At 44.8% G+C, this 288,358-nt stretch overlaps 5 protein-coding genes across 6 annotated transcripts; 2 read left to right on the plus strand and 3 right to left on the minus strand.

Moving 5' to 3' along the window:
* Positions 1-8,461: 8,461 nt before the first annotated feature.
* Positions 8,462-11,306, minus strand: C10H15orf61 (chromosome 10 C15orf61 homolog). The gene is made up of 2 exons (XM_026121661.2): positions 10,876-11,306; positions 8,462-9,171 (listed from the first exon to the last, which is right to left on the minus strand). The coding sequence occupies exons 1-2, from the start codon at positions 11,207-11,209 to the stop codon at positions 9,044-9,046; spliced, it is 462 nt and encodes a 153-aa protein (XP_025977446.2). The 5' UTR covers positions 11,210-11,306; the 3' UTR covers positions 8,462-9,043.
* Positions 11,307-15,645: 4,339 nt separating this feature from the next.
* On the minus strand, positions 15,646-100,167 carry IQCH (IQ motif containing H). Its single transcript, XM_064517850.1, has 21 exons — positions 100,022-100,167; positions 97,406-97,528; positions 96,960-97,054; positions 96,516-96,630; positions 91,414-91,533; positions 81,637-81,748; positions 72,785-72,913; positions 71,626-71,837; positions 69,786-70,337; positions 69,089-69,155; positions 63,845-63,928; positions 61,327-61,502; positions 56,784-57,056; positions 54,607-54,798; positions 43,138-43,258; positions 41,101-41,387; positions 27,392-27,559; positions 23,636-23,761; positions 22,069-22,130; positions 18,725-18,833; positions 15,646-17,338 (listed from the first exon to the last, which is right to left on the minus strand). Exons 1-21 carry the CDS (start codon positions 100,088-100,090, stop codon positions 17,237-17,239), a joined length of 3,294 nt encoding a protein of 1,097 aa, XP_064373920.1. The 5' UTR covers positions 100,091-100,167; the 3' UTR covers positions 15,646-17,236.
* On the plus strand, positions 73,471-81,345 carry LOC135329415 (endogenous retrovirus group 3 member 1 Env polyprotein-like). The gene is made up of 2 exons (XM_064517851.1): positions 73,471-74,349; positions 78,426-81,345. The coding sequence occupies exon 2, from the start codon at positions 78,444-78,446 to the stop codon at positions 80,034-80,036; it is 1,593 nt and encodes a 530-aa protein (XP_064373921.1). The 5' UTR covers positions 73,471-74,349; positions 78,426-78,443; the 3' UTR covers positions 80,037-81,345.
* A 65-nt stretch (positions 100,168-100,232) lies between the features above and the next one.
* AAGAB (alpha and gamma adaptin binding protein) lies at positions 100,233-122,615 on the plus strand. Its single transcript, XM_064517852.1, has 10 exons — positions 100,233-100,458; positions 108,001-108,191; positions 109,189-109,285; positions 110,034-110,123; positions 112,484-112,567; positions 117,315-117,397; positions 118,123-118,216; positions 119,543-119,647; positions 120,152-120,201; positions 120,753-122,615. The coding sequence occupies exons 1-10, from the start codon at positions 100,248-100,250 to the stop codon at positions 120,828-120,830; spliced, it is 1,083 nt and encodes a 360-aa protein (XP_064373922.1). The 5' UTR covers positions 100,233-100,247; the 3' UTR covers positions 120,831-122,615.
* A 5,097-nt stretch (positions 122,616-127,712) lies between these two features.
* On the minus strand, positions 127,713-205,418 carry SMAD3 (SMAD family member 3). Of its 2 annotated transcripts, XR_010390909.1 has the most exons (10): positions 204,818-205,418; positions 150,524-150,717; positions 149,517-149,651; positions 148,739-148,813; positions 146,871-146,921; positions 139,808-140,020; positions 138,302-138,439; positions 135,736-135,880; positions 130,958-132,698; positions 127,713-130,925 (listed from the first exon to the last, which is right to left on the minus strand). XR_010390909.1 is itself a non-coding variant. In XM_064517853.1 (9 exons), exons 1-9 carry the CDS (start codon positions 205,021-205,023, stop codon positions 132,575-132,577), a joined length of 1,281 nt encoding a protein of 426 aa, XP_064373923.1. In that variant the 5' UTR covers positions 205,024-205,418; the 3' UTR covers positions 127,713-132,574. The 2 variants fall into 2 exon arrangements, 1 of the variants encoding a protein (XP_064373923.1); XM_064517853.1 differs by having other exon boundaries at positions 127,713-132,698.
* Positions 205,419-288,358: the final 82,940 nt, after the last annotated feature.

Genomic DNA, 288,358 nt, shown 5'->3' on the forward strand with positions numbered 1-288,358 from the left:
TATTGTGCAGCTTTTCCAGGGCTAATAATAACCTTAATCCCCCATTCTGATTTGTGCTGATGCAGCTGTAATCAAACTTCAGGGTTTTTTATATCTTACGAAGTAAAGCATGTCAAGCGTATCTTTCTTGATACAGGTTTGTTTTTGCCACATATTTCATTAAAACCCACTTTTCATGAGAAATTTTCATTCTAACTACACCAACATTTGCCCCAAATAATTAAAATTTATCAACTCAGCAGAATTCCTGCTATGAGAATGGAACTTTATACTGAAATCTAAACTTATATGTTTCCCCAACTGTGGGGGGAAATTTTTTAGCAAGAATACAGATATTTGTTAATATGTATTATAAAACATTCCTGAAGTTCAGTATTTTACTGCCACAAGAATGTCCTCTTAAAAAGTTTCTAACGCAGAGGGTTAGAGAATTCAGAAAGTCACAGGAAAAATAATTAAGCAGTCAGATTTTCTTCACTAAATCTAGATGACATGTTGTCAACAAGAAATATGCATGATTTCCAATTTATAATTACATATCTAAAGTCTATCCACAATGAAATAACACTTCAAAATTTGCAAAGGAACAATATATTAGTTCTTTAATTACAGAAGAATCCTGAAGCCCATGACTTCTGTAAATGTAAAAATGTTTTTATTTGTGTGGGGGAAACATCCTCCAACAGTGCCATAGACTTCCAGGCTGGTTTTACGCTGTAAGTGTAAGAACAGTTGTCTCAGTGCAGTCTGCTGCTGCTCTCTGCTGCTTTCCATTGCTGTTAGAAAGGACAGAGTAGATCTTGAGATGGCCACATAAAGAAAATAAATGTTTGTTTTCAAGCAAAAGCAAAATGCTGACACAGCTGAATACTAAAATTATTAGATTTGCCATGCTGTGGAATCTCACAGGAATATCAGTGAGTGGTATGGAAAACCAGTGTACCCCACTGGTTCCCTGGAATATGGTTATCATGATAATTTGCAAGGTCCTCAAAAAGTAAGGAAGTAAGTTATTACTTGTTTCCCTCTCTAACTCCCACTGCAAAGGAAGGTGTCTAACAGTCATTTCCCATCTCCTCACTACTATAGCTATAGTATCACAAAGTTCCAAGTCCTGCTACCGAATCTCCATAAAAAGAAGAGGGAGGAAAGAAAGAGCTGACTCTCCTGGCCCTATCCTTGATTCTTCCCACTTCAGAACCTGTATCTAGCAGGTTTCCTCACCTGGTTTCCATGCCAGTGGCGGAGGGATGTGTGAGGTGAATCTCAGGAGTGAATCAGGCCAGTGCAAATGAAAAATGCAGTGCTTAGGACTTGCACAGTCCTCTTTAAAAAGCATTTCTTCACATACATGCCATATGCTTTTTTTTTTTTTTTAAACTAACCCTTACAATACTCCCATTGTAAGTATTCAGTGGAAATGAAAGCAGGTAAATTGTGCCAATTGTACTGGGCCATATAAGGAGTTGAAGTGCACTAGAACCAGAACTAGGACCCAAAACTAATTTCGTCTAGTCTTATGCTCAGACCATTGGGTAGAAGGAAATGAGGCATAGGAAGGAAACTAAGGATAAAGCAGACTCAGAAAGTCCTACATTTTTCATTATAGCTCCTACTGAGCCTCTCTGGGTAATCTACCTCACTACTACTCTAATTTCTCCACCTATGACATAGAATGCTTTTACTAGTTAACAGACTAAATAGTTAACAATTGTGAACTACATATGCTAAAAGGTATTTAACACTTCTAAAATCTACTAAACTGCTAAAAATATTTTCAAACACTGTATTACATATTCTGTACTATATAATATGTAATTTTTATATACTATATAAAAAAGACTCAGAGGAAGCAAAATCTAGATGCCAGTCCTTGGTTCACTAAATTCAATTTATCATCTCTGCTTCCTCCCAGAACCAGCTTCTGGATAGATATTATTACATATGAGAAAGAATAAACTCATCATTTCTTAGAAAAAAATGGCACCCAATTCATTGATTTAGTAGCAGATATTTTCATGTCTTTTTCTTTTTGTTAAGAGAGATTAATACATAAATTTCTATGTGAATAAAATAACATATTATGATGAAATTCACCTTTGTTCCCTTCCCACATCTTCAGATTACCATCGAGTGTAGCAATCTGAATTCCCTCAGGCTTATGATAAAAAGTAGGTCAACAGTGCCTGGTCTTTCTAAACATATTCTTTTCCAAAAATGCATCTCCCAGGAGAGAATCACCCAAATGTACTAGGTTGGTCAATACAAGCGTAGAACAAGATTCCTTAAAGACTGCATTTAAAACTTGCATAAAAACAGTCACTTTCCTTCCATGCCTTCCCACTACCTCTTGACCTGAATCAGTGCAACTAAGAGGCAATGGGCTGTTCATCAAGTAAAAATCAGGAAATAAATTGGTATTATTTTCTCTTCAAAGGGAGCAGAATATGGCCACATAGATCTTTTAAAACTTTCCTTCTCATAGTACCATTTATCTTGAACTGAAAAAACCCAACAAGCTTGATCTAGGCTGAATTGTAAGATGTTTATCTCTTGCTTTAACTTATGAATATACTTTAAAATAAAGAAAAATACAAGCATGTTTTATGCTTAACATAATGAATATCATTTAAAGGCTAGATACGATACACAATTACTGAAAAATTACAATGCAAAGTATAGCAGTTGGATTGAGCAAAAATGGCTGTGTATCGTTCATGATCTTGCTGTGCCCCACCAGATCAGCTTCAGGGGCTGCATAATTGTTTCTGCCAACCTATACATTCTTGAGTAACAACAAAATTATTGTGATTTTTCTTACTAAATAATTCATACATCACAAAGCATGTACATAACCAGGCCCATGAATCACTAAGCATGTAGCAATCATATCTAAGGGCATTTCTTCTTTTGAGAACTCAAATAGATACTGACTTTATAATATTTAGAATTTTGTCCAAAAATTTCAAGTGTCCTTTAGAAGTGTTGTATTTTGAAATGTACATTTTAAAATTGAAAGTTTCCGTGATCAGACTTTTTTGTCTGAAGGACTGCTTTGACTCATGTTTTACAGTTTCATTCTATTAGGATTATTAATATCACTGAAAGTAATAAATTGGTTTTATAATGAACTAGTACAGGGCTCATAAACTGTGCTTAAAGTGATGCAATTGCTATTAAGATCACTCTAAGCCATACGTATTCTACTCTACCAAGCAAATAGCAACTATTAATGCAGCCAAACTGACTGAAGTATTTATAATGCAAAAGTATTCCATCATTTCAAATCTTTGAATAGATACATAATTGGTTTTTTTTGCAAGATAACCTCCTCATTGAAAATATTAATACTTGGGATAGTTTATAACTTCAACTCACACAAAATCATGATCTCTTATAGCCTGCCACAGAAAGGTCTCATATTACGAAGATTTCCTTACTTTCTAAAAACATGTAACAGGGTATTTACTAGGACATTATTAGCATAAATAATTAAGGTTAAACTACACTTGTCTTTGAGTAATATATATTTTGTGATACATTAGCCTTTATTTCAGCTGCATTTATTCACTTACTAATCCACAAAGGTCAATAATATGCATTGACTGTCTTAATGAAAATTTTGATGTTCTACTGCACACATGCTTTATTTGAAGGACTTCTTAATCGCCAACATAGTAATAACATCTTACTCTTTTCTAGAAATGAAAAAATCTTTTAAATAAACTTGGAATATACGAGTATCTTGCAAAAATTCCCTTCCTGTAACTGCAAAGCTGTCACTCTTTCTTGGCACATTTAAACTGAATAACACAGCCCAGGAACACACAACTTGACGTACACTTCCATACATGTGTATATTTTGGGGATAAAAATCAAGGCATTTCACAGAACTATTACTTAATTTTCTGTAGTGAATATGGAGGAAGATTAAGGAAGGTTACAGCAATAGCCAATTTAATTTAAATGGCCAAAGTAAATAATATATGAAGGCAGGTCTCCTTTGTTTCAGACAAAGTTGGTCCTAATCAGAGGCCTAAGGGCATTCAACTATTATGAAATACCTAAATTTCCTTCAATAAAACATGCATCAGGGAAATCTACCGTTAGGATTCATAAGGAGATTTAGACATTGAGGATTTTTTTTTTTTTTTACCACAGTTAGGTTCTCAGAGGTAACTATTCAGTCAGTCCATGTGTTTTCTAGCTTGTTCTGCTTGCCTACAGAATGACTCCAGCCAATTCTGTTTCATCAAAAAATTTAAATCATATTAATTGTCCATGACAAGGTGCAGTAACACTTACTTTTTCTGAATGCAGGAAGAATGAACTCTAGATTCCTGTTCTCCTTTTCCAGACTATGTTAGCAATGGAAGGAGTATCGATAGGTTTGAGAACACTTCTAACTTGAAGAGTACCAAGCTCAGGCAAGCCACCTCCTCCTCTTGTTCATTTTTGGTAGCCATCATCCCTACCAAATCCATCCTTTCTCATCCCTTCCCCTTTTATTCCCCTGAAACTGTTCTTGCTAAAGTCTCTCATTTGCTCAGTGCATCCTTCAGAGAACGAACATTTCCTGTAGGAGTTTCACATCTTCAGTTCCCTTCCCTTCTCCACCTTCTTTAATCTCAGCAGTGAAAAAATTAGGGGAAAAAAAAAAAAAGAGTAGCCTCTCTCTCTGTTGATGGCTAATTAATCTGCTTTCCTACTCCACAGCTGCAGAGTTGGAACGGCTTTAAATAAGTAAATTAGCTGATTACAGTGTACTTCCCTAGAAGTGCTCAGGACTGACAGTTTCTCTCAAATGATAGTTACTCAAAACTATAGTTATAGTTTTATGGATTTTTAGTATTCACGCTGTTCATTGTGCACAAGTGAGCCCAGCAAGGCTACACAAGCATGCCTGAGAGCTCAGACTCAGATACAAACTCAGGTACACTACTCTGCCAGACAGTTCTCTGCTGTTAAAAAGGGGATACTGCTGCTTTACTTTGCAGGAGTATTGAGAAACTAAGATCCATTAGTGACTGGCAACATCTGCATGGGGAATAAAGACAAAATAAATACAAAGAGCAAAGAAAAAAACCAAAGATTTTACCTAATGCTGCTACATACTCACAGTTATAATAACAACACAAAGTAAGTTAAAGGCAGATCTAACTTATGCTGAAGTCAATGAAAGGTCATTTGGCTCCAGGTTCTTCTGGAGACTGGAGAGAAGCATTGTATATGGCTCCAGGGAAAGAAAGGGGATTAAGACGAAGGGGACACAGCAACATTTTTGTGAGGAAATGTGAGCGTATTAGTCATAAACAACTGAGAATTTTAATCCTTACTTCACTGCAGAGGTAGTATCTCAATCTAGTATTAACTTACCTTGAAAAGAAAAGTTAGGTACTTTGACCTGCAATTGTGTCTACCTGAAGGTCAGCAAGCAGTACTGTTCTATCCTAGTCATTAGGAGTGCTATCATACATAAAAACTGATCTTTATGTAAAATAAGTTGCCTAGATCTGATGTTTACATTGATAGTCACAAAACTTCATTAAAACAAGCACAAAAACATCCATGTCTTATCATAATTTGGATAACTATACAGTAACAGAAAATGGTAGTTCTTGGGGCAATATCATTAGTTCTACGAAGTCTCTAGTGAAAAATTTGTCAAACACACAAAAAGGTATAAAAGTGAAATATAGTAATTAAGACCTGGGCTTTATCGATTGTGTGGCTTAAGTAATTTTTCACTACAAACATAAGATTTAATAAGTATAAGTAGTTAAAGATCCTGACTTGGCTGTAGTCATTAGCATGTAATTGAACTGTTAAAAAAGATCAGTTAAACCTATGTTGATTACCACCTTATCTTTGAAAGGCAATTAAGGACCTCAATCATTGCAACAAGATTTGATTGTGCAGCCTTTATTGGACATTGATCTTTCAGCAAAGCGCAGTTACATTTTCCATTAATTTACAGTAACACAGTTTAACTCAGATACCTGAGACCATTGACCTAGGTAAGATGTAATGCTAAGCACTCGTTTAGGTTAAGATGCCCCCAGTAGTCATTACTGTTTAAAAAGGGACTGCTACAAGAAGTAGCTATCTGATCCTCTGGGTTTAGAGTAAGGTTTCATTTATCTGAAGTAGTTGTTAAGTGAGGTGAAACAAAGCTCTTTGCCTTTTTATGTCATCTCTCACTCATTTAAACATCATCCTTGAGTACAGTAGAGAGATAATTAAGGCAAGAGTTACAAGAGAAACTACATCTTGTTTCAAATGAAAATGGAGCAAATCAAATCAGCAAAAAGTTAGAAAGGTCATTCCATCATCTATAACAAAATATCAACATAATTGTGTACGTATGTATAGCATAATACGTACAAAAAGGAACTTGCTAATTAAAACAATTACAAATAAATTATTGTGGAATAAAGCCTCATTCCCTACAAGTTTGCCTCTTGAAGCAGCAGGGTTACAAGACAACCCCAAAAGATCCTTACAGGCAAGACACGATAGTTTGGTGCTATGTATGCAAATACATAAATGTATTCTTGAACAATAAAAAAGTTAGAAATTCTTATTAAAAGTCATCTTTTATCCTCCTTGGTTCAAACACTTGGATTTCTCTAACAGAAGACCCTGTTCTCCTCATATTGGATTGCCTGTTTAGGATCTGACAGCTACAAGGCGAGAGAGTTTATGGTGATGGGGAATAGAAAGCTAACACAGCAAAGTTTCCACCGAGTGCTGAGGTATCACAGAACTGCATATTGCATGCTCATCCTTGCTTGCCATTCCCTCGTCCCCCAGAGCCTTACAAAGATTTTTCTTTAGGCAAGATGGGATGAATCTTTCTGGCCCTTTTTGTCCCTCAATATTTGCATCTTGCATCCAGGCTGAAACTCGAGAAGAAGTGATTAAAAAAAAAGGATACTAAGAAGTAACCCTTTATAGCAAAGAGAAAATGAAAGCCAGATGAAATATTTCACCTTTGGCTGAAGACAACCAAGTAGGTTTATATTCATACTTGAAAGTGATTTTGTAAGGATTTATTAACTCAAGCATCAGCCCTTATAAATAGCTTATTTTCCTTTTAAGTACTCTAACAGGCTTTTTACAAGTGTTAATGAAACCAGTGAATGATACTATATTTGCACTCTGCCCTCAGACATCTTCTAGTTCATCCTTTAGCGTGATCAACTTCATAAGAGCAAGAGGTCTATTGATTTTCATGTAATACAAGAAAATATTACATTTGCTTAATTGTTACACAGTGAGATCATTGAACAAGAAATCAAGTCTCTATTTAATGCTGCAAGCAGCACAAAATTGCAGTAATCAATAGGGTAGTTTGTCAAAGATGTTCTCTAAGGAGACTTGCCCATCACTGTATGGACAAGGAGTCATGCTGCCTGCATTTATTGAAAAACAGGTAAGCAAAGTCAGCAGTACACATTATCAGAAATCAAACAAGCTGCAGTGAGTGGAGGTGCAACTCCAATGAAGAGCTGTATTTATAGTCTGGTAATTAAAAACCATTTTATCAACCTTGCGTTGAGACTAAACCTTTACAGAAAGATATTGACAAGATCCGTGGCAATGAATGAGCAGTATTTGACTTTAAACTTATGAGCTGCAGTTATTTAACTTTACCCAATACAGTGAAAATCAGTTCTAGAAAAATGCCAAGTCAGTTTTATTATTAATGATGCTTCTTGTAATACTGTCTCTTCATATCTGAGACCCGTTTAACTTGTGTCAAGAATATTATCCAAAATTAAATACAGTAGTGTAAGTGCTTCTTTGATTAAAGTGTAATTTAGTGCTGCTTTTAGAAAAATCACATGTATTGCTTCATTAAGTGGGAAACAGTTCCATTATCTGGAATTAAGTAAAAAGTATTTAAATTACATTATACTATAGTCATGGCTTGAGAGTCATTTATTTGGGAACAGTGATTTTTTCCCTCCCCTCCAAAAATAATCCCTTCTCATTTAAAATTTATATTCCAGCTTTTGGAAATTGAAATAAATAACTTATGTCACCAGACTTGGAACTCAGAATGGACAGGATTATCTGCTGGCATTAAACTCAGCACCAATAATATATCCTGCACAGGTGTTTCTGTTGTTTGAACTAATTATCTTGCTACTTTTCACTATCCAAATAATTCCCTAAAAGCTTTTTCTTCGCCTAGGTTTCTGGCTGAATTTAAGTCTTTTCTCCATCATGTTTGCTTGTTCTCAGTTACAACTGGAGAAATGAGCTGTTTTGTATCACAAACTGAGGATAGTATTCTTCTCATTCTCCTGCATTATTTAAAAATAACAACTTGTAAATTCATGCATGAAACTCAATCTTCTAGATTAGTTGGGTTTTGTTACTTACCTATAAATCAGCAAAACAAAAAAAAAATTACCAGGTACCTGGAGTTCAAGAATTGCAAAAAACACAAGTGTAAAACATATTTTAGATATTTTATTTAAATATCATTTGAAGACATGCAATACATACACAATCTTCTGGGGTGGTATTTTTCCAAAAGTGTTTTCCAGACAGTTGTGAAGAGTCAGTGTCATGGACTCATTCAAACAAGCTAGCAACTATGACAATTAATATATTATCAAACATCTAGTCACAGTCTATATCTAAGCAGCTTATAATTACATCCCATGTTTTGAGAAAGTTTCCTTACCTACATGCTACAGTTCAGTTCTGTAAGTTGGTAGATATATCTTTTTAAATATTCAAAAGTTTGTTCAACAGTTCTCATCACTGACTTTAGCAAATTCTAACACCCTTAGAAATATTAATTCTTCTCCCAAGGCTTCTACCTTTTCAACTCTACTAACCTCTGCAAAAATAAATTTCTTATCAAAAAAAAAAAACCCACAATGAAGCCTCCTGAAGACAACATATTAAGTAAAAATAGACAAAAAATGGAGAATTGCCTTCAGTGTTTCATATTCTGAGGCCGTAGATATTTGTAGTAGCTGTAACATGGAAACCCACCAAATGACAGGTACTTGAGGGCATGATTTCAGTACATTGCGCCTTCATCTTCTTTATTTAGGAAATAAATAGTAACTGGGCCATGACTCGTATGAACAGTCTCTGTGACACTGACAAAGAACCAGGAGCCAATTCCATATAGTAAAGTTGGGATGCCTAAGAAAAAATAAAAACATGTTACATACAAAGATAGCAAGCCAGGAAAATTAAGCCTGTGTATTAATGGTAAAGAATAATAGCTTTGAAATGAAAGGAAAAGCATTCCTGTAAAAGCGGCCTCATTAACATATTGCCTGTGCTGAAACGCTTACAAGCAGAGCTGTCAGTACATACTACCTTTCTTGTACATCAAAAGCATAAGAATCAGGAGATAGTTTAAGAAAAGCAGTAGTAGAGTGGAATTAACAGAAAAAGAAAATGGGAGGATAACAGCATGGAAGAAGTAAAACATGGTCATGTATACGGCCTAATTTTTACTGATAAAAAAAAAAAGTCCACATACTAAACCATGAACTCTCTAGACATCCACTTAGTTATCTGTTCACAGTTTCGCTATATATCAGAGTAGAAATAGGATGGAAAACAGGTAGCGACTTCATAAATCACCATGAAGTTGCTTGTGGGAAAATTAGATCAGTAGTCAAGACTATCAACTCCAACAAAACTAAAATGGGTGTAAAGGTATGTGTACAAAGTGCTAACGTTTTTAGTACTGCTGAGTTATCCATCTATCACAAACAACATGAATATTCTACTTAACATGGGGGCAAAAGCCAAGATGGATTTAGGCCCTGAATTCAGTGAGGTACTGAAACACTGAATTTAATGTGCTTAAAGTTACTTAAGTGCTTAAGCCAAATGTCAAAAGAGGGAGATGAGTTGACATTTCAGTCGTGCTTGCAGATCATTTAAATCTAAAACATGCAGGGTGGCTGCAGGAGAGGTGGGTTAGGTCTGACTGTGTGGAGTGAAAAATAACATCAGATTTAAAATTACTACACAGAAATCAATCTTGGTGATTATATTTTCTCACTATGTCAGTCCGGAGAGATCACAAAACGAGGAATGGCAGGCACATTACGGAAAAAAAAAATCATGAAAGCCTTGCAAGCGAACAACTTTGAGAAAAAGCATTTTTTTTAAATGACATATGAAAACAAACCGATAAAATTGGAAAACCTACTATAACTGCCAGTACTTAAATATAAAATCCTTTATCTGTAAACTGAAAATGAGTTTTGATTAATGTATTTCAAAATATAATCATTTTAAAATCTGTAAAGTACTGCATTTTTAACTATTTATATTGCAGTAATACTTTAAGATCAAAACAGGTCTGAGTCCTCCACTACCTTAGCCACTGCCTGCATGTAAGATGCAAAAATTAACCCAGACACTAAGAAGCAAACTACTTTTTTATTATTATTATTTCTCCTAGCGCCCGTGTATTTACTTAGAGCACAGAATTTTACCTACGGTAACAGAACATGGACTTTCACATGGCCAAACGATGCACACCAGTCGACGACATCCATTTAAATAACAAGCATCCACCTAATTTTTCCTCCTCACAACTGCGCAGAGAAACAAGAATCCAGCGAGCTCCCGAACACCCCCCTTTTACAGCTCTGCGTTTTTAAAGCATCCGAGAGCACAGACGTGGGGTTTTTTTGTTTTATTTGGTTTGGGATGTGCGTTTTCTGGCGCGGCCTGACCCTGCCCGGTGGGGAAGGAGGAGAAGCCGCCCAGGAGCCCCGCCGCTGCGCTCGCCTCACGCCCCTGGCGCCCCCCCGTTCCGCCACCTCCCGTCCTTGGAGGCACCGCGACGGCCGGGCCCCCCACTCCGCTGGCGCCACTCACCGGCGTTGAGGACCTTGAGGGCGGTGAAGGCGGCGTTCTGGAGCGCCAGGTCGCGCGGGGCGGCGCGGGAGCAGTGGTACTTGACGAAGGGGAAGCAGCCGGTGCGCAGGACGTGGTAGTTGGCGCCGTCCACCCGCCAGTTGAAGTGGGACAGCCCGAACTGGTCGTTGCGCACGGCGCTGTACTTGACGCAGTACGAGGTCCAGTGGGGCAGGCCGCGCTGGCGCAGGTGCTGGCTCAGCACCTCGGAGGCGGCCGGCCGCGCCCCCGCCGCCCCCCGCCGCCCCAGCAGCAGGCCCACGGCCGCCTCGTGCAGCCGCCGCAGCGCCCGCATCCCCCGGGGCGGGGGGGGCACCCGGCCCCGCCGCCGTCACGCGCCCGGCCCGCGCGTGCGCGCGCCAGCTCTGTTCCCCCCCACCCCCGGCCGTTCAACGCGCGTGCGCGCGCCGCAACGGTCAGCCGAAGGGCGGGAAAGGGCGGGCGCGTGAGGGGGCAGCGCTGCCCGAGGGCCGTTAACGGGAGGCCGGAGGCGGCCTCGGCTGCGGAACCGCGGGCTGGCCCTAGGCTCCGACTAGGCGGGAGCGGGCTCTGGAGGCGGCGGGTCCCCGGGCAACGGGCGCCGTGGGGGTGCCGGCAGCGCGTGAGTGACAGCGTGGGAAGTGGCGCAGCAGCCCTGCGAAGCGAGGGGGAAGCAGACATAAGTCATTCTGTCTCGCACAAAATGATAAACCAGTAATCCATACAGAGGAACACATGTTAATGCTCATTATCGCGAGTAAGAATATCACAAGGAATGAGGCAATTACATTTTTAAAAATTGTTTTGTTTACAGCGCTCATGCTGAAGGGACCACCCTGTGTTTTGCTGGCACATCTCACAGCTACAGCATGAATCAGATTAACACGAGTGAGAGAAAAATTGTATTTAGGCCACATTATAGATACACAACATCGATTTCACTTAGTGAAATTTGACAGTGATGTTAGAGGTTAAAATAGTTCTTTGAATGTGTTAGACTGCTTTGAGGAGAAATATTTTAAAATCACAACTAAGGTACTATGATTTATCTAAATAAAAACTAAGGTTTTCAACCATTATTCTATTTGAGGGAAAAAACACTACAGAAGAGTAAACTGAGAAATGGGAACTGATTTTTTTCTTTTAATAATTACAAGCAATATCTCAAACTCAGCAATCTTAAACCATTGAGCTGTGTAGTATGAATGTGCTAATTAATCAATTACTACCCAATAAGGTACCCTGTTTACTTACTGTAATGTCCTACCTGTGTGTAGAACCAGTAATTATTAATCATTGCCAGTAACAAATTTGACTCAAGTTCACCTTCCTATAATTAATAGAGCATATAGTTAGCTTTAATATCTTTCTTTATTAGTGGCAACAATGACTGAGGATAAGAGAGAAAGTGGAATCTGGTACTGTGGTTTGCTGAGGTGAAAGGGCTGACCTGCTGTGTTATGCTCTAAGGGTGATACTCTGCTATTATGTTTCATGATCAAGATTACTTCCAATAAATATATGTTGCCTAAAAAGTTATGGAACATATGTAATTGCAATTACTGTGGTTTTAAAAAGTATTAATTTCAAGATATTTACAGTTAAATTTATGTTGCTGTTACTATTTAAAGTGCACAAAAAAGGAAAAATAATTCCACAGCCTCTGGCAGCATAACCTCTCACTAGCTAAGAGCATGTAGATGCATGTCTACTTGCACAACACAGACTGCAAATGTGGTAGCATCTGTATTTACAAATGAGTAGCAAAACGTTGCATACTTCAAGAGTATGCAAGAGTCATGATCAAACATCCTATTTTTTAATGATGGGGCTGAAAGCATTTTGGAGGATCATTCCACATGTATTCTGTTTAATAATATTTGGCTGCACAGTTAAGGTCTCTGTGTTTGTTGCATTCTGGTATAGTCTTATATTGTTTTTTATATCAAAACAGTCTCCTGAAATGCATATCTTTGTGATAAAGCTGAAAAATAGTCTAACCATTCTTTAGTCAAGATGATACATTAAATTAAATTCATGAAGATCGTTAACCATTGTAGTATGTAATCTTTAGTGCCTGATTGCTGTAACAAAATCTGTGGTGAAAAAAGAAATACAGAGCATCCCTATACCATATAAGGAGTACCTCAGATCTATAATATGTAATCTGTTTAATGGGAAGCCATATTAGGCAATGAGTGTGAAATGCTGAGGATCACAATAGCCTTATATTTCCAGGGCTTTGTTACCTTAACCTACATTCAAGGTAGTGAATTCCCCTGAGCTTTCCCTTTGAATGAGGTATCAAAGATCTTTCAAGAAATGGATGGGGTCAATATTTCAAAAGACAGCCAGAAGAGCTTGTGCTGATGGTCTACTTTCTGGCTTTGTGTTCAGAGTTCTCACTTTCAATGTGGAAACTTGGGCTGAATACCCTCCCTCTCCCCCACCCAGGGCTTTAAGCACAGATCTCTGAACAGGGAGACTCAGGTTCCAGTATCTAGTCCAGGTAATGTTTAATGCAAAATACTTCAAAGATATCTGACCAGGACATAGGAGGTGAGGAAAGGTCTCCCATCCAGTGTATCCCTACGTTGTGGAGGTGCTCACTCTAGCTCCCAGCACATTTGCATGGTCAGCACAAAGAGGAAGAGCTCTTACAAGACAGAGCAAGAGTACTCCCAAGCACACTGCAAAACACCCTAGAGTTAATGGTTAGAGCATTCCCAAATGAGCAGTGGGTTTCCATTCTTTCAGGAAAAAAGAGGAAATTCAATGTAGATCACCTGCTTGTAAAAAAAAGCTGTACTTTGTGAGAGGCTGTTCTATTCTTTGGTTTTGAAGCAGGCCTCCAAATTTATGGATCTTGATAGAACAAAGCTGTGAGACAGCAACTGAGCTATCAGTATTGTTAAGACCAACAGCAGAAGCCACAAAAATACATGGCTGCCATGACATGCACTGCTACAACAGCCAAGTGACAGTCTATGGGACAGGAACCACAATACTCTAAACAGCTCCTTTACACTTGCATGGAGAAGTAATTTGGTTATGTAAGGCATCTTTTAAGATGACTTAGGATGTCTAAGGGTGCTGAAAAAGCTACGCTGGCCTTTGCTGCATTTTGCCTGGAGTTTTTTCTAGGCATACCTTGAACAAGCTTAGGTGCCTGGGAAAATGTATTGGTAAACATCTAAGGCACCTACAGATGTTTGAGCACTTCCAGTATTAGCTGGCAACAGAGTGGGGGAAATAACCTGAAATAGGTAGCATGTACGCTACAAATACTAAGTAAATTCTTGCAAAAACATGTTTTACACAGTTGTATTTTGAAATAACCTTTCATGATCTTTGAAGTGTTAGCAGCTGAATGCACATCTTCATTTGCAGCCCTGGCCCATCAAAAGCATGAAACCTTTATTTTAATTGCCTTCTGCAATCACTGCCAAACCCCATTTCCCTTCATCTCATTCCACAAACATTCCTCCACACCTTGCAGCTGTGGAACCAGCCTGGGTATTTGCTTTGTCATTAGCTGCAGAATTTCTTTGGCAATTTCTGATGAGCAACCATGCCTGAGCCACCTTTTATCTTCCGATTCCTACATTTCCAGCTTGCTCCATTTTCTTTACAGCCTAGATCATGTTCTGAATAGTGCTAAAATTCAAGCTACAATTCAAGAACTCCATTATTCCTTTAGTGAGTAGGAATAAATAATCTACTAGTCTGAGTGCAAGAACCATGACTGTTTCTGACATATATCTTTTTCTTGGTAGATTAAAATTTCAGTTTATAGCTGCTGTATTGCTGAAAAAAATACATTTTTGGCACCAGCAGCATGGGAGTTGGATGTGAGAGACTGTAAAGCATTTTCAATCCTTACATCAGCTGAAGGCTCAGAAGTGTTAATAGTAATTAAAAACTTTTTTCCTCGAAATACGTTTCACACTTTGCACACACTGAGAAGTCTCTCTCACCATGGGAACTTTCAGATCCACTTGTTCTATGCAAAAACAGGTACAGTTTTCTTTTGTCAGAACAGAACAAAGACATAAGGAAGTGCAGGTTTCATTTACTCCTAGGACACTGCAGTCTATTAAGTGCCAGTGAACTAATGAGCCTCTCAGACCTTATGTTGTTCTGGCTTGGATCGAGGCTTAATTTTTCTTAACCCTTAAGAAACTAGCTAACTCCTAGATTGCTATTGCCATGCTCTCCCATGCCTACTCCCCCCCAGGATATTGTTTTTATTGACTAAATTGGGGCGTTACATAGTTTGGATATGAAGCTGGTGAGAAATCTAGAAAGAGTTTCTTGGCAGTAAAATATGAGAGTATATTACAAATGTGTTGAGGAAAAAGAAAGACATCCTGGTCTGCAGGCCCTCAAAGTAGAATAGAGAAAAAATCTCTTGTCCTGTCTGAACAGAACTGTGTCTGAAGAACTAATAAGCAATTATACTATGCTTTTTGGCATATTTTTTCTTGGCAAGTGAGATCCATGTGGTACCTACCACAGCCAAAAAAGAAACAAAACAAAACAAAAAAACTTTGTTACTTTCATTTCTAATCATAGAGGAAAAAGATTTCTAGGAAGCAAGTTCTTTGGCTAAATCTCACGTTAGAAAAATCTACATGTGCTCCAGTATATACAAAACCAAGACAACACTGAGATTACATGACAGAAAGGAACAAAAATTGTAAACATATATCCAGAAAGGAACAAAAATTGTAAACAAATATATCCTTTTAAATTTTTATTTGAAGAATAGATTGGCATTTATGTAAACATTCTCATCTGTAATGAATTACCTCTGCAACCAAAGTAGAAAAAAAAGGCTAACACAAAAGATTACTTACGAAGCTAATAGATCAAAGACACAGGCATCAGAAAAGCAGGGCACAGATCTGCTGTAACTGCTTGGTCACGTTCATTACTTGTCTTAAAACTGATTTTGCTTGAGCTTTTTGGGAAGTAAGCTTTAAGATACTTACCATACTCTGGACAATTATATACAGCCAATGGAGAAAGGTAAGCTCTTCTACAGTACAATTTAGAATGTGTTATATTTTTGGATGAGATGACAGATTTGATGGATAAAGATAATTGTACAAATATAACAGACGTAAGACTCTACTGTAACAGCACACAGCAATTCCTGTAAAAGAAAGTCAGCTATACCTGAGATACAGAATATATTTGATGGAAATATATATCCCCCAAAATCATGGTATACTGGAACACAACATACCAGTATGATTCTAATGCTCTTCTCAGAATCTATTGTTGAAGCAATCCTATTCATGTTATTTTCATTAATTTGGAAGTGAACATAAAATAACTGTCTGTAGATAACGAGAAATAGCAGAATGATAACAAAAAGGACGATCTGTTCTAAAGAGGAGTCTGGATTGCTGGGCTCACTGATACAATCACGTGTAAGTGTGTTATTTATAGAAACAAGAATACTGGACATACTCCTAGGTTGGAAAGAAGAGGATAGGCTTGAAAGGGAGTTTGGGATCACAGGATCCTTTTCAATTGAGTATGATCTGCTAGTATGATTTAGTGACAAGACAGCGTGATCCCTCTACGTATATGCAAGGCCATAAAAAACAGATGAAAGTGGCATTTTCATTGTCTAGTACATCAGTGAGAAAATCATTGGAATACTTTATCAAGTTTGGAAGCAACACTTCTAGAGGGACGTTAACAAACCAAAACTGACTCAGGAGTTTTGCCTCGAGGAACAGAAAGATTTATCCCACAGAGAGGGGTTATTTTGTAGTAACCAATTCTTCAGTTTCTCAGACAAAAGCATAACAAGATCCAATTGCTGGAAGTTGAAGGTAAACAAATGCAGACTATGTTTAAGGCACTGCTTTAACAGTAAAGATAATTAACCAATGGGAGAATTAACTAGGAATGTAGTGGCTTGTTTGTCACCTATCTTTATGTAAATATGACAAGCTCAGTTTTATGTTACAGGCTTGATGGAGGAATCACGTGGTAAAATCATAAGGTCTATGCTTTGCAGGTCAGAGTAGATTGTCTCCTCTGTCTTAGAGGCTATGATTCTATTAATTAGACTTTTAAAACAGATATTGTACTTCAGGTTTCACAATATGAATATCAGGGACATTTACTGTGATCCTCTGCTTTTCACCAGTTTCTTTTTGTGAAATAAGGGATATTCTATTAAACATTAAACGCAAATATCATTGAAATATACTGTCTCAGTTAATATTAATTCACAGTACAAAGGAAAACCAAACCTGTTTTTACAGATGAGAGTTCGTTTCCAGAAGCATAAAGAATATGGCACTTAAACGTTTTCTGTTAACTATTCTTTCAGAGCATCTGCTTCAGAAGGTTGCTCTTCTTCCGATTTCAGTTTGTTTTCTGCTGTAATTCCTAGAATTGCTTCAATATCTTGAATTGCCATCTGTAACAGATTCAAGGAATACAAGTTATTTAATGGGCATTATAATGAAATTGAGCAGCCAAAATGCACAGCTGGTAGTTCTTTTCTTCTAAAGGTAAACCAGTGATATACCCGCCAGGATGCACCAGTTATATCTACTGTTACTGTGGGACAGTCAGGGGGCATTATTAAGTATGTATGAATCTCAGGTACATAAAAAAATATAGCCTGATGCAATTTGTATTTATAATTAACTAGCAGGTGTTTTATTTCGCATATGTAAATAATTGTTAACTCACTATGAACAAGATTTCCCTTACAGAGTTTTCTTCAGTGGTTGCTCTTCATGCCCTCAGATCAAAAAAGAGGGGTTTTTTTGTTTGCTTATTTATCCTGCAACATTTTGAAATTTAGTTGTAGCTTTTCTAAAACTGTCATTTCACACTCTGCTTATTAGAGGAAAATATAGTCATAGCTAACACTGAAAAGAACCAGATTTAAATTATGTTATGTCACTTAAGATACAAATCTGTAACACAGTGTTTCCCTTCACTTTCAACAAAATGCTTATGGGTCAAGATATTAAGAGACTTTTTATAAAGTTAAAGGGCATACAGTTTAGCAAAAGAACTCCCTCTGGAAAGTTAGGCTATTCTCTGGAATCAAAAAGCAGCATTGTAATACGTGCTTGTTTCAGGGCACAGGGTTGGATTCATTATTGCTTTACTGTCTCGTTTTTGCCAGCAAGATTGTCACAAAAGAGCTAGAGTAAACCTATGCGTTCCTGGGGGAACATTCCCACTCCAGCAAGCCCCAGTGCTTTGTCTGCCTCCACAGGCACCATCCGTGAGCGTCCCGTGGCACTCAGGGATGGGGGAGAGTGGGCTGATTCGAAGAGCAGAGCAAATAGGAACAAAATTGACTTGTGAAATTGATGGTGAGTTGCAAGAGGTGAAACCAATGCATTAAGTACTCAGGGGCTGCCCGTTTAAAAGAAATCAGTGTTACTAATCTAAGGAGCTATTATAAAATGAGACGTTTGTTTCTAATTTAATATTTCTATCTTGATGATGTCCCTTTAAAAATAAAACAGACAATTATGACAGAATTTTCTAAGGCAGCACCAATAGCTCCTTTGCTGCTTACAAGGGAAAATCAGAAGCTTTGGAGACTTAGTTTGCAAATAATTTCAAGCTGAAGTATGTCTATTTTCAAAGAAAAAGTTTCAAACTATTAAATTTAACTAACAGGTTCATTGGGAGACTTACTATATTGACCTAGACACTGTAAAATACATACTGCTAACAATAAAAAGGGATGGTTTAGCACTTGTTTATGATACAGCATGAGGTATTTTCAGCCCTCGTACAGAAATTAACCAGGATCGTTAGTTAATTAACACCTCACCTTAAAATTGGTCTCGCCTTGCATATTAGGTGCTGATATTTCTTGATGGATGATGAAGAGATTGCGAGCAAAGGTCATGAGGACCCCCTGGAGATCCTCTCCGATTGTTCTGTTAATGATATCCAAACAAATGAGTTTACCAATGATTCCCTTCACATGCTTAAAAACAATCGCCCTCTCATTTGTGCCTGTCTGGTGATGGAATTTAATGAGTATTTTCAATCTCACAAGGTGGCAATCTTCAGGGAGATATGAAAGATGAGGCTCCATTTTAAGTTGTCAACAGAAAGGATTTGTGTAATAAATAATTTTTATTAATCAACTTCGCAGAAGTAAGCAGTAGGTTTCAGCTATTCCAAGTAGAAGGCTACCACTGAATTAGGACAGAGACATTAGAGCACTTTCTACATCTAAATTAGTTTAAAAGAACTGTTGCTTCTGCCTGCATACTCTGAAAAACACATCTGATACAGAAAAATTTCAGCAGCATCAGCATTTCTTAGATTGTTGTAGCTTATTAGAAGTATAAACTATCTTTCGAGGCTTTAGATTCTCAGTGGTACATATAGACTCTGAATACATATTATCTTATGGAATAGAATATTGTACTGAGGAAGAATGTACCTCATTTACTGACTAGCACTGACAACGAATAGATCTACAATGTAGTAAAATGCATGATAATCCATATAGATGTTTTAGCTATTTCAGTGATTTTATAACCTCAATCAAATTGTTATATCCTTGAAAATGTTTTCAAATTAAAATAATGAAATTGCGTAGGATGTGATGGAAGACAAATCTGTGATCAGAATATGTGAATGACAGCTATCACTTCTTTCTGGCAAACATATTTGACAGTATTGTAGTAGTATATTATTATGTAATCACCTACTCAACAACCAAAGTTCGCAAGACCAGTCTCAGCTGGCGATCCAAGAGGTGTTGTTATGTTACATACTAGGGAGCAACTACTCATGTATTATTCTAAAGGAGTCAGAAAAAAATTTAAGTAGGATGGAATATGTCTAACTTCAAGATTCCATTTTCCAAGATACTTGGCTAACAGTTAAAGTGAAATCACATAAGCAGAGATAAGCCAATCCAACAGTTCACTGGCTCTGAGGACAGGTCCCTTCCCTCTCCAGAGTCTCCCCATCTGTCCAAACATTTATGTTGTACAATTCTCATGCTCACTATATACCCCTCTATGAACTGATTCTATTTTAACCTCACAGAAAATTAACCTAATAAAAGAGAAAGTTTTCTGATGAGTTATTGAGGTCAATGGAGGGTGTAAATGTACCAGAAAGTATGCAAAAGGAGGGGCAGGAACGAGGAGGACTTCATAGCTGAGGTTGGGGAGGGAAGGAGCTCAACTTTCAGCATCAGTGAGCTGTTAGGAGAGTTCAGCTGCTTATGGAACACTTTCAGACGCCTAAATCACTTTTTAAATGGCTACCCTAGATATTTCCAAATTCTTGTTTAATGATTTTATTTCAAATTTATCTTCCAGCTCTGTCATGTAAGCTGCCTACACACTGTGACTGCAGGTGAGCATAGTATAGTATAGGAATAGCTGAGCTTTAAACAAACTTGGCTCACTCAGATACTGCCAACAGCTCCACAAGAAGCTCAGTGCAGGCTGATAGAACCAAAGAGCTAGAAACAATCTTTAGGGTTCATTTAGTTCATTCCCTGCGCTAGGGCAGGATCAATGATACTTATATCAATCTTGACAGATGTTTGTCTAATCTGTTACTAAAGACCGTCAATGACAACCTCGCCAAACAATCTATTTAACACTTCACTTTCCTTACTGTCAGAAAATTTTCCTATGATAAGCCTGAATTTTTCTTGCTGCAAGTGAAGTCCATTTCTTCTCCTACCACCAAAGCCATGGAGAACAGATTTTTCCTTTCGTTCCTGCAGAAGCTTTTTATGTGTTTAAAGACTGTTAGCAGATCTCACCTCTGTCTCCTCTTTTTTCCCATTCAGTCCTTCCTTGTAAGTCATGTTTTCTAGACCTCTCAACATTTTTATTTCCTCCCTTTGAACTCTCCAATTGATTCGCAGCTTTTCTGTGCCCAAAATAGAGCACAGTACTTCAACTAAGGCCTTAGTAACACTGAGTAGAACTTAAGGGTTACTTCCAATGTCTTGCAGGCTGTATGTTTTTACCTATGAAGATAGAGCTTACTTTTTCCATAAGATCATGACATTGTTGACTTGTGGTCAGTTTGTGAGCCACTATAACTCACAGATCCTTTTCTGCAAGACTGACTGGTTGTTTTTCATCTTCATTACTACTATCCAAGTGTAATTGCTTGCACCTTGTTCCAGTTGAGCATAATTCTATTTTTCAGATCATTTCTCCAATTTGTCAAGATAATTTTCAATTCTATTTCTGTCCTCCAAAATAGCTGCAGTCACATCCAGCAAACCAGACGCTGTTTCCTTATCCAGGTCATTAATGAAATAGCAGCAGCACGAAAGGAATAGCTCCAGACTGCGAGCAGACAGTTTCAAGACCCTCACTCAGTACACCCTATTTTGACAGCAAACTATGTAATTTTTCTCTGAGGAGATGTTTTCAATCAGTGTATAGTAGGTTTATGCAGATTATGCTTTCTTAGTCTTCTTAGGGGAGATTCGTGTGTCTAAACTACTACTAACATATCAAATCTGCTGCTGCTTCTCTCTGCCTGCCATTGGTCACTTTGTGAAGAACAGTATAAAAAGGCATTAAACACTGCTCTTTTTAGCATCATCTATGGTTATGACTTTCATACTGTAGAGTAGCAAGCAAACAGTTTCCTTTCCTTAGTTTTCCTCTTACTAGCAGGACAGTTGGAAATATTTGCAGCTCTTACTGTGTATTGATCATTTTCTGTCTTGGCTTTTCTGATTTTGTGCTATACTTATCCCTTAATTTATACCACCAAGAAGCAGGGAAAAGCAGCCTGTGCTAATCTTTTTGCTCTCACAGCTAGATTGCTATTGACACTGAATGTAGCTCTTGTAAAGCTAATTGCAGTATGTCTTTAGCCTGCAGTGCAGTTAGGCTTTAATCTAAGTAGAAAAAAAAATGTACAGGAATCTACTGAAGTGCTTAAAGCCTCCCTAAAATTTTTCAAAAGACCAATCTTACGAGAGGTCATTATAGTCTTTTGAACAGTGGGTGACTGTAACTAAACTTCTTTGTTCAGTACTTGGTGTTCGTTTCCTGCAAGACTTTTATTAGAACCCAAGAGAGCAAACTCTGCCTTGTCATTCTTTTCGGGTCAAGTACAAGTGTGTTCCCAGCTGCTTATCTAGCCATGTACCTGGCAGTGTGTACTTACAACATTCCCAATCTGTATCGCTTCTGATCTTCATACAGTATAAAAACTGTTCCCTGTTTTTCCTGTTAAATTGAAAAACAAAAGTTACTTTAATTATTCCCAAAACTGATAATTGTAATAATGGATACTAAATATATTGTACAGGGACAGTAAGTACATAATCACATCTAAGAAAGGCTACTTTTGAATTGTATGTAATGGATTATTGCTCATTGTAAGTAGATTATTGCTCTAATTAATTTGTTGTAGAGAATACAATACGTTAACTTTATGTAAATACAATACACATATCAGAGTCTATTCAGTATCAAATACTGTTTCTAGCACAGTAAGAGATGGTCATAAATATCTTAAAAGTTATCCCCTTACTCAGTTATTTTATCAAGAGACAGGTTAACCCATAAAAGTCTTATGCTCTCTTAAATTGAAAGACAGTGAAAATATGTTTAGATTTTCATGTTCTTAAACTTTGTATTTTACCTTAGCTATTCACTGGACATGAACTTCTATTAACCCTCTGTTCTGATTCATCACAGGCCAGATACTGGCGACAGTTTGGTCAGCAGCAGAACTCACAGTTTCATTTTTAGATGTGCTGAGCAACAATTATCATGAGGAACTGAAAGAGGTCTGACGAACTGCGGCTATCAGGCCACAAGGAGGTTTTGCACTGGGACAACATGTAAAGCTCTGCATTTCCCAGTGGAACTCTGCACCCCAGGATCTGCAGGCTCTTTCTATCTGCTGTTACATCTTGCAAAATACCATCTATACTTTTTTTATATTTCTTTCTTCTTTTTTTGTAATTCTGTTTTAAGCCTCAAACACTCTCTTTCCCAGCAAAAAATGCTTTTTAATTTCTTCATCCCTCTTTCTGTTCCCTATTATCACCTAGCTTACTGATCTCTAAAGGTATACCTATATGATGCATACAGAGATGTGTCACATGGCCATATTATGGTCATGAAAACTCTGCTGTCATGGTCCTGAACTCAAGCACAGCTCCTGGCTGACAGCCATAATCCCTTTTACCTGCAGAGCCACGCGAATGAACCAGCCCAGGGTAGCATTCTCTCAGTGACCCCTGAGAGAGATGCTCTCACACACTCTACTGTGCAACATAAACATGTTGTAATACTTTTCATCCTCCACAGCTTCCAGTCTTAAGCCAAATCAGACAGATCTCTCACTACTACAGTTCTTCAAGAGTTAGCAAAATATACCCCAGCTAAAGTAAACTGACAGATAGCTGTTACAGTATTAGAATAATCTTTATGGGAACTACTGAAGACCTCTATGCAATTTAGAGTTTGCTAATTAGCAAAATAAAACAAAACTAATTCTGATTTATAGTACTTATTTTACTTCCAAGTCCTCTTCAAAAAAAACTCTAGCGCAAACACCTTGCAGTGTTCTTAGGCTAATATAACAGAACACTTAAACATCATATTATGCTAAACAGAACACTTAAACTTTACATTGTGCTAAATATTTTCACCACATTAGAATTTACATACAAAAATTATGCAGAGTGAATATCACATTTTCTAAGCTTTCCTTTTTATACCTGGAGGTCATATCCAACACCATGAGCTTTACACATCTGGAGGAGAACACTGTAGTAGATTACTGAGAGGTTGGAGTGCCTCAGCTGACTGCTTGCTACTGCACAGCGGTTGCTTACTGGAGAAAGCTAGAGAAAACAACACAGGATTCTTCATTTTCATGCCATTTTATATCAGACACTGATAATTTGCTATTTAAACAAACAGCTTTTTTGCTCAGTTGTATTCATGTAAATTTGGAGTAAGCACATTGACTCATTTAGATGAACTCCCATTCATAACAATGTTGCTTGAACATAGACATTTCTATGCAGCAGGATTCCATTCTCATCTTATACTGTACATAAAACCTTAGATTATAGGTAAGTACTACTGAATCAGTCTTTATGAACAACATTTTGATATTTTCATAACTTCATTGGTAACCGAGTCCTGTGTGACCATTCTAAATGGCTGTCGTCCAGATACTCTAAATCCATCCCGCTATGTAGAAACACATGTTGTTCTAGGGTCAAAGCTTAGCTCTTCTTGACAGCAGAAATTCCAAGGTGGATAACTAATAGTTTTTGCTCTAGGAATAAAAGGTTTTAAACAGATTTTCTAAAGCCAAATTTTAAGCTGGTTTCTCCAAGACTGAGGATGCAACCCCTGCATTAGTGTGCATAATTTTTCCAGCAAGATTGTAAGGAGACTAGGCCCAGTGATTCCAAGAAGTTTATAAACCCCAACGCTTGTAGTTTTGCTCTGCCTAAAGGCTTGATACTGGACTGAGTACACCAATGATCCCATGCTGCTCACCCTGGAAGAGGAGAGCACCAAGAGTTCAACCGTTCCAAGATCAGTCCTACGTGACAATCATTGCTGAATTAATGCCAAGGAAATATTAATTCTAACTCGTTCTTTATTAAAATGTCAGAATCGTCACAAAGTAATTAACACTAACTGTAGAAAATCTTAAATATTGTTTTTTAATTAACTTAGAGTTTAAAGTGACTAAGGGTTATATTTATAGCAAAGCATGCAGCTGAGATTGAGTGGGAGTCTACGCAGCAATGACATTTGACACGGGACCATACATATCACATTTAGCAGTGCTCTTGAGGCTACATTCCCCTTAGTTCCCTGATAAATCTGTATTTGACTTAGGAGAAGGGCCTAGTAATACATCTGATGTTAGCTATACAACTGATATCAGTGGAGTTCACACTGGATAAAAGTCAGTACAACATTTGAGTTTCAACTCTATCAGTGCTTAGAACAAGAAAATAAAGATGTTGAGTTCAGCAGAATTGAAAAGAGATGTTCTCCTAAACTGAGGCTTTCCTGGGATATTCTGTGTACTACTGGGCTGTTTGTTTAAGAATGGGGATACTGCACATTGAAGCATGTAATTTACAGTATTTTTTCTAAAATGATATTTGTTTTGACGTTGACTCATTTAAGTTGACATAGCTGAAATCCTTATATAATACATCTCTGCCTGAAAATTAATCATGTTTATAATATTCTGAGAATTAATAACACCCATTGCTCAAGTCATTAACTTAAAAAAGGAGCTTCCAAAATCTGTTCTCTGCAGTAGGGGACCACAAATAAATGAATGCTTGATAAAATAATCCAAGTAGCAGTTTAACAAGCGTAAACTTGAATGTGGCTGCAATAACACAGAACTATTGTTTAAGGGTTGGCATCAGGTTGATGAGGTGCTTATTTCAGCTACAAAGCATGCATACACATGCATAATGAACTGCAGTATGAATTATTAATGTGTTGCTTATTTAGCCTCATCTGTCTAGAAGATAATGTATCCTAACTATAATGAGTGATTGGTTTTGTACATAATTACAGTAGCAGCAGTATCTAGGAAATTTGTTCTTTCAAAGAAGGATTTCTAAAAATAAAATCATCATACAAACTCAGTTGCTGCTCCATTTTATCAAAATCAAACCTACTAGGACTGAGAATATATAATAAATTAAAAGGGACAGAATCATTATTAACATCATAATTTTACACAAAGTGTTTTACTTAATCATTCATTACAGATCATGTGCTGTAAAAGCATTTGTCTCTCATTTTTTGTTTGTTTTTTTTCTAGAGATTTTCAGAGAGCACTTTTTTGTAGTTAACTCTTAAGGAGATAAGAACCTCAGAAATACAGAAAGAAGAAAAATAGAATGACGATTTATGTTAATTCTGACAGAATTTTAATTAAAAAAAAGTTGCTACTTGATTACTTTTCATTTCTAAAACTTGTACTACTGGGACTAATCATATCTAATTTACTTCTCTCCAACCAAAAGTGGTTGCTTGACAAGAACAATAGATCCAGAGCTCATTAACCTCTAAATTATAGCTCTATGACATTTTTGGAATGGTGCAACATTCCTCCTCTACGTATGAAAAAAGGGGGTTGTGAATCCTCTGTCAAAATGTGCAAAATAGCATCTGTGTTTTTTATATATATTTTTAATATTCTCTGACTTTTTTAGAGGACTGCAGATTTTCCTTTCTTCCTTTTTTAGAAGGACCATCTCAAGGTTGATAGGCCATATTAAGTCATGCATTGATCTAATATAACAAATCAGCATAATAAGCAATAATCACTATATGTTAACCATGCTTCTTTGATAGTGTTTTTGTAGAGATTTCAAAGCAGTATACAAATATCGTCTTATTTAAAATCCCAGCATCCTTGTGAGGCACTATTATGAACACTGTCTTAGAGTTTTCAGATTAAGGATGAGACCCAGAAGAAGAAATAGGTGTCACAGTACTCAGCATTTCAGTACCTAACTTTGAACTGCCTGGCCACCACAACAAAACCCACAATCTTGAGCACCTTGGCTTGGTATAAAACACCCACAGAGAGCTGAGCGCTCTTGAATTCACAACATGTGACACACTAGTGCAGAAGAATCTAAACTGGCAATAGAAAACAGTGAGATTGAGAAGGGGGCATGGATTGCTTAAGCTCTTCTCTTCTCCAGGGCTTAGTTATCTTGCCCTGCGTTGCAGACGGGTGCCTTCTTCCAGCTGAGATTCATAACTCTGGACCAAAGACAGCAAGCAAAAGGGAGCCTAACCGTATGCTCCTGATTAGGGAACTCGTGTTGGCTAAGGTGCCATGAGTTCTCCCTGTTCAAATGCCTGTATCCATAATTAATCATGAAGAATTAGATGTCTCTGGTGCTACACAGAACTGAATGAATGTTCTGAGGATGAAGATCTGGGTTTAACTCAGTGAGACCTGTTAGAGACATGACTGTCCAGGTCCTTTTGTGGACATATCCCTGATTGTCTCCCCCTCGGTTTTGCGCATGAAATTATAAAACTGGAGTAGAACTTCAGTGTCCTAACTTCTAATCCCAAATCAGAGCTCATGAGCTAGAGGCTCAGATTTTTGCTTGACTGCTTTTAAGGTACTTCTGCTGTCAGGGGAGTGCTTTGACCTCCTGCCTTGTTCTTGCAATGTATAAATTACCACATTTCTTACAACATGAAAACTACACAGAATGCTTATAAGTTAGTTGCTGCCATAAATCAATATTATTGAATACAAAGGCTAAATAATCAGGTACCCGCAAACACCCAGAACATTTGATTTAATTTCTAATGTGAGGGTGTCTCATTTAGTTTAATAACCTCCTAAAATCTAATAGTAGCAGTTCAGTTATTCAGATCAAGACCAGTGATCAGATTTTAACTTCTGGGTAATCTGCACTAATAATTTTATTTGTACACAAATCATTGCTTACAGTTTGTGCCTCTTCATGCTGAATATGTTGGCTTTTCATTTTCTTTGAACCAAGTGATACTTCAAAGAGGCTAGAGCCACAATCCAGATTTCCATCTGTCACATACAACATGAGCTGAGTCAAGGCCAGCTGGTCACTATAGCAAAGGTCAAGGTCTGTTGCCCACACCTAATCAAAACACAAACAGGCACATTAAAAAAAGAGAAGGGTGAAATGAAAAGAACATTAAAGGAACATCTATGCCTTTATTTTCATACATGCTGGTATGCATGATTATGATTTTCTTGTGCTGGAACACCACTGGCAGGGATAAATTATTGGAACAATCAAAACTTATGTAACTTTCCAAGATAATTTACCAAAGAAAACTGAAAGGCTCAGAAAAAAAACAGCTACGTGTACTATCAAGATTTTAGTAAGAATTCAAGAAAGTAGACAGATGAACTCAAAAAGCGTAAAGCCTGTATCACACTATCTATCTAAATACTAAATATCACACCTGGATTTCTCAGCTGAAGAATAAAGATAAATAAAGTCAACTTTGAGTTACAAATACGTGAGTGCTCCTCATGTGGCGTTTGTAGGAGACAGTATGCATGGGGAAGCATCCTCTGACATAGGGGAATATCGTTATTTTACAGCTGGGAAACTCAGGCATGGGTGGTAGGTGTACTTCAATGTGCAAGAGCAGTCTGGAGGCTGGACTTTCAGCTTAAAAATCATTGCCAATCTTTCCTCTGGGAGCATCCTGCAGGCCAGTAAGGGGTGACACCGCAAATACTGGCTGGGGAAAAAGCTTGTGTATATGCTAAGCCTTACAGCGCGGTCCCAGCACTCTGTGCCTGGGCTGTTCACTTCCACTACCCCTTCTGCCCTTGTGAGGCCAGCGTCAGGTGGAGGAGACGGACCAGGATAATTCCTAGAAGGAGACCAATTTCCCCAAGACTGAATTTGCAGGTGAACTGAACCTAAGCTGTATTCAGACTGCCAGCATGGGAAACATGAACATGAGGAACTACATACTTCATCATGTCTTGGGCTTCTGGGCACACTCAGCATTTGCCAGCACAGATAAATATATGCAGGCTGTCGGTGCCCAGATTCCCAGATGTTTGAGCACGCAGCCCCACTTCAATCAGGGAGAGAGAAATCACTTCTGGGGTTCTGATCCAGAGATACCAAACTGCCAAAGCAGGAACTTCAACACAGGACTCCCGCTACTACAGCTACTGCCCTAAACCCTGGCACATCCATCCTGCCTGCAGACCTTAACCACATCATTGCAATGAGCCTGTGAAGTCCTGCAAGTCCAATATTAACAAGAGCAATAGATTATCATTCAAGAACCTGCAGGGTAACTGCCACTTCATGGGTTTGACTGTCACCAGGCCCACCCGTTGCAGCAGTTCCTAGAAGCACAGTGCCGGGGTCAATGCAAAGCCTCCTGCGGCTTTGCTGAGCATGGAGCGAGGCAGCAAAGGAGCCACTTGCAGGAGGCTTGCATCTGCTGCCTTTGGGCTTAGCCAGAGTTCGTGGGAGGAGAGGCAGAAGGGAAGTTCTCCCCATCCATGTGCAGGACATCATAAAAGCCTCACATAAACCTCCAGAGGGTTTCAAAACATTAAAGCCCATAAGAGTCGTGCAAGACTTAGGGGGCCCACGTCCAGCGTGCAGCAGAAGGAGGTTCCATGGACTGCATCTCTGAGGCTCCTCTGCCCCCAATAGCCTGAGCGTGCTTTTCCCCACGAGTTTTCCCAATTTAAAAAATGCCCGTGCCTACTACACCAATGAGAAATGTTAACACACACAAATATCTGCCCTACAGTGGACCCTTTTAAAACAAATCTAGCAGTGAATGACTTGAATAAGCTTTTGAATAGTAAATGGCGTCATTATAAGGATATTAAGAGGTCAGGCAGTCAAGGCCTCTTGGTAAACTGGAGTTAATTTCTGAATCATATTCACATAGTAATGCCCTTTTTATAATGGTGAATAAATCACATCAGTAACAGTTGTTAATAACTAACTGCCAAGTATCTGTTGCTGTATTAAATATCCTATTTGTCAACTTAAATATTTCCTGCTGCATGGTATAAAATGCAAATCTGATGCTAATGGCTGGCTTTACTTAGTAATAGGGGAACTTTCTCCAATTACAATGCTTAATTTTCTTCAATAATTTATTCTTTATCATCACTTCTGCAAGACAGGAGGAACTTCCATATGCACTTGTACTTTTTCAGTATGCACTATACTTTTCAATGAGCTAAATAATAATTATAAACAATATATGCTGTAAAAGTGTTACATTCATTTCCATAAATATTACCAAATCAATAACACTCATTGTGCCTTGAATCTTGTTTGAACTGGATTTTAGAATCTCAGTTAAAGCTTTGGCCCCCACCCATCCCCAAGAAGAGAAGGCCAGGTACGTGACTACCAAAAATCTGAAGTTCATTTGTTCAGATGTGACTCAATGGATATCCAGGGACCGTTCATTAACTCAGACAAAATGAACTAGTAGCTTTTAATCCAGACCCTGGTACTACATCTGCATTGCACTAAACAAAGTCTGTATGGGTGCTTTCTGGAGGTTTTGCTGATGGGTAAACGGAGGGGTAGGAGGCAAGTTAGGGTGGAGGTGGACCATAAAATGGCTGAGTGGAAAAAGGCAGAGAAGCTCAGCAAAGATATCACTGTGACCCCAGAGCATCTAAGCTATGGATAAGTACAAGGCTTGTATTTGGGCAATGCATAAAGAACAAGCTGGACATTTAACAGCAAAGCATGAAAAATGCAGCCTGGCAAACATAAAGAGTCATTAGTACAAGCCAAATTTACTACACCGTGGTGGAGACTCAGATAAGCCATGCAGAACGTGGGACAGCGCGTGCGTTTTGCAGTACGCTATGCAACAAATCCCACTTCGTCAGTAACTAAAATTAAGGTACATGCAAGTGACACTTTTAATTTCAGATCCAGAGAAGAGCCCCATTAATTACTTGTGTGATGAGTCTCACATAACCTGAACAAAACCCAGCACGCTAACCTGGCTCTAGCAGCCCCCTGGCACCTTCCCAGCCCCTGCTCTGCGAGACAGCGAGCAGTGCTGCAGGATGCCCTGGCCCCAGAGGCAGCTCCGGCCACCTCCTCTTCTCAAGGGATGGGGAGACACCAGGAAGGGAAAAAAAAAGCTTCTAGCAGGGCAAGTTTCATGCTGGAAACCATAAAAATGGCCAAATACTAGTTTGAAGAGTTGCCGTTTACTTTCAGGGTGCACCAACTAGTCGGATTGGTCGGGGCTCCATCATCTCCGACCGACTTTACCCTCACGCTGTTACCTACAAAATTAATGGCTTGGGTCAACAGGGTGGGCTCAGCCTTGCTGTGTAATAAGGGAAGGTGCCTGTCACCTCCCCTGCCTGCTCCTCTCTTTAACCATCGTACAAAAGACAGCTCTAAATACCTACACAAGCTTCTGGCACTCCCTTCTCCCACTCTGTATAGGTAAAGTCATCATATTTTTAGCTTTTTTAAATATAGGGTGTAGCTCCCAGCAGCGCTGAGCACAAGGGGAGGAGGGCGAACATGGCTGCAAGCCACCTGTCCACCTCCTTTAATTCGAGGCCTGAGCCTGAGGCTGAACCACCCTGATTGCAAGTTAAAGCAGCCAAATGGTCATTAATGTATGCCAGCTGGGATCACCCCTAAGGATTGTTTTGCTGGCTCAGGATTGTCAGAGAACACTATATTGTAGCCATGTCCCTTTCTGCCCTGGTTATGTCCCAGAACATCCCTAACAGGGGGAGAAAGGAAGAAGGATCAGATGGCATAAGAGTCCAGCTTTACCCTAGCAGGGGATTCCCTTTTGCCATGGAAATCCAGCAGTGCCCTTTAATTCCCCTTTGTACTGCTATAGAAACAGGAGAGAGACAAGGCATGGGCCATGGGTCTAACTTTATTTTCATGGGATTCATAACAGTATTTTTTTCCTCCCTATTTTATTAGTTCACATCCAGGCCAGATCATTAGTAACTAGCAGCCTGGATTCTTCAATGGATTTGCAAGTGCCCTACCAGTTCCTAAAGGCTGTAAGCACACTTTGAAAAACTACAGCAATTAAGAGGCAATGTTTTTGGTAGTCTCAAAAGCAAGGATGAAGGTTCAGCATGCCTGAGTCTCCCTGGTGGAGCAGTGCGAAGACGACGGCCATGCAGCTGCTTCTACGGTCCTTGTTCTGGAACTAGGCAGTGGACATCTGTTTGCTAGCTCTATCAGTCTGGCACCTTTCACCAATAATATATCAATATATATTCCCAAACGGAAAGGGGTAGCTCATTAAATTATACTAAGCACATGTTGACCATATTGAAGTTAGCAGGTGTCCCTTGAGTGTAATGACCTAAAATTAATTGTAATAAACAATGAAAAAGCACCAGAATCCTTCGTATCTGTGTCTAAAGAATTCTAATGAGGTGAACTCCATAGTTGATGACTTCTCATTTTCTGTGAAGAAGTTATCAGGCTCATGCCAAGAACACATATTTCCACTGCTTTGAAAGTCCTTTTGCATGCAGATCACTGAGTTAAATAAGTATGGCTAGGGCTGCCGTCAGCAGTTGGTATGGAGAAGAACAGGAACTAAGAAAAATTAACATTAGAGCAAGAGCATGGAACAGAGGGCATCTGCACCGTTTTTCAAGGTAGATCCACACATCTCATGTCTATAACCGATTTTGGGAATATTATTTAGATATACCTACTGCTCTCTCTTCCACTCTCTGCCATATGTGAAGTGTGCACAAAATGCACATTGTGCAAAAATGCACTAAGAACGTACAAAAATGCTGGGATCTGACTGAAGGCTTCACCCACATGTTCATTGGTTCCCTCCACATTTTGTAGCACTAGATTGAACACGGCAAACAAAAGGGCCCTCATCATCATCATTCTTGCCATCATCTCATGTAACTAGGAGAAAGAGGCAGGGCAGGCTCCCTCTATTAAGGCCTTTGAAAACAGTGAAATGTAGAAATCATTGAAACAGATGCAAAAAAGTCAGGGAGCAGGAAGTAGGACTGAAACTGCATGAGCTCTAAAGAAAAAATACACAGCATCAGATAAAAGAAGTGAAGAACAGATCTTGAGACAGTTTTCAGCAACGCCTGGCGTTACAGCTGAGCAAGGAAAGCCCCTTCCCAGCATGGCTTCACTTTCTGAGGCAGGGGATCTCCCCAGCTCGGCACTGACAGAACTGTAAAACAAGCAGCAAGTGACATTTCTATCTGCGGCAGACTTCAACTTAGCAATAAAAAAGTGGATGGATCCTCAGTGACAAACGCACATTGGTCACCTGCTTTTACAAGGCATACTCGTGGTGCAGAACAGGCATAATCTGTGGCACACTGCTCTACGTGTTACACTGCTGCATACATTTGCTATTGCAAGTTAAAAAGGGGATTATTTAAAAGCTACAGATCTAAAGAGAGTCAGTATCCTACTAGTTTGGTTACTGCACTAGTTTTAAAGTTATAAAAACACTAATACTAAAAACAGGTGATAGGCTGTTGTTCTCAGCAGCCTGGAAAGTTCAGCTGTCTAATACCATCTATTGGATTGCAACACGTTTTCCTTTAAAGTAATAGCAAATGAGTGTCAAAGCTTCTAAATGCCTTGAAAACCTAAGCAGAGGGGGGCCTTTGTTTATTATATGAATATATTTCCATAGTTTATAAAGCAGTGTCTGTGGAGGTCAGGCAGTTAATAACCAGCTGAGGTATTGTCTCCTCCAGTAAACCAGGAGCTGATAGAAGAAGGCCTCTGCAAAGGTCACGTTTAAATAAAGATAAAAGACTGATACAATCATACAAATTAACAAACATCTAATGCTTGAGTCCATCTTCATTTTCTTAGGATATACAATGAGGGCATCTATGCATTTAATGTCACATCCTGATTGGATTGCATGGCAAATTAACATAACACAAGCACATTTAACTTGGGATTTCAGGACTTTCTCAGGACTCTCACAATCTAAACATTGCTGGAAATATTCTCCCCCATAAATGTAATTTCTGCAGATAGCCGTGGAGCATTTGTGTCCAGAAATTAAACTGGAGCAGAGCTCATCATGAAGTCTAGAACCAACACTAGATTTTCAGACAAATGAAAGTTCAAAGATAATCAGATCTGGATTTTTATACTGACTTATGGTTAAAAACAAAGAGGCAGTTTTCAGTGTTGGGCTGTAGTTAAGACTTTAGACATTCACAACGCTGGTTTTAGATTAAACTAAGAAAAGCGCAGATTTGGATTTTCAGAATCCCACCACTGGAAAACAGGAGTCAGAAATACATCCCCCAAGACTTATCGGCTGTTTGTCCAAGGAAACACAATGAAGTCTGGAATTACTCGCTTTTTATACAGACTGCCAAAAGCTGCCAGGAGAGGCTTTCCTTGGGCATGCACAGCTTCAGAGCCTGCACTTCGTGATAAAGACATCTCGAGTGAATAAAGTCACAATTATAGTGTAATTCTTTACAGCTACCATAAAAATGCTTCAGCTTTAAAACATAAACTTGAGAAGGGAAGGAAACATAAATTCTTAAACAGTTACTAAATTATAGCTTTTCTTTCTCCCGTTTAATTGTTTTATCTGCATCTAGTATTGATGTCTACATTATTGTAAAGAGCACACCTGCTATTTTTAAAGAAGTAGTTGGATGGCACTGTAAAAACGTCAATTAGTAAAATATTAATGCAACTTGGGTTTTGAGAAGGGAGCTTCTTTTATTACTTTTAAAATCCACAGCGGAATGGATTATTTCGGCGGCGGTTGCACGCAGGCTCTTATCTGGCTGCCATCTAGCGACGCTTGGCGAGAAAGCCGAGCGCTGGCCTTGCCTCTGCCCTGCTCTATGTGAGACTGCAGCAGGGCTAAAGGAAAAGCTGAGGCTCCTCTTTGGAAATAACACCCAGAAAACGCTACGTTCTGCTAGAAAACGGCTGGAGGAAATTTAGACTGCACATGCGAGTGCAGAAGAACGCGTCCCACCAAAGGCATCCTCAAAACGGCACGACCCCGGTGCTGCCCGAGGGGTTTCGGCAGTGCCCACGGCCTCCCCGCAACGCCCTTCCCCAGCACCCTTCCACGCCAGGACTAACTGGGCAGGAACGGGAGCCAGACACCTGCCTAAACCCTCCCACCTCTCTAATTCTCCTTTCCGTGTGTTTCACCTCATCTTTTCCTCTCCATCCAGGCTGAACAGTTTGGACCGGTTGCACACACGCATGCAAGCAGGTACACACAATTTAGAGCCTAATGCAGGCGCATTACAACGAGGCTCAAAGACTATGGTACAATTTAGAAACAAGCTAAGCCAAAGCCAGGCCATTCCTTTGAAAGGGAACGCTCTTCCAGCAGCGCTCCAGTGCGGCAAGAGGGAAGAGGTGCTACTCGAGCAGCCGCCTTGCCCCGAGTACCACACTGCTACTCGGGGCACTTTCATCTGCAAGAGAATCCCATGAATTTTTTTCACACAATTTTGTTGGGTTCAGTCCCACTTCGTAACGCCCTCTCTGTAATTCTCTTTTATGGTCAGTCAGTAAGGTATTATTCCCTTCTTCCCTGATAAACGACTTAATCCGGTCTCACTATTGCTCTGAAAGGTGCGGGCACGTGTAATCTATCAGACCAATGAAAAAGGTGACTTATGGCCCTGCTTCTCCAAATTATCTGTCCACAAATCTATGGATGTAAATAAGGTTATACATTCAAACAGTCCTACTCAATTAAATGGCCTTATTTAGGTGCAACTACTTGACAAGTTGGGGTCTGAGAAGCATCCAGTCAATACGGTGTAGGACTCTAGTTAGAAGGGTCAAGGCCTTGCTCTTAAAGATCAGGCTTGGAAAATAGAGTGGAAATCAGGAGTGATCCAGTCTAAGTTGTGCACTTAATTTTTTTACTCCATTTTTTTCCCCAAAATATTGAAAATGGCAGAGGTCCACCATCTCCCTTTCCCTAGGGAGGAAATCGCAGATACTTGTAACCAGGATGGAAGCAGATTTCTGAGGCAAACGGAGAACAGTGTCCAGCTCCGCCTGGCTGCCTTCCTCCACAATCCAAGGCTGTGAGTCCCCCTCGCACTTAATCATACAAAAACGTGAACAAGAAAATGCAAGATCAAGCACAAAAAGTACAACGTGCAGCTGGCCACTACACTGCAGGACTCAGGAAGGCAAGCAAAGACAAGCAGATTCCCTGGCAAGAGCTAGGTCCTCCTACGGACCTACCCTCAATGCTGTTTGGTCAGCAAGCTGCAACCTCCTCCAGTTATATCACAATTTAAGGAAGAGCTATAGTTAAATGAAGAATGATAGAGACTGTAGATATCTCTATATGTTGCAGATCACATCACCAGTGCTGAAGAACAGCATTTCAGAGCAATGTCTAAGACAGGGTGGGATCCCTGAAAGCAGGGGAGAGGTGGCTTCACATAGGTCCTGGAGATCTCTCTGCTGGGGCTGAGGAGAGGAGAAGCACAACCAGCTGATGGCAGTGAGCAAGTGAACTGCTTGCTGAAGTGAGAAGCAATAGCAAACAGGCCAGGCAGAGCCTGCACACACGCAACAGACCAAAACGCTCACCTGTAAGGATAAGCGAAAGGGAGCCGGAAAAGACTTGGGTACCAATTTGAAGCAAGTATTTCTATGAGACATGAAACCGCCCGGTGGCAACAGCAGCCAGCGTACCCCTTATCTGAAAGGTTACAGCACCATCCACCTCCTTAGTGCCCAAGGACAACATCCTTTTCTTGTTCTGTATTGGTCAGCGTAGAGCCCAAGGACTGCAAGAGAGCAAAGATGCTGCTGTGCCCGTGATGGCACTTCCAGCGCGAGCTGGGGAGGAGTGGGGAAACGCTCCCACCTCCCTTCGTTCACCACTCGCCACTGGTGCTGCAGGCTCCTGTGCTCTCATGAAGGACCTCAGGAAAGCTCTGCAGCGACCCAGAGCTTACTTCTCATTTCTACATTCGTTCTGACTTTCCCACTGAATCCTCTGTTTGACAGATATGCCCTGTTATTTATCCATCCCGCAGTTTCTTTGCTATCACGCTCCAGAGGAACACAACAATGCAACAGACCACGAGCTGTTGAAGGAAAATACTTGCTAACAGTAACAATCTTAAATATATAAGCAATACATCATTGTTAATATCAAATTTAATTTGATGTTTACGAACATGATGTAGATTTTTAAAGGCTTTCTGGGTAAAATGCCACATGCATATCTGTCCTCTGCCCCTCTTTGAATGAGTACGCAGGATGAGTACATGTGAAGACACATATTGCAGCATAAAACTGTTCAGTCTGTAAAGGCAGATATATGTTTTCACTTATTTGGCCCCTCACATTTTTTAAAGGGTTGTATTTATGTAGCATGTAACTTTATGAAGGTTTCAGTTTTTTTTTTTTTTTTTTTTAAGTATTTAAATACTCTTAGACTGCACTGATAACAGATGTTCAATGATATATTTAATTTTTAACTTTACTGAAAATATATTTTCAGTTGATATTTTCTGTAAAATATAGCTTTGAAAGGATGCCTAAGTATACTGTACTTCCAGGAAATGTATCTGAGCCTTTCAGCTACTGCATTAAAATGGGCACTTCTGAAATTAGTGAGCGAATGTTCGGAGAGTCTAATAGGATTTCTCGTTTGCCAAAAACCAGGCTTTCAGAAGCACAATCTTTTGTATAATCTCTCTCACAAGACAGATGGCATCATTAATTGGCTCTATATCTAGTTAAACTTAAAAAACAGTGTTTAAATACTGTTAAAGTTGTGGTACATGCTGACAAATGTAGGAAATATTAAGGTAGAATCAACTGGAAACAAGAGAAGAAAACCAAGAGAGAAGACAGGAGCAGTAAGAGACCACGTGAAACACTGATTGATTTAATACGGCCTTGTTCATGCCAAGAAATGTCACAACCTTAATAACCTAGGAAGCGTTTCTGTGTTTGGGTGAACTCCTGGCTCCACTGAAGCGACTGGCAAAACTCCCGCTGACTTGAGTGGGTGAGAATGTCATCCCTTAATCTTTTTAAAGCAACTTTACATGGAAGTTATCCAATATGGCTTATCCGCAGTTCTAATTACAACTCCTGTGTAAATACATTTGGGGAGTCAAATGTAACTGTGACCCACATTTCAATGTTAACAAATTCTGATTCTCTGGTTCACCACGGTCACCCTACAGTGGTATCAGCTACCAAAAGCTTGGTTTTAAGCCTTCTCTGTGCTTAAAATGGAATATAATTATCATAGCACTGCCAAAGGGCCTGCCTTTGCCAATAGATACCATATGCTAACTCTTGGGTTTTAAATACAAGCCCTGTATTTAAAGCCTTTTCTCACACCATACAAGCTGTGATTTTCAAAGATGCCTATGAGAAGCAGCCCCACAAATGGATTTGCGTGCATACAGCCATACCATCTTGGAAAACTCCAGCCATACTGCATAGCTTATCTGAGTAAACGGGGATGTACTCCCATTTACAGCTGCACTTTTTAAACCCTGAGGGTCCTAGCTGAAAACAGTAGAAGACAACAGACTTGCTCAGATAACTAGGCGATTGCATGATCCGTGTCCAGAGAGGTAAAAGACAAAAAGGCACATTGGAAAGTCAAGAAATAATTGAAACTTGATGCTGAGATTTTGAATTAGCATCTGCATGTAAATGCTAAATCTGAGTATGCGTGATTGTACTCAATAAGCTCAAAAACATTATCCATCACTAACAATAAGGATTTTACTTTCTTCGAAAATTATTTAATTTCCTTTAGTCTTCAAACACAAGGCGACTGCCAGAACACTGAAAGCTCAATGTCTTTTCATCCAGTTGACATTTTTTTCCTCTCTCTCCAATCTGGCATTACGCTTCAGGTTTGTATAACTGTCATAATATTCAACCCTATTGGCCAATATCAACAAAATTTGGCAAGAAGGTAAAAATGTCAAATATATTAAACTCGCACAAGATTCCTAAAATAGACAGTTGGATAGAGGAAAGGGATTCACCAGTGACGCTACCACAGGACAGGCTGCAGGGTGAGTTCAGCTGGAGAATACGTGCAGGAACTTAACTTCAAGACAAATCTATAGGAAATGTGGCTTAACTGATTTTACAGATCATGAAAATGTTTTTAAACAGAATACAGTATTCAATGATACTCTGTATTTGCTTTCCACAGTGTCTGACTGGTGGAAGAATTTAGCAAATCACATTGTGACAAAGATATCTGTTGTTATGAATAAAATGCTAGATTACTCAAGAATAGAAAAATGTAAGATTAATATTTTGTTGTAATCTGTGATCAAGACCAATCATCAACATTTATGCCAGGAAGCAAAGGACAAAAACATGGAGTAAGATTTAGCTGGAAAGCATGTTGCGGATTGCTAGTGGAATGAGATGCAGCTATCGTGAATGCTACGAGAGGTACTAATGAATGGAATTAAATGGAGGCTAAAATTTACTTTCGGCACTCACGCAGCAACTTTCCTTTACTGCCTGTTAATACAACTTCACCTCAAAAGTAGACTAATGAGGGAATGAGGGTAACTCACCTGCAACTACAGCTCTGATTACATTACTTCTTTCGATCCATTCTCTCACCTATTTGTTCCTTGGCACTGAAAGAAGTGCGCATTGCAAGAGCTGAAAATTCAGCTGTGCATTATAAGGGGCAGTGGCCACAGCTCCTCCGCTTCCCTGCCGTCTCTCATAGGCAGCGGCAGCAGGTTCTGGAGTTGATACCCTCCTGCTGTCTTGATTTATCACATCACTTTTTACATTGTCAAAAGTCCTGATACAGCTGACTATGAGGTTTTGCTGATAGACTTGTAAACTCTGGCAGGGAAGACCAGGGTCACCTGAGTGGTTCTGATTTTACCTTTTAAGAAGTCCCCATTACTCATCTACACAAAAGCCTCTCCTGGGCAGGATCCCTGGGACGTGTTTATTTAGTTCCTTCTGTTCTGCTTAGTTATGCCTGTTGGAGGTCACACGGTGCTCCAGCACCCCAAAAACTACCCGGGCTTCCTAGTGGCATGTGCCCTTCTAGGTAATTCAAGGTGTTAACCTTGAAGTATCATAAATTAAAATGCTGCATCATTCAGTTTAGACGCCCCAAAAGGCCACACATCTCTCTTCCCACATTTGTGCAACATGTGCATGCAGTTAGCATGCCCCCAGGATAAAGATTTCAAGGCTGGAGAAAGTATGATAATCTGCAAAAAAATGAATTTCATAATAGGTCACACAGTATCTGAATCTGCTGATCTTCTGCTAAAAGCAAACAAGCTATTAATTGTATACACATTTACACTGCAGCAGAAAGCGGTGTGTGGCCTGGGGCTGTAGGAGGGGAGCTGGAACGGAAGCGGCAGCAGACTCATGCTGCTCTGCAGTAACGTTCTGCTCCTGAGACTGTGCGTGCAGAAAGCTGCAGAGCTTTAATAGATCAAATGGGTGCTGCTATAGACACCCGGGAGCCTGCGCAACCCAGGTGGAAGACTCATTAGAACAGGGATCTACAGACGGAATCCCACAGGAACATTTATATAAGAGATAGTTTAAGCTATTGCATAAGCACATTTTAAGAAGTTACTGCCCCTCAGCTGAGTGGTGTAAATGCACTGCATTCATTGCTTCCAGTCCACCACCTCCGGGAAGCAAAGCAAGCTTGTCTCCACCACTGTGATGATACCTTCAGTCATATGCACTGTCACGCGACAGACACTGACCTTGGCTTGTGTCTTGCTGATGTGGGATAATTCTGTATCTGGTTTAAGATCACATCTATCACTCTTACTGTACAGCCTTCTCTCAGCCATTCTAAAACCCAAATGGAGAACAAAAGTGGGCTGAATGAACATAGTTTCCTTCCCATTTACAGCAAGCTGGTATCCCACACAGTCTGCTACTCTGTCAGCTGAGATGCAATACCTCGTGTCTCAGGGACTGTAACTTTCTGAGATATAACAACAGATTGCTTCAATTACCCATCCATACCTAAATTAGCCACTGTGACGTAAACTGAATTGTCCAGCACTACCTTCTCACTTACTGTAAAAAACTATCAATATTCGGTCTTCCTTGGATTTGTCCTCAGACTATACCTGCAGTCTTAGTGAGAAGCTGGTTTACTAAAAAGAGTACAATAATCCATACAATTATTTCTTGCAGAGCAAAATACAAGAGATTCAAAACTGTCAACATTTTGAAACTAAAATCCTCTGTGGGCTCTTAGCCATGAGACTATCCTCTGTAATTACCACTTGATTGCAGAATGCACTTATTTTAGGCAAAAAAAAAGTCATTTAAAAAAATTAAAATATTGTTTTCTTACCACTCAGCTTTGAAAGAAACCCTGCAGGCATTGCTGAGTTGTTACTCTTCAGGCCAGTGAAAAAGATTCCTCAGGTCTAACTGGCTAGATGAGGTCTAGGTTTTATGATGTTGTTAAAATCATCATATGCATACTGTATGCATATCTCCACATGCTTCACTGCTTAGAAATAAAGTGTGTTCAGAAGGGCAAAGTTTTTTCCCATTATCTGTTGGTGTCAAAGAGGAACGTAGACAGTTCTTGATCTTAAGGGGACAATATGAAGTAACATATCTGCCCCACTCACCTGCTGCTCCATTGATCGTGGATGGATGAAAGTCACAAAGTCAACTGAAAAGTAACCAAGCACTCCTTTAGATTTACAGGTCTCTCCAATTTTTAAGCACAGTGAATTGAGAACTGCTGGATCAACAGAACATTGTGGAATGGTAGTGCCAGATGATCGCAAAGGACCGTCAGCATGGAGCTGGTCTCCAGATGACACTATTTTTATCTTTCCTGTTGGCTCTATCAGCATATCCACTGTAAGGTTTGTGACATTTTCGGAGAGTGGGAAGGCTTCTATCACACCACCTAGTAAGAAATGAATTAGCTGTTAAGCTAGCAATAAAATTCACACACCAAGCTCTGAGTGCACAGAATGAACCCCCCCAGATCTTATTGTGCTCAGACATTGCAGGAGGACTGCTACGGAGATGCAGCAAGTACATAAATGTAATGTGAGCAGCAGAGCTAGAACCCATGAATCTCTTAGAAGAGAAAGATGATATCTCCACTATTGTAGCGCTAGACAGTTCAACCTGTGGCTTTTGAGCTGCAGGTGCCTTGAAAGCAGTTCCAAACTGGAGATATATCACATATGTGACAGAATGAATATGCTCTTAAGTGATATGAATGAATCCTGGGCTGTCCTACAGCCCAGCTAATTGCCAGGCCCAGAATGGTATTGCAGTGGCAATGTGGGGACCTCTGGGGGGTATCGTCTCCAGCTGTGAACTGCTCTTGGAGGCTGCCATCTGTACAGTGGTCTGAGATAAGCAGGTCTGTCTGGTGGTATTCATCCACATGAGGAATTTGGTATGTAGATGGGAAGGTCGGAAAATCCGACAACTCTTAGCATAGTTGTCTGTAGGAAATCACAAAAAAAGACTATTTGGCATTCTGGGATTGCCTTTTCACTGCATATTATGTCATAATGCATATGAAAACTGGTACCATGTATGTTAACCGGCATTATTTTTCCAAAAATACTTTCAATTTTTTGAATTGCTGTCATCAGTTTGACAGACAGATAGCTATGAAATGCATATATCTATTTTACATAATATGAAAGAATATAACCACAGGGCAGATTACCACAGAAATTTACTACCCAAGCATAAATACTGCATCTTTTCAGCCTAAAATTTGGCATCCGAATATAGGATTTTAACCTATCTATGCAAAGCCCACTCACAGATATACTGATACATAGCAATTAGACAACACTTATCTGCACTGCTTTTTATGGCCAAACATGGACTCACATCTGAGTTGTAGCCAGTTGGATATGGGCCAGCTCCGATCCAAAGGTGCCCTGACTGAGTTAACGCCAGAAGCCCTGCTGAGGACTCAGCACCATGCTAGCAAAACAACCAAACTTGCAGATTGCAACTTGCTCATATTCCTTTAGCTTGGAGGGCAAGAAATGGCCCAGCAATGGTCTAACTGCAAGTCTGTGCCCATATTCTGAACAGTGCAATAAGGCACGGCATTACCGATCCATGCTGGCTGCACCACCTACTTGGAAGGCAAAAATCTGTGGAGGAAGCTCAGCTTTAACCTAAGCTAGTTTGCTTAAAGGTTACGAGCATAGCTGACTTTATATAATGCATGAATATAGCATGTGGAGCGTACACATCGCTCACTTCTATGGGAGGCAAAACCAGGTCTCGCAGACGTTTCCTCACCAATACCTAACAAAGATCGAAACTTCTTACACTGAAATATGTGCAAGCTCATATGCTAACCTTCCCTAACGAAGGCCTTCCTCAAATGTGACAATCTCCAGCATAGTAACCCAGCACTAAGGAGTTAATGCTTATTGATTCAGGATCATGTGGGAAAGGTAATCCAGGATTAATATGGGTTAAATGCTTGGGTAGGACATATGAATGATAGAATAGTTGCCTATAATTCATTCTTAAATGAACATTTGAAGCATAAGGGGAGAAATAAAAGGAGATAAATATTTAAATGGGCACAAGATTAACAAGAATATGGTATACAATATGGTATAATTACTCCTTTTAACACTTAACAGCGACTTTGCAGTCTTATTTACCTTGACTAAGAAATGTTTGGAGGAATTTTTCCCATGTAGGGAATCGTTTCTCATTGACTGGCTGTACGTGCTGTGCTAAAAGGCCCGGCAGCTCCTGGGAGATCTTCACCAAAGCTGGCTCCTGCAGAAACAAATTAAATAGAACCACAAGCAATTTTACTACAGAAATGAAAACTGCTTGTGGGGTGATTAAAAACCAGGCCTCCAACAGGCAAAAAAAAAAGAGAAAGAAAAAAAAAAAAGAATGTGGTTACTGTTTACCCACAGTCAGGAAGCCTTTTTTTTAATTTTTCTACTTACTACTTTCTTTCTTTCTGTTGAAAACCATCCTTCTCTGAAAGATGATTTCCCACCTTTCAGTATAGCATCTATTTTATCATAATTTATGCAAATGCTAAGCACTTGGTAACTGCTTAGTGATCAATATCAGCAATCAATAACTTGTTTTTATTTTGAAACTGAGCTTATTGAAGTAGGCATATATGCCAGAAATAGTTTTACTGACTCTCTTTATGTATAAGCTGTTACATAAACGCAATCAAAATTCACCCTGTAGTTATAACAAATTTCAGGGCAGAATCTACCCAAAGGGGTTTATAAAGCAGAGGATATCCTTATTACACTCTCCTGTCTTTAAAATAAATTCCTAAGTGAACTTCTCTGTCTAATCTTTGGTAGAATTTGTTCTGTTGTATTATAGCATATTAACTAGCTTGTGCCCAGTTTTAAATTCTTTACTATATTATCACACACACAAAACCACCCCATTAAATACAGAAGCTAACTGCATTGCTTTTACTGTTCAAAACAGTCCCAGAAGTACACGAGCATATAAAGTGCAAGGACCCTGACTCTATTGCTTCAGGCTCCTTTTCTTGCTGCTTCATAAGCATTCCCTTGCTTCCCCTGGGTCTCTTTGCTTCTGGTTTACATCCTCTCTCTCCAGCATCCTGCGCTTCAGAAGATGACCGGCCGTCCTGTGATCTTGGCAATGTCCTAAGCCACAATCACATTATCTTGAGCTCTGGAGAAACATGATAAAACCTTATGGCTAACATCTATGAATAGGAAGAAAAAAAAATCTATTTTTTCCAGACCAGTGAATTTGAAGAAAGAGGTTTTGTCATGAAGCCCATGATGTGACATACCCAAAAATATGAATTCAAAAATCAACTTACTGTGATTTATCTACCAAAATGAGGAAAGGGGGTTGACCAATGATTAGGGCATCAACTTGGCATATAGTTGTATCTTATTCCTGGATGCTGTCTTCCTGTGAGATTTTGGGAAGGATGACTTGGTTCATGCCTCAAGTCATTTAGCCATGAAAGGGGGACAACTGCAGTGCGCTACCTCACGTGGAATTGTGACAAAAAGGCATTAAAAATGTCGCAGTGTTTAGCGGTGATGGTGATCCAGGTCATGTGGGCCCCTAACGTACATTAAGAAGCACGTGTTATTGACTTTAAACATTCATTAAAAAAAATTAAAAAATATTTGTAGTCAGTATATCAATATACTAAGCAGCACAACCTTATCCTTTCAGCAAAAAGAAAGGACCACGTAAAAAGTGAGATGCAAGTTCAGAATTTATCCAGATTCAAGTCTTATAGTGCTAGTCTCCTTTTCAAAAGACTGTAGCAAGAAATTGGGGTAGCTCAGCTGACTAAAACAACAGAACAGTGAACACGTATCAGTTGGCATTGTCTGGGTTTATATTTGCTTTGAAATATTGCTAAGCCAAGAAGCCACAAGACAAGGTAGTTAGCTGTACAATGAAAATAAATGCAGCTTTGGAGAGAGGATCCGAGCCTGACGCATGGCATGGAGATGCTGACCTACAAAATCAGTTTGCACCTCTCTGCATTCAGCAGTACCTCTGTCACATGGAGCCTCATTCCAGAGATCTAAGGACTTTGGGTATTGTGCAATTTAAACAGAAAAACAGACAAAAAGCTGAGGTGTGCAATGGTTGCCTGAAAGCTTTTGATAAATTACTGGGGGAAAAAACCAATAATCCCAGCTGGATGTGCACAGGCATTTGAGAGTGCTGTGACCAAGCTTGTATAATTAAAAATTAAGTTACAGGCATATGACCTGGGCCACTATTTTCCATTGCAATAATTCTGAGGGACATGAGGGCAGCCAGGACAATTCCATAATTTTTTTTCCCTTTGGAATAAATGTTATTTCCCTGCAAATAAACAAGGTGATTGGACCCTATTCTCCATGAGGGTCTGGTCAGACACAGAGTGCCTGGGCCTGTTCAGCTCCTCAGCACTCGCAGTGCCATCATATGCCACTGCTGTCTGCCCCGATGATGGACGTGAGACAGGCAAGACTGGTGTGGTAGTTCCTCAATGGCCCAGGGTTGCTTCCCCAAATAAGGTCAAATAGCAGCTGAAGGATCTTGAATTCAGGACAAACTCAGGACACCTCTCTAAAGGCAAGGCGGATGCACAGTGCCCAGGCGCAGGAGTATCTTGCACTTTAAAGCATCTTCAGTGCTAGCTGGCTATGAAGGATGCATGCACAAAAACTATTGCCTTGCAGAAAGATGACAGTGGCTTTAAAAAAAAAAAAGTTCAAGAAAATTGGGAAAATTTCCTTGTGAGATCAAGCATGCTTTTAACAGGTAACACTTAGATAATCAAGGTGTTCATAGAAGGGAGTCAGGCAGCCACTTTTTGAGGATCAGCACCTGGAATTCCAGTTGAAGTTTTTTTTGGAACTGTAAACTCTAAATAGGCAATAATCCTGATTATAGGGAGTTTTAGTAGGTAAATTCAAGCCCAGATCCAACATTCACTCATGAAATCAAACCTTTTTAAAAGGATGAGTGCTCTGTAGGCTAATTTCATTTAAATTGGACGGTATCTCCAGCAGAGCTTACCCATGTTTTATCTCTTGATGTGGCCCAAAACAATTCAGAATCATAGGCTCAACATGAACAGGACTTTCTGCTGATCTTTCTTAGCACCAATGAAAAGGGAGCAGGCCAAATATTATTGTTTCCATGATGCAGAAATCTGTAAATCCTTCCCAAATTTGTTTTCCACTTTTTTATAACAATGATGAACAAACATGAAGAATATATGCCTTTCCCTGCTTCAATATAAAACAATTTCTCACCCTGCTGCAAGCTGAATTTCCAAAGGCTGTCTTACAATGGCAGTTGCAACAGAAAAAAAAAGGACTGACTGTGGAGTATGTTGAAGGAACTGGGAGATGCACTTGAGAAGGATCAGTGCACAGAAAAGCCTGTTGAGAAGACAGGTATATAAACAGAAAGAAGAAATAGACTTAGAAATCCAAAGACAGACCCGGGGACAGAAACAGGCTGCAGAGCTGAACGCATGAGAAAGACCTGGGGCTTTTTAGCTAAAAAATCAGATTGAAAGGAAATTATTCAGACCTTGCAAGCAAATAGAGTGAAGAAAGTAACTCCAAATAAGTAAAACTGACTGGGCCAGAGAACAACAAAATCAGCAGATGGATCCTCAGCAATACAAACTGCCGTATCGCTGCTGCAGTCAATGAAGCTATGGCAATTTATACCAGTTATGCAGTATATCCGTTACACTGTGACTAGTGGAGCTATGATAACTTATTCCGGCTGCCTGGATGTGAATTGGTCCAGCCCCCCCTGCTCTTCTGTCCTAGCAGCACTAGCTAACACGGATGGCACTGCTGGGAAAGCCCAATAACAGCATAATTTTCCTTATCTTCTACTTTGCAAATTAAACTGTTGACATTTTTTCTAAGGCAGACAGATACGTGCTAGCCAGAACCACAATCCATCCCTGAATAAAACATCTGAAACGTTTAAAAAAACGGAAATGTTTTTGAAAGTGATACACCAACTGACCTACCTACTTAAAGTTCGAAAACTGATTTAAAGACCAAGCGCTTAATTATTAACTGCAAATTTTAAAATTAAAAAGCACCAATTTTGCCTTCCACGAGCTGGAAAAGCACATCCTGATAGAAGGCAGCATCATGTAAAACAGCCATCATTACCAAGTAACACAAATGTTTTTTGTATGTAAAATTGCTTTGTAAAATATTTGCTCCATCTGCTGAAAGTAGCAAAGACAATTTTCCCTGGTAGCTAATGGCCCATTTCGGCTGTACGGCAAGCGATTCACTGTGGCTGCGACTTGCACGAAGCAGAGCGGCGAAGACAGTGCACAGAATTCGCCACTTATGTCGTATTATCCGCTCGCCGCTTCCCGCGAGCCCGGCCCTCGCTCGGGATCAGCAGGCAGGACGAGGCTCGCTCCGGCTCGAGAGGCTTTTTGTCAGGCTGAGGCACATATGCTATGCTTCAGCACAGCAGCACAAAACAGCCACTTTCCGTGACTACGAGAACAAGGAGGTTAGTTCTCTTTCAACTTTCCAGCACTTAAACTGCTGTTCCTTTTTTCACACCACATGGGGCCACGGCTTTCTCTTCTGGCTCACGCTGTCACCGCGCACGCTGAGGATTTCAATATATAAAGATCAAGCACTCCTCCTAATTCTAAATTCAACTACATGCACACACACAAAAAAGCAGAAAGCGCTGGCCGCCTCCAAAACCCCTCCCAATTGCTTCAGTTTCATTGTATGCTTTGCCGCTTACCATAGCTCCATTGAAAAGCACATGTTTACATTGTGCCCTGAACTACTTCAACATCTGCTAACAGACCAATAAAAAATAAATAAACCAGGATTGTTTAGAAAGAGAGATCCTTTCCATTTCCTCTGAGCGCTCCTAAACAGGCAGCGGCAATATGGTGCTGAGATCCTTCTCCGTAGTTTTCATTTCGGAAAACAACGTATGCAGGGAAATCGAATATAAAATCGCTATACCCTGTGCTACCGAAAATCAGACGAAATAAGATCTTAAAAGCTGTATGAGCTTGTCAAATATTTCCGCATATTTACACACAGCGTGTTAATTTGAGAACTTGACGATTTTATTCAATAGTTTGCTTTCCTGCTCCCAAAATACTCCATGTGGATTGCTATTTTGTGTATAAAAGCACATATTTGTGAGATAGCGCCCTTCATTTTTCAGGGTTCCTCTTGGCTACCCTCAGAGTGAGGAAAACGTTACACAATTGTCACATTCTTCTAAAAGCTCTTTTGAAAAAATTCATGCACTTGTTTCAATGCAATATTTGCAAGATGAGGACTTTGGGATGACAATACTCATCCGATAGAAAATGCAATAACTAATATTTGAGTGCATCTTTTATATGTTTTAATTAGATCTCTGCAAATGCACAATCAATTCAGATGCCCTCAGATTAGTAAGATTTTCCTAATTAATTTATTTTTCTATATTTCAGACTCTATAAATTTTGTTCACTTTCTTTTGCCCTGCTTTCTGGCTCATTTCCCTAGGGAAAGGATTTTAATGAATTCCAAAAGTATGATTTAAAATAGAAAAAAGACACCGTAGCAGTGATCCGCAGTCCCTTCCCAGGAATTCTATGCGAATTGCAGGGCTGCAGCACCAGGGAATAGTCAGACAAAACCCACAGTGCGTTTAACAAACACACAGTTAAACTTCTTTTATTCTTCGACTTGCCTATGTGATACTTTTTGGATTTTAGCAAAATAAACATTTTTAAAATAATCCAAGCAGGCATTTTATTGCATGCGATAACATTAACGGATTTCAGATTTCTTTAGTGCTCTTGCTTTATCCTCTCCTTCCACGCTGTTATTGCTAAAAACTGGCAGTTAAATTCAATTGATTCAAAATATTCTGGATCCATATGGCCTAAAACCCTGGAGCTGAAGTTCTGATATTGCCTCACTGCTGTTTTCTAGCATTTGCCTCTACTCCAGTCCCCAGATGGTGGAAGTAACATTTAAACCTCCTTTCCTCTGCCTTGTACAATAGACCTTGGCACCATTTCAACTGTTTACTCCGGTAATTAACAGCACTGATACCACAACAATTACAACTCCTACAATCTTAACACAATAATGCTATGAATTAGTGAGAGCTAATGGCTGGAAGGTATAGTGGTTCCAGACTGCGAGATCTGTGCATTTTTAGAATAAAATAAAAGGTACAAACAGCACGCTTGCGGTAGACAATGATTACCTAGTAATTAGTTTACACAAAGCTTCCTATTTAATGGCAAAACGCTGTAATTAACGCGTGACAGAAAATCAAAGGGTACTTTGTAAGCATATGAAAAATTAACACTGCAGGCCTATAGTTTTATGTACTGATTAGAAGCATATTAAATCAATAGGACACATAAACCAACAGCTTGCATATCTGATTATTGCAAGTCTTAGGAATGGATATCATGGTTTTAATTTAACCGAGGGATACAATTATCATGCTTTATTTTACTTCGGATTTGGAAATTACCTGAAACATCGCTGTGGCAGCTACATAAATGTAATAATAGACTGAATGAGAGCACCACAGACTGTTCACAGATACAGTGAATATGTGAACTATTTAGGGCATTTTATTGACAGAGCACTGCCCATTCTTGGAAATTACCTTCAGCTTTTTTTTGTTTTGTGGGCAATCAGGTTCTTCCTTATGCCTTTGGGTTCCTTCTCTTTTCCTATTAAACACCACATCAAATTAGAGGAAATTTTAAAAGCCTGTCAGAACGCTGTAAATGGATCTTTTGTAGATCTGTCAGAGTTTCTGGCCCTCTTCAGGCGGAAAAAATTATCACACCTGCAATTGCATGTGCACAACAGCAGCAGCAAAGGCCACTTGCTTAAGGACCCTCTCGTAGACGCTTCGGTGTTACACCACGACCAGCTCAATTGCCTGCGCTGTATTCTGCAGTTTCAGCAGTATTTGTAGCATTGCTTTAGAGCAAAGTTGATGATGTTACAGAAGGTGATCAACAAAGGGGTGAAAATGGGTATTGGAAAGAAAGAAAAAAAACTGTTAAGAGTCTATATTGTGTTCAAAGACAGCCTGAAATGGTAGTGTTCTGGCAATGCCATGTTTCTAAGATTGGGTCTTTGACAGTACAATGACTGGCTTTTATTTTGACTTGTTTATAAACCTACGCTCTTTTCTCTGAATTCCTTACTTCAGCAAAGAAACAAGATGTGCTACGTAAGCTTCAGGCTTCTTATAGGGAATGAAACTCATTCAACTAGTTAAAAATCTCCTCACCACTATTCCTGATTTTCAGATAATCACTAAGTTTATCTAATTACTTATTACAGGACTTCTGAAAGTTTACCAATAACATTTCAATTTTAAGATACAGTCAGCATTTTATCTTGGCCTTTCAAATGGTATTTTTCCAATAGTAATCAATTGAAAATCCCGCAGAGTTTGAATATTGCTTTGTTCAATGCTGACTGAAATTTGGGGTTTCTGTTTGTTACTACCTTTTGAAAAGATTTTGAGCTCCTGTTCCTCACTTTAATGAGCTAACCAGGAGATGGTCTATATGACAGAAAACTGACACAATATCGTGACACAACTGGAGACGGCAAGATTCAAACACTAACATTTAAAACAGGAGGTTACCCAAACACATTTAACAGCTTTTCTTCTACAACAGATATCTAATGCAGAAGGGGTTTTTTTTAACAGCTGTGTCGCTATGGCCAATTGTAATGGCTTAATCAAAAGAACACTTTTGCTTGTTTTTCCATGTCTTGTTCCATTCTAGTTTTTTCAAGTCTGTTCTTCTTTATCCCCATACCTATCCCTCTGTCTCCTGTCTGAGCTTCTTTACCTTTAGGATTGCTGCTATGTAAACTTGCATCATATTGGTGGTCCCTGTGGTTAATGAACAGTTGCAGTGTAATAAAAGGTAATCTGTAAATTAACCTGACCTGATATCTAAACAGTATCTGATTTAGGTAGTATTTAGATATGTATAGTAATACAAGATGGTGGGATGTCTATGTGCTCCTGTATTATTTTATGTAAAAGGGGACTGTTAAAAGAACAAAAAAGGCAACACTGACAGGATGGTGACATTATCCTTCTGCTGAGAGGGAAGAGCACTCTGGGCACTGAATACAAGTGGAGCCTGCTGAAGGATCCTACCAGACTTCACCTACGGGTCCTGGCTGAGTCAGAGACCAGGGGCGCCACAGACTTTGACAGCCTGGTGTCTATTCCAAAATAAATAAAACAGATCAAATAATATACTTTGTAGACTACTCCACCACTCTTCAGCTTGAATTCTGAGCAGGCATCTGAGCATCTTTCTTCTTGCTTAACATAAGTACAACTGCAGTAGGTCTGATTAGTCCAGTGTCCCATCTCTGATGGTGGCCACAAGCAGATGCCCAGGAAAGGGTATGAAGACAGAGCAAGTATATCCATTCCCCAAATACTCTCCCAACCACCAACAGTTTGCAGCTCAAACTCCCTAAGCTGGAGACAGTGTCTGTGAATTTAATAACCACGGATGGTTTTCTCTTTCCTGAATTCATCCAGTCTCACAGCTTAGATCCATATAAATGTAGGTGAGATTTTTCAAAACTTGAAAAAACAAAGTGCTGACTTTCAACAAGAGTGAGATGCCCAGCTTCTTAGCGAATTTTGGAATGCCACATATTAATAAGTATTATCTTTCTCTAGATATTCTAAACAGACCTTCATGCAATTGTCCTAAATACATTCTGTATTGTTCATTCACTTACTCTAGTAAGCAGAATCATTTTTTCTGCTATGCATGGACTAACTGAAGCTTGAATAGATACAGTAAATAGACTGGCAAATCATGATAGAACAGTGTAAGAGCATTTCACACAGCACACATGCTTTACATGTGTATGTTGAACGGGTAAAATCTTTGAAGTAACATGCTTCTTCCAACAGTCAATCGCATTGCAAAGTACAATTAAACTGCTAAGGTGTTTCAGGACTTACTGATCTTTTCTGCATATAACAGCAGCCAGATTCTTATATATTTTCCCACTGGAGAATGGTGCTCTCCACAAATAGCCTCACTATAACATTAACACTTGTGGAGAACGTGGTTCTCCTTGATATCGAGTACAACTAGAATCGGGCCTCAGGATGAAGCTTTTTGTATGCTGGCAGACCTAGCAGTGCGCAGTCGGGTGAAGGCCTTGCAGAGCCATTCTGCATAGTTTGCAAATTCGGCCCTTTATGCAGTTGCAAGATAATTGTTCGGACACTTCAGATGCTACATTAAGTTAACAAGGCAAAATACATTGATAATCTTGTCCTGCAATTTTGTTTGCCCAATATTATGTTTGAAATGAGGAATCTAAAATCTCATTTTTAGATAGAATAGATTCTTACACAATTCAAACTCACAAACTACATTATTTTTAATCTGTTTCTCACTACATACCAACAAGAAAGATCTGGATATCGTGTCTTAAACTGCTATGCAAATGATGCTATTTGTAAGTATTAACATAATTTAGTGCTTACAGTCATATTCTCATTTCTAATAATTCTACCAGAATGGAGAGTCTTTTCACTGTACTCTTAGCCTGCAGGATAGTCTTTCATCAAGAAGCTGAATTTTTTAATAACCTGCCAGCATATGTTTTGTATGTGGCAGCCTATGCCAATGACACAATGTCTTCATTATCGAAAGAAACAGGTCTACATACTGTAATAGGACATTAAAGCATGCCTGTGCTCATAAACTAATGCTTTGATGTTTAAATGTGTATCATTACAATGGTATTCTGTAACAAAGGATGATTTTAATCCTCTGCTCTCAATGGTAATACTCAGTGGAGACTGCAATTCATTATATATAAAAAAGGTCTCCCGCTCTACAAAAGAGGGCTCAACTCAGAAGGCAGAAAAATGTGAACACTCATATTCAAACAAGATGCTCCAAATGGCAGCAAGTTTTGCTCTTCTGGCTAAGCTACTGGAATACTGGTCTGGATTTATGGAAGCTTTCCTGCTGACTATAAGTAATTAGATCAAATATATCATTCCATATATATATTTTCCAACATCCAACAGATGTTTATGTTTAAGGGCTTCTAAAGGGTTAATTCCTGGCTGCATCAAAGCTCCACTTAAATGCAGTATAAAACCAAAACACAGAAAGCCAGTTAACACTATACCCTGTATTCAAAGCCACTTAGCCATGGGAGAATTAAAAAAGCAGAGAAATAGGAACACTAAAACTAGCACAAGGTAATACCACTTATATAGGGAGTTTATACCAGCAAAGACCTGGACTTGGTGGAAACTGTTTTATGTCTTCCACTCCCACTCCATGCCTTCTCCCGTCGTGGGAGAAGGATCTGGGTATATCCTGCTAGCTTTATATGTACCGAGACCACTCAGCAGCCAGGCAATGCTCTCCAATGCTCTACTTTATATTGCTCAGACTTGCACAGAGTGAAGGATCCTTAGTAGGTGGGAGAAGTTGTATGTTAAGTTCTGTGTTATAATGTGGCGTTATTTTGTAGCTGCCAAAAGCAATATAATCAGCACAATTTGAAATTTTAATATATAATTCAATCAAACAAAAACTTTTAAAAATTTTTGATTGAATTAAAAAAAATCAAAAGTGCTATAATGACTTGTTTATGTAAATTTAACAATTCTTTCCGGATACATTCCTTCTGGCTTTAAAACAGTTACCCTACGAATGAATTTGACACAATATACAGAAATATCAAATGCTTATTGAAATTAACATATTTAAATACCAATGAATATTTGAACTACAAATAGTTCGCTCAATACCAGAACTGATGAAGTTAGCTGGATGTGTGATCTGCTTGTTCAAAGCTCCAGGTCAAGCTTTTTCTGTAGTTGAGAGGTACCATGTTACAGTCTTTTCCTGTCCTGTGGATTCTTAGGAATATCCTAGTGCATGAGTTTATACTTTCCCCCCTCAGTTAGGTATTTATAGGATCTCTCTCTTTACCTAAACATCCACTGTAATGAAACTTACAGGACTCTAATGATCTCTGAGACCTCAAGTGTTCTGTCACAGCTGAAAATAGCCAACAGGTTTAAAAATTATTAGTAAGGACAAGCGTGCTGAAACAATAATCCTTAGGAATCCAGATTAAAAAGAGATCAGTTTGTATTTGGCCTCAAACCAGCCAGTTTTGTTCAGCTACATTAGTCCAACATTTATTCCAATAATGCCAAGTTCCTGTAAGGCTCTGACACTTATATACTTCTATTTATACATATCCTCACTTTGGATAAAAACACTAAGAAAGATTTTTGTGTTACTGCATATGAATTAAATGGTATGACATCCAACTTATTCCATAACTGGATGTCAGACATTTGCTTATATTTTGGAATATTTAACTGCCCTTTTTTATTTGAATTACTGTAACTTACTACTTTGTACAAGCCAGCCTGGATTCTGCAATATCAACTCTTACCAACATCTTAAAAAGAGAGCTCAGAGAAAAGATTTACGGTGAGGAACCACTCCAGGACAGTATTAAGGAGCTGTGACAACAGACAAGACACACTGCTCCTTAGTTACTTACATGGGCCCACTTACTACTCCATATCTCCGGGCTGTATCTCTGCCGCTCCTTCTTAAGCCAGGGGTAGCATTTCAAATGCAAGATAATGTCACAGTAGGCAGTGCCGTTTCCTCCAGATTCATCGTTCACTTTGAACAACCAGCGCCGCACTTCCATGTTGTCGATGATCAGCTGACTGAGAATATTAATCATCTGTGGACCAAGCAATGACACAAAGACACTTTGCACTATGAAAATATTAAACTGTTCCTACAGTTAGACTTACAGTTCTCTAATAGTTGGACTTAAAATTTATTTTATAACTATAGTTTCTGTTTCTTAGAGATGCTTGCATTGTTACTGTTATCTTGGATCCTGAACGAAAACAATCCTGAACATTTTTGGTTGAAAAACCTATTGCCTACCTCCTGCGCTTGAATCCACCTGGGCAGAGTACCAGACAGCAACAGAGAGCCTTAAATGGGCAATGAAGCTGCACTCTGCAAAGAGGAACTTGCCTCTTCAGGCTTCTTTGCTAGATCAGGATCTTAGGTTTTGGATAATCAGTACAGCTCAATAAACGGTTTTGACAGGGAATAACATGGGATGGACTAGACTATTTGCAAAATCTGAGAAACAGTTGTGCCAGATTCTAGCATCCGCAAAACATCTGTGAAATTCTCCTACTGGAGAGTACACTATATGGTTATAAATATATGAAAGAGTTACAAGGCAGGCTTTATAAAAATTCTGCTAATTATTTATATGTACATGTACACAGATTTACATGACTTTAAACTGCCTTTTGCCCAGCTGGTGTAGTATGCAATTAGCCTCTCAGAAACCGTGAATGCCCATTGAACCCGGTGAAAGTATCATCAGATCTTGTTGCATTGCATGTATTTTGAAATAGTAGTCTTTGGGACTCCTTGTTTATTTTGTGGACTTTGACCTCAAATAGAATTTGTGTGCATTCCTGATGCTATTATTTGTGGCTTTCAAGAAGTCCCTAAATGTTTTTGTCTTGATGACTCCCCTACAGTAATGAAAAGGATCAATAGTATTGTAAGGACTGTACCAATCAGAAGAGTTATGTGCTATCTTTAAGTGAAAATTGAATTGTGCTTTAATATAGCATCACATTTCTTTGATTATTTAACCAACAAAGTCAATATTTCATACGAGCAAACAACAGAAGTAGAACTTTCGTAACACTGTAGTATCAATCAAAAATATTAGATTCATACAAATTATTTAACAACAAATCAAACAGTTGTTTTTCAGATCATCGATCGTGTATTTGTTTATTCCTACTATGGAAGTTGCAATACATTTGTGTATCTGAGATTATTTTCAGTGCTAAAGGTGATTAATAAAAAGCAAAGCAATATGGAAAAAGCTCTAAGCAGTAGGAATGCTTACAAATAATTGCCCTGATTATTCTCCTGTATTAGCTGTAGCACTGCTATAAAAAATACTTTAAAAAAATCCACCCAACAGACCATACTTTGACATATCATTGCAAATTGCAGAATTAGCTTATAGAATGAAACACTGAGCTCCTGAATGCAAAATAAATATATATGTGAAATGAACACAGTATAGAAAACTCCTGTGCCTTATTATTGCTTTTAAAATTTTGAGTTTAGTAATATTTTGTTCTTTTCCTACTGGTCACGCTAACAATATAGGTGAATTTAGCAATGAAAAACCAAATACAAGATAAAATTTCAGTTGCAGATATGCTCAGTGAATCTGAATTTGAACAAGTTGACTTCCTAAACATGTGAAATTTTCCTTTCAAACACTGTTTCCCAGAAATCCCTGTTGTATTTTCAGTCACTGGTGAAACTCCTATTAATTTCATTGAGGCCACGACTTTATCCATGGCTCAGCAACCCAAGCTGTTTGAAGTAACTAGACCAAAAGAGGCCCTATGTATCCTCAAGAAAGAATCTGAGGAACATCAGAACAATTGGATTACTTCTTGATTGGGAGATGGATTGCTTTTAATTGGTGAGATACAACAGAAGAAAAAAAAAGAGAAAAGAAGAGAAACCTCATACATGACTTAAACTGAGCTAGAGTCTAATCAATGCAGTTATTACGATTATACAGGTGACAGAGCAAAGTCTGCATCCTACCTGGTGAAAACAAACCTCTGCTTGTTGCCGCATCGCAGACCACCTCCTGCTTACCTGTTCATTGCTGTAGATGTCGGACTCTCCAGGAGGGGTCGGCACACAAGCGCTGGCAAAGATGCGTTTACTTCCAGACTTGGTACTGTAGAGATGAGCCACTTCTGGCACTGAGCCTAATATAGGCACGTTTAACATGTCAGCCACTGCTAAGTCATCTTTGTGGGGTACCCCTCCGATAATGTAGGCATCTCGGCTCTGGATAAGAATTTTTATTTTTCTGATCGTCTTGGGACTGTACTTCAGCTGCGTGGCTAGGCACATGTGATGGCTCTGTATAAAGACAACATTATTCTTGTTAAAAGGTGTTCTTTTCTATTCCATAAACCTAATTTATAATGTTGCACACAATAAATACATTATTAATAGCAGGCTGGGTTATGACCTATCCTGTAGCTTAGCAGTTTAAATTGATAAAAGCTGTTGGGGTGAGGCTCCATAATCGTGCACATCTTTAGTGTGTTGGAAATGGGCTCACTGGGAATAGAACTAATTACTACACATCTGTATTTATTTGATCCATGCGGAATTATCCTTCTGTCAGTCGGCAAAGAAGCTGGTGGCCTTTGGATAATAGTGATTCATCTCAGCAACACTTCTGGCATGGTTTAACTCTAAAGCGCCTAAAAATCAATACAAAAAATGAAGAAAAACCCCTATAGCAGAGAATGTATTTCACCATACAGTTCAGCAGTATTTTAAGTGATTCCCTGAGAATAAAACACTTTGATTTACAAAACCTTTCACTGATCACATTAAATTACTGGGGATATACATTTCCATTATACAGTAGTTCTGACTGCTACTGTAAACTCAACTGCAGAATACTCAAGGAGGGGATAGGAGCTTTTTGTTGTTTAAAGTACAAGTGTTTCAACTTTTTGGAAATAATTTTTCATTTCTTCTAAAAAAGAAAATATCTATTGCTGGACAAGCTGCTCAGAGATGCCATAACCTGTAAATTTAAACTAACAACATCAGTCATGGTAGGTCAAATCTCAGAAATATTTGCTACAACACATCCTATGCATCATTTGCAGATAACCCAGTTATCTTTTTGTGAAGGTACACAGGTGCACTGGGACAGATAGGGATGGATATTATGGATGAATATTACAACAGACATGCATTGCAAAAGATTGCCATAAACAAATGAAAAGGAAGTCTTCTTTACATTGAAATTTCATCTAATTTAGACCCAGTTCAGGAAAGCATTACTTTTCGGGGTAGCTTAAACACTGAATTTGTTAGGCATTTCCAGGATTGGGGAACCCAGAATATTTTCCTTCAAAGTCCTGAGTGCTCCTCCCCAGAGACTGAAGCACAAATCCTGATTCCACTTCACAGATGGGGATGATTGTAAAATGGAGATGGAGGAGCCCCTAGAAGTGGGCAAAAGAAATCTCTTTTGTCCCCTCCTCAGTGACTTCTCATGCCAAACAAATAGCTCCCAGAAGTGCCCAAGTCTCTCCGTGAAGGGGTCAGACATACTGCAGGGAGATCTGAGCTACATGTCAGAGAAATGAGATACTCTTCAAACTTGTAGCAGGAAAAGGGAGTCACAGAAGCTACAGGAGAAAAGAGAACAAAAGCACCCTGGAGTCTTTTTTCTTTAGTCAGTTTTAAAACAGACACTCTTAATGTTCTGATTTGGTTATTTCTTTTCTCTCAAGCACTGGTCTAAAAGCAGGGAGACGGGCCGCGCTGCCGGTCTCGTGGCAGAGTTCGGCCACATAGAGAACAGGATCAATTCCCAGCCCCGGTCACTTGCTCCCTGGGGCCACGAGCGGTGATGTAGGGAAGAGATTTGCTTTGTGTCTCTCAATAATGGATTTTACAGTTAATTAAGGAGTGCAGGAAACAGGCTGTAAAATCTAGTTCATTCCTGCTTCAAGAGTGGTATGGCTGCCATGATATACGGTAGTGCGAGTGAAAGAAGGTAAAAGCAGAAGAACCAAGGAATCCTCAGAATTCCAGCATGAGGCTGAAGAGAATAATGATCAGTAGTCAAAAGGCTAGTTCTTGATTCTCAAGCCTGTTGATTTTTCAAAAAAAATCCTGAGATCAGAAAAGCTGAACCTGGCATCAGTTTCACCATGATGGGCAAAGCTACCGCTACAGTTTGACTTGCTGCTGGCTGCAGATCAGCACAGCTTTACCCTGTCTCAGCCCTGTTTCACCTTGCACCCGGCTGCATGGGGTCGCAAGAGATCACTGTAAGAGCTAGCGACCACTGAAGGACAAACATATAGGGACACCCCCTTTCTCCCAGTCCCTCTCTGCCTCCCCTCTGCAGACACAAGGACTGGCACAGTGCTGCCTATGTCTGCGTTCCTTTTCCACCAATTTTGCCCCATCCAATTCTGCCAAAACAGCTAGAAAATTGATTAAGGCTGATTGGTACCTCCAGAATTGCTCACAGGAGATTTCTAGAGATGGCCTTCAAGCCACGCTTTCATACTTTAGGAATAACTTTAAATACATCTAGGTAGAATGGAAAGGTTTTATGAAATAACCCAGATGAGAGATACTTAAAAAGAACCTAGAAAGCTCTAATCATTACACAGACGAAATGACAGCTAAATTCATGGTTGCTGAAGCCAGTGGGTGACTTGCATCAGTTAGGAGTACAGATTCTTCCTCACACAAAAGATATATCCTATATATAGGACACATTAGCTACTGTATGGTAAAGGACATATGCCTGGTGAAAACAAGGCAGTTTGAGGATTTCATATATTAACAGGGGTACCACACTGAACAGCCAAGGTTATACCTCAACCTGGTATCATGTAAAACCTATGACTGCCCATTCTTATCAATGGCACTTGGCAGTAAAACACCTCTCAGCATGCTCCAACTGGGTGAGAAGCATAACCATATCCATGAAAGCACCATGTAGCCCTTGCAAATAGGTGAGCCCCCTACACCTGAGCAGGCATAGCTTTCCCAGTAAATCACAGCTGCATAACTGTCACAACTAGGCTTCACAGAGTTGCTTCCTCTTCACCTGTAAAACAAGCTTTGCCTGAAATGTTTCAACAGAAATTGGAATATCTGAAAATGGTCTGCTTTCACATTAAAGCTGTTTCAGCCAAACCACTGTGACCAAAAATCAGTCGGTAAATGCATCTTCTATTCCTGGTCAGCATGTCTGTGTTGATCAGCACATCTTTCAGTCCATAAAATGAAGATTTTCAGGTGATATTTTTGGTGTATTTTACTTAGAAGGCTCCTTAAAGCTTTTGACATGTGGTAGTTAGTACTGGAGAAACGAGCTAGTATCCAGAGGAAAAAAGCTACAACTGTCAAAGTTCAACTGAAAAAGAATAAAACGTATCCCTGGTGTTTAGCAAGGATTTATCATCCAAGTAATTTACTTTACAAGATGAAGGGCCAAATTATGGCTCAGCACAGGCATATGCAATGTCAGTACGTTTCCAGTGTTCAGACAAAAGGCTTAAACTAAAGAAAAGCCAGCTCTTAAAAACACACACAGTATCATTTTGATGATTTTCTCTAACTTCAGAGAAAAACACATTCATATGTACAGAACAGTCTTAACTACGGCAAACCTAGCAGACAGCTCTGACTCAGTAGTCCCTTCCTATACAGTATGATAGCTAAGCACTTTTTCACACACGTGTTTTCAAGGACAGAAATGAATTCTTATGTATACTTAAGTGCTTTGCTGAACAGCATGCTACTACAGAGCTACCTTTAAAAAGCAACATATTTACTAAATATAAAAAACTTCTTTTTTTACCTTCTGAAGCCATTAATTTCAATCAAAATATGGTACAAATTATGATACAGATGCCTATCAAAATACTTAGGAGAGGGATCTTAATATATTTTGAAAACAGGAGTAAGGCTTTGAGTTTAGACACTAGAGAGATAAAATGCATCACAAAATTTCATAAAAGTCAAATCTCAGCTGAGATACTGTGGACTTAATATTTACAATATATAATTCTTCACTGCATAGTAGCTTCACTGCATTGCAGTATTTTCAGAAACACTGTACATAGTATAGAGTAGTTTAGGTCTTTTTTCAGACTATGTTCCAGCATATGGATTTAAAAATGGCTTGACAGGTTGAGAACTAATATTTCTGTATTACCTAACCTAAGTAGTTTCAACTTCTGTTCTTTAAGAAGCTCTAAATTGGATTTCATTGCAACAAATACTACAAACACATGAATGATTGGATGCTGGGCTACCCAGAGATAAAGTTTGAGTAATAAGAATGGTTTATTGCTACGATTTGCTTAGAGATATAAATCTATCAAGTTCACAGTCCCAAACATATACTACGAATGGACAGTGGTCTATAGGTAGCCAATATAGGACTATCTCAACTAAGTCTATAAAGCTAAACTGGGATATTTATTTCCAATGCTCTAACTAGTAGTCTAATCAGTAAAGCTCTTAAACTTGCAATAATATTTCACTGATGTGTACCAGAGCGTTACAAGTTATAAAATTTCCAATTTAATTTTACTGCATCCCTCAAGCTGTAGTAATTAGAAGACAAACTCACAGGGAAGCTGTTTATAGCTTCAGGGGTGAGAATTTTGAACCTGTCCTGCAGGTCACCCATGTCCTCAGGGTTCCCAGATCTAACAGCTGCCTGCAGACCCAGGAGTTTATTGTAATACTGCAGTAACTCCTCACTCAGATGAAGGGGGCAGATGTAGATGACGTCCACGTTGGCATCTAAAACAAAGGGGCACAATGTTCATTACTGGGAGAAAGGTAGGCTCCGTTCAGAGCAGCTATCTGATCATCCCTCATCGTTTGCTAACAAACAGCTTCCCCAGAAGAACACGGAAAATAAAAACGGGATCTGTAATTCCCAAATCTTCATAGTTTAACTGCTTTTTCTATGCCTCAGCATTTCTCTGAAGACAGGTCAGCAACCCAAAGAAATAGCTAGTTTTCAGAATTCAATCTGCAGAACGTACTGGGGGCAGAATTTTGAAAGTGTTGCAGGGGGATTTATCTGCGCGACTCACATTAACATCAATGGGAATTGTGCACTGCTTTAAAAATATATCCCATTAACTTCAGTAAATTATAAAACCGAGCTATTAAGTTTAGAAAGCTGATGAAATTGCAATTTCATACTCTGCCTTGATTTTGCATGGCCTGTTCCTATTCTTGTCCTGTCCACATAAAAGCTCACGGTAGGATACCATTAATAACTATTGCTGAGCATGTGAGTGTGCAGATTAGCTAGTTAAATACCACAGTGTGAAAATCTGGGTTTTTTGCATGTGAAACAACTTGGGCTGAAAGACAGTGTATATACAAACACTTAGAGGTGAGAAAGTGAAAGGCATTAATATATGTCATTTTGGAAAACTTAAACCACCATGTTCTTCTAAAATAAGAATGTTAATAGACGAGCTAATGAATTAACTGGCCTTGCAACATGAACAGAATATCCTGTCAAAAAGCACTCCTGGATTTTGATCCAATTCCTACTGAAATCAGTAGGAAGTCTTTCATTGTCTTTACTGGGCACAGGAAGAAGAGCCCTGAAAGTGCCAGGGACAAATGCTATTAAATGGGAGCGAATCAGAAACAAAGCAAGGATTGGAGTAAGGAAACCCTGAACCGAACACTGTAAAGGACTGAGATACCCTGCTCGTTCACTTTGTTCTGCCATACTGCTGCAGGCAAACAACCCACACTAAAAATGTCAGGCCAAAATCTCAACTAAAGCATTACAGCATCTGACAGCCAGCCCCATGCCTCAGCCCTGGTGGAACCATTATATAACACAGATCATTACGGTACAACTTTTAAAAATAGTTAAAAGAACAGTTCATTAGATCTTTAGTCAATATTCAGTCTCACATTTAAGCATTTTCTCAGACTTGCAAAATCAGCCTGAGAATTTACCAATCACAGTAACTACTCGCCCATGCTGGCTGTAATGCTGAAAGCACTGTCAAAAACTGGCAAGTCCAAGTGAATTTGCTGAATAAAATGCTGCAAAACAGTTTACTACTCTAACACTACCCTATAAACAGATATAAAAGTCTGCTTTGGACAGAGTGGGGCTCCAGAGACAGATTAGATAGTAGCAGGTCACATCAAGCAAGAAAATCCTTCTAAAGAAAAAGAAAACCAGTATGGTAAATGCCAATATTCTTCTGAGGGGAACAGGTAAAGCATCTGATGTAGTTAATAATTTAGTTAATAATTGACTAGTTTGTATCTTACTTGTGATCTATCTTATATTCTGCAGTGGAACTGGTTTTCATGTTCATAGATTTTAGGGCGAGAAATAATGCCTGTATAATGTGTTGACTTTGTCCCTTTAAGTTTCTAAATATCTTTTTAGAGATTAAAAAAATCTATGTTAAAAACTGAAAAAATAAAACTGTACTATGGGAAAACAACATTAGTGCCTAGATAATATATAAAGGCAATTACATTATTATTTTAGGCAACTGTAAATTTCTACATCTAATATATTTTGTTACAAACTTACTAAATGGCATTTATAAAATAATAATGATACTGAAATATATATGAATCATGTAAAGTATGTCATTCCAGGGAGCCAATGAAGTTGGTCATTGACAAACAATATTCTTCATTACTTTGCTTAAAAGAGGACTGTCATTCTAGCAAAAACTTTTTAATGTATGCCTCTTGCCTCATTCACTAATTTAAAAAAAAAATGGTTTAAATAAGGGCTTGCTCTTTTCTAGCACACCTTTTCCCCCATGAGTCTGAATGCACACTAGCAGAACTAGCTACCTAATTTTGTAGAACACTAAACACTTTTGATCATTTGTGGTGCTCAGCATGCCACAGGATCAGGCTGCTTCACCTTATCACAGAGTCAGAAAGAATCAATAGGCTCTTCTTATGAATAACTTTGACAGGAGCAAATGGCATAGCAGATAAATTACTTCTGAGCTTGTATGTTCTCTATATTTAACATTAATATAGCAATAAAGTCCCCATCAGTCATTCTCTTTTACTCACAAATATGGGTAAATAACAATCAAAACATAGGCAGGCAACAGCTCATAACATACCCAGTATGTCGCACAGCCTTCCCATCTGCAAATTCTGCTGAAGAGCAAGATCAGGAATATGCTCACGGATGCACTGGGAATACCCTGGAAAACAAGTGAAGTCCACCCCAAATCTATTCAGAAACCTCTTGGCATATATTTGAAAGACATCTTGTTTTTAAGATTAAAAAACTGTAATAAAAGTATTTCAAATGCCAAAGATGGTATTGCATAAATTACATCATCTTTATGAATTTATTTTATTAATAAACTGATGTAACATTTTTGTGTGACATAAGATTCTAAATAAAGACCTAAATATTACAGACTTAGAAAGCTTTATAATTCAAAACTACAAACATTTGAATATTTTAAGTCTTTTAAGCTGCTGGATTTTTTTTAAACAGGAAAAAAAATGTTATCATCGTTAAGTGAGAATCCCGGTAGAGTGGTACATTTTGTCCTTCACACAGATAAAAGACAACAAAAAGACTTCATTAAAGAGATGTCTCAGTGATACCTGACCACTTTGTTGCAGAGGATGAATGAGTGGCAGCCTGTCTGAGCTAGGATTTTCTGCTTGGAGGTTAGCCTCCCATCTGATTGCATACTCGCATTTTAAAAGACTGCTGCAAATGACATGACCATTGTAATTATAATCTCTAATTCTGTAGATTTGAAATTGAGTTAATTCTAAATTAATCAGTGTGTATATACAACCACACACACATCGTGTATTGCGAGCTGCAAGCCGTGATTGAATCGATAGTAAGTTCAGCCTAACACTCAGTGTTTGACAAATTCTTGACTGATCTGTTAACAAAATCCATGTAACATTTCCATATATCTGCACATGACTAATCATCTGAAACTCAGAAAAACTTAGTCTGACTGAAAGTTGTTCAGTATTTCAGTGCTTCCATTTTGGAAGATATCAACAGTAGATGTTCCAGGCAAAGTTACCTCTTTTTTTACCGTAAGGACAATCACTGTAAATAATCAGTTAGCACACTAAGATGATGTGGCAATGCCACTTTGCACACAGGGGAGCAAAACATAATAGAAATGGAGAAATGGAAATGACCAGTTTTATTCTTAGTAATTTCTCTTAAAACTTGCACATTGTATTTAGCGCAGCATACCATGTACCTGCAGAATTACATCAAAATAGAAGATGTTGAGCTTTGGCCCACACCTTATGTTGAACTACAGTAATTTGAAAAAGCTTGTTCGATTACTTTAACTTGAGACTCAGGGCTTCATTTTTTTCTCTAAGTCAGAAACCAATTTTAAGCCACTAACAATGCTGCTCAACAATTTCAAAGGATTCAAATTTCAAACACAGGAAGTAGCTGATTTCCCCACACTAAATTGCTCATGAAAACAGACTTGTTCTTAAGGAATTCATCTGAGCAGGAAAATTACATGCAAATAGCACCTGGAAAATGAGTAATTACTTAAAAGAGATAATAGCTAATGTTAGCCATGAAATAAAAAGTTAAAATTTGCACGTGGCTGTAGTTCTGCAGATACGCTACAGCATTATACCAACTACCATATGTACTTTTCTGAAATAAGTTAACAAAACATTAGTTCACAGTATATTAGCTCCCACTGGCAAGAGCCCATTTGATTTAATGAGAGGAATATTCACTCCTTGTGTATCACTCACCTTCCAGCTGATATTATGAACCACATTAATCCTCACACCTGATACATTTCATGCTCAGCTCTTACCTGGCAGGTCACCTGACACTGCTTATTAAAGGCAGGTGCTTAATATTCCATTTCATGCAGTTTAAACAAAATCCACCCAGAAGTGGTGACACATACAGCGATCACACTCTAAAAGTTGCATTACAACCAAGACCTTGGCCTTCATTTCTGCTCTGCTGTGTACAGCTGGTTTATGCATTACTAACATTTTGAGCTTTCACATTTGGTCTGAAACATGTGAAGTGTTTCGCATAAATTTGCATTTGCCAGAAGCCAAAGCTCCTATTTCGACTCAAAGAACCACTGCTTTAGGTGCCATATGCCGGTATCTGATGAAATTAAACTGGGAGCTGTGTGTGAAAGCAGCGGCGTTGGCAGAAGCTGGCAACGGCAGAGCACTTGAGGATGCGTCCTTCCTCCCTCTTCCTCTTCAATGGCCTCAGCAGAACAATCCCAGGTTGCACGGGGTAAGCGTAGGGAGAGTTATAGAAGTACTAAAAAGGGGCGAATGAATTAATGGCAAAGGGCCTGCTGTCACCTCCTCTTTCAACCTCAGCCATGACCTAATGCCCCTTAATTGCCATTTTCTTCATAAATTTTGCCTGTCTCAAAGCATCTTCCCTCAGCAGAGAATCCAGAACAGTTTCCAAACTTGCCTTAGAAAGCATCAGTGGCAGCACAAAGCAGGGGAGCAGGAGGGCTGGGACCGTTTAGCCACAGGCCGAGGTCTGAAGGAGAAGGAGGACAATAAGCTGTCCAGGACGCAGCCACCTTGGGCTGCTCAGTGCTCAGGATAGGTCTAATAAATAATACCTGACTTTTCCCACTATACTTGGCACGCCTACAGTTTAACTGAAACAGCTTTCCTAAAAAAAATTAGTTTTTGTTTTGGTGAAATAAATGGAAACATTTGTTCCTCACAGCCGCACAATTTGATTCCTTCACTTTCCCTTTCACTAGATTATTTTCAGAAACTTGACATGAGCCTGAACTTGTTCTTGAAATGAAAAATGCTGAAAAACCCAGTTCCGACCGTATCTCAGTTTATTGGAATTCCACTTGTATGAGAAGAAAACCGAACTCTGACTCGCCCTTACTGCTGAAGCCCAGGAAACGTGACCAGAGAGTCTCAGGCTCTGGTTTTGGCTAATGAGACTGAGGACAGAAATCACTAACAGCATATTGTCAAACCTGTCTCTTGGTGTTCATCTACTCTGTCCCAGTTTTGTAATTTAGACACATTTTTATGACGACCCATGACTCAGGCGTTGAAGAAAATCCCAGTGAAACCAGCTGACATTTTGCATGTTTAGTCCTCTTAGACTATGAAACACGTTACTTGTTCAAGTTGTCTAACCTGCTACAAGTCTGTTCAAACAGGCTTCTTCATTCTAGTGTTCCGTAAAGTTAAATAAAAGGCAAAATGTTTCAGTATCATAGCTGAGGATATTTAGCAGTTCTTTTCCAAAACAACTATTACAAGATATGGCAGATCAAAAGCATAATTGGAAAATACTCAAGAACAAACTACTCAATGCTGGTAACTGGAAGTGTCGTAGTAATTGGCCCAAAATTTTACAAATACTTTTTAAAATAATAAATGTGCAGGAGCAGAATAAAAAAAATTTCTATTCCTATATTTAAAAGGTTTTTAATTCACAGACTTGTTTTCATGTTTTCAAATTTTAAACACAAATTTTTTTAAATTATAAAAAAACAAATCTGGTCAACTTCTAGTCATTTTAGTTTATGCTGATGTTTCTCAAAAACATTTCAATCTTAATATTGCCAAAGAAAAAAGCAATATATCCACATTATCTTTTTAATAAACTAAATGCTTATCATGTTATAAATCATACATGCACAAAACCTTAAGGAACTCTGCCAGAACTCTCAATATAGGTTTGTTTTTTTTTTTTTTTTAAATAAACAAGCATGAATATCTTTTTCAAATAGCACCTTCAAATCCCTCTCTTGGATGACATAATACATTTCCTTCATGACTTACTTAAATTAGGAAACCTATTTTCTAAGAAAACATCTGCACTCAAATTATCTTTACTTCTGCCTTTTTTCTTCGTTAAGGGAAAAAGTTCCACTTGAGCACTGCAGCCTCCTACATGCACATATATAAATGCCTGCATTTACAGCAGAACGCGGAATAAAGCATGGTACAGATTTGGGGCCTGGGCTCTATGTGAAGTGCTGGATGAAGTGGATTTTCCCTGCAGCTTTAGAATTTACTTAAGAGGTTGAAAGATTTTCAAAACACTTATAAATTCTGCTGGATCTTACAAAGCCATCAGAGTACCAGGGACATCCTGATGTAAATTTTTTTGTTAGACCATTTTGATTGTAGTAAGAACTTTTAAAACTGTTTTGAAAGCATCTGTTGTGCAACAACACTGTTGAGTTTTGAATTCACAAACCCACTTAATTGTTTCTTCTTGTATAAATGCTCTCCTTTACATTTTTACCTAGTTCAGAGCACTGGGATGTACATATTATTTTTAAATGCTCCTGCTTTAAAATTGAATTCAGTCATATGATTTAACCTAGCATATTCACATGAGACTAAGACAGAGGTGTAATTAAAAATAGTTGTTCATCAAACACATATTCTGTTAAACAGTCAGTAGAATCATAAAATTAAAGGCTATCCAGGCTCCAAAAATGAGAGTTTAAAACTTATTTACAGTTTTCATTAATTTGAGTCTTAACCAATTCATTTTACAAAATCCTAAATCTCAGGTCAATTAATTTGCTATGTAAGTGCAAAGCATAAATCAAACTACAAGCATTTTGACAGGATTTCATGTTTTAAGAGATTATCAGTGCATTTTAGAAATTCCCAAGAAATCATATTCTGTAACTTCTAAACACCTATATTTTGCCATTGCTTTGCAGAAAACAGCTTTTAAGCTCCCCAATTCATAAATGTAATTAAATAATTACATTAGTGCTAATTAACATGAAACTGCAGATTATTTAAGCGCAAAAAACACTATTCAACTTCTTAATTATTCTTGTTCACACAGCATTTCCTTTTGCTCAGGCGCCCTAGGTGCAAATAAAGCATCCCATCTGCTCGTAATTAGAACTAAATAATTTCAGAGAATGTAGCTTATCATTTTGACTGCACATTTGATTAAAAACAGTGTACAAGCAATATCCTGGCTTATTGCTGTAACAGCAACAACACACACAGGCCCATGTTTTCCTATCATTAAAGAAGACTGAAAACATTATCTGTTATTTCAGGGGGAAAAATACAACTTTTTAGTTCATTTCATACAGATGAAAGCAAATTACAGCAAATCACCTCTCCACTGAATAGCGGCCCCCACATAATGACTTTATTTGCTTAATCCCCAAATTAAACGCCGTTTCGAGCGAGGGCCCTGTGTTATTACTCTCATCATGTCGAGAACATTTTCCTGCCGAGACCAATTTGAATAAAACAAGGGGCCTTCCTTGAACTCAATCAAGGAGTCATAATGTGGTGGGTAATAGAGGTTGCTGATAGATTTGCAGGCAAAAGTGTTATACCTAATGATGGGATATGGATAATAGTCCTCCTGGAGGTCCTGATGCGATTCCAGTTGGCTGCCAGATGCTAAAAATCAAGAAGAGCATTGATCAGTGACAGGAAGCTGTAGTGGATTCATCTAGTCAAACTTCAGCTGTTTTTCCACTGTACAGTTAAGCCAGGCATAAATTATATTAATTGATTTAATTACATACTTAAAACATCTTCCCCAATTAATTTAATTAGGTGGCTACATGAAGCTACTGGCAGGGGAAGATTAGAGGCTGCTCACTTAATTAACAGAATATGAATGAAAAAAAGAAAGCAAACATAAATGAAATTGTGAGCACTAATTAAGAGGCTGTCTGCAAACTTAAATACTTTCTGACAAAGTGGTGACAGCAATGTAGACAAGAGAGGGATTTTTTTTCAGCAAATTAAGTGCCACAAGGTATATATAGGGAACTAAGGTAATGCAGTTAAAACATTGATTTTCTGACAGACCTACTGAAGTCAAAGTGAAGGGACATTTTCAGTAGAAACACAGCAACAGATTTTACAGCCACAAAGGCTGAATCGCTGATGAAGGATGAAATATGATCCTCGGACAAGTGTATGGTTAAAGGGGAAAAAAAATGGAAACAGCTTATTGCAATCACTGAAGCAAGAGATGTTTAGAAAAGAAGTGCTGCCGTAACAGCTGGTAGCACTGCACACCTTGGCCCTGATGTAAAAATTCTCCAGGTGTCTCTGACGTGATTCCTGCAGGGTCTTTTTCACACGTGCCATGTGATTATGCAAGAGCCAAGAAATGGCAATCACACCTGATGCCCACTGCTGCTGCCTGAAATGGACATAGGCTTTTCTGGCCCAATAACAGCGCCACATTGCTTGGATCTTTGTAGCAGCCATTTCAATACCACCTTGGCCTTTGTATCTTTGGCCAGGTTGATTTAAGATCTTTTTCACAGCTGACTGATTCTTTATCACTGAGAGAATGTCATTTTTGGTGGGATTCTCATTAAGCTCAAAGTCTGATGCAACTTCCGCCAACTTCTTGCAGTTTATTGTAGCCACGGGTACAGCATAGTCCTTGAGAAGCTTCTCAGTGTGTTCCAAGAAAAAGACAATGCTCCCCCAGGATAAACAATAATGTTGCTTGAAGGCCAGAAAGTCTGGGTCTTCCCGATCTATAGTGCCGTTGCAAACAGCAATATCATAATCAAAGCATGGATCCTGTAAGAGCTGACATGGAGACGTTTTTGGGGTCTGTGGAAAAAGCATAACCACGGATTAAGAGTAATTGCCATCGATTGCAAACGAGTGGTCAAGACATACTACTGTATTACCATTTACCACACAACTGTGGGAATTTATGCGTCTGAAATGTAGTAGTATTGGTTTAACATATACACGTCATAACCACAAAGTCTAGCCCCTATTTACCATAAAACCCATTACCACACAAATACCTCAGAGGTCATGCAAGATTATGAACATTTTGATGGAAATACACGAACCGCACGAAGGAACTATGCTTGATTTTATCGAATATAATGACATAATCTTATAGTGGCATTCTTACAGTCAGCTGATCCCGCAATCCTACAGTGACTCACCAGACTACAATCAGACAGTAACTACAATAGCATTCCTACACTCAGATTGCCTCCACCTATCCCAGGAGAAGGGTAGCATCCTGCCCTACTAGCATACCCAAGGTAAAACTTGAAATATGAATGTTCTTGAATCTTACTGGAACTTTGCATTCCCTAGCAAATGGAGCCAGCAACTCATTAGCTCTGATTTTCAATCCAAGTGCACTGTTTTCAAACTATTTTTACAGAATTATTATGTAGATTAATAACTCATTGACCTCCCATCTCCATTTCTCAAGTTCGCTTTACTTTGAATTTTTAGATTCTCTCTTTCCTTTTCTGATCTCCCCGATAGCACAAAAGTCAGACAGCCTAGAAAGATCAGGCAAAACTTCAGACAGTCTGCTATGGAACACTACAGTTAGACGTAAAGGGAATGGAGATCAAGAACAAGCATTAAGTAGTCAAGGTCAAATCTCCCTATAATCTTCTGTAAAAGGGAAACACTACATTTGCTTAACTGCAGTGAGGGAGATTTGAATGAGACATTAAAAAACTTTTTAACAGTAAAGACAGTTAGGTAGGCACTGGAACAGATGGCCTAGGGAGACTGTGGAGTCACTATCGTTGGAAGTTTTCAGAACAGGTTAGAAAAACATCTGTCAGCAATATTATAGTACAGGTAATTCTGCCTGGAGGTCTAGATAACCTCATAAGATCCTTTTCAGACCCATTTTCTAAGATTCTATGAAAAAGGCAGACAGTTTTAGGTAGGAGAAAGCAGAAACCAGCAACACAGAAAATATTTCCTATTTACTGCAATATTTACTATTTAATGGCTTTAGTTCAAACCCTCCTGTACCAATTCAATGATGTACAATAATTTCTTAAGACATACCTGATGAAGACAGCACTAAAAACATGAAAAAACCCTCTCATTATCCTCCCTGTCTGAATACCTGAGGTTGACAGGGAGTCTGCAGTTCAGATTCCAGCCGCTGAGCTGGATGTCTCCACACCGGTGGTGATTTCCTTGACAAAACCACTGAGTTGCTGGATGGAGCTGGTGCAGTGTAATCTTTGTTAGAGGAACGTCTGTCACCAAGTACTTCCTTTGAGTTTGGAAAGGTGAAAATGGCTGTATTCTCAGGGTCCACTCTACTAATCTCTCCTGCACCAACAGAAAAAATGCGGCATAGATTGCTAAAGGAAATGCAGTAATAACATCAGAAAGATACTCCACCACCTACCACTAGGTATTGGCATACTTCAGTTTATTCTCATGTCGAAGTGAGTTGTAATTTTCAGGAGCCATTGCTAAAAACCATTGAGGAATGTCATTGGACAGCCATAAGCCTAGCTATGCTATATCAGGCTGCTATTATGAGGGCTGAGATTAGGCTACAAGAAAATATATCACAGTTGTAATATATAACATTCTAAAGTTCATAATATGCCAGCCAGCCAACAGTACACACAGGATAACAACCTAAGAATATTAGCGCTTTTACTCCATACTATTCCAGATATAATTTTAGTTTTCAACCACCCCTTTTCATTATAAGAGCATTTAAATTTGTAGGGATTGCTAGTAAACTCTCTGCTCAGTTTGCTCACCCTCCTTTCCTTACCAGTGATAGGTTTACCACATGCCTTCAGCAGCCAAAATGGTAACGATTTCGAGTAGACTTTGGAGCAGATCAGAATTCCATTACCCAGAGTATAATCACTTATTAGGAGTCTCATGTAATCACACTGGCAGAGAGATTTTTGATCAGGTGCTGTAAGTCATGTTTATAGTGACCTACAGTAACATTGGCTTTATCCTAATGCTGATGGTCAAATCTTCAGATTCAGGTGCTTAAAATGTGAAACATGCAGCTAGGAACCTACAAGGATTTTCAGAATGAACAGAGACCGAATACTCATAGGGATTTAGAAATCCAACTCCCATTTAACTGAAAGACACAGGATGCTTAGGCATGTCTTGATGCACTCAGTACTACTTATAATTTCACCAAGTATTCCTTAGCCAGCTGCCTCCTTGGGAGATAAAAGAGAGCCTGAAAGTGAAGTTGTACATGCAACTGATGGTTGTTATCAACCCTTTGCACTCACCTGCAACTGACTTCCTGTGCTGTTTGTGAAATTCATGGAGAGGAGCTGGTTTAGACACAACAGGAGATGACTGGAGGGTTATCTTTGCTGCTGGAGGGATAAGCCTTCTTTCAGTTAGGCTCAGAATACCTAGAAGATGATGAAGTTACTGAACAAATCATTTACACTCCAGTTATGAACAAAAAAATAAGTCAGTTAGTAACTGCAAAGAAAAAAATTAATGACAGACCGAAGTTCTTCCAATTCCAATCAAAACTAAAAAAGCAGTGATTTTCTTTCAATGATGAAATTCAAGGAAGGTAAATTTTGCCTATAAAAGTTGACATATACATAAAATATATTGCAATAGCGCTGCTTCTGAAAAGGAATAAGGGCTTGTAGAACAGCAATTTAATATATAGAATGTATGAGAACTGACTCTTGTAAACCGTAACATAGTAATGACTATGGACTGATTAATAAAATAGTCCAAGTACAGGTCTAGTTAAGATCGAATGAACAATAACCAGATATTAATTATGGCTGTTTATTTTGACCATTTTATTTAGTCATGCAAGAATCCTCTCTCACACGTAATTATTCTTCTTCACAGGAGAAACTGAACTCCACACAATACAAGATAACTGGCTCAGGGAGGAGGGTGCTCAACACACAATATGTTATGTCCTAAGTGTGGCGGACAGATGAATGAATTTTTTGCCTTAAACATTTCTTGGTGCATGGGGTGCAGGCAGGCCATAACCCCGAACAAGCCATCTGTCCCTGGCGGAAACAGGACTGGGCTGCTGCGACCCCCGAGATGGTCTCCCTGCGACCACCCAGAACACACCGAGCCTGCACTGAACGAGACCGCAATCGGGCAGAGACTTTGGGATCTGGACTGTAAATTATTGTCCGTTTTTAGCACAACTTCTATAAAACCTGCTTGGCATGAGTGGCTAAATTTGCTGAAGCCTTAGGCCGCACTCCCTAGTACAGTGAGAAAGGGCCCAGAGCTGCTGCAGGCGGGAATGATAAGGGCGTTACCAGCAATTTGCATTCCTGTGCACTGCTGAAACGGTGCTAATTGCTGGAGTTACCACCTCTTTGTCAAGACCTTGAGAGATGATGGTGGGACCCGAGGAAGGAAGACACACCTATAGGAAGGAAGACACACCTGTCTGCAGAAACTGCAACAGAAAAGATAAGGGAGAAAAGAAACAGCCTGCCTAGGAACAACGATGAGATCCAATAAGGAGCAGGAGACCCCAGACTCAAAAATTACTATTGGTCTGAACTACCACGTGGGGGGGTGGGAAACTTAATTTGAAAAAGCTATAATTGCCCAGGGATCTCTTTGTTCAGGGTCCCTCTTTGGAGGTACCCAACTCGAGCTGTAACCACTGCACGCGTGTCATTCCGAGCTAACCTAGGGTCAGACCCAACTCGAGTTGTAATTACTGCACGCGCACCACCAAAACTTACACCCAGGGTGAAGAGGACCCACCTACCACCAGACGGGAGCCCCCCCCCACTGCCGAGACTCCCAAAGGAAGAGGACCAACAGGACGCCGCTGGATCCACGGGTGGTGATATCTTTCTCTCTCTCTCTCTCTCTCTCTCTCTCTCTCTTTCCCCCTCTCTTTTGTTGAATGTTGGTAAGATCTGTTTTTGTCTAGCTAGTTGCAGTATTCGCCATTGAATTATCCTATTTGACCACATGCCCTATCTTTGTGTTAATAAATCTTAAAACTGGTTGGCTGGTGTCGTTTCACCTTAATTCAGTCCAAGGGCATCACGAACTTGGTCGTTTGGCCCCAAGGGGAGGGAGGTCGTCCTGAACGACTCCTTTCGGGCCGCGACATAATTGGCGTAGTCGGCAGGATGCCCTTGAGATACTGAACCTACCAGAAGGGACCAGGGCCCTTAGCGTGGCCCCTTCCTTGGGAAGTGCCTGCCAGGAGCGGGGACAGAGGATCTTGTTGTAAAGATCCACACTGGGTACGTGAACCCACAGTAGGCTGAATAATTTGGAGAACAGAGGATCTTGTTGTAAAGATCCACACTGGGTACGTGAACCCACAGTAGGCTGAATAATTTGGAGTAGTCTCCTTTTGTGTTGTGTGATAGTTGTTGTCGGGATCGATTTGAGGATCCGACAATGGAGGATAATCCTCTCTTTGAAAAATTGAAGGGCTATAAAGCCCTGCCCTCTCTTCCTGGCATGGCTTGGGCCCAAAACAATTGGCATGACTCAAAGGCGGTGGCAGATAGGATCACTCTTTTGGCAAAGGAACGAAAACTACAAACCGGGAAAGGAAAAGCAACAGTTTGTGCTGTTTTAGGGGCGGCACTAATTGCTGCCCAGAGGGAGAGGCAAGGTGATAAAGAGACAATTGAGTCCTTGCAAGAACAGATAAGAAACTCGCAGAGTCGAGACAAAGAGACAATTGAGTCTTTGCAAGAACAGGTGAGAAACTTGCAAAGTCAACTCGCTGCTGAGCGCAACCATACTCAGCGACTTCAAACAATCTTATCGGACTCATTAGACCGAGAGAGAATCCTGCGGTCTGAACTGGAAGAAAACAGGCGGGGGTGTGATGATAGTGAACTGGGATTCTCGAATTTGGCAAAACTAGACGGAAAACAGGCATCTGATCTAAAATCCATATATCCAATTAAAGAATTAGAAGAGAGCAGGAACCTCTTTTATCCTGGAGATGGGAACGTAGTAATGAGACCCTTGATTAAAACTGAAACCATTGATAATGGTCAAGGGGGTATTCAACAACATACCACGCGTATTATCCCCTATTCCCCTCAGGACTTAGCTAAAATACAGGAAAAATACTCCCGGGGCTCCCGGGAAACTGAAACTGAGTATGTGTGGAGAGTCTCCCTCACTGGGGGGGATCGCATTCTGCTGAGCGAAGATGAGGCTAGAGGATATTGGGGACCCGGAGTCTTCCTAACCACAAATGATAATAGGGAACCATGGTCCTTGACCCAGAGGGTAGCCTACTGGGCAGGAGGATTAGACCCAATGGAAAGAGGAGACCCTTTTTCTATTAAAACACCCACAGCGGGCCACATTTTGGAAAGCGTGCAGAAAACTGCTTGCCTCCAATTGATGCATGACCGTTTGCTGCTTCCGCAGCAGCCCTCCCCCATGCAGTGTGTGGCAGACCCCGAGAGGTTACATCCTCTGATCAGGGGACTTCCTGATGCTTTAAAGCTATATGCTGTTCAGCTGCAAGACCGATTACGAGCTCTCCGACCGAGGGGAAGGGGAGGCTCCCCTGACATGACTTGGGGGGAAGTGGCACAGGAACTAATTAATTACAGAAGGCGTATGGGGTTCACTGGCCAGGGGGAAACAAAGCATAAAGCAGAAATAAGAAGAGTTGAGGAAGGTGGGAGGCAACATAAATCGCCGCGACCCCCACATCCTGGGAAACCGGTACGGGTGTCGGGTAGCAGGAGACAATTATTGTGGGCAGAAGGCATTTCAAAGGGAATTCCCAGAGAAGTCATGGATAGGTTACCAACTCCCAACCTGGAAAGTTTGGTAAGAAGTTGGGACAGGATAAGGGGAACCCCATCTTCCTCAAATCCCAAAGATCCTGCTCCCCTATCCCAAGAACCTAGAGTAGTAACCCCGTCTGCACCCCAGGAAATTGATGTGGTTGATTTTAAAAGCCCGGAGTCGGGAAAACCCCCCAAGCTGTCCCTTTTAAGTGAGCCGGGGAACGGCCAGTGGGTCCACTTAAGGAGGCTCACAGAAAACAGCAGAGGAGACTTGTTGATAACTTTCCCACTAGGGCCCTTTAAAACTCCAGTTACTTTCTTAGTAGACACTGGGGCCCAGATATCAGCTCTTCGGAAGGATATTGCTGATAACAATGGAATAGTGGCCAATAAGAAACCAATCTGGGTCACTGATGTTTTTGGTAATTCTAAACCACAACCGACAGCCCGAATTAAATGCTGGCTGCCAGGTGATGAATCTCCAGTTGAAACCACAATGATACTAGGAGATTTGCCAACAAATATTATGGGACTTGACCTACTAAAAGGCCGTACCTGGGTAGACTTGGGAGGAAAAGAGTGGACATTTGGACTCCCTGTAGCCTCGACGAGGCTGCTTCAGTCAGCACCCGCACTTCCTCCTTCAAAAACAATCAATGTCAAACCCTATGCTCTGCCATTAGGAGCAAGGGAGGGAATTGCCCCTGTAATAACTGAATTACGAGAACAGGAGATAATTATTCCCACTCACTCACCCTGTAACTCCCCTGTGTGGCCAGTCTGTAAACCAAACAGAAAGTGGAGATTGACAATTGATTATCGGCATCTGAATAACAATACAGGCCCACTGATGGCTGCTGTGCCAAATATTGCTGAATTAATAGCGACTATCCAGGAGAAGTCCCACCCCGTGATGGCAACAATCGATGTCAAATACATGTTTTTTATGGTCCCTTTGCAGCCTGAGGACCAAGAGCGTTTTGCCTTCACGTGGGAGAGACAGCAATACAAGTTCACTCAACTACCTCAGGGGTACAAGCATCCCCCTACGGTAGCACAAGAGCTCGAAACTGTCCCCATACAGGTGGGAGTCAAAATTTATCAATACATAGATGGCGTGCTCATGGGAGGGAGCCAGGTAGAGGACGTTGAGAGAACACAGTGCAACATTATTGCTCACCTAGAGCAGACAGGGCTGACAATTCCGTCTGAAAAGATCCAAACTCCCTCCAGTGAAGTAAAATTTTGGGGAATCTGGTGGAGGGGGGGGATGACCTGCATTCCCCCGGATACCCTGTCCTCCTTAGACTCAATTAAAATGCTGGAGTCCAAAAAGGACCTGCAACATGCTCTAGGGCTGCTCGTATTTTGGAGGAAGCACATTCCTGATTTTTCAATTATTGCCAGACCATTATATGACGCTGAAAAACAGTACACTACGTGGGAGAAGGGGATGTTTGTAGTCAGCCTCACCCTAAGGGAGGCTGAACGAACTATTCGAAAGCAACCCATAGTTCTCCAAGGTCCGTTTAAGGTGACCAAAGCGGTCCTGGCAGGGACCCCGCCCCCTGACGGGGTGGCTCAGAGAGCCTCTGTACGAAAATGGTACACACAAATACAGCACTATTGCAAAGTCTTCTCCGTAACAGAGGGAGCTGCTAAAGTTTTAAATATACAAGATGAGGCAGACTTGAATAAAGAAACCCCCCAACTCCCCTCTGTAATTCTAGTAGCTCCCCCATTTTCCAATCAGATCCTAAATGCTTCCTCAAAGCAGAAAGGGAAAACCTGGAGATACCAGGCTGTGGCGCTGCAAGTGGGGACTAAGGAGCAGATCATTACAGAGGGAGAGGGCAGTGCGCAGGTGGGAGAGCTGGCTGCAGTGTGGAGCGTATTCCAATGCAAAGGCCAGGCTACCTCCCCTGTACACATCTACATGGACTCATATATGGTGTTCAAAGGCTGCCCGGAATGGCTTCCTTTTTGGGAGCAAAACTGCTGGGAGGTTAATAGAATAATAAATATACTTGGAGAGCAAAAGATGCTAGTGGGAAAACCCACAAGATTCACACAAAATGGATTATTCCCTCCCTCTGACCTGAGGAGCGAGTTTGTTCTTATTTATGTTTTCAAGGGTGGTGGTCTGACCAAGATGCACCTACTGCTCTGGACCATCCAGATTCAAGGATGCATCCATGAGGGCAACGAACGACCACTCCCTCTACCTTCCCCCAACTCATTTAATCTCTTCGAGAACAACGAGTTCGTGTTGCTGGTGAAAGCAGTAAGCCAAACTTTCAATTTAAGCCACTGCTGGGTTTGCGGAGGACCGCTAGGGTTATCAAGCTGGCCGTGGACATCCACATCCCTCACCCCAGACCAGATCATAAGCAATTACAGCGAAACCGTGGACGACATGTGGGACGACAGTGGGACCTGGCCAATTCAGTTTCCAGCCATGGAGCAATATTGTTTAATTCGTACCCAGGAGGGAGGGATCGAAGTGGGGGAAAGTAAATGTCGATGGACACTCACTCATAAGCCGCTCGACAAAAACAGGAATCTCCACCTATGGATGTGGCTCAATGAAACGGGGTGTCATCAGGGACTTGAGGGATACTGGTCAAACAAAAACAAAACTTTAACTCTCCAACGACCCAATTATCCCCCTTACAAGCAAACCTGCAAATGGGAAGGCACTTCTGGGGCTTGGTATTATACCGGCCAAATAGGTGATGGGGCAACCACATTTTTCAGCCCTCTGGGCGACAGAGACACAACTTACTTTCAATTCCCACCAGGGATAAACGGGCCATTTGCTCAGGGCATTGGAGCTAAGAAGGGGCATTATTGGATCTGCAGACACACAGCATATAAATTTTTACCCGCGGGGTGGTCGGGAATTTGTTATACAGGGATTATCAGACCTTTGTTTTTCCTTTTACCAGAAACAGGCGGACCTTGGTTAGGCATAAAAGTATATGATAACCTCGGAGACAGAAGGGTTGCCCGTAAGACGCGATCCATTAAGGTAGATTTGGGTGAGATGCAAAAATGGGGAAATAATGAGTGGCCTCCTGAACGAATAGTTCAACATTACGGGCCTGCAACCTGGAATCCTAATGAACTAATATCGGGGGCAAGAGAACCAATTTACAACCTAAAAGTGGCTCTAGAAATTATTACCAACAAAACCGCTGATGCAAAAGATCTTTTAACTCTGCAGTCCCAACAGATGCGCACGGCAATCCTTCAGCACCGCATGGTTTTAGACTATCTGTTAGCTGAAGAGGGAGAGGTGTGTGGGAAATTAAATATTTCCAACTGTTGTTTAGAAATAGATGATGTAGGGGAGGTAGTTCTCCAGTTAACCAAAGATATCAGAAAAATAGCCCATGTCCCCGTCCAAACCTGGAACGGCTGGAGTGGCAATTTGTGGTCCTGGTTACCGGGGGCACCGTGGGTGAAACAGTTAATATTGTATTTGTTAGGTGCAGTTGCCGCTTTAATGTTTTTACCTTGTACAATTCCTTGCTTTGTTCAATTAATCCGACATGCAATTTGTTCCTACCACCTCACCCGACGGCATAAAGAAAATCCGTGCCATCTATTGGCCACAGCCAACCACAGTACCCATTATTTAAACCCATTCCCAGTTTACCCTGAAGGAGCAAATTGCATATTGACATCCATACCGCATTTGCCAGCTGTTATACCTGTTGTAACAATCACTTACCTTCGTTAACTCAATTTTGATGTGTGTTCTGTGAAGTTAAAAGTTGCTAAAATTGTTAAAGCATGAGCTTGCATTGGGCAACACCTCTGTGTAACCACTGTTAAGCACCTTTTACCTGAACCTGTATCGTTCCTTTTACTCTTCCCATGACTTGTTCTACCCTTTCTATACTTCTTTCTGATATCTCATATCACCACTGTGGATGAAGACTTCAGGAAGGAGACGTACCAATCAATGTTTAAGTCACGGGGTGGTGTGGCGGACAGATGAATGAATTTTTTGCCTTAAACATTTCTTGGTGCATGGGGTGCAGGCAGGCCATAACCCCGAACAAGCCATCTGTCCCTGGCGGAAACAGGACTGGGCTGCTGCGACCCCCGAGATGGTCTCCCTGCGACCACCCAGAACACACCGAGCCTGCACTGAACGAGACCGCAATCGGGCAGAGACTTTGGGATCTGGACTGTAAATTATTGTCCGTTTTTAGCACAACTTCTATAAAACCTGCTTGGCATGAGTGGCTAAATTTGCTGAAGCCTTAGGCCGCACTCCCTAGTACAGTGAGAAAGGGCCCAGAGCTGCTGCAGGCGGGAATGATAAGGGCGTTACCAGCAATTTGCATTCCTGTGCACTGCTGAAACGGTGCTAATTGCTGGAGTTACCACCTCTTTGTCAAGACCTTGAGAGATGATGGTGGGACCCGAGGAAGGAAGACACACCTATAGGAAGGAAGACACACCTGTCTGCAGAAACTGCAACAGAAAAGATAAGGGAGAAAAGAAACAGCCTGCCTAGGAACAACGATGAGATCCAATAAGGAGCAGGAGACCCCAGACTCAAAAATTACTATTGGTCTGAACTACCACGTGGGGGGGTGGGAAACTTAATTTGAAAAAGCTATAATTGCCCAGGGATCTCTTTGTTCAGGGTCCCTCTTTGGAGGTACCCAACTCGAGCTGTAACCACTGCACGCGTGTCATTCCGAGCTAACCTAGGGTCAGACCCAACTCGAGTTGTAATTACTGCACGCGCACCACCAAAACTTACACCCAGGGTGAAGAGGACCCACCTACCACCAGACGGGAGCCCCCCCCCACTGCCGAGACTCCCAAAGGAAGAGGACCAACAGGACGCCGCTGGATCCACGGGTGGTGATATCTTTCTCTCTCTCTCTCTCTCTCTCTCTCTCTCTCTTTCCCCCTCTCTTTTGTTGAATGTTGGTAAGATCTGTTTTTGTCTAGCTAGTTGCAGTATTCGCCATTGAATTATCCTATTTGACCACATGCCCTATCTTTGTGTTAATAAATCTTAAAACTGGTTGGCTGGTGTCGTTTCACCTTAATTCAGTCCAAGGGCATCACGAACTTGGTCGTTTGGCCCCAAGGGGAGGGAGGTCGTCCTGAACGACTCCTTTCGGGCCGCGACACTAAGGATCTCAACCATACGCAGCAGGTAAGTAGTCTGAAGCTGGCCTCTACCCTTGGAAATCTTGAGACCACAATTGTTTTAAGTTTTGAGGTGCCAAAAAAACTAATTACCAGATAGCTCCTTCAAACAGCAAACAAAATTGCTTTTGTAGAATACATCTGGTGTCTGACAACACACTCACCTTTCTTTATATCATCTTCTGACAGGGGTAAAGGAGAATCCATGTGGTGAGAGGCAGGCAAAACCCAAAGGTTGCTAACTGTACAACCCTTCACTATCTTCTGATTACACATCTAGGAAGAGACAATCTTCTTTCAACAAACAAATTCTGAATTTCAAAAGACAAACTTTTCTACTTATGTAATACTAAATAATAAATACAAATTCTGCTATGAATAGTTTCATTAAGATTTAATAACATAACAGTATGAGCACTGATTTTACTACTTATGAACATGTTGCAGTATTGTCTACTGTCATTAGTTTAGTAATTTAAAATAAAGTTAATTAAATCCAATCAATGTCTTGTGATTTCTGCTATGCAAAAATCAGCATACTAGTTAATACAAGGATCACAAGAAGTTTGCTCAGTTTTCATGAACACAGTGTAAACAGTATTTCTTGACAGAGTAGCCTTTGAATAGATGAAATGCGTGCACAAGCAAGGTACCAGGAAGGCAAGGAAGCACTTTCAAATACATAAATAAATCTTCACTGGAAAGAATACTAATAAAATTAAAATATACACAACTGCTCACAATAACTATCACAGACTTCTGAAGTTTCAGTGTTCTTTAAGTACAGCAAAGAGCAACAATAGCCTGTTAATGTGACATGGAAACATGCCACATTGGCTGTGCTAACATGGGGATTAAGCTTCCTTACTTTCCCAAGCAACCTGCACGTTTTAAGTGCCAGGAATTCAAGCAGTGATAAACATGACTTTGGGATAGTAACGTTACATGTCTTACTATGATTATCATCCCATATATAGAGCATTTCACAGGGAAGAGAACAGATCACAGTCTGATACTTGGACGTTATAGGTATGAAATCTCTACATTATCATCTAACATTCTGTTTCACTCTTTCTCCAATGTGCTAAATATCCTCTGTTTCTTTCTAACTATGAATATACATGTTTCGTTTATTTGGCATGCGGGGCTGCACTCAGCTCCGAAAGAAACAAGAGCCAGTTCCTCATTGGGTTTAAAGCACTGCAGCTCAGGCAACGTCAGGGCAGTTAACATTGGCGAGGTCTCTGGTTTGAAGATACTACAAACTAGCAGCAGCAGCAGCAATTGTTTTCTTTTGCCTGGCTGATGCTAGAAACAATAAGACAAAGAAAAACCTAGGCAGTGGGAAAACATCCAGCTTAAACTCAAGTGTTCTGAAGAAGCAAAAGGAAAATTTAACACTCATCTATCAAACATTGCTTTGTCAAAGGCTTTTTAGAAATTTAGGTAAAGGTTTCTTAGCTTTAGCAGCTAAATACCCCAAGGATGATGGAGCATGTTCTAATGTATGCTGCTCAGAACCTTCTCTGCAACTGCAGCTTTGCAGGTTCTCAGATGCCTGAAATGACAGCAGCAATGTGTCCTCCTTCTCAGTAACTTCCTTGCTGAGCCCAGACAACACAAAAAGGAACCTACTAAATTTGCAGGCACAGGGAACAAGTGTCAGCACACTGGTGTGGATATATTAATCTCAAGAAGAAAGGTATTGGGAGAGGCAAACTAGGTCTCTGAGCAAACAGGGAAGCTACAGGGAGGTTGAATAAGGAAACAGAACTAGGGATGGAGGGACTGGGAAAGATCATGGGGACAGGCTGTACAAAGAGCCTGGCAGATGGGTTGGGAGAGGGGCAGAGAACCAGGCAGATATGACTAGGATGCATTGTGCAAGGAGGCTTGGAAAACAACCTCAAGGAGCAGAGAGACTGGGTAAGATAGAAATGGGAAAAGGAGGAACAGGTGCAGGCAGCAGGAAAGGAAGCAGACAGGTTTGTACCGAGCAGGGCATATTTCCTGCACAATCTGGAGCAGAATTCAAGATCCCACAGTCTTATCTTCTCTGGTTAGCAAATACCTGTGAAACTCAATAGAAAAAGTGGCATACTTCTCTAGGTGACCATAAGCTACCAGGTACTCCATTAGTCTAATAGTAGAAAGTTCTACATTGGATAGAAAGGTTTGAGCCCCACTGGTGAGCTATGTGAAAGATACCCTAATACCATGTGCTGGAGAGTTTTTTGATTTGCTTTTTTAAAAGATATTTCTTTATGAATGACAAACTACCTTAAAATAATACAAAGTGTGTAAAATCTGAAAGCTAAAGAATGTTGGTAGATCTGAAAAAAGCAAATAATAATACTTCCCTCCTTTATAAAGTACATTGGGACTTTCTGCTTTAAAATACTAAGTTTTAATGACTAATTATCATGCTTGGGTACAGCTTTTAGTACAATAGGATCCAGACCATGATTTGGATCTTTGAGCACTACTGTGTCATAATTAGTAAATAACACCAGCCATCAACTTCATAAAAAGGGGTAGGCAATTCTAAAGAATTGTTTGTAATTCTAATAGGAAAATGGGATAGATCAAAATGAACTATGATAATTTTTTCCTCCAAATTTCTGTAATAACGCTGTCCACAAAAAGACATTAGGGAGATAGAAAAATATGTAGGCTTCATCATAATAGAGAGTCTTTCAAAGAAATCATAGGCACTCATTTTAGTTATGGCCATTACGGAGCATTATGCTTTAAGGGATCTAGATGTATGAATCTTCATGTCCTTGTGTTCCAAGAAAATGGCAATAAGCATATAACAAAGATTAACTTTATACCAGCCAGCATATAAGTGGCTTGATATCAAGGAAAGGGAATAATAAACCACAGTTTTCTACTCACTCTCAGTCCCGGCAGTTTGCTGAGGATGCGGCAAAAATATATAAAAAGAATGAAATTTAATTAAATAGCGACTCCATTTACAGGCTATTGCTATTGTATCAGTTAAGCAGTACTGATTTTACTATTGGCCAGTTTTGCCCTAGTTTAAATCCCAGGAGTTTTGTTATGATAAGCAGCAGTACAAAACATAAGTATTTCACTTGCGTTCATACAAACACAATAGGCTACAAAGGAAAACAATTCAGATACAGTATGAGTTCAAAAGCAGCTTACAGGTTTTTATTTATTCATTTTTACTGAAAATGGATACTTAATTCTTCTTTGCCGTATCCCTCAATTTTGATAAACTACATGGCAGTTGTCAGCTTAAAAAAAAAGTCAGATGCAACTTTACAGGGGAAAGAGGGTTGTAATTTAAGCATTTACACTGCGCAACGCCACTATGATTAAGTAAATTACATAATATAGGCAATATAGTGGAACTGACCCAAAATTGTTACCTATGAGAATTCCACCTGACCTATACATCCCTCTTCTACATTCTTTCAACATCCTGTTCTACCACATTAACTGTCCACTTAATGACTTGAAGACTTCAGTGAAAAATGAAAGCAAAATTTGACAAAACGCTTTCACACTTCACTTTCACTAAATTGAAACTGACCCAATTAAAAGAAAAATGGCTTAAATAAAAGTAATAAGTACTACCAGAAAAACGTTTGCTTTCAGAATCATTATAAATTACTGAATGGTAACAAAAACATAACAATTTCATCTTTCTAAAAGGTTCTCAATAGACTTCCATCCAGTTATCTCAGAGCAGTTTAAAACCCTTACTCACACCTACAGTTTTTATGGTATAAACAAAGGCTAGTGAATTTAATATTGCATATTCCAGAACTGGCAGCTCCTAACTAGCATTTTAAAGTTCGCAGTGTAGATAGACCCAAAATAGCATGGAAGAAAAGAAAAAACAATCATATCTGTAGGTACCTCACTACCTTCCTCTCTGGCTAAACCCAAGCTCAGAAGAGCTGCAATGCAGTCCTTACTGCTATGAGGCAACTGGAATTTCAGGCATTTTCTCCCCTGAATACTGGTTTTTAGTGAAGTTTGTTATGAACATTATGATTCAGCAAGTATATTTTTATGAAGTCAGCACACATTATGCTTGATCATCATGGATACTTTTAAAGTACAGATCGAAAAGGCTGGAAGGGAGCACTTAATCTGTAGTGCAGTCTAAGGCTTGCTCTGTGTAATATGCTTGGAGTGTGCTGAAAAACTATTTTTTCATCTCAAGCTCTTCTGAGTGTAATTAACCCAGGACATGAGAAAAACAATTCTATTACCCTTTCTAACATGTTCTCCTCCTGCGGATAAACCTCTCCCACTTGATTTTTTCTTTTTGTTTCATTTTAAATAGAGTACTTGTTGTAACACCAAAGGGATTTTTCCATTAGTTCTCTATTTGTTTTCTTTTTACCTAGACAGGAATATTTAGCTAGAACAACTTTTTTGTATTTATAAATATGCTCCTCCCCCAGAAAAGAATATAGATTAGTAATAAATATGGAGAAAACCACAGAGCTTGATAGTAATGGTGGAAAAGGTATATAACCAAGCAGTCTACCAGTTCAAGATAATCTTCTCTAAACTGCCATCCACCTTGATATTCTCAGAAGTCTTATCAAGATTTGATGTGCAGAGTTGATAGTCCCTAAAAAGGGAAGGAGAAAACATACCAAAATGGAAAGACAAGACTGTTTTCACAGACGTTTCCCAGGAGGCTTGTTAAGTGTAAGAGCTGGATGAGGCCTGTTAAAAATCCAGCAAGATGAAAATGGAGGTAGGTATTGGTAAGTACCACAGGCTGAATGGCAACAGCAAGTGAATTTTTGCTATTGAGCAAAAGGATGGACAGGAAGCACGCAAGCCATAGGTTAAGTCAAACCAGTCAAACCAAACCAATTCATGTATCAAAACATAGGAATATTAGTGGTTATAAATCAACAGAGCCCGATGTTCAAGGAGGAGGAGGTGGTAGGTTAGCTGCAAGTGATGGCAGAAAATCAGCTCAGATTGTAAGAAGCTCTACAGTAGAGTACAGACAGTGACTTAAACAATTTATTCTCAATTACAGAATCATAGAAATCAAACTTAATTAGAAGGGATCTCTGTTGAGCACCAAGTAAAACTGAGTACTGCCAACACTAGATCAGGTCAGCTCTGGTTTTGTCTAGCTGAGAAGTATTAGGATTTCATTGCATTCTATAGTTTTCAGCCTTACAGTCTAAACTGATGTGTTTTTCCTGGGTGGATTTATAAACTGACCAGCAAAGCAAGGAAGCACTATCAGAGGCTAGTTTCACTGACACTGCTTTTCCCTGCTTGAGCAGCAGTGGGGTTAGACTAGATGATCTCTAAAAGTCCCTTACAACCTCAGCCATTCTGCAACACTTTGCTGGTCTATCAGCTTCTATTGCGAAAAAGAAACTTATTTTGACAATCTAGCTAAATAAGCTTAGAGTATTTTATGCTGGTTTCATAGGACCTAATTTGGGTACTCTAAAGAACTTGCATGGGGAATTCAGTGCAGAAATACCCAATGCTAAGTAAATGGCAAATTCCCACCTGTGTCAGTAGAACTATTCTAAAGTTAGATTAGTCAAACGTGTAACTCTAAAAGAAATTCAAATAATGATTTTTAAAAATGGCTGTCTTCTTATTCAAGGTGATTTTTGAGTAGGAAAACTATGTAGAAAATTCAAGTTTGTCCTCATTTCAATTTACATATTCCAGCATTTTGTCTACCTAATGATTAGCATCACTTCCATTAGATGCAATAGAAATATTCATACAAATTTCCCTTTTTTATCTGAAAGAAATAAATTCTGATTTAAATGGAAAGTCCAACACACAACCTTAAATATGGAGCAACTAGGCATCTACCAATAGGTCTTATATACTATTCTTATGTACTTTAAAGCCTTTAAACTAACCAGAGATGACTCTGAAATAATAATTTTGCATGTATTTGGAAAAAAAATCAAGCTTTACTCCTTTAAACTGCCATGGTATTTAGATATGATGGCTTACTGCTAGCTTTCCCAGGAATTTACCTCAAATCCTGCCATAGCAGGTGTAAAAGAATAGATGCAGAACTTTGGTGGATACCACATCTGTCTTTTGAAACAGGGAACAGAAGCAGCACAGAAGGAAGTAAGAAAGATAATTGCTGGCTTGAACTACAATACATTTTACTTGTGGGCAAAGGGCCAGCTTACACGAGGCAGAATATGCAGGCCCATCTTATTGGAATTCAGGGGTGGGCCTGCGTTCTTGTACGGAGACAGCTGTAAACCAGCAGCCCATAGCATCACAATCAGGCACCGCGTTTTGTCAAGGAATGCTGATATGTACAGAAGCAGCTTCGGCTGCACCCCTACCTAGCAAAATGACAGTCAATCTCCAATTCCAGATGACAAGAACTGGATAAAAACTTAAAACAAATGGTGACCTTTTCAAAAGATTAATTTGTTTACCAACAAAACATTCTACGTTTGTCATCGGAGATGGGGGTGACCTTCACATTCCCATTTCTAGGTTGAAAGGATGCTGACTATAGTCATCTGTTAACTCTATCTCACCAATTACCACCCTTTTTATTTTTAGTGACAAGTTTTTATTAATTCACTGTGCTGCTTATTATGGTTACATACCATAATACAAATGCAACAAGCTTATTTTGAATTACTGCAGTGTAGCATCAATTTGTTTAAGTCTTTGTTACCAATGCCAAATTATGCTTTGACTGTAATTATAGCCATATGCATAGGTTTAAAACACAATCAGGTTTTCAGGATCAAAAAAACTGTTTTTCTTCTACAACTTCTAACCATTTGAAATGAAATTACCTGCTTTGCCTTACTTTAGTTTTGGAAACGAATACACTTTCAGTGATAAGCATTAGTGATGTTTGATGCAAATACTGAGTAAAGAATGAATACCTAAGGATATGATTAGAATGGTTGCACTGGAATAAGTTAGTTTAAAAAAAAAAAAAAAAAAAACAGAATCACTGCCATCATCACTACAGCCACACTATACAAGATGCAGCTCATAAAGGCTAGAAATCATCACCATATTAAATTCTACCTCATGAATAAATAAAAGGTTCCTAAGTTTACATTATAATATATATTTATATGAAAACAGGGACCAAAAAGTGCCAGTATAATTCTATAAAAGAACAGCAGTCCTAGGAAAATGAAAGATATAGTTGTGAATCTTTTCTACGTTGCAGCAGTTAGTCAGAATTATTTTTGCTGCAGTTCAGATTACTGTTTGTTTTGCTTGATACTCCATGGGAAGTGTACATATTTAATAGTTATATACTTATTTTTCATTTGTTATCCAGATATAGTCTACAAAAAAAAAAAAAAAAAAAAAAAAAAAAAAAAACAAGCGATGCTCAATCGGCTCGTGTTGTTTCAAACAGAACTACATCCCTCATTTTAAGATAACTACAGAATGCTACAGAGGATGAAGTATTAGTGCTGACCAGAAAAACAACAACAAAAAAAGTTCAAAAGGGCAATAGCTACTGCATAATTAATTGTTCTTAGTTTGTTATGAAATCCAGTATCAGCAACCTTCTCTCACTGAAAGAACAAGAAGAACAGCAGTTGTTCATGAATGAGTCTTAAGTTTTAAAATAATTTTTCAAACTATTCAAATAGCACATCAGTAAAAATTCTATATAGATTTGTGCTCAACTTTAGTTTCCTCAAAACCAGTTTGTTCTTAATTTTGTCACATTTTATATGCTCAGATTTTATATGCTCCTTGAGAGCTCAGATGCTGATGCTATTGGAGAAAACTGGATGCTCTTAATCAAGCAATTAGTTTGTCATTTATTTCAAAGAGATTCCTTCTGCCACTGTTTTTTGGCAAAGCAGCCTTAGAATTTTTGCTGTTACGTAGGGTACGTACATGGGTATACATGTGTGTGCGCACCCATGTGTGCACATGTGCGTGTGTAGAAATATTGCCCTCTAATGGTTGATTAGAAAAAATAGGGTAAATAGTAGCTAACTTCTTGTAGCAACTGTAATTGCTATTTTCTTCCAAACCTAAAGACCACACACTTTTAGACTTGCAACTACACTCTTGTTTTAGTTGCTAGTGGTGATCTATAACAAGAATTCCAATGACTGCTTGTATAGGTCACCTTCACCAAAAATGCCTTCATTCACAATCTCAGTGGTGGATTTTACAGATCTACCTTCAAACTTTTAACCCCAGTGAAGCTAGAACATTTCGAAACTGAAAGTTTTTGAATCTGATGAAACAGTCTAAAAGCCTTTACTTCAGGAAGGCTGCAGAACAATAAATTAGAGATGCAACACACCTACTTGGCTATTCTGCCCATCTCCTCATCATAAACAGTTTCTTAGCAACTGTAAATATGTATCAGAGAGCTTGACTAATTTACACTAAACGTCTGTAATTTAAGTCAACATTAAGAAGTTCTCTGATCAGTATATGTTTCAGTGAGAGTGGTAAAACACATGGCTCTCTGCAGTGGTATAATATTCCTCTCTGCGAGTGTTTTAGAGTGGTTCAAAAAGCTATTAGCCATGATGCTTTTTTCTAATTAACTCTATATCACAGGGTTAGACAAATCACCTCTTAGTCTGGGCAACAGCTTTCAAAAAATCATTTTTTATAAGTGGCAGCTCACAACTGTGCCATTCACAGATTCTGTTTATGTTGTTTAAAACCAAGCACCCTAGAATGTCTCTTACAGCACTGGGTTTGCTGCATAATGCTTCTATTACGTAAATTAAATTGTAGAAGAGTGTCTTTGTGTGAGACCACTGGGCATATTCTTTCATGTGGACCACAGTGCTGCACTAAAATCGTAAGCATAATTGATCTTTGGAGGGACAACAGTGCCTATTAATTTTTTTTAAAGCATACTTCATAGAAAATGCCATCTTCATGTTAATTCGTTTAAGAGGAAAAGCAGTTGCACAACAGAAATTTGGGAGAATTAAAACTTAACCTTACACAGTTTGAATATTCTCAGTCCAGAGAGAAGGGTGATTTGATGGCCACTGGTCAGGGCAATCTTCACGAGTGCATTGCAGGAAATGCTCAGTCTAGGCTTCAAGAGATAATTGCTTTGTACTAAGGGAAACAGCTTGACTAGAGATAAAAGAAAGGCTGCGCTTCAGAATACCTTGTAGCTTGACTGTGAGGACATTTTGGGATCTGCAAGACATGAAACTATCTCCATATGCAAAGGAGGCACCTGAATCAGTCCCTCATACTCCAAAGCAAGTGCTGCAGTCATTGGGCTAAAAAGTAGAACAAGGCAACAACCCTCCCCAAACCCTGTCAGAAAAATAAGATGCAAATGTCACCTAAATTCATGCAGTCACTCTAGCATTCTGGTTCCCTTTGTGTAATCCCTACTTTTCTGATTCAGTGACACTGATTTCTGGTGTGATAGCCTCACACTAGGGTTGCTTTTTAAAAGTCAATTAAAAACAGCTTCAAAAGAAAATACAAACATTTTTCACTCATCATAACAATCCTATTGGCAGTTTCCTAAAAAGAAATTAATGCATTCCGTTTTCAAATGCCATGTAATAAATGATCCAAAGCCCATTGTTTCTCAGGACCAAAGGGGTCCAAAAGCCCTTTTCTTCCTCAATTTTTGGATCACATCCTAAATTCCACAAGCTCCAGCTGGCTTACCTTCACTCCCTGATTTTACTGAGATTACTCACTATATACATTCCCATGCATACTTGCACTTTTGCAGGACTGGGGTCTTGTTACTTAAACCTGTTGTACTAAAGGTTTGTTTTCCCTACTCAATTAAAATGTTTTGTTACATATGAATGTCAAAAATATGAAATTATGAGGTACTTTCATTTAAAATAGGATTTTTATTTAGGTCAGATATGTATTAACTTTAATAGTAGACAGTTAATATAGATAAAAAACATAAGACAATATAAGCTACTTACTGGAGCAGGTTTTTTCTTGGTTATAAGTGGCAGCCTGATCCCACAGTCCTGCTTGAAAACAGCTTTAGTATTGATGTTCTCTGGGTCAAGCATAATTTTCACATTCATTTCCAGCTGCTGCTGAAATATACATTACACATACTCTTAAAATAACTGCACTTGAAAGGTGTTTATAAACAAGAATTCACTAACAAAAAATATTGTTCATGAATTTTAAAAGTGATCGTAAAAAAACCATATTATTTGACCATCTACACAGAACAGGATCAACAATGAAAAAGCATCTTTTTATTAGATGCTTAGCAAGGCATAAAGCTATTATTCACACACACAATTCTACCAAAGTTTCTTCAACCAACTTCATTGAAGGTTCTGAAAGCGTCAAATTTTCACATCTTTCTCAAGTTAAATTTTGGGCAGAAAGAACAGGTTTAACTTGCTGAATTAATATGTCATTGTCAATTCCATTTATCTGTGCTACAATAAATGTTTTATGGTACTTATAAATAAGCACGGACAAGCCATAACATTTTCAAAGAACCCCAAGTCATTACTACGAATATTACTACTTGTTCAGTTGGAAAGAGTTAATACATTCACATTTTATAAATATAGCTGTTCAAATAAAATATGCTTTCATTATGCTGGTATTGACTTTTTTTCTGAATGGTGTCTCAGGTAAATCTCAGACTGGCTTTGCCAAATTCTCAATGGAGTTTGCATTTGTGCCTTATAAAACTATTTTATGAACTAGTCAAGGATATGCAAAGCATATAAGTGTCTATCCATAAGCACAGATATAGACATATGCAACACAACAATCTGTACTAAATACAAAGCACATTGAGGTTAAATGATTAAATGAAGAGCAAGGAAACATGGAAGGAAAGATTAAATTAAGCCAATTGTGAGTTTCAGCCTGTAATCTTGCATAACTGCAGTCAATGGCAATCTTCCTATTTATATCAGTAGATGCCAAGACAACTACAATGTACCCTGCAACATTTGTATATTCCATTGATAAGGCAGATCATAGCTGAAAGCAAATCTGAAAGTGAAGTTCTGTATCCAGAAAAATAGAGTTTTAATTTGAGTTATTTTGAAATGTTTTGTTGAACAGGTTCTATATAAGTATCTGGCAAATACATACTCAGATCTCTGGAAGGGAGTTAAATACACATTCTTCCCATAATTGACAATAGTTCAATCTATCCTAGCTATACTTGTCAGAGACTAATTCAGGAATTATTGACCTGACGGACCAGAACACCTTCCTTGGATCAGTTATGGCCAATTGACTCGATGCAGGTAGAGCACTTACAAGTGAATGAAGAAATAAATAATCCTTATAGTTCCAAGAATTAAAATACAGTAGTTTCTTAATGTACTGTATTTTCTGCATGAAGGGATACAACTTCTTCTCTAATAAAAATTATGAATTAAATATTGCTTGACTGAAAACAAAGACCACATTTCTTCCTGTTAAAAAGTATCTAAAGCACATACTTTTTCTATAAGGCAAAAGTGGTGCCATATACTTTTACTCAGAGTAAAACTATCTTTAAGTAAAAACATTTCAGTACATAATGCATGTGCTCTGGTTAACACTTGGATCTATATCAAGCGTAGTAACCTCTCTCACTACTCTCACTGCAATAACACTGCTAACTAGTCTGCACCCAACAGGGTTTATTTACCAACCAGTGCTGAACAGGAAAGAACCCTCAGAAGGCAGGAACTAATGCAGCTCTAATGAGGTCAACAGAGCTAAGTTAATTTAGAGGAGCTGGGGACTTGGCACTGTATGTGCTTAATTCCCTTTATATGGGCATAGAAATATAAAAAGTTCCCTTACTATGTAAGACCAAGCTAAACATATTTATAGATAAGAACTCTCTCCTGATGCTTCTATTATGTATATTAGTAGAATATTATTTTTTGACAAACAAAACATGCCATATAAAATGCAAGAATCATTAGAGGTACATTTGAACTATTAAGCAATTGTATTACTTTGTGAAAGAACTAAAAATGCTTGAGTTTATCCGCACAATCTATTTTCTTCTTTTAATATAATTACAAGCAGATGTATCAATGAGACGTTCATTTAGATTTCGGTTTGTAAGAACAAAAGTTATTATCCAAGCCAATTACTCTTTTACCCACATGGCTGCACAGAGATAGAAAGTTCAATTTTCACCTCATCAGTGATTTTGTGGTATTTATTTTATTACTATAATACACCACTGTACAGAAAGGAAACTGCTTGTGCTATTAAACAAGAATTGGAAGGAAATTGAGGGCCTTCTCAATTAAATTAGATGATTCACAATGCAGACTCCCCCTGACAGTGAAATGAACAGCATTGCAGTTGCAGATTCCACTCAGGATAACAAGAATTGAAATGCTTAATAAAAGAAAAGCTGATAAAAGTTACTCTGTCAGCTTAGATGCATGGTAAATGACAATTCTGCATATGCAGGAGTTGGAGCAGATGGTATCACAAGTCTATTCCACCTATATTATCCAAGGTCTTGCATTTAATCTACCTTTAACTGTCTTGATGTAGACCAAGAAAGAGAAGAGAAAAGCAGGGCAAATAGCTCATTATTACTAGCCTAATGCCCTATGAGAAAGGGAATTAGCATGCTCAATTACTAGCATGGAGTATAATCCACAGAACAAGTTGACATGTTCATTATAGTTAAAAGTAGTTCAAATCCCATTCCACTTCAACACAAAAGTCAGTTCAGGGTGGAGGGCATTTCACCATGCAGAAAGCCAACAAGTCTTATCCACTATGTAATTCTATTTTGTGGATGCACGTGATACATGGTTTTGAATACAGAGTCCAATTCCTTTATGAATGGACTGCATTAATCTTTGACGCAATCTACTAACTGCAACTAAGCCACTTTTCATGCCTATTTCTGGTATTTGCATATTCCAGAGCCCTCTAGAAACTTTTTTCATTTACATCTCTTATTCTGTTAATGATGAGAGAATATTAACTTGTGTATTCAGAATGCCACAGAAAGTATCAACTTTTAGAAAAACAAAATAAAGCTGCAAAAGCATCTGTTCAGGTGTTTTCAATTAACCATGCTTTTTAAACAAGTTTGAACTGACTCGCCCACCAGTTAGAGACAACAATGTCTCTTCTGCCATTGCTAGGTATGGGCTTTATGATTATGGCCAGTAGAAAACACCTCTTCTGATGAAGCTTCAAGAACCATAGAAGAATAAACTTAATTACAACTCACAAGAACAAAGGGGACAATGCTTCACAATTCCCCTCATGAGCTAGGTTCACACAGTCCAGCCTTGCTGTTGATATGATTCAGAAATACTGTATGTGTGTGTAAACAATTTTAAGCCTATTCTGACACATCCGTGGGCAAGCTATTTGGCATATGACAAGTATTCTGGCAATGTGAATGTGAAGATGCATTAATTTGACTTTAACCTTGCTATACCTTAGCTACTACAAACACAACTTTTGCAGTCCATAATAGGCCGTGTGAAAGTAGAAATGGAGCATATCATAGAAATATTACTGTATGAAATAATTATTTCTTTCAGAACTTATACAATTTCAGAAGTTGAGTCCTTTAAACTTATGCACTTGGAAATACTCTCTTCAAATGGAAAACTATTCAGTTCACAGACATTTCTTTAAAGTGGAAAGGAATTTTGAAAAAACACCAAAGTATGCTTAAATAAAAAAAACTGTTTATAGTTGCAAGTGAGGAAAAGACAGGAACTGAGGAAATGTAGGTGATAATTTCCCAGCTGGATTTCACAACTATTTAATAATAAAAGCTTTTTATGTTGGCATGCCGGGCATGTAGAACAGCTGGCAAAACAGCACTGTTTGTCATTTTCTTTACAATGGGAAATTGGGGCTAGCTTGTATGTCACTGAATATGCATTTCTAAGCAGATGCCATAGTTATCAGACATGAAAAAACCATGAAAGAGGAAGTCAAGGCAGGGCATAGTATGTGCCCCACTCTAAATTAAGCTCACTGATGCACATAGAGAGTTGAAAGACCATAGATAATGTAGAGATTATAGAGTAGCTAAACTCTGATCACTTTTCTTCACAGTATAAGCATATTCATATATAGGATAGGATTGGAATACTTTGGAAAACTTGAAACTTGCTTTCAAAACACTCGATATTGGAATTTTTTTTTCCAAAAAAAAAAGAAAATCAGCATTGTAAACATTAGGGTGCTCATTTTGGTTACACCATTTCAAGTAGCTTCAATCCATACCTTTTAGTTACAGCACTAGCACAACAGAGAACCTCTTACTAAGATTCTCTCACTCAAAGCTCCCTTGAATTTAAACAACAACAACCCCAAATTGTGACAATGTATTTTTCAAATCAATTACTTTAAAAAAAAAATTTGATTAAACCACTTTGAATTGACCAATCAAAATTCACAGTTTAGAAAAAAAGCAAAAATACTTCAACCCCCCAAATTTTAAGGCTTAATGTAATTTTATAAGGGTTTCAGTTATGAAAGATAGTGAAACACCAGATTTCAAGGAGAAAAGCTGTGTTTATCATAGATGTGACCGCCCTATATACAAAATGAAGACTTCCTTGCACCTTGCTGTATCTTTTAGGTGAAAACAAGAAAGAAAACCACTGTCAATCTCAAATAAGGCAAGCATTTATATCTATGCTCATGCTATTCCAAGTATATTGTTCCAAGTATTTCAAAGGGATCACTTACAGAAGCACAGTTAAGCATAAGGTATTTGCAGGACTGGGACCCTTAAATTACTTGTGGAAGAAAAGAAGGGAGGGGGAAAAAAGGCTTCTTTCTGGAGAGGCCCATGATAGTACAGACTTCCTTCCTACCTTAGCCTTTATGCCGATTGTGTGGCAGGGAGAAGGCTCCAGTCTCCCACTTCTCTCATTCTACTGAGAACTTTCTAACACATTCAGTCACCAGATGATATATTAGCCAAAACTGAATCCATGGAGAGTCAGAACATAACATTATGGAATCAAATGACGACCTGCAAGACCCCAGCCTACACATTTGATACAGTCTATGCCAAAGTAAGTACTATGTTACTGCAGACCTGTGAATCTTGAGAGATACGTGGTGCTGATTTGTTGCATTCCTGGATGGTCAGGGGTTCCACAGGTACTCGTGGCAAAATAAGCCGTTTCTGAGAAGCGCCAGAAGGAAGCTCCCTGATTTAGAAGAAAGCAGCAATGAGGTTTAAAAGTTACTTTGATCTTACCCATTAAACCCATACTGCTTCCATCTGGCTGAATTTAACAACTTTATTTTTATTTAAATTCATGTGTAGCAAAAATTGCAAGAGTTAACAGAAAAGTTGCTCTAGCTACTTGGGACTACATTTTCTTTTGTATTGCTTTTTAACTTAAAATAAAAAAAACAAAATAGCAAATGACCAAAATAACCTAATCTGAGCAGGTGTTCCCATTCACTTCATGATTTTCATATAATAGTTTCCATCTTGTGTTAATCCCTGCAATAAAACAGCTGTTTCACTTACCATTTAGGAAGCTGTTTTGAATGTTCTCCTTTATCAGTAGAAGAAATAGTTAACACTTGTCTGTTTATAGCATTTAAATAATTTTCAGCATGTTTCTGTTAGAGAAAAAAGTTTAGACTATTAAAAAGTTATTAGGGTATTAATTTTAACTCACTTAACTTAGCAATCTAGAGCTTTCACTTGAGTGAAAAGTTGATAGGCCCCGTGCTTCTATCAGACTGAAGCAAAGCTTTGCTAATGACATGAGGCACAAGACCAATTAATTCTAACCCCCACCCCCAAAAAGAAGTCATCACTCTAAACTATTATGTTTGATGAATCCCATCATTTGCTAATCAAAAAGGGAACTTACAGGATGGCAAATACATGGCCCCGTGTACTCTCAGTGAGTTAATGACTGAGGTCTCGGACTGAAGTGTCTCCCTGATCCATTTCATTTTACTTACTCTCAGTCCAAGTTCAGTTCTTTCAATTGCTGTTTCCAGGTTGCTAATATCCACAGCTTCTATTTTTCCTTTCAAGCTGACATTTCTCACTTTATCTTTAAGCTTGTGAAGGTCTTTTTGGACCTAAAAAGCAAGTTATTACAATAATCACACCTATAACCAGAAAACATGGGTTTATACAGTAGGGTTTAAGTCAAATAAAATGCTTCCTAAATATAGCAAAGAAATACATAAGATTTCCTGTAGCTCTGTACTTCCACAAATGAGAGATGGGGGGACACAAAGCCAGTGATTAGTAGAAAGCCTGAAAAAAGTTCATTTTAAAATAAATCTTGCAAAGCAATGGCAGCAAACTTCAGGACTGAGGTCCTTTTGCAAGGAATGTTCTTGCCTTACACATTTCAAACATCTATCTTGGCACAGATGGCTTAACTATGCAGGAAGCTCGGAAGTAGTACCAAGGGCTTGAAAGGAAGAGGCAGCCTGAAAGGAGATCATGTCTGTTTGTGTCAAAAACACATATTTATACTGTGGCAACCAAACACGTTCAAGGTCCCCTTAGGCTAAGATTTATAAAATTCACAAAGCCCTGGTCTTTATCCAAAATTCATAATCAGAAAACACAAGACAAAACATAATATAAATGGCAGACCAACAAATTTCTCCAAACTCCCATCTTCCTGGGTTTTGTGCTGTCCCCAGCAAATTTCTGGGAACACTGTTGATATGAAGTGTTCTTTTTCTGTTGTGCCTCACAGGGGAAAAAGAAACAAAACAAAACTACTAGATCCTTGAAAAAGGATGAAGAAAAAATTTTAAATCAGACCTTGGGTGTATTTTCTTTCTTTTAAGGAGAGTAGTAGCAGCAGTCTGGAGATATTTTCATTTCTTCATATGTCAAAGACACCTCTCAATTAAACTCAGTAGCTAGTGCAGGCAGGATCCCTACTCTTTTTCCACAAGCTGGTTAGGAAGGAACTGAACATCACTGCTCACTTGATCAGAAAACCTCTAATAAGACCTCTGTTTTATTAACTATTACGGTGTTATGAATTGTTACAAGCACCTTAAAGGAAAGCGTACAGACCCATATTGCTTAGAAACTGAAGAGACAAACTGATTTCCTTTTGCATGGCATGGCGCTCCAAGAGCATGGGGGTTTTTGGTTCTTGGTCAGTACCCATTTCAACTAATACTGAAAAATCTGAAGTTGAGTGGAAAAAATCTGAAGTACTGATACTCCAGCCAAATACAGCTTGCAATATCATTTTGATAGATTCTGCTCATGCTCACATCCCTGTAGTCTGAAGGGAAGATGACTTATTTCTCTGCAAGTTGTGCAATTATAATTTGAGCCCCAGATGCACAAAGATGCCCCCTTGTCAAGTACCTCCCAGAAGTACAGAATGGTTTCTGTATACCACAAACTATCATCCAATGTTTCGATTCTGATTTCACTGGTCCTTTCTATAAGCACTTAGCTCGTGAACATGTTCCTGGCCACCTTACCTTCTCCCATCAGCTGTCATACTGCAGCAGCTCCAAAAAGCATCAAGAACCAAAATCTTGACCTTTGGAGTAAAAAGTTCAACTGGAATTTTGCAGAGGAAACACGCACTTCATTGACTTGGCTTTGTCAGTAATACTCCCAAATGCAGCTGTCAATGCAAGGGCTTATCTGCAGACCTCAGGTTCTTGTACCATCTGCATGGTCTAGCTCCACTGCAACTAGTGAACACCTTCAAGCAACTTCTCTTTGAGCGGGTCAGGTCCTCAGTTCAAAAAATTATTTGAAAACCACAGAGGAAACACGGTATGCAAAAATGTAATGTTAAGCTCAACTGCAACACAACAATTATCACTCAACTATTTCAGCATCTGTACAATTTTTCTGTGATAGTATTTGAGCATAGGATGTTGTAGACAACTTACAGAGTATTTACTTGCTGTGATGGATTACTTTCCTTCAGAAATAACAGTCTGCTACTTAGGTTACACAAATTGGACATCAAGGAGTAAGAACCGTGGATGCTATAAGAAAACAACCTCATAGCTTAGCTATATTTAGGAATATAACAGGGTTATGGCAAGACCAGCAATTAAAAGGCATTCCAATGAAGTTTTCAATTCGAGAAGTAATACCACTAGCAAACTCCTCAGGCTCGTGTTTTCAAAGCCCCATCCAGACCCAACGACAGAGTTCGCCAGCGCTAACAGGAGCTCGGAGGGGGCCTGACCTCCCCCAGGTCAGCGGCTAAAGCCCGCCGCGGCCACAAGCCACCGGGAAGGACCACAAGGAAACCAAGGCGGAGGCGCAGGAAGCGTTTATTTCGTGTTCGGTGACATACAGAGCCGCGGGAGGGCTTTGGGGTAACAGCTGTAGCCGTTCATCCCGCGAGGAAGGCGGTGCCGGTCCCACCGGAGCCCGGAGAGGCGGGAAGGGCCCCGCCGCGCAGCGCGGGCCGCCTCACAGCGCCGGGCCGCGACGCATCACCTCAGCGCAGGCACGAGGCGCCCCCCCCCCCCGCCGAGACGCCGCGCCTCCTCCTCCCGGCGGCCTCCGCCGCGGCCCCCGGGAAGGGGCAGCCGCCGCTCCGGGCTCTGCCCTCGACCCACCTGCACCAGCGCGGCGGCCGCTGCCGCCTCCTCCCGCGGCGCCGCCGCCGCTGCCCCCGCGCCGGCCATGGCAGCCGCCGCCCCGCCGCGCCCCTAGCAACGGGACGCGCCGGCCGGGCCGCACCACCTTCCGCACGGGGGGAGGGAGGGGAAGGCGCTTTAAACCAAGGACCGAGCCCGCCCTTCTCCGCTGCCCTCCCCGCGCCACAGGCCTCCTCCCTTGGCGATGCCCCGCTCCGCTGCGCCACCACGGGGCCGGCTGTCCCGCTGCCCGATCGCCGTCCCTCCGCGCTCCGCCGCACCCCACCCCGGAGCCGCGTGGTACAGGCCGGCGGCCGGAAGGGGCGAGGCGGCGGCGGGCGCGATGGCGGCGGCGGGGCCCTACGCGCTGGTGGCCAGCTGCGCCGCCGGCTTCGCGGGCGAGGAGCTCGTCAAACGTGAGTCCCCCGCGCGGCGGCCGGGCCCCGCGCCGCGCCCTGGGCTCGGGGCCGGCCCTGCCTCAGGCGCCGCTTCTCAACGCCTCCCCTCCCGGAGGGAGCTCGGGGCCTCCTTGTTGCTTTAAAACCGGGTGTAAACGTTGGGGTTTGGGGGATTTGCGCGCTCCGGGACCAGGGGGCAGCTGCAACCGACAGGGAAAACAAACAAAAAACAAACAAAAAAGCAAAAGAGGAAGCTCCACGCAGCCAAAAGTGTGGTGTTACCTGTTGGCCCCTCGACAGGTCCTGCCTGAGGGAACAAACTGTCATCCGCCACAGCCATGCCACATCGTTTGAGTTGCCTTGAGGTTGAGCACAATAATAGCTGTAAAACAAAAATTGCCGTACATTAATAAATAACAATTTGGCTAGAGCACGGTATTTCGGTATTTGGTATTTCGCTAGGACAACCGAGTGGTTCAAGTGGCTTGCTAGATCGAATCAAGGGGCACAGGAATAGAGGCAAGGGAAGGACAGAAGCAGACTAAATATTGGCCCTGTGATTTCCCCCCCCCCCCCCCCATTTATGAAGCAAACAAAATCCTGGACCTTCAGGACTAGGATAAATTTCTAAAAATCTTGAGTCTGAGCTCATGCTTCACTATGGCACATTTTGATGCATTTGACCACTGTCACAATTCAGAAGCACAGGAATGGGAAAGTTAAACAAAAATTCTCCCCTTCTGAAACTGTCAACAAAACTTTAAATTGCACTTGCTCCATATAGGATATATAGCATTCTGTCAGAAGTTTTCTTGGGACCCAACACCTCTTTTTATGGCTTGAAAAATGCAAGGCATAAGATCTGATAGTAGGGAAAGCTTTAGTGAAATTTCAGTATTTCTAGAGTCGGGGGGATCTCCGGAAGAAACTGTTGTTTAGATCTTAGTGTTTTTTGCCACAGTGGCTTTTTAGTGCAGCCTTGCTTCTTAAGAAGCTGTCATGAACAGTTTGATATGCATACTAGCATTAATGTTAAGTTATACATGTTAGTAATTCCAAATGTCAATGCTTTGATGATGCTACAGTTCCTTGGGCATCTGAGTCAATCTAATGGTTTTGTGGATGCTGGAAGTGGGAGGTCTGGTCCCCTTCCCATCTGCACAGTTCCAACCATTTTCACCATCTCTGGTGAAAAGCTTGTTGGATGCTTCTAGAAAAGGGGTTAACTTGCTAATCCAGCAGATAGAATTATCTATGGCTTTCATTTTTTCTTTCTGGATTTGTGTTTTGCTGTTTCAGTGAGTTAGATCTTATGCAAGAGCCTGATAAAGTATGGAGCTGACCCAAGGGTTTGACTCAGTCCATCTTATAAAACCACGTTTTGTAACAAGAATGACAGTACAGGTCTGCTGTCAAAGCAGGTAGGTTGACCCTGAAGTCACTTAAGGAGATCATAACAAAGAATAGTAAATTTCTGTAAGAACTTAATTTTGGTTATTGCTTGCTGGTAAGAAAGGTATAGGAAATTGGAAGGAATTGTACAAGGTTCCAATAAATTGATTATTTTTCTCAGAGAAATTAAGTGAAAATACAAGTGAGCAAAAAGCTTGATAGAAATGCTACTTTAAAATCTCAGCTTAGGTAGTACTCACTGGGAAATGGCTAGGCTTCCACTGTTTTCCAGTACCAAAGTGGAATCTTGCAGGTTATCTTTGCCTGCTCAGGTTGGGTTGCTTCACAAAAGGTGGCATTTCTCTTGGAAAGATAACATCACATACTGAAAATAAAAGCAATAAGAATTTTAAATTTCTGCTTTGCATAGCAAGTGAAATTGCATCTGATCTAGGAGTGTAAATGAAACAAGCAGTTGGAAACCTACGTAGAAGGACAGGGTTGTGGTGGCTGGCTACAGCTGACCAGACTGAAGGGTTTTAGTGGGTTGAGGCAAAACACTGGTAGAATATTTTAAGCTTGTGCTTTAACAGCCTGAAAATGTTGCACCAGTTTAAAGGCACTGTTTTCATATTTTCAGCTAAGTGCCATTTTCTTCTGCCAACAAGACCTTGTATCAGCACCTCTGAGGCAGTACAACATTTTATATGCACCATTTATGGTTGAAATATGCTATAAAATGCTGTATTGCTTGAGATCTATATAGCAATTGTGGGTTTTGAGTCTATCAGAAACATGAAACAAAGACCTCATCTCTTTTACCACTGCTTTTGTCACTGTGCTACTTGCTTTCACTACTGATATTTGCTTTTTTCCAGCAAACCTGTTCTGTATCAGTAGAAGGAAGCTGCCAAGAGTGTTTACTGTTAGGAGATATATGAGAACTTCTCCTGTGACCTCCCAGAAGTTTCCAGGGTCATTAGAAGACTCTTTCCCACAATGTTTTCATCCTATAGAGTAGGAAATGGATTGGGGATGGGAAGAATATTATGGTACATTTGCTAGATGTTTTTATTCTTTTAAGTTGCTGTGGGCTATCCTGACTGCTTTACTGCATTAGATGTTGTAGCAAAATGAATCTAGTATAAAGTGCACGGGACAAAACTGACCCTTTTTCTCTTAGGTATGTTTATCACAAATCGAGATCCAAATAAGATACTTGTTTTAGCCAGTATTTACAAGTGCTGGCTGATAAATGCACAAATTCATAATTGATGTGATCTTCCACTACTTTGGCATTTTTGATCGTTCACTGCTCCCCTCCTCCTTCCCAGCAAAACATGCGAGTTGAACCTGTATTTCTGAAGTGTTCTTTTCTCCTGGGGTGATTTGCAGGAGTATTCCTTACCTTGCGTTCCACCAGGTGGCTCTCAAGGCACAGAAAGCGAGAACTGAACTGCTCCGTGTACCTGCCAGCTCAGAGGATCTGGGGTCTTTTGGGGCACAGTAAAGAACTGCATTATGCTCTTAGTATTAAATCTGAAAAACAATAGAAAAAAGTATTCAATACTTTAATCTCTTTGGAAAAAAATATCTGCAACAAAGAGGTGTTTTAATGATTCTAAAAAACCATTACTAGTCCAGTGGCAGTAAACAATGTAGCAGAAGTACTTAAATGTGAGTTGGGTGTTGGAGAAAAGGGAACATTGCAGCAAGAAGAGGTGAGAAATCTGCATCTGGTTCTTGGATTATTTTTCAACTCTTTTCAGAAAAGTTGTTTTTGGTCTCTAGTTGTCCTTTCAAAAGAGCATTTGTTGCCTTGCACTTACAAAATATTAAGCCTCTGTACTGCAAAAAGTAAAATCAATAAAATTGAATAAGTTTGTTTATGTGAATAAACAGGTAGCTGAAATTCACTTCTCAGAGTGAATTCCAAATTGGTCAGAATTGTGCTATTTATTAAAACAAGTTAAACAAAGACCCCACATGATTAATCAGTTTGCTGAAAATCAGAAGCCTGTGAATGACTGCCTGGAACAAAGTTGGCTTTGGAGGTGGCATAGGTGAACAATGCCAACATTTGCAGGAGGTAACAGTGGGAGGGTGGCACAGGCGCAAGCTTGGACAGTGGGTCTGTTTGGTCCCCAGGCTACAATAAATCACTGTAGCTGAGGAAGCTTCTGTTTCTCTGCAAAAGAGCTTTCATGTACAAGTGTAGGACACTGAAATGTGCTATGCCTTGATTAGTATTCAGCCATTGCAAATAAGATTAAGAGTTCAAATAACTTATTTCAGCATAATAAAAGCCCAGTATTATTAGTTGCAGTATTTCTTAGAGAAACTTGAACTCTAAGTCAGTATTTTTGAATGACACTAAACAATATTATTCTGTAGCATGATCTTTTCCATGTATGTTTTTAGTACTCTTTCATACTGATCATTTGGAGTCTGCTTGCATTCCTGTTGTCCAAGCAAGCTGCTTCTTTGCAATGAAAAAGCAAGCTAATGAAGTCAGCCCAGAAGGCCTGCCCACTGTTGTGGTCAAAGAATGACTCAGTTGGGTTTTCAAGCTCTTTGGATGGCAAACCACTGACACTTTCAATGGCTGGGAAGCTTAAATTAAAAATGAGTAACTCACTAGATATAAGTTTAACAAGCTACCTTTTTGCCATCTCCAGTTTTCTGGAAGTTTATTCTGTATCCAACAAAAACTTATTTTGATGAATATTCTCTAAAATTATGTAAGAAACTATTCTGACTGAATTTATTTGTTGCATTAGATTATAAACCCTCTTGGAAAGAAACTCCTGGAATCCCAAGATGGCATATGTAATCCTTAAAAATAGTAGTACTCTGGAATATATCCTGGGCAACTCAGTTTGCCCGATTGCACTGTACAGTGTTTTGTAGCCTCTGCTTGTTTATGAAAAGAGACCAAAATCTAATCAGTCTAGTAAACAACTTCCATGGAAGAGAAGCAAAACATTGACAAGATAGCTAGACTGCATTTAGTTCTCCTGCCATGAGTAATAAGGCTGTTTTGCAGTAATTTGTTGCAAACACATATGCAGTCTAAGGCATAGTAAGTTTGAATCCTTTCAAAGAGCTCCTGCAGTCCTCTCAACAGACATTTTTTCCTGGAAGGGAAATTTCACAGGGAATTGGCAAAATCTCAAGTGAAAAATAATCAGAAGCAGAGCAGGATGAGAGAGTGCTTAACATATGGGAACCGCAGCATTTAATCAGGGATGGAACATGCACTAATGCTTCTAGGACTGCAGTACTTCGAGGCCTAAATTTGTCCATGAACTCTTTGAAAGAAAAGACATCACTTATGAAGCAGGTGTGGTCTCATATCTGCTTTCGATAAACAGTTCTTGCCTTTTATATTCTTGCTGCAGTGGCTAGCTTTACTGAAATGACTTTTAAACAGAGTTCCTTTCCTCATCCTGTTTTCCTCCCTTTGGTTTTCTTCCTACATCCTTCTGCCGATTTTGTGACTTCAAATAATTTCTGTGGCAGACTGTCAGGGACATGGTTATACCTCTGAAGTATCAAACAGGGGGAGAAGCTGACAGAAGTGAGAACTGAGACTTTATTTGCTATTTAAGTAGCAAAATGGAAACAAAAATAAGTCACTTCTACTAATAAGTTACACTTAAGTTGGCATAAATATAAAGGGGCTCCTGTAAAGTTACAGCTTCTTCTGGCATTGGCTTGCAATTCTGTAACTCAGAATGATTTTTAATTCGTTTTTAACTGTCACAACACTTGTTAAGGGGGATTATGGCATAGTCTATGTGGCATTTAAAACCTCCAAACAAAACATCTGGTTTCTAGGCCAGAAAGCTAACACTGTGCCCAGATGCGAAACGCTAGGCTCCAGATCCTTCGCTGAATAGTGTGCAGCATAGCTGGGGTTGCAAGGGGCCTCTGGAGATCATCTGCTGCAACCCCCAATTTCTGGGAAGAAGCGATATCCTTGTGTTTTAAACATGCACAATGAAATTGTCTGTTTGTCTAACTAGTTACCTCTCAGTTGCTGGAGTTTTGTCAATTTTATTACATTTAAGCAGAATGAAAGCTACCTCCATTGGCCATATTATCAATTTAAAATAAACTCCTAGTCTAGTAGCAATTGGTGCCTATTAAATGTGATCCTAATTGTTTACCAAAGATATCAAACTAAATTAGAACAGTTAATTGCTATGCTTAGAATAACCAATCATTCTTAAAACTCCTGTTACAGCAGGAAAAACAAGTAACTTGTCATCTGCCAAAATGCCCATGTTAGAATTCTGATAGAATATTTGCGTTAAAGCTATAGATTTTGAAAGGAGACAATGTTATCCTTTGATCTGTTTTATCAGCTGCTCAGTTTATCAGAAATCTACTGCTTTGCAAAGTAGATCTGTGTAAGCCAAATTGAAAAGCTCGGGTTTAAAACTAGCTGGCAAGCAACCCGGGCAAATGGGTGCAGTAGTGTTGCTTCATTTCAAGCATAACATCAGCTCCTGCAAACAGGACAGAGGTATCTGCTGCAAAGTGACCGCAGTATCACTATCAAGTGCTGCAGGGCAAGCAGAGATCCACATGTAGAACTTCTTATGAGATAAGCATGGGAAAACAGCTTTCATGGGCTGCTAAGAATGGTGCATGTTGCTTAAGCATGATTTAAAAAGCAGCGTAAGAATGAAAAAGCTCTCAAGGCTACTGATTCTGGTTAGATGTATTGGTAGTCTCCTGCATTTTTATATGAACATGAGTTTGTGAGCTAGTGCTGTAAGAGTGGAAAGTTCAGAGTCTAGGTCTGTCTGGTGTTACCTCAACCGCTTTTTTCCCCCCCACATGGCATGGATAGTCTTATCACACAGACTGGCTTCTGAGTGAAGACCCCAATTACACTGAACAGAAAACTCACATCATCCAAACTTGGAAGAAAACCAAATTTGTCAACGCTTTCTTAAACTGGAACAGAAAATATATGTAGAATTGTCTGCTTTTAGATAAAATGCAGATAGGAGATTCCTTTCCAAGTTAGTTTCTGTGTTACCAGGGTCAAATTTGGCCTCAGATCCCTGCACCTTCCTCCTCACTGCTGCATGTAATTATTTGTATTTAGAGCTTTCCTTCGTGCTGCCTTGTGTGCTTTAGCTCATTCACCAGCTATATTTCCCAGATGTTGCAGTTAGTTGCAAAAATCATTGAACCTTTTTATGACAATCTTGGCAAATAAATATTCCTGCCTTTTTATATATAAGATACAGAGCATTTCAAATTAAAGTTCAGATAATTTGGGGAACAGCCTGTTCTGATGTCTGCAGGAGTTGTGTCCAAAAACCTTTAAAATCTGGTCCTTAAAATACTTGACAAGCCACATATTTCTTTTTTTTTTTTGAACTCTTCTGATGCCCAAGGAAATTCTAGGGGACTCAGTCAATTTTATATTAAATTTACCTACTATGTTGAGAAATGTCCGTGAGTTTGCCCAGCTGGAAGATGTTCTGCCTGTACCAGTGAGGTATATATGGGATGCTCTGCTATTAACTATAATTCAACTCCAGCAGGTGGCTGTCATGCTATGAGAGAGCATTCTGCTAAGGTTGTTACAGGCACATGAAGGGTAATGTTTAGAGTTATAATATGAAAGTGCTGTTTTGGATTTTAATTGTTAAACACCTACGTGGAATTTAATGAGAATTACACCTAAGTTTCAGTACTTGGTCTGTTTTCTCATTAGTTATCTTATGGTGTTTTGGTCACAGTTTTTTTTTCTCCAAACATCTGAATAAACATGCAAGTTCTGCTTCTGCTGTCATGAAGTCTAGATGTTCTGTCTACATCCTACTTACAGGTACTGAGTTTGAAGCTAGCACTCTAAAGGCATTTCCAAGAAAAGGCTTGCTTTTTAAAAAGCTTTTGCAAGATATTTTATTTTGAAACCTAGAAATCATCTCAGATAGAATAATACGCTCTAGGAGCAAGTAACAAATCAGTTAAAAAAAGTATCTGGGATAAGGTAACAAATTGGCTTTGAGTTTTTAAAGATCTTAAATGCTTATTTTATTATACTAAATAAAGATGGCTCTGCACTGGCAATATACCAAGCTTTTCTAAATGATTTTCTTGATGCTGGTTTTATCATCTCATTTATTTTCTTTTATATAGGTATCACTGGAAAAGATGACCTTACTGTGGATGCATCTACAAGTGGCGGAGTGAATTTTTACCCCTGGACAATAGATAATAAATATTATTCTGCAAATATTCACCTCTGTGTGGTACCAAGCACATTTCTTGTTACAGGAGAGATTGCTGAATCTGTGCAAGCATTTGTGGTTTACTTCGACAGCACAATAGTAAGACTCTTCTGCTTCCTTGCTTTGCTTTAGCCATAACTATATGGTACAGATATCACTGTGATAGCCATAACGTATATTCTCTTTGCCCTGTGGCCCTCATTTCTATTAGGCAGATCTATTAATTGGTGTTAGATGAATGTTAAATTATGCCTACTGACAGTGGCAGCAAAGAAATTTCCTTCCCTCTTGCTATCTTACTACAGCTAAAACAGAGGCTTTTCAGAATGCAAATATGCCATTAAGTTCAGCAAATCCTTCTCCAGCCCACCACCTCCAGCTTTACTTCTAGTGGATGCTAGCTCAGAAAAGCTTGTTTAGAATAGCCAAGAGTCAGAGATAAATGCAAGATTCAGTGCTATCCTCTTACCTGAGATTGTTTTCACTGCTGTCAGCTTAGTAGAATTTATGAATGCTTTAGCAAAAGCCAGAAAGACTGAGACAACAAATTAAAAAACTATTCTAAATGATAGGGAACTGTTTTGCACCACAGATGAGAAGGGACATATACTGCACATTCTGCAAAGGTACCTTTAACCAGGCATCTCAGGACTGTCTCAGAATAAACCAGAGCAACCAGAGTGGTTCACCAACCCTCATAACATGCACTTTAGTGTGGAAGATAAGATAGCTGAACACTAAACCTAAGATTGGCTTAAGATGAAATAGTAGTGTTTAACATTAAGTCTTTCCTAATCTAAATTAGGATTGTATCATTAATATCAAACATGAAGGGAGGGTCCAAAGGAGTAGGACTAACGTGTCTGAAAGGTAATAAGTTGTATGCAAGTCAACTTCTCTGGTTAACACAGACATATCTTAAACATGCTTAATATGCAGCCTAGCCAAGTTAAAGTAACAACTAGATCTGTAACCTTTTGTTTTTTGTTTCTTCATTGGTTTTATTATAACACTATTAATGCTTTTAAAGTTGTTTAAAATTTGTAAAGTATTTGAGGATGTATTCTAAAGAATTTTTTTTTCCTCTCTCCTTTAGAAATCTGGGCTTGACAGTGTCTCTGAATGGCTTCCCCTAACAGAGGAATGGTTACCAGAAGTCATGATCCTGGTCTGTGACAGAGTATCTGAAAATGGTATGACACCCAATGGAGTCCCAAGCTAACAAAGTTATTCATCTTGTATAATAATTCATTTTCTGGTTAAATTAGCACAATCATTTCTTAAAGTGTCTAGGTAAGAAAGGGCTTGAGATTCAATAGAGAAAAGCCAGGTTACCCAGATGACTGGAATGAGGAATCTTTAGCTAGTTGTTGTTAAAACTGAACCAGGATTTTACATGCTTGCTTAAAGTGAGTTCTGTGTATCCCATTCCCGGTATATCAATGTGCACTGCAAGGTTACTATCAATGCAGTCATATTACTGAATGTGCATGAACTTCTCCAGTGAAGGGAGAGGATGACTTGTTTAAATACAGTGGAAAGTATGCTCATCCTTTTCAATCATTTGGGCATAAGTCTACATGCTCGCTTTGATTCTAGATTGGCATTATACAATACTCTAACATATTTCAGATTCAAGCCCAGAGTAATAGAAATCTTCACTGTGGCACTTATTTCCCACTGAGCATGCACTGCAAAGTCAGTCTATTTAAAAACACTGATGCAAAGGATGAGATTAAATCAGGGGCTTTCAGAATCAATTTCGAAGTGAATAGAGGACCCAGGCCAACCAGTCTATGCTTTCCCCCCCCACCTACAATCCAGAGCAAGCAAGCAAGTTGGAGGGGATAAAATGTAGCTAAAGATTCAACTGCTGGTATTAGTTTCAAATGTGTATGTTTAGAAGGTGTTTTTTTTTTTTTTTTTGTTTCCCAACTGTAGGTGTTAATAGACAGCAAGCTCAAGAATGGTGCATCAAACATGGCTTTGAACTGGTAGAACTTAGCCCTGAGGAACTGCCTGATGAAGATGGTAAGATCAGTACTTCTGTTTTAGTTTTTAGAATAAAAAACCACACCAAAATATCTTTGCAACAATTGCAAGGGGCATAACTATTTCTGTGCTGCACGATTACTGCACGGAATGCTCCCAGTTGGTGAAGCTTAGTCTAAGCTTTAAAAGGTCAGGAGGAGGAGGTTATTTCCTCCAAGACATTCCATTTGTCTCCTCCCAAATACAGCTGCTGTTTATGTAGTACCTACAGAAAAATAATATCTGCTCCCTCTTCTGGCATTAATCCTAGGACTGTATTGATGTCTAAAAAGCATTTTTAGGTTGATTTCAAAATTGAATATAAACAAGAACCAGATAAGTGGACAAGGGTGGGAAAATTCTTTCTGGCTTTTCTAAATCAAACTTTGAAAACTTGTACATACCAAAAGATGATAGACATTAAGTCAAAAGGTGACTTAATAGGCTGAAAAGGGGAGATGGTTAAAAACATTTTAAAAGTGCATGCACTGTTACACAGGAAATAAGCCAGTTTCAAAATCACTTGCCTGACCATATGTTTATGACTTGAAAAAACCCATAAAGCAAAGTCAGTAGTGTGATGTGTGATGTTCCACTCTTAAAAAGTGACTGTGCACTTCCTGACAGCCTTATCAGCATCAGTCTTATCTCCTTGTTTCAGCAATACAAAGTCTTTACATCTTCCCCTACAGGACCAAAAATAGATAAGCAACTCCATTTCCAGGCTTGAGGGGAATTACTCACTAACATTTACCCTATTATACATTCACTAAGTACATAGCTGTCACTAAAAATAATTTAGTCTAAAGGCCTCGATTAAAATTGCCTCTTGAGTAGGTAGGAACCCCTCCATGTCTTTTGGATGCATTCCATTTTGGCACATTGTTAGATGCACAGGGAGACATACATGTACTTATTTATAGAAACAAGAAAAATAGGAAATTAATACCTCTTAGCCTGAAGTCTGAATGCTGAAGTGGTTTTAAAGAAAACATTAGTAACATTAAAGTCAACTTATCTTTCTATTGAATAGTTCTAAAGGAAAAGCTGTTTACCATGCAGATAACTAAGTAATGGGAATATTAATAATCACTCAGGATGTTGGTCTTTGGAGTAGTAATATATATGTTTTCTCCTGGACTTTTAACATAATTGATTCACTGTGACTCATACATCAGAGGATACACATTCCAGTGAGTAACATGTTTACCCTGTAAATGTGTTCTATGATTTGCTTACAAAAGATGATAAAACAGATGCAGTAAATACAGTGGGCCAAAATGTGTTTAAAAATGACAACATTTCTGGCAGCTCATCACAAATGAACTGGAGCTCTTCCTATGACTACACTATCAGTCACTTGTTTTGTATACTGCAAATGAGTTCTTAACTGAACACTGACAATGGCTCTGATGCTTAGTCCTCCATGCTGCTGCTGCTTGGTTTTGTATTTGATCTAAGGGGTCATAGGTAGCTTTAAATTCATTTTTAAAGTCAGTTTCAATACTACACCTGTCCCTGAGTCATCCTACAAGTGCGTGATTTTTAAGCAATCACATTTTCCCATCCGAAGGGTTTTTCTTCCCTATTGCTTTGGGAGACCTGCACAAACATGGGAAGCTGACTAAGCTGAGGAAATGGGAAAACTGACTTTGTATCTACAAAGGGTTGTCAGATCCATTCAGTAAATAAGTTAACTCAGAATAATGCTTTCCCTAATCTTTCAAATTATTTTAATTTATAGGATTGCTGGAACATCTGAAGTTAGATTTTGTGGAGATAGCTTTAGAGTGATCCTTTTCATTTTTAGGTGTTACTCCTTCTTTAACACATCTGACAGCTTTTAGTAGTGCAATAGGAGTAAAAAATGGTCAACAAGCCATGCATCTATGCCTTGTTCTTTACTTACCAAAGTAAGGATAAGTAATATCAGCATCTATTTTTATCATGTACAGAATTCTGAAAGATTTTGAGATTGAAAGGTAGCTTGCTTTTAACAGCAATTTAAAACTTGTCTGTTACTCTTTAAATTACTTGCATGTTATTTATCAACATAGCAATTCTAAACACTTCTAATGATAAATATTGAACAAAACCTTACTCAGAATTTAGATCTCTCTACAGTCAAGACTGCTCATAGTTCATAATACCTGGAAGCCTAAATCTAAGTAGTGATGTGTTATATGGATTTGTTTGGCCTATTATAAAGCAAAGGCAAGAAGTCAGTCTTTCCTTACAGGAGAAGTCTTTTATAGCCATTGTCCTATAAAATAGGACAGCCATTCAGACACACACCTTACTTTCAAATATGTAATGGTTTTGTTTCTTAGGAGTGAAATGGTCTTTTTCTTTTGGTTTAGATGACTTTCCAGAATCCACAGGAGTGAAACGAATTGTACAAGCCTTGAATGCCAATGTGTGGTCCAATGTAGTCATGAAGAGCGGTATGTAATGCAGGTTTCTTCTGTGAGAAACTTGAATTCTGGAGAATGCTTACAGGGCTTAGTAGTTTTAGCAAAAGTTTGAATTGAGCACGTACAATACTAGTGCCACTGCATCAACATACAGAGAATTAGAGCACCCTTCACAGGGGAACAACCTTTTTCATGGAATGGTAGGCTTTCCAGGTGTTGCTTTTATTGTCCCTTGATGCACAGAGAAACTTAGAGGCAATGAGCGAAGTTTAATCCCACGTCAGTATCTGTTCACAAGCCTCTGTACTTTGACTTGCTCTCTACAAGTAACCTGAATTAAGTATTCCTCTAACTCTCTTCAAATTTCAGTGAGAAATGAAAGCTTGTTCAACCAAGACTAACAGCAAATAGCCTGTCATTATCAGCCTGGTCTAAAAGCTCTAACAAACCTATCTCTTCTACAACATACTTTACTGAATTGTGCATAATTCCAAATTTGTTAGAGATTTTGGGAAGTGTTTTGAAACAGTGATGAGAATTGCAGACGCAGGGACAAGACTCACCAAAGAAATGATCTCAAATTTCTACTGAAGGACTTTAACTGCATTGCAAGTGCAGACTGATTGCCTTCCCTACAGAAAATCCCACTTGAGTAAATGGAGACCATGTAATTTTTTTTAAAATAGTACAGAAATAGGCAACCCAGTTACCTGCAGGTACTTGATTATCAGATAGAGTCAGAATTTTGGAAAAAATCAGTGTAGGACTAGATTCATTAGAAAAGGAAGTGCTATGGCTAGCCCAGAGTTCTCGTAAGTGTAGGTTACTGTAGTTTGCTTTCAGACCTTTAATTGCTTTTCTAATTACACAGGCTGTTGCAGGAAATGTAGGAAAATGAAACTTGTGGAATGTTTGGCCTTCCATTACTTATTGCACAAAGTCTTATCCCACTAGCAACCTCTCCTAATGTCCATCTGCTCCCTGCTGTCCTTTTTTTCTGTGGTGGCTTTTTCCTTCCTGCATCCTTTAACTGTGCCACATTTTCAAGTGTTGCAAGGTTTTTCCTAGTTCCTTTAACTACAGAATGGTTCTTGGGATCCAGCAGAACTGAGTACTACTAAACTGGTAATTTTTTTTTTTTTTTTTTTAAAGCTAGCCTTTTGAGCATTTCTCATACTGCATCAGGATGAGGTTAAGGAAGGTTCTAATTAAATATAACCATTGTAGGGAAATAGGTAGCCATTTGAGGTGGTGTAAAGTTATCTCACTAGTGCAAGAACAGTTTTCTTGACAGCCCATTTCCTGCATTTGACAGATGCCGCATTACAGAAGAACAGAACTTAGTCACATGTTCAGTTCTTCACAGGGGGAAATTCCTGTGCATCATTAGTGTATTCTGTAAAGGTCAGACTCCTTGAGAATCCAGATTTTGCATCTCCACAGTACAGAAACCACATAGCATTGGTGTATGTTACTACAAACCCCTCAGGAAGTGAGCTATATTTGGACGTTGTTGCAATTTGACTCTGCTTTCAAAGGAAAATAGTTGAGTTCATTTTAACTAAAATGCAACTTATTACAACCTGAAACACATCTTCTGTTTTTAACTTCCTCCTGATCCTGAGAACTGGCTGCCGTGTCAGTAAGACTTTAGCTTTTTTACTGAGTTGCCTATAACCACTGGCCATTTAGAAACCATGCAGTCATGCTTTATGTGAAGATCTTTCATACAAAGTACAAGATATTTGCCTAATACTAAAGGCTTGTAGCACTCCAGCATAGTCATCCAGAAAGCCAGTCTTACAGCATTGCCTTACTTCAGCTGCCTGTTTGTATGAAACCTTAAGTTAATAGACAGAGTAGGAATGATTTTTTTCAAGTATGGGCATTAAGTCCATATTATTTTAAAGTGTACTACCTTAAAAATAAGAAATAAAAAAAGAAAATTTCTGAAGCTGTGACACAGGTTTTCCACACAGCTATTAAGAAAATTCCTGACCTTTTAGTTCTTTTAACAGTTAATTATGTTTATTCTTATGCTAGGGCATGAAAAAGAGGTATTAAATATAACATGGCTGAATTGTAACCATTTTTACATCACATGATACCACATGCTTTACGAATGAGTAAATAAAGCAGTATTGTCTGCTTGATCTATTTTTTTGAGGGGGAAAAAAAAAAGCCTCTTACAAAAGAAAAATAAGCAGCCTTACCCAAGAGTCTCCAGAGAGCAATTCCTTTTTGTAGTTGGGATAAAGTTGTTGTTCTCCAGGTCTCAGAGCTCCCTCCACTCTGGGAATTAGGTGCTTTCTTCTCCTTAAGCAGAGGAGCACAAGTAGTTCTTCAGTTAACCACCTTGCCATGTGCACACACATAAAAAAGCCAGTGCAGTACTGTTATTCTTAGCTTTCCTGCTGAGATCAAAGCTAGTTCACCTAGGTGGCAAGAGGAGAAACAAGTTACTGTTCTCTGAAAGAGGCTGCCTGGCCACTTTCCTGCTTAAATACTTGCTTCAGTGATCCCAGCTGAAGCTGGTTGTCTCGGGTGGGGGCAGTCATTAGCATGACTCCCTTTCCAAAGAATTAGCCTGATTTAGAGACACAATCTAAACCTCGTTGTTTAAACAAACTATGAGTTTCAACTTTTTAATTCCAATTTTGTTTGAAAGTCAGGATCAGCACATGTCAGCTGCAGACAGAATAGGGAAGAATAATACCTAAAGACAGTGTAAAGCATTTTGCCATGAACTGGGCATATATGAACATATATCTCTAAGCCATTCTCTGAGCACAGTTTAGCAGAGCTCTGCAGCTATTGCTAAGTGGCACTTGTGAAAATATATCAGCTCCATCATAATGGAGCCACCAACTATTACAATAATTTGAGTGAGCTAATTTTTGGCTTTGGTTCTGTAAGAACACTGTGTAAGGCATCACCCACTTCCTGAATTGCACCCAGAAGTTGAAATAACTTTTACATCTAATAAAATGAGTTTATAGGAAGACTTTTTCAAGGGTGTGACTGCAACCAAGTGCTGTGCCTGCCACCTCCCTAGCCACAGATCCAGAAACAAATAGCTGCTTTTCAGAGATCTCGGCTGTAGCTTGCAGTACTTTCGAACGAGGACAATATTTTCTAGTTGCACTGGCTGGGGTTATGTGCGTGGTGGGGGGAATGGGGCCGCTGTCGTTTTGCTGTGCAGCCCGAACTGTCAGCGCAGCTCTGAGAGCGGTACACGATTAGGTCACTTCATCCACCCCTCTGCCAATGTAGGAATGTTCTCTCTCAAGTACGTTCTGCTCCGCAATGTCCAGTCGAGCTTCAGATGACTCAGAAATTGGCCAAATGTTGATCTTTACTGGTTCCCTGCAGACAGCTCTCTGCTCAGCCTGCTGAAGCTTGTGGAAGGCACTTTGGGGCTGTGGGTCCCAATGCTTTATCCCTCACCCGCCTGGTAGTTTAGATGGCACACTTCACAGGCGCTCGCGTTCCTTGCAACCGAACATTTTGAAGGTGCTTCAGCTGGCCGGACTGAGTCACTTCTTCCCAAGCCTTTGGCTAGTGAGCTGTTAAAGCAGTAAAACACTACAGAACAGAGCCAATTGCAGCAAATACCTGTCAAAAGCCGGCGCTTGCTGGGGTGGGGGGATGAGGAGGGGACGAGGACTGGGCAGGACACGCACATTAGCCTGCGCATGCAGGGAAGATTGTGGAGCAGGAAATGAGGTCTTCTTTGTAATTCTCTAATTTCACCAGGTTTACATGTTTTCTAGCTAGCTGATGGTTTTAGTTACACATTCAACGCTCCAAAATGAAATTTTGTGTAAACTGCAAGTAAATTTGGACAGTGTATAAAAATTACATCATCTCAACATTTGAGTCTAGAGCTTAGTCATTACTGTAATGTTAATTTAGAACAGATTCTTTTTTTAAAAAAAAGTAAAATTAATCTTTCCTCTGGCACAAGTCATTGTTTCCTGGCTATTTGTAGTTTAACAACATTACTTCTTTTTAGTTGACTACAATATTAATATTTTGGGGAAAAAATCTCCTGAGTCTCCTGTGTAACTGTGAACGTTTACTATTCAATGCAAGGCCAGCAGAAAATATGGCTTGGCAAAAAAAACAAAAAAAACAAAAAAACCCCACCCCCCCAATATAGCTTGTTACACATATTCTTACTTTAAAGTAAAGTTTTAAAAATACAGTTAATAATTTTAAAATACTTTGCTACATCTGTCATCATAAATGAAAAATGATATTTTTTTTTTAGTTTTAGTTTTGTATTCACATTTTTTTAGGTTGGATTTTAAAATACTGTTAAAATGCACAGCAGGTTAAGGACTGTGGAAAGCCCAAAGCACCTTGTAGTTTGAAGAAACATTGAATTTGATGGCTGGATACTGTATTAGACATTTAACATTTGCTTTTGACATTACTACATTGCTTACCTAGTTAGAAGATCTGTGTATAAGCCAAGGCACTTGTTGCATTTCCTGTATTTATCCACAAGTAAACTCACACATCTCTTGTGGCTCACATATCTATTCTCTGTTGGTTGAGGAATTTAGCAGTAAATATTGTTAACATACCTTTAATAAGATTAGAGAATATGAAAAGTTTTGCTTACAATGTATTTTCAAGTGCACTGATACAGTTTTATAGGGTGGTGTGTGTATCTGTCTTCCCCAGAATACTCTGTATCCCATCCAGTCAGTTGTAAGTGTTTCAAATAGTATTGCATCTTCTGTCAAACTGACAGCTGTTTTGTCTTCAGACAGGACCCAGGGCTTCGGCCTTCTCAGTACATTAGCAGGTGCAAACTGTGGCGTTGGGTCAGAAGAGAGCCAAAATACAGAAGTAAACAGTAATTCCTATTTCTTGTTCTTTGTTGATGCACTGTTTCTCATGTTGCTCTTTTCTGTTGTCACACCTGGTGTGGGGGTGGTGGGAGGTCCTTCCTTTTTTTGGCTCCTTTCTCAAGGGACACTTCACAACCTGGCAGAATGTATTTTGAAGGAAACGTTTATGAAGCCTGAAAAAATCATTGTCTGCACTTTTCTTGAAAGCCCTCCTGAGACAGTTGTTCGCAGGGGCTGTCATCTCGTGGCTGGGAGCTCTCTCCCCCTCAGGTCACTGCCTCAGAGCTCCATCATTTTACCTGGTGATGCTCGGTTGTGTCCTCAGTGTGGAAAGCTGTTGGGTGTTGACTGAACACATTCCAGCACCGTGTGAATGCTTTATCTCAGAAAACCCACTGGAGCCAAGCGATTATAAGACGCTCCATTCAAGATATTGTTTCTCATTAATACCCAAGAGCTGTATTTTGTGCAAAACAAAAACTATCATTTAAAAGGTTTGTTTAAAAAATTACTACAAACAACCTAACAGAGGAAAACCCTTTACGCAGTAGCTACACAGTGTTGCAAAAGTGCGTGGGTTTTCAGTGATACATGTGGTACACGTTTTGCAGTAAGTAACTTTCAATTTAAGATAAAGAGTAGGATTTTAATGTTAAAACAGGAATCACCTGATTTACCAGTGAGGCTTTTTAAGTACAGTAATATCTCTTTGCTTCCTGACAGTCCAATCCACCGTCAGCAGACAGAGAAGAATCCCATTTAGACAACAGAGAAGATGCAGCTAGCACAAACAACCTACAGATTGACAGCATTGTAGGTAAGCTCGTTCTCTGCTTGGCAGGCATGTTGGGGAGTATCGTGAGGAAGGTAAGAATTCCCCGAGATGGTACTTGTGGAAAAGAGAGCTATTAGCCATATGACTTTCTCCATACCTTTCAATCCTCAGGCCACAAAGTGAGAAATGCCAGAAAGCCTCTATTTATAATGGTACTTCTCTAAAGATAACTGCAGTGATTGATTCCTGCTTTTGGGATGGATAAGTCCCAAGGATAATACCCAGAGTAGGAGTCCAAGTCAAAAAATATCTCTTTCAGGAATTTGAATAACAGATAAGTCATTTCCTCTCTTATTAATAGCCTGTTTAGAACAGAATCTTGATTGGGAAGGTTAATATACTTCAGTCCCTGATATAGCTTCAGTATAGGGCCTTAGATTTCATTTGCAAATTTATGCTTTACAGCAAGAAAAAAATTATATATTCAGGATAATGCAAATAGAGTTGCACTTTGTTGAGGATTTATGTTGGAGCAGGCACCCCTTGCTGGGATGGTCACAGAAAGCCCCTGGCTTTCGCGTGCTCTCTCTCTCTCTGTGAAGTGTACAGCACGAAGGTGAAGGTGTTGCCACTTCCAGTAGAGGCTAATCCTTTAGTCAAAGGTGTTCCCCTTCCTGAGGGAATGGGCCCAACTTTGGAAAGGACAGAGCTCCTGGAGTTAAGGTAGGGATTCGGTCTTGCAGTACTGCCAATAGGACGCATGTCTGGTTTTGTGGAATCTTATTCATGGATTGTTTATGCAGAGAAACATCAACCTAAGAGTAAAACTTTAAGTTTTATAGTTGTGGATAAAAATCAGTACAACATGATGCCTACAAGCTTATTCAGCAGGAGGCAAATGAAGCACATTCTGCATGGGTCAGTCCTAAGAGATCCAGGGCTTTTAAGCTAGAGGTCCTTAAATAATTGCACAGTTCCAGGAGATGGGACTTTCTTACAAGTTGTATATGGAGATCTTCTTAAAGGTTAGGAGTTGTTAGTTGTGGTCTAAGCATAGTCTCATTACTCCTTAAATTTTATAGTCTGTGGCTGTTCCTAGACAGATCATTTTGTGATGAACAAGAAACCTCTTAAATATTGGATGAATCCATAAACAGTTTTGCAGTGTGACAGATCAAAATTAGGTAACGCTGTAATGCTGCACTGAGTTGTCTGTCTGAACAAGTGTTAAATTAAAGGTTTCTTTCCCTCATATTATATGTGGGATCTTGTTAAAATACTACCTGTTTTTATCAGAAGATTGATTTTCAAACCTGCTGACAAACCAGAACAGTCTGCCTTAAATCACTCTGAATGCATTTATTCCAGATCCCATGTTAGATATGGATATTCAAGAGTTAGCCAGCCTAACCACAGGAGAAGGTGACCTGGAGAACTTTGAAAGGCTGTTTTCAAAGCTGAAAGAAATGAAAGGTACTGTACCTGGGGGAGAGGTACTAAACGTATCCCCTGTTCTAATCGTTCCAAGTCATGACAGCCAGTGTGTCAGTTGGGAAGGCTGTACAAATTCCTGTTCTGCTGTCTGAGCTTTTGTAGAGTAGCTGATCTTTTCATTAATTTGTTCTTCATCTTGAGAAAGCTCTTGAAAGAAGTAGATATTGCTCTGCTGACTGCTGTCACACTGTGTTAGTCTACCATGGTCTATAAACAAACCTATAACAAGACTTTTTTTTAGCTCTGCAACTGCTTGCCAATCTTGCAGTTTAATGGGCAGTTACAAATGTGTGAGATGAAATCCAGAGTGCTCAGAAGCATTGACTCTGGTTTTTGGGAATTACAACAGTCCTCGCTAAATAAGTTGCCTTATTTATGATCGTCTACTAGTTTCTTGGTGGTCCCCAGAACACAGCTGCAATATGCATTTCTCTCTCTCTCACTTTTGAGGGTGACAGCCTAAAGTCATGTTCTTTTCCACAGATAAAGCAGCAACATTGCCTCATGAGCAGAGAAAACTACATGCAGAAAAGGTAAGGTTAGAAATTGGCATTGAAATTATTAAAAAATGAACTCCAGTTTTATGGGGTTTTCCTTTCTGAGCAGCAGTTACCTCTCTTTATAGTAGGGCTTATATACTAAAAGTAGTAAGAACAAATCACACAGTCCTAGGAAGACTGCATTGTATCTCCCAACAACTGAATAACCAAACTGGAATTCTGCAAAACTGGAAAGGGCTTTACCTTTTCAGTATTTCAGAAACGAAGGCTCTGTGATCACTGAGGGTGTAGGCCAACTCTCACTTAAGTCAATGGAAAACTTTGATTTTGGGGCAAATTCGATCAGGCCTTAATTAGCATAAGTTTTGTATCACATATGCCTCCCATGACTTCTGAAGCCTTCTAAATTATTGCCTCTCTGTTGTTGAAATTTCTTAGCCTTGGAGAGAGATTAGCACTTTAGCTAGAAACATGGTTGCTAGATTTTGCTGCTGCTGCTCGGTTTCTGTTTTTCAGATGGTAAATGCAAAATCTTCCATCATTTGAGGGGATTTTTTTTTTTCTCTCTTTTACCTGGTCTTTAGGTGGCCAAAGCATTCTGGATGGCAATTGGAGGAGACAGAGATGAAATTGAAGGTCTCTCTTCTGATGAAGAAAACTAAGTTCTTCTGTAGCTGTAAGCAACAGAGCAATCCTAAAAGAGTGATCTTTTCCTGCAGTGAGCATTTATTGCTAAAAGCCCCATTTAGCTTTAGTTGCTTTCTTTGGTTAAAGGATTCTCTATATTATTGTATTAAGTAACACATTCCACAACACCTAATGGTTAGAGAGGTTTTTGTTTGCCTGTTCATTCATTCTGTCTCAGAGAATTTTGGAAGGCAGTGTATGCAGTTAGAGGAAACAATAAGTTAGTTTACATTTTTCAAATTAATGCTTTTATTGTTTCCTGATTTGAGTTTAAAAAAACCAAATTTACCACCAGTTATCTTTGTACATACGGCTGGTGGTTGTTAAATGACTACTTAATTCTAAACTCAAGATTTTAGATGTAGGCCTGTTTGATGTTTTTATGTAGCTTTATAGCTGACTTACTAGTTAAAACAAACCAGATTTATATGAGCCATGAAGAGAAAGCTGCTGAATTGTACCGTATTGTGAGATGCTATGCCAAGGCTGCAGGGTTCATCCTGCTGAGTGCCAAAGCTATTAAAAATAGCCCATAGGCTTTGAATTCTCTTTGCATGTGTAAGTATGTGGTCCTTCCCTGAAAAGTCAGGTGTTATGCCACACTCACTGGGTTTCCATTAGAAACTAAACTTGGGATTAAACGCAAGACAGATTTTTGCTGCTTTTTCCAGGGGTGAAGTTCCCTGCACAAACCTTCTGCAGTACTTGGCCTTCAAGGCCTGGGAGAATGCACAGACTTTATGCTGGTGAATTCTGTCCTAAATACCTAAAGAGAAAAGCTATGATTTCCAACACCCCACACTGTCACCTGGTTCATTTATTACAGGCTTATGCTCTTGTTTCCTAATTAGAAGATACCAGAGCACAAGCCTCAAATTGCTGCTTCATGGCATCAAGGGCTAGAAAAAAATGCCTTCATCCTCAGAGTCAGTGTCTTGTTGTAGACATGTTGCCATAGACTCACTAGAGATGTCTACTGCAGTCAACTGTGAGAGATCAGATATAGCCAGGGGATCAATAGAAAGAGGTAGCCTGCCCCAAACAGTCAGCACTCACTGGTATCCTCAGCAGAATCTACTTTCAGTGGAATAGTCAGCAGATGCCCTGCTGAAGAATCAGGCCTTCTCTAGTGCTCGTCTGTCTGACTAACCGTATGAACTGGTATATTTTTCCCAAGAACATTTCCTTATTAATCTGAAAATAGCCAGTGTTAAGCAATCTTATTTTGAAATTTTGAAATTAACTTTTCCAGGGTCTGTCTTCTCATGTTAATAAATATAGTGAGTCTCGAGACAGTGGCTTTCCATAAATGAATTAACAGCTTTAAATTTTGAAAGCACTTTTCACAGTGGTTTTCACACACATCCAAGGAACCACCTATCAGGGCCACCTCTTCCAAATGGAATGATGTAAAACAACTGCCAGACCTTGCCACAACTCTTTCCTTCTGTTCTTCACTATTTCTGCTCCTTGGCTACTTTTTTCTTGCCCAGCACAGAGAGCTGTAACAAAGAACTGAAGGTGGTTTCTTCCAAGTAGGGAACAGTTTTCCATGTTTGCTTCTTGGTAGCTGAAGATTTTTTTTTCCTCTCTAAATATTTGTTGTGCAATAGAGACAAATGGCAAAAGTGCAGAGTAAATTAATTGAACACACTGAAAAACATAATGCATTTGAATACTTTATAAAACCAATTCTTTATACATGTGGTTTCTTTATACATGTGATATTTTATTTAAATTTAATAAAATTATACAAATTATGTTTAAGCTCTTTGCTGCCTTTTTATAAGGTACCAGCAACTAAATTTCCATAAATGATGCCTTATCCCAGGAGTCAGGATTACCAGTATGGGCACACTCACCTTTTTATCCTGCTGCAATCACAGCTGTTGATATAGACAGTGATGAGAACCGCAAGTCTTTAAAAGCACAGTGCAAATGTTGCCAGCACAAGCAAGCACGACTTGATCAGAAGAGTAAGGCCTCTGGTACAGCAACAGGTAGGCCAGAGAGGCACCATCCTGCAGCGAAGGCATCCGTATTGCTGCCATCTCAGACTGGCTAAACATTTGTACAAATATTTTGGTGCAGATCTCACTAACATACTAAGAACTCCTTGAAACATGTTGTAAATTTGTATCTTGTCAGTAGATGCATTCTAGGCTTTAAAAAAGCATTAGTCATCAGAGTAGGAGCTGTGGCTGAAATACAGTGGGAAATAGTTTTAATGCTCCTTAAAGATTATCATACTGTATTTTTAAATCAAACAATTTGCTTTGCTGGTGGCTTATTTTCCTTCTGAAGAGAAGCTTTGCTTTTGGCTCTAGCGTTTCCTAACAGAACAGATGTTACAGAAACAAATAAAAGGGCATTAGTGGAAAAGCGCGTCTTTGACTTAGTTTCTCTTGGTATGCCACAGCATTATTTAACAACGACGACGACGAAATCTTGTCTTGGTTTACCATGTCTACAACAGTTTTGAAACTGTTAGCTTTGCCTGATACTAGTACTCCAGTGCTGAGCTGGGGGTCTGGGACAGCTCTGCAGCCTTGCTGGGTGCCACAGTTAGGTTATGGCATTGTGGCTAGATGTAACAGCTTTTCCACAGTAAAGATGGCCACAAGAATGGCTGTCCATGCAGTAAATTAATTTTAAGACACAATTCTGAAGGAAAACAATACAATGCTTCAGTGCAAATGGGAAGTGTTAGTTTCTGGCTACGGTCTTTGCGAGAATGCTCAAAGAGAAGTGATTGCATCTGTGTTAGCAAAGAGCATCTAAAAAGGGTTACAACAAACACTGAAGACTTCAAAACTAAACAAAACTGGTTATAATGCAGTGCCGGCGTTAGCTGTGGCTCCTATTACTGAGTCTCACGAAAACACACTGTGATGAGTTAAACTGTGAAGGCTCCATCAGTCCACACGTTTCCTGTTTGCCTGCATCTAGATGGTTTTCCCTCGAGGTCCACAGCTGGTCACGAGTGGCTGGTAGCAAGAGAGTAACCGAGAGGGGGACGTAATAAAGAACAGAAACGGAGCGTGTGAAAGGCAGCGACAAAAACAAACAGTACCGAGGCAGCATCTTCCTATTGCTTCACTCTGGAGGCAGCTGCTGACCTTGTGAACGCACACGCACCACCCTCGGCAGCGAGCAGGGGAGCGACGCGGTGACCGGCAGCCGGCTCTTACGGGGGAGCGGGCTGCACTCAGGAAAGGTTTGCAGGATGCTGTGTCTCCCTGCAACGTCATCTGCAGCCCACTGCTGCTGCTTTAACCCGGTGGCCTTAGATTTGGTTTACCTCTTCTCTAAAAGTAACCCCCCTTTCCTCTCCCCCCCAAATTAGCAGAGTAGCTGCTCCATTGCAAAGTCTCTCCTCCATAAGAACAGAGGAGAAGTTGCATCCCTTTCATCTGGCCACCAGCATTTGCTCAGACAGTTGTACTTGTAATCTGAGGGAGCATTTGTAGAAATGAGTTAAGCATTTGAGTGCCTTAGAGCAACTCAGCAGTCAGCTATAAACATGCCTCCATCATCTTTTGCTTTGACAGTTTTACTAATCCATCTTAAAATAAAGACAAAACCTGTTAAAGTTTTCCCATGCTTAGAAGCCTTTTCACTGCAGTACCTCTGCTTCTCTGAGCTGAGGAGAGAGGCTTCTGTTACGCTGTCTGGTGTCAATGTTGTTGTCTACCTGAAACAATCTGCTCTGCTTCTCGAGCTGTTAGAGTCCCGTCGTGCTCTTTAGGCAGTTCAGCTTGTAATTTTGTGCAAGTGCAGAGGTTTGTGAGCAAACTAGTTGTTAGCTCACTATAAATGTAAGAAATTGAGAGTACAACTAAACTGACAAACTCCAAATATATTGCTGAATTTCCAGCTCAGATTAAAGGCTACAGAAATGTTGTGTCCGATTAATTATTAAAAGGAGAAATTGCTGCTTGTGTAGAGTAGCAGTAATGTGTATCTCAGACAAAAGCAATTACTCCCATGGTGTCTTGGGCTCATGGACAGTTCGACCTAGATCTCAGCCATTAGCAGATGACAGCCAAAACCATGAGGGTTCCACCCTTTACTTTCTAAGGCAGGTGCCGTGGTGTTGGACCCTGACTGGGTCCCAGTCTTCGTCACTGCCACCAGCCTGAGGCTGTGGTGTTGCCCCTTGCAAAACAGAGAAGTGGTGCAGCTCAGCCTGCGCCAGAACAGTCACCTCTGAGGACAGCTGCCTCTCCAGTCTGATCTGGGCAGGGGGAGCCTGTGTGACAGCTTCCTAGCAGCACCGAGTTGGGCTGTTGGTACCTTCACTCCGTCCTGCTTGCTGCCCCGGAGAGCTGGCTTCCCTTCCCCAGGCCTCACCGCCTTCCCGTGGATGTCGTTATCCACTGTAGGTGAGAGGGATCTGCATCAATAAGGCAGTCAGCTGTGGACATCAGTGCTGTGGGGACTCGGCTCCCCAAACCACGAGCCAGCAGGCAGCCAGGGATCCCCCAGCTCCTTCTGTAGCGTCCTAGTTGAACGTGCGACACTGGCGGTGCAACATCAGACGTGAAAAGCCAGCTCAAGACTTGCCTTGGAGCATCTTGGTGCTGGCTTCCTCTTAGCAAGAGAGCCAGCAAAGACCAACTGCCTGTGGCAAGCACGACCCAACGCAATGGAGCTTCCTGCGGAGGAGAGAAAAACCTTGGCCTTCAGCCAGGAGAAAGCAGAGAGAAGGGGTTCAAACCTCAACACAGAATGAAGCATCTTGCAAGTCCAGAGTCAGAGACCTCGTCCCCCTGCTTCCCTAATTCCAGAATAATCGATCTGCTAACAGGGCCTTCCCAATTATGGTCTGGTATTTAGGCGTTACTGTACAAGCCGGGCTGCAGTTCTGGTGAAGGTCTCCGATTACACTTGCAAGAGGACTTTCCTGCCAGGACAGATCAACCGTTCATTACCCAACGTTTGCCTAAACTGAAGCCTCCGTGGAATGTTGATTCATTTTTTTTGGATAAGGCATTTACATTTTTCTTTTATTATCAAACTTGCATTTTGCTTCAGCTTCTTATTTTCAGTGAAAATGAGAAGTCTGATACTGAAATCCATGCAATTAGAAATGATATATTCAGGTGACAGCTAGCAGAACTCGCAGTGCGGGGCTTAAAAGCTCAGAGTAGATTTACTACATCACGCTTGCATTTTGGCAACCTCAGTATAAAACCTGGACAAAGCCCTTTTATTACCACATTGTTGGAAAACAAAGTGGAAAACATTTTCTCGTAAATCCTCTGTCAGGAAAAACAACAACAAAAAAAATCATTTTACCTCTGAATTTCAGTGAAACCTTAGGAGGAGCATTAGGAGTTCACAGAGTTAGACCGAAGCGTGCCTTGGCGTGGTGAGTCCTGCTAGTTGGAGAATGCCCTCTGCCTGACCAGCCCCATGCCAGCACGTGAGGACTTCTTTGTTTCCAAGTATGGCAATGACCTTACTACCTGCCTTCTCTTGAAATAGCTGCTACGCTGAACATTTCATGGCCCAGACTCACCCCTAGGTGAGGATAAGTCCAGGCCTCCAGGTCTCTATAGCGTTTTACTGCTGCCTGGGGGGTGCAAAGGATGCTGCTACCCTGTAGCCACCACCGTTCAAGCTTGGCTGTTGTTAATTCCTGACTAATTCCTGTTAATTGTTAATTCTGGATTGCTAACGATGCTGTCCTTGAGTGGCAGGGAGGAGCACTGTCCCTGCTGCACAGACTTGAGAAACCTCCTACAACCAGGGGCAGCAGCCACATGTACAGCTTGGGAGATTTGGATGGGAACACTTTTTCCATTAGGAGGGTCACGCAGCCCTGGAACAGGTTCCCGGGGGAGGAAAAGGGTGGAATCTCTCTCATTTTTCAAGATTTGCCTGGACAAAAATCACAGCTGACCTGGTCCTGTACCAAGCAAGAGGCTGGACTAGAGACCCGCAGTAGTCTCTTCCAAACATCCCTTCTCTGATTCTGTGAAACAGGCACTTTTAGCTATAAATCACCTCTGAGAGAAGTCACTTTTCTCAGCAAGGTAACGCACGGATTAGATGGAGGCCACTGAGCTGGAGCAAAACATGCACACTCCCAAAGGAACTTCAGTTCAAAACCATGCTAACTCTGGTATCTTTGGAGAGTTGCAACACTGGTACCACTTGCACGCCGTATCAGTATGAACTGCTGCTTATGGACATCTCACAGCCAAAGCATTATGGATTGGAGACCACATTTATGCCCAGCCACCTGCGCGCCTCTGTTTTGGAGAAGTGAACAACTGAATTGCCAAAACCATGACTTCAGCCCAGGTCTTAAAAAGATACAGTTCCTCAACATATAGACAGCAGTGGTATTTTAGGGTCTGCCTCGTGACAAGATGCTAACAGATGATAAAGCACTGAATATGTCACTGCGGTTCCTAGGCTTCTGATAACAGAGTTTTCCTAATTCACAGCCCTAAGGTGAAAGTACAGCTACAGATCAGCATAGCAAGCAAAGAGCAAACATCTGGCTATGTTTGACTTTTCCAGCAATTTGGCAGTAAATCCTTTCAGCCACAATGCTCCTCTTCTACTCACCTTCGAATCCCTTTAGCTAAAAGAACCTGTTACAAATGTGTTTTCATTTTTAATTTTTTTTTAAGGTACCATTTCTGGCCTTAAATTCATGATCAAAACTACAAAAAGAATGATGATCTTACCTGTAACCAAGCTCTTACGTACATTAGTAGGAACATCCTTAGTTACCTACAGATACAGCTGGCTCTGCATTATCTCTGGCTTCCAAAACTCCAAATGCTCTGAGTTTGTATCTTTAAGTATATTTTTACAATGTCCTTATTTGCTCATGAGCCTCAGTTTTCAAATCAAAGTTTATTAAAATGTCAAAAATAGAACTTACAGTTTCACATATATAAGAGGGCATACATAGTACAGGCCTTTAGTAACAAAATAGGTGAATAATGCTTAACAAGCTAAAGCATGTAGGTGACATCACCAGTCATTAACATACAATCTCAGGTTAAGAAAATCTAAACGCTAATGTGAACATGCTCATACATATCTATCAAAGGGGGAACAGTTCAATCGAGAGTGAAGGAAGGAGGCTGCCTCCGTCGGGACAGTGAACTAGATGCATCTCGGCAGCAAAAACTGGTGCAGACTCCTCTAGCATCCACATACCGGAGGAAACAGCAGATGAACCAAAACTTTTATTGAGTAATATCTTCTTTTCTTTTTAAAGCCTCATTCAGTTGTTCATAAATCTGAAAAGACCTGAAGAGCACAACTCAAAGGCCCATCTGGGAACCTGACTCGTTGCTAAAACATAAAACAGCAACTCAGGCAAAGGCTGCTGCAGAAGTCCTGATTTTGTTTCATTTGCCAGAGTTTGTTGCTCAGTTCTGAGGCGAGTCTCTTGTTCTCACATCAGCAACTTCCTAATTTCTAGCAATCACCAGAAAGGAACATATGAAAGATTTAAGACTTTGAATCCTTAATTGCCCTTCCTGTTAAAAATTAAATATTTGATTCATCTGAGTATTCAGAAAGACAACATAAATACAAAAGCATGTACATAATAAAAAAAACATATATTGAATTTCTTAACCATACCGCTCAATCAACTACTATATAGTGACTAATTATTTCTCATTCTAGCTTACCAGCTTATTTGTGATACTCTGTTCCTCCTACCTATCCAGTACCTTAGCGAACTAGGAGAGCTCACAGATGCTTTGTGATACGGCTGAAGTCCTGCACTGAGCTGCGTTCTTCTCATTCCTTCCTTGTGCTTTTTCCGTTTAGTAAGGCACAAGGCAGGGATGCCAATACTTGCTGCTTGAGATGGAGAGCTGCATACTCTTCACCCTGTAAAGCAGTCCTCTGCGTGCTGCCCAGTACGCTGGTCCTTAAGGGAGGAGGAAACTACTTCGCTTAGCTCTTTCTCAGAGGTCACCCCTCCCTCACCTTTCCATGGCAAAGATGAGCAGCCAGAGCTCTGAGGAAATTGGATATGATCAGGTTTCTCCACCTTTGAACATATGCATGCTGCTTCCTGGTAATTGAATCTGAGTGGATAGCACTGGATTACTTCTAAGACAAGCTTAGCACAAAATACACACTGCAATTCAGTTCAATACATTAATAATAATAATAAAAAAATCACCACAGTCATTTAAAACCACAAGGCCATCAGTATCATCTGCCAGCAGCCAGGCCCTTGTGTACGGCTACACCAGTTAAAAAGAGTCAAAGTTCCTGCTAGTGACTCTCTACTTGTAACAAAAATGTATGAAATCCTGATAAAACTAGCTAAGACTACCACTAAATGAGAAGATATTCCAGTACAGATACGTAATCTAAGCTAGCGCGTGGCTGATTGCATACATTTGTGCTACATATCAAAGCTACTTTAATAAAGTTTCAGAAAAGAAAGTAAAAACAAGAAGCCACGTGCACCTCGGGGGCACTGCTGCCTACAGTCACCTACGGCCAAATGCCACCTCTTCCCTCGTGTTAGCGTCCCCGCGAAGGCCAGGACCGAGTACGCTGCGGCTCCGGCGGGGAGCTGGCTTCCCTCTGCACGGGCCGCTCCGACCGTGCGACGTGGAAGGAGACTCAACCGGAACGTCCCTGGGATCAGCCCCCTTCCCCGGCCTTTATCTTTTCATTTGCTGCACGGTTCAGGACTTTCCATTTGACTTTATAAGGTAACTTTAGAAACCATAAAACTTTTATGAATTAGTGAAAAGGCAAACAGGGGGGAGGAGAGGAAATTAATACTTTAGTAGGGATAATCTTCTCCTCTCTGTTTTATCTAACTACTGCTAGACAGGCTTACATTTTCCATTTGAAGTCATTTTACTTAAGGGATGATGAGGTGAGATTAAGCAAAGTTTACATGCCTCATCTGAATCCTGTTTGTGGAAAGGCAAGTATTAATAAAGGTTAGCAATTTACCACCCTTCCTCACCGAGGGCAGATAAAACTGGGTCAGAGAAGTCCAGATCCGATTTGTGGTTGGGCCGAGGAGGCGATTCTGTGTGCAAACTTCGTATTAAAGTCAGGGTTTATTCCAGCTTGTAACCTCAGGGTCAGGCCGGGCTCCTGCACGCACCATCCCAGGGAATGAATGCTCTGACGCTGGAATTTAAGATGTCATTTTTGTTGCTAATGCACGAGGCACCAGAGTCGAACTTCCTCCAAGATTATGGAGATAATGAAAACAGTCCAGTAAAATAAGCAAATACGACTTAAAGACACTCAGGGAGGAGACCGGGGGCCATTTTTACACCGCAGTTTTTTCTCTCTCACTAAAACAGCAAGTCAAATACTTCCACAAAAGTCAGAATCGATTTTTGTTTGCCACTGTGTTTGAACCCTACAGCTGAACGTATACACCAAATCAATCCACAAGACAGACCTACTTTTTAGGTGGCTAGAAAATAGTATTTTATACAGATGTTCTCCTTGCACAAGTCCATGCAATCAGAGATTTAACTAAAATCAGACACATTGCAAAAACTAAGAAAATCCTAGAAAACCTCCAGTGCTATGGTACAAGCCTTGGTGCACAAGGAAAGCTCCAGCCAAAGTCCTGCAGGAGGATATTCAGAAGCGCCTGTCTCGTTCAGGAGCACAATCAAAGTCTTCCTCAGATTTAAGTTTCATTTATAAAATGTCAGCTCTCATTTCTGGAAGAAAACTCTCCTCTAAAGCATCCCTTTATTTGCTTGGTGAGACACACTGGCCAGGAGCCTTCTGCACTGGCTTTGGAGGGCGAAGGCAGCGGCACAGCCGCTCTCCAACCCTTTCGGCTAACGTAGCAGGGCAAACCGCAGAGCACCGTCCTGCGCCCCGAACGAGGCGTCTCTCTCTCTCTTGCCGACGTCTCAGGTCCACGAGTGTTGTTTCTGCAAACCAAGGAGCTGGGTCGAGAAGTGGCACGCTGCCAAAGGAACAAGCACATCGGAAAAGCCTCGCTACACGGACAGGCAGGTACGTGGAAATTCCTGATAAGTGTTTGCAACGATACTGCACGTCAGCAGCCCGCTGTGGGAGCAGGGCTCCGAGCCTGCAAACCTCCGAGCCTGCAAACCTCCGAGCCTGCAAACCTCCGAGCCTGGCGCGCAGGAAAACGTCCACCGAACTCAGTGGGGCTGCTCGCGTCTGCACCTAGGAGCATAAAAGCTTGCAGGACTAAAGCCTTAACACAAACCATTGCAAAGTCCATCACAGTCTGTCCTTCTCAGAGCCAGACCTAGCTTGTGTGTTTGTCTTTTATATATATATATTAAAAAAAATTTCCATAGGAAATTCTGGTTATCGTTTTCTCCCCTTCCCCTTCTAATATTTTGGCACGATGCACATGATGTTTAACACAGATATAAAGAAACAGATAATTGGATAGCACTGACAAAGTTATGAGACTTATTTGGCAAATCTGAACCATAAAAACAAGTGCTAGGGGGTTTTTCCAGTTGTGGGAGTTGTCTGTCATGACAGTTGCTGCAGGGAAAAAAAATATTAAACAGTCTGGAGCATGTATATTTAAAATGAACATTTTATAATACATGTAAATACACTCTCCCAATTTCTCCAGGCAAAAACACATCTCAGAGCATTTTACCAGCTGAAATAAGTTTTCTAACAGAGGTTTTGTGTCTGAGATGTCCTGGTTCATGAGCACTTGCGTGTGACAACATGGGATAATGTGCTCAGCTGCGCCTTCTGAGAGCGGCAGCACGGGCCTGGTCACTCCCGTCACCAGAGCAGACCTGCACACTGAATTCACTACGCCCCCAAGACGTAAGAAGTGGCAAACACCATCCGACATATTGAGAAAATAGAATACAAACTTTCTGTAGTTAATGCAAATAGACTGCACAGTAACTAAGGCTTAACTTATCCAGCAAGAGCTCCCCACGTTACAACGTCTGTTGGCAAGCAGCTCGTCAAAGTCGCTGCAGCAAGATCAGGAGGAGCCTCAACTTTGGCCTTTTGCGTCATGTAAATCCAGTCTGAGACAATCAACCAGCTGCATCTCAGGCAAGAAGCAAGACTGTGCCACCTTGCTAGCTGTCCAGCGTGGGAAATTCATTCCTTTTGGGACCATTACCGGGGGGGAGTTAGTTTTTGTGTGTGCTTTAAATGCTTCCTTTCTCCTCTGCAAGCTGCTGCAGTCCTGGAGAGGACAGAGGCGTGCGTCAGATGGAGACAGCATCGCAGGCGCAGGAGTCGTCCCGATGTCCCAGGGTATCTGGCTTTTTGGAGATGCTGTGTGACAGGTGACCGGAGCTCTCCGAGGCAAACGGGGGGTCTCCCCGGGCCCAGCCGGTGCCAGCGGCTCCTGCGTGCTCGGAGCAGCCCGTAGCGAAAGCCTGGACAGGCACAACACACCTGGAGGCAGAGCACTGGCTTCCCTCCGCCAAAACGAAGTCCTGTTTTCTACCGTGATCGACTTCAGCTCCAAATTCTGACCGCAGTGGCCCACGGCGTTGTAACCAAAGTGCTAACAGTTTCAGTGAAGTGGCTTAAATGGGCATTTAGTTTAAAAACAAAAAACAAAACAAAGAAACCCCAATTCTTTAGCAGATTTTTTTTTCTCATCACTTCAATAACTGGGAATTTGTTTATTATGCATTTTGCTAAGGGTTCAACCAATTCCATTTTCCAGAGTCCTTGTCCCCCGCCACCGCCCCCGGGAGATACTTCCTTAGGAGACACTGGAGCAACGGATACTGGGGGAGCCCATCTGCGTGAGGACCTTGTCTAGCCACTGCAAAGGACCGTTCAGATGCAGTTCAATCCAGCAGGGAGTACTGGTCACGGTCTGCCGCCTACAAGAAAGAAGGGATGGGGGAGTGAAAGAGAGGGGGGAAAAAAAAGAATATAGATGTGACTTACAAAACTTTACAAACGCGAAGAGGTTTTACAGCTACTGAAGCATTCCTTCCTGCTTAGACAACACTCCTGCATGCTGGGCCAAAGGAATGTCTCTCCCCTCTATAACGTGCTTTTGGCCAATGCTGCCAACTTCTTAACAAAAAAGCCCAAAAAACCACAACCCCCCAAAACTACCTTTTCTCTTTACATCTCTTATGATCCCAGTGGAAATACTCGCTGCATAACCTATTTACTGCTTAGATTTCTGAAAACAGGCAGCATCAGATCCCCTAAAGAGAAAGGAAGGTGTTTCTCCAAGCAGCACTCTCTGGGTGTATTTTGCAGACCTTGCCTCTCCTAGTTAGATAGAAACTTACGCAGCTTCCCAAATACGTTTAATTTCTCTATGTATAAGATCAGGGCACCCTCTCTTCACCATAGCTTTAGGTTCTAGCAGAGCGTGGAAGAGGGAGATACCACCGCTCAGCCGGTTGCATCCCTTCCGCAGCCTCGCTGAGCCCTGCTCCCTTCGCTCAGCACCTTGTCCGCACGGAGAAGAGCCGGGGGGGCCTGGCAGGCCGGACCCCCCCGGCACCCCAGGGCCCCTTCCCTCCTGGGATGCCACCGTGCATGTCCGTCCCGGACCGCGACGCTGGGCAAGGGCACTTGCGTGGAAGCAGGTCTGCATTTCATCAGCTATGTAAGAACAAGCAGAACTGCTGCAGAGCCTTAAAAGCAGCAAAACTTATCAGGGAAGCAGAAAGCCAGTATTAAGCCCTGCATTTTAAAATCCCTCCGGAGCGGTGGGTTGTGGCTGGAGCAGGGAAGCCCTGGCGGGTCGCTGCACAGCACGCTTCGGCTTTCCACCGCCACGCCGCACCTTCGCCCTCTCCCATCTGCCGCTGGACCCCAGCGTGGGGCACAGGGAGCCCCTCCGGGCAGCAAAGCAGGGAGGCGGGGAGGAAGGGACAGGATGCGAGGCCGAAGGAGGGCAAGGGAACCGCTCTCCTTGCCGGAGCCTTGCTGCAGGCGGAGAGGCAGGGACAGCTGTTGTGGAGGAGGAGGATTACGAAGGGAGAGAAACAGCCTGGAAACAGCCTTGTTTTGCACCCTCCTTTCCCACAGAAGCTGTCCTTGGGATCGCTGCTCATGAGGGGGAGATGCCAAAAGCCTGCCTTGAAAGGGGAGACTCCGCCGAGCGTGCTGCAGCAAAGCTGCCTCGCCAGCTCGCTGGGCTCAGGTGCAGCACCCCTCTCGCTGCGGCAGCCCGAGTGAGGCATGCAAACCCCTCTGGTCTCGGGAAGAATTACACGGCCTCCCTTAAGCTAACGCTGCCCGAAACTAGGTTAACACAGAGTAGCCCAAGCGCTTCTGCCCTCTGCAAATGTATCACGGCAAACCTCACCCTGCCGTCCCGCTACCGCAGCCAGCACCACTGCAGCCTTTCGGAAAAGCAAGCCCTCGAAAGCTTTCCACGACTCCGGCTTGCCCCGGTGGCGGAGACCCTCCGTGTGACGGGCTTCTGCCCCTTCCCTCCCCGAAGCCCTGGCGCACAAAAGCCCGAAACATCCCCCCAGCTCGTCTGCTCGAGCGGCCGAACCAGCCCTCGCTGGAGCAGCGCTGTGGATGTGGCTCCCACAGCAACGTTTCTGTATGTGAATCAGTTCAACAAATAAACGTGCTCTGACAACGGTGATCCGATGTAGTATTTTGTGGCAAGGAAACGGAGGAGCGGGAGGGCTCCGGCGCGAGCGTAGGGTTTCACTGACTACGATACTCTAATGAGAGAGTTGACTTTCCGTAAGTCACGCACATCTGGATTTCATTACGAACCGTGGCCGCGAGCCAGGGCTGAAACGCTCTGGCCCGGGTGCAGGACAATTTCAAAACAAAATGGACTCCAAACATCTGGAGAAATGAAGAAAGCGGGAGAGTACCGTGCGGGGCCCGGGCTCCAGCTGATGCTCCGGCCTCTCCCCCGTCCGCGGCAGGCAGCTGTGCGAAGGGCCATCGCGCTGACGGCCCCGCGGTTTTCAATTAAGGCCACAGATTTAGAGGGGATACGGTCGAGTATTTCAAAATCACTTCTGGCTTAAATCCTTGACAGCTTTTCCTCTCGTAAAACACCACTCATTTTCTGACGGATTTCTGCTCCCCTACTTGTACTACCAACTACTCTTTTTCCTCCCTTTGTTACTTGGGACATTTGCTTATTACTGCGATGGAGCGACAGCAGCGCGAGCTGTGGCGTACTCGGTCCCCCCACGCTCTCCACTGTCCCTGTGCTGCCAGAGTAAACACATCGCTCCCAAGCACCGGTCCCCATTTGCCTCTTCTTTTTTACGTTCAACATTCACTTGCAAAAATAGTGAGCAGGGTCTCCCAACCTCCGGTCACAAGTAAACAACTGTCCTTTAGCAGGCGCTAAGAAAAGGATGGGGAATTTAACTATAATTTTGCAGCAACCATAACAATTCTTTCAAACGTAAATTTTCAAATCCATCTGCTTTTATTTCAATCCCATTAGTCCCCAATAAAAGAAACATCAAACCCAACCATAATCTGCTAGGAAACACTCACGCTGACCCTGTCTTGAAAGCGATGTAACCATGAGACACTCACATTTAAATCTAATTTTAAGAAAAAAAATGTAATTGCTCCTATGCAGATCATTTGGATTCATCTTCTGTGCTTCAGGTAAAAAAGCTCTTTGTCTGTACAACACTGGGACCAAATGCACATAGTCTTTCAGATATATCACGTAATGCATGTTTTATGCAAATAAAATGGGAAAAACAAGGTATGAGCGCTACACATTCTCAACAAATACGACCTATCTGCATCATTAAAAAGAGAACTCTGCTAATTCCCCCTATCTTGAAAGCTGAATAAAGAAGCTTTGCAGTATGCTCCCAGTACCCCAGGCTGTGAAATGCATGAGTGGAAGTAGTAAGCACAAACATACTCCAAGTTTAATTCAGAAAGCCTGACCTGTATTCTGCTCCCCATCCCTTGACAAAGCTCATCCGAATTGTGCACATCCTGGTGAGCTGATACACAGCTTCGAAACCCTGATTGACAGACTGAGCCAAGAGAGCGGCAAATTCCTGGTTGTTAAAAATCTTCAAGTTACACCCTGCGAAAAAAGAACAAGACAAAAACAAGGCATTGGCTTAACTAGATTAAGAAATCACATTTCTTCCTGAGAATGGAAAGAAACTCAATGCCGCTCTCCCCTGTCCCTAAACCATGTGATACTATACACAGATTGCTTAAACACAGCATTGCAGAAAAAGAATTAAAATTGCCACATTTCCATATGCTGAAAAGGAAAAAATCATGTTACAGGACACACAATGATGAATGCTAGTGCTCTCCCAGCAGATTGCTATTTACAGGACCAGACTCAGGATACCGATGTGGAACCTCTTTCTACCTCCATTACAATCATTTCCCTCATATTATAATTCAAAGGTCTTACTATAACCATAACGCTTAACAACGGCAATTGCTGCAGAGCCTGAAATAAAGGAATGCACAAACGAAAAATAGGAACTCACTGGTGTTGGGTTTACGTGGTGTCCATCAGCAGAAGCAATGGAGAAGTTGCAAAGTGACACTGCATCTGGCAAGCCAGTCACCAGTTACTAGGGCTAAAAAGGGCTAGGGCTAATCCTCATTTGACTACGATGTGACAAAGAATTTTCCATTAAAATTGAAATTTTCCCCCAGTGTTTAGTACCAGCTAAAAGACTGAGAAAAACTCATTCCACTGTTTTTAGGGTGTAAAGGTGAAATAAAATCACTTTCCTAGGGGCTAAAATAAATAAATAAATATGTAACTCTTAAAAAAAAGAAAAAAGAAAAAAAGAAAAAAAGAAAAAAAAAGAAAGAACGAAAAGGGAGTGTTGCTACTCTTGCTTTCTCCCAGATAACCAGAAACCAGTTAAGCTCTGAAACTTGGCACCGAACTAGCGCTCATTTGGAATTACATATGGGCCATGTCTGAAAAACAACCATTTGGACCATGATGAGTTGTATTTTTTTTTTAGAAATCACTTCTGAGCATACTCTGCTGGGCTGGAGCATACTGTCATCTGTTTTGGGTCGAACCGCATATAGCAAAGTGTAACCGCAAGCAACAGCTCAGCAGCTGCAGAATCAGCTACCCATTTTTGTGACCATAGAAGAGCACAGCCTAGGAGCCCTGTATCCTGCAGAAAGTTTCAAGGGAAGATGTGGCAACCACATTGCAATCTAAGGTGGGAAAGTAGGAAGGATAAGAGCATCAGGGCCAGGCTGAGCACACAGAAAGAGCTATGGCAAGGAAAGCAAACAACTTGATCAGGATCAGGCTGCCAAGCTGTTTAGACTTCCAGGATTGGATGGGAACAGGTCCACGGCTGTGCATGAGAGGAGAGGAAAAACTAGCTCCTGCAAAACATGGGAATGAAGAAACTGCTTCAAACCCAGCAAAGATTTGAAGATGAATCTGAAAAGGCAGCTAAAGACCGTGGCAAAGCGGGGAGAGCTGCAGTCCAAGAAATGTGCCTTAGATGAATCTACAGCGGAAATGTGGGTTGTTTATGTCTTCAGATGTTGACTCCAGCCGGGGTGGACTCCTGTGATGTGGCTGGAGAATTAAGTCATATTTACAGCACTGGCAGCTGCTTCTTAAGCATCTGAGAAAGGAAACCCATTAAGATGGGCCAGAGCTTGAAATGCACAGATCCCTCCTCTAAAGAAGGACAATCTTTATTCAAATATTTCTAAATAAAAGTGCTTGGCTTTTAAATATATACCTACTTTTAGCTGTAAAACATTAACTTTTATAAGCCTAGCTAAAATCCCTTTTGAAAGGCATCCTCTCATATAGCTCTTGCATGTATCCAACATAAAAGTATTTTTTTCCCCTAGACAGATGCAATAAATTTCCTTATAACCTTTGAGCATACTTGAGACATGTGTGCTGCAACCAGGACAACATGCTTGCTGAAAATGTGATTTGTCTAGAGTAAAACTCATTCACAAAAAGGGAAAAAAAGTGTTACTACAGAGCAGAAAAAAATTACCAATTTAAAACTATTATAGGGGAATCTAAATTAAGAAAAATTTCTTACATATCTTCTTTTACTTAAAGGTACAAACACAATTATGAACACAATTACCAAGTAATTATTACTTGGTCTACAATAATGGACTGATAAAACGCTGCATGGAACAAGCGGCAGATTCTGCTCTTGGTTCTGCTCAAGTCCTGACGTACTGTTTCTTCCTCCTTCCATGAATACAGGGCAAAAAATTGTTCATGCATACGTAGTAGCCTCCTTTATCAGTACCTTTATCCTTTATGCTAGAAAATAGGTCCTGCTCAAGCTGACAAGTTGTTTTATTTGTTTATATTTTTACAAAATAGGATACAAGTTTCTGATTATTCTCAAGAACAGAAGTCAGCAAATCCATGCCTACCTTGAAGAACAGCTCCCTGTCCATAGCGGGGCCCTGCTTCTCAAAGGTGAAGACTACGCAGGATCACAGATACAGCACGCTCCCTTACCTGGTGGAATCTTGCAAACTGTTGCTGGGTGCCAGCCGTAGCGCTGGTTGCAGTTGGGAGACTGGACAAAAATGGCACTGTCACTAAGGCACTCAGCAAACACCTCCCCGCCAATGTAGTAGAGTCTCACTCCTCTTCCTAGAAAACACATGGCATAGTTTTGGTTGAGTTTAAAGCCTGGATCTGCCAAACTTAGAGGAAGAGTTGGTAGAGATGTAAACAACCTTTGCACCAGAGAGATCTCAAAAAGCAGCTAAGCTATGACCGATGGAAAATGAAAACCATCTCTTCCGGCCCACTGGACACTTCTACCACAGAGCATTACATTTGGTCTGTGAGAAAATTAGGCTGAGAAAAGCAGAAGGACCAGTTTATAAAGTGAGAAACGCATTCTCCAGCTACACAGGAGACTGGACTGCACAAACTTACCACCTCATAGACTGCTTATTCCAAACACAGGCGCGTCTGATATTTTCCACATGAACCGTCTATCAGTTAACATATGGCTTTTAGCCTTCTCTGAAAGTCATCACAGCTGGATACATCTGTTTATTTACTTACTTACTGATTTGGAATTAAATTATGCAACATTTTCAAACAATTGCCTTTTGCTTGAGATTACATGTGTATACAAGGACAAACATACATTTCCCATATGAGTTCATAAAAATTGTTAAAATCTCCGTTAATAAAGAAACAAATTTCAGGAATTCATCTTTGTTACTCAAATAAACATCTGCCGTGGTCTTACATTGCTATTTACAAACCCTGCATTCTTTCTTTCTTACAGAACATAAGGAACCTGCTGAATTTAAGGACTGATTTCAGATTCTAGGCTTTTTTTTTTGGCATTAGAAATCATTTTAGTAACAAATAGGGAAAGATCCTCCCATAAAAAAGTTCAGCTGCCTAGGAAAGGGCATAAAGGGGAACAAAATCAGGACAAAAGGCAGGCTGGTTTTTGATGAGAGTTAGCAGAAAACACAGCAAAGCATATGCACTTTTGGCTCTCATTAAAATTACATAAATCCAGGATATTCTATTTAGCACCAGTTTAATTGAGAACAAAACTGAGCCCCAGCTTGCAGTATAAGGAGGAGAAGTGGGAATTGAGGTGAAAATCAATCAGCTAAGTTTCTGTGACGAGAACAGTCAGTCAGTAAATAAAATAGCGTGGGAGGGAAAAGGAACACACAAGACTTCCACTCACAACCATCCAAATAAAGTTCTGAAAAGTGCATGTAAAAGTTTAAATTCTGTCTATCATCTGCATTACATGCAGCAATTTTTGTGTCCCTAAGTCTCTCCTTTATTCTACACCTTGATGAAAAAAAAAATAGCAGTCCTTTATGAAAGATCAGCCTGCTACAACACAACAGATACTCAAATATTGGAGTTGTAAAACTAACCAAGCTGTAGGCCTGGTAGCTAACTAAAAAGCTCTACATGCAGAACCTCGTCTTCCACCTTGAAAGCCACTGACTAACACAAGGAGATAGAAATTACCAATGTGTCGCCTTGTGAGCTCCACTGCTGCATTTCTGTTCACGTTAGACAGCAAACCGAGGCAGAAGCGCTCAGAATTTGATGGGTCGGTGAAACCATCCACGGTCATCGAGGGCTGGGAAGCGTGGAACGTCTCTCCCACTCGCTGGTTGAGTTCATAGTAAGATATCGAGCACCAGAAAGCTGGCTCGCAGTAGGTAACAGGCTGCAAGTCTGCACGAAATGAGAAGCAAAATGAATCACAGGCCCTCAGGAGGGGACGGTGGGGAGGTGGAGATGAAAAAAAGACTATATTGAAATACTGTTCTGCTTCATTCCTTGGGCTCGCCTTAACCACCAAGCTTTAATTACTTGACAGATTTTAATGGACTGCAGCTAGAAAGTTTTATCACTCCCAAAGCTTCTGCCACATGGAATGATCACAAACAAACAAGGTATTAGTCACTCTGTAAGTGGGGTGACCACTTCACTATCTTCATACTCAGAGAAAATTCTAAAAATAAACTTAGCTTCTCAATTAAATTTTTAGGTAGCCAGTACCTTAAAAAGAGGAAAGGAAAGAGAAGGAAGAAATCGAGAATCGTAGAAATAGCAGGCCACAAACCTGTTTTAACAGCACAGGTCTCCAGAATGCTACTTCTAGGCAGTTACACCAAAGCAGCCAGCAATTTAGCTTTGGCTCTGACTGCCTCTGTCACATCTCTCTAGCACTCATGAAACCACTAGTTATTTGCAATACACACGACAGTGGCATCAAAGTAATTTAAATATTAGATCCTTTCTTTCAGTCCACTTGTTCTTAAGTTTCTAGAAGAAAATCCATTTCCCCAGTAGACGATGACATATCTGTTTTGCTAGGGTTATGGTTTGACTCAGCCTGTGGACCCAAGTGAAACTAGTTTTATGAGCAAGTTGAGGCGAGGCAGGCTCAGGAGGACGATACTTCATATGCATGAAAGGTGGGACAGCCAAGAGGCTTTAAATGATTTGTTTAACTGCTCCCACTGAAACCAATGAGAGTTTTACTACTGATTTCAGAGGAGGAAGATTCATGTCAGATATTCTTGAAAATGCTGCATTAGATGGTGCCCACTCCCAGCAAAAAACATCACCTTTTCCATAGGCTTCCCCACCTACTGCTCCTTCAAAGCTTAGACCAAGCTGGGGCTTAACAGATCAGCTCCAAAAAATCAAAGGCAGGTTTTTACCTTCCCAGCCTCCTCTCACATGAAAGAGGGCCCCTGCAGAGGTTTTAGAGTCATTTCTGACCTGGTGCCTGCTGTTACTCTGTAACCTTTAGAAATGATTGTCCATGAACATTTAGCCAAATAGGGAAAGCAATTAGCTTTCCTAGTGCCTGATAGCTGTATCCTGTTCGAGCCCACACACAGCAGAAAAATGCAGCCTTTGCACTGCTGCAGTTGGACGATCTCTGCACGTGTCCGAAGCAGGAAGATGATCTGGTAGCAGTGTCTGCAGATGCACCTGTAGCTGTGTGCATAGTTGATCACGTATCTCAAAGAAACAGGACACCATGGACCAACTACTTCCACCAGAATCCTGTGGTCCGACACCAACAGGACAGAACTGAACCCTGTTCTACAACCCTCAGACTGTAATGTTTCAAGTATCCCATTGCTCTGGGATAAATCTATTGATTATAGGATTAACGTGTCCAAATCCTTTCACTTCTACTCAGTTCACTGCCTTCCCCTCTTTTCAGTTCCACAGAAAACCTTTTGTGGCAGTCAGGGTGAGTGCTAAAAGGGGAGTCACCTTTCATTGCCCAAACTCACCGAAAAAGCAAGCATGGACGGCTGATTGCTAAGCCTGCAGCCTAGCTCCAGCCACAACCCGTGCTGATTTCTTCTCCATTACTGGGCAGTGTAAGAGTTCCCCAAGTAGCCCATAATCAGAGAAAACCTTTGGTTTCTATTTCGTTACAAGCTCTGTTGACAGCAAAAAATGAATTAAATGAAAGTGCATCTGGGGAGCTCTGAAGATCTGCTGAGGATTACAGAGGCCATGAATTTTGAAGAAGCTTATACCCATTCCCAGCTTCTTTCACAGACAGGCTCCATCTTCCCTTAATTACATCATCCAAAAGAAAAACACTCTCTCACAAGCTAGGCCTGATGTTTCTGCTCTCCTCCACACATTACACCCACAAAAGAAAAAGCGCATCTTCCTGCTATGGAAGAGGATGTAATCCTCCAAGCACAAGTTAGCAGATGGCAGCTCAGTAGAACAGGGGTGCCTACACCAATTTAAGGGATCTGATAAGCACAACTGTCATTTCTTCGTGTTTTAAACAATTTTACAGCCTCCCAATATACAGAGATGATACCGAACATGTCCAGGAGTCACACAAGTTTACTTTATGTTTCTTCCTTTTTGTCTCTGCCTTTCTCTACCATATTATGCATTTGGTTGTCCTGCTAGAAGCTGCCACCTCAGCTATACTCCAGTTCCAGCCTCGTTTTATCGACCAGCAGCTGTGGCCTGCAGCAGTAACCTGTATAACTGATTCTGGGCTTCAGAGGGCTCCAGCGTGTTTTGCACGGAGGCACAGCAAATACCAGCGCTAATCAAAGTCTGTTAAGGTGTGTCTGCCTGCTTAAGAAAGCAGAGGCTGTTCCACATGACTGTGCTCTTACCCCACAGTGAGCACATTTCTAATTGAGAGACTGCTCAGCTCCAGAAAAAGCAAATCAACTTTGACCCGTTTTAGTAATGGCCTCAGGTTGGTACTATTCAAGTTATAAAAGCACTGAAGCCTGTGTTGCTCTCTACGGTTTCATAGTCCATTCCCTCAGCAACCACCTCCGCTTGGTTGTGACTCAAGGAAACTGTGGATACCTCACTGAAGACTGTACGGAAATTTCATTTCCAGCTTAATTTGCAACTTGAGGAAAGACACAAACCAACAAATCTTACTGTAGAGAAAAACTTGTCTCTAAAAAATGCAACTGAGCTTTTAATGATGCTGCTTTCTCCTGTGATTTGTGGTCTCAGGCTTAGGCTTAAGCCATCGTGGAACGGCTGTGTTACCTCGTGTGTTAGATGCATCCTGAACATTCATTTTGAATTTTATGGATTTACAGTTGGGAAAAAGTAAGACAATGTAGTTCTGTTAAAATCAAAGTACCCAGAGGGCCGACATAATGAACTCAAACATAATGCATTAAAACCATGTAAATCCTGCCCAAATTTTCCCCACAATTCTGCCAAAGCTTTTCAACCTTGACTCACTATAGCTTTGCTTTCACAAGTCCTGATTTTCTCTCACGCCCAAGGGTCCTTATCATGCCAAACGCATGGGAGTTGTGCAATATCAGTAAGTGCCCCTTGAATATTGGCACGCTGACCATATTGCTTCTTCCCCACATGATAAAAGTATTATCTGTTCAGCTGCAGAGGAGAAAAATCGCTGGGTGTTTTGCACATGCTACAGCACGTGCTCTAAGCGTAAGAGTAGCTGTTACCCTAGTTTTAGTTCATGCTTTTGATACACAATGTACATTAGCAGTTTAATATTTGTTATACAACCGTGTTAGTTACAGCCTCATTAATTCTAACTCCTTCTGCAGAAACTCAGAAAATAAATAGCCGTGCATACTCCCTTCCCCTCTCTGCTCTGAGACGGGCTGGCTCTGCACTGCTTCGGGAAACAGGGTTTCACCGCAGGCGGTAACCCAGGCTTACGGACTTGGCCATGGGGCACGTGCTCACCTCACTTACCGCTTTTGCGTCAAGCCCGTTGCAGCGCGGATGCTGACGGTGGGTTTCCTGTACGGCCAGGGCTGCCTCGCTCCGCAACGGCAACACACAAAACACACACGCAGCCTCGAGCCTGGCCCCCGGCCAGCGCAAACTCCCTGACTTCATTCCCAGTGTCCACATAATGCTGGCAACCGTGCCTTCATTTTTGCTTGTTTTCTGTATTTTTTCCAGTTCGAATTTAAGTAATACAGAAGAGCTCACTAGATATTTATAACTTCCATTTAAAGCTTATGCCTGACAACTGAAAGTTTGGACCAAAACTAGAACGCTTCCAAATCAAACACACAAGCTGAAAGGAGGGAAAAAAAGAGCTATTTCCAATATGTTACCTTGCAGCACACTTTGTGTCTGTGAACAGAAAGATGAACTGAAATTCCCTGGGTTCCTTCAATCCCATATCACAGCTTAAATCTTACAGCTTCATCCTGAAACACTTACATAGCAGCTGAAACAAGCCTTGCGTCTGTTGTCCTGATCAGTTTGCCTCGTGCTAGTTTATTACCTTTGCAATTTTTGGGAATATGGCCATGGGATATAAGTCCAAAGTGCAGCTTACGCAAAGTAAACTGTTTTAAAAGCCTCAGGTAGCTATGTTTAAACAAACTGAGGGTTGCAATCCTGGGGCATTATTTTCTTAATTGCACAACTGCAAAAAAACCCACATTCCACTGCGGAGAGCTTGCTAAAAGTTTTCCGGATTGTACAGCGTTGTGTTTTTACAATTTCTGTTCAATTTTCTTAACAAAACATACAAAGAAAGCCTGAGAAGAGAGAAGCCTCTGCAGATGAAAGTGCAGCCCTGGACACTGAAGTGTTCTGTTTATCTGCAGAACTAACCGGCACAGCAAAAGCAGAGCACTGCAGGCCAGTGGCCACTAACTGGAGAGGGAACCTGCAAAGCAGAGAAAAAGTTCTTCTCTCACAGCCTGTGCAATCCCCTTCTAGCCTTCGGAGACTGTCGGACTGCAAGACTGATGGGCTGCTGGTGTTTTCACCTATGTTGCTATAAGCAACTCCTTACTTGAGCTGTGCTGTGCATACAGCACAGATGATGACAAATTTCTCATTAGACCGTTGTTAAAGCTGTTCATATACGTGCCATTTCATTTAGTTTACAGCTTCCTTACGTGCAAAAATTTACGATAAAATGTTTAAAAGAGAGGTTCTTACTTTGTGGAAGTTCTTACCTAAGGGCAATAAATACATGGTTTGTAAAACTTTAAAGGTATCCTTTAATGTTGATGAGAAAAAATATTTTTCTGATGCCTGCTCCCCAGACTACAAAGAGATTCCTTGTGGTTAACAAGTTTCGCCTGATCCTCCTTAGTTTTTACCACCAAACAGCACATGAGACATCTTACAGACCCACCAGCTGAGCAGCACGTGTTAATAACCAGGGTCCTTGCTGGAGCGGCATGTATTGGGGCCTCTTTCCTAGAAACTCTTTTTCTCCTTACATAAGGCAGATGCCACAGACAACTCGCCAGGCTGGTTTTGTTGCATATAACTGGCTTTTTATTTTTAGGTTGCCACAAAGTGCTAGAAATTCTCAAGTCCCAAGCAGCACACTTGAGCATAATGGATTCAAAAAAAGAAGAAGAAAAGAAATCCCCTTCAACAGCTCCAAGATATCTACAAGTCAGCCAATGACTGACAAATTTTGGAGCTATGTCAAAGTACCTCTGACAGGGCTAAAAGCATATGTAAGCTTTATGGCTCTTCAAGAATAATCTCAAGTGGCCTGTGTCTGCTGGTTTAATGAACATTTAGAGAACTGATCCTGCAGTTAGCCAGAGCTATGAGTGTTTTTTTATGATTGGCTGTTGAGAGCAATTTCAAATAGGGTGAGAGCAAAAATCTGGTGAAGTTCAGGCCTTTCTTGTCTACAGGCATGAAAATAAAGGGCAGAGCTATTTGAAAAGATAACCGATGTTCAGAGACAGCCACAAAACCTATAATAGTATTTCAAAGGCAAGTGCCCCTTTCAACAGCTACTACTACGGTGGCTTCCCTCTTATTTACTGTCTGTCTACAGCTTACGTGGTAGAGTCACAATGTCACAGGGCTAGTGCAACTTAGGCCTCACTATGTTCCTGGAGCCCAGGACAGAGTTGGGTAGGGGAAGAGAACTCAGTACTGCACCGTAGCTTGAACAGGCTTGGAGAAAACTGTCTGGTTAGATGGAGAAATCCCACAGCGCATCCATGGTTTGTCTCTCACCTACCGTATGGCTGCAGGGAGCCTAAAGTCACGTGTGCACCTCGCAGACTCCGATAAGTGATCGTCCACGACATCTGCCTCTCTCCCCATGCTAGCATTTCTGCCCTCTCTTACCCAACTCTCTCCATTTATTTGGACTCTCCAACCACACAGCACCCAACTAGCCTCCTCCACCTTGCTCTGCTCAGTCCATGCTCAGTTTCTTGCTGTAACAACCTCTACACCTGGGCAATCAGTAGTTAACAGTGGCTTAGGGCACGGGGCTATCCCTATGCAGCCTAGGGCAAGTCACTTGGGCAGACCTGCTCCATGGTCTGACACCAACCCAGTACCCACAGTTTTGTTAGGACTCCCCAGCCACCTCCACAGAAACGCTCAAAGCCGTGCCTATCTGCGCTTCGTAACAGTGCTACTTCCTCTGCTGGGGATGCAGGCCAGCTCCTGAGCTAGGTTTACCCGAGGATGCAATGCATTTGCCGCCCTTCAGCCAAGCTGACAATTGCCTCCGCTGATGAAGCACTTCAGGCAAATCTATTTTTCTGAACCTTAGCTCCCCACGCACAACATAGAGATAGCAGCACTTGCCCTATAATGGATGTGACACCAAGTTAATAAACATAAAAAACTGTAAGGCACTCTGGTATATCATAACAGAGACCAATAAGCACTACAAATTTATGAAGTAACTTTCTAGGACACAGAATTTAACTTCAAACATATGTCCTTAAAAAAAAACAAAACAAAAAACAAAAAAAACAATAGAAGACCACCAGCAAAACTTGCCAACTCATCTAATCAAACCAATGTATTTTTGTTACAATTCTCCACTCGTTCTTTCTGGTATTCGTCTGTCACCATTTATTGTTTTTTATTTAACTCTGTGATGTAAGCTCAGACTTACTTCATATAGAATTACTATGAGCCACAGGGATTAGCAGAAAGGAGCATCTACAGGGGTCACAACCTCATCAAAAGCGCACGACCTCAAGAAATAACATCATCATTAAAATGTCACTATCTTGACTGTAATTACACTCAGCTCTCAGGATCACATGCTTACCGAGATTATTGTGTGCTGGAGACATAGGATTTGGTGATAAGTTTGGAGAACCTGAAAAGCAAGACATAATTATTAGTATGGTAACTGCACAATGAAAAATACATACAATCTTCAGTGCTGCCCATGCTTGTTGGAAGGGTATCCCATTTTCGCAGCTAAACCTCATTTTGTGAAACCAGCAGCTTCTCTGATGCTGATTACTATTTACATGAGCTTACAATCACTATTATTTACGATATTTACTCACTGAGTCTGCAATGCTGCTAAACGTCTTCATAATGCAACCACGTAGTCTTAGTCCACCAAATGTCAAAACTAGGCATGCAGTTATCAAAACTACAAGTACCATGATGACAGTTACACTCAAACCCAGTTAGCTGGACATTTAAGAGCTCAATTTTGCATTGCCAGGCACAAAACATACGCATAACAGTGCAAAACAAGTCTAACACACTACTACTTCGTGTCAGGACAACGGAATATTGGTTCAAGCTATACAGGTCTGAGCAAACAACTGTCAGAATTTTATCCCCAGTCATTTCAATTTGGCCCACATATTTTCTGAATATATTTTACAGCATCTGCACCCAGAAGTCCAGAGCAAGTTCCACAGTCTCTGGACACCACATGTATGCAGAAAGGTGGTACAGACCATATTTCTCTCTTCCTGCACTGAGTTCAGCTGGCTTCTTTAAAATTTGTTTTTCTATAAAGTGGGAAGTCCATGACATCTGAAGGAACGTAAGAAAGGCAGAGGGAATACACATAGCATTTGAACATAAATTGGGTATTTATAGCATCGTCGAGGCCAATCCCATTCCAGTACTCTTTCCCCAAAAGCCCTATATAAATTCCAAATGCTAACCACATGACCAATAATTGTATGCACTAAAATGGATTGTGTCAATAGGCTTATGTTTGATGTAGACAAACAAACCCACACTGCCTTCCTCCATCTGCACCACTGTGGTGAAAGACTGTAAATCAGTCGTCCCTCTTTTAGAATCCCACATACGCTCTACAGCTAAAGACACGCAGAGAAACCAAGACATTTGTGTGCAGTATTTGCATTAACTAGGTTCTGCATGTCTGTATTTAAGTGCTACGTATTTGCATATCCCTCTTGTAAAGCATCAACCCTTCTAACAAGAAACGTGTTTTTGCTTTTCAAGCAAAAGTTCTAGAAATTAAGAGTTGGATTCAGCAATTCCTACTCGCAAGCAGTGACACGATTCAGATAAAGAGGATGTCTTAATAGACAGTTACTCCCAGAAAGATCAGACCTGCATGTTTAATTTTAAAGTGTCAACACAGCTTAGCATGAACATTGAGACTGATGCCTCTAAATCTAATATAAAACAACTTGTTTTCTTGGCAGTGAGAGAGAACCTCAGCTTTTAACATTCACTGGGATATACCCACTAACTGATAAAGCCCCTTAAAGCCAATCTTCTCATGGTCATTTCAAATATACTTAAACTGTCCATTTCAAAAGTAAACAACCCAATGATCAGAAAAATGCCTCCACAGAACGTGCAACTACATGCACAATTTTCATGTGCATACAGATGCATGGTCACAATACAAGGCAAACTATCATCCTTAGATGAATCACTACCGTGCCAGGCTGCTGCTTAGTAATATCTAATGATGGATGTTGGGGAGAACGGGAACACGGTGTACCTTTCACCAGCATCTATAAAGCATACAGTGCTATATTTTACATGAGATGTCTGACTGCATTTGCACTCCTACAGGGATAAAATACCTCAAACCACCATCTGAACTTCAGCTCTCCAAAGAAAAAACTTCAAAAGTCTCTCCGACATGATCTAGAAAACTGCATCGAATGGCAAAAGATGACTTACCCGCATCCATGCTGGGGTTCATCTGGTGGTCGCTAGTTTCTCCATCCTCACTCAAATAGCCTGGAGGGGGTGTCTCTAGAACCATAAAGAGTCAAGCTGTCATTGCAACTATCTGCAAAGTCTGGATTGTAGACACTAGAAACATTTAGTTTGTTATTCATGGTAAACCAAAAAAAATTGCATTAATTTTCTTCCTCAAGCTGCTGACAGTAGGAGCTGGCACAATCGGGATGATGGACATACCATATCTGTGAATAACAGAGGAGGGCGGCAAAAAAGATCTCAGGATTTTCAGTGTGATAAAATTTTCTGCCATGTAGGCAGTTCTCTGTCCAGATTTTTTTCCCTCTCTGGTGTGCAGCTGCATAGCTTGCCCATGCAAATAAGGTGTAAACTGCTTGTAAAAGAGATACATAACTGCAAGAGTTCAACTTCAATGGAAATTTACACAGTTTTACTCAAATTCCAGTGACTGAATTTCATTCAAGTCTAAACTTGTTACGGGAACATTCAGCTTTAGAATCCACAGTAAATTCTGGGTATGCACTACCGAGGGGAAGAGGTGAATTTAAAGTAAACAAAACAAAACTATAAACAGCACTGCTGTGTGTCTACATTTACAGCTTTTATCTATTTTGGTATTGGTTCCAACTCTTTAGCTTCACAGCAATGACAGAGACAAAGACTTTCCACTTCTGTAGCTTGGCATACATACACACAACTCACTGTGAAGTACGTCCCTTTTCCCTCCACTTGCTGGATGGAAGATATACGGTACCTGGAATGTAGTTGCTCTGTGGCTCGATACCTGCTGGGAAATTAGTGTTCTCTGGAATAGAATGACTATAATCGTCTAACGGCGGGAACTCAGCTGGAATCTCCGTGTGCCGAGGTACCAACACTGGAGGTAACACTGCACAAATGGAAAGGAAAAAATACAGAGAACAGCAACATTAATGTCTTTAAAATAAAATGACTGAAATACTAGGAAATGAAGAGAAACCAGTTTAGAGTAACACCCTTAATACATGCAAGAGCAAAGTCCTTAATCAAGGGACACAATTTGATATTTTCTTCTGAGATAACAGCAGCAGTTAAGGGATGCTATTCTCAATATATCTCAGCTGGGGATGGGGGTATTTGTTTATCTGAACACACCTAGTCTGTGTTTCTGCATCTTCTAGGCCAAATTAACAGATCTGCTTTGAAAACCATTTAAGAGAAGTTATACCAGGAGATTCAAAAGGAAGAAACATCACATCAAATGTAACTGCAGGTTAGGTCTAGGATGAACATCCGGACTGCTTCTGCCGATCTGTGCTGGCATACAGCAGAACCATCTACAGTTACAGATGAAAGTCTCTTTTAGAGGCAGGAGGACGACTTCAGAACAGGAAGCTCGAATGCGCTGGGAGTTATTCACAGAACTACTTCAACTTAACAGTAAGTCTAGCATTAATTTAACATCAACAATTAGGGAGACTGAGAACACTGCCAAAGTCTGTACTTTTATCTACTCTGTATGTGAGTTTGTTTGTGTGCACATAATGCCACGTTATAAACCTGGCAAACCTGGATCTTATTGGTTTTTCAATGGTGTTCCCCCCTCCCAGTGCAGATTCATAAATTATTCTACTGCATATAGTAAGAGACTGTCATCAATAATAGACAGGCTTTGGTTTTAAAACCCCACCCCTGCTGCTTTCTTCCACTCTGAAGCCCACTTATAAACTCCTCATGCCGGCACCGAGCAGCCGAGGCGCCCACGCACAGGGTCTGCAGTACCTGGGGTTTCCACTCTTTGGTAATGATAGGGATTGACGCAGACTTCGTCCTTCTTCATGTTGAAGGCATACTCGCACATCTCCATGGCACGCAGCTCATGGTGGCTATGGAGGTCTGGCCACCGCCACAGGCGGCAGTAGATCACATGGGGAAGACCTTTCCGGTGAGACACTTGCAGCCGGCCATCTAACGATCTGCACCCGGAACAGAAAGATGATAACAGTAACGCAGGTTGGCATTAATACACACGTAGTACTGACCACATCCCATCACACGCTATGCAGAATAGCCTAATGTGAAGGCAGCAGGCTGCAGTGGGAGGCTCAAAGCACCGGCTGCCCAGGCACCTCTGTCTCCCGACAAAACCCCAAAGGCTCCTAGGCGACAAGACCCTCCGATGCAAGGTGACAGCAAGGAGGCATTCAGGTCCAAGCTGTCAGGCCTGGAAGCAAGCCTCTGAAAAGCGAAAAATGTTTTTTTTCTAAGTAGCCTTGGTGCACGCATATTAATTTTCTGAAAAGAGGTTAATTTGGAGGCAGTAAGGAGAGCTACACCAAGCCAGAACGCATCAATTCGGCTGCACTTCTGAAGCACCTATGCGAGTATGCCACTTGCATAGCTCAAAACATTTTCTGCGGTGTGTGTAAAGGGATTACATCTTAAACCATGTGCTAATAAAATAGGACTTTTAAAATATAAAAAGACATTAATTTCTATTTCGATATAATCATCCCAAACTCATGTAGGGACCCTTTCTTTCAATAGTGTTCCCAAAAGTTAAAAACAAGCAAATTCTCCAGTTTCATTTTCCGTATCGCAGTTTGAAACCAAAAAGACTTTTTCAGCATTGCTTGCTTTTGTTTTTATATCTGTTCTAGCCCGTGTCTCCTCCAACCTATAAAAACGAGAACTCATTTTCTACCTAATCCCAACCTTGCCTCAAAATAGCCCGTTCCTAGCAGACCTTCCTGGGAAGTGAGATAAAGGGGTTCAAACCCTCTCCAGCAGAGAACAGGGCTGGAGCAGGGCCTCTTCCATCCTCAGCAGGGCTACTGAAGGGGAACTGCCCCCAAGCAATTTCTTCAAAGTCCACCCCTTTGCTTCCCTGGCTTTTCTTAATGACTGAAATGAAAGATTTCAGGGGTTTGGTGAAATGAAATATGTTTTTTTAATTTGTCAAGGAAAAAAAAAGAAAACTGAAATTTTGCTCAGAACTGTTTTCCTTGGTTCTTTGTGTTGGCAGGCAATCTAGAAAAACCAAACCAAACCAAAACACACAAGCAATTATTCAACTATTCCTAGCGCTAGTCTTGGCTGCCCTAAGAGACTTCTCCCCAGAGCCGCCCGGCAGAGCTCGGCAGCCTGCACGCCTCTCGTGAGCACTGGCACAACGGAGAGGACGGCAAACAACCCACACAAGCTATTACTGACAAGCCCTTGATTTAGGGGAGCACGAAAACAGCCACATGTCAAATAACTGTACATGTAAAGCACACAAGGAATCTCTGCCATCGCCAAGGGACTTGTTGGTACAGGTTAGAGAAAACATCTAAAAGCTGCAAGTGTACCGCAGCCCTGAAACACGTGTAATGCCCACGGGCGTTATTTACAGTCTGCATGTATTTCTTTATTTTTTGCCTCTGTTATTTATGGGTCACACATTCTCCACATGCAAAAACAGAGCTCTGGTGTATCCCACTCTTCAGACTTTTCTGCAAAGGGGTGAGCGAACGGTTGAGTACCGGGCACGTTTTCAAGGGTGTTCCCATGCCAAGCTCCTTCTTGGGACAATAAAGCAGGAACCAGGCTTTCCAGGCGAGAGACTCCCAAGGAGGACACAAGCGCCTGAAGTTGCTCTGCTGTGGTAGGTGGGAGTCTGGCAGTGACTTCGATGGAGCCCAGACAGGACTTATCTGACCCCATACTTGTTAGTGTAAATATACATATCAAATACTAAAAAATATATACCAAAAGTATGAAATAATTTTCACACTGAGGCTTATTCACTAAACGTAACAAGAAGAGGCTAGGCCTGACTACCTACACAAGGAACAACACAAGACGGCTTCTCTGTTCCCCTTCCAAACACCTTTGCCCACTTTGAAGGACATACAGCATCCAGGTGAGGGAACGGGAGAAAAGAGACGATTCAGGGAGATTATTCCAAGTATCCACTTATTTTGGTGGGAAACTATGTCTCTTCCCTCATCTCAGTCAAACGCGGCTGTGCATGTAAAGCATCCCCACTCTGCTCTGGGGGATTAAACAGCAGAGGCGGTGAAGAACTCTTCTTCTCGGTGTTGATGCTCAGCGTTGATCGCTCGAGTTGGCGATGCAGGCTCTCGCTGCCAGAGAGGCTTCTAGGGCACCTTTCACAGCTAGCACATACCCCGGGTTTGCAGGAAAAGAATGAGAAAATATTGTGATCGACAAACCTGTTTTGCTAAGGGAAACATGATGAGCTGTAGTTATCACCGCCTCTGAGTGTGAGAGCACGTAGGCTATGAAGCCACACAAGACAAGAAAGTAAAAACAAAGCCAGAACACAGCCAGATTGCCGAGCTGATACCAGTTAGCAATGGTTTGAAGCAAAGAACTGAAATCGTCAATGACTCAGAAAAATTAAGTACTGATAAGACAAGAAAAACCCTCCGAGAAGCAGCAGAGAGGAAGACGACAGACGCTCGGCAGTGTCAAGGATGAGACCTTTGAGGGTAACAGCAAGTCTGATGCTTCCCACCCGGCTGAGGACCCTTGTCCAGCAGCCTGCTTGGGTGCAATGGGTGCTGGAGGGCATCTTAGTGCCCGCCGGCACGGTCACCCCGCCGCCGCTGTGGGCATCAGCAAAAACGGCTACGCACTCACAACCTGCGTGTATGATACGGCTTGGAAGACTCCACGTTTGGCAAAAGATGCCCAAAGAGCCAGGTAAGGTTTGAGGGTTTTGGAGACATGATCAAGAGGCATCCAGGGAAGGGCTACTCCGTAGCTAGGGCCAGCTATCATCGGAGATAAAAAAGATACCGAATGAGAAATGGGAGCCCAAGACCCCAAGAATACTGTCACGTAGTTCAGTTGCACGAAGCCTAAGGCACAGTCAGGACACCACCGCAGCGGCCAGAAGAAACAACGAAGACCTCAGGCTGACCACCTCCACGACTGACCCAGGGTTTTACGTTATTATAAGCCATCTACTACAGACGGGAAAGTTTAACGCAAGAAATTGCTACTCCAAACTGTCCAGACTATTGCTGCTCAAAGAACAAGAGACAAGAATGACTTTTAATAGCAAAAACAGAGAAGACAGGAAAAAAAAGAATGACAAAAACACCAAAGTAAATATTTTTAACAACCCACTGTAACTGCCTGAAAAAGAGTGAGAAATAAATAGGAGAACATTACATTGCATAACAGGAATTTGACTGCTAGGCCTTATTATGGCTGTGTTTTTTAAACGCTGATTTAATTTGTAAGATCCTGAATCAGGAAAGGGGGGGGAAAAAAAAGCCACTTAAGAAAAATGGGCCCTTGTTATTTCTCATTTTCCTCACTGAGCATCTTTGCAGCTATCTTTCTTCCAGATGGTTATTTAACCTCTTCTTTCCCCTCATTATCTTTCTTTAAAAGAAAAGTTGAAGTCGGTTGAATTCAATAGTACAAATTATGCAAAGGAATAAGCAACAAGATATTAGAGGGATTCTTGTCAGCGTTGGAAATCTTAAAATTTCCTCTGTCAGAAATTCATTTCCACTACGCTCTCTCTCCTTGCTGCTCACACACACACACACACTGCTGGCTGCAGAGCCCACCAGTTTTATATCCTGCCATTAGCCTTCCATGAGAGCAAATGCCTCAAAGCTCTTTAAAAACAAACAGTGCCAACCCCCCCCCCCCCCCGAAACCTAAGTACTGACCTGCGCAGTGAACAACAGCCCGTGCAGAAAAGGGCTAAGGAAAAGAGAAAAATGAGCAGGAGGAGAAAAACTTTAAAGTTATGCATTTCCAAGAGGTTTTTTTTATTAAAACCCATGAGCAGAAGCTGTTTTTTAAATCCATGACAAATAACTTGCCACTGTGCTCTAAAACACTCTCTTGCTAAGAATTATGGCCACAGGCTGTGATTTTCTGTTAAGCACAAAACATGAGAAGTAGCTCCTTACTGGCCCTGCCTCTGGTCTACGCCGGGAAAGTAAGCATTTAGTCATGTAGCAAAATCTGGCTTTTGTGTGCAGAGAACTGAAATATCCACAGGGCTTCACTGAAAAGTTGGATAAAATCTGAACTTTCCCTGAATCGTGGCCAAATGAACAACACTGAGTAAAAAAAAATTAAAAAAAAATAAGAGAGACCCACGCAGCACATTAGTAATTCACAAGCTGATCCACTGCCAACCCTTTCCCCTCAATTTGCTCAGCGTCACTACATTTTCCAGTTTCTGGTAGTTTTAACAGTGTTATCATTCTAGAAATAGGAGCGACTGCGTCCAACTGAGGTTTGCAAGGCACGTTATCACATTGTCATAGAGGAACCTAATAATTCATATTTCTACTTTAGCACTTAAGTATATAGAGAAAGCATTAACAAACATCTCTTTATCTGCAACACATCTCTACGGAGAGGGTAAACTTCTACTATACCCAAAGCAAGGAAGTTAAATGACTCTCCCAAAGCAAAACAAAAAATTGCATCAGAGCCAGCATTAGGAAAAAGGAGTTGTTACCCCCTTAATGCCGTCAAAGATCACAGCTATTTTGTGCTGGCAACTCTCTCTCTTTCACCTGCACTGCTTATTCTTCCTTCCCACTACGGCTCTCCTTTGGATTTAGGAGAAACATCTCCTCCGCGCTTGCAGTCAGTGGCTAACTTTGGACATCTCCAACCTTCTTGGTGAGCTGCTAACAGCAGCAGAAGCCATGCAGCGAAGGCGTGAGGAGGCAGCGGCGGGCAAGGCGCGGGAACCCATGCCCGGGTATTCGCGCCCTTGGGGTGGGCCGCTGCACGGGTACTTACAGGTGAGCCCAGGACCGCAGCCAGCGGGCAGCACAGCTCCATGCAGTGCCGGCCACGAAGTCTTGAGCAGAGACTGCTGCGATCTACAGCCCGCAGCATCAGGCACAGATTTTAAAGGCACAGGGCAAATCCCGTTTCTTCTGATGCTGCATTATTCTCCTCTCTAGTCTCATGTGTTCGGGGCTTGCAAAGTAGCTGACGATACAGAAATTACCAATACGTCTTGTGCGTGCTTCTTACTGCCTATTCCCATCTCAGTCTCTACTACAGTTTTGCAGACTTCCCCTTCCCCCACTGAAAACCTGCAGAAATACAGCGCGGAGCTGATGTCAGGATCAGATTATGACAGCATGAGTCATTTATTAAGATTCCAGTAATGCTAAGCTCTTTAGCAGGTGCCTTGAGACCATATTTTTCAGAGTCTAATTTCAGATTCAGACTTAAGTACATTTTATTGGTTTACCATAAACTGTCTGTCCGTTCTTGCTTCTTTAAAGTCTCCTACTCGCCCTGCACTCCGCGGCGCTCTGCTCCGAGCCATGCTGCTTCTATTCCCTGCTGGCATCCACCTAACAGCTTATTTTCCTCTAGATTTCTTTAAAGCTAGGGATAGATCTTGTTTTGCCATGTAATAACATGCTATAACTACTTTTTCCTCTCTGCTTTTCACTAATCTCTCTGTTGGGCACTCCATCTGCTTATGCCACAGCTACAGGATATTGCGGACTGGCTACCAAACGCAGCTCCCTCTAGTCTGTTTTTAGCTGTTTTCTTATTATATGCCCCTACATCTCCCTTTTACCTCCTCCTGTTTTTGCTAGCCTGCAGCACTGATGATAGGTACTTCAGAGGCCCAACCATGCATGTCCTTCACCCCTCCCTACCCCCAGGAATGCCATAATATACCCTAATGGTTGGATAAGGCTTAACTTCTCACGAACTCAGCTCTGAACTCCCTCACGTACAACGCGATATTTCTGCAATCTTCACTTGTCCAGTTGCACCCGGGCCTGCAGAGCGGATGGCACTTCTCAAAAGAGACGCATATTTCTGCTATTGCATTTTAAAAGGAAGGGAATGAACTCCCAGGTAACATACAGTACTGGAGACACAGTTTCTAATAACTGCAGCAGAAATCACACAGTTAAAAGATGACCGCGTGCTGCCGATGGTACCCCTCCACCTTCCCACCTGGGGAAACCCTCTACTGTCAGCAGAGCAAGCTAACAAAACAACCTAACTATCCTGGTTATTACTGCGAGAGGTAAATAGGGCGAGCTTCATTTTGGTAAGACTGGGGTAATTTACTACTAATTTATCATGAACAGAATTTGGAGAATAAGGGATGTAAGCAGAATCCGAGGCCAGAAGTGTTTCTGAAGGTATCACTTCCAAACCTTTTTTCCATCTCTTGTGCAGCAAATGTGACTTCCAGCACGGCTTTTATGACCCCTCTAAACTTTAAATCCAGTTTTTCTAAGCAGCACTGGTCCTTTTATTTATTTCGGCTCAGTTTATCTGCCCAAATCTGTGTCAGACTCATCTAAATTTATTTGTGCTTGAGCCTTAAGGGGCCTGGGGGAGGAAGAAACAGACACAGCAAGAAGCTCAGCCTCTCAAAGGGAGCGTGCCTTTTTGGAAAGCCATTTATCATACGAACTCGTCATTACTTCCCAGAATCCTGTGTCTAACTGCAATCACAAAATCCAGAAAGCGACACACTCATCCAAGCCGAACGAGCAGCTTCCTCTCCCGGAGGAGATTCCAGGCATACTGATGGGTCTATGTATTTGTACGTGAAGGGGAGTTTCATAAGGAGAAAACGGATGGATGGAAATGCCAGGGAGATTCAGAGCATCTTCCACTAGACACACTGCATTCAAAACGGAAGTATTTCGAGAAAAACCGAATAACTGGGGCACACGGTTCCCCTATCGATCAGTCAAAAGAAAAAAAAAAAAAAAAGCTGTAGAAGTTACTTAACTCTGTAAGCTTTCACGATGCTTATACTGATTCACATTTAATACCTAGTCTCCAAATGCATCTTCTTGATGCTCTAAGGAAAAAATCTTCATAGTTTCACTGAAACCAGGAGATCTTTGAAAATTAACACCAGCTGTGGATATAGCCCAAAGAAAACCCGAGCAAGAGAACCAAGGAACGAAAATGCTTCCTAAGTGCTGGGGGAGGACAGAAACTCATGCACTGCACAGCATTTAGATGGAAGGCTCACAGCAAGGATTTTTGCCCCAAATATATTGGCTGCTAACGCTAGCAAGAATGATTATCATCATCCGTGTTGAAAAGTGACAGCTTTAAGACTTTGGACTCTCCTTCACAACATACACAGTTGCCAGTGCCTCCAACAGAAACTTCATGCGAATACCAAGAGCCGGAACCGACTTCCCGCACAAATGTTTGTGCGCTCTATCAAGTTGGGACAGAGCCAACATTTCTTATGGAAACATTTTTGGTGGTCCTGAGCAAAGAACGTGTTTACTTTATAGCAGATATAACTAAAAATATGCTGCGCCGCAGCCTCCAATTATCTTGTTTGGAGTAGTTTGAGGCTGCTCGAGGCTCATTGCTGTTATTTTCTTTATTATATAGTGAAAATGTTGCTGCTTTTCCTGTAATTTGAAAAGCAGCTATTTCAAGATTTGACATCTGTGCGTGTACCTCCCCCGCCGGGATAACGAGATCGAGGGTGAAATTTTCCAGAATGCCCATCTCCCACTTTCTAAAGCAATTCAGGTTCTCAGGACATAGCTGGATGATTTCTTTTAAGGTCTCCCATTAATTCCACTTATTCTGCATTATACTGCTCCTTCAACAGCAACTGCGAGATATAATTAGTTGCACAACCATTGCTCATTAACGGCACACCACAAATAAGGGGGCTTGGTCCCACCAACGCCCAGCCTTTCACTGAGCCCCCCAAATCCCTCCCCAGGAACATCCTTCGGGATCTGCTCAAAAGCGGAGCTACACATGTGCTCGGATAGCTCCTGGCGAGGACCTGCCCTTCGTTAAAGCTGAAGACCTTCAAACAAAACACAGCTTGCTCACAGAAACGCTGGCCTGGGTTACTTAGTCCTCGGTCCCTCCCATTCTCCCAAATAATTAACCACCTCTCTCTTCCAGCCGAGCTTTCCCAGCCGCCGACCCGCTCTGGCGTCCCGCAAGCTGCTAATGAATCAGTTGGCTATGAATCATTTCCCCTGGGCAGGCTGCGTGGTTCGTCGCAGGGCAGGTTCCCACAGACCTTCCTCCCGCTCTCGCAGACCGGTGACGAAGAGCTGCCTCCGCTGCGAAAACGAGCCGTTTCCACAAGGAGTTAACGAAGGTGCGCGAGCAGCGAGGTGAAAAGGGTAGTGGAAGAGGGCTGTGTTAATTTTACAACTCTGACTTCCTTAATTATGAGTCACCAGCAAGGCCGGAGAAATCCAGCTTAAAACGTAAACCTAGAGAAGTGTGATGTCTTAGGGGAACGCTGCAGATTTAAGATGGAACGCCTCATTAAAAGCCCACAGAAGTTAATATTTTACGGTTTCTTATGTCTGTAATTACTAGTGAAACCGGAGATGCAGGCCTCTGCGAGAGCTCGTGTGTTTGGGGGGAGCGACTTTGTAAACTTCTCTTTCTCATAATCAGGTTTTACAGCCCGTCTGAGGAGGGGGGGGAAGAGAGGAGGTGGTGTCGGGCTCTCGGGTTGCGAGGTTTATTTTGAGGGCCTCTGTTTCCGTACAAGTGGAGAGGGTTATTTGTACCAGATAGGGGGAGAAGGCTTCAGCTGAAACACTTTTTTCCACCAAAAACTCTTAACAGCAAAAAAGGAAGCTGTGTATGCAGCCTCCTGAAAGCTTCCTTTCTTCTAGCAAACCTGCAGATCAGTTCAAAGGGGGGTTCGTGCTCCTCGCAGCCTAATGGCACAGCGAGGGCAAGCCGCTCCCACAGCCAGCCGCTCCGGCCAGGGTAATTACCCTGCTCGTGGAAGCCCAATTCTGCTTTCCTAAATTACAATTATATTAAAAATACTTATTTTTTTTCCCCTCAAAAATACTTGGAGGGAGAGGGGGAAGAGAGCAAAAACCTCAGTATTTTCCCCCTGCTGCAAAGCATAAGGAATTCCCCGGCACAACAAAATCAGATCTTTGCATATCGTTCCTTTCTCTAGTCAGGGGTATCCACTATCTGAAGAAAAGCAGCACAGGTGTCTTCCTTCCATCCTTGATCATCCCCTGCCCTAAATCGCGCCGGCTGTGCCCTGGTGCAGGGATGCACGATGGCAGTGCCCAACGCTGACTAACGCAGGATGTGTGGGAGAGCAGCGCAGGGGCATGAACAACAGCTCTATAAAACACATATCAGTATCACGCTACAGTCACTCTTATCATCCAAACAGGATCTCGAGCATGTGCGTGCACAGGACCTTTCCTGTCAAGGCTTTATCGTTACTACTGCTTGCGTGGAAATCCAGCTGGTATGACATGAAAAGCAGCAGGAAAAAGCAAGTAGTCAGAAAAGCCGAAATCAACATAAACAAACATCTTATTTTCATGTAAATGTCAGTAGTAATAAGAACTTGAGGTAAGAAGAGATTAAAGAACAGCCCAGAAAAAAAACACCACCAAAACAAGTTACCCTTCAGCCACCACAGGAGACAGGACTGTCCCTAAATAAGATGTTTTTCAAAAGTTTTCCATGAGGTGTCCATACAGACCAGTGGAAAATGTCAACTGCATCAAAAGTCACATTTAAGTAGCAGAGAGACATTTTCAGCAGCTTTCCTGTCGTCATCTCCCCCTTCCCCCTCTCCACGCTAAAAAGAACATGAAATATCTCAGGCCTGGGGACCTCGCTGGGCGAATGCTGAAACATGAATCCTAACCCAGATCCAGAGCTTGCCAAGGAGAGGAGGAACAAGCAGGGGAGCAGACTTGCAGGTAAATATTAGTTTGTACTTGAAGAAGCCAGAGCACATTTTAAAGCCGCTTTTGATTTCCACGGGGTCCTCGGCGAAGCGGTGGGAGGGCAGGGCGACGCAGGGGAACGAGCACCGCGGCTGGGCCGGGGTGACAGCAGCGCTGCCGGCCGTATCAGCAAACTGCGAAAGGCACCAGCACAACTCCAGAAACAACAGAGGTTTTTCTTCCTCGTTTTCTCTCTGGCCCCTCTTGCTGGGAGCGACCCAGCTGCATCGCTGCACGCAGCCGGGGCAGACCCACCGCAGGGCAAGCAAAGCTGCTCCGGAGCCCAGCTCTCCTCTTCTTTGCTCCCATACCCTAACCGCGGAGACCTCTCTTCTCCAGGCCTCACACCACCTTGCTTTCCGGCAGCCTCCATGGGTATTGGCCTGAGTGTTAATGCTAGATAAAGCCTTGAAGCTCTCTTACTCACAGGAAAAAGCCCTTGTGGTCTACGGCAGCAGACCACTGTCCCTCTGCTGTGACCTGAAAGGGGAATCCACAGAAGACAAAACAACTTTCAGTTCTTCAAATCCTACAGTGTTTTCAAAACTACACAGGCATACAACTAGATCGGTCCATCTTCGTGATGCAGCCAAGAGAGAAACACTAAAATGCTGCTTAACGGCTCCTATCTAGACTACGGAGCCCTTTCCCGTCCCAGGCAAGGACCCCCACCACTCACGCCAAATCAGAGCTCGAGGGAAACTTGAGAGGCAAACCATAACCATTACTCAAGACCAAACGCAGACAGGAGACCCAGGAACACCACCCAGCTCCTCTAAAACAACACAATGAGGCATATAAAGGTAACACTCAATTATGGCCTTCTTTTTATGTCGCTCCTTCGGCAGCATAATGCACTTGCTGGGTCTCTGGTTCAGAGTGACTCAGAGAGCTGAGTGCCTTCTAGTGAATCATCCACACATTTTTAAGCACCCTCCAGGTTTTGTTGGATGGGAGATGTCTCACTACCTACACCTTCCCTAAATACTCACTGGGCTGCCCAAGACCTAAGTGAGAGTGTGAGAGAGCACGCGAGCACGTGTGCAACGGAGGGGGCAACTCCGTCGGGACACCCGAGAGATACGACGAGGAACACAGGCAACACGCAGATCTACCACCGCTGCCCGCTCCTGCACCAGGCGAACACGGACCTCAGCTGCACGGAGATAGGGAAACAATGGGGCAAGCCACAAATATTTGATTTCACAAGTCAAGACAGTTTTCTTTCCCCTCCCCTCGTGACTAAGCCTTTGGGCCGCACACCCACTCCATCCTCAAAAAACAGCTCCATGAAACAAGCTTGATTGCTCTAAAATACACACGGGCAATGACCAATCACACCTCCTCCTCCCAGCATGAAGCCTATTTACTAAGAGTCTGCACCAACTGTCTGCTCTGCATGTAACAGGATCCAACTCCCTCTCTCAATGAGACATTAAACACTAGTAAGTCCAACTCCTCTCCATTTGCCTCATCCCATTCCCAAACCTCGGAGCCTGCAGACAACATTGTTCGCCCAAATAAACTTTCCGAAATCGCTCCTAGCTGCTTCCAGGGAAATGGCACCCCAGGGGACCAGAGGCAACCCAAAAGCAGTGTGCAGAAGAAGGGCAGGACACGAGAGCAGTGGGCTTTGCTGCTCGTGGGGAAGCCTGGCAGTGCCCCAGTCCTCGCTGTGTCCTGCCGTCCCGCCGAGCGTGGCTGCTCTAACGGCAACGACGCTGCCTGTGACCGGGGGCAGAAGACCCAGACCTCTCCCCCATCCCGTCGCGGACCTGCAGCGTACCAGCGATGTGCAGAGTCCTACAACCCTCTCTGTGCCGCCGTCCTCCCATCGCGGAAACGGCAAGAATCCCTCTTCGACTCGGTAACAGGCTTTGGGGTTGTCAGGCAAAAAACATAAGCGTTCCTGCTGAAAGCTACCTAAGACTCCCAACCTGATAAGACCAAGCAAAACCTCTGCACCCGCAGGGCTCTTGAGGGTCTATTATAAAACTTTACGAGGAATCTACGGTGAGGACAGGTTTTTAAAACAGATAAATAATTCCTCTCTATCATGAAGACTGCATATCTGCCTGTTAGGATTTAAATCTCATTGTAATAAAAATTAGTGTAACCCCAGCATAGAAAAGACCACAATGTTTGAGCTGGTTACAGGTTGGGCTGGGAGGTGTCAAACCTGCCTCCAGCAAACCATCCACCTCCTGCAGCTGCTATCCCCACCACCCCGGGAGCCTCCCAGCTCAGCTGCTCTCTGTCCAGTTCACTGCTTGTGCCCTCATACGCTTTCCTGCACAATTTTTAAGATAAAAACAAAGATCTACCCCTGCTTTCTTCTTCTATCAGCTAAAACAACTTGCCTACCCCTGTGTCATCCCATCTAATCTCTTCCTTCTCTCTGGCACACCTGATTAATATCTTGTTTCTCCACCCCATCAAAAAACACAGCTGCTAAAATTATCATCCGGACCCATCAATCACGCTCCTCTCAATCTGTCTGATGCCTTCTGCGAGGTGTCGAGTCTGAGCGTCCCAGAGCCCCGTCCTCAGCACGCTCCAGCACTCTCTCCATCCCGCGTCCGAGCTCATCCCAACTGCGACCGCTCCGCACCGCTCCTCCTTCCCTGCCCGCCCCGGCCCTGCTCCCGCTTTCACTACGGCATGGAAAAACCTTCCAAGCCCAGCCAACTGGACGACCCTTCCCCGTCTCATTTCTTTGGAAATGCCAGTTGAAGCGCGTACGCCGCACACGATCAGCGGGATGCGAGCAGAGAAAAAGGTTTACAGGGAGGAGGTGGTACAGCAATATGAAAGTAATTAATACAGTCAATGGTTACAGTTTTCTCTGGATATTCCCATGAGGACTGCTTTGCATCTCATAGCCTGCCAGCTATTCAGCACAGGGACAGCCTGTATTTTTTCCCCTTTCTAAAGCAATAAGCACATTCTTGGCAGCTAAATTATTAATAAGGAACAAATGGTAATTGATTTATAGATGAGCCTGAAAAAGAAGATTTGTCTTCTTTCAGTCATCTAAGTCATCATGCCCACACTGCTTTGTGCTTGTCGCAGTCTCCCACCCAGACCAGCAATGCAGTATATCCAGCTCCCAATTATCCGTGTTTACACGACCTCTTTACCTCCGTTATATCTGACCACTGACCAGATATTGCAAAAGAGAAACAAAGTGTTTATTGTTCTTTCTGTCTCTCTTTCTTCTCAGCCGGCAAGAAAAGGCTTAACTGGATTAGCTTTTAGGATTTTATTTTTTATCCATTGTGTGCTTGTGAAAAAAAAGAAACCCTCAAGGAAAAGATGAGTTTTGCATTTAGGCTTTGAATCTGCTGAGCTGAGAGAATTAGCGCTCTCACTGCTGGTGGAAAGTTCCACAGTTCTGGCCCAGCTCTTCAAAGGAGAGGAGATGGGTCCTCCTCCTCCTCCTCCTCCGAGCACCGCTCGCTCCGATTTCAGCTCCAGCGCTTGCGAGGGTGGTCCCGGTTCCCTCCTCCCCGCGGACGGAGGAGGGCTGGTAGGTCGTCCCCAGCGAGGGACACGGCTGGTGGGCAGCACGGGTCTGGGGGCAGCCCCAGAGCAGCCCCTCCACGCTCTGGTGTTCATTACAGTCGGCAGCCCCACGCGCACGTCCTGCTGCTTGCACGACGCTTGCCCCAAGTTGCGTGGCACGAAGCGCCGATCGCCAGTCGACTTGCCGCAAACTCAACCGTCCTAAGGCGGGACCCAGGCTTTTACTGAACGCAACACAAAGTCTGCTCTGCAAACATCACGGATAGGACACGCAAAATGTGGCGGCACTGCTTAACTGCTGGCCAAATCCCAAGCAACAGGGACGCGCACACGAGGCACAGGCAGACCTTCAAAGGCCTGTAGTCAAATATGCTGTCACTGAATATTTTGTCATGGAAGCCAGAGCCCCAAACCGTAACACGAGCAGGTAACACACTGAGACAGGCCAGCGCACATCTTGTCTTTACTCTGCAAACACCCCGGCGCGTACTGGCACCACTGTACGAATCAGGCCACCTGTACAAAAAGCCGGCCGGGAGCTCGCAGTAAACCGCGGCCTTGGTCCCCGAGCGGCTGCTCTGCGCCGGGCAGCGAGGGGCTTCCCGGGAGCTGCGGAAGGAGCAAACTCTGCTACCTGGCACTTTCCCGACAAAGCCAATACCTGTAGGGCATCGCCTGCTGCTGCAGCAGGATCCGCAGCCTGGAGAAACGCCGGTCATTGCAGTGGGGCTCCCCGAAGCCGGCAGCAGCATTTTTAGGTCTCCTATAAACTTTCCCTCTCTTCCCCGCAAGCAAAGGGCGGCTGCGCTCTCCCTTCCCTCTGCAGCACGTCCTACCCCTGCTCAAGGAAAAGACAGAAGTGCTCCAGGTAACTAGAGAGAGTTGCATTCTGTATTTCTTGTTCCCATTTGCAGAATTTGGGCCTGAAGAGGAAAATATTCTATTTAGCATAAGAGAGAACAGTGACGGCCGTACCAGACTGCAAGGCAGCACAGCACTGGGGGCAGAGTCTTGCACCAGAGGAGAGGAAGGTTCATTGCTTGTTCTAGGTCATGCAACTTGCCTACATCTGGGTGAATTAGGCCCAAGTCCTTTAAAACCTTCCACCTCCTTTTAGGCATTACATTCTTACCAAAATCACCCCTTCCGGCCTTTACACTCATCGGTGAAACGCATGTAGGCCCCCTCGCAGGAGCACGCACGGGACCTGGAGGCACCTTGCAGGAGACCCCGCACGGGTGGGAGCCGAACGGCACCGGCGCTCGATGCGGCTATGCACAACAGCCCCTGGGTGTAACACCACACACGACCGCGCGGGCAGCCTGGTCTTCCATCAGCACCTACAACGTGCATTCGGTGAATCACACGGCAGACGTGGAGATTGCTGACTTCTGAGGATGCCGAAGGTTTTATGGCAGTACCGCTAAACCCCAACCAAACACATCAAGGCTAACACATAACCGGGGTAACCGAGAAAGCCCCCGACCCAAGGAGAACGTGACTTCCATTTCCAACGGGACGCAGCAGGGAAATGAGACGGACAAACAGGAGGGAGCAGTTTTCCCAGGAGCTGTTATCAGGTGCCAGAAGTGTCAAGTGGCTTGACGGGGAGATGAAATTAAAAACATCACCACCACACTCCTCTTCCAGCAACTAATCTGACTTCGCTTTCAAAATGTACGGGATAAAATCCAGGTAGGCAAATCGAGGAAGCGTTTTGTTTCTTCTTACAGGCAGGAGGAAAAAAGTCAGAGAAGACGACAGGCACAAAGCTAAAATCATACGCGTTTCTCAAAAGCAGAGAGCAGCAACAGGAAGAGGCGGCTGCGGGGAAGTATGTGCACGAGCAAAGCACAGAGCACCAACCCTTTCGCTTTGCTCTGCAGATCGCCCTTAATAAATTCTCATGTCTTAGGGTTTTTTTGTTTGTTTTCCAAATCTTTCTTTTACTATTGTTCCTATTTTTAGGGAAGACAAGATTTGCCTCCAGTTTTGAAGCTTCGGCAGAACTGCACACTCCCACGTACAAGAAATGCACTGTATGATACTTAAAAAAATAAAACAAAATAAAATAAAAATTATTCCATTCCTAAAAGCTCTGGCTGCTCAGACAACGACAACTCGGTAGCTTCGGTACAGCACGAGAGCGGCACAGACTGCTGCGACAGGCACCGGGGCCACGTGGCGTTCCTGGATGCATGCTACAGAGAAGCCAAAAACACAACTTGCAGACGACGTGCCCCCAGCAGCCGCCGCGGGCTCCACGGTGCGCCCGCACACCGCGCGTTGCTCGCACGCAGCCTCGGCACGCGTGCCGCGGGAGGAGCGGGGCCGCGGGCGGCTCTGCGGCAGGAGCAGCGCCCGAGCCTCGCGGCAGCCCTGCAAACCCACACGCTGCATTTCGGTGCTAATAGCTGGAAAGCGTTTGTTTGTCGACAGGCAGCAGTGCTATGGAAATGGTGCACACCGGCTGCACTGGGCTTTCCTGAGTCAAATCCTTCAGCTGTCAGAATAATAATAAGAAAAAGGGGGGGCTGGAGAAAGGCCAGAGCGCACACCAGCAGCAGGGGAGTCCTTACGTGACCGAGGCCGTGGCTGGTGCTGCAATCCTGACTCATCAGCCAAGGTGCATCCGGTGGCTGCGGCAGGTGTGGGGCTGGCAGAGGCATTCCCTCCGAGCGGCTTCTTAGGGTCTTCTGACGACCACGACACGCTCTCCGGAGGGCTGCGAAGCTGGAAGCTCGGAGGGCAGCGTCCCGGCGCCGAGCACACCAAGCGCCTGCATCCCGCCTGCCGCACCACCCTCCTCATGCGCTCAGAAAGCTGCAAGCGTGGTCCCCAGCGGACAATTTATCATACCTAAGCTGGCACTCCAGAAGGGGCCCATCACTGCTACATTAAGCATTTACTAGACTTTGTCCATCAGCTCCATTAATTTAAGTCTGTGCTTAAATCTTAGCACGCACTTAAAGCGCTCCGCAGAAGGGAGATGGATGGATCAAGCATTTACATGCTTTGCTCAGTTTGGATATAACAGACTTTAAAACACTGCTGCACGGTCAGACAATGAAGCATTCAAAAAAATGCAGAAGGCCTTCAATCTTCTGTGAGCAGCCGCTATTTCAGCCCCAACGGGCACCGCTGTCCGACAGACCTGAAGGCAGCAACAGCCACGCATGTGGGTTTCAGGACAGTATCACCCCCACTCTCCTCTGAACTCCCAGCTGAATAAAAGCCAACATATTTAATATTTTGCTTCCTGCTGTAAAAATCTGACAATTGCAGTCCTGGTTTGCGAGAGGAGGAAAATCACCATGGAATATCATGTGTCACTTCCTCCTCGCTGCATGCGAACCTGGGCGAAGCAACCGGCGGGTGCAGCGGCTCGCCCCTTACCTAACACGGCTGTCACGCACCATAAATCGCGACGGTGGGCACTCGCTCAAAGCAACGTTTCATTTAAAGCTCTGCATTAATCGAATCCCTTCAGAACTAATTCGTTTGAATGTATTTAATTTTACTTTGTGACTGATAATAGCGCAAATGTATTGCATCATCTCCACGAGAACAGTAATGCCTTTTAAGTTTCCTTTTAGTAGCTGCCTCAGACATGCCTTAGATAATTTTATTGGCCAACCGAGGACTAATGCAAGACACATTCTATGAATAAATGCATTTCCAGAGACTCCGTCTCCGAAGGTGATTTTGCAAATGGCCAATGAGAAGCGCCTGCTTTGAAGTGTTCTTGGAATCAGTTACAGTTGCTTAAACCACGGATGAAATTCTACCAAAAAAGGCTTAGAGAAATGTTACTTCAGACTTGGTTTATCTTTCCTATAAATACAAACTAGTGCATTAAAAACAGAACTTTTCCCTATGAAGTATGCACTTTCACAGCTTCTGAGTACTTCACTGAGGTGCTTAAAGTCAACATTTCATTTTCTTTCTTGGAACAGTTGAAAAACAAAAAAAATAGAAGCCAAGCTTCACCAAATGGAAAAGGTAACTTCAAAAGCCTCTCCCCTAAATGATGAAGTTACACCAGTGTATGTGAAAGGCCAATTCTGTTATTCACGCTGACGCAGGGTTAACATTGCTCCAGTCTACTGTGCTCTGCACGGGGTTTCCTAGCCAGCCGGTCTCCTGCGTTTCCTTCGCCCAGGAAGCTCACTCTCCCGGCAGTGCCTGCAACAGTTTCACGCTTTGGGCCAAATCCTACAAGCTTAAGTTGGTCAGAGGACCCTTTGGCTTTGTACTGCTCCACGCCACGTGCAGCCACCACGCAAAGCGGACAAAATGCTCAGCCCAATCCTGTACCTCCGCACAGCTCAACCAGCCGAGGACGTAAAGCAAGCGCAGGAAGCCGGCTAATGACTCCTCCACCAGGGATATCCCAACGGGGATCAGCCAACCCTACACCCATTCCCTGCCAGGGGCGTAAGGGACACACCTGGGCACGTGCAGCTGGAAGTCTCCGGTCCCCAGGCCAGGACAGCTCTGGGAACGTCTTGGCCGCCAGCTCCAGCCCGTGCAGGGCTGCAGCGCTGGCCCCCGGGCCACGGCTCCTCGGTGCCCGGGTCAGCCAGGGCAAGAGCAGCTGTGCAGCTTTGCTGTTAGATGAGCATGGATTTCTGCTTTGATGGTGTAAATCATTACAAAAAGTCTACGGCAAGAGAACATGAGGCTTGCTGTGCTCTGTAGGAGTTGCTGGGTGCTCAACAAACCCCTAGACCAGGCCACTTGTTCCCATGCTTCAATGGACTTAATTTGACTGTACGCCTGTTTAAGCAATCCTGGCCCAAGCTTCCCACATCCCTCTGCACTCATATTCCAGCTTGAATAAAGAAATCCCAAAGTGTACTCAGCCCAAAACTCAACACAGCAGACTGCAGGAAATGCACAAGGTTATTTTCTATCGTATCGTTCTAAAAATGGCCTGCCCCATATTTTGGGGAGAGTGTAGAGGAAGAGAGACTGCTGCACAGAAGCAGCTATTAAAGTTCTTCCTTAAAGATTATTTTGTTCTACTTTGTACTTGTCATTATGTTAAAGCACTTTAACTTCTATTTTACACAATGTTTACGAGATGTGTGGACAAATTCAGCAACATATGTTCTTTCAGCTTCATTACTGTCCTATAAACACACAAAAACAGAGCTGCTTTATACATAGGGCTCCTTTCACAGTAAAAACACCAGGACTTTCCATGTGCATTACTGCTTAAGAACAGCATTCCTGGCAGGTCTTAATGTATCTGGAGTGATCACATTAACCTCCCCGCACTGCTTCAAGTCCCATCTGAGAAGCACACGCAACTGAGACCACCACCAAGGGAAGCCTTTAAAGCAAACAGACTGAAGGCGCTCAGAGAGGGCAAATCAAAAGCACCTTACTTAAGTCAGCAGACATTTCAAAGAGAGCACACAGAGGTCCTGCCAGCTTGCTCCCGGTGGAACGTTTTGCTTTACAGCAAGGCCGTTTTCTCAGCAGGATCAGAGCGAGCAGTTCGGGAGTCCTCCAGGCACCCTTCCCGAAAAGCAGCTTCGGGAGGGAGGGCGGACCTGAAACAGCTCCTTAATGAAGCAGCGCCTGGGCCCCGTCCAGGCAGTACTGCAGGAGTGCTGCAAGTGCTGCTGGTGCCCGCCTCCGATGGCACTATTCCTCGGGCACATGTCTTTGCTGCTCTCATTTTGTGTGGTTTTCCTAACATTATGCTTTTATAGGCCAGTGTTGCAGCAAGTTTGAGGGAAATGACATCACCAGTCCTCGGTTCAATCAGCTTAATACAGAAAGCTGCCTTCAAAGCAGCTTTTAAAAAACATACATTTTCAGTTTAAAAACACCAGCACATCCAAGCTTACAGTCATATAAAGAACTTCCAGTTCAAACATCTGAACCCTGATACATATTCATCCTCTGCTAATTAACCACAAGCTGATTTCTTTCAGTTTTTTTTTTTTTTTTTTTTTTAAAGACATGGCTCTCCAAAATCTACCTTCCCAAATGAAGTAATAACAAGGCTTCATAAAACCTAAACTCATAGCTATGTTCATTGCTGTATTGAAAAAAAACCTTCCCATTAAATCAGTGTTTTGGCTTCTGTCAAGAGCACAAAAGGTAACAGGCTCTGATCATCTCAAAATTTCCACTTACAAAGGCGGAAATATTTCTCAAGAAGCTGATAACAACTCTTTTTCTCTCGCGCTAGATTCATTAGGCCAAGATGGCTGTGATACGGCAGAGGCAGAATTAAAACTCAAAACATCTGGATGGCCAGCCACAGATTCCTGTTTTTCCGCATGGAGCAGCGATGGGCTAGAGCAGGGCATGCCGAAGAGCGCGCGGGGAGCTGCGGCCCCAGTACTGGCAGCGCGTCATAGCCCGTCCCCAGAAAAAGAAACCAAGCCCCAAGGGAGACGCAGTTCCCTGAACTGAACCCACTGAGCCCTCTAATATAAAATTGAGAAACGGAAAAAGGCAAAAAGAAACAGAGACAGGAAGGCGAGAAGCACAATGGGCTGTTTTCAAGGAGGCGATAACGCAATTGTGCCAGCGCAAAAGGACGGAGGGAGAACGAAGGCCATCTCTCAACGCCGGGAAAGCGGGCTCTGCAGAAGACACGACCGGCAACGAGTGAGCTAAACCGCTGAGCAGATCCCAGGCACCTTGCACAGCCGCTGTGCACCTTGCTGTGCCCCGGGAAGGAGGTCACCCACCTTGCTGCTGGCACGCGTGCACGCACACAGGCTCTGCAGGAAAGGCGCTTCACCCTGGAAGTGCTGCTTGGTGCACTCCTCACCTGAGCTACTGACAGCTTGAACCTCAGCTTTGGGGGGAATAATTAGCGCACTTTTAAAGCCAGTAAAAAACAACTGGCATTTAAGTCATAGCGAGCGCTGACTGTAAGTTTTACCTAGGTGCTGCAATAACGTGGTGGATGTGGACTCCAGAAAATCAAGGTTACAGAGCACAGCCTTCTAGGCAGAGCGACTCAGAGGGGCAAATTAGCCTCCAGTCCGGCTGTGCAGTTTCAGGAGATACCCTAACACTTCATACTGCTTATTCGCGCATTGCACAGACACCCTCCACGGCCCAGGGCCCTCCCCGAGAGACCTCCCCCAATGAAAAGCTGGTCTGTTCAGGCACAGACCCGTGCATTACAGTATGAACAACTGTGGCACAAACCCCAAACCACTAATGGGTACGCTATGGAGAATCTATGCCGGCATTATATACGAGCTCTTCCTTCTTCACTTTCAATAAGCAATTTAGAAGCCCAGATTGTGTCACTATGCCTGAGATTAATTATGCAACTGTGAGAAAGTTTTTACTCACTTAACAGAGAAGCAGAATTAAAACTTGCAGGCTAAATTCTGATTTTATTTCCCTGTCTCCACAAACAACTGCATTAACGTGAGAGACGCTAACTGGAGAAAATACAGTAATCTGTGCTAGCAAGGGAGAGCCACTGTGGTACCGAGCACCTGTGAAAGAGCCAGTCCGCAATCGCAGGGGACTCCATCGACTCTGCCGTCTAACTGCAGGTCTGTGTAATACTTGCCTTTTTTCAGGTCAGTGTCTAATATTCTCTCATGGGAAGATCTGCTGCATGCTATGCAGAGAGATAACACACTTTAAAAATAGCCACTGTTGGCTTTTGTTTGTTTAATTTACATTGGGAAGTGCTTTTTGATAGCATTGCATTGTAGACTATCAGACTGAAACGGGATGAGCGAGTCTGTGGGGTGACTGACAGAGTGATTTTACCATTAGCTGAACTGGTACTAACAGGTGGCATGATACCAAAATACCAAAGTGTGTGTTCTTTGCTGATGAAAAATGCACACTTCCCAATGATGATCCCCAAAGAGCACAAAGTAAAAGCAAATTACATAGCCAAAAAAAATAAGCCTTGCTAAAAATGGATGCTTTGACCTTGTCAAACTTGCGGGCAGCATGTACTCACCACTCCTTGTGGGAACTGCATTCCCGAAGAAAAAGCTCTCCTTCGTGTGGAGTGTTACTGGTTAAAACAATATATGAAGACATTTTTTATTCTCCCTTGCTCTTTCTACCACCAATTCTTACCCATGTCTTGTTTCTGTTTCTGCAATCAAATCCTTTTGCTCTTAACAATGATCTACCTACAGTTATTACCAACATATAGGCTTTGTTATGTACATGCTGGTAGGCAAGCAAGCACAAAAACATATTTCAAGTTGGCAGTAATCCCGTACAGAACTTTGTGACTTTCTTTTCCCCAAAGTATTTCTCCAACTTATTTCTGCTGACAAAGCACACACGCGCACGTGCACACATTGCAGCTTTGCATGTGGTAGAGCACCTCGACGCTGCCCAGCTCTGTTTTGCTCTGGTCTGGTTTTGCACAGGTCTAACCCCTGGATGAAATCTCTCAGAAAGGGAAACCTCAGCTTCTTTGTCTTTTGTTTTTGCCAAGCTAGACCTGAAATCCTGCTTTGGCACAAAGTGAATTTAAAAGTGTGATTTATATAATCACATTTTCAGCAAAAGCCTTACTGGTGATGCAGTTGTATCAGTAAGAGATTGCTTTTTTACCATTATAAATTATTTAATCCTTGTAACTGATACAAAACTCTACTTGCATTCTGTCCAGCTCTCCTGAAGAACATTACTCCTAAGGCATGCTATGCAACAGTAAAACTTAGCTTATTTTGTGAATTGTGTGATTTCTAACCTCCTTGATTAAATTCTTAATGCTGGCTGGATTGCTTCATTGCCCAGAGGCAAGAATTATGCAGGACACAAATTCCCCAACAGCTTTGCACTCAACGTTCCTGCTCCCATTAATCCCTTTTTCGGCAGGGACTAAGGCCTAGAGCTACCAATAGCGTAATCAGTGCCAGATATCCAGCTTCTCTCTCCCAACTTGCTGTGTAAGAGCCTCTCCTCTCCTGCCAGCTATCTCCTAAGGCTCTTTCTCTCATTGTCCTTTCTGATACAAGAAAGAGAGATACAGAGCAAGGGTTCTGCTGGAGCTCCTGGCTCTGCAGGGAGCAAGCGTTCTCCCTGGTTTCTTCACCAACCCACCACTGAGGCTGGCTGCACGCTGCTTTAGTGGTAACCAGCCCGCAGAGACATTAAGAGACGCCGTGACAGTCGGCTGCCGGCTCGAGGAAGAATTCACCCCAGTCTGACAGAGTGGCTGCACAATCTCTGCAAATTCCTCAGATCTGAGGGGGATCCTTCTCTTCAAACTCTGTCACCCTGCATCACCTTTTGCTTCCCTATCGTGGTCTCAGCCATATGCACAAGACAAAAAGCCATCTGAAAAAGCCAGATCTTCACTACCAGGAGATGTACAGTCAATATCCTGCATGCTGCACATTCCGCTGTTCAAACTTGCGGACGATTTAGCAGCGAGTCAGGATACGTGACCGGGGTCCCCTGTGCTGTGATGGGCTCTCATGAGACAGTTATACAAAATAATTCAGCAGAATTAATCGAGTGAAGTCATTGAGAGATGATTTGTTTCATCAATGCAATTTTTAAAATATTTACATGATTCCAAAAATATAACTCATTCACTGTACTTATTTGCCTTAAAAGTAAGGCAAATCCAACAACAATGTTTACTTACTGCTCTTTTCCTTCTACTAACTTGTTCGTGACTCTTGGGCAAGTAAAGTTTTGATTGCATTTTGCTGAAAATTCAGATTAGTTGCTTTTCTTTAGCATCTAGGTAATTTAGAAGCTCCAGTTGAAAATCCTGCTTCTTTGTCCTCATGGACTCTGCAAGGTATCTAGTGCTTCATCTACCTGACTGCTTGCATCCCTCCTGGCACATGTTACATCTCCACATAGGAACAAAGGATATTTTGCACCAGAACAATCCTAACAGTCTCCTTAGGAACTAGATCAGGTTTTATGCCTGTCCCCTCTATGACCACATTGTCCACTCCTTCCTGCGCCTACGCGAGGCAGAGATCCATTTTGTCACCCTCCTAGAAGAGGCAGGAAAGGAGAGACGGGACACAGGAGGCAACTTTCACTGTGTCTGACCTGTGTTCACAGCTCAAAACGTGCTTCTCTGTCCCATCTGGGGGAACAGGGGCGACAACCCAGACAGAAGCACCCCACGGTTGTGCTACCACCGACCTCAGACTGCGCTGCCTTACTCAACTGGCAGGACTCCAGCTCTCTCCATGCCCTCGGCTCTGTGAATTCAAGCAGAACTACTGTCAAATAAGAAGCGAGGCTTGCTCAGGACCTTGCTCGCCCTAAGAAAGCAAAGCTCTGAGAAAGGGTAAGTAGAGAAGATGACTGTATCTGCTGCCCTGCAGAGCTCAGAAGTCCCCAAGAAAGGGCACTCGAGCGCAACGCCTGTCACATTTCAGACAGCCGGGCTGGTAGGCGACGCGCTTTCCTTCCTGGCTGTGGTCACACAGCGGGCAAGGGTCACCGAGAGTCACACTTTGCTGCTTGCCTGCTCCTGCAGCACCTGCCTTCCCCTGCAGCACTGGGGCAAAACCCGAGGGCTGCACCGACCGACTGTCTTTACTTGGTAATAAAAGGACGCTGCAGCGCAGCCCTTACGCGATATTGTGTCACCGAGCACTGCCACCGCTCCGAGTACGATCATGGCGCTGAAATCCTACAAGGTGTCTTCGAGAGCTTGCAAGGCTTCCCTCCTTACATCGTTACATGATAAAGTGTTTATGATAGTCTGAAAAAGAAAACTGCATTTTATATTTAATTATGCAATTACATGGTCCCCATTACCATGGCATCTGAGTGCCCAGTACACTTCGGTGTACTTTCCTCAGTGCCCAAAACAATTCCTTGCTCCATTTCAAAGAAAGGAAACTGAGGCAAAGGGAGGCTAAGTGATTTGAATGAAGTTACAGGGGAACAGGAGTGCAAGTCTACCAATTCCCTATTGTGCATAATGTTTAACATCCCTTCTGCCCTTTCAATCCCGCGTGTGTGTGTGCTTTCATTGCAGAAACTAACTGCAACAAGAAAAAATAAACTCTCTCTTATGTCTCACAGAGGCAAGATAGGAAATTCTTCGCAATAATTTACAACGGTAATGAGTAACATTTACTATTTATATTTACCATTCTAATACAGACATTTTTAATAGCTTCCCTATTTGTTACAATCCTCCTGTCTAAACATTTTTAAAAGCGTGCTTGTATAGAGGGGGGGAAGTGGGCATGCATGCCCTCCTTTCTTCCTTCTTATTTATAGAGTCAGTCATCCCTGCTGTATCAAGGCAGGGCCCAGCAAAGACAGACACATGCAATCCCTATAAGCAACTCCCTCGTTCCTTTTAGGAAAGTTAGGACTCGATCCAAACCTCAGTAAGTGCTTGTGAAATGCAGATGGGCCTTGGATCAGGCCAGTCATGTCTGTGTATATACTTGCTTAGCATAACTTAAAAAGCTTCTCCTAGCCCAGGGCTTACACGTCATTTCTACGTTGCTTCGGCAGTGAATTCTGCGGATTGCCCTTTACCAGCCAGCCGCTCCGGGTCTCTTTCAAGTCACTGCTAAAATGAAATACTGAACCCACACCGCAAATTGTACTGTCTGTTATTAAAAAAAAAGAAAAGCGGACTGGCTCTTGTGGGAATGCTGTCGCTCAGCCTGCGGAGGAGGTCTCAGGAGCTGCCCAAAGGAGATGAGCTTCAGCGGAGTTTCTCCAAAAAAGTAAATACAACCCCGAATCTCTGTACCCAAGCTGCAGACTTCACACTCCACCAAAACGCCCTCCCTCTCACACTAGCAAACAGCAAGATTTACCCTCTGGGGAAACAATAAAATACCATGTGAAGTACACACAGAGCGAAACCACAGGAGTTTGACAAGCCACCCCAAATGAGGTTACTGAAACGGAGGAGTAAATGCTCACAGGTCTGCACAGCCAACATCAGAGCAGACAAACTGAGAGGGGAAAACCCCCAGCGACCCAAACCACCCACCCTTTCCCACCCCACGGGAGCAGGCTCCCCTGCGCAGAGGCTGGACGCACGGTGCATCGGGCAGGACCAAGGACTCGCTGCAGACCTCAGTCTTCGAGTGCACCCGCGGCAGACGCCCAGCTGGCAGCCGGGGAGGCTCGGCGCTGCGCTTTCGCTCACCGCTGCTTCCCCAGCAAAGCGGGGATCTTCTGGGGACTTCCCTCCGCTCAGACTAGTTCATCTCCCCGACCACAAGATCGGGGTCCATAAGGGCAGCTACAAGCTACTTCTGCACACCCCACTGCTCATTTGCAAAGTTCAACCTAGGCCACAAACACCTCTATGTCTTTTGGGCTACCCTGCCGGGGCTTTTTTCGGTCAGCCAGCGCATGCCAGGCTGCACACACGGCTTGCTGGCCTTTCTCCATACAAGCATTTGGCTGCAATAGAGGGACTCTTAAAAGCGTCAGTGAGAAACTCCCTATCAATTCTGGTGAAAACCAAATCACCTGCCGAGAGGGGCATGGGATACCAAAAGCAGAAGACATCTTGCCCACGGCTTAAACCAGACCTGTACCAACCTGCCGATGGTATCACAAGTTAGCAGCGTGCCAACACGTTCCAGCATAACATCTACTCGCGTTAGCTCTGCGGGTCCGACACGCGGTACCCTGAAAGGGAGGTGGGAAAAAAAGAAAGAAGAGAAAAGGATGCGATAGGGAAGCTCAGGGCAATGGAAACGTACAGGCTGCTCCGGCCGGGGCAAAGGGGGATGCCACCCCGAGCTTCTGGCAAACAGCAGTAAAGAATGGAGATCAGAGATGGGCTCACCGGTTACGGTGGCAAGCGACAAATCCAGCCAGGAGAGAAAATTGACGGACAAGAGCACCAAGAGGAATTAGAAAAGGGGTGACGGAGGGAGTTGCAGAGAGCTCCAGAGGCAAAACATAAGATAGGAGGGAAGGAGCGACGGGGACAGGAGGCTCTTGGCCTGGTGACACGACGAAGGGTCGAGGAAGCCCCGCTGCTGGCACGGGGCTCGGGCTCCAGCGGAGACCTCGGCTCTGGGGAGTACAACGAGGAACCGAGGGCCACCTCCTACCCTTAGCTCGGACCGACTCATGCTCACTACACTGGTACCAGTCTGAAGTCACGGCATGGCAGCCGGTCTCTCCAGCGTGCTGTGGACAAGGCAACTGGCACACAGAGGCTGCCCAGGCACAAGCGAACGCTAAAAATCTCTGATTACAAATCCCTCTTGAAGCCAAAAGTGAAACTGTTTTAACACCTGTGAGAAAGGCAACACTCATTAATTCAAGAATTTCCCAGCTTGTTAAGTGTTACATTTCTTGAGAGCCTTTCAAGAGCAGGGCCCCAAAATACCGACACCTGTAACAAAACCCGACACCAACAAAAACCACTAGAAAAGCCCCCCTACAGGGGCCCTGAAACCAAGGTATCAGTAACACCCCCAAGAAGTCGGGGCAACACAGAAACTTCTCTACCCGCAGAAGAGTTTACACTGCTTTTAATAAGAAACATGTACTAAGTTAAGTGATTCAGGACTTAAGGTCTAGAGGAAGAACAGAGCATTAATCGCAGTGGAAACATTTTACTTATGTATCTTCCCTGGGAAAAAAGTGACTAATACTTCAGGAGATTTTCCTTTTAGTATGTATGAATTACCCAGGGAAAAACTCCGAGTTTAAACAGGGTGCCACTGACCTTCCTCCTCCTCCTCCTCAGTTACAGACTCTCCAAAAATTGGATAATCTCACAGAGAAACTGTGTTGCAATTCCTAGGCACCCCTGGGTCAGATGAAGTTCAGTCTTCCCTTTGAACTTCCCTGCCTCTGTGAGCTACAGTCAAATCCGTGGTGTTATTTTAACATCGTTTTTATACTTTAATTTCCTTTCTGTGGCTTTGCATCAACAACATTATTGACGTTAGTAGTGGTACGCAGCCCCCTTTTCATCTTTCGGAAAGCGTGGGGATATTTGCGGGTTTTTTCCCCTTCTCATTATTTAAAACTTGCCTCGGCAATCCTCTCCAGCTCCCGCGCCAGGCCTTTGCCGCACAGAAACCACGTCTCCTCCGGCGGGAGCGGCGATGCCGTACCCCGCGCTCCCGGGCAGGGCCCTGCAGCTCGCCGGAGCGGCTAACCCACGCTCACCTCCACCCAGAGCGTTTCGAACCGGTTCCTTTCGCGTTCGAGTCCCGATGCTTGATGCACAGTAATTAAAAATAAGCAAAGTGAACGAGAAGAGGGCTTTAAACTTTGCACAAGTGTTAAGGCCAGAAGCAAAGCAGTGACAAACTGGGCTATGGAAAACACTGCGATGCTGTGCATCAAGCCAACCTCTCCCGTACCCACCTAACCCACCGGGCAGCCGCCTGGGAGCTGCCGCAGCGACGGAGCTCGTTTTGACCCTGCTTTTTCCCCCCCAAGCACAAGGCCTCTTGCTGGGGTCTACATCCTCGGATCCAACCGGTGACTCTTTCAGGGACCCAACACCAAGCCGAGACAGGCGCTACAGCTGCAAAACCCAGCCAGGAAAGAGGAGCAGAAAAGTGAGGGGTCCAGAAGGCCAATTCCCAGGAAGCCTCACTAAGGCCCAGGCACTGAGATTAACCTCGACCAAATGCAAAACAGTGATTATCCCCCCCCCCCCCCCCAAAAAAAGCAATAATAGTAAATGAGCAATAAAATGTTGAAATATCCAAATAAAAATAAAATTCCAAACTAGTTCTCTGCCTAACTTGTCCTTTCCACATTTACAATCCTGTCCTTATTCCATATATATGCACGGGAGTAACCTGAAAATCCAGGTCAGCAAAGCCTGACTTCAAGAGGGGCTGCGGAGCATCCAGAACTTGGGAAAAATCATGGTGCTCAGTCAGAGATGCTTTTATAAGCCTAGAAATACAACTTTTCCAGAATCTTACACTCCAGAATGGACCCCTCCCCCCCATATCTATAAATCTAGTTAAGATCCTATAAGCTTTTCTGCAGAAGCCGCTACTCACTATAGAGAAAGCAGAAATGACTCATCCAACTCCGAAGCCCTGAAAAAAGTCACTTAACAGAAACAAGTTAGCAAGGACAGTTTGCTGACAGTTTGTCTGTGATGACAGGCTCCTAAAAGACATGCCAGTTGCAATAAATATTTCCAAATTAGATATGTGGCATCAAGTTGAGAGCGCCAAAGGCTTAAAGATGTCACATAGCATAAATGCAGCTCTGTTTAACTTTGCAGTTCCTGAAGCAACGAAACCCTAGGCTTTCCCTCCCCCCCCCTTTTTTGATATGCCAAATCCATGACCAACACAAGAAACTTCTCTTGCTCTGCTGTGACTAACATTTATCATTTGTATATAAAGTAGCCATTATTCAAGCAAATGCGAATTCAGCAAGTGCTTTTAAAAATCACCCACCCCCTAGCAAGAACCGCAAACCAAACAGCCGCCCACGCCCCGGCTGGAGCTGCCTCTGCATTCCTGCGCGCTGAATAACAGCGGCCGCGTCCACGCTGCCTTCCCCTACCGCTCCTCCGAGCCCCAGGAGAGACCTCCGCATGCTGCAGAATCCGTGCGGGAACGGCAGCGTGCGACAGCTCGTGCGCGCGGTTTAACTCCTTCCCAAGCGTAGATTAAAAGCATGATGCCCCTCAAGTTAAAAGAAGAGGAGAAAAAGACTTAAGCAAGAATATTAACAAGACTTCTAAATAAACTCAGGATAAACTACATAAATGCAGTCTTGACAGAAATGGTGTTGGTAATAAGAGCAGAACTTTCCCACTGCACTCTTCACAACAGTGACGCTGCCAGACTCCAGGACCTTCAGTAGCTTTTTTTCTTCTTTAAAAAAGAAAAAGGAAATAAAGTATAAGAAAGCAAGTCCCTCATGTGTGGCCCAGCTCTGTCTCAGCATCACCAGAAGTCTGTGATACAACCCTGGGGTGATGCTGCTCCAAAATGCTGCCAGACCCGTACACAGGTCCTCGCGAACAGGCCAGGTGAGCAAAGCAGGAAACCAGGCCGGGAGAGCAGCAGGAACCCTACCCAGCACCCGCTCCTTCGCTCAGGAGGAAAAGGGCACGTTACTCTGCAGGGGACGTAAAGCCCAGACAGGCCAGCTTGGGGCTGACGTACCCTGGAGAAACATCTATCTGTGGGGCCAGGCTGGGCTCCCGTTTGTGCACGAGGGACCCCACAACTGCACCCTGCTCCACCTTGCAGCGGGGAAGGAGAGCCCAGATTTCCTTGCAAAACACACCGAGATTTCCTTGCAAAACACACCACCACTCTCACCGATTTGCCTATCCGCCCTGCCCCAGCAAGGCCTCGCCGCACTGCTGGATTTTATACGGCTCCCAGGAAGGGGGGCAGCGCGCACAGCTGCTCCGGGCTCAACGCGGAGAAGTGTCCTGCCTGAGGAGCAGCCTCCCTGGAAGGAGAGCTCGCCGGGCTCACGGCCCCAGCAGCTGCAGGCCCAGTTTTGGGCTGTGGAACCACAGAAAGCAAAGGCCCCCAACGAACAGGCCCATCCGAGTGTAAAACCAGAAATATTTCTGCAGCAAGATGTCAGGCCACAGAAATTCCCAAGAATAAACAGATAAATTGCTTAAAGTCACTTCTTTACCTAACATCAGACTCAGTTCTCAGCTTCCATTTGCTCTCGCCTGCTGCAAGCCAGCAAAGCGATGGGTGAACGTTTTGCCACGATGTGGGCTAGAGATGGTAGAAGAAGTTTCACGTCAATGTTTGGTAAATGTGGATATTCTGCACATTTGCCCTCTGCACTTCTCGGGGTTAAGGAGAGCACCCGCTAGTCGAGCTTTCTGCCACGCAGCAGCAACGCACAGAGCAGGTATCTGTTCTGCAGCAACCGGGTTTGAAAATCATTAACAGGAAGTCTGATATGTTTGCTGAGCTCAAGTACATTATTTTCCATTTGTCCCCTGTTGAGGTAACATTTCTACGCTAGGGAACGGTCGTGGAGCGAAGCATCGCAGCCCAAGCACAGCGGTGCTGCAAGCTGCGAGTCTGCTGCTCACGGGGCTGGGGAGAGGGTCCGGCCCCTCGGCTTTGCCGCTCTGCTCACCGGGCTCATTTCTCGCCTTACCTTTATCCTGTCTTTAGAACCCCTTGACAAAAAAAAAAAAAAAAAAAAAAAAAAAAAAAAAAAAAAAATCAAATACTGGAAACAGATAAAATGGGATTACTGAGTAAGCTTTTTGCCTGTAGAAGGCAAGTCAATCACTTTATACTGTGTGTCATACCAAAGCACAGGGACTTATTTTTTTTAGCTCTTTTGCTGCTAGTTTTGCCAAGATCCTTACGGGACGGCCTGGAAACTCCTATGATACATCACATGCCAGCTATAATCCAAGGCAGGTACCCAAGCTGGTGAGCCAATATGATAATGCTGCATTGCTAAACCCGTTGTTTCCCTGAAAGCCCTTGAATCACATTCAATACTCCGCTGGCCAAGGAAACCGGATGCGACTCTCTGCAAAACCCGTCACCACCGCTCCCAAGACAGCGGGAAATTGCTTGAGAGAAACAAAGATTCCCCTAGGCTCTTCGAATGAGAGTGCTTGGCATGTTCTCCGTCCTCCTCTCGCCCATACGTGAACAACCCAGGAAGAAAAAAAAAAAAAGAATAACTTTCTAAAAACCAAACCAAAAAACCCAAACAACTTTGCTACTGTAAATCCGATGAAGTTATGCCCATAAAGAATTAGACTCCAAGTTCCAAAGCAACAAGTTATTTCGGGAAGGGGGAAGGAGTTTTGTGGTGCAAGTGGACAGAACTAAGAAATCTTGATAGGTTAATTTAATGAAACGACCCCAAGTAACTTCCATTCCCCCTTATTGATCAGCTGGGTAGCCAGCACTCACCCCCATGCAAGGCTACCAAAACAGTCAACAGCTCTCTGAGCAACGTCAGCTGCCGGCTAATTTACACTTCCATAGCTGCCATCTGCTATTCAGCCCATTGAAACACAAGCCATCCGCCCCGACCTTTAACTAGCATGGTCAAAGCAAAACTATTGAAAGACAGAAATTTTATCCATGTTCCCTACGGTGAAGGAATACACTTAATCCAATTATGGTTTCATCAGTCTTGGTTTTCCAAGTTTTGTCCGCAGAGCCAGGAAATTGCGTTACAGTATCTGTTTATTTAAGTTCAGTGAGCAGCCCTGCCTTTCAGGGAGAAATGAAAGATACAGTGTTATTTTAGATGGATTAATTAAAACCTGAGATTTCTAAGTTAAGAAAAGCTTGATGATCCTCATCTGCAGGACCTCCAAATGCTTTCCATCCTTTTCAAACGACCACCTTATCAAGCCTCTGTGGCAGAAAAGAGATCCCCAGCTTACATTAAAAGCAAGTGTGACTCAAAGAGACTTCTTAATTCTTCTTAACAGAAAGCATTCATAATTTTTTTAAATGCATGGTGTTGGTCTGCCATTAGAAATACTTCAAAAAAAAAGTGCATATTATTTCCCTTTGAAACTGTTGCTGGTAAAGTACAGGGCAATGAAAGACTGACAGAAACCTGCAGAACTAACCAAACACACCTAACAGCTCGAGCAGCTAATAAATATGCAGTGATGGAATTTACTCATTGAGAACTATATAAAAACCATGCGGTTTCTATAGCGCAGGATGCAAATCCCAGATTCGATCAGAAAAGAAGTGAAGAGATCAAAGATTTAACAAACTGCATGACAAATGCTCGACTACATGACTCGCTACCAACAGAATCAGCATGATAATGCTGAACTTGGCAGCCTGGATTATACCCGCAATGGGAACAATGGGACATAAGGGCACAAGTAATATTTCTCTTTCTTTAAAGCTGCCTATTGTTTAAGAACAAAGCAAACCACATCCAAATACCTCTGGCATCAACATCTAATGTTTTGCAGGCTGATCCTGCTTGCAGAAAACAAAAAACCCTGTACGTCCGAGTATCTCATAAATTTTACTGCAGCACACGAGGAGCCTGGACGTTTTCTCGAGGAGGAAGCTCACACGCACACCGCGCTGCCCACCCTGCGCTGCCCACCCAGCGGCCCAGCCGCCTCCATCCCAGCGGCCCTCCTGCCCTCTCACGCAGCCACGGACGAACTTCCTCTAGGAAAGACGGTGGCTGGAAACGGCCTATTGCTGTTCAATTCATCCAGTCTGCGTCCTGTCCCCGGCTTAGGCCTGAGGAGCGTCTGGGAAAGCGGGCAGCTGGGAGCTGGCTGAAGGCCGCCCAGGAATGCGATGGCAGACCGCTTGTGAACCACATCTTTTCCCTGCGGGAGCAGGCTGCCGGCAGGAAGCGGGCTCACGTGCTGCACGGAGAATTAATAGCAAGGATTATGCTCCCACAAAGCACGGGAGCTACCGCAAGTGCTGCCGCATGTGGGCACCAGCAAGTTCAGAGCTTCAGGAAACAGCTCTTCCTTTTTTACATGTACTGCACAGTGCACATGCAAAGATTTCTTCTGAGGAAACCTGAACAGAAACACGACCACCCTAAAATTCCCCCAGAGAAATGAAAGAAGGCTATGCGCACATCACATTCCTAGGAACGGGCCTTGACAGTTCCCCTTACTACCGAGGCACACTCCAGGGCCCACTTAGCAGAAGTTGGGCACCAATTACCATTTGTATGTGCTACTACTGCGAGCAGAAAGAAGCCAAAAGGCATGCAAGCAGTCTCCTTTCTCCCCAGCCTGCATGCGACTGCCTGGCTCCTGGGGTGCAACTCTTCCTAAGTATTGACGCTAGCTGAAGAAATGGAGTGGAAGGTAATCCCATTGCCATTTTGAACAGTTTTCCTAGAGCTGACGTGTTTCCAAGCTTCCCCAGATGCATCATCTCTTCTCCATCCAAAAAAACAGGTGTTCAGAGAAGCTTGGAGATTTTCTATGTTTCTTCAGGATTTCCAGCCCTACTGAAGACCAGGCAAAGCCGCAGGCTGGGGCAGATCTGGAAACTCCAGCTATGCTCACTACACACGCACGAACGAACTGCAAACGTGCGTGCAGCAAGTCTGACACTTTCAAGAGGCATCTCAACTACTACGCTTTTTGTGGAGTCGATTTGCACAAAGCGGGAACATCTGGGCAGCCCACGAGTGAGGCTAACGCTGCAGAAGCTGCAGGTTTACTGCACACGTATAGCACTACGGAGGGACATGCATTTCTGCCTGAGAAATCCTCAATGGAAACACAACAGCCTTAAGCTTTCTCTGTAGACGCATGCATGACAACGGATAGCTTCCAATATAATCACCCTTGGAAAATTTACACCATAACATTTACTAATCCTCTCTCTGCAGTAATAATGCCTGAAGTTCAGCCACGGGACTGCCAGAGCGTGATGAACCCCATACCTCCAAAGCTCAGCCTTTACTTTAATTCCCATAAAGTGACAAAGTTTATTCTGCACAGGAATAAAACCAAGAATGAAGCACAGGATTTGCCCCACAAAATGGCAATCAGCTTTCTTTGCACAGCTGAAGTGATAAGGGTGCCTCAAAACCCTTTTTCTTTAACCAAAGTGGTAAGACTGGAAAGGGACCCTTTGGATTTTATGAAAGCTAAAGAAAGAACAGGCACAGGCAACTTCTTCTGGACCCCAGAACCCTTCAGGTGAACACCAAGTTCCTCATCCTTTCGCTCACAGCAAAACAACCCCTTCCCCCCGCCCCGGTCCCTAAGCTTCGCAAGGGCACGAGCCCATCGGCTGGGCAGAACACATATTCCTGGTTATTCCCTGGAATTACTGCCCATTTCCCAGGTGCAGGAAGCTCAGTGCACCAGACTTGGGGCACCACCAGCCTAGTGACCTACTGCTGGACTAATCTTTAGCAACCTGGGACTCCTAAGACACCCGAAGAGCAGTTGCCATCACAAGTGCCAGTCTGGGCAAGTACTTAAACACATCTTTCCGCCTTACTGCGATGAGCACTGCACAGGCACCGCACGGCCCTTGCAGAGCAGCTGACTGCCAAAACCAGGCAGATGTCTTCTGCTGCTTTTAACCACATGGGGCAAATGAAAATTCCTTGCGTCTCCTTCGAGCGCGTGCTCCTGACTGAGACTACAAACTAGCTTGCTTTGCTAAGCACTTGTGAAGCATATTTCAAATAATTATAATCCTGAGGTCTTCTCTAACATTACCACAATGTATATTTATTAAGTTAAAAGCACACACGCTGCTACCAAGCAGTTACTTAACAGTCATTACAACTTGTCCGAGCAAGTCTTAGATGCTGTGTAATCCTATTCTCCTCCTCAGGGCAGAAATGCTAAGCGTAGCTTGAAACAACATGATGCGATTTTGTCCTGAGCTTACCCATGAAAGAAATACTTGGAGTATTCTTACTATACGCTTTTCCCACACTCTTCCTGAAACTGTAAAATCTTACTAACATCTTAAATTAAAACAAATGTAGATTGGAAAGAGTTTAGATCTTAACTTTCTCTTTTTTCACAAAATTATTGAAGTGAGACGCAAACTCAAACTCTGACTTGCCTCACTGATGCTGGTGGGCCTAGGTTCACCACCTGCACTGCTCTGCTCCAGCACAGGCCACCCGTACGGGGGATTTTCTCTTTCTTTTTTCTTTCTTTTTTCCTTTTTTTTCCTTTTTTTTTTCTTTTTAAGATGAGGCCATCTGAGATACCTCCCTAGCCAAGTTGCCCCCTTTCATACCATAGTTCACACTATTCAAAACTAAGCAGAATCAGAAGTACTAGAAATAATCACAGGGCTTCTCCAGGTGGAAAGAAATCAGCCCCCTCGAGTCAGACGCCAGGCCCGTGGCAGGCTGCCTCCCCCCCCCACCCACCCCCCCCCCCGGCTCGGCCCAGGGATTCGTGAAGTTTTGTTTCCACCGGGGCAGAAGCGTCGGGCCGTGGGGACGGCCGTGCTCCAACACGTTCCCTCCCATCCCTCGCGGATCATGAGGCAAACCACAGACTTGCATTCAGACCAAGTCAGCAGTATATTATGCTACTCAAGCACCTTTACCCTCTTGGAGCCAGCAGACCCAAAACCTGTCCTTGCGGGGAAAACTGGCCTTCAGAAAGCTGCTCTGAAGGACTGCGCAAGCTACCCGGGGACAAAAAGAGGCATGGGGCAAGATTTATCATCATCTTGAGGGCAGGGAGGCTTCCAGGGGCAGGTCCAGGGTAAATCTTACCTCCAGCGCAAAAAAAGACCGCAGCAGACTTAAAGGAGAAGAACAGGCCTTTAGGCAATCTCATTTTACAGCCTTCTCAAATTTAGTTTTATTCTTTTATTAGAGAAGAAATTCAGTTGATAAAAGGTAACTTTCTAGACTTAGCATACAGACTGGTAAGGCATTTGGCTGTGTACAGCCTAGTAAGAACAGACCACAGAGATATTCTAGGGCTAAAGAAAAATATCTTTAAAAAAAAAAAAATCTTTTTTTTCTTTCTTTTTTTTTTTTTTTTTTTTTTTTTTAAGACAGTGACTGAGTGATGATTGAATCACAGCAGTGCAAGAATACATTTATTGGGGTGGGCAGGGAATGAATACTGACTCCAGCCTAACTAAGAAAGGTCTAATGAACCAAGGCTGTAAGCTGGCATTAGACCAATTGCAGCTGAAATACAGTGCACTTTCTTTTTTTTTTTTTTTAAATAAGTGAGGAGACTACTAGCTGTTGGAAAAACTTGAGGATGTAGTGGAATCTGCCTTGGCACCTTCAAACGAAGACAGGATGCATTTCTGGAAGATATGCTCGTACCATGACAAGTTACTAATTTCAACACGGAGGTGAAAACTCTGCCCACAAGTGTGATTTACAAGAGCTTGACTTAGGCGGTATCAGACTAGGTGATCTTGTTGCCATAAAGATGCAAAGAAACTCTGCGAAGCCCAGTAAACCCTGCACGAAGCAAGTGCAGACTCATGCAGTCACGGAAAGAACACAGTCCTAGGCCTTTTAATGATAATCTACCATTAGAGCACAACAGAGGTGTAACATGAAACTACACCCTTACCCAATCCCAGAATGCTCGTTTTCTGTTTTATATTCGCCTGCCAGCAGAGATGTGGTTTTTTAGAAATAAGTTCCACTTATTCCACTTAACTACACTACGAGATGTTCCATTTTCTTTAAAAACCCAGGGAAAATATTAAATATATATTTAGTAAGCAGACTGCAGTCACTGCAAGCTTAAATCACATCACAAACAATCTCCTCCAAAATACTGTTAGAGTCCAAAATAGTAGCAACCACACTGTTAAACACATCTACTACGAAATGTCAAAAATATAATTACACCAACATCGCTGCAGGCTAAGCAGCTCCCTCAGAAATACATGCATCTGACAGGCACCGCGGGCAATGCCACAGCCACGCACGAGCAGCTGCAGATTTTAGGGAAGAAATAACACAGTTCGGCTTAGACGTGCGATTAGTTCCACTGACTTTTAGGAGGCTGAGCCTGGCAGGGCTCTTCCGAACATGTCTGTCTGCAAGCACGTGCGAACGCGGTGGGACTGCTATTACTCATCGCAGGCATCTGCGGGGTGAAAGGGCTTCCCACACGGACACAAGTCTGACCATGGGAAGCTCGCTGCAAGAGTGAGGTCATGGAAATCGCAACTTAAAGAAAGTAAATCTTAAGGGAGAAGAAGGGGGGGGGGGAGAAAAGAGCACCCCCCGAGACAATTTGAGTGTCCAAGCATGCTTAGAGATGAGTCCTCCCCACTCACAGCCCTCCCCCCATATCAAAAATAAAGACAAAAATAAACCACGAAGGGAAGGAAGGAAAAACCTCACCAAACTTTATGCTTGTTTTAGTCCTATCGCAACAACCGCTTTACTTGGCTTTTACAGGCAAGGGCTAGGAAACACCACAAAAGCAGATAAAAGCTAAGTCACTATATTCACCCGGCTAAGGGTTTATATGGTAGGCAGTGGCCTCTGTAAGCAATGGAAATTAGGGGCAGGTGCTGAGTGCAGAGCGGACAGTGATCGCTATGCGCAGGGAGGCTGGGAAACAAATACCACCGTCCCCAAAACCTCACTGCAGAGATGCTGCAAGCTCCTTCCCCCGGGCAGCCACCAGGCCAGTCCGTGAGAAAATAAGCTCTGGTGATGACTACGGTTCACACACATGTTGTAATAAACACTTCCAGATTTCATGTCTCGCAGCATACTGCTATTCATCACACGCCAAGACATGACAGAAAGCAAAGTAGCACAGACAAAAGACTAGAAAACTCCACGGCCTCTGCCCCAGAAACCTGAGCCTGGTTCTTGCATCGTGTCCCTCCAGGGTGCAAGACAAGGCTCTTCTCCCCCTCTGCCTTTCCAACAGAATAAATGGACAAGTTTCTCTCCCCCCATCAGGCAAATATCACAAGCTGTTCAACTCAGTTTGAACAGTCAAAGTCCAAATAGTTTGCAAGTAGTAAAAACAGTGACAAAGTCCTCCAAAGACCCTCACCTTGCCAATTATTGCACTGAAAGTTACTGCAAATAGGACAAAATTAATCAGTAACGATGAGCAAACCCCATAGCTTCCACAGCAGGCTTTCTACTCATTTTCAATTTAGAGATAACACCACTTTATTGGGTGTTCATCTATCACTAAACACTGCCAGCACAGCGGAGAGGAAGAGACGAAGATGCCAGAGGCCGAACGGGTTTAGCTGAAACGATCTCGTGAAGAGCTTCAACGACTGCAGAAAGACAGAGAAAGTAACACCATGTTGATTAAAGCGAGGTGCACTTGAACACCACCGCCTGATGCTAGCAACGTTAAAGTTAAACAGGGTGCTTAGGAAGCAACTGAAAATAAACAAACAAACATTTTCATTCCGTAGCTACAATTTCTGTCAACGAAAGTTACGAGTCTGGATTTTGAGATATTCTTGTCTCTGACAAAATGCACAGTGGCAATCTAGCTAATTTTCAGTGAATAAAAGAGCCCCATAAAGTTATAATCCCACGCAGCTGCATTATCAAGCATATCTAGGTAGCTGATTAGGCAACTGCCAGGTGATGTTGCCTCTTGTACAATTACCTTATCTGTATGTTAACAAATGCTCAAATTGCAAGGAGTTGGACTCAGTGAAGAATATGGAAAAATACGTTCGGGGCAGCTCATGTATTTGTTGCACGAAGGTCACAGGTGGACTCCCGCGCTGCGGGGATGACCACCACGTCCTCGCAGGGTCAGGCAACACCCCGGCTGCTGTGTGTCCACGTTTTGCTCTCCCCTAACATCTTTTCCAGCATGCCAAATGCTTTCAGCCCTCACGAAAAGTGCTAGACTGCAGATAGCTCAAAAGCTCCATTTCTTCATTAGAGGATATGGCCACTAACAGGCTACTCCCCTTACACAACAGTACCTCATTCAGTCGTCCCTTTGAAGGGGACATCAAAAGGTGCGAGGGAGTCTGCATCGTCAGCGCTAGGCACTTAAGAGGCACCTTGTCAAGGATAGTTACCAAATGGCCAACTGTAAAGGTTTTGCACGTGGTTAGACCCCTGTCCACCAAGGAATCACCAGGTGCCTCTTTGCTATTAAAGCCACAAAATTGTACCAAACATTCCCCGGGTAGCGACAGTGACTGGGAACTACCAGCCCCTGCGCAGGACGCGAGAAAACACAACGCTTTTCCGCAGTCACATTCCTCAAAGCCAAGCAGTTTCCCCAGTGCACGATATTCCTACAGCAGTTAGTAAGGTAACAAGAAGTATACTTGGAGAAAGGGAAATTGTAAACATAAAATTATGTTACTGATGTATCCTTATCATCACATGTAGTGATACGACTGGCAACACAAAAGCACGTTAAAATGGGATAATTTGGAGTTATCATTTCTATTAAAATGAACTTGGCTTCCAGGCAACGTTAATGAGAGACAGAAGCACAGCCCGAGATGTCTACCCTGTCTAAATTTGCTTTGCCATTTGCTGGTATATTAAGAAAATATTTGGGGTTAAAGTGTAAGACAAAAGTTATCGACAAATAAAATTGGAGGTTATCGCTAGCACAACTTTCACCAAGGCAACGCAGGTTATTACAACAAGCTGGCCGGGATGCAGCCGCTGGCCAACTGGATGCATCCACGCTCTTTTCAACCGGTGAAAAATGCTCCTAAAGTTTCCAAAGAAAATACTCCATTAGAAATTTCACCCGTGTAGACTGCTGCAGAACGCACACAGACACAGTTTCCGTATTCACCTCTTGCTGAAACCCTGAAAACTACCGTGGTCGATACGAGCAAGCATCAATTTTAAGCACTCCACTTGCTTACTCCTCCTCCTTCTGCGCCGGGGGGAACACCAGAAAACAAGACCAGAGAAGAGCTAGCTGAGGAGCAGGCCTGTACGCTGTATTCCCAACTGGTTGCTGACTTCAGATTAGGAAGCCAGCCTCCGTCCCCAAGAGAGCCAACAAAATTAACTGTGTATCAGCTTTCGTGAGCCAAAAAGACATGTTTGTGCTGTTCTAAAGAGGATAAGGACCTTGGAGCAACAACCTCACTGCTGCAAGCACAACAAAACACCACAACAAAATCCCGCGTGCTGGCGCAGGATCCAGCTCGATGTGAGATGGGATTTTTAACCGACAAGAAAAAGTTACTGAATCACTGTTAGGAAAGTTATGGCCTGTGTTTTGAAATAATCCTTGTCTTCTAAAAATAAGTCTTCAATGATTTAAGAGTACATTATATACGCAGTTACGCTGGACCAGCTTTCAGCTAGCTTTTGACAGCATTCAATCCTCAAATGAACCTAAAAAACCCTATTCTTCACAGTTACAAGTAGCACAGCAACTGCAAACCGCAGCTGAGGATGAAATACAACACGATTGATAAAATCAAGATGTGATTCTAAAGCAGAAGCGTGACAGAGTCTCGCAGGCTTCCCCAGCTCTTCCCTCAGCCAGTGATGCAGACGCAGAGCTGCTCTACAAGCACAAAAGTGACAAAGAGGATGAAAAACATCTGACTTACTGAACAAATATAAAAACCTAATCAGACTTCAAAAACAAGAACACCTATGTCTGATTATTTCACATATTGTCACATTAGGTAACACCTTTTGCTTTCACACCAAAACCCATTTTCTTTCATTTCCTCACCCTCCAAGTCTTTAACTTTCCCTGATGTTTAAGACTCTGAGACACAGCACAAGGAAGAAAAATAGTATTTAACCAAAAAAATCTCCCCAACCCCTAAACCAAACAAAAAATAAACCAAAAATCCCCCCTTGCACACAGGAAAATGCAAGTCAGAATGGCACAGACCATAAAGCCGTAAATTAACAAGGCGTCCAGGTGCTCAGCTGCATCTCATGCAACAGCTGCAGCAGAGCCAAGCAGCATCGTGGTCCCTTCGTTAGGAGGGATGGGGAATTTCACGTCCAGGAGCACCAATGACTCAGCCCAGGTGGAAATCCCTCTTCCTGGCACTACGCCCTTGAAGCGACTCTAACACCCCACCAGCACTAGAGCTGACTGGAAAAACAATATCCCATGATTTCATCTGTATATGCATATGTATATTGTAAACAAGGATATTTCATATTTTGTTCAAATGTTAAAAGAGCATTAAGATTTTTTTTATGAAGTCGCAATACTTTCAAAAACTAACTAACTCTTTCCTTAAGAAGGCTTAACTGAAATTCCACTTTCTCCCTGAAGCATTTCAGCTACTTCTAGGGGACACATGTTAACATCTAATACATAAAGAATTGTCCTAAGACTTCTAACGACCTTGCCCCAGTCCTCAACTTCCTACTTTTCCCCTGCTCTACTGAAGTGCATAAACGCTGTCAAAACGCATGTATTCAACGGCTTCAAGTGCAAGCAGATCTTTCATCTGCTATCAGATAAACTGGGAACATACCAACTTGGGATGTGCGCACTCAAAATCTGCATTAATAACACAAGAGCAGTGCCCGTTAGCTCTACCTCCCACCTTTCTTCTTTTTCTTCTGGAATAGCTGGCCTGCCAGTACAGCAGAGCCTCTAAAATGCCATCCTAAAAATAGAAAACAAGAAAAGAAAAAAAAAGGGGGGGGGGGGGGGAAGAAAAGGAACTGAGAGAATAAGCAGAGTGAGAAGCTCTGTAATATAAAACTGTCTCCAGCTTCAAAGTCACCAGCCAATCATAACCCAATAAATGCTTTTTTTTTTTCTCTCTCTAAAATCAGAGCACTCAAATGTCTATTTTTATTCCCGTTCAGAAGCAGCTATCTTGACAGCGCTTTCAAACCAGCAGAGCCTGGCATGCAAAGCAGTAACTTACAAAATTCAATTTCAAACCACAATTTCCAAGGCCTTGACTTGCTTATATGGGTTCACTCGTGTCTGGCACAGCAGTATTTCACAGCACAGACACCATTAACACAAAACTGAGAACTACAGAAAAAAACTGAGGGGATGTTTACATGAAAGTATTTTTTGAAGCCAGAACACTGTTTAGGGGCATTGCTGCTCACTTTGTGTTATACATCATCCCAGGTATCTAAATGGCAGGACAGTTCTTCTGATAACCTAAGATACATATTCTCCAGATGCAATGACCCACAACTTTAGTAAGTACAGGTAAGTTTGAATTCATGCTTGTTCTTATGGATGTCAGAAAGATCAATAAAAACTGCTAGGGTACCTTCAAGTTAAAGAAGTTCTAGACAGTAAGGAACTCTACTCATCCTAAGCCTGGAAAATAAGCAAATACTTGAAATATTAAACAAAACACCATTTCTCAAGCATCCAAGAAGGTAGGTCTTCAGCACTTTCATGCTTTCCTGGTATAGAGATCTCTATGAAGCCACACTTTAACAAACCAAAACCCACAGCCCTAAAAAGACAGCATCACAAGTGTTTTAAAAACCACCTCAGCAATACATTTGTAGAAGGTCATGGCTGGTCTTGCTTGTTACCTGCTCTTCCCGTTGTTTTCGAACAAGAGCTCTCTGCCCTGCTGCATCCACCTGTGAGCTGAGCCTTCCTCATCCCTTCGGAAGTTGCTGGAGGTAGAGCTGTCTACAAGCCTCTCAGTCACTTTCCCTGCTCAGGATCAGATGTTTTAAGCTATTTGGATAGAGCTAAGACTACGCTCGGTGGCAAAGGAAAGCCCTCGTAACGGATGGATTAGGCTAGAGAGGGAACCGCTGCTCCTCGTCCATTTGACAGTCCAGCAAACCGGTTTGCCTCAAGCTCTAGGCGACACCTCCTCAATCCCGAGTTTCCACGTACCAAGGACAGACAGTGCTGTCCTCTTGCAAGCCAAACTGGCCAGCCAAGCTTCCAGGCTTCCTCAGCTGTGGCAGGGTTGCCGAAACATGCTCTTACCCCAAAACGCTCTCACAAGCAACCACGTGCAGAACACTGCTTCTCGCTCTCCTAAGGGTGTCCCAGGAGCTGCCAATTCCCACGTGGTGCTTTGGTAGACACAACCATCTACGAGGCCACAAATGCCTCTTCCACAGGCCCTTGGAGCAGCAGCTCTCTAAAGGATCTTGTTGGCTTATTCCCAGAAGGACGATGCCAGCGGGGACACAAGGTTCCCACCAGCAAGAGAGGGGCTGCCCTACCTCTGCCGCCAGCACCTCAGGCACCTCCATCACGTCCTCAGGGCTTCAGCATCTCCATCGGCAAAATGGCATAAAAATCCCTCTGCTGTAAAGGACTTTGAGATCTGTGGTATGAAATTAGAGGATGCAAATGCTCCCCCTTCACCAGGGCGTGGGCCTGAAAAGCCATTTTGAAAAGGTCTCTAAAAGGAGTCAATAAATATTAGACAGTAAATTTCTTTTTTTAAGGAGAGTAGCTAACTGCACCTGAGCTTAACTGTTGTCTTTCATATCCAATAACCATTTATAACACATAAGACTGATCACGAGGTTGTTTTGCTCTCAACAAATCTAAACAGCCATGATCTAAAGCATTATTTCTTGGTCTTTAATTTTAGAGAAGAGAGATATTAAATATATTGCTTGCCACAGCAAGAATTCAAATTCAGCTTGCTTCAATACATTTGGAAAGAACATTTATTTCAAGCTTGTAAACGATTTAAAAGAAAGAGAAAACTTAATTAATAATGTTGTTTCCAGCCAGATGGCCAGCTATTAGTTTTCAGTCGTCTCTTTGGGAACAGTGCACCGGAAGCCTTCAGATGCAAAGGAGTTTTAAAGCAAATAGATGTTTGTGACTGCCCAGCACTCTCAGCAGCTGCCAAAACGTGCAGTAAAAGACAGGGCTATAGGTACAGAAATGTTAATTATTTCCAACCCATGTTGTTGTGGGTCAACAGTACACTCACTTGACAAACATACACGCCTTCAATATTTTGTATTTGGATGGCATTACACTTACATACAGTTATATAATATTACCTTAAATGAAAACGTGAGGCTACATGTATGGTGTTTCTCCTGGACTTGTGCTAACAGACTTTAAACTTAAGCTCAGTAGCAGACCACTGTGGTATGATGTGTATCAACCAGTCAAAATATTCCATGTGCAGGGGAGGTACCAGCACAGAGATGAATAGATAAATATTATGCAAAGCCAGTTAAGGTTTACCACTAAACATCTATGGAATTCTAACACTCTCCCTGACGTAGCACCTACATATTTTCAAAGAAAGTTTCCAGAAAATATTTATGACAGCTTCCTTAGTATGAAAGGGACAATGAACAGCAGCAGAAAGCTTCCTAAGCAGCAAGTTACTGGGTTTTTCAAAGGAGTCCTTCTCAAGACTGAGAGAGCTTTTACCACTGTATTAAATTCTCTGACATCTTTGTACTATATTTGCTAGATATTTAACCCATCTGTACCTCGCTCTAACTACTTAGCTCAATGTTACACTGAGGTGTGGAACAAAACCTGATGTGTTCAGTCTTCCCTAACCACAGTGTACATTCATTAGGCAATAATCCACAACACAAACCTCTCTTAACTCAATTATTATTGGAAAAAGCAAAGATGTGACTGCAACCCTATACACAAACTTGCAGCCTATAGTTCTACCAAACAAACAAAACTAGATTTGGGAAAAAGCTTTAGTGATCAGCCGTCTACCTACACACAAGTTATTTATGGCATCTAATTTAGAGCAAAGCTCAAAACAGTTTGCACACTGCCAGCAGACTTTTACTGGAGACAAAGATCAGCTACGAAGTAACGTTACCTTTGCTAATCATACTGTGATTATCTACTTTTTTTAAAAAAAATTTACATCTAGTCATTTTGCAAAGCTTGTTTTTAATGCAATCATTTCAAAACAGCTTGTTTGCACTTTCCACTGCTTTAACAGTTTTCTTCTGCAAAGACCCTGTTGGCCATAAAGAGCCCCACAATTTTGAAAAGAAAGAGGCCAAAAAGGGGAGCCTGAAGATTCAGCTTGCAGTGATTCAACTTACAGTGAAGCTTATGTTCAGTAAGCCAGGTAAGCGGTTCTTACGCAGTTTAGGCCCAAGAAGCAGATGTTGAGAAAGACCAGCCGAACGTATGCAACTTCCACCACTCCAAGGCCACGAAACTCTTACAAGGGAACTAATCTGGGGTCTCCAGAATTCACAGGGTTTAGCTTGCACGTCCCAGACCAATGTCTACAACTGCTGCAGGCCTTTCTTCCAAAAGGCTGCTGACCATGGGGGAAGGAAGAAAGGAGAGATGTTATTAGCTGGCCTTGTGCTCCTGTGAATTCAAGGTCTGTAATTGTGGGTGAGCTTCATCGTGGAAGAGGAAACCCTCACTCCTTCCTGCATTTGTGCGGCTGTGTAGCAGGGGACATGGGAAGGGTGGACGTGGGAAGGGTGCTTAGGGAGAAACACATTATCAGTATGCGAGCTGGTTAAAAATGGTGAAGGGGGGGAAAACCCACTGCACTGTGATAAGAGCCAAACACCGCCCTCTGCACAGGCACAGGATCAGGAGCTACTGCCAATGCCAAAGCCACCGTCAGGGGCATCAAGCTACAAAATGAGGAGGACCTCTGCCAAGCCACACTGGTGCTCGTCAGAAAACCCTCAGTGAAACAAGAGCGAGAATTCCTCTGAAAATGAAACGCTTTGCAGAAAAGTACCCTTTTCAACAAACTTCCAGCTAAAACCTGCCCGGCTTCCTGCCAGATTTCCAGCCCAGCACTGAGGTGTCCAGGCTTCACGGGAACGTACCGTGCTGTAGCCACGCAGGCTACCCCGCCTGGAGCCCTTTGGTCTCACGGGGTCTGCTGGGCAGGCTCCAGGACCTGCAAAAAAAGCCCAAGAGCCCTGGATTTGAAAGAGAAAACTTGATAATGTTCAACCTACAAACACCTCTAACCTCCATGTGCAGTTCACTGCTTACTTGTGCCAGCCTGAACCTTTTTGCACTTGCATGCAAGTCAGAAGTAAATTTACTGCAATCCATGTAATTAAATCAATGCAAAAAATGAGTGGGAAAAGACTAAGCCTCCAGCTGCTTATCAGCCTTTTGTTAGGCAGAGAGTACTTTTTAAACACTATATAATTTTTTTAGACACCGTCATTTGTGTGCTGCAAATTGCCTATGCATCTGAGTCAAGGGGAACAACAATTTGTTCAACAAATAAAAGAAGAAAAGGACCTTTCTGTACAGTTCCACATGTGTAGAAACCACAGACTTTGTATCTCTATGAAAAAAACCACATCTGGTCTTTCTGAGTACAAAAAAATTAAAGGTGCTTGTAGCTGGGTCTTTGTCTTCCCACACAGAAACACTTAAAATCCAGTTACAGAGGAAAAGGAAATTTTGGAAAAAGTACTCTCTAGCTGTTAAGTAGATAAAGCAATAACAACAGTTGCACATTCAATGCAAAAACAAACAAGCAGTCTCATGTTCCACAGCTGCCTGTACTATGCCGAGTTTTTTTGTGAATATTAACTGTTTTACATCTGTTAAGTGAATCAGAATAAGTGAGTTTTTTCTTTTATATAGAAAAACTAGAACAGGAAGGACAAATTTGTTTTCACAATAAAAGAGAAAAAGAGTCAGTATCAGCATCCATCATTCAACTACTACCGGCTGCAGCTTCACCACAAAGGAGGAAATTTCTCTTCTGACTTCCCTTTTTAGAAAGGTTGTGTTATGGTTAATGAAAGTCACCAATTCAAAAGTCATATCCAATTTTTCCTGTGATGCAATTTGTAGGCAAAAGTTTAATGAAGTTTTCAGATTAGGTAACTACAAATTACAAAGTCAGCCAAGGATGCTTGACCTATATTTCAGCCCTGTCCTTCCTGAGGGCCCCCGGCAGACGGGCCGCACGGCATGTGCGCGCAGACCCCGGTCACATCACAGGGCTACATGAAACACGCAGCTTGTTTGCCCTCATAACCTCAGTGCTGAACACCAAGCGGACTGTAAAGATGCTTCTAGCGACAGATGAAAGTTATCAGGATCATCTCTTCCCCTCTCCGGGACTTGCACAAGTTACATTTCTAGCAGGTAGGTAGATTTTGCTGCATTTTTAAGCAGCATGTTCTTTTCTGAGGCCCACCAATGAGATTTATAATTTTATCATCTCTCTCACCTCAGTGTCAGCTGCTGATGGTTTAAAAGCGAGACCGAGTGGATTCCTCACGGAATAACATGATTCTAAATTAAGCAGGTTAGAGAAGCAAGCGCACAGGGAACAACCGCCATTTCCTCCCTGTGCTTCCTGGTGTCCTTTCCCCAGCGCGGCTCCTACTCACTGACGTCTGCTGCTTTGAAAATGTGCTCTTGATCTAAATAAGGCCAGTATCAGCAACCACGGCTCACGCTGAGTAATGCCTGTTCATGCGGAGACTCTCCACCAGAGAGGAAGGATGGATGGTTCAATATTTAGGGCACTTGCTGGAGGCACACAATCCCACAGATTTCCTGTCCCACTCATTTTGAGCTGCCTGAAGTCTATCTGCACCACACACAAGTTTGGAAACCAGAAATAACTAAATTCTGCTGCTTAGTTGACAAAGAAAATATCCTATCCCGGAGCTCACACAATTTCTGCAGGTTCCTCTACAAAGCAGGATGTGACTATTTCCCACCTGTCTGGGCCTGTCTGCAGGCACTTTTTTGTTGTTTGTTTATAAGGGTTATCTCCTACCATGCATAAGTGATTTATTCATGCTCACAATTGTGACCTACATTTCTGGAGGATTAAGCTCCAAGACGGATACTCTGCCTTTTCCTTCTCTTTCTGCAGAGCCACAGTACCATTAGCATCAACCTTTCCTGTTCGCCTAAGGGCGAGTCCCACCTTTCTGACAGTGACGGTAAAGGGATGTGCGAGTAAATGGGGATCAGGCCTAAAGGACTTCAAAACATCTTTAAAAACAGTATTAACTGCGACAATTGACACATTATTGTTTCTTCAGTCACAGAGAAAGCTGTGCTACCACTGACAAGTAGGAGAGCCCGGTTATTAAGGTTATTAACAACTTCCGTGTCTTTATGTTGGGGCTCAAGTCACACGTAACAAAACGTAATTAGCAAAGCTTTGCTAAGCCTGGAGGAGTCGGCCTGCCAGAACGGGAGCGTCTGGACGAGAACCTCTGCCGGCCTTTATTCCCCTCGCTCCGGTCTGCTCTCTCCACCGCCAACCCACACAACCAGCCTTGGACTGGAACGAGCTTTTTACAGAGCACATCAAGGCAGACAAGGATAAAAGTTAATTGGGACCATCCATAAGCCTTGCTGAAAGAGAGTGCTACTTCCCAGCCCCGAAAATTTAATTGCACTCAACAGAGGAAAACTTTAAAAAAAAAAATCCAGAAAAAGATACTTTAGGGGAAAAAAATCTGATTTCAATTTAATTCAAGCACTGTTTGGCCCTATTTATTTCATAAAGTACTTCATGCAGGATAATGGCATTATTGTGCATCTAACAGCATTAGAAGCTCCTAATAAATTAACAAGTGAAAATTAATGGCTGCTCAGTCCATTAAATCTTGTTAATTTTATTTCTGCTGCAATAATATAGTGATCACAAGTTCACATTATTAAACCAATATTTATTAGAAGAGTTCAATTTAATTGGATCCCTGATGTGATAATCCTGTACAGTGTGTATTTCCCAATTTCATCAATTTTTGGTATTTATTTCTCATTATATTTAAATGACTGCAATGTTCAGGGTCTTTTCCTAACGCTACAAAAGTTAAGCATCCATTTTAAGCACTTAATTTCACAAAAATTCAACACTTAACTACACAATATAATGGGAATCTTATGAGTCCTTTCAGAAGCTATTTTAAATATTTTAGTCTCTTGAAAAAGAGCAGAAGGGAAAAAAGCAGAGATATGAATATTTGAAAACATCTCAAAAAATGATAAAATACCTTTTTTTCCTTAGCCCACCCATGCCCTCTATGAACATAACCCTGCTGTCTTTCAAGTCAAGAGGAGTTTAACCACGGGTTTTAGTGTGAAATATGATCTGGCCCATATTTCCCAGAGAAAAAGAGGCAAAAAAAAAAAAAAAAAAAAAAAGTCACTCTCCCCCCTCAAATAATATTGGCAAGTTTTTGACAAGCACTGCCTGCTGAGAGAGACATTACAAATTTGTGAGGACGGCCCACCACGGGCTGGGTCAGACACGCTCCTGCCTTGAGCCAAGCACCGGCTTGGAGCCAAGGAGGCCGCTCTGCTCGGCAGCTCGGGACAACGCTTGCTGCCCTGAACCCTCTTTCTCCCAGCTCCTTCGTCTCTGCCAAGGTAACTGGATGAGTTGTCGCTCCCTACACTGTTGCATCAACATTATCTGGGTTAATTTAATGGCCGAGTTTTGTTTTAAGAAACTGCATCGCGTGGGCTAGAAATCAGCTACGCACGCTATTGCCCAGGCAGACGTAAGGCGCAGGCGAGGGAGGGCAGAGGGGCTGCGGATCCTCCAAGCAGGATGCGGCACTGTCCTGAGACGGGATCGGACCCTCTGGGAGGAGACAAGGAGGAAGGAGAGAAAGGTACTGATGGACAAGTGGGACTGCAGGCAGAAAATGTCCGTGACGAGAGCCCTGTGTCCCTTTAATTAGCATATTTCCATCTTTGGACCTGATCTGCAAAGTCACATTAATGCCACAAAAGCTAGTTACGAACAGATCTGTAAAGCTCTGCCCACCCTGCTAAACCGGCTCGCGTGGGTACGGCTAGCAGCACAGTTGTGGCAGCACAAAGGTTAAGACAGGGCTATAAAACCCTGCCCATAAAGCCAGGTCAGTACATAGGTTAGCACATGCAGCTTTGCAGCAGTAAAGTTACCAGCAACAGCGAGCTAACAAGTATAATGGCAGCTAGGCTACATCTGCGTGCAGGGACTATACTGTAATCATCTTCTCTGTACCACTCTTAGACCAATCTAACCTTAAGTGCAGACACACTTAAGCGAGTCTAAGCAACATTGAGGCTTCTCCATTATAGGGACAAGCTAAATTGAAAACGAGACAGTTTAAAATTGGCGTAAACCCATACAAATTGGTGTGTGGACACACAAAACTATGACTGGCTCTTTGATTTTGCTACTGAAACCAGAGGGTTACTAGTCTCGAAAGAAACACGTATTTTACCATCTTGCAGACTGCCTCTGCTATTTGTAGTTTTTGTATTTTCTTGGTATTAAAAGGATCCTAAGAACACAGTCAATTCCTGTAAAGACTGCATGGTCAGTGATCAACGCAACAGAAGCTGCGCTCACACCTAAGATCTTCCTAAAGTCACTTCTGCATTAGCCCTGGCTTTCCCCACCAAAGCATAGACCATATAATGGACACCTTGCTCAGCTTCCCTCAAAAAGCAGGTGTGCCATGTTTCCATTTCAGCTGGTACAATCTATTCTCATCAGATGAGTTCCACAAGAAATAACACCCACCACTCTTCAAAACTATTTTCTTAATTAAAGAAAAAACCCCCCACCACTTAAAACGTTATTCCTTACACAGAAGTATCTCGGCTCCCCGAAAACCACTGGTGATTAAAAAAAAAAAAAAAAAAAAAAGAAATACAGTAATAGGTTAAATGAAAAGTATGCACATGAAAATACGCTACTAAATGTCATGAGATTTACATCTTAATATGCGTAGTACCACCAAGGCTCTTGAAACAAAGCATGTGCTATCTTCTCCCATATCAGCAAGACTATATATAGTGCACAGCTTCCAGAAATTAGTAAATGCTCACCACATGCCTCTGACTTCTACAGTTCAGACCGCTATATATGTTATATAACATATATAACAGATCAGCCTAAAACATCTTACTTCCGGGACAAAATATTGACACCTTATCAGGTGCACAATATAGCCTCACTCCAGATCAGTAAGAATGTTATCAACTTTCTCCCAAGGATGAAGTCCACAGGGATGCATTCATTTTCTGCAGGTAGGCAGTAACGTTAGCCGTAGACTTTGCTGCCATCGGATGCCACACTCACCATACTTCATGGTCTCAGGAGCAAATACAGCCATCAAAAATTAAAAAAATCTGATAGCAACCGGTAGCCATCGGCAATTTAGGCCTGCTTGCAGAGCAAAGCAGAGAGGCCCTATAACTGAACACCCGGCTGTGCTGGGGTACATGCTAACGGCACACAGTCCCCCGGCTTCTTTGAAAGGTGATAAAAACACCCATCCGGAAACCTGGGCTTTCAGGATCAGTGCAGCTACTAGAAAGGATATATGTTAATGGATGGACAAAAAGAATGTGTGTTTTCAACTGTATCACTCAGCGTAGTATGAAAAAATGTATTAGTGCCATAAGACACGGGTTACTAAACTGACTAGGTCAGCTCACAGCACCAAAGCCTACCAGCTCAGGGCATGCAGGTTCAAAGGCAGAGACTTCCTTGTGCTTACTAATGCCCAAACCTCCTTTCTATGCACAGGCAAAAGGCACATAAAATTTTCTCCGACCTACTAAATGACTCGCTGTCCATGGATTTCTGTGTAGCGAAAGGACTGGTCCAGAAGAACAGACCACACTTCACCTCCCTCGATCTCAAGTGAGAGTTCACTTGGAGATTCCTCTCCATACTGTGGGAAGTTCCCTTTCGGAGAAAGATGGACTTTGACAGCAGGGCCCAAGAGGAGAAGGGAAGGTCCTCTAAATAAGCCCTCCTCTCAGGCCCAGGCAACAACAGGGTGGTCTGAGACCGGCTGGTTTTCCAGGTCGAAATGACTTCCTGCTCCACCAGAATCAATGAGAAGGAAAATTCCTGCCAGCAGCAGAGCGTCACGCTGCAATCTCTCAAGGTCTCCCCAGCCTTTTGCTGGCTGCCGTAGGTTGTTTGAACAGAAAACCTGGGGCCTGACTGTCTGTCGGTCACGTTATCTTACAGACGGAGCACTTGGAAAGTAACACACTCAACCCCACTCGGTCACTGCAGGAATGCGAAGTTCCAGCTCATTTGCTGTGTAGCCCTTATTCCCAAGAGCAATGTTTCTGAAAAGCTCAAACACTTTTATATCTGAAACCTTGCTTCGTCTCACGGATACAATAGCTAAGTTTGGACTAACCCTACTCTTGCTGGGCCAGAGTCATCCCTGGCATAGCTCCACTGCAATTCAGTCTACTGATGTATTACAGACAACGCACAACATGATCTAATCCTCAGTGATGGTTTTTCCCTTTTGTCCCCTCAATGTACTTATTTGTCTAAATAGCAAAACAACATATGCAGAATTATTAAAAGAAAATACGAGAACTATACTAAAATTGTCTTGCAAACACTAATTTCAAGTGACATGATGATCAGATTCACAAATGTGTTAGGACAGACAGTGCAGTCCAGCGGAGAAGACACGGCACTTGAAGTCACAAGGCCTGGTGACGATCACAGCTCTGCCATGGGCTTCGAGACCAGCTGTTTCGCATTTCCACTCCAGTCCCCAGTCCCAGTTACCTAGACTTTGACCTCATACTACGTTGCTGCAGGGGTCCAGAACAGACTAACTTAACTACTGTTTTAAGGAGCTCTGTAATATCTTTATAAAATAACAGTAAAAGTACATATGAAGCGTCATGTTAAAAAACTAGTACCAAGGCACAAGGAACTACCGTCAAAATATGCTGACACTTCCCCAGTACCAAAGACTAAGATCTGAAGGTTTAGGCTCTGTGTCATAAGCGAACATGAGAGGTTTTAGTTTTTATACTGATTTCCTTTAACGGAACAACGCCTGGGAGAAAGCGGCATTCACTTCTGCACGGTGGACAATAGCCAGAACAACCTCTGGAGGTGATAATATTTATGACTAGTGACATCTGCTTGTGCTCTTACTCATTTTCAAGCTTTAAAATTGCTTCTCTAAATTAAAGCTTCCTACTCCACCTGTCTCTCTGCTTCCTTTGAATCATAAAATATCAAAACCTGCCTCCCTTATGCTAGAACACCTTGTTCCTAGGAAAGTAAACATCCGGGGGCCTCACGCTCTGCTCCCCAACAGGTCAGCAGCAGCGACGCTTTACTGCAACCCAAAGCACAATACACAAGTCGTTTCAACTGCAGGACTTCTCCAGTCTTCTCTTTTCTTTGAAAAGGCAAATATTTCAGGGACGTGATTTAAACAGGGCATTGCCTAGGAAGAAAGCACACTGCCTACCAAGAACCTCAAAGCAGAGGTTAAGGGCATTTGTACCAGGTGGTAGCTTTGCAGGTTCTGAGCTCTGCTTCAACTACAAGGAGCCAGAATAACTCTAACAAAGGCAGAGTCCTCGATCTGGATTCCTGGCCGAAGTCTTAAGCGTGGTCACCGAGTACCAAAAAGATAAGGAGACTTCATTTTTGCTTTAAAACTATAATTGTTGGGGGAAAAAAAAAATCAGGAGTTCCAAACATCCACGTTTCTGAGCTACTCGCTTCACTTTTTCATGCAACAGATGCTGCTTTGTATTAGCTACCGCATATTAAATCATTCTGACAACCAAGAAAGCATACATTTGTTTGGGCGAGAGAGAGGCATGAATACACACACGCACACAGATATCGTCTCACATAGAGGCACACAATCACGCAGCATTCAAATATTTGGGATGAACTTTGGCCTTTGTTTAAAAAAACAGAAAAAACACTCCCCTAAACGAGTCTCGGTAACAGAGCGGCAGTCATCGGGCTGAGCTCACAGAAAGCAGCAAATCCGCAGCAGGAAAGCGCTGCCTGGGGCTGCTTATTTCAGAGTAACTTGAAATCTTTTCCTCAGATGCGATACTTTACATAGCGTAAGGATGCATATTACGGACTGACCTCGGCATCGAGGCTAAAAACAAAACCTGTGTTAAAAATGAAAAAAAGCTTGTTATATCCATCCTCAGGCGATTTTTTTTTTGGGCAAGCAACTGGAAAACAAACGCGCAGCAGTGCCCGAAATCACGTCCTCGGAGCGGGAGCGGGCCAGCTCGGAGGGACCAGGCAGGCAACCCAAACAAAACCATTTTCCTGATTGAAAAAAACAAAACAAAACAAAAAAAGAAAAAGAAAAACCCTCGGTGTGGCGGTCCCGGAGGACACGCTGCCGCTTCTGAGCCACGAGCACCCACGACACGCGTGGGGCAACGCGGGGAGCTGCCAGCGCTGGGGCTTTTCTGCCCTCGCGACTCGGCTGGAGACATTCCCCCCCCCCCCGCGTCCCCCTCCGACTTTCCCCCTCTCTCGTTACTAGACGGTAATTCAACTCTGCAGCCAGTTTTTATAACTATATATAGCGGCAGGGCAGGGCCGGGGAGCGGAGCCAGCCGCCCCTCGGCGCGGCCCCCCGGCGGCAGCCGGCACCCAGCGGCCGCCGGCGCCCCCCGAGCCGGCCCCGGCCCCGGCCCCGGCGCCGCCGCCGCACCGACCTGGGGATGGTGATGCACTTGGTGTTGATGTTCTGCGTGGTGATCGCCTTCTCCAGCTCGTCCAGCTGCCCCGTCTTCTTCAGCTTCTTCACCAGGCTCTTCACCGCCTTCTCGCACCATTTCTCCTCCTGCCCGTTCTGCTCCCCTTTCTTCCAGCCCAGCAGCCGCTTGACGATGGGAGGAGTGAACGGCAGGATGGAGGACATGCTGCCCGGCCCGGCCCGGCCCGGCCCGGCCCGCCGCGGCCCGGCCGCCCCGGCCCCGCCGCTGCCGCCCCGCGGGCACCCCCAGGCCCGGCCCCGGGCGGCGCTGGCCCGCCGCTGCGCTGCGCCGCAACGGCCCGCGGTGCCTCAGCGCCTCGGGGCCTCGGCACCAAACTTTGCCCGGAGTTCGCCGCGCTTCCCCGGCGGCGGCGGCGGCGGCGGCGGCGGCGGCGGCTCCGGCTCCCTCCTCCCCCTGCTGCCCCGCTCTGCGTGCGCGCAGCGGCGCCCACTCCGGCTCATTCCCAGTCTGCCTTTCATGCAAATCGCCTGCTGGCCGCCCCAGCCCGGCTTCCACCCCCTCCTTCCCTCCCAAACACGCTCCCTCACGCCGCCGGGGGAGGGAGGAGGGGAGGGCGGCCCGCCCGCCGGGAACTCCGCTCCCCCTCCCCGCCGCCTCCGCCCCCCCGGCGGCGGCAGCCCCAGCGCCGCACACGCTCCCGGCGCCGCCGCCGCGCTGATCTTTATTTTCTTTTTTTTTTTTCCCCCTCCTTTCATTTTCTTTCTTCCCGAGCGGGAAGGGGGGCGACCCCCCCCCCCCCCCACAGCGGCCGCGCGCTCGCGGCCTTCCCGCGCCCGGCGAGGCGGGAAGCTCCCCTCAGCGCCGCCGCCGCCTCCCCTCAGCGCCGCGCGGCCGCTCCCCCCGTCCCCCCCCCACGGGGAGCCCCGCCGGGGTGCGGGGAGGAAGAAGCGCCCAAAAACTCGCCGGAGAACGAGTGAAATCCCCCCGAAAGGAGGGCAGCACAGATAAACAGACCCGAGTGACGAAGTGCTGCCGGGCGAGGGGAAGGGATGGCGCCGGGAGCGATGAGGCCCCGGCCGCCGGCTGTTTTTCTCTGCGAAAAAGGTGTGTTTCCACACGGCGATCGCTGCTGGTAACTTGGTCAAAGCAGCCAGGCCGAGACAACGATCTGCAGTTTTTTGTTTCGACCCCTTTAATTTACTATTCCATTCCCTCATCCTCCCACCCCGAGGGCCTGGTACCCGATTAGTTTTTGCCCTGTATCAGGCACACATTACGCTCCTGAGCTGTTTACTACCAGCCCTGGTCAGAAATTCGCAGACGGAACATTTTTGTCAGAGAACGGCAGTTTGTTCAGTTCTCCGTGTTTTGTAGAGATGGTTGAGTTTTGACTAAGGCAGGACGGGTTCCAGGTAACTTTCCAGTTCCTCGGCTTGTCATCGCTGGACAAAGTGGGCTTTCACGCTCTCCCATCTCCAGCATCCTCCCCTTCGTGCTGAAAGGCCCTAAAGACCATAAAAATAAAAGCCATCGTTCCTAAAGCACTCCAGCCCTTGGGATACCACCCCGGCACAGCGTGAGCAGGATGCATGGACAGCCCGGCGAGGGGCAAGGAGCTCAGAGCCACCAGCACCTCCTTCCTTTAGGTTTCCTCAACCCCAGCTGCTTCACAGCCGGCCAAGAACCAGAGAGAAAAAGCTTTGGGGCCTTAGCTCCCAAATTTTGAGGCTGGAAGCTGAGGCAGGCTTCCCAGCTCCCTCGCGCCTCCGCAGCCTCCCAGACGGGCCGATGGTGAACCTGAGGTTGGGAAGCCTCCGGGGCTGCTCACCCGCTCCCAGACGTGCAGGTTCTTGCCAGTCCGCATTCCCCCGCTCCCGGTTCCAGCACAGCCCGCTAGGGAGACTCCTCGAAAGCCGGCGATCCAAATGCTTTTCCATGCCTGCGGATTTGAAACAGCCAACCGTACAAATTGCCTTGCGGCAAGTTATGAACCTATAGGTTCAGACAGTGTCTGAAGCTCGGAGGCAACTGGCTTGGCTTTCGCAGAGATTTAAATAAATAGTATTTTTTATTCCATATTGACAATACCAACATTTGAAATATCAATATTGGGCACAAAATAAAATAACCTTTTTCCCCCCCTTCTTTAAACATTCTCATACTATTCCCCAACATGCATTCCCCGAGTGTCTTGAATTTTGGAGGCTCACCACTAAAATTTTGGAACATTGCCCTGACCCAGTTTTTGGCTGCCTAAATTGAGATGCCTGAAGTACAGAGATGTTGAGCCCCTGTAGATGATCCCAGTTTCATTTGAGCAAATAGTTGCTCAGCACCTCTAAAACCAACACAAAAATTCTCAGCAACTAGTTACTCTAAAACCAAAATGCCCAGACTACTGATTGCTACTAGTGTCATGGACTTGCCGCATGCTTGTTTTCTGGAAAGGCCTAGTTCCTGGAACCTGATGATTAGTTAAGAAACGTAGCTTTCATTAACAAAAACAGTTTTGTCACAACTTTGGAGAATAACCCGAGTATGTGAACAAAGTGAAACACAGAAGTTGCATACATTTTTAGTATATAAATAAATACTATCTATAATTTTAAGTGTGGGGAAATTTAAAGCCATCTTTTTCTATTTTCCCAGTTCTTGGCCCAGCACATTTTGCAGTGTAAAGAAGCCCCAGGGTAAGACTATGCACGAAGGAACTGTCTTAGAGCTGCCAACACTGCATCAGGGTAATATCAGTGCAGATTTCTGTTGGGGACCATATCCATTTCTTTATCGCTGTCCAGACTAGAAAAGCATGGGGAGTGTTCCATACTTTTTTTCAGCCAGAAAAATTAAAAAACTGAAATCTCATCTCTAAACTCAGAATTCATGCTGTAATCTTAGTTCAGCAAGGCTTCCAGGATTTTCTGTACGTATTCATTGCCTAAATTTCATTACTATACTCATATCACAGGTGATCAAGGTAAATTTGAATAAGGGGAAGGGGAGGAAGAGCTGACACTTATATAGTGAGTTAGTGGCAAAGGGGTAAATAGATATACCCGTTTAGCTAAACACTAATACAAACTGGGTTTCACTTGCTTACAGCATCATGAATGAGCAGGAGGCCAGCTAAACCACTGATCTACATTCTGGGCCACTGTGAGCACTAGAGCTAAAAAGGAATAAACATTTGGTCTCAAGAATCAGTTTTCAAGATCAGGGACAACACATTTTACGGAACAATTTGTGTGACTGCTGGGGTTACCTGTCAGAAAAAAAAACCATGCTGTGAAAATATGCCTTTCTGAACCCATAGACAGTAATCCTTTATTGCAGAGAGTTTTGGACACTCTCATAATGGAAAAATTAGCAGACAGGAAAAAGACAGGACCGTCCCAATTTTACATGGTCTGGATCCGTTCTCTGGTTTACAAAATGTCTGATGTCTTGGAAGCCACCTCTAGGCAGGATAAGGTTATGTGTTCATTTATGATATAATTTTTCTTTACTTTTCAAAAATCATTATCTTTGCATATTTGTTACATAGTACAGATTCAGGGACTTCACTCATTGCATTTTGCTCTTACTGAAAAATAAAGATGTATAGTCTGCAATAGCGTGAAAAAACAAACCCTCCATAGCTCATGTATTTGGGATTACTTGAAGAAAACAAACATGCTTCATGGCTCTCTTGCATTCCTTAACCTTTTACTACTACGTGAACATCTTAATAGCTTCTGAGATTGAAGCATAGGTTCTGTGCCTCACTCCAAGTTCCCTTTATAACCCTCAAGGAGTGAAAAGGAAATAAGGGAGTCTGAAGCAGACACGAGGCAGTCGCACCAGCTCGCACGCTGCTCCCTCTGAAACCCCTTTTGCAGAGGCATGTTGGAACAGGCAGGCTGGAGGAAGCGCGACCAGAGCAAACTGTATTCTGGCTACGCTCAGAGACGGTTCTCCAGGGAGCCTGTTGCCTGCTGAAACAGCTCCCAGGCTGTTTTAACATGTAATTGTGGCTAGTTTGAAAATCAGGGAGTGGTTGAGAACCAGCTTTTAATGTACTGCCCCCATCTCTCTTTCACTCAGCTACTGAAATATTACGTATGATTTCCTATATGGGTATTATCTGCTTGTGGAAGGAAATGTTACTATGTGACTGAAGAGGACAGTTGAGAAGCAGGTGGATAACCTGTAAAATTTGCAGCAGATAGGGGTTTACGAGAGCAGCTAAGAGGGCCGTAACCTCCTCATCTCCATTTGTTCCATATTATGTAAGTAGCAGCTGTACTGAAGGGTAAGCTGGCAGCTGAGAAAATGAGAAGAAAGCTTAAAAGTAGGTTATATTCACATGTTAACTTGTAAATAAGGACTGTGACATTTAACTTTCAGTCTATGTCACATATATATGCATAAACAAGGGAAGGTGTGGGAGCTTTCCTTGGTTAAGGTAATATATATACGTAGAACAGCACTTACAGATGAGCAAACCTATCTTAATCACTCAGAACAAACCTACAGGAAAATAACCTTCAGGGTGAGTCACAAACAAAAGCAAGGTCATTCTAAGTTAATGTCTTCAGAGTTAACCTCAGTGCTGTGAAACACACAGCTCAGACTATTCCTTTCAGGGTACAGCAATTATTCTCCTCTACATACAAGAAAACATATACATATCCAATAAAAAGATGCTTTGCTGAAATTTCATAATACTTAGTACATACAAGTTAATTCCCCTGCACGTTCCCAGAGGCTCAGCGGGATGAGAATCACACTTCTGTCTCTGGCTGAGGGTCTGTTTAAGCCCGTGTCCTGCCTTTGACCTGCCATACTCTCTTTGCTTTTCATAATTGTTTTGGGACTTCCTGACCCGGCATTTATCCCCCCGATGGGGCAGTCCTACCCTCCCAGAATCTGTCTAATCTGCTTCTGACTTACGTGTATTATTGGTCCCCACTAGGCCCCTCTCTCATCTGGGACACGGGATGGATCTGTTCTAAAGATGACCTGAAGCTGTCCAACAAAAAATATACTGCCTGTAAGATCCCATCGTTATTTGTTACACAAACGGGAAGGTACTTTGTGAACGTGATAGGAGATTACAGGCGGAGATAGGGCAGTGTCACGGTTAGGGCAGATAGATACTTTCCTGGGAAATTGGAGTTTGCCCCTTTCTGTATGATACCAGGCAACTTACTTAACCCCAAACCTTGCACATTCACTGTGCATGCCTCACTCTTCTGCATGTCTGGTTGCTCCCCTGAGGTCTGATCTGCAGAAGTTTTATATTCCTTAGCACACTTTTTATTCCTGTGGTGTGTATGAGGTGGGAGTCCTTTGTGAAAAGTGTTGTATGACCAAGGGAGTAAAAACAGTGTGCTAAGGAATATACACAAGGACTTCACAAAGGCTCCACAAGCAATCTTAATTCTAGTTTTCCCTAGTAATTGAATGCTTGACTTTGAAATCTTAAGATAGCTCTTATGATATATCTTTGCGTAGTTCGCATGTGTCCGTTAAGTGACAGGAAACGGCAGTCACTAGTAAGGAGGATAGTTTCTGGGTGAGGTTTTTTCTTTCTTCACAGACAATAAAGCATATTGCTATGTACACCACAGCAGCTCGTGGAAGACAGGAGAGGTGCATACAGGGACACACCGGCCTCCTGAGGCTGAGCCCTAGATTGAACCACTAACACTTTGTTAGGGCCTGATCTAATCTTTACAAATGTGTCAACAACCTCAAATTAACATCCTTTCAATTAAGCTTGAGATAAAAAAACATCTACTAGTATAGACATCCACTGGGCCCTGCAGATATCCTGACAGCACAGAGTGGGGTGTTTTCAACACCTCCATCTGCAAGGAGGTGGCAAGCTCACCACCTGCGAACGCTCAGTGCTGCTGAGACCTTTTGCATACAAACAGGGGCTGTCAGGCTGTCCCTTAGTGACAGAGTGCATGCACCCAGCACACCAACACTTACCTGGTCCAAATCCTGCAGCCTGAAGCTTCCTGTCCTTTAAAGTACGTTGGGTACTTCACATAAGGTCAAAATTCTCAGTTAAATGGAAGTTGCTCCTTGTAAGACATTTCCCTCCTCTGGTTACCAAGGGTCCACATAAAATAGCAGATAGCCTCTTGCGGTGCAAAAAGCAGCAGCAAAAAAGCTGTACAAGAAAAAGAAAGGAGTAGGCCAGGCCCCAAAGCCCCAAGTGCAGAGGCTCATTACAGGTAACACAAAAACTGCAGTTCCCAGCCACAAGCATTTTATTTGAGATTCTTCTCCTGTGTCCATATATGACTGTCTGTCCCTTCTGAATTCCTTGCTGTGTGTACACCCTTTCCTTTGCCAGGGCACATCTGTTAAAGTCTTCATTTCGGCTTTTGAAGTGGGCATTTTGTATCCAGCTGAACTTTAAAAAAGATCCAGCGCAAAGGCTTTTAACAAGTAAATATAAATATATTATTTTTATGAATAGGCTCCTGTTTTCACATGTTCCATTTGCAATGGCCTCTCGTCCACAACTGCTGGCGTGTCAAACCCTCGACGGGAAGGATACACTTTCTGGAGGAACACACTCTTCCTTGCTGTACACGAGGGGGGATCTCAAGGAACATTTTAACTGAAAAATTCATCCACACGGCAGGGGCAAAGCCCACTAGTGTGCTGCATTCATAGGTACCAGAAATAGCCCCGACCAGTGTGCTGGAACTGAAAACATCTCCACTATAGGAACATCCTGATCTAAATTCACACTGTGTAGCTCAGACAGCATCTGCGTGCTATAGCATTTGTGCTGAACCTGGGCACAACTCGAGCCCACGTACGACACATGCACGCACACACATGTGCATGCAAATGCACACCAAGAACCAATTGCTCTGGATCTCAGCCCTGCCTCAAAGTCAAGTGGGAGTCTATTAATTTCAATTACTAGAGTTTAGCCAGTGTTTTTATGTTACGGCTCCACTACATTAAAATCAGCAATTAAAGGATGCTTACTTTTTCATTTTTGAAGTTTACTTAATTAAGAACTACCACTGCCCTCTTTTTTATTTTAATTCTTTTGATCCGAAATGCAGCTGAGGCCTCGTGAGAGACTGCCACTCTAATCTGAATCCAGAATCCTCTTTCACGCAGCATCAGTAAGGAGTGGCAAGGAATTACTTATCCATGAATATTATGTTAATATTTATACATAGGTTGCTTAGATAAGAAAAAACAACTTGAAGATGTATGGGAGAAGCTGTGTATGGCCACGCTTCGTTGAGTAACTTCTCAAGCTCCATGTAGAGTCCCAAGTGTTGATTTTGCCTCCTGGCAGTTTAATGTGTAACTGAAAAAAGCTCTTTTATCAGGATCAAAAGTTAGGCCACTGCTGTCTGCCTGCTCCTCTCTTCTGCTGGGGATTTCACTGCATTTTAGGGGGAACACAGTTGCATTAACATTGGGATCAGCAAACACAGCTAAACCAGAGAGAGTTCATGAGTTGTGCATACGCACACACAAAAACCCTTAGGATTTCCTTTCTCGTCAGTCCTCTTTGGAGTGCTCACTATTGCAAAATGAAACTGCTTTCTCATAGAGCTGAAGTCCTGCCTGCTTGAGAGAAAAAGTGCAACTATACGAATCACACAGAAGAGGAAAGCAAATTGCGAAGGAAGCGCCCCTGCTCCGTGTGTGAGGGGGATGTTTATTCCTTATTTATTTGTTCAGGGGGAAATAAAGGCCTTTGTGTGAAGGCCCTTTGCTGGGGAGGCTGAAACACTCTCAAGGCTCTGCTAAAGTATTGCCAAGTCTGTTAGGAGAGGGAAAAGCAACCTGTGCAGACCACCTCAAGCTAAAACCAAAGCCCAATCACATTCAATTTATGCATACAATATAGTGCTTCATATGGATGCAAAAGGCAGAGTTACCAACCCAAGCATTCAAAACTCCTGAGTCAAGACCCCAGCATACAATGAAATCATCTTAAAATTGTGACAAATAATAATAATGCTACTGGTTCCTTTTTTTTGTTTTCTGGTTTTTGTGTCTTGAGGGTTCATGTTTCCTACCTTTTCTCTGCCCACAGGAGAGATGAAAGTAAACAAAGGCTGAGCTCCTGATGCAGTTATATGCTAGCAGGAGCTAAGGGCTCTAAAACAGCATCACCTGTGTGAGGTTTGCAATAAACTTGTGGGAGCTAGGAACACTGCAACGAAATCAGGGCCTTGGAGGAAATGGAATTAATAACTAATTCACTTGAGATATTTAACAAATTAAGGAATACTCAGACATTGCTTCATTGTAACACTTTGGGATCCTACAGTATTTATTTATATTTTATAGGAAGAGCTAACCAGCAAAATTTGGATCTGTATCAAGGTTTTAAATCGCAGCTCAAAGTTGCCTACTTAGGGCTGGTGGTTTTGATACAAGTTTTGGGGATGTTTTTCTATGACAATAACACATCACTGGTTATGAGGCTTTTTGTAATGTATCAGAGGGCATTTTTTTGAATATTGACACTTTTTCTCCACCATGGAGCTGGGAGTAGTGTTCCTGAAAATAAGATGCTTCAGTATGCAGAAAGTTCCTGAGAAGTTAATGGAAGTCACTTTGGGCACCTGAGTACAGGCTTGGTGCAGATTTTCAAAGGCACAAGTGATTTTGATGACCTTAAAACTAATTTTTGGCCTTGAAAAATCTCTTTCATAGCTTAACATCAGACACCTCTTCTGGACAATTCTGTGCTCTGTCCGTCTAGCAGCATTTACAGGTGTCCCTGATAGATTTACCTATTGTAAGGGCACTGACACAAGTGCTGTGGGTGCTGGGGGGGGAAGAAAGGTAAGGAAGCCGGAGAGAAACTCAGTTACCTAACATTTATTTGACTTAGTCACGCAGAACTGGATCAGTACAGCTGATATGGAAAGATGATTAAACTAAACCCTGAATATATATTCCCATGTGATCACCCTCATTATTTCTGCTATCAAGGTTGATCTGACAAGTTACTTCTATTTAGAATCAGCCTTGCTTCTTTTCCCCGCCTACCCCAAAGGCGCTGGAGATGTTTGCAGCTCCCCGCTTGGAGAAAGGCAAATGTAACTTAACGCCTACTGAGCAGCGCAGGGAAGGAGCTGGGTGAAGGAGAACCGGCTTCTTTATGTTAGGGGGCCTGATCCAAAACCTAATAAAGAAATTCGGGTTTGTAAAGAGTTTGAAGGTCCCTGGTTAAAAAAGGCAGAGTGCCATAACTCACTTATTAAATGTCCATAGACTCCTTGTTTTGTCATATACTTTTGCATTAAAAAAATGCTTATTCATTTCAGAATCACTTCTAATACTACACAAATAATACTACATAAATCAGATTCGTTATGGCCTAAGCCCGGAACACAACACTTGACCTATCCTGATGAACTTTAGCTGTGGAAAGAAACTGCTAAAAGAATAAGTTTTTTTTTTTTAAATAACAGAGGACGTAGAAAATATTAATTACAGTCACTCTAGGTGAAAATTCTGCTGTGCAATATATTCACAGGACCCTGAATGCATTGTTAGATAAAACATCTATTTAGAAAATGGGCCCTTATCTGCACTCTGGTCCAGAGGGGCTGACCTCCTTGCTGACCTCTCCTTCATTAAAGCTGACTCGGTAAACAAGGAATAGTTAACTTGTCTCCTGTATGATCACTCTTTCTGGCCAGATGCTATAATGACAAACCAGGGGTACAAAGGTTCACAAAACTCCGTTTCCAAAGAGACACACTATTCCGAAGAGAAGAGAAGCCGGAGTTAGCAACTACATACGAAATGAAATGGTACAGAGCTGGTCCTTTTTGACTCTGATTGCTTTTTAAAATTATTTCCCTTTTTTTAATAAATTGCACCAGATTTGTTCTTCACATGATTCCTAGTTAAATGATTCCATTAAAAGCTTTGCCAAACTTGCCAAAAGAGTTGAGGTAAATTTGAAATTGGTCAGCTCATTTTTGCTTTCTTCTGACAATTCTGAGAGTCAGAAGTCTTCTTTGAAGATTATCCATGTCTAACGTGAGGGGCTCTTGGGCCTGAAGCCCGGCATCGCATGGCAGGCTGCTCTTTCGCTGCCTGGTTGACAGTAGTTCCTAATGGTTATTAAAATGGGATGAGGGGACGAGGGGAAGGAGTTCATAAGGGTACTGGGCAGGTGGAAGAAGGAGATGCAATAGAGATGTCGTCTCTGCAGCATCAGCTTATGCTTCTATGGGAGGGGAGTCCTGAGAAGGACCACTGGGACTGGGGTCACCAGAGCTCTGCATCAGCAGCTGCACACAAAGTTGCCCCGGTGCAAGGCAGCATCTGGCTGGATTTAGGTTAGCTGCAAATTTGGCCCTTGGTCTGCATTTGGTACTGAGTAAGTGGAGTGACTGTGCTACATAGTAATTTATTTTGATATTCTGGGCCCTTTATTTTATGAAATATTGGCTTCATTTTATAAAATACCTCTAAGGCAAGAATGGAAACTAAGCGAGTTGCAAAACAATTCTCTGATCCGCCACTCAAAGCCCCATGAGATCTCTTATTTTGACAGCAAATCTCCCCGTGATACATGCGAGCTCAGTTCTCACTTTTGCACTGTCATGTCATCCCTTGCATCCATCACACGCCCACAGCCCGTGTTAGGCCCTTGCGGATTTTGTTGCTACCTGAGGCATGTGCAACTGCTCTTTCTCCCGCCGTTTGAACGCAGAGAGGCCTCAAGTGGGGGGGGATTTGGAGGCAGCCACCCAGATGCTGCCGCCTCAATGCGGGAGACAGAGCCTTTTGTCTCCGCTGTCACTAAAGCTACAGAACAATTTATCTGATTTGCGCATGAAGCAACATTGTGTGTCTCTTCATTGTGTATGAGCATTTCTCTTGCGTAAAATGCTACCCTTAATGCAGCAGTTAGTCCTTAAAGCTACAGCATTTCATTTTTCTTCAAAGTAATTAAATCTGGAAGACACAGAAGTCAACAGTGTGCAAGTACAGAGGATTAGACTTCCTGTTGCTACTTGTATAGCTCGATAGATTATGTGCAGTACTTTGCACAAATACAGTAAGACCTACATACCTTACCATCTATTCATCTATATCAGATATAACTCCCTTCTCAGGCTAAGTAATGAGTGTTGCCTGAGTCATTAACGCGCCAGAACTGGTGAACACTGGGCAGTTAAGAAATAAGCTTAAGGAGTCAAAAGTCAACTGTGAACTGTCTCATTCCCACCCATTCTGCCCCCCAAAAAAGAAAAAAAAAGAAAAAAGACAATTGTTCAAATTATAATGGAATGAGGACGGAAGCATAAAACCAATTGAAAGAGAAATGTCACGATGAGTAGATTGGTAAATTTTAAATTCTGAAAGGGGAGAAGGCCAGGACCGAGAAGCAGTTGAGCCCTGAACTAAGTAAAGAGGTGTCTGTGGTGAGGAGGGAGGAAGGACAAGGGAAAGGAAAGGACGGGCAGGCCAATGCAGGGCCTGCAGTGAGTCACGATGGGGGACAACCTCAGGCAGGAATGGAGGATAAGGTCACCGTGGCAGAGGAGACCAGGACTAACTGGAGGAAAAGCTGGTGGAGCAGGGCAGGAGATGCTGCTGAGGGAAAAACAGAATCATGTATAGATACAGAAAGACATGCAAAGAGATGCTCAGTGAGGAGGCCTTGAGGTTTCTGAGCACTAACCAATGCAAGAGATCTTCACTGGACTGGGAAAAAGGGGAAGATGGTCTGAGATGGACTGACAGGAGAGCTGGAAAATAGGAGGTCAACCAGGCAGAATAACCTCAAGGTCCTTGTACATAAAGAGAAAGGTGATGGCAGGGCTGCAAAGAAAAGGACCTAGAAAGGCAAAGGTGAAGCTGAGGAGGGCTTGGATTTCCTTGTAGATCTCCTTAAGAGATTTTATGGCCAATGCTTTGTTAATTTTGTGTAGTGCCAAAGACAATAGAAATTGCAGAAAAAATCAGATCTGTAGTGGTCGAGGAGCTAGAGAAACATTCAATTGTATATTTTACAGGAAGTCAGGGAGATCAAAGACATTTCAAAATGGTTTTGTTTTTAAATGATACCCTGGCTTTATTTTGTTTAGATTGAGCTGGAGGCCTCTCTGGAGAGGATAAAAGGAGAACAGTAATGTCTAACAAAGACATTTCCCCTCTCCTTAAGAGTCAGGGGAACTTGACATCCCAGGCAAGCAAAAACTCCATTATGTGTCCTGTCGCGAGAAAGGAAGCTATTTTATCCCTGGAAGAAAAGACAGATGTTGAATCTTCTGCAGAAGAGATAAAGTTCTGCAGAAATTCAGTGCTGCTAATAGGCTGCTATGACAGTGTGCAATTTCGTTTTCAGCGAACAATGCGTGTCAAAGGCCTGAGCACTACCGCACTTAACAAGGATTTTATGGAAAACAAGCGTAGCAGAACCTGCACTCTCTGGTAACATATCCTTCCACACATTCTTTTTATTTTAAGAGTTAAATTAGGTTTTTACTTATAGCTATTTCCAGCTCAACGTGAAGAGATGATTTGGCAGCAATGACAGTGGCACAGTCTAGCCTGTAATGAATTAAGCTAGAATAATAACAGTAGACTTTGGAAAGAGAACTGTAAGATCTTCTGTAAAAGGGAACGTCTTTTATGACTTCTGGAGCAGGCCTTGGGCTCAAATTTTGCAAATAAATTAAGCGTATGCTTAAATCTATCCTGCTTCTTCAAAACACTGAAGCATTTGTATATACTTTCTTCTGAATGAGAATAGAGTTGAGTGAATACTTAAACATGTATTTGTTAACGTGTAGTCAATGCCGTGCCTCGCTTTCGTCCTTTAAGTAGTATGTGGGCAGCAGTACGAAGCTAAAATCTTAACTTCCATTTAAAACAGGCTATTAAAGATTACAAATGAGAGGATACAAGAGGAAGAAGGGCTTCTCCGCAGGAGGCACAAATGCCGTCCCTGCATCAGAATGAGGAACAAGCAAGAGGCTGTTTCCCATTTCTGGAGCCACAGCTGATGTTAGCAGCGTGATTATAGCAGCCCCTGCCAGCGCTACTGCAGTTAAGGTGGTGCCCCCCTTTCCATTGGAGACCTTATATACAGCTTTTTAGTGCATGGCCATAAATACCTGCCTCAGGCTGAAATTTGGCATCTACACTTACCAGTCCTCCAGCAATTGTGAAGACTTTTCCTCCTGCCTAGTCCTGAAAACTCTGCAAATGTTTCAATGCAGGAAATATCTACAATTTATAAAGTTTCCTTTCTGGTATTCCTGTATTATTTCAAAACAGCTTCTTATCTTTGAGTGAGCTGAGACACCATCCTGCTCATTAGTCCCAGAGAAAGCTCTGCGTTTTAGCTAAACATCTTCGGTGTACAGAAGCATGACAAATGAAGCCTTTAGTGTATGAATTATGGCCTGTCAAGTAGCTTTTAAATACATGTATATTGTATTTTCTCTTCTGCTGCGCCCTGCTTTTGAGGAGCTCGGAGTGGGCCGCGAGCTGTGCGCGCTCTCTTAGCACCCGTTTATCAGCACAGACCCAGCTTTTTATCTGTCTGCCCAAGCCGTCAGCTGAGGTCTGTCCCGTCACCAGTGCACCCAGTCTGTTCTTCCTCTGCTCACCCCTCTCGCCTGACTTCGCACTCAGCAGCACAGCTTTGGCGGGGTCGGAGCCATCGACAGCCCGACAGCTTTTCCTGCCGGCAGGGCTCTTCATCCCACCCGAGTGACAAACCCACCCGCCTCCGGCTTCGCTGCTGCCGCGGGCAGCCGGCGCGGTGGCACGGGGGGACCGGGCTCGACCCCCCGGCAGGGAGAGGCGAGGGCCGGGCGGAGAAGCGCGGGTGGCCCCTCCGTCAGCACCGCGCCAGGACGGGAGGGAGCCTGCGAAACCCCAGCGCCCCTTCTCTAGCCGCAGCTGCGGTTGCGCTGATGGGTTTTTGTTCCCTTTTTGGCGTGTGCCCCTGCTTCGGTTTCACCCTGGGTCGGCGGGATGAAGCCCCGCTCCGGCTCCCGCCCGCAGCCCGTGGTGCCGTGGAGAGGTGCTCCGGGGCGGCGAGCCGGGTGCCGCAACCAGCTCCCTGCCGGGTCTGTGCTCTCTGCCTTCCACCGGCCCGACCCAGGGCTCCCGCTGTCCTCAGCCGGGCCTTTGGCTTTGAATCACCGAGGCCTCTCTGGTTTCGGGATTCCCCGTAAATTCTGGCAGCCGGTCACCTGGGGACGGCACCCCTTTCCTCCGGAGGCATCAGCCGGAGCCGCAGCGGCAGCCGGCGTGCCCGGGCCCGGGAGCGGCAGAGCGCGGGCACAGCGCCAGCCGGAGAATTCCCCGCCGCGGGAAAGGGGCAGTGTTGTGCGGTGAGTCAGGATCGCACCTGCGGGCGCAGCCGGGGCTCAGGAGCACCCTTTGCTACTCAGAAGGACATTTGCTGGAGACAAGTGCTTCACACGTCCTACCTGCTCATTCAGACCATGCTGCACATCAGCTGGGGGAAGGTGGTATGAAATACACTGGAAAGCCCACGGAAACAGAGGTGCTAAAAAAAAAGCCACCTTGGAAATACTTAACCTGTTTGTTTTATCTCTGAATTAAAGAAATATATCTGCTTTGAACAGAGAGGTAAAGAAATCACAAAATCTATAGCAGTGCTGTGCTGAAGGAGGAACTGGCCTGGTTTACTTTGATGTAACAGAGAGCCATCGAGGTGCTGAGGACTCACGTTAGGGCTCCTAAAACAGGATTCACCCGATCAGTTCAGAAACATGCCCAGGGTCTGAGCACTAACCCAGGAGAACTTTGTGGAGCAGGTACATAGAGTCTTTAGCCCGATGTTCCCTTGAAGATGTGCAGCATTCACTAATCCCATAGCCGCAAGCTTGATTTTAAGGAGCAGAATAGCAGATTGGCCCTCTAAAACACACAGTAATATATATAACATTTCTTAGAGGCCCTGTCATAGCCCTGTCACGGCTGCAGCTTTCTTCCCCTCGGCTCCTCTCCGAGCCGAGTGGACGTCGAGGTGGGATTTCCCCGGTGCTCACGCCGCTGTCTGGCAGCGGTGCTTCGGCCCGGGGCTCCCTGAAGGCCTGGGCCGTCCCGTGCGCGCGCGGTAAGCCCGATATTGCAGCAAGCGCCGGGCGTACCGGGCGCGTGCTGCACAGGCGCAGCGTGCACGTGCCTGGAGTTTCCCGACCTGCTGCTGCTGCTGCTGCAAGGTCTCCCGGGGACGGTCCCCACCTTGCTTCCATGCCGCTAGCCGAGAGCCCGAGGAGCCTGCTGCCACGCGGCCGTGCTTGGCTGGAGGGGCTTTACGGCTCGTGCTGCCCAGCTGCGCCTGTCCCAGGGACCAGGCAGGCCAAATGGGCCAGGCTGTCCTTGCAGCGGGACCTTCTGATGGCTTTAGACTCTGAGACAAGTCAGGGAGTCCAAATGAAGCCCGTGGTCTAGCTTGGGGTTTACGCTGGGGCTAGGGAGACCACAGTCTGGTGCACACAGTAGTTTATCACCTCTGAAACAACACCGTATCAGTCCCCCCTTTGTCTCAGAGAAAAACTCACACTTTCCTAACTGAAAGTTCAGTCTAAATATAAATGTCACTGAAAACCCAGCGAGACCTTTGGTTTTCTAGTTTCACTCTCCTGAGCTGTGGGGAAGATTATGCAACAGGAACACTGGGGTGAATCATCTCCTGGCATTGCAGTACATTAGGAAATGTTTGCTGCGATGTCGTATGGGTTCCTACTGTCTATCTGCGGTCTGTTTTTTCTTTTCCAGTGGACTTTCGTGTTTTCAAACTTCAAATGTTTGTCTGTTGCCCTAGTCTGGGCTAGGAAAAAGCTTATCGGTAGCTGTTGTAACTCAGCTTGGGAGAGGAGGGTAATGGAGGGAGCTGCTGTAAGGGGACGATGCTAAAGACACGCTGAATGTCCTTGTTCGGCGCTTCTTTCCGTGAAAAAATTCGTAGTTTTTTGAATCTTTTGCTTTGTTTCCCTGCTGCAACTCTTAACAACACGCCAATCCATCCGGCACCGCCGCGTTAGGAGGGTCAGGGAGATTTTCATCAAATGTTTGCTCGTGAAGTACAGAGCTTGGCAAGATCACAGATGCGACTCTAAGACAGTCTGAATATATCAGAGGAAGGGCAAACATTGAGTGTAAGAAAAACCGTGTGCCAGGCTCATCTCTCTCCCTTTCCTTCCAGCCTATTTTGTTTTAAAATTGAGGTGGTTCAAAAAAAATGTGTACTTGTCTTGTAGGCAGCTGAATTCACACTGTCAGTCTTCTCTCTCCAAATTTAAGGATTGAAAACATTTTTTGGAAGCAAACTGGAAGGTTAAGAGAAATATTAATATTGTGAGACTCAAAGTAAAACCATAAGAGCTGGAAACACTACAAAGGACATTTACCAGACACTTGGTTAAGGTGTGTGGTGCAATAAATACCTTCTCCTTCAAAATGTGAGCCATAATTGCAATTTCATTTCTGGTTATTCCCTGTACAACCGTATATTTTTAAAGCAAAGGATTAGGAGGTGGAAAGTCCTGCAGACCTCTAAAGCTAGCTCAGAAATTCCACAGACGAGCCCCTTGCAGTTAACAAGCACAGTCCTGACTTAGGACTTTTCCAGGCTACACAATATGTCATGCTTGATATAAACTTAAATTCGAGGCAAATAAAAAGGGGCATGAGCTTATTAGTTTGCTCTGTATAGCACTTCATGTTCATTTCTCCCAAATAAGAAAACATGAACTTTTATTTTGCCATGGAAATGAAATAAGGCATCAAAGTCCAATTTCCTAAAGGCAGTATCTATCAGTTTGAAGCAGACATTTTTATGACTAGCTATGTTAACAAATCCAAACTAAGTATCCAATCTGTCAAGGAGAAAAATAAGTTTAGAATGAAAGTAAGTACTGCTCGTTAAACTTTAATGTCAAGGCATTTAAAAGAAGAAAACCATCCATTATAATGTTGGTGGAAACTGCGTTGTCAGATTCTCTAGAGAGGATTTTTATCATGATGTTTAAATATATTATATTAAGGGATGGTGGTTACTCTGTTCTCTAAATGGAAGACTTTTCAGAGGAAAAGTTTATGAGCAATATATATCCTCTTGTGAAAATTTCCTTAACAGCACAGCAGTTAAAAACAACTGCCAGGCACTAATGATACCTGTCCCAAAGCACGTGCGTGGAGGAAGATTTGCGAGGATGCTGCTTTCATGCCGGGGTTAGGCACAGCTCTGTGAGATGCAACGGTACAGCCAGTGCAAAGCTGAGCTGAACAGCGTGTGCTGACCTCAGGAGGGGAGCACGGAGTAACTTTGAAGGGATTATTTTGTTTTTTGGGACGTACAGGATCAAGGAGTTGTGTGATTAGTACCTGCCACTGGAAAGCGAGCCATTGCTTTAGGCCTTGGTGATGGATTTGGACCCAGGCTGATAAATCCTGAAGCTGAAGACCATTTGCTCACTTATCACCTCTGAATTTTGTGTCCCAGTTGAGCTCTGGTTAATCCAGGTTCATACTGTCAAAGTGTGTCACCAGCAGTCTGTTAAACCGTAAATAGGTCACTGTGATACTTTTTAAGGCAGACAAGTACCACCCCCTCCCTCTCCCTGAGGCCTGAGACTGGTTTCAGGAGTCTCCTGGCTAAGCCAGACTGATGCCCTGTACTGGAACTCCCTCCCTCGCGCAGCTCCGTCCGCTGCGTAAAAAGCTTAGATAAAGCCTGGCCTCTTCTCTGACTTCCCTCACCTTTTTACAAGCCAGAGCTTGTTCCGCACTTCCTTCGCTACCCCTAGCTTCAGCGATCACGTCACACGGGTCCATGGCTCAAACCACCCTGCGTTCGCAAAGTAAGAACTTTCCCCTTTAAGCTCCATTTATTTCTGAACAAAACCTGGGAGTGGTCCAGGCTTTTTTATCAGCTGCTTCCACATCCAGAAATCCACCGTGGGGAAGGAGTGGGAAGAGCTCTCAAGCCTTTGCCTGGCTTTCTGCGTGGCACCCTCAGCACAGCCCGGCTCGGGGACGACGCGCTCAGGCTCCGCGCGTGCTGCTGGCCCCGGCGAGCAGTGTCGAGAGCTCTCCCCATCTCCACTCATCTCTGCCTTGCAGCGCAAGAGCGTGCAAACCCTTTGAACCAGAGATTACCACCTCCGCAGTCCTTAATGATTTAATACCTTTAATATCACTGTCTCACATCACTTTCTTTAGTTGCAAAATAGCATGAGGTCACTGCAGCCGTCTTGAGTAAACCCCAGGTATTGCCGTGGATGCTGCAGGGTTGTAGGTCTGCCTGCTGTTAAGGCTTGCTGAGATCTTTGCCAGGCTTTCATCGCTTGGGTTGAAACTTTCCACGTCAAGGGTCTGCCATGGTCTGGTTTGCTTTGGGGTTTTGTTTGCTTTTTTGGTTTAAATTTCAACTGAAACCATTCAGCCATTTCTGAAATGAGGCCAGAGAAAAACAGGTTAGGTTATTTTGCCTCTTTTACAACAAATCTGTTGACCTTTCCTTTGAGACACATCCCCGTCCTTCCGAACACAAACCTGAAGTGTGGCAAGGGAAAGGGAGCAGTCCCTTGGGAGCCCTTCGGAAAACCACTCACATTCGCCTGAGCTCCAAACCTTTGCAAAACTCCGGTTTGGGAATGCTCAGCGGAGACCCGCTGACCCCGCGGAGGGCCCAGTCCTGCGAGCACGCTTCGGCCTCGCGCCCCGGGAGCCGGCGCGGACCTCTCTGTGCAACCACAGCTTTTGGGTGCTGCAGGCAGCACGGGCCCGGCTGGGTCCCGCACTGCACGGGGAGAGGAGCTGCAGGCTGGACATGCTGGGGAATCAAGTCCGGACAAAGAAGCTGGGAATGGCACTAGAGCAGGAGGGAAGAGCGGGCAGAAACCTTGCCTGTGGGTTAGAGGATGAAACAGGAGATACATCTAGAAGGGGAGTGGGGAGGAACACTGGAACTGGAAAGGCATAGGAGTTGTGGAAGGAACCGGGGAAGAGGGAGACCTGGTGAGCTGTCTAGGTAATCATGTTGTGGCCCCCATTTATTACAAATGATCTAATCACGTCCTTGTTTTCTCCCCAGTTTCTATCAGCACGCAGGCAAGGCCCTTTCCAGGATGAAGTAGGGCTGCAGGGTGCTGGAGGCCATCGTCTGATGGGGCCTTCTCTGCTTGCTGCAGAAGGTGGGAAGCGCACAGCGAACGAAGGAGGAATTTGGACTGATAACCAGGTGAGGCAGCTGATAGCTGCCCTGGAAAAGTGTCTGTAAAAGCCCTGCCTCTGCCACAGAATTGCTGTGCAGTATCAGGCAAACGACTTCAATAAAATGCCCCCAGATGATGACTAAATGTACGTTCCTCGCTAGCCGCGTTCCTGCCTCCCGACTGCTTCTGGACAGTCCGAGCCGTGCTTCGGGGAGCTGCAGCGCTCCGCGAGGCTCATCTCAGACACATCACGGCCAAACCCAGGGCTGCTGAATACTTCTGAACTTGATTTCTCTCCGCCTCAAATGTCGCCTATAAACCAAGCATAAAACCACCCCCTCATCTCACAGGGGAATGGTGAAAAATAAATTCACTAATGCTTGTCATCAGTGCCCTGAGAGAGCTCCTAAGGAAATGAATAATTCTGTCTTCATAGCAGGGCTTGAACAGCGTGCAGTAAATAAGGCATGAGGCCACACGTTGCACAACGAGGAAGAACAAGAGGTTGAATAATGGCTCTCTAAGCAAGTTTGTACATGGAAAGAGACAGGAGTCCTGGGAGGAAAATCATGCACAGTCATATCGTAAAGGATAACATCGCAGCACAAGGGCGCGTGCACGTTCGAATGCACCCAGTGAGCATCCTTCATTCCTAATGGCACTTCTTACCTTTTGACTACTGATTTTGTCACTTGAATACCAGAATAAGCCTTTCTGTGAAAGAGAAGCACGGTTCAAGTCAGAGACGGTAGACACCTTGGGTGCACTGAAAGAGTTAGGGGTCACTCTGGAGTGGAAAAGATATCTCGCTTTCCTGTCTCTGCCCACAAGTGGTTCCCTGCCCACAGCTCTCCGAATGATTGTCTCGAGGGTTTCCTGTTCCCAGAGCTGCCACACACCCAGGCAGAGGCCACTGCGTGCCTTCGCCCTCGGGTCACCTTCTCTCGCCTGCCAGCAGCGAGGTCCTGCTGAGCCCCTGAAGGCCGCGGTGCTGCTGGGTCACGGCCCGGGCTAAGTCCCCGCTGGAGCACACCTGGAAGCGTTGGGAAGCACCACGGGGATGACACGACTCTCCCAGCAGACCTGGAAAACAGCATGCACTGAGCTTTCCATCAGCTTTGGATGGTTGTGGCTGCGGCTTTGCAGCGCAGTGCTGGGATCTTCCTTCTGCACCGTGGCCCGGCCCGCCGGGGACACAGGCGTGGGGTCTCGGACAGGAGGGGAATCGCGGTCCTGCGCAGACGGTGCCTCCGCGCGCAGACAGCCCTGCCGGAAAGGATGCTCTTCACCCTCCGGTGAAGGCTGGAGCCCTTTCTCTGCCGTGTCATCCAGCCCCGCGTTACACAACACCACGGACCAGACCTGTGCCAGACATATGAATAATCTACAGAGAGGCAAGAACCACAACTTCTCAGCCAGCAAAGTAGTGACACAGGTTGCAGCTTATTAGCAGTGCATGAGCTCTTTCCTGTGTGAGATCTGAGCAGCTCTGCTCCACCTCCATCAACAACAGCCTTGATCATGCTCATGGTAAATGGCAAAACTCCCACTCTCTGCAGTGGGAGCAGTACTGGAGCACCAGCTTTTTTTCCAGCTGGGCTATACAGAGCTGGTTTTTGTAAGGTCTTAGGAATACGCAGGCTTATGCGTCAGTCCACAAGCAGACTGCTTGTGGGCCTGCAGGGACCTACTGCAAGGTTTTGGACCTTGCCATCGAAGCAGAGAGTGATGCCTCTTTTGAGCACCATTCCCTGCAACACCACTACACTAAGTTCTTTCTGCAACTCCTGTGTTTTTGAATGGATTTTAAAGTGCTCCTTGTCCACCAGAACTGGACTTCTGGTGCTAGTAAGCTAAATAAAATAGAAGGGCTGAAAAAATGTTGATCTCAGCTATTACAGGTCACATACCTGGTAACGCAAGGGCCGTCTAAGCTCTGAGATGTGCCCACAGACCAGGCACGTGCAAGCGGCTGCAAACATCCCCATGCCTCCTTCGGAGATTCTGGTCCCTGAGGAACATGCGTTCCTGCCCCACTCTCTAGAGATGTACGCGGTGACTCCTGGTCACTCAGATAAAACATCTTGAATGTAGAAATAAATAACTTATAAAACAAGGGACCCTAAACCAGGGAGACCTGTCGGCCTTGAATCTATCTCAGGTTTCCCTTCTGTAGCAGCTGTAGTAATCGCCAGCTTATGAAGCTGAAGGCCATGGGAATCAGAGAGGGACGGGTGATCCTTGTGCAGGGCCTCCGCACAGCTGCACGGTTAGCTTTTCCCTTCTGTGTCAGTCTTCAACAGGACTCCATCAAGGCTGATAAACCTAAAATTAGACTTACCAGCTCAGGGAGGGGTGTGAGCGTATCTTCCCGTCTCTCCTCTGTCTCGTGGCTGCATCTTCGTTCAGCCAGTGGTTGGAAACCAGAATTCTTGCATATTTAGGTGCTGTGTGGGGAGAGGACCGACAGGCAGGAGGGGAGCATAATAAACGTGTGTTGGTTTGTGCTGTGCTCAAGCCCAGCTTTCCACTGACTCCTCCAGGTTTTGGATCAGGCCCTAGATGGGAAAGAGGGTAGTGGGAGACAGTCTTATTAGCACAGAAGCGCCGTTATATGTACAATGAATGCCAGTAAATGATAATTTCCTGTCCTTTACGGCTCTCTGTGTGTCTCCTCTACCGGCATTGCCGGCATTCCCTCGGGGAAGGGAGTGTCTCTTATTCTGTGTTTGTTTAGTGCCTAGTACAATGAGGCTCTCTTCCAGTTGGGGCCACTTGATGCTACCACAATACAAATAATAATCATTCTAATAATAAAATGCAGACTTCAATGGGATGTGGGTCAAGCTGCTTAGCGGCATTGGCCTTTCTTGCTGACTTGCTTCCTCCCACTTCCTCGCTTCCTCCTCCGGCAGAAGAACACTTCTGCATCACCAATTCCCAGCGGTGGCTATCCTCACTGTTGTTCGGCTCTGCAGGAAGAACCATTGCTTAAGCGACTTGGCCTTCATTTTTTTTTTCCACTGACGTGTCGCAGAAATCCTCTTTCCACACCCTTCCCTCCCCAGCAACATCTGCCTGCTAAGATGATCCTCCTGAGAGCAGCGGCGTTTGCACACCATGCGGGGACACTGCGTTTGGCGGGCTGTGGCTTTCTTCAGCCCTGAAGGCAGTGAGGAACTGGAGATAACACGAAGGAAGACAAGTTGGCAGGAGGTCTGCAGGGCCTGCCCCACCTCTGGCTGTGTGGTGGGGTTTCGAGGCAGAAGATGGCAGTGCTAGGAGAGCCCAGGCTTTGCTTCTCGTCATGCCTAATCGCCCTGCCTGTTCTTCATCATCTAGTGCGGCTCAGCTTGTCCTGGGAGCCCAGCCAGCTTATTCAGAGCTAGCTTCTCTGTTTCTGCACGACAGGGCATATTGCGCATAGACGTGTGCCCAGGCCACGGACAAATATTGCCTTCTAGGTCTAGCTGGACCCAGTGGGAGGAATCACGGCTATCATCGCCTCCGGGCTGTGCATCGCCCGGTCTGGCTGGAGGTACCACTCCATCCCATCTGCTGGCGGATACGCTTCCTAATTCACTGCAGACAAAATGAGCAGGTTTGGCTTAAGCAGTCTGAAATAGCAAGTCTTGGGTGGAAGGGATCGGGGGAGAATGCCTGCTGTGAGAGAGCAGTAGCTCCCCTGCGCGTACGGCTGGGTAGCGGGGTGGACGAGGGCTGGGGCAACTTCACTCCACGTGACCCTTTGTGGATGCGGTGGCAGCCAGTTTAACTCTGTGATCAGGGCTGGTTTCAATTTTGCTTTTCATAGAACATTTCATTGACAAAAAAATGGCTCTTGGCTAAAATGCTTCTTTGTTTTGGTTGGAATTTTCCAAGTTTTTGGACAAAAATGCACATGGAGGTTTTGATTTTCTGTCACTTAATCTACCTTCTCGATTGGAAAACTGGAAGCTGAGTGAAAAAATGGAGAACCAAATATCTGTGAGGCCTTGATAAAAAGACATAATAATCAAGCAACAAAATCTGTGAAAATTTTTGAACTGAACAACCATTTTTGTAGAGAATATATATAACATTTTCCAACCAGCTTTACCAGTGACCTGTAATTAAAGAAGAGTCCAAGCCACAAAGTTCAGAACCAGACTTTCCCAGAATTTATGGGTGTCCCTGGCTGGGCTGGGTTCAGCCCATTACGCAGCATGCCAAGCGCAGAGCTGAGATCCAGCTCCCACCTCTCCGGAGGCCGGATGGAGATGGTTTGGAGCCATCTCCTCGTATAGAGCACGAGCTCTGGCTGGCGGCGCGTGAGCATCCCTCTCTGGCTCAGGGACCTGGCTCACGTCCACGCTGTCCGAGCCCTTGGGTACAGAAAGAGGGACAGGCCGTGATGGGAACACGGCAAGCCCTTTGCTAGATCAAGCCGCATTTTGGGGAGGTGACGCTCTGCTCCAGCCCCATGAGGACATGTACTAAGGCACAGTGCCAGCTCAGCTGGGAGCTTTCTCTTCCCGTGTTGTTGTGCTGGCTGGGCACTTCTGGGGAAGCCAATCGCCCTCGCATTGGTTATTTGCCCAAAATGCAGCAACACCCGTGAGCCCCACGGTCATGTGCCCTCACCTTCTGATCCGGCCCAGGTTCCCGGCGCCGAGGGTCCTTGCGACCCCCCCACACTGGTTGCACGGTCAGTAGCTGCGTCAGATGGGGAAGGAGACAACCCCCCTTCCAGGGCAGCAGGGACAGGCGCTGTCAACGCGAGGTTGTCACCCATCGCAGGTGTTTGTACAGCTCCTAGGAGAACGCTGCCCATGCTCCCACTGCAGTACAGTTAATGCATCACAACCACGTATCACAATGCTTTGGAAATTAAAGCCAACCACCAAAAAATCAAGAATGTCAGTAAAGAATAAAGGCAATGACAGAAAGCAAAAGGAAGGGAATTGCACAGGTTTTGTTCAAGCAACAGAAGTAGTTGGTTTCAAGCCACAAACCGAAGGGATTCCTCGCTCACTTCCACGTGGCGGTGGAAGTAATTAGCTCTGCGAGGCTGCGTCCAGGGCCCTGGACGAGGGTCTGAGATCTCCTCCTATTTGGGGCAGTGAGGAAACATCTGCAACACCCTCAAGGTATGTATTTCCCTGCTAGATATTACGGGACAGGTTTTCAAGCAAGCGCCACATCTTGGCTGCTGACCTCTTTAGAAAACCTGGCCCACTTGTTGGTGCCAAGTTCCTGAAACACTGGCCTTGGGCAATGTTGGAAATATGGCCACACCTGTCCTCGTTTCGCATCGCTATCAGCTTCAGAAAATCTTTAGATTGGCATGATTTCAGCATTGTTTTTAATTCCTTCTGCCAGGTGTTGTTTGTGGAAACATGCTGTCCTCGCCGCAGCGCATTATGTCTTAGAACAACTTAATCTCATGTTTTGGACCCAAACCAATGTACTATTCCTACAGGCTAATAAAAATGCTCATTTTATTTTATTTTATTGTTGTTAATATGCCGGGGTGGCTTGAAAGGAATTCCAGGGGCTGATGGAAGCAGGCTACCTGTCTTGCTCCTTGTTGAGACTGGTAGGGGCAGGTTGCCAGGAACAGCTGTTTCTTAATTGCACAGACACTTATCATATTCTGACACCATATGCAAACATTAATGTTTTTCTGCAAATACAAATCTGGAGATTGACTGGGTGAGTTTGCAAAAGCTGCAGGTACTTTTCTGTGCTCAGAAGAGGTGGATGGAGGGGGAAGGTCTTGGGGACACTCGTGAGCACAGAGAGGACGAGGCATTCCCAAACATGGGTGACAAAGGACAGCAGCCAAAGCCAAAGCAACGTCTATCAGTCGCTTGCACGCAGGGAAGGGGGGGAAGAGGGCAGTGTGCCAACTTTGCTACTATAGGAGAGCAATGAGGAAACTACCTTAAAAGAAGGGAGGTTGGCTCCAGCCAGACTACACCCTGCTCTCCCCGAACTCAGCGTAGGGGCATGTCTGGCTCAGCAGACAGAACGGGGCACTAGAGTTGCCAGAAGAGCGTTTCCAAAAAAGGCCTCAAAATACTAAAAAGCAAAGTGGCCAACACAGCGATGGTGGCCCTGGGGTCCGTCCCGGCCTGGAGGAGCAGCAGTTGTTGAGCCCGTGACGCACATGGGTTGGTCACAGCCCCGAAGCCCGATCGCGGGTGGAAAACCACGGCTGAGCTGCGCTGGAGCTGCCCCAGCGCAACGGCCGTGCTGTTCGTACACGATGGGTAAAACTGATCCACTGATTTTAGAAGAGCAGTTTTGCAAGATCAGGAGTTTTTTAGATATGTGAGGCTTAGAGTTTCTGGCAGGAGGGTTTCAGCACTAGTAAACGGCTGCTTGCCTGCCAATTCTAGCCGAGGAGCCGTTCTGCCACGATTTAAACCTTAATTTATGCAAGCAGGCCTCTATTTCGCTCCTTGATTTCCCACTCATTGCTCTAAAACTCCAGCTGTTCTTCGTTTAGGAACAGGTCAACGAACTAGGATGGATAATTAAGGTTAAAGAATTAATCTGATGCATTCAGCAGTATGGAATGAAATTGGATTCATTTTATGTGAAACTATTCAGACAGGATGTTTTAAGTCTGCTGTGAGAGGGAATAAACAGATCAGCTCTCCAGAAGTGATTCGTCTCTTGCTTTTACCAAGCCACTGTCAGTGTCAGTCGGATCTCCCCCGACTTGCACCAGGCGGGCTGGGAACACGCTCTCCAGGGTGGCCAGGAGCGGTACCGCCGAAGGGCTGTTGAGACACATCTATTTTGTAGTGACGGCACCAGGACTAAATAGTTTCTAATCAGGTTGGTTAGTGACATCTGTGCATGACAGTGAGCTGTCATTTTAGACCTTTTCACAAAAATCGCATTTGCTGAGGCAGGGGTTTATCTTGGAAACGGCGAGTGCACCAGCTAGGACCTCTAAGGATGCCTGAACTCTCTAGGCCTGGTTTCTCCCTTGTCTACACCAGGTAATCGCTAACTTCAGCGGACTCTTTCTTTTCTTAGACCAGTTCAAGAGCAGAATCAGGCCTTATGCTTTTAAGACAGCTAAGCGAACCTGTTAGTTTGAAAATCAAATGCTGGTGGCTCTCTTAAACTGAGCAGCACAGGCCCAGGGTCCTCACCCATGCGATCACCCCCAACGACTTTTGGGGGCTCCTCCTGAACTGCCCTGGCTTGGGCTGCCCCTGAGGACTTGCTGTCGTTGCAGCAGTGTAAGTCACGGGTTACGTGAGCCTTGCAGATGCCTATGTCAAGGCAGCACCAGCTCCTGCAAATGCTATCTAAGCGACCTGCCGCCCACGCCTGCTCCAATACCCATCTCTAATTTTCCGCCCAAGGAAACCCGTTTGTGTGTTTGGGCGGGAGCGTTTCTCAAGATTCCCAGCGCCGGGTGGCTTTCAGCACAGGGTTTTATTTTTGGTGCTGGTCCCTAAAGCCAAAACCCCGCTCCTCCCTTTGCTCCGACCGCCGGTCCTGGGAGGCTGCCGTAAACAGCGTCTGACGAAGGCCCGGGCAGGGAGGACGCGCTGGGAAAGCGGCTCCCGCTGCAAGGAGGGGCTGCAGAAACCGGCATGATGCATCTCCCTTGGTGTTACTATGATTTATAATTAAGGTTTCCCTGGTGAAGACATGAGATCACCGGGAAAGGGGACCTTGAAATATCTCTGTCTCTTGTTCAAGGCATGACATTTAAGATTGTCCCCACTAAAGGAGAGTCCTTGAGCAGAAAACAGCAGCTGGAAGAGTCAGTGTTGGTCATCATCTGTCTGTCTACCTCCCTCACCCTCGGTCCGTGAGAACTCCCGTGGAATTTAGCAGGCTAAAACAGTGGCTTCCAGAAAGATTAAACTGAGTCATGACTCTAAAACCCCGCTACGATGTACGAGAGTGAGCTTTCTAAAGCTTCTTTTCAAAAGTCTGCGGGGAGTTGATCCTTTTCTCTTGTGAATCACTCCATTCAGCGTTAACTAACGCCGGTTAGTTCCACTAATGCCGGTTAATGTAAACTAATGCTTTCTCTTGCACAGGCTGGCTGCTTAGGAGGATGGTTTTTTCACCACATTTATGCACATGCTAAAGCCATATGTGCACCCTTGTCATCAAGCCAAGGACTTTTGCTACTATAGCTTACGGTGTTCGCATATAAGGAAAAACATTTATTTTACCAGCACACACTCTTTCTGCAACAGGATGTTTTGCTGCTACTGAGCACTGGAAGCTGTTGCTGGTGAGGACAAGACCTCTGCCAGTTCGGGGCTAGCTCCGATACCGAAGTATCACGCCAGGAGTGGGAGAAAGGTGCTACGAGCTGGTGCAGCGAGTTCCCTTGCTGCCCAGGAGCAGGCAATCGCTACCCCGGCTGACAAAACTGCCCCTGGGGCAGGCAGCGTGGGCTTTTTGGGGACAAGGAGGCCCAGCTTCGCCCCCCAGGAGAGGCTGAACGGCCTCGGTGGTCAGCAAGTGTGTGGACACACGTCTCCTTCTCAGTGAGATCAAGCCATGGAGATGGGACCTGTTAAACCAAGGCGTCACATTCTCCTTCCAGACCCTCATTCGCGATACACCAGGCTGCCTGGCACCTTCGCTTGAGTTATTTCCATCCTTCTGTCCTCCGAGTTGTGCTGGAATCTCCTGCTTTTTCCTTCTTTCTTTTAAACAAACAAACCTCTTGCACAACACATGCACACTTCACTAGCAGAATTTACAACTTCCTAATTTTTCCTGAAAGGAAGAGCGAACCATCGCGGTGAGACCAGAGCGGGGATGAACGAGTGCTTGCGGTGCAGATGACACAGAAAGGAAAGCGGTCCAGGAGGGGAATGAGCAAGAGGGAATCCCACTCGTATCTGAGCCACGTTTAGGCTCCAGCTCAGCAACAGAAGTAAATGTGCTTATTTGTATCTTAGAAGTGCTTGAAGTTAAGCATATGCTGAAGTGCTTTGCTGACACAGTGCCCTGGATGACATAAAGGAGCAGCACTTGGCCTTGTTCCTGCTTGCAGTCTCATTTGGCAGGTGCCTGGGAGCTTGCTGTCTGCTGAGGACGCTGCTGGCCTCCCCCGACGGGCGACCTGCCTCGGGGCAGGGGCTGCGTTTTGGGGTCCCGAGGAAGCAGAGCGGCCTCTTGTCCCCGCAGCATTCCCGGGGACGCGGGGCCTCGCGGCAGACGCGTCTCAACGGCTCCGCTCTCCAGCTGGCACAAGCACCGGAGCCTCGCGGCTCACCCGAAAGCACGGTGCCTTTCCTGGCCCCAAATTTCCAGCGCTCGTAAAAGCTGATGTGCAAAGTTCAGGCGGTTTTAACCCACACGCGTGTACGCTGCGACGGAAAAATACCTGGGCACCGGCTGCGCAGGAGCCTCGGCGAGGTGGTGTCTTCCTGCTCCTTCCTTCCAGCCCGGGCAAGGTGTAAATCTCCGGGTGCAACCCGAGGTCTCAAAGGCTCGTGCTGGAAAGCATCTAGCTCTGCTTCGAAGCCCTTCGTCAGGGCCAGGAGGCAGCGTCGAGCATCGCTGGCGGTGCCAGCAAAGCCTCTGTTTACCTGGCTGCCTGACGTATTTAAAAGGAATATTATTGTTTTGCCAGGCAAATACTGGGGCTCCATTGAGGAATATTTTCCGTCTGCAGGGGAAAGAAGTCTCCGTGAGTTCCAGCCAGTCTGCTCAGACGGAGGGGAGCGATCCAAGGGGCCGGGTTTCCACACGCACAGACTTCCCTCCTGAGTGTCCTGGAAGTCGCATCAGTAATCCCAGGTGCTGAAGCGGCTCTTTGCCACATGTGTGCCCGGCGAAGGCGGATAGCATGGGCAGGGCAAGGAGAGGATGCGAAAACAGCTCGTCTATTGTATTCGCCCTTTCCTATACAGGGATCCTTTTTTTTTCTGACGGAGCAGTAAAACTGCCCATCTTTTTCCTGCATTCCCAGCATTGCACAGACACGGTCTATACAGCTTACTGGAATAGGCTCGCCCAAAAGTTTTTCATTAACATTTTACCGTGAAAAAATATACACGCCAGCCACATACGCATGTGGTTCCAATCCCTTAAAACACTGATTCATAAAGCGTTTAGCAAACGTTCTCCTCTGCATCTGCAAACAATAGCTGCTTCCAGACTTTCACTGGATCCCGGGATCACCGCTGCGAAACGCGTCCACCTCCTCGAGAGCGGACGGCAAAGTGCCTCTATCAGGGACGGCTCTGCCCGTCGCCTGCCTCCTCGGCAGCGGTGACGGTCCCCCGGCGGGGCTGACCCGCTCTCCCGAAGGCCTCGTAAACTGGAAAAGTCACGATTTGCGTCGTGACGTCATTTGGCAGCCCCGGCCTCGGCTCGTCCTGCTCCAGCTGGCGCGGGCGGCCTGGGGCTCCGCGAGCTCTCCAAAGGCTCCGTTCCAGCCGGGCTGGTTTAAAAGATGAAATGGAATAAAATAGCAATTTGGGGGCGGGGGGAGGACCCGAAACAGAAGCGCCCAGTGAGAGGGGGGTGAGGAAGGCAAAGGGAGCATGTCCCAGACTCCTGTGCCGGCGATGGGCCGGCCGCGCTCCCATTCCTGCCCCGCTCGCGTAGCGGGTGACGTACGGAAGTGCTTTAACGTCACTGCAAGGTGAAACGCTCCTGCTAAGGACCAAGACACCACGTCTGGCAAAGGAAGGCCTCGAGCTCCCCGTTTGGAGGGCCGGAGGCCATCCGGGGCCGTATCCCTCCCTAGTTACTTCTCCATCCTTGCAGGCAGCTCCAGGCCTTGCCGATGGCCACCGCTGCAGAGGGGACACCGCGCCGGCGGGCTCCTCGGTCTGAACCGGGATGTCCATCCCGGCCGACGTTCCCTTCCCTCTCGGCTGCGTCCCCCATGGACGGGGTCCCGCTCGGGCTGCCGAGGGCTGCTGGACCGCGTCTGGCCGGGCCCTGGCCCGGTGGGACTCCCGGTGATGGTGCCACTGTCACCACCACCCGTGCTGGGTGACGGAGCACGGCACCGTCCCTGAGCCGGGCTAGCTTTCATCCGTGGCGGTGGCGGTGACTCACCGGGTGAAATACCAGCTCCGAACAACCCGAGATTAACAGCCCCACGATAACAACCTCAACGTCGCGCCCGAGCCTGGTTTGCTGGAGAAACGGGGCCGCCGAGGTCCCGTTCCTGGTGGCGGGGGCTCGGGGAAGCCCTGGGGCTCGGTGCCACCCCGGGACCCGGTCCCGAGCCCTGCAGCAAGGTGGTCTCGAGGACAGGGACGGTGCTGCGGAGGCAGTGAAGGATCCGGGGCTGGGTGAGGGCATCACCCCAGCTGACGTGACCACCAGCAAGATGAGGTCCTGTGCCAGGCACCCAAGGGCCTGCAGAGGTGTGCGCTGGTGGTGGCACCAGCTCGGCTGCCCGGGGAACCGCTCGTCCCGGCTTGCATCCGTTCGCTCCAGCCTCTGCCGTGAAATCCGGGGGCAGAAACGCCGAGCAGCGTCCCGCGCCCCGGGACAGCTCCCACTCGCTCCTCCGCGGAGGCAGAACTACGCACAGGTGGCTCTTTTCAAAAATACATATGGGCCGAGTCTGGGGACATATGGTCCGATGGCGTATTAATAAGAGACGCGAGGCTCCCTGCTCGTCACGCGGCAGCGAAGCAGATTGCGGGAGAGACACCTTGGACGGCGGCTGCCGAGGGCCCCGAGCCCACGGGTCACCCCAGCCGGCTCGCCCTGCTCCCTCGGCCTCGCCTGATAAAACCAGCCGCTCACGGGCATGCCGAGATGGGTTTTTCCTCCTGTTTGGATGCCGGGCATGGAGCCACAGGCATTCGCCCCCGTTTCTCCGGGATTAAAGCCCGTTTTTGTGGGAAGCGGATCACGAAGGCCGTTCCACGTCCCGAGAAGCAGGTCTGGTCACTCCTTCCCCTGGAGCTGCCCCCAGCCTGAGCCCTGTGCGCGGGATATCTGCGGACAGGTTGGATATTTGGGGATTATAAACCAGACGTGCGGTTTCTCAGGGCCTGGGCCCGACCCGCAGCAGAGTTACAACGTCGACTTCGATGACTACCAACCGCTGCAGAAATCTGCGCTCAGATCTCCGTCCTGCCGCGGCCAAGCCGGGATTACACCATGCTGGTGCTGGGATGGCTCCGGGTTCGCGCCAGCACGCCTGGGCCCCCAGCCACCCGCCAGCCCCAGCCTCCTACGCAGCCGGTGCGCTCGGCCTCGCTGCCCGCACGAGGGGCTGATCGCAGCAGACGCAGGCAGAGGAGGGCTCGCGCTGACCTTAGAGCCCGGCTCAGGAAACTGGAGCCCCAAAGCTGCAACACCTTTCATCGGGGATGCCCAACGAGCAGCACGTCCCAGAGACGAGGGTAGACATGGAATAGCTGCAGACCAAGCCAAGGGACCTGGACAGACCTTCTCATCTTGCCCAGCCTTGTGCCAACCTTATCAGACCTGCCTTTTACTAGATTAACCAACCTCCTTCCCCCTGTCTTAGTCACCCCTTCCTTTTCTTTCTTCCCCTTTTCCACCCAGCTGTTTTTCTTCTGGGGGAAGGCATGGTGACTTTGTAGGTGTTTTTCCTTGACTTTCTCTGTTCTTCATTGCAAATTTTAGATGGAAGTACACTGCAGACCAACCCAGCTCTCCTGGTGACACAAGGAAGGAAGGATGGAGAGGCAGCCCAGGGCGCGGGACCAAGGTCTGCCCTCGGCCGCACCGGCGCAGATGGCCGATGCTGGAGGAGCTGCAAGGAGGACCGGCTCCACGGAGCCTCCCCGCCTCACCCTGGCCAAGGAGCAGCCCGGAGCCCTGACCTGCAGGACTGGGAGAAGACGGGGCGGCTCCTCCCGGGGTCACAGCCCCGCGCACGTTGCTCGTCTCGCCCGCCGGCTCTGGCGAGCAAGGGTGGATTTTCTAACTCGGTGGCGATCCTGCTCTTATCTCCTTGAGCCCCGGGAGAAGATCAAACGCTGCAGCTGGGAGTGGGGCTGCGTCATCCCAACAGAGCCGCGGCTGCAGTGGAGATGCAGCAGCCAGCTCGGCCTCTGCGCCTAGCAAACCGGATCCAGCCTCTCCTCCGGCGGGATAAACACTCAGCACATCCCGGGTGGCCCGGGAAGCCCCCCGGCCCAGCTCCCCTGCAGAAGGAGCGGGTCCCCTGCGAGCACAGGTAACGTTCCCCCGAGACCGCAGCGCGCTGGGACGGGACGCGGGTGGTGCCGGGGCTGTCCTGGGCCTGCCTGCGCCCGGCAGCGCCCAGCGCGAGGGAGGTAACCCCGAGGCCGCTTGCTTCTGCGGCCGGCGACGGGTGGCCGGGCTCTGCCCGAGGGTGCTGCCCTGCTCCGCCTTAGCGTCACGCCGGTACCCAGCCTCCGCCGCTGCTGCGCAGGACGTAATCGCCCTCTGCAGAGTCACGTGCGCACGTGGCTAATTGCATTTTCCTAAAATTGTACACGACTGAAAATCGCAGCAGCTTGGAACGTGCCTGGAAAGAGATAAAATCCCCAGGATCCTCTAACGGCGGGTGCCAGGGTCTTTCTCCGCAGGTGACTCCCGGGCTATGGGGACACCGGCGGCTGCGCTGGGCCCCCGGGGAGAAACACGTGGCCGTCGCGCTCGTTTGATTCACGTCCAGGGGAGCTCAGCGTGCTCAGGGTGAAAATCCAGCTGGATAAAATAAATGCCTAATCTCCTGCAACAGGCAGTAAAACAAAGGTGCATGGAAGATTGACTTTTATCGCAAATTTGCCACAGCTGAATTTTCTAGCTAAGGTTGTTCCTTCTCTGCTGGGCCTTAAATTTGCCTGGGTTTGTCTGCGTGAAAGCGCTAAGGAAAGCGGAGGCAAATGAGCGAAGGTGTGAAATCGATATACATAAACTCAGTGGCTGTGCGCCCCAAGGCTGAGCCTTTAGTTTGCTGCGCTTCTCGTACGAAATGAGCTGAGATCCCTCTATTTTAATCTGGGAGAGCCTCCAAAGAGACCTTGCACCTTCCAGCTTTGCCAGTTCATCTTTGCTTTGTGTTAGTGGCACAATGAACCCGGCTTTAGGTCCTGAGAGTAGACCCAGTCGTTGCTGGCATGACCAAAGCACGGAGCTGGCGTAACCGTGAGCTGGTGGCTCCAAGCAGAGTGTTTGAAGACCATCAGGAGGAGGTTTCATGCCGGGTCCCATGGCCTTGCTGTGCCCCACTTGCACGGGACAGCCGCTGTCTGCTGTCGTGTGCCCGGGCCACCTCGCCGGGGGCATCACTGCCTGTGCCGCAGCGGGATGAGGTGCTGAGCCTCCCTCTGCGACAAGCCTTTCGGCGAGGAGCGGCGCTCAGCCCGGGGAGGTGTGCACGTGCCAGAGGAAACTCTCCCAAAGACCTGGGATGTTTTGGCAGAATACCTTAATTTGACATCATCCTCTTCCAGCTCAAGACACCACACGTGTGTTCACCCATGCTCTGAGCCAGGTCCTTAGCTGGAATAAAGCAGCATGGCTTCACGACTTTCAAAGGACGGTTATCTCCCCTAAGGCTCCGGCCTCTTACCCTCTAATTCATGCATTTCACTTTTATAAGTAGCCTGGGTCTTTGGTAACACGCTGTTTGTTACAGGGAACCGTGAGCAGGAAGGCGACGCTCGGGCAGGAGTCAGCAGAACAGGTCCTCGACGACTTCTGCTCCCAAACAGCCTCCGAACCAGCAGACGGGAAGCCAGAACCCGTACGGACTCGGCGAAGCGACGCCAAGGGCACCAGCACCCGGTGCTCCCCGGCCTCCGCGCGCCCCGACGGTGCTCGGGGGCTGCGTCCCGCCGGAGGCCGCCGCGCTGGCGGTCTGCTCGGAGTACGGGCTCTCTCTTGTGGCTGCCGGCGCGCAGCACACGGCACCCGGCCCCGCCGGCCTGCACAGCGGCCGGGGATGCTCAGGGCTTGCTGACAGCAGCCGCCGGCTCCCGCTGCGGTGGGCATCGGCCTTCCAGCAGCGCGGTCCCTCCCGGGCGATCCAGGCCATGCACCGCAGAGGACCGTGGTGATGGACGATGGACGATGCAGGTGGACGATGGAGCGATGCACCACGGCTGTGGTCTCCTGGCCTTCCCCGGTCTCGGGTGTCTTCGTGCTCTGGTCGCAGGCAGGGGATTACGGCACTGACGAGACTCAGGAGCGCCGGGAAGGCAGCGCTTCCCTGCTGCCTCTCGCGCCGGGGGCCGCAGGGAAAAGGCTCGCCTCGGATTGCCGAGCAGGGCTGGTATCGCCAGGTGTCTGCCTCAATCTCTGATTTTCACAACCCAGAAAATAAAAAAGGCTTCATAACACAGTGTGAGTGGCTGACGGGCACAACGACCTACCGTCTACAGCTGCCTCTGCCATTTTGCAGACAAATCTATGGAAAACCATGCAGAGCGGCTTTCGTTAGCTCAGCCTCTCCCAGCGCGGACGCCTTCCTCCCGGCACACCTCCAGCAGCCAGCAAGTGCCTCTCATTAAGCACTTTTGGTTGGGTCAGTTGCTGCACGCGCGGTGGGAAATCGCCCCACGCAAGCCGGCAGCAAGCAGCGCCCGAGAGGTCTCTGACCTAACCTGCACCTCTCCCCTTGGAGCAGAGGCCGGCTGGAGCTGCGAGCTGCGGCCGCGACCCGGAGCAGAGCCGGTGGCTGTGCCCTGCAATGCTCCGGCAGCCCGTCGATAATCCTGAGTGACGGCGCTCGCAGGAGCAGATACGCAAAGCTAACAGACACGTTGAGACATGGGAAGGTGTCCATATGTTTTGGTGATTGCATTGCTCTCCCTTATTGCACCACATATGCTGTGCTTTTTGCACCTAATAGATTTCTAAATTGGCTCTTTCTATCTGAGTGGTCCCCTTAAGTGTTTCCATAACACATCTTTTATGACTAATAAGGCTTCCATTTACTTAACCTGCACTGTAATCAGTGCGGGACACATTTCCGTGCGAGCTCCAGCCGCGCTCTGCTCAGTCCCCTCCGATGCCTGTGTCTGTCCTGCCAGGACGCCTGGGCTCCCGGGGACAGCTTCGTCCGCAGGGAAGGGCAGCACAAATCACCCGGGCTTTCCCGGGAGGTCCCCCTCAGCAACACGTTCGAGGCGCTTTTCCACTTCCCCTTTTAAAAAGGGGAGCAGTGTTTGCTCCTTCCTTTTAAGACAAGACCAGAGGAAGAAGCAAGCAGACTAGCTGCTCTTTGTGTCCTTCCCCAGGCTATAAACGTGCCCCATCAGAGGGAGGACAGCCCGCGGGACCCCTCTCCGGTGGGGTTTTTAGTGTGCTGAGCCGAGGGGGTAAAAGAGGCTGCTGAGAAACGAATAACAACAAGCCAGGAATGGCAGCACCTTTCGGGGCTGGGACCTGCTGACCCCCGAGCTGAAGACTGGAGCTGAGCTAATTAAATAGAAAATAAACAGTCCTTAAGCCCCGCTTGCCTGGATGGGCCGGTTGCATTCACGGGGAAAGCTGGGCGAAGGGCTCTGCATGGCGAAGGGCTGCCTTCTCGCCTTGCTTTATGGCATTTATACACTCTCAGCATATGCTCATTTATTCGGTTTGGGTGTAAAACGCCATCGTTGCAGCGTTATGGAAAGCGAGCGTGTAAGCAAACGTGAGCCGCAAAGTCTAGCGCAGCTCAAGCGCGGCCGGTCAGATCCGCGCCATCAATACTGCGCGGTTTGCAGTCCTCCGTAGGCCTACGGGACACTTCTTCTGCTTTTAATTATCAGGAAGCAACCGGAACAGCATCGTCTGACACCAGCGAGGGACGCGGAGACCCGCTGCTCTGACACCCGCTGCTGAGCGCAGCAACCTTGTCGCCCACCCCGACCAGTACCGCGGCACTGGTTTAGTGGGACCTGTACCCCGGTGCTGGTTTCCTGGGCTCTGCCTTCGGGCCCGCCTGGCTGAGGCTGTGCGGGAGCCCCGGGCCAGTGCCGACGGGAGAGGAGCAATCGAATAAAGCAGGCAGCCACAGCACCTTCCAGGCTGGTTTCTTTGGTCTTGGACGTGAGGGACCAGAACTGCACCAATACTGACCAAACGGCAGCAATACTGCACTGTGCCCACGGGAAACACCTTTCTTGCTGTGCCCTAGGATTGCATTGGCCTTTCTGCAGCCACGGCCAGGCTCAGAGCCACCCTGGAGCTGTCGCATCCACGTACGATCTTCCTGTCCCTCTGCTGCCCTCAACAGATCCTTGCAGAAACTCCTGTACGTCCCTAAGCATCACAGTCCCAGCACTACCGATACCCCGTTGCCTCCCGTCCAAGTGCCCTGCAAGATCCCGGTGCTCTCTCCTGGCAGCGCTGCAAGGGTTAACAGCAAAGTGCATGCCCCAGCGAGGCGGAAGGTGCCAGGAGCAAAACAAGTGATGTTCTGAGATTGTTTTGTTTGATCAATGCTATTAAACTGATAGATTGTTTGGGGAAGCTTTTTATCTCAGCCCTCACATCTGTTCTTAATTTAGATGTAGTGGTACAAGGCTGATTGTGAATAGCAGGTGCTGTGTGTATCTGGTGAACATTAGGGAACATTCACTTGGAGGCTCTGGAGCTGCCAAAAAGTGTGCTGATTGGACAGATGTTAGTTCATTACTGTCAACTCGTCATCTTGGATGTTTTAAGGGAACATTTGTTTGTTAAGGAAACACAGCTGTTACCAAGAAATTTGTTTTTCCTTTCTGTTTTTGGCTGAAGGGCAAAGAAAAAGCCCATGGTACCGGGGCATCCGTACACCCTCTCTCCGGGAAGGACCTGGCCCTGGGTCAGTCCTGGGGTGGGAGCAGTCGGGAACTGCCCCTCTGCTCTTCCCCACCGCCCAGCAGCTGAGGAAAGGCCCGAAAGGACCTTCCCCAGTCGCCTAACGGCCCCTTGCCCCAGGGCTCAGCTCCATCTAAACTCTTCTTGACATGTTTGTCTAACCTGTTCTTAAAAATTTCCAGTAGTGGTAATTCAGCAGCTGCTCCCGCCGTGATCCTGTCCAGCCCAGCTCGACAAGCCGGCTTACGTCCGATGCTCCGATAGCATGTGGGGAAGTGGGGTCAATGCTGCGCATGTGGGTTCTCCATGGACTCCGGGTGCTAAAACCTTCACGCGATTCAGGTTTAGGGCAAATCTGCTGGAATTATCCTCCAAGTGCAATCTGTTTCTACAAGCTGAACGGATGGTCCCATCCAATAGTAGAGTTACCGGGAGCGGGAATCAGATTACAGCTGACCCTCAGTCCTGCCACAAAATTCATATCTAGATGGTGTAAATCTTGTTTATCCTATTAAATGCCTTCCAAGAAAAATGGGTGCTTAGGTTTCCCTTCTAGGTCAAACTAAGTTTCATCCAGAAATATATACCAGGAAGGTCAAATCTGTGCATTTGAGGGTAGCCATGGGAAAGAAGGCTCCTGTCCTGTCCTAAAACAGCAGTGACAGTTTGGATTCTGAGTCCTCATGTCTGGCAACATCCTAAGAAAAATGTGCTCTGAATTTTGAGGGCTTTCAGCAACCTACAGGGTAGTGCTATGTTGCACATTTCTCATCCCCTGTCATGATGGGTCCAATGAGCAGCTGGGTATCTCCATCTTCCGAAGAGTCAGCAGCATCTGAGAACACCACAAGAACCCAACTGATTGAGCCTGAGGTTTGTGAATCAATTATTACTGCTCTAAAGCTGCCTTCAGACATGGCATTGATGAAGCCCCATCCACAAGCAGAGCAGGCCTGAGTCTGCAGGCCATAAATCGAGCAAAACTACACCATCAACAAGTAGGATCTGACACTAGGGACCAGAGCATCCTGCCAAAGTGGTCATCTAGGTCGGAGCAGTTTACTGAAAGGGCCAGGGGTGCGACTGCTCTTCAAGCGAGGAGATCGATTGTGATTAGGAAGTGGCTCCAGGCATCCCAAAAATATTCCAGGAAATGAAACAATTTGCGGGAAATGGAGAGAACATATAGAATATCGAGAACAACAGAATGCCCCGGCACTAAGCAGATCATCCCGACTCTTGCACGACCAATGGAGATTAGCAGTAGATGAACGGAGATGGGCGATGCTGATGCTGAACTCTGCCATGGACAACCTGTGTGCTGCAGCCAAAGATGCTTCACTTCTCCTACGCCCGAGTTTCTCCACTGGTGCTTTCAGACAGAGCTGATTCCAGCCCACAAGGGTGTTGGGAAGATTAACTAATCCCTCGGAGTCCTGCAACACTTTGCTGGAAGGCCAAGCTCTCTATAAGCTGACCGTACAGTTTTCAGCAGAGGACTGGACTGTGGTAACGTGCTGGTACAGTGACAGCCTTTAAATCCATGCTGCGCAAGATGGAGTGGGCAATGAATAGCTACTGGAGTAGTGAGAGCACTTATTAGCAAAGTCCTGCTTTATTGGGTGTTTAACCCAGAGCAAGTCCCATTTTGCTTTTTGCTTGGGCTGTAAATATACCTGCCAACGCCTATAGCTAGGTGGGTTGGGAACTGTAACAAGTATAGCTAATCCAAGTATCCCTTTGTGAGATCTTCCAGAACCAGAACTGCTGGAGTCGCTGAATTGTGTCGGCTTAGGCAGCATCTGATCAATTCTGAATTATCATCTTCCCATCTATTAACACGCGCTGAATGATTGCCCTGCACCTATGTATCTATATCTGTACGTCTTATGAGGCCTTGCGCATACTTGTTCTCCTTTATTGATTTTTATCCTCAAGCTTTTCCGCTTTGATTGATTCCAAGAGAAATGTGCAAATGAGGAGTCAAACATCTTTATGACTTGAGAAGTTATTGAAAGAATTCACTTTTCTTAATAACCTCCCTCGCACTGTCGGATGAGCATCGAAAAGCCAATAAGCTTTGTCAGCTACTCCGAAGAGCCGTCTCTCTCTTTGGACATATTCCGGCCGTGAAGTCAGCCCCAGGGTGCTCATGCAGAGGGATGAAATACTTACATGACTGCAGCATTTGCAGAATGGTTTATTATTTGGACAGGGTGAAATTAATCCTTCTTCCAGCTGCCAGCGCGCGGCCCCTGCCCCTCGAGCGCCCCGACCAAGCTCGCTGCCGCCGGTCCTCCGCGTCGGAGCGCCGGGATCCCGCTGCCCGTCCGGGAGGCAGCAAGGCTCGGCGTGTCGCAGCAGCCGGTTTGTCCCGAATAGTTTTGCCCTGCTGCCAGAGCCACCCGGAGCAGCGAATGCATCCCCTGCCCTGGGCCGGATCCCCGCCAGCCTGCCCGCACTTGCTCCGCTTTAACATCGTTGCTCGCCGAAGCTCCGGGTGGCTTTTTCCTGCCGTTTCATTCCACTGACCGTGTGCAGGGAAGAAGGTGGCTCCGTTTAATGCTTGCTATAACCTATTTCTGGTTGTTCTCCCCTCACGGCCCCAGCTCAGCTGCTCTTCTCTGGAGGTTGCATGACATTAAGCCCAAAAGAGAAAGCTCATGTCAACGGGGCGTCCTGCAAAGCTGCCAGGAACAGATAGGCTCGTTCTGCTGCATGAAAATAGCTCTGTCGTATTATATAAGGTTGAAAGATGATACTGCGTATCAGTATCATTGCTTTAAGCACAGCAGAGATCAGTCTCTGGAATAAGATGCTGAGAGAAGAGAGAACACATCTGTGGAAGTATTGTGCAGCACACGCTAATGCAACAGCGTCTGCACGGACAGGAATTGCTGAGTGCTTTGGGGGGTTTCTAGCTATGCAAAACTCCTGTTATCAAGAAAATCAAGTTTTTAACAGCTATTGAAACAACCCTTGCTGAAAATACACACTTAAATAGAGATGGGTAGATAAAATCACCGGAGTTTTGAAGGAGGCAGAGATCTATCAATAAAATCTGTTGATTAAATCTCCTCAAAATCAAGACATATATAAACAAACCAACCAGCCTTGCGAACAGTTTCTGTCTTTATCCCGAGCCCAGTCAACATTTCAGCTGTAAACGTCGCACAAGTCACGATACCAGTCGCCGGCTCCGTTCCCCTACCGATGACGGGAAGAAAAGGCCAGGAAAAAATCCCACCCGATTCACAACAGCCACAAGAAAAAGAGTCGGAGAGTTCACCAAACCCGTTAAGATTTACGCAGCCTTAATTGATATTAGGGTTTCTAAAAACATTCTGTTACTACACCATTGTGTGCTGTTGATTTTTAGGAACAAGTCCCCGGTGATGCCCTATATAAAGGGAACAGCACGCTAGCATCCATAGTTCCCCCCATCCTAAAATTTGGAATCGCCAGCCTGCCGTCCCCTCCTTCCCACCGCCCTTCGAGGCTGCTGAAACGGCTGGAAAGGTGGTGTTAGTACCTGAACCCCCAGGATTTCCCTTGGCTGATTAATGTTAAATAAAAGCTGAATGCTCTTTGCAGTTACAGCTGGAGCCGGAGACTTTCAGAACGAATCTGCTGAAAATGACTTTTATGTACTGACTGGCTGAATGGATAATTAAACAAATAACAAAAAGGAAATGCAATTTTGTTTTACCTCCTGGGAACATTATTGTTAGTTTATTCTTTTTATCAAAAGACTTAAGAAAAAAAACCTATGCAATTTAACAGTATTGCTTTTGTAAACAATTTGAAAATCCAATAACTGTAAAACTTATGACATGTTATTAAAATGTCTTATTTTTTTTCCCCTACAAGTGAAAAAGCAATTCCAATCTCAGATGCTATAATTTAATTATACACTTTAGGTTCTAAAGATACCATAATTCTTAGCACTGAATACATTCAATTTAATGTCCTTCTGGCATGTTTAAAAAGCTCAGACATTGCTGAGCACATTGGTCCGGTTCTGCTAAAACTTTCCCCGCAGGAAGCCTCGGGCTCCCCGGCCAGGCCAAGTGGGGGGCCACCGCGTGGGACCCCCCCGGTGCCCCCTCGCCAGCTCCGGGGCGGAGCAGGGGTGCCATAGGGACACCCGCGAGCATGTCCCGGTTTGGGACAAATTAAACAAAAAACCAAATAGACCATCGGCTTGAGACAGGGCGCTGAAGGCGGATTACGTGTCCTGCTCCCGTCTCTGTCCCCATCTGGTGATGCCACCACCCTGGAGGCACAACTCCCGCTCCTCCCTCCAGCCCCGGGGCACAGGGTGACGATCCGACACGCTGGGACAGGAGGACGTACTGTCGCTCGGATGAGCTTGAAAAACCTCAAAAATTGCTTTGCATGAGACAAATTCTGCCCTAATTCACAAACACGAAGCGCACACCGCAGCGCGTCCAGCACAACCGCTCTCCTTGAAGCTCCTGCCTGGCTCTGGACCAGGGAAGGCTCGCTCCGGCTTGAGAAAAACCGGTTTTGAGCAACTCGCCAGTGCCAAGAGCCTTGGGAACACGGGAACTAATTTCAACAAAATTTAAATGCTAAGAAATAAATAAAGACAAGCTGCAGCAAACCAGTAATAAGCTACCTTTGGATGTTCATTACGCTGGATTTCCAGGCGGTTAAATTGTTTAATGCATTTCCCTTTGGCTTGCCTATCAATCTCCCAGCCTGTCTGAAAACAGAGCCTAAAATCCTCCCCCGTCGTACGTTCTGGGCAAAATGCCTCCGCGCACCAGCAGCGACTCTCCCACCAGGTAGGGGCTGCGATTCCCTGACAGCAGCGGCGTGGGGATAACTGATGGCAAGCGACTGCCAGCGTGCGATGATTATCTCTTTGGGTTGTCTGCAAAACAATTAATGGCAGTGAAAATAATTTATTTAATTAATCATTCCCTGTAAATAAATGAATCAGAATAAAATAAATCACCGCATTGTTTCTAAAAATGGCTTTCTTTGAAGGGCTGCCACATGTCAGCGTGATGGAGCTGATGATGTGGAAGAGGCATCAGTCAAACAGGCTGAAATATGAAGCGGATGGCAGCCTTTCCCCAAACTTTGGAAATTCGGGAAGTTTCCTGGAGAATGGGCTTGCTGCAGCCGCCGAGGCGCCGGGAAGCGAGGACGCAGCGGCCAGGCGACCGAGCCGAGCGGCAAGAGCTCCTCTCCCAGCGCACGAGCCGTCGCTGTCACTCACGATCTGCCGCTTGTGCCGCTTCCCTTGGGCAGGAAGGATGTTTAACGGGGAACCGGCGCTATTTTCGTTGCTCTCCGCTGCGGCAGAGCCCCGGGGCTCCCGTGAGGACGCGAGGCCAGGCTGGCGCTTGGCTGCTGGGGACCGCTGGGGCATCTCTGCTCTGACCCGCCCCAGAGAGGGACTTCTCCTGGCCAACCCCCCCCACACACACACACAAAATCACAGCAAAATCCACGGCATGGGCGACTGCTCTGCAAGACCAGGGCAAAGCGTGTAACTGCCAAAATCAGCTCCGCTGCAGCCAGAGGGCTCCTGCTCCGGTTTCTTTAGGATCTGGAGTTTGGATCCGACCCTCATGCTGTTGGATGCGCCGATGAAGAGCTTTGCTCCTGGTGTTTTGTCCCAAGATTCCCCCCTTTAGGCAGGGTCAGTCTGAACCTGAATTCAAGCTCCGGATTCGAGTCTGCACCATGCAGTAGACACCAGCCCCGATTCAATCCCCATGAGCTGATTTCCCTCTTACCGCTGCCACCCCTGAAACCCCGGCAGCTCGAGCGCAGCATCACCTAACTCAGCACATACAGCCGCACGCGCGGTGACACCCGGGGAGGCAGAGACGCTGCACCGCGCCGGTCCTCCGCCTTGGAGCACCCGCTCCCTGCGATTTCCATCCAGCGCCTGGGAAGCCTGGACCAGCTCCAAGGTCTGCTCCGAAGCCCCAAGCTGGGCAAGACCCAGGGTGCCGCCTCCAGCTCCGCTGGCGTAAATCGGGGCAGAATTTGGCCCTTAGAGAAAGCAATGGGCAACAGAAAGAGCGGATGGGGGGGTGTTAAAAACAACAGTGAGCAGAGATTTCCATCGCCCCTATAAATAACCCCAGCCAGAAAAATACACGAGATGTGTCATAAAACGGGAGCTTTTTAAGAATGCTGAAAGTTTCTAAAATTAATTTTCTTCATTTTACTCTATTAAAATTGCTTTCATTTATCTCCTGTGCTAAATATTTTATTTTTCCATATTAATGGCTGCAATTTCTACTGCGGCTTGTTTCTGTCATTAACACTGTACAAACTTAATATCATTAGTAGTTTTTTCCCTTAATTATGTGAGTGGAGAAGAAAAACATCAAAGTTTCCGTGAAATTGGAATAGTATATCTAAATTGCCTCATGTTTATTTTAACATTAACAGTAAATGAAGCTAATGGGCTTTTATATTATTAAAAGCAGCCATTTGTGTCCTGCCTGCTGTAATATACAGCAAAGCTTTAAAAGATGTTAAATAATTAGTTATTTAATAGGGATGCGCAAAATAGATCAAACAAAAGGCAAACTTCCCGGGAAGCGGCAGCTCTGGTTCAACCCGGGGCCCCGTTGTGGTGCCTTGAAATCGGGTTTTTCCTAGACGCAGCTTCTGTCCCACTGTTAATCTGATTGCTTTAATTTACGGCGGGCCCGGAGGGCTGCCGGCCTCCCGCCTCGGGACACGGCAGCGAGATCTGCCGTGGATTTGGGAGCATCCGTGGCCTGTCCCCCGGCCACCAGGGACATGGTGAGATGCCACTTAAAGGATGTCTTGCACCCTGGTCTGCTCGCAGGTCTCCTCGGGCTCTCACCTTCCCCGGTGATGCTGCAGCACCTGCAATTTCGGTACCAGTTTTGCACGGCGGGGCTTGGCGGGTGCAGCATCACCCGGGGATGCTCCCGGGGCAAAAGCCGCTCTCAGTGACGGGAGCAGCCGGGACGGGTCCCGGGAAGCGGTGCTGCGCCGGGGCAGTGCTGCAGGCCGTTTCCACTGCTTTGTGCATCTGCACTCACTTACTCCACAGTCTCAGCACCCAGCACCTTCTCCCTTCCTGGGAAAGATCCTCTGAGCCACGGCAGCAACGAAGCACTCGGGACAGCACGGGCACCCGTGAGACACCGTAACGCTCTCCTCCGCAAAGTTCCTGATTTTTGGATGCATTACAACATTTTCCTTTAGGGACCTGCTGCAAGAGACTTGGCATCTCGAGGGGAGCAACGCTGCGGGTCTCGCGGTTTCCCTGCGTTTCCGAGAGGCAGCACAAACCCGCTGCTCCTCGGCAAGCACCGCTCGCACGAGGCGCCGGTTAAACATCCCTCCCTGTGCCGCCGCGCTGCCTCCCTGCACGCGCGCTTCCATGCGCGAAAAGTGCCGTTATCTACCTGTATCCTGCTCTCCCATTTGTTTCCACACCGGCACTTAAATCGACTACAGGGAGCTTGAAGAAGCGCGAGCGTTTCTCATTTTCAATCTATTAGTGCTATTAAAAACGCGTGCGGAATTAATAACGATAACAAACTGCTGCGGCTTAAAAAAAAATGCTAACAAACGCTGGATTTGCAGAAGGCTCAGGAGAGGGCTGAAATCCTGCCTGCTCGGAGCTACCGGCCCAGCAAAGCCGGACGAAATCCCCTGGATGGGAGCAAGAGGGAACATCGCTGCATCCAGCACGGCACGGCGGAGACGGGCACACTGGGGTGGCCCTGGAGAGCCAAATATCCAGCTCTCAAACCTCGGGAAGAAATCAGGCCTCTTGGATGCCTCCGGAGAGCGGGAGGGCCGGTCCTCCCGGCCGAGCCGCGGTGGTGCCCATCCCCATTGCATCCCGCCTGGGCCACGAGCAGCAAGCACAGCCCGGCCGAGGGGAATGAGCCCGGGAGAGCGGTGGCTTTCCACGCACCGGGGCAGGACCGGGGGTGCTGCAGAAACCCACCTCGACCGCTGCAATCATTTACGGAGACCAGTGCCTAACGAACGCTCGGCCGGGCCCGGCAGCACCGCAGCTCCTCGGCACGCCGGACCTCGCGCCCAGCACCGAGCCGTGGCTTTTCCAAACCCAGTGTTTCAGTGGAGAACAGTTTTTTTTTTTCCCTTTTTTTTCTTTTTCCACATGAAAACAGCAGCGCCGGGCCTCGGGATGGGGTAACTTAGCAACTCCACCGCAGGGATTAGGAAAATTGCCTCCAGACCGAACTCAAACAGCAGAGTTTCCTGTTTTGAGCCGCTCCGTGCCACGGCGAAATTACTTAGGAAAAAGGCAACAAAGAGGGGAAAAAATGGGGATTTGGGGCTGCAGGGCAGAGCGGGGGTTTGCGGCGGGCAACGTGCGCTCTCGGCGGGATGCTCTGCCGCTGGTGCCGCTCCGGGCGAGCTCTGCGGCACCGGGGATTCGGGTTTCCTTGGCTTCATTTTAAGGGAGACAAATGGCAAAAGAGGGAACGAAGGGAAAGGGCCCCTCTTCCAGCACCCTGGGCTTGAGCATCCCAGGCTTCAGCCCCCGGATGCCCCGAAATCTGCTTTCAGCCCCCGCTCCGGCTTTATTCCTTAACACGCGACATGCCCGAGATGCACGAGCAGAAAACTCAAAAGGCTTGGAAAAAGCACCTTGTCAGAGCCCAGGCCTCCTGCCATTTATCTTCTAGTCCTTAAGACGTATTAAAATAGATTTAAAAGGACACTTTAAGATTTTGCTCTTTAAGGAGCACATTACTGCTACATAGGCTTTTGTTTTAATTAAAATAGGTATTGAAATCCTCCATGAAGCTTCAGTGGAATTGTTACAGACTGCAGTTTTCTTATGTGCAGCGCAGCCAAAATATACTATTGTAGTTATTTTGCAACAAGGCAGAAGTCTTATTAATTTAGTTCAATCAAATAAAAGCTGCTTTAATTTACAAAGCAATAAAATCTGCAAGCATCACTTTAGATCAAAGAACTAAAAACAGCCTAAACACAAGTGGAATGTTTATTTTGTACAATGGTCCATAACTGCGTTTATGTGATTTAAAAGCTTTTTGAAGCATGTGATAATATTACATGCATATAGAATTGTGTCCTTGTTGTGGATCATTACTCCCCACAGAGACCAAAAAGCATTTGCTATTCAACTCCTACCTAAAATATTTCCTTTTATATATATTTTTTTTCTTGTTTGAAATGGGATCGCGATGGTAATTTTTTTGCGGGGTTGTGATGCAAAATCATTTACTGCGAGGGACGGTAATGCTGTGTGGCATAGACAAAACTCAGCCAGTTTTTTCAACTTTGGATGAAAGGAGCATTTGCAAGTTTTTCGGTGCTGAAGGGATGCTTCCCTCCCCAGGCGACGCCGCTGAGCATCTCTAGGGAACCGGCTGGACCACCGGCTGCTCCAAGGCTGCGGGAAGGAGCCCAGACCCCAACAGGAAGCCAATTACCGTGCTGCTGTGGCCAGTTTGCTTCCTCCTATTGATATCGGTCGGACTTGGATGAGGCCGTGCATGGCAGAAACGAAAATCCCCACTTCACAGCAACAAGGGGTTGATTTGTGGCTGGGGCCGGCAGAGCCGGGTGGTCCCTTCCCGCTCCTCCGGTCCTCCCTTATTCGAGAAGACGCTTGATGCAGGGAGAAGCCCACCGCAGCTCCCCAAAAGACGAGAAAGACTAGACTTTTTCGATTTCGGCAGCGTGTCTGTAAATAATTTGGTACAACGGTGGCTGCTCTACCGTATTTCGGGAGGAATGAAAAGTACCTGCACGTTAGCAGAGGAATTCGAGGGTTCGGGAAAGGACCGCTGCTTTGAAGGAGCAGCTTTGCACCAGGCTGGAGAACTCGCACAAAGTGCCGAAAACCGTGCGCTGCTCCTCACCTCCCGGAAAACCCTTCCAGATGTGGGAAGACTGAACTAGCTGCAAACCCCAACGAGCCGGCCCGGCTAGCGGCCAGCTCCTCGCCAGCGCTGCTTGTAATACGAGCATATCATTTTCTCCTTGTTACATATTTTTGTAGATCTGGGAATATTTTTGCTGGAGTTTTTGGATGATGCTTTTCACCAAAATCACTGATGTTTAAGACCTGGGGTTAAAAAAAAACCCCAAACCCAGAGCTAAACCTTCTCTCCTCTTCCTCTCCCTTGCCTTTTGACTCAGGCCAGGAGAAGGTAGAAAAAACCCCGAGTTCCACCAAAGATTGTCGCAATAAAGAAACCAGCATTTTGAAAGGAAATTAATAGTGAGGACATTAATTGTGGCTGAATGGTGGAAACCTAATGAAACTGCCGTGGCTTTCTTAAAAAAAAAGCCGGCTACCAGCTCTAGCCCAGCCAGATAGATCTGTGCCGATGCTCAGGCTGCAGAGGGTATTAATCACGCGGGATGTGCTACTGCATCTGCATTTCGGCACTGGCAAAGTCAGGTGTTGCTGTGCATTGCCACCGCGTGTCCCGAGCACTTGCCTTGCCCATGTCACCCGCTTTCGCGGTGACGGGACGCCTGTACCGAGTGGCGGACCGGCCGTCCCGTCCCGACGAGCATCGCTCAGAGCCGCCGCCGGCTCCGCGGCTGCCGAAGTCCGGCCGCCTCGCCCTCCCTCGCCGACACGCTTGCCGTCGGAGAGGCAATTAAGCTAACGGGATTTTTTAAATTTTAGAGTCCCTGTAAATAATATGGAGCATGAGTTATGCAAGGAGGGCGGCAGTAATTGCCGGCTTCTTCACTTTTTATTGCCGGCGGCACGCCGGGAGCTGTTTTATTGGCCCGTTTGGCTGCGCGGCAGCCCTGCCGGGGGATGCCTGGCCCGCCCTAAATCTGCTGCTCGGGCTCGGCTCTCCGGAGCGTGCCGACGGCTCGCTGTACCTGGCTCCCCGCGCTCCTCTCCCGCTCCCCGCGGCTCGTCCTCTGCCCCCCTGCTCCGCCTCCGCGCAGGCTGCCCAGCACGGTGGGGCGACGGGTACAAACGCCGGCTCACACCATCCCGGGGCTGCTCACGAAAGCCGGCGATTTCCTTTTCCTTCCAACTCTGACAGCTTTCCGCCGTGATTTGGTAACGCTGCCTGCAAAGGTGCCGCAGCCGGTCCCGTCTCCCCGGCCCCGTGCTCGGAGCGAAGCTCGGGGCCAGCTCGCGGGAAGGCGGCAGGAGAAAGGACGACGGCATTTGCGGAGGTTATTTATTCAAAGCCTAAGTAAACCGCTTTTATCCCCGTTTCCCTGATTTATTAAAATCAGTGCTCTTTCTCCCGAACCTCAGCGCACCTCGCAGGCTCTCGCGTGGTGGGAACCCAGCACCCATGCAAGCACCCGCTTGAAGTCACCTGAGTCCATCAAATCACAGTGTCCCATGGGCTCACCCCAGCTCGGGTCAGGACTCAACAACCAGCTCAATCCTCCTCCCATTTACTCCAGTGCAAACAGAGGAGCATCGTGCCGCCGAGCCTATATCGCTCCATACATCCCCTGTATCTGCTTCCCTCTCCGCCGTGCCCACGTTCGCTCCGGCAAGAGCTCTCACTGCCGCGGCGGCCGGGATGCAGATGACACCGTGCACAAAAGCACCGATCCGTGGGTAACGCTCAGCATTGTTACCGGTCCGCTACCTATTAATAAAAAGCACAAGACTTTTTTTCCCGCTTGTCCTTGAGTCTGGTACTCTTCTTGTCGCTATTTAAGATGGCTTTATAAAGAAGAGGAAACTTCAATGGCAGCAGATGGCAGATAAGTAGGAATGGTAAATAGTTTTAATTACTGCATAATGTAAGTGAGACAATAAAGGGGAGAGAGTGGGAACAAGCTGCTGCCATGGCAGCCTTGGAACTGTTGCGGGACCCAATTTGTCTGGAAGGCAGCATGTGTTGCTTTTAGTCTTAGGAGGGCTTTAAAAGAGAATGCCGAAAAATATTAATTGCATGGCTCATCTGCCCATCCATCTTCACAACCGAGTAACACGCTTCCTTAATTTCAGGGGAATCGTTTTCAAATGGGAATCATGCAAATGAGTATTTTAGCTATTCATTTGTTTTACTGCAAGCGCTTTGTGAGCAAATGGCCTACAGCTTGCAATGAATTAAAAGACATGGGCACTGGAGACCGATTTTTAATACAAAGTCTTGACACAGAGACGACCCCGACCGACAACACAGAAAATGTTGGCATAGCAACTTTGGGCATTTTCATGCAAATTGGCTCCTATATAGATGATACGAATGCAATGTTTTCCTTCAACTAATCATCATAAAATTAGTTTCACTATATTTAAATGCTTCTACTTAATGCATTATATCCATATGCATGAAATTGCCTTAGCTAATGCAGTACATAAAATGCCAAAGATACAATGAATAGCCAAATTGCAAACAGTTCTGTTATCTCCCATAAAAACTCCTTTTTTGTTATTGAATGTGTGGGCCCCAAAGGCATCTATCACAAATTGCTATTAATGCACATACACACATACGCGCATGCACCCCCACACAAAACACCTACATTTAAGTAACGTTAAGGTTGTTACGCAATCTAATGCAGGGCAAAAACTTAAATTCAAGCCTGCTCTTTACTTATTGTTGTCTCCCTTGAACATACATATGCACCGTTGAACGAATTATGTATTAGCTTCATAGGGGCGCTGGACCTGAGGTTTTGTTATCGCGTACACATCAAAGAAATGACATTTTGCATGAAACTACCCATGTGGGCCAGGTCCCTGGATCACGGTGCCACCAGTAGTGCACGGATATTCCTGTAGTACTCTGGTCTGATAAGAGGAGCGGGAGGAATTGCTACCAACACTTTTGATTTCCTTGCTTTTGCTGCTTTTATTCAAATCCTGCTACCAACTTGCCCCTAGGTTTTTGAGTAATTTACATTGGTCTTCTTGACTCCACCCCAAACTCCTTGACTTCACCTGAACTTGGCCCAGTTCCCACCGAGGGAGGTGGAGCCGGCGTGCCCCATAGCAGGTCTCTGGGGTCGAGTGTACGTAACGGCTCTCCAGCGCGCTACAGGAGCACACTTGCTTTGGTCCTGGGGTCACCACGTGACGTACACTTAGATTTGAGGTATGGAGACATGCACATTTGGTTCCCCAGTCACTTAGATGTCTTCAGACAAGACCTTCTTGTTTTTTGGAGGGCTCGATATGCCAAGCCCAGGTTTTCAGCATCAGCCACGAGGTTAGGATTTGGTCAGGCTGCAAACATACTTTGTCCCTCCAAAATATTAGGGACAATACATCATTAAGAAAACGTCACACAGTGCTAAAGACTGTCTGAGGAGTTATATATTTGGAAGCAGTCAGCCAGTCTTCTGCTTCTCCAGCAAAAGATTCAAAGGGAAATGAATGGTGAAATCTCCATCCCACCCCAATGATGCCCTGGAAGGTGCCTCCATCTCCGACTCCTGAAGAGGCATGTTTGCTTATGGGAAGGACAAACTGGAACATCATGCCCACGTTTGGCAAGAATAGCCAGTAGTATGTCTTTTATTTTCTTTTAAACACTCCCAGCACATGCTGTGAAGAGCTGAGGAGCAGAGCCAGAGCTGCACAGCCAAGAGGAGAAGGTAAAAGGACCAAAGCTGATATCTATATACAAGGAACACCATGTTGTACATCCTCCTCATCACAAAAAACCTGATCGACAGCATAATTCAGTTCATCTACTTTTTCTGCTAGAGAAAACACAGTCCGTAGGGGCCAAATCCACTTGGAGAAAATACCGATTTTAGTTGAATCAGTTCTTCTAATGCCGTAAATAGGGATGTTCACAGGCAATCAGCCATCAGGAGAAAGTAACGCCAAAATAGCCGGATGGCTGCTCTAAGAAGCATCAAATTGTTAAACAACTAATCTGATTATAATGTCCAATCTCAGCATACCCTCACTACGCATCTCCTCAGTGGTTTGGTAACATTTGCGCGGAGATAAAACGCCTTACCTCATCACTCAAAGACTAATTGCGAGATGATTTAATTAAAGCATACCTCTACTTCCCCCAAGTTAGTTGTATTTCATATTGCTCTAGTAGGAGTAATTTGCTGAAATTAAGCATTACATGTCACAGAAATGATACAGGTGCAATGGAAAAAAAAACTTCATGCAGCAGCAGGCAGTGCCACCAGAGCTCAGCGAAATATCTGTAATGACTAATTAATTCAGCAAATGCTGCACTTTGCTGCAAACATTCAAATTATTCACAAAGAGGCTGTTTCTAAAACTTGTAGGTTATTCATAATTGCTCAATGAACACTTCATGCAAATGCATTTTAGCCTATCGGGCAAGCTGTTTGCTTTGAGTGCTTGCTACATAACGCATGACTGGACTGAGGAATTTATTACACCATGATATCATTAAGGCCGAAAGTGGGAACAGGGTGGGAAGTCAGCACGGATGACAAGAGCATCGGGAGCTCTTTTGGAGAGCACAAAGAGGCACAGAGCCAAAATAAATCTTCAGGTTTCAGCCAGCCATCGGGGGAAAGGTTGGGAAGAAATGACACTCTGCAGGGCAAACCGTCGCGGGTGTCACGCGTGCCAAGCCTCGGGTGGCTCCCGGCCAGCCGCGTCCCTGCCCCGGCCCCAAAACTCCCGCGAGCAGGAATCGAGCCGATTGCAAGACAGCGAGTGGGAAGTACCCCGGAGAAATCCTCCCGCGGGCTCAGTAGCCCTGATTACGAACACATCGATTACTCCGCAAACACGCTTCCAAGGAAAAAATTAACCTACTAATGTTATTAGAAAAGTAATTAAAAAAAAAAAGCATAGGCCCCATGAAAGCTGACTTGCTTTTCCACATTTGCAGACATCTGCAAGTAACATTTCCACTTTTTGCCATGCGTTAAACGTTTCGAAGATCCTCCAGCCAAAGGCTTCTATTCCTATCCCAGGCGTAACGGTGGTATTTTGCCTATAGCTGGGTAAAAAGCTCCAAACAAGCAGTAGCACAGCGTCAGCGCTAGCAACCCGCTACTGAGCGCAGACGTGCCGGGGCGATGCAGAGGGGCGGTTGCATTGCCCAGACACCTGTAACCTGGGGACAACCCCAGTATTTTGGCTGTGTTTTCAGGCATGTGCAGGAGCCCACGGCCCCGGGACGCAGGCGCAGCCCCCCTGGACCTGCCTCCCGCAGCCCCGCGATGCCCCGAGGGTCCTGCGATGCAGAGCAGAGCTTGCACAGCGGAGGCAAACGGGAAATTATTCCTTGTGGGCGCAGGAGAACATTCCCGCTTGTGCCGTTCCCTGCTGATAGCAGTGTCACAGGGGAAATAATCTCAGCATTTACAGCTTTGCTTTCTACCAGGGCCAACAATTTTTCAAGCTGTTAATTCGCTTCATCTTGCTATTCACAAGTGCGTGCCTCCCAGATATTGGCAATCATAATTTTTATTACTAGTTATTGTAACAGTGAAGTCATATCTGTCTCCATTTCACCCTGGAGACTCACGCAGCATCAAATTAACATGGCGAGCAAAGCAAGAGAGGCCCACGCTGATGGGGAGGAAAGCTAGCGCCGCTCTCCGAAGGTGTCACCCCGTGCAGGCGAAGCGGGCGCCTTGCCCCTGCCACCCCGCGCTGCTATGCCGCCGACACGCAGGGACGTCCGTGCGCGTTGCTGAGCCTCAACCCAAAGTCCAGGGCAGCAAAGGGCTCCCCTGACTTCAGCAGGCCCCCGACGGCAACTTTCTCGCCCCGTTTCGCCGATGCAGCTTGCAAATGGGCTCACCGAGAGCTTCAGCGCAGGCTCTGCCCACCGGCAAGGTCCCCTCTTGCTCTGTCCCTGACACCGTGCTGATTTTCCCCACTGCCAAGGAAATGTCTCTTCTCTTTTGTGCACGTGTGATAATATATATTTAAAGAGCATAAAAATTGGAATCAAACGATGAAAAAGTGAAAAGAAGAGTAAAAAGAGAAGAGTATTTCTTTGACTTGATACAAAACACACTTTTGTCTACACGCATGCACCAAACGCAAGGCGGCTTGGCAGATAATAATGATGAAATTAAATCTGGACACAGCACTGCAGGACAGACTTCATCTGTTTGCAATTTAACAACAACTCCCCACCCAGGACCAGGGGCACCCGGCCTCACACCTCCACCTTCGGTTGTCTATTTACCCTGGCAAATCTCCTACTCCGGTACCTACAATACTCACAAACACTTTTCACTGGCCAACAGCAAGGATTAATCCATCTTTTGTCTTGCTATACCGTCACTGCAAAAATCTCCTCTTTTTAGATGAGCGTGGGCTCTTGGTGCCCATTAAAAGCCTCCCATGAAAGCTGGGCTCTCCCCCTTGAGCAGATTTGGTAAATTTTGGGGGAAAGGCAGCAGCGAAGTGCTCTGCGCCTGGTGCCCGCAGCCGAGGCGGCTCGCGGCAGGCTGTCCCGGGGGACGCCCCGGGGCACGTGCGCTCGTATGTACAAAGTGACCCCCTCGCTGGGGTCACTTTATATATTATCTCATAGGCCAGCGCTTTCCCAGCCTGGGGGAAGGGTACGTGCTCTGAAACGTGCTCTCGGCCTCTCCTGCCCCGGGCATCCCACGGGAGAGCATCGCTTAGCAGCCAACTGGCGTCACCGCCGCGGAGGAGAAGGTGAGTGTCAGGAGGGGAACGAGCCGGGGCCCACGTGCGGGCTGGGACGGGTGAGAAGAAGGTAAATCTCAGCTCTGGAAAAAGAGCTGAACGGCATCCGTGGGGAAAATAAAACATAGGAACAACTGGGAAAACACAGCACCCTCCCTGCGCAAGCAAAGGGAGGCACAAGAGCTGCTGCACGGCTCTACCGCGTGCGCTCACGCAGCGCCGAAAAACGCTCCAGGTCGCCCTGCAGCCTGAGGTTCGGATGGGTTTTCACCTCTTCACAGCCGGGAATGGTTCATGTAGCTGCCATTGCCATGGACTTGTAAAGCTAACCCGTCTTCTTCTCATCTTTCACCCTGACCGTACCCTGGCGATCGTTTGGGACTCTAAGGCAAGGAAACGGTGGACGGACCTAAAGACACGATGAGATGCCGTTTGCTCAGGTGGAAGCGTGACAGTGAAGCTGGCAGGGATTTCCCTCTAATTCCCATTTTGTCACTGGAAACGTGGGTAACGCTGGCCCATCGTTCCCCCGCTCCGAGCAGGGCCTCCCGCGGCCGAGGGGCCACGGCCCAAGCCCTGGTTGCATCCTCTGGGTGCAGAGGCCTGGACACGAGGAACGAAGCATTTCATTGCGGTTAAGTAACATCTGGACAGATGTGAGCCTGGAAGGAAAGCCGAGGGGCTGCTGGATGGGGAGGGCTGGCCGGAGCACCACCCGGCAGCGTGGGCAAGGGCCCGCGGCGGTCCCCATCCTGCCCTTCCTCCCGTCCCTGCTGCTGTGTGTCCAACTGCTTTTGTAATCCCTCCGGCTTCAGACGAGATGGGACGGCTTCCTCCCTGGAAAGCCCGTTTCTTGGTCGGCAAAACCAGGTAAAACCGAAGCGGCTCGGTCCTTTCACCCCGTGGTGCACACCACGGTCTACCCACGGCGCAGCAACGCAGCCAGCTCACCTAACTGCCGAGGCAGCTCACGGATAAGCGTCTCTGTCAAACAGAGTTACTTAAGGCATAATTTGATATCTAGTACTTCATTAATTTTTTTTTCCATCGCCTCTCTCCCCTCCCCCAAATGGGGACCATTTATGCTTATCTTGAACTAAATAACTCAGGTCATAAAAGGTAATACCATGGGTAGCAGAATGTAAACAAACGCATTCTACCTCAATAAACATGCTAATTTCTAGCTATAATATTCACAAGTAAAATATCCATCACGCAGACCCTATTTGGCGAAGGCAGCAGTCCTCATCAGTCAATGAAGTAGGCTCCTGCCAGTTCACTGCAGGAGGCAAATAGTACAACTTAACTCACTTGATGATGCCCTTGGGGGGAAAACATGAGCCTCATAAATGAGTCTGGAAATGTGATAAAAGGATAATCTTGCATAAATGAGTCTATATCATCATTACCTGCACAAACAGAAGAGCGCTGAGATTGTTTGAGTGATGTAGCCGCATTTAATATAAATTAAGCCACTGAGCAACCATGCTCAGGCGACATTAGTGGTCCCGCTTTTGCCGCCCGACGCCAGGGAATTTGATGTTGGAACGCTGTCCTCAATCTCTCCCTTTACACCTGGCTGCCACCACGAGACAGAGCCTTCTCCAAGCCTGCGGCACACGCGCTGGGGCCGCAACGAAGCTGGAAGCTGCCCGGGCTGGGCCTGTTTCTGGGGGATGCTGTCACTCCCAGAGGACCAAACTCGGACTGGGCCGACTGCAAATCCATCCATTTCACCTATTTGGGCTCCGTCTGGCCCTCAGTCACGTTGGGATGGGGGTTGATGCTCTTCTCAAAGCAGAGAGCAAACCGCCGACCTCCCAAAACGCCACTAACAAGTGGAAACGAACCAAAAGCACCTCACTAGGGGACCAGAACTGCTCAGAACAAGAAATGACACCAAACGGCCTTTGAAGACGCAGCCAAAAGCGTGTAACGTCGGGGGGCACGGCTTCCCTCGGGCTCTCTCTGCCACATGGACCCCGAGCCCCACGCAGACCTCAGCCCCGACGCGAGAACGAACGGCACCCCTCTAAAGGCAAAACCCCAAATTTCCGCAGGAAACGTTTTGCTGGTGCATAAGCAGCTGCCAGGGGCCAGCGACCAATTCCGTGCGGACTTGCCCAGCGCCGTCGCGGCAGCAGGAGCAGGCAGGACAAGGAGGCGGCTGCCGGCAGGGCCTGGGCCACCGCAGCCGGGGCGAAGCTCCAGCGCAGCCGCCAGCCCCGTCGCGGCCGTCGAACTTCTTCCTTGAAAGCGAACACCGCGTCGCTGGAAAGTCCGCGCTGGCCCGTGGGGGATTTCCTCCAAAATTAATGCTCGGAGCAGCAGCGGTTTTGGAGCAGCGGTCTCCCTTGGGGGAGGGCAGGGCAGGCTGAGCACCGCGAGGTACAAAGTCCAGCTCTGAACGAAGCCCAGGGAAACTCCACCGCTCACATCAGCAGGAAGAGCCTGGAGCCCACAGACTTCAGCAAAGTTCTCAGTTTTTTTTTTTAAACTTGCTCTTTTTTAAGGTTCCAGCAGAGAACGGGGTCCAGATGTTTCCCAGAGCCTCCCCAAATAAAGCATCTTTCCCCGCACCTGGGCTGTGTGCGGGAGGGGAAGGCACCGTCCCCTGCCAGGGGCACGCAAGGATTTTGCCCATCTGAGCAGGCTGCCGGGTGCTCGCGGGAAGGGAGGGAGGTGACAACAGAGCTTCCAAGCCGCTGGTTTATCGCGCTTGATTTTCAGCCAGTCACTTTGGTTAGATGCCTAAAAGAATAGCCAAATAGGATTATTTTCCTAAGGAACGCCAAATCTTTCATTTCAGCTTTTCAAGGGAAAGTGTTGATGTTAAGGGCAGAGAACATGCAGTTCATCTGAGTTTAAAAGCAACGGGCTGCCAGGATCACGCTCAGCCACAGCACGGCTAGTTAACATCGCTTTGAGGAGAAAAATCAACTGTGCTCTACCTCACCTGCCAGGTTCATCACCTGGTTAACACCGAACCCATTCGCGTAGTGGTGTTTTGCTGTTTCTTCATCAATCATGAACCCCCCGTGCTGCCCCATCAGCCTTTCACAAATGCAAGATGCACTTGCTGGTCTTGCTCGGCTCAGTCCCTCGGCACAACGAACGGCAGTTTCAGTGCGTCTCAGGAAGAAATATCTTGCAACTGTTCCCTATATCAACAACCACGCTGCTGAATTAAGAAGCATTTGAAATGCTTGTTGAAAAGACACAATTAAAAACACGATTCTTAATTATTTGGACTATATATTGATCTTATGGTTCCATCTGGTGCTAACTGCTACATAGTGTAAATGAAGATCCTTGCTCACATCAGACCTGTCATATAACATCAGCCCGGGAAACACACGCAGCTGTCACCAGCTGAGCGCATCGGGATGGAGAAAAGCTGAGCTCTGCTTGTTGGTTTGCGGTTTAAGGACAGCTGCGAGGCTCATTTCCAGGTGTATTGCAAAAGGCCAGCTAAGCTCTTTTACCATTTGCATCAAAAGCAGGTGCAGGGGACAAAAACTATCCTCCAACAGCCCCAAAACAAGCCCTGCAGCCACACAGGACGCAAACCGGGAAGTTGGACACTGTTCCCTTTGTTCCTGCTCCTGAAAGACTTTGTTCAGGTTTAATCTGGATGCTCCATCATGGCTTCGGTAGCTGAACTCAACCAAGCCAGCACCATTTCTATTTTGGTTAACTCTTAGCCCCTTGATGATGATGAATGCGTGTGTGCCAGTGTATATATGCATTTATTCCCTGAGGCCACAGAGCTCAGAATACAGCAGAGAAGCCTGGAAATACCCCAAACTGCACAATAGGGTTGTGTTTTACACGTGCCAGGAGACAAAATGTTCTCTGTGGAGCATGTCATTGAAAATATTCCATTTCCAAACTTCGTATCTCAACTAATTTTGCCTGACGGTATCTTAGCTGGACGGGTCCTTCCTGTTATAAGAGCCTTACACAAATACTGCACAGGTGCAGCCAACAAGCCTTTCATATTCTCCTCTTTCCAGCTGCAAACACAGCCATTTGTGTTTGCCGCTATGATCCCCTTTTTAATTACTCACTGCACTGAAGGCTACAACATCTGAGAAACTCAGCGGTCCTTTGAAACGAGACACTGGGACACAAGTTAGCTGGTATTTACAGAGGATCCAAACCTTCCAATTGAAGAAACCCGTCTCTGCACCTGGAAAACCCACTGCCTGCTGAAGGACACCTCAGGTGGAGCCATCAGCAGGTCCAAAGCGAAGCTGAAGGAGCCAAGACCATTTGGACCAGCCGAGAAACTTCTCGTGGTCACCTTCCAATAAAGGGACAACCTGCTACGGGGAAACACTGCGTATTGGTGCAAGAAACAGAGACACAAGGAAACAGATGGAGCAGCTGCGTAGGGGTTAATGTTTTTTGGTAAGTGGCTATTTATGCTCTTGAAGGAAAAAGAGAAGTCAATAAAATAGAGGAGCAGAAATCTTAGTTGCAAGTCTTGGCTGAGAAACGAGATCTCTGTGCCAAAAAGTGACACATTTAAGCTGCTGTGTAATTTTGATCTGCATGTTTAAAATACTTTTCTCTTTCTTGTAAATTGAGGGTTTGAACAGGGTGGAGGAAGGGAAAATACATTGTCATTATTGAAAGCATATCCTTCTAATCACAACGACTTCTGTCCATAAAATACGTTGGCTGAAAGTGGTGTGTTAAATAACAGGGGGTGGAAAACATGACTCATAAGCGCTGTGGATGTATAGCGTTTGGAAGGATAAAACAAAATCCCACCACAGGTCTCCAGAGCAGGGGCCGGGGCGTTGAAACGCCAGCCCAGCAGCCGGGTGCGAGGGCTCTGGGCACGGGACGCGTGGTTACACCCCGGGCAATGCATTTAGTCAACCATAGAAGCAGCTAGTATTAATGACCATTTATCCTACCTGTTATCGCTTAGTTCTTCAGGGAGGGTTCGGGGTCAGCCAGGTTTCTGATGGGATATGTAACGTCACCAGTAACTTCGAGGAGGTCTGGTGGCACCTGGAGACCTTTGGCTGCTGCTGACCCACGCAGACCGGCCCGGCGCGAGGCTCAGAGGCAGCACAATAAAATACCCACGTTAAAGGCGTTTGGTGAATGACCCAGGTAGAAATAAACTACACACATATTCCTCACTACTTTTTTTTTTTTGCAATGACAGGCTGCAACACCAGCCGACAGGGCAGCGCTCGGCAGAGCCAGGGCAAAGCGGGGGGCAGCGGGTTTTCCAGCAGTAACGCTAAGGAATTCAGGCAGGGAACGGGAGACCCTGCAAGGAGCAGCATGCCGAGGCTCAGTGGAGGTAGGAGGACGAACGCGGGAAGCTGTGAGGGCTGGAGGGGGTGATGCCCCCAGCCCGGGGTCTGCAGGGTCCGGGACGCGCAGGAGAATCGGGCTTGGCCAACTGCAGCACTGCCGGAGCCGGCTGAGCCGTGCATCGAGCCCAGGGTAATTTCAGGTCAAGTACTTTGATTCCTGTTTTTTTTTCCTTTAATAATAAGTAGCTATTTGCAAGATGAAGTCCTGCTAAAGCAGGACTGAAAATGCACGCTCTCCGCACCCTTTTATAAATCTGCAGCTGCTTTTGCCAAGCTTTTAATGCTTTACACTGTAAACCAAGTTGTGTAAAAGCGGAACGGCTCGTTCCTCTGTCTTGGGCGCTCACAACTGATAATTCCCACTTGCTTAACCAGGGCCGTTTGGGAAAGGTTGCTGTGTTGTCCCTTGAGCTGGTCCCAAGGCAGAGGGAGTTGCAGTTCACGCGCTTTGCAGACGGCTGATCACCGCTGCGTCCTCGCAGGCTCCCGAAGCGACGCGGGAACGCGCGGTCCAAAGACAACGATCCGCCTCCATCGCCCATCCCTGCTCCAAGGGGTTCTGCCACTCGCAGTCATGGGGTCAAAAAAATTGTCTGGTCCCTTCCTCCCTCAAGCTTGGGGAAATCTTCATGTTTGCAGAAACGCTAGTGATTCTGCACCTAGCCGATGCTAATTAAAGCGGGACAGACTAGTATCTTTAAGATATCCTGTCACAAACAAGGCAGCTCCTTAGCTCCTTCTTTACAGTTTCATCCTCCTATTACAAACCAGTGCCGGCATGTCCCCGTGCCAGCCGTACCCTGTAACTCCACACGTCTGGACAATGCAGGAAAACAAAACAAAATACTGAGCAATGCAGCAATACCCTCCTCCGTCCCTCTCCACGCTGTCTGCAGCTTGCCTCGGTTTTCAAGGAGGACACAGGTTTCACTGCAGCTTTTGGAGGACCTGCCACCCAGGTAGAGGCATCCACTGTCCATTATAGCAGGACAGCGATGCTAGATGCAGACCTAGCCCAGACCCTGCCATTTGGATCTGGATCCCAATCTGAATTTCGCCGCTTGGGCCCATCTCTAATTTTATTATTTCCGTTGAAATAAATTATGGCCTTAATTGGAATTTCTGATCTGATCTCTCTACTCCCCACGCCTGTATAAATATCCCTTAGCATTTATTTTTCCCTTTGCCCGTAGCTCATTATATTTTCCTGTCTTGGGATTCTTTTTTTTTATAGCAATTTTATCCCATCTGCTCGGGAAAGGTCCTGGAGGAGACGACGCTACTCGGGGGCCCGGGAGAGCGGAGGAGCCCGCTTCCGCCTGGGCGCTCGGAGGGAAGAGTCCCGGGGAGCTCGCGGGGACCAGGCCGCCCCGCGGGAAATACCCGCGGCAGGCAGAGGAAACGGAGCAGCGCTATTAATTACCATGTAAATTAGTACGTGCCGAGGCTCCCCTTCCTCGCCTGCCCCGGAGCCCGGGGTCCAGCCCGCCCTGCTCAGGCGAGCATCGCGGCGTGGCCGAAGCAGCACCGCGCCTCGCACCCCACGGTGCATCTCCCTTCGCTCAGCCTGCCCGGATAGCCGAAATCTGCCACCAAACCGCCCTGCTCCACCCGGACATCTAACCGGGGTGCCGGGGAGCCCTGCCTGCCTCGGGGGCATTGCCATCGGCGCGGAGAGCTCGGGAGCGGCGGCGAGCCGGGGCACGGGGGAATTCACCAAAAAGGCCAGTGCTTGAGCCGAAATCAGCTCTAGCCAGCGGCAGGACGGCGGAGGGGTGAGAGGCGGCTGCTGACGCCGGGGTTTCTATTTCGGACCCCCGCCGCGCGCACTACCGCTGCTGGCACTCGCCGCGGTGCAAGGGCTGCGGGGCAGAGACGGGCTGTTCTCACTTTGTCTGCGCTGCCTAACACGGCGAGACCTCTGTTTTTGTTGGACCCTCTCATTTCTGCTATAGCAATACCAATAATTGCCCCCCTTTAACCAAGAGCAGCACCAGAGCCAGCTAGAGGCAGGTCTTGGCCAAAAGTGCTGTAACAGCTCAGACCAAGCCAACAGATTCGTCTTGCACAAACTATACATTACAACCCATCGTGCATGTTTTACAGGGGCGAAATTCCAGCTATCCGAGCAGAGAAGTGCCGGCCTGCGTTGGGAGACTATTTTTTTAAATAAATACAACGTTAAAATAATTGAGACAAAGCAATTCCAGCCGACCGGCGCTTCTCAGTCTTTAATCTCGGTACTAGCTGTTGTTGAGACCTTACTGAGTTTCTAGGGTTTCTGTCATTTTTCTTAATGAAAAATTAGCGAGCATAAGGAATAACTTGTCAAACTATAGGGGAGCATTTCATGCATGACATATTTTTGCAGACGCTGTAACAGCAAGAGAAGCCAAAACAAATAGCAAGAAGTATTTTCATTGCCTAAAGTTGAATATGATTAGGATAAACTGCAGCCACATTTCTAGGAGAAATTTATGTCCTGGCAATAATCAGGCAATTTCAGCTCTCAAATCGTCGCCTCTTTTCCAAACAAAAATCAAATTAATTAGTGCATTTTCCCCCTAAGAACAATCTTTTACACGAAGCTAATCCCCGGTTCCCCTTAACTTTGAGATGAAATGAGCTCTCGGATGCTGCTCACGGCGTTTCTGGGCATCTCCCCCTTGCTCTTGGCTGCCATTTGCTCGCTCTTGGTTCGTTCCCTTTCTGAGCAGCTCCTCTCGCACGCCAAGCCACACCGCCGCTCAAAGGGACCTGGGAAGCACCAGCGTAAAGGGGCAGGAGATGTTTCTCCGGACAGGAGGAGGTGGGGAGAGGCTGCTCCGAGCTACTGGACACCCAGCGAGCTTCCCTCCAGCTGCAGACACCAGGTGCTTCCAGACCCTCCCTCGGGGCTTATCGAGGCCTTTCCCTCCTGTGTCCACCCTCAGCAGCTCGGATGCTGCCAGCTCCCTTGCAGGGGTGGGAAACTGAGGCAGAGGCGTTCACACTACCCGCGTTGATCCAAACCCCGCAACGTGGCAAGATGCAGGAGCCGGTGCTGCCAGGAGCCAACCTGCCGCTCCCCCCGGCAGCACGACGGGACCGCACGCAGCTGCAAGGCTTGCACCGTGCTCCGGTGCGCTGGGTAAGTCGGCCCAGACCTGATTCTGCACCAAACGAGAAAGCAACGGAGCTGCTTTCTGGAGCCGAGCGGAGCGGGATGGGCTGGAGACGCGGAGGAAGCTGCAGGCGGGGGGTCCTGCGGCTTGCTTCGGCCGGGCTCCCGCGCTGAAGGGTTCACGTAGCAGGGGGAAATCTGATGTGACCCCTTAACAAAAGCGGCGGACCTCCGGGGAGTCGAGCACGCGGCTAGGATTACTATCTGCACCACTGCATCCCGAACACGCTTTTGATGGCGGCGTTCTGAAAAGCCCATATGTAAACCATTTCCTAGGCTTTTAAAACTAAGGATCATTAGTGCTATTTTATGACATGCTACAACCTAACCTTATTGATTTTTCCGTCCTATTACTCCCCTTCGGTGACTCTGAAGCATAAACAAGAAAATTGTCACCGGGACTGTTTACATTCCCCGACTGCCTGATACGGATTGCGCGGTTGCCGTAATAGCGTGGCTGCGTGCCCGCGAACGGAGCCGAGCGCCGCAGTGCCGCAAAGCCAATCACACGAGTTCGGTGCCTCTCGCGTTTGCTTTGCAGGGACCCTGAGCCCCTTTAGTAACTCCCCTCCTTTCCCGCGGGGATGCTCTGCGTCACCAGCAAGGAAGATCAGAGACACGGTACCTAACGAGCCCCAAACGCAGGGCAGAAAGGCAGCACGAATACCTGCGAGCGCTCTTAGAGGGGTGTTTCTGGCTAGTTTACGGCATCGGTAAAGGTCCGAGGATGGCCACGAGGAAAAACTAAGACCACTGAAATGACTAAGAACTCGCAGCTCCTCGCTGGATGTTTTCCAGCGAGACAAAAGCAAAGACGCAGATCTTGCAAGACTCCCATCTTCAGGTCGGACACGGGGGAGACCTGCAAAGACCAGCAAGAGCCTAAACATCACTTCTTTCAGCAGGACTCCCTAAATACCTGTGTGAATCTGAAACTTGTCCCCACCTGAGTGGCTACTCGACCTCCTCGTCACCAGACTTCAGACGCTGCGGCGGAAGGAGGAGCAGATGGTGCTACACGCGGCGTCACTGCCCAGACAAGCGCGTGCGGCTGAGGATCCGGGAACCCGCTCTGCGGCACGACTACGCCGAGAACGAGTCGTAACGCAACACATCCGTGATGTTGCTGATAGCATCCATCAACAGCCTGGTACACGAGTCCCATCACGCGGGCACAGAAACTTCCTAAAATAGCTGCAAATGCTTTGAAATGGTCTTGGTCAAGCAGGAAGACAACGGCCGGGACACAGATAAATGTCGAGCTGCCCCTTCTGGGCCAACATTTGCCCCTCTCTGCATTTCCAGGTGCTGCCCTGCATCAGGCCACCTGATGCAACTGATTGCAGAAAGCAACCTTTACAGCAAGCTTGGAGAGAGGAGGCAGCAGCAGCAAGCCACGGAGCGGAGGAAGCACCGGGGAGAAGAGGAAGGGCCAAGTCGGTCTGCCTGGTGCTGCGGAGATTTCACAGTAATTTTCATAGGAACATGGAGCACGGGACATCTTCCTGGTGTATCCACAACTAGAGCCGGCAGCCAGAGCTGAACTGCTCGCCCTCGCTGGGCAGTAAATCCTACCAGGCGGTCCAGCACGGTCCCACCGGCTGCCCCAGCTCGGGTGCTGCAGTACCACGCATGCCAAAAGTGCTGCTGAGAGATGGAGGGCAGGTCCGAGCCCTATTAATTAGTCTCTCTGATTAACTTCCCGTGCTTACAGAAACCTTTGAACCAGCACTAAATTAGATTACTGAGATTAGTTTTATTATTCTTTCCTTGGGTTCTTAGTTCAGCTATGACAGAGGAGGCTTTGTTTCAGACTAGAAATGCTGGGGTGAGACACTCGGTATCACGCATCAGCACCTCCCCACGTCGTCCACGCTGCGTCCCCAAGGCCCGCGGTGGCCAGCAGAGAGATTCCCACCGACACCGACGGACATCTGAGCAGTCCTTCAGTTTGCAGCTTTAAGGTTCCCTCGGTACCTGGGCAGCACTTTCAGAGGACAACAGCTGGCTTTGCCCCCCAAAGCAAACACTTAGAAATTTTCTTTTTCTTGTAAATGTTATTTTTTACTTCTCTGAAGCACAAGCACATTCCGTGGATGAGGACGACGCGGTTCCGCTGATTGAACAAGATGCTCCGTGCCGCTCTTTTAAAGTGGCTGGTGCACGTACAGTTCTGTCGGTTTAGTAAATAAGAATCCACCATGCTCATAAAATTTCAACACAGCCAAGCATGATGGTGCCATCTGCTCCTTGTTCAGCGAGACTTCACTTTATAGCAGTCAGCTGCAGGAAGGTACCATTCGCGGTTATTAACTCCAGGGGCGGCTGTTAGGAGCGTCACGGCTGCGGAAGGCAGAGCCATGGCGGGTTTCTCCTCCAGCGCGCCGAGGCCATCACCCCATCTCCATCACCCCGTCCCCACGGCTTCAATGCCCATCGAGCCGGTTTCTGCACGCAACGCTTCTGCAGGGGGGATGCGGGGCTGGAGTCAGGAACAAGGGCTCAAAATAACACATGCAGACAGAAAGATTGATTGTAATCGTATAAGCTAGCCCTTAGCTCACCCGTGATTATAATTACATTAAATTGCTATTTAATGGTTTTCACATCATCTTTGACAGTAGGTTATTTTTGTAATCTTTATTTAAAATAAACTCTTTTGTCTCATTGCCGAAACCCTTCTCTGTTTCCTTTTGTGCTCAGTGCATTCGGAAATCAGTTTGTCTTAATTATCCCGAGACTCCTGTATCATCTCATCATTACCACAAGATTAGAAAATAAGTAGCTCCCCCAAAAGGTCTTCTCAGTGAACAAACTTTCCGGTTAGAGCAAAACGAAGCGGAGCCTTTTCTCTATATCCAGGCTCGAGGCATCCTCCTTTCAGGTTTCCGCAGGCCTTTTCGAGCCCCGGTTTCTAAGAGGGGGATCGCCCAACCCCGACTGCCACGGGGACAAAGCCCCCGGTCCCATGTGCTGCTGCAGCAGAGACCCGCGGCGCTGGGTCCAACCGGCGGCCTGGGAGAGAAACCGCCTGTTTGAGATGCTCCATCATGCCGGCAGCCGGAGAAGGGAAAGATTCACTTGTCCTGAGTTTAAGGGATCACTTCTGTAAGTAATTTACCAATTACACAATTACTTTATCAAGCAGCATTAGCAGAAAAGAGTGCTTATGGTCAGAAGAGGTTAGCCCATAACTACTTGTTTTAATAAAAAAAGCTAGATTCAAGCAATAATTGTTTTAAAGCAAAAATTGCAAAAAAGTCATTTAAGTCTCTTCTTGCCATGGCTCCATACCAAAGCATTCCTGCAGCGAGCGTGCAGTGGTTGACAGCGTTGGGGACCTTTGCCCTGTTAGGCCACAGAAAGCAGCAGGCCGGACCCGGCAGCGTGCTAGCACGGAGGCGGTGGCAGAGCTGCCCGGGGCGAACGTGAGAGCACCCAGACCCCAGAGTCGGTGCAAATCGGACGATTCGGTAGGTTTTGAGGAAGCTGGTGAAGCTCAAGGGATGCAGGTGCCTAACTCGCACAGCCACGATTAACTGAGAAAAACTGAAGGTGAATTCTGTGAGCTCTGAGGTGGATTATTTGAGTTAAACCCTGTCTTTGGCCACGCAAAAGTGACCCAAAACGCCCGTGCTGGCGAGGACGGCGCTGGCAGGGAGCAGCAAACGGAGGCAGACCCGCCGGACCGAAACGGCCATTTACAGCAATGTTCCCGCAGTGCGGGGGAAGATGCGCCGCTTTTCTAAACACGGCTTAACAAAACAAAATAAACCACAAGGAAGGTCTCACGATTAGGAGCTTGCGGTCCCGGGTGTTTTGCACCAGGCGCAAAGGCAGCACAGGGAGCTCTCGTCTCATCCCGCGCCCCTCGCCCCGGACCCCCCCGGTGAAACGTCGCTCATGAGCGTTGCCCGGCCAAAGCAGACGACACGACGCATTTCGGAGGTAGGTCTTGATCGGTGGTTTGGAAGGGAGCCAAATCCACCCCATCCACAGCAGAGGAAGTCACCTAATGAAGCCCTGTGACCTGGACCTATCCCTTATTGTTCCAAATAAACTGCTCTTGTGTTGTTTAAACATTCTGCTGTCAAAATCTGACGATTCCGAAACAGCAGTGACCTCGGCGAGACACGCGGCTGGAAAATCTGGCGCGAGCGGTTTGTGTAATTAATGGTGCTGTTCCCAGAGAGAGACAATGATGAATCCCTGCGTGCCAGGCTCTGTGGGCAGGCCTAATTCAGCAGCCCGGTCACACTTGTCACCCTCACTTCGAGCTGTATCAACAAGCCCGCCGGACTAATGAGCCAAGCTTAAACCGAAAATGACCTCATGGGGGACAGGACCCCAGCCATGAATTTGCTCTTTGTTGTTGCAGCAGCCCCTCTCCGACACGCGGGACGCGCGCGGGGATGCTGCCACTGCTGGATTGCTGCCTTATCCCATGGTATCCACCGCGTTTGCATACAGCGAGGGGCTTTTGCACCTGTAATGAATAGGCTTTGTCTGTGCAGCTAACGGCACGTTTAAACTGTCAGGCTAGTCTAGGAAGAATTTATTCAGGCCAGGGAGAAAGAAGTATTTCCCACCTGTATGGCAACGTGTAGGACATACGCAGTTCTTTCTTTTCAAGCTGATTAATTTAGTGCTTCGCAATGCTTTTCTTTCTAAATGTGATATAGTAATTAGCAGGGCTTTCTCCTAACTAAAACCAAGGGATGTTTCTCTGTGCCTGTTTAGCAAGAACAGCTGAGCAGGAAAGAAAAATGTAAGGTACTGACAGACTGTACTGAAAAAAGTATTAAACTAATAAGTAGGAGGAAGATCCTTAAATATAATTTCTGAAAAGCTGATTTTTCCAGGCTGCTTATGAAATCATGAGCACTCGCAAAAAAACAAAACCAGGCCTATTCGAGGACCAAGCAGAGTGCCCAAGCCACCACGATCCACGTCTGCCCGGCGTGCCCGAGCGCCGCGATGCTTCGCCTTGGCTGGTGCGGTGCTCCGTACCCCGCGGGACGTGCGGAGCAACTCCCAGATTTCGACTCTATTGTTGTTACATCCAACGTCCCAACGCACCTCGCGAGCTGAACCTACCACGAAATTGCACGTAGAAGAGACAAGGCAAGCCGGCCACATGGCTTTGCATCTACCAGGGAAAACCAGCTGCAGCCGCGTCCCCCCGAGACGGACGGTTCGTGCTGAACCCTGCACGTATCTCGTGTTAAACCACGGCAACGGACCGACAGCGCGCTAGCCGTCGGTGCTGCCAAGCTGTAATAACTGAACGACCATCTCACTGAGCGTTTTACCACTGTGTACGCATGGGATAGTTTGGTTTTGTCTGCTAAATAGGCACATAAAAACTACGGGGTTTAATTTTAACGGGGATTTACTACGTGTTTGAACTGATGACTCTCAGAGGTTGCGTGGAAGATGAGCTGCCTGGAAGGTAATGAATAAACTCCACTAGCAGGACAGCAATTGCTTGCTCCATTTAGCAAGGCCCTGACACGATACGTCTGCGACGCGGCACGTTGCCGGGCGCGGGAATCGCTTGCACGTTGACAGATGCATCATCTGCCCGAGCTGCTCTCCCGGGCGCTGCTTCCCCCCGTGGTTTAGAGGCTCTCGGGAGGAGCAGTCCCAGCCCGGGGGGGCCAACAGGCCACGTTCAACCCTTAAAACTCTCGCAGGCCGCCAGCTATCCTCCCGGCAAACCCTCGGCTCCGGGAGGCGATGCAGTCCTGCGCCACGGGCCAGAGAGCCGCTGTTTTGGGGTGAAAGATGCTCGCCGGTCAGCCACGTGCCTTTGAAGGTCCTTCTGGCCAAAGCAGCACAAACGGCAGGTCAGGCCAGTCCGAAGTCAGAACCGGTTAAGAACAAAGCACTGTATTAAGCTGGGTTCCCGGGAGCTTCTCTCTGTACACCCAAGCAGGGGAAGGAAAGGTCCTCTTCGCTTGGTGTCGGTTACTACAATGATGCTCCTAATTTCTTGGTCTCAGGACAACATTTGGGCAAAGCTTGTCGCTTTGGCCAGCTCCCAGACGCCGGGGCTCGCGGGACCTCTCAACATTTCAAAAGCTCCACTCTGACTTTGCCAGCCGAGCCGGCACCCCGGATGCCGGGGGGACCCGAGGGGGGGGAAACCCTCGTCTTGGCAGCGGGGCTTGCTCGCGGCCACGGACACGTCCCCGGCTGGCTCCGCGGCCTCGGCCCCATGGCAGCAGCCCGAGGCTCCCGTCCCGCCTCGAGACCCCGATCTCCTTAGCTCGGCGGCACAACGAGGGCCCGGCACCTTGGGAACCTGCGGTTCAACCAAAGTTCATCGAAACAGAGATGTTTCCATGTAACACGCACTCCGACTAATTGACATCTTCTGACACAGTTGTGCCAACACGGAAACTTTCCGACGAGGCCTAAAAGCCACCTTTTCCAAACAAAGCACGCGGTTTGCTTATTTTTCGCCGTTACGGTGCGGTTTGGGCGTTTGTCACGCGGCTACGCGTTGTTGCGCACGCCTGGCAGCACGCGTCCGAGCGGGAGAAACCGCCACCGCCGCTCGGTCGTCCTCCACGCGCTTCTGTTAGGCTGCTGACTTCATACCATTAAAGCCATTAGAGTAATGTAGCAGATAAGGTTTCAGTCAACATATTTGTCCTCAGACCTAATGAAAATACAGGGGTGTTACATTTATAGCTCCAGAAACCACAGTCTCGAATTCTATATGCTCTGGAGAGACATTATCTGCAGCCCAGGAAGCAGAGATAAAAATCACATTTCGAGATTAATTTCTCCTTGCTCAGAACTTCTTGCCCGTGCAACGCTGCTGCATCGCGCTGCGCCGGGGCCGAGGACGCTGCTGCTGCTGTGCGTGGACAGGGCTATCGTGTTCAGCGGCTCGGCTGCCGGACATCCCTGCAAACCCAGCCGGGTCGCATCGGATTTGCCGGCACGCCCTCCCAGCCGTCACCGCTTTCTGCAGCGAATCTCCGTTTCCACGCAAGCACGCGGGGAGGAAAGTGCCGGGAGCAGGCGAGTCACCCACCCCTGCCAGCGGCCCAGCCTGGCCAGAGTTTTACCGCTTACTAGTAGTTCAGCCCTGCCTGAACTCTTCCTCAAACACGACTGTCACCGAGATTTGCATCGTCTTTGCCTGCATCTTGCAAACGTTATAAAATACCTGTCAGCTCCACTTTGCGCTTCATGGCCACGCTCATAAATTCAACACCCATTCTCTGAGCTGCCCTTGCAGGTTATTTAAGGTGATATTTCTAAGTATATATAGAGAGATTTGCTTAATATTGCTACTACTGTTAAAGTTCAGAGATATTTAGGCATCTTCTGGTGGTGCAAAGAGACAAATGTAGAGGTACAGAGGAAGTTAAATGTGCTCTCAAGGAAAGGGAGTTTAAGGGGACTCGATGCACACTGCAGGAGCAGAATCTGGTCCCCCACCCACACGTACCAGCACACGTGAAAAGGGCATCCTCAGAGACACCCTTTACGATCTGGTGACCTCCCTTGGGTTTTGGAGCAATACCACTCCGGTTCATTTACCGGCAGCTTGCACAGGCTGTGCAGATCCCCCTGCGACGGCAAACTTGCCTACAGTCCAGTCTGGATCAGCCAGGAAGGCATCTAAGCAACCACCACCGTAACTGGAGAGCACCGCAAAGCTGCCCACCCACAGGCTGTCGATGGTTTAACCAAGTACCTGCAGATGTATAGCACGTCCGCAGACGCAGGTGTGCACACAGCAAGGGCGGGTGGCAGGGGACAGCAGGACACAAGGCGCTGGCGCTGCGTCCCAGCCACTGCTGAGTTCCCCAAAGGTGCCACAGCTGTGACAATTTTGAGGACCACTGAAGGCTCTGCAGATGCTTAAAGAAAACCCTCCTTTTTTTATCCAAGAAGCCACATGAGAAAGAGTGTGAACATGCTCTTGAGTTCACTGCACACAGCCACCCTCCTGTCCCTGGTGGTATTAACCACCACCCAGGGGTGCCCGGCAGCACGGTCCCCAACGCGTGCTCCGTGAAGCCCCGTAGCAGACGCAGGGAGCCGTACCAAGGGCAACCCACGGGTAGTACTGAAATTTCAGGGAGTATCAAGGCACCTCCTGATGGGAGGCTGCATTTAGGAGCCGAAATGTCAAGAGCCCGACCGTTAACTCTCTGAGCACCTCATGCTTCCAGGGGCTTCGTGCCGTAAAGGTGCTCGGCAGAGTCCAAGTGGCTGCTTTCAGGACAGCTTGAAAACTTTCACTTCAGACACCCAGGCACAGATGGACTCTAGCCACCAGATTCATGCTTTCTTGCTGGAGCCAGAAGGGTCCAACATGCAAACAAAACCTTTGGCTAGATGTTGGCTCTTTGGGTGCCGTGAGGCTTTGAAACGCTCCTGCTTGGCTCTGGGCACCACCAGGAATGCTTTAGCAGCTTCTCTGGCTCACACCTTCCAGCTACACTCCATCACGACCTAAATATTTTCCCCTATCACCTGTATCTGGAGGCTCCTTGTCAGGACTAGGACTGAAGGAAACTTCAGGCTTCTTTTTTTCCTTCATGGCATTCATAGGAGCAAACCAGAAACAATTAGAGTAGATGACCTTTTGCGGAGGTTCCCGACACCACAACAACCGGACCCAAGTGGTCTAGAACCAACACTTGCACCAAGCAGTGCACCACGTGCCAGAGAGGGCTAAAACTGCAGCCTGTGCCAAAGCGACGTGCTGGTAGGACTTGGGGATTTGGGACAAACCAGAGCAGCTTGCTGGCCCACCTTGGCCTTTGCTGCAGGGGGACAGCCAGCAAGCACAGCCTTGGTTTCAGCCTGACACGTCAAAAAATTAGCCCATGAAATGACCCCGTGCATACGGACACAGGCACTACCTGCCAACTGAGTTACGAGCAGGTTTTCTAATTTTAATTCCCAGCAGGGTTGCAAAGGTTCGGAAGACTGGGGTTGCAGCTTCCTCGGCCAGCAGAACAGTGCAAGAAAATGGGATCCCTCAAAAGACCCAGCCAAGAGCTCTCAGCAAGGGCTTTGCTGCTGGTGCGTGGTGCTCTGAGCCGGGGCATCAGGCTGGAGCATCCCTGCCTGGGTGCTCCAAGGCATCGTGTCACTAGTCCATGCTGGATTTGTGCGAGGAAACACTTGTCCACAGAGAGCTCTGGCCCGTACTGAGCTTTCAAGCACGTTTGCTAACCTGTTAGTAAAGGGCATATGAAAAGAGCAGAGCAGCAATCTCACAACCTTCTGTTAACAACAACATTTGCCATCGTACCCGACTGGCCTCTCTCCAGAGTTAGTGACAGCTGACTACAGTGGTTTTCACTAATCACCTTCCATTTAGAGGGCTTGTCAAGGTAATGAAAACGGTAATTTCCATGTTGGCTAAAGCATTCGCTCGGTTACTTAGTTTGACTTTTGAGTTAGACAGTTTCTTGCATGTCTCCAAGGCTGGCATGGCTCGTACTGCAACCTGATCCACAGCTCCAGGGAAACTAAAATGAAGTATTCGCTCCCCATCGTCCATTAACGACTAACATACACCTTCCCCTGTGCCTTATGCTCTGACTTTGTTTCAAAAGAGATTAGAAACTGCTTTCATCTCGTCCACAATTGAAAATTAAATATAATACATTTAAAACCCCAAATTCGGCTACATGAAGTTTTTTTTAAGCCTTTGATTTTTCAGAAGGTATGTGTTCCTGCTGAAATTCGAAGCTCGTTGAGTGCAGCAGGGAGAAAAGGCAAAAATCTCCCCACCGCCTTGGGTGAAATCTGGCCAGCTTTTCAAGGCTGGCTCAGAGGGGCTGCAGGGAAGGTTTCACGTGCATAGGAAAGCGCTTTGGGCCCTGCCGGTTTCATCCCCGGTTACAGGATTTTAGGGGAACAGAGAGAACAGGGTGAGAAAATATAAGAAATGGTCATCTTTTAATGTTTTAAATAGTATTTGTTGCAGGCAATCTTTGACACAGCATGTGAAAACATAAAATGTGTATTAGAGGAGAGGACATCTGCACATGCTTGGACAATATTCATGAGAAGTGAGTGATGAGAAGTCAGTTCCCAGCGGCCGGCTGAACCCTGTCCCATGGTGTCCCTCCACATATTGGTGCCTTACTGCTCTCACGGCACGATCGATTGGTTTCCTTCATCAAAAATTATTCGGCTCAGAGTTAATATGTCTGTCGCTTTATCGTACTATCTCTTTGAAGTTGCTGCATTTGTAGTAATTACAACAGAAATCAAGGGCCGGGTTGGAACAAATTGTTCCGTGATGAGGGGAACTAACGACGCCTGGTTTCCTACGTCCTCTGCCCCAGGGGACCCCTCCGTGCGGGGTGGGATTTCCTTTTGCTGGGCTCTGAGGTCTCTCTCCTCTGCCCAAACGTCCCCTTACGCTCTACTTCTAGCTACTTCATTAGTTTCCAGACCCCAGACTCCCCGCCAAATTTGCTTTAAGTTGGCCATGGGTTGGAAGTCGCTGGGAGGGATGATACAGAGAGAAGCGCCGTGGTCACAGCTTGCCCATTTCCTGCGGATTAAGGGCTTTTGGGAAAACCCTGACACTCTTCTCCTGCCTGCTCTCGCGCTCAGCTTTGCACGTGGGCTGGCGAGCCTGCAAGGCCCGTTTTGGTGGGACCTTGCCGTACCTGCTGCCCAGGCTGGGTTACTTCTCCCCTCTCCTCCGTGTCCCTGAAAGGAGGAAGCAAAGGCATGAGCTAATAAGCACCCCAGCTGAGTAACCTAAAAGGTCAGTGATGAACTGGGATTTTTAGTGTGAAAGTCAATGGGATATATGCTCTTAAGTCATGTATATGCTTTAGAAAAAGTCCTTGCTAGCATTCACATATGTTAATCTACCCTTATCCTTTAAAGCAAAACATCATTATTGCACATAATCAGAATTGAATAGCAGGGCTGTGCCGAAAGCTTCCCGATGACCCGCGGAGGCGTTTGGGACGAGCACGCCGTCCTCGCAAGCGCGGCAGAGCCCACGATGCAAAATAACCGACAGAATTCAGGACCAGCCTGTTTCCTGGCAGATAAAGAAATAACAACCTGAATGGGTTCACTTTATCTCTAATTAGCACTTTCAGGACCAAATGTGCGGCTTATGTCAGCTTAGTCAGTGGGGACTGTGATTACAGCATGATTGCTTGGCTGGATATCTATCTTTCCAATAACTTCAATACGATATTTCTCACTCTTCCTTTTTTATAAACAATTTCTTCCTTTTTTATAAACAGTTGTTTCCTTTTGTCTTATTTGCCTCCCTCGTCCCTCCCAAGGCGTGGAGGCTTTCTGACTCCAGCGCGCAGCGGGCGGCATGTCCCGCGACGTGTTTTGCATACCGGCTGGTCCCCAGCAAGCCGCACGCTCCCCCCTTCGTGGGGGGCTTTAACACAGCAATGCCCAGCATCTGGAAGCGCATTTTCCCAAGGGATTTTCCCAGGAGGTTTGTTTCAGGTGACTTCTGAAAAGGGAGCTACCCGCTGTCACTCCAGCAGCGCTGCTACGAGTCCGACCTATAGATCTGATGGAGATTTTAACGCAGTGGGTTAAAAGCATCCCTGAAGATGCAGCCCACAGTTATGCGGTGCGTAGGTTATATAGGCAACACGCAATTCAGCTGCAAGCCCCAAAGAGGGGTCCTTCGAGGGGAACAGGCTGGTGCACAAAGCAGCACGAGAGAGCCCGTCCCCTCCGGCCAGCACCCGCGGGTGCTGCCAGCACCCACAGCAGCTCACCCAAACGCTCCCCTGTGCCCCGCTGTCACCCCGGGGTCTTTATAATCCACCAATACGCTGAGAACAACCCAGACGACACCTCTTACTTCAAGAGATAAACTACTGAAAACAGACACTGCAGGTCTGGCTCCCGGCCTGAACGATTAGAATAACTTGAATATTTAACTAAAAGCGTGAATATTTACACAGCGAAGACCTTTTTATGTTAAATTACTGTTTAAGTGGGCTTGGAACCAGCAAAACGTTGGCTCTCTGCCAGTTTCTGCTTGGGTGCAAAAACTTCCGGCATTTTGCCCAAAATTTTTGCAGTAGCGAAAGAGGAATTCTGGTGATTGAAAACACGGGAGAACTCCCTGCAGGCACCAGGGCTGGAGCCACAGCAAACTCGGTTTATATAAGTAAGCCAAATAAGCCATGGAAAACAGTGGCTGAATGATACGCTAAGCTTTAAAACCAAAAACACACGAAATTTAACTTGTAGTAGCTCGAAAATAGTTCAAAGTTTGTTGCTTCTCCATCACTGCCCTCGTCGGAGAAGTCCTACAGGGTACAGCCGAAAATGATAGCGAGCGGAGAAAAGTAACATGGAGGATTTACTAAAGAATTGTAACTTCTGGAGTACCAAAACCTCCATCAGATCATAGCGACGGGATCCCAGCCCCAACGCAAAGCTCTCCAACACCTCCAGCGGTGCTGGGATCTCAGCACAGCTTTCTAAAATAATTTCGACTAACCTATAAGCTCTGGCAATGTTTCTGTTGAGTTTTCGGGCTTGCCCATCGCACGGTGCGGCGAGGCTAAGGCCGTACCCGTTAGCTGCCCGACGTCTAGCAGCGGCACGACGCAAACCCTGCCGTCCTGCCCGGCCGGGCTGCTCCGGCACGCTGCAGGCTGCTCCTGCGTGAACCCTGCAAACGCGGTTTCCTGAACTTCAGTTCTCAGAAGAAAAGGGCAGCTTCATTTAGCAAAACCTTCCTTTCAGTCCTGGTTCCCTACCAACAAAAACATTGATACGGTCTGAAAACAGAAGAAACGCTGCACAAAGTCGAAGCTCAGCTCCTAGAGCTTTGCTTTCTCCTGTCTTCCCCTCCCAGCTTTGCCTCCAGGACAAACCAGCCTGGGAGCAATCTCCTTTTGGCCGAAACCCAGGAGAGCCTCCTGCTCTCCCATGTGACAACGCAAGCTGCCGAGCCTGAGACCTTGCCGCCGTCAGCAAGTACAGCAGGAAATTCCTGGCATCAGGCACCAACCCACGTTTCGTTATGCCCAAGGCCCTGGTTTTGCCAGCTTTGCCTCGGGAGAATTCTTTCAAAACGGGAATCTGCACCTTTGCCCTTCAGCCGCCGCAGAGCTGGCAGGTCCCAGTCGCGGCACGGGGCCGCTCGCGCCCGAGGACAAGAGCACCTGAGCGACTGCCACCTCCTCGGAGGCGGCCGGCCGGGGCAAAGCCTTTGAAGGAAAACTGCTGATCGGCTTGAAGGAATTCTTTGAGGAGGAACGACAGAAACCAGTTCCTATAAAAATGTTTTTCCGTGTACTTTACAGACTGGACCCGTTTATGAGAGCCCTGAGATTGCCATAGGGGATGAAAGGCACTGCCTAGCGCGGCCAGCATCCTGTCTCCGGGAGCTGCCAGCACCGGATGCTTGGGAGGAAGGTATAAAAACAATGAAGTAGTCAGACACTGGATAATCCGCCCGCTTTCATCCAGACCTCTAAGAAAGATTAGTTTATATCCAGCAACCCAAGATTAAATGTACTTTAATAGTTTGCCTGGTTTTCTTTACTGACAGATCACTGTATTTCTGCCATGGCATTTTCCATTTCTATTTCAGCGTAATGAATCGGGGTCACAAAGTAAAACTTCTCTCTGTTTGAGTTTTGGGAAGCCTGGCACTTTTGGTGCAAAGGATGGAAGAAATGTTTGCTTGCAGGAGTCTGATGGGTGACGCTGTGGGCTTTAACCACGATAAAAATAGGAACTGGTTACTTTCCAAAGGGAAAAATAAACTGCTAAGTTTCCACTGCCTTGGAGTTGCAAAAATGCATCTTGGATTCTAGAGCACTTGGTAAAATATTGTGGTTTAGGCTTGCTAAATAGCAGAGAGCATTAGTTTAGAAATAGCAGCGTAAATATACAGCTTAATGGGCTGGTTTGTTTCGGGTTCTTTTTTGGGTTACAGACTCAGCAACCTGTTCTAGTTCACGTGCGACTTGCGCTGGGGTCTCAGGTCAGCCCACGGCCGGCTGTGCATCCAGAGCTGCTCGTCCGCAGCGGGAGAACAAGCCCGACCCTGCTGCACGACAAAGCTGTTTGTCGCGACCCACTGCGGTGCTGAGACGTCGGCAGCCGTGAAAAGTAGAGCTGTCAGGTGGCTTTGGAGCGCGAGGAGCAGGAAACGCTCCCTCTGAGGTCTGCGCTTGAGAAATATCATACATACGCAAAGCGACCGAAGCAGCCAAGCTGGGTTAGCTGGTATTTACCAGCAGCTCGATAATAGTGTTCACGTCTCTTCTGGCCTTGGATAAGGCACTTAAGTGTGAGCGGCCAGGCTCTCCAAAGGGACAAGAGCCACCCCGGGCTCCTCCAGGCAGCGGTTGCTCTGTGGAGTAGCAACTGCTCAACCTCCCGGGGAGCGAGGAGCTTGCAATTATCCCTCAAAGTCTATCGATCAAAAGAAATGTCAAGTCTTGGAAACACTGAGCTGGACATCGAGATTAAAGCATTCTGAGTGTGGCCGGCTCTGCTGGTAGACCTCAGCCGGTGGAGCTGGGGCACTGGCTCCTGGACGTGGGCAACGGATGCATTTGCCTCGGCACGTCTCACTGCAGCCACAGCTCCTGCAAGGGGCCCTTCTCGTGAGGAGCCTCCTCCAGCCAAGAAAGCTAGCAACATCTACCGATCTGACCTTCACAGAAAGTTCAATAACAATTTACTTCTGTTCACTTGTACGTATCGAATATCTTCCTTACTGGGCAATGTTCCTGCAAGAGCATATTTGTCCTAGTAGCCATCAAAGATGACTAAGCAAGAAGACTGAGCAAAGCACTAAATCTGTGATTCTTGACCATCATCTTCCTTGCAACCTGCTTTCAACGGCAGAGCAGTCCCCTCCTCTCCATGTGCAACCTGAGGCTGTACCCATCAGCCCACCTGAGGGGCCACCAAGCAACTCTGCTCCAATAGCGCAGAGTCAGACTCATTCGGATAATTTACTCAAGAAAAGCACATAGAAAAACAGACAAGGAGAGTGTAGGATCATCTTTTCTGTCAATCCTTTCAACATCGAGTACTGTCAATTGCCCAAAAAGGCACATCTAAGCTTTTATTTTAAAGGTGTACTGCATGACTTCACCTCAAAACAGAATGAGTCTTCCAACAGACTTTGGAAGAAGTGCAATTCTTCCAAGCAAACTTCCACTGAAAAGTCTCCAAGAAGACTCTAGATCCCCCACCATGCCTACGCTGGATGGGCAAACACTGGTGAGTCATGGGACTTTGGTATTGTTCATCCAAAGAACAGCTTTGGGACAAGGAGGTGGTTACCTCAAATCTAAATCCCAAAGCAGGAGGTGGCCAAGCAGAAGAGGCTTTTGCTTACCCTTTCCTGGCTCTCATCCAGTAATCTGAGAAAGGACAAGGCAGGGTCCGTGAAACCCGAGAGGCAGGGTCTGCAGCAGGAGGTAATATACATTAATAGTCCAGCTGATATAGCTGGAAAAACAGGCAGGCTTTGAGGCATGCGTGCCCAAGGAAGAGCTGGGAACTCTCTTTCCTTGCCACCCTTTGACCACAGTAGATAGCAAACCTGAATAGTGCCTGCTGTAGGAAACTTAGATAGAAGGGAAGCAGATAGAAACACTTCATCACACACTTTTTAGGCTTCAAGAAATCCTTATCGGAGCTGTCTTAACTTGAGGAATATGTAAGAGCAGTACAAAAAGAAAAAAGAAAGAAATACGCCATAAGATACAGCTATTCCATTGTTTTTGTCCAGTCTCCTTAAACAGACACTAATATATATAGTGCTCGTACAAAGTGACTATTTAAAACCCTTCTCAGACGATGCCTCTGCTCAGTCATGGCACAAACCCTAGGCAGATGTGCTGCAGCCAGAGCAGCCCGCAGCGGAGCAGGGGGAAAGCGGATGCTCTCAGAGCCGGGGCCGGCTCTCGGGCCGATGGGGGAGTGGGATTCACGGCAGAGAGCCTGTGCCTACAAAAACACTGGGGAAAGAGGGAGCAGCCAGCAGCCTGGGCAACATCCCACCGAAGGGCTGCAGCCAGGTCATCCTTTCCCCAAAAGCACCTCTTCATGCCTGCTGACATGAGTCCCTGCCACACTGGTCACCGAAGCTGATGCCTGCTTGGGGACGGCGGCAGGAGCGAGCACGGCGTGTCCCGAGAGGGTGCAATCACCTGGAGCAAGGCAGCCCTTGGCCGCTGGTGGAAACGAGGTGCTGGCACGTGCCACCGCGGGACACGGGGCAGCAGTCCCCGGGAAACCTCCCAGCACGTCCCTGCCTCTCCCCTTCAAGCAACGCAGGGCACAACATTTAGACTGAACAGAGACAACACATTAAATTCCACCCTCTGTGCGCAGAGACAGGAGAGCTTTGCCCGTGCGGGGGTGAGCCTGGCTGCGGCGGTGCCCATCAGCACCCCGTTACAGCTGCGGGCTGCCCAGCCCGGCGGGCGCCCCGATGTGCACCCACCACCGCACGATGCTCGCACGGCACCCAAAACCCGCTGCCTCCAGCTCCAGCCCAGTTTTGCCGCTAGATGGCACAGGTCATTGAGAAATGCTCGATTTCCCCAATATTCAGCCTCAATTCGGAGAGCTCGAGCCCTAATCGGCACCCCGAGCTCTCCTTCGGGGTGGTGGTCACCGCCGGACCCGGCGCTGGACCCGGCTGTCCCCGCGGTTCCGCAGGGAAGGGGGGAACAGCATCGTCATTCGGCTGGAAAACGGCTGGAAAGCGGCTCAGCACCCGGCCCCTGGGGCTCAGCGCCCGCTGCTCCCTCGCTGCCTCCGGTCGGGGAAGGGCATCACGGCGGTAGCAAAACGTCGCTGTAAAGCTGCCCGACGATACACCTTGCTCAAGTATTACCTAGTACTTTTACAAGTACTATTTTTTATGGTGTAAAAAACAGAATTAACAGGTGGGCACTAAGCAGGGTCATTCTTTTCCCTGCAAATTCCAGATTTCACATGTATGAATTTAATCCAGCACTCGATGCTGGACTCTCCTGTATGTCCAGATCACCCCCGACACCCGAATCCATGCCTGCCGATAGCGAAGGACAGCAGCTCCGGCCCTGAACGAGACCTGGAGGTAAAGGCAGCATGCACCTATATCAGGTGGGTACAGGTGACCCTACGCAGCAGTATTTCTTTGCCTATCAGTCTGCATTTTAAAATGAATTCCCTCTAGGACTGTTTACAGTCCTCTGCATTCGGCTCCCATAGACATTCCTGTGATCAAGTTTTACCAGCATGAATGTTTATGGAGAGTGAATTTCAAAGCCACATGTATTCATGGAAAATTAATTTTTAAAGCTCATGCCTGAGCACTTGCATGCATCCAAGTATTCATCTGATCAGGGAACAGGGCTGCTTCCACGCAGCTCATCTGGTCGGTCCCATTCGGCCAAAGACTAATTACCCACCAAAACAGATCTCAGCTCCAGACAATTTAAAAACGCTAAACATACTTAGGTCATTCTGAACAGTGACTACACTTGGGGGATACAAATCATGAGGGGGGGGAACTTCAGAAGTCAGCTACCTGCTCATCTCTAAAGACAGCGTGCACTTAAAAGCGATGGCGTTTAAGCTGCAGTCGGCCCCTAAGCTTCCCCCAGACCCAGGATTTGCAGGGAGATACGGACCCAGGAATGATGCGACTTTCAAATACGAAAAAGCCACTCCCGAGCTGGTGAATGACATGTCTGAAGGTTGTCACTGGTGTAAGTTTGAGCCTTGTAAAAACTAATGGGAAAAACAGTTTTCTGCTCAACGTGGAAAAAAAAAAAAAGAAAGAAAAAAAGGACTAGCTGTTACAGCACTAGAGCTGGCAGCTGGAGAAGGAGAAAATTAACCCTGAGGAACCGCATCTGTCATTTTTATAAATATAAATACATGCAAAAAACAAGAACCAGGCAGCTTCCCTTAAACAGGAAGATTTACAAATTACCGACAACGAGAGAAACGGGCTGCCCAAAGCCTGGGAAGGCGGCGAGCGTCTCTGGCAGCCTCCGAGGAGCTGCGGGGCTGTCATTTCTCAGAAGTCGATGGGCCCACACCAAAGCCCCCGGCCCGATCCCTGGCACCCGGCCCTGCCTCGGACTCGGAGCACCGATGGGATCCACGGGGACGCCGGCTCCGGGGCCAGGTCCAGCCTCGCAGTGGGCCCCTGTGTCACCCCAGTGCTGGACGCTGGTGGTGAAAGGCACCCTGTTTGGTGGCCAGAGCTCGGGAAAGCCGAGCCAGTCGGAAGAGCCTGGGATCCAAGCTGGGGAAGGGAATCGCCCACAGAGACTTTACAAGGGATGACTTGTTCGTGTCGGTGTCAGCAGAATTACAGGCTTGCTGCTTGAACCAGACTCGCTGGTCTCACTCCTCCACTGATGACAAGCTTCTCATTTTTTCCTGTGCCTTCTTTGACGGGATGTTCTCTTTTTTTCCCCCTCTATAAATAGCTAGATAGAAAAGTCCCTGCAGCAAGTCCTTTCATCCTCATCCCTAACAGCCACCTGAAGGCTTCTCCCCAGTTTGCCGAAGGCGGCGGAGGAGGCTGCCCGGGAGCCTCGTCCCGTTGGTGCTCTCCTAGGCTGGCATCCGCTGAAACGCCTGCGCGGGGCTGGCACGTACGGGTAAACTGATAAGAATTAAAGAACTTGCAGATGATGCCACAGCCCAGGTCCACTAACTCCCAGCCGCAGCAGTCACCTCCCTCAAATCCCCTCGGGGTGGGCTGCATACAGGTGGTGGAGGTGGAACTGGCTGCGGGTCCGACTGAAGCGCCAGGCAGCTAAGACGGTTATTTGCACCAGGCAAAGCGCCATCCCCTTCACCGCACAGCAAAAACCTGGTGATCTCACAGGATTTGACAGGCAAGCAAGTGTGGAGTCACGGAGGAGCTCCTCGGGGGTACAGGGCCCCTGACTCCAAAGCCCATGGGTCATGCACAAGATACACCACACGGCATCTGCTCCATGACCAAGACCACCAAGGGGGCAGTTCGGAGATGACCTCTCTTCTTGCTTCTGCTAGCTTGCAGGCATTTCTCAGCACGCTGCCCAAGCAGCTGAGCAGAGCACTTATTTCTCACTTTTTGCCTTCTAAAAACCAGCAAGCTGCTTTGCTGATCCTTCCTCGGACCGTCCCGAGAGAAAGCCTGGACTGGGGTGGAGAAAGCCCCTGCGAGTCGCAATGCACGGGGCCAAGGCTCTCCCGGGGAAGAAGCGGCTTTGCATGGCAGGCTGTCCCCCCCCCAGCTGCTGAGGTGTCATACCGGCCAGAGAGCAAACGCCGTCCCTCCCCGCTGCCAACCAGCTCGCTTGCCACCGCGCCACGTTCCTGACGGGCGCAACACGCTGCAGGAGCATCGGGAGCAGACGGCAGCCGCTGTGGGCAGAGCCGCCGGAGGAGAACGCCTTCTTTTGGAAACCCAGCTCACAAAAACTGGCTTTGTTTACAAGAATTAAGGAAAACATGTTTTTTGCTTGTTCTGACCATCAGGACATGGTCCCATGACAGTCACACCGCTCGTCTCCCACTCCCCATGTCCTGCCCTGCGCTCACACTGCCAGAACCTGTAAGGATTTGCCTTTCAGAGGACAGAGCTATCATGTCGTGACACATCTCTGTCCCTCCAAGCACAAACCTGTCATTCCCTCTTCTCTCAGGCTCTAGCCTGGCCTTTGACCAGAGTCCTCTGAGCAGCAGGGGCTCTCTGGACCTTGCAGAGGTCTTTCTCCGAGGTCGTCTCCTTAGACTCAGCAGCCCAGCCTGTATCAGCCTACGTCGGAGCATCTTTCCCGGTGTGCCCTTCCTCTTACCTTTCCCTGCCTGAATAAAGAGGATCCTATGAATCCTTGCACGGCGCTGGCCTGGGCTCAGCCCTCGGCAGATTCCTGCTCAGACTACCCGGGCCCAAGCAGCCATGCTCTGAACCGGGGCTGGTGGCCAGGAGCATCCCGGAGGGAAGCCAGACGCCCTGTGCCTCTTCACAAAGGCTCAGAACGAGTCTTCACTCACCTGGGAAATCAAAGCGGTCCTTTGAAACACCATTTCTCATGTGTACACCCCGAGCAGTGCTGCACGAGCTCTTTTTGTGAATTACAAGCACCAAACGACCTTACGTTTAAAAGCAGTTTCTATGCATATGTATCCATGAATTATTTATGCATAGCATTTCAGTGAGCGCAGGAACTCGCTTCTTTGAGCTCAGTAAACAAACACTGAGTAATGTGAATTCCTAATAAATCTGCTATTCAGCTCCATTCAAATCAATAAAACAAGTCAAAACTACACAGCTAACAAAATACTTTGTCCATCAGTGCTAGAATCTAAAGCCACTCATCTCAAACTGGATTTCATAGTAGTGCCGTCAGAATCCAATTCATGGGATAATTGTAGCATAAGTTACAAATGCACATATTTTACAAACGATTCCTACACTTCATGGTTGATCGCAGAGCAAAGGAGACCTGCACAAACAAGGCCAGGAGGCTTCATTGTGCCTTTAATTCCAGTGCAGTAAAGCATCACCCAGGATTCCTGCACTGAATGCAACTTGGGACTGATGGACTTGGGCTCCATCGCTCAGCCTTGGGCCCTGGGGCACACGTGCATCCGTCCACCCCTGTAACGTAGAGATCTGACTGAGGACTCTGCAAGTGTTGGAAAGGAACAAAGGGTAGTTTTCAGGCATCTCTAGAACTAGGTTTTTAGATATTCTGGATCCGTAACCAGAAATTCTTCCATGTTCAAAGTGCAAATCCTCCTTAATATAAAATAGCTTAGATCAAATATGTTTCAGGTTACACTGGGGTTTGGGGTTTGTTTTGCTTTTTAATAACCCTCCTGCCAATAACATCTAGTGCTCCATGAGAAATGTTTGTGGCATTAATTGCAATAAAAAAAAAAAAAAGTGAGCCAGCAGTCCAAACCAAAGTCTGCCTGGAAAGGCTTTAAAGGAGAAAATAAATAAAATGTTTCACAGGCTGTACTGGTTCTTTTCTGTGGCTGTGTGTGGAAAACTTCAAGCAAGTCCACGGAGGCTGCGAGGGCTCCCCGCAGCGCGCCCGGCCAGGCGCGCGGCACAGCACCCCTCGGGCACCACGGCCCGCAGCCAAGGGCCGGCTCTGCAGGTGCACCTTCCAGGGCCGCTTTGCCGAAGCCAGCATAAATCCAATCCTTCTGCCTGGAAATTGCATGCACGCAGCATCTTCCAAGCAATTTAACAAGATTGATGGCAAACGTGGAAAGCCACCCTTGGATGCTGGTGAGCAGCTAGGACGGACAGGTCCGCGCGGGAGCAGCTCGTTGGGATCCTGCCTAGGATGACGCACTGGCTCCACGTGCCACAGACCCACTGCTGGCAGCCACAGCACAGGGACCTGCCCCAGCCGAGGACACACGACACGCTCGTGAGCGCGGGACAGCGGCGTGCCGTGCAGAGCACCGAGCCCCTCT

Source organism: Dromaius novaehollandiae, chromosome 10, assembly GCF_036370855.1.
Source record: "Dromaius novaehollandiae isolate bDroNov1 chromosome 10, bDroNov1.hap1, whole genome shotgun sequence".
Taxonomy (NCBI): domain Eukaryota; kingdom Metazoa; phylum Chordata; class Aves; order Casuariiformes; family Dromaiidae; genus Dromaius; species Dromaius novaehollandiae.

What these genes read in the sequence shown, in the direction of transcription:
- IQCH (XM_064517850.1), bottom strand. Translation starts at nt 100,090, where the DNA reads ATGGCCGGCGCGGGGGCAGCGGCGGCGGCGCCGCGGGAGGAGGCGGCA. An exon ending in AGACTCCCTGTCAACCTCAG is followed by an intron (nt 70,338 to 71,625) that starts GTATTCAGACAG and finishes CTTTTTCCACAG; the next exon opens with ACCCCAAAAACGTCTCCATG. An exon ending in ATTTTTACATCAGGGCCAAG is followed by an intron (nt 69,156 to 69,785) that starts GTGTGCAGTGCT and finishes CTTGATTTTTAG; the next exon opens with CATCTGGCAGCCAACTGGAA.
- AAGAB (XM_064517852.1), top strand. Translation starts at nt 100,248, where the DNA reads ATGCCCCGCTCCGCTGCGCCACCACGGGGCCGGCTGTCCCGCTGCCCG. An exon ending in GGAACTGCCTGATGAAGATG is followed by an intron (nt 110,124 to 112,483) that starts GTAAGATCAGTA and finishes CTTTTGGTTTAG; the next exon opens with ATGACTTTCCAGAATCCACA. An exon ending in GAAAACTACATGCAGAAAAG is followed by an intron (nt 120,202 to 120,752) that starts GTAAGGTTAGAA and finishes CCTGGTCTTTAG; the next exon opens with GTGGCCAAAGCATTCTGGAT.
- C10H15orf61 (XM_026121661.2), bottom strand. Translation starts at nt 11,209, where the DNA reads ATGCGGGCGCTGCGGCGGCTGCACGAGGCGGCCGTGGGCCTGCTGCTG. An exon ending in CCTCAAGGTCCTCAACGCCG is followed by an intron (nt 9,172 to 10,875) that starts GTGAGTGGCGCC and finishes ATTTTTTCTTAG; the next exon opens with GCATCCCAACTTTACTATAT.
- SMAD3 (XM_064517853.1), bottom strand. Translation starts at nt 205,023, where the DNA reads ATGTCCTCCATCCTGCCGTTCACTCCTCCCATCGTCAAGCGGCTGCTG. An exon ending in AAGTGCATCACCATCCCCAG is followed by an intron (nt 150,718 to 204,817) that starts GTCGGTGCGGCG and finishes TTCCGGGTGCAG; the next exon opens with ATCGTTAGATGGCCGGCTGC. An exon ending in GAACCCCAGCATGGATGCGG is followed by an intron (nt 146,922 to 148,738) that starts GTAAGTCATCTT and finishes CTTGCTTTTCAG; the next exon opens with GTTCTCCAAACTTATCACCA.
- LOC135329415 (XM_064517851.1), top strand. Translation starts at nt 78,444, where the DNA reads ATGCACCTACTGCTCTGGACCATCCAGATTCAAGGATGCATCCATGAG.